Below are 288,358 nucleotides of genomic sequence, written 5' to 3'. Positions count from 1 at the left end.
CATTTGAAGAAGGTTTTGCTCACAAACCTCCGTCATCGCGGCCCGTACTTCAGGGGTTATTTGAGGGGAACCCAACCACTCAGAGACAGTTCGTTGCCCAGAATGCAAAGCTTCATCATTAGAGGTTGGCTTCAACTTCGCCTTCCTCTTAGTGTGTGGCATTATTATAGGTAAATCAAATACTAATATTGAAAAGTCTCGATTGGTGGATTTACCTTAAGCTAAACCAGCCTAAAGGAATCTCTTACAGTGGAGAAGTGAATTTCAACGAAAATATGCAGAAATAATCTTCCTACCTGAGAAGCTGTAGTTCAATTCCAGTTCAAATCCAGGCAAAGCCTGGCTAAGCCTATCATAGCCGTGCGCCCCTTAGATGGGCGCAGCTTTGACAGCACGCCGGCGACTGCGCGCCGCAAGGAGAGGTAGCTTTTTATCTCCGGCTTCCGACTCCGGGCTCCACCCCGCAGACACGTCACCACCACGTCACTCCGTCGGGGCGAGAGAGGCTCCTCTTACCCCCGGTAAAGGTCTGTGGTGCAGGAAATGGTCGTCGCTCAAATCAGCTTCTCAGGTAATCACAGGAGAGGCAGCTTTTTATCTCCGGCTTCCGACTCCGGGCTCCACCCCGCAGACACGTCATCACCACGTCACTCCGTCGGGGCGAGAGAGGCTCCTCTTACCCCGGTAAAGGTCTGTGGTGCAGGAAATGGTCGTCGCTCAAATCAGCTTCTCAGGTAATCACAGGAGAGGCAGCTTTTTATCTCCGGCTTCCGACTCCGGGCTCCACCCCGCAGACATGTCACCACCACGTCACTCCGTCGGGGCGAGAGAGGCTCCTCTTACCCCCGGTAAAGGTCTGTGGTGCAGGAAATGGTCGTCGCTCAAATCAGCTTCTCCCACTTCTATGTTTCTATGTTTATGAGGTGAAGCAAGCAGCAAAAGAGGAGAAAAAAAATAATTTGATTAGAAGCAAGGTATCAAAGTCCAGGAAACTGGGAGCAAATTTATCTGAGGTACTGACATGGGCCCCTTAAGGCCTCAGGTGGCACTAAAAGTGTGTCTTGCAAGAGACAAAAACAGAAAGGGCATAAGCCATCATGCCAACCAGTAGGCCTATACATTGCACTGTGGCTGGTTTACTATGGAGACAGCTTGTAGGCTCCTGTGGTCTTCAGCTGATAACACCTTTTCTAGCTATTATGCCATACACAGAGCTGATGATTGAGTGTCTATCAGCATACCTGACTTCCTCACCACTAACTTTAACAGACACGAATGCCAAGTGAGACATAGCCTTTAGGACAGCCTCTCTTCCATGAGGGCCACAAATCAGGGCTATCATGTGGACCAGAAAAGATCTCTAACCACCCGAATGGGGATAACTCACCTTGGTCACTGACCTTTCTGTACACTGCTCACCTATGCACTTTAAGGGTGCCCACAGAGAGCATAAGGAGTGTAACCAATACTAGCTATCGCTACAAACACACAACTCAGCAGATTTTATTGATGCATACATACAGCAGCACAAGATGACTAGCCATGAGCTTGATCGGCCAAGGGCCATGCAGCACCATCACATCTACATCATTGACAAAGGCTACCAGTGACAAGTCAGATTAGACAAATAGCTTCTAACCAAAATTTGCTCTGGGTTCAATGAGGGGAAGCTTTTGTTAGGAGGCATGTGGGTGCTTTTACAATGTTTAGAAACTATACTCTTCCCTTGACAGTTGTGACATGACTTTCAAATACAGGTGAAGACATGACACCATCTGGTTCCCGATCCTGCCCTCACACTTTCAGAACAGCATCCTTGTCTAGCCTTGCTGAGAAGCTAACATAGTCAACTTGTGTTGCTCGATGGACCCCTGGCTGAGACGAGGTTGACGCTACCTCCAGGGGAAGGCCCCTGCAGGTCCTCGTCGTCGGAAGGCAGCTGTGGAGAGGAGACCCACAGGAGCTTCACCTTTACCAGCCCTCGTTCCCCACAGGTTGAGACCTTGGGTACTGGGGCTGGCAGGAGTTAGGTGAAGGTCACTCGGGAATAACCCTCCCAGGAGAGAGGTGATGGAGTGAGGCTAGACGTACCAGAGGTCAGGCAGGCAGAAGTCAAGGAGTGTCAGAAACAGGCAGATGGTCGAGGCAGGCAGCAATCAAGAAGCGTCGGGGACAGGCAGATGATCGAGGCAGGTGGCAGACGAGCAGAATCCAAGGGCGAAGCAGGGATCAGAGCCAGGAGATCAGTCCAAGAGGGCAAGGAGAAGACAGAAGCCAGGAGCAGAGAACAGGAACGCAGGAACCAGGAGAAGGAATCAGGAACACAGGATCAGGGATCAGGAACGCAGAAGCAGGAACAGGAATCAGGAACCAGGAACGCAGGAACCGGAAGCAGACAACACATAGGAGAGTGAGGTGGGGTCCCATCGGCTGGGCCAGGGTTAATTAGCTCCCTAGCCCTGACATCATCAGTGGGCCCGCTGGTGCTTATCCTGCCTCTGGCCCTTTAAGAGGTGGGGCGGATCACGAGCATCTGGGTGGGCCAAAGGGATGCCAGCATCGGGGCAGACGTGCCAGCCTGGTTGGGCTGAGAGGCCGCATGGCGGACGGTGTGGGAGACTGGGTTCCCGGGGCTGGAGGTAGGGCTGCCGGTCGCAGTCTCCCAGGGCCAGAAGGCATAACAACTTGACAGCCCAACAGACAAAGGCCTCATGCACTTTATGAAAGCTTGTAAATGCATGCCTGCTAGATGAGCACTCTGATGTCTGCAGTGGCTCTACCACAACTGATGCAGTGCGTGCTGGCATCAGTGTCTTAGCAGCCACTTGTGACACTGCATTACATGTGCAAGTATCATATTAACCAGTTAAATGTCTAGTCATGGAATGATATTTTTTACTGTTGCCCTGTAGCTTTAGACTGTGCCTTTACATTTCTGAGCCACCTGGGCTTCATATGATTTCTAGAGCTGTTAGTCTCCATGTTTAAGGTCCTGCTGGGGTCCCAGCAGACCTATGCTATTATGTTGCCCACACGTGAGGCCTAGGACTGTGTCTAAGGGGTCAGGCCAGCCAGCCAACTGTTGCAAGCTAGGGCAAGATATGTACACTGTGATAAGCCTACATGGACACTATGTAGAGACATGGCTGTTTTAGACTCACAATCAGTCAGAAAACCTTAGGTCAGTCACACAAATTTGTTGTTCTCTTTACTTCAATTACACTTTTTTTCTAGTGCAGTCTATTGAATCATAGTTAAGATGAATCCTAACTAAGCCTAAGTGGTTTCTTTACACATGGACACAGACAGAGGAAGCTTGAGTAAAAGAAAGATTATCCAGAGGAGAGCTGATGCAAACACTCTGCTCAGCTCTCTTACATGGAAGGAGAAGGGGTAGTTGATGTCTAACAAGAAAAGTAACATTGTATGCTGAAGCTGGATGCCACTCAGTGTGCAGTCCTTGCCTTCTGTGAGTAGACATGGGGTATCCTGGGATAGGTCCTGAAGTATCTGTATTGGTACACCATGGTGTAGAGTGAGATTATGGAATACACAGCAGAGCAGCACTATATCCACTACTCTGGGTGGTGCATATATTAAAGCTTCCCCCCGTTTTGTCCAAACAGCAAAATCAACTTTTCAGAACTCTGAAAGTGTGTTCTATGACACAGTAAGTAGAACATAATGCCTCGTTGTACCTCATCTCAGCTGGTATGATGGGAATAGGACAAGGTTGAGAAGCCAGGTCCGGCAACCATATCCCAAATCTCCTGCGGCACCATGACTTCGAGATAGCAAGGGCAAGGCACAGCAGGTATTAAGACAGCATAAGGTTACATCTATGTTAGCTTGGCCCTTCAAATACTAGCTTCCAACCCTGTCCATGCCACAGTTTTGAGTGACATTATAGGAATTATATAGGACTTGCTTATTCTGTGTCAGCTCTTCCAGAATGGCTTACCGCATCTGGGGAACCTGGAAACTCTGTGCTTGTCACTCAGAAAGAAGCAAAGGCTACCCATTTATAGCATTCATCAAACCCTGCCACACATGTCCTAGCAGAAAATGTTCAACTTTGTAGTATGATAGTGCAAGTCCCTGCCTGCTTGATGTATATTCTCCTGAGATACACACTGGTGTGACCTGACAGACAGAATATGCTAATCCAAATCATGGCCATGCCACAGCTTTCTTTTTACCTGTGTGAGGGTCCAGACAAACTGTGGCTGAAATCCAGGCTGAACAATGACTAACCAGCCACACACGATCTGTGGGTCCCAGCAATGTGGATACTAAAGGAGTGTGAGTAACCAAACACATTTCTAATGCTCCAAATGTGAGGCTTGGAAAGTAGACATTTGTAAAGTGAAGCCGTAGAAAGTGTGTGGTGGCTGGCCACTCACCAAGCTTTGGGGCAAGTGCCTTGTATGGCCACACAACATTAGCAGGCCTCTCTAGCATGTGGAGAGAAAGGCAGGCTTTGTTATTCTGGCATGTACACCTAACAGTACAAGCCATTTCACAGGATTTCGATGCTGTTACCTCCCACACAGCCCCCCTCCCATGTCCCAGCTGGTTGATGGAAACATAGAGCCAGAGAGGAAACAGAGAAAGAAGCATGTGTCTTACCTATGAGCCAACCATCATCGTAGAGGCCATCCTTAAATTGTTCAAAGAGGCCTGATTGCCAAAGTATAACGGAATAATGCACGGCTGCTGGGTACCTGGCCACCACGTCAAGGATGCACAAGTGAGCATCACAGACCATTTGCACATTGAGGGCGTAGAAGAGCTCTCTGTTGCATGGTGGAATGTTGGCTAGTTGAGTGCAGTTGATAGCTCCAACAACATTGGGTAAGTGTGTAATGGCATAAAAACCTCTTTTGATATCCATGAAGTACTGTCTGTCACAAGGGAATGCTATGTAGCAATCAAGGTGATCAGATACAACTGTTATGACCTGACCCAGACAGCGGGTAAAAGTGGTTTGGGACATTGCAGTAATGACCCCCTAGTGTCATTTGGAAGGAGCCAGATGCCAGGAAATGCAGGGTGGCCAATAGTTTTGTGAGGCCAGATATAACATGAGACCATTCTGTGACTGGAAACATATCACTTCTTATAACCTCATACAATCCAGGATAGCCCAAGAGGTGAGGTGATACCTGCTTACCACATAATCTTCTGGCATGCACAGCAAAGAGGTTCAAGGATGGAAGATGCACTCCCTGTAACTTCTCCACCATGGCCACCTGTGGGCGAAGCACTGTCTTGGGCCCCAACTCTCTACCTGTGGGGCCAGTGCCTCAATATCTGGTGCAGGGAGTTCTCTAAAAGGGGTAGGGAGTAAGGACTTCTCTTTCTTGTTCTGGTTCTTTTTGTTGTTGGTCTTCTTCTTGTTGGTGGTTGCTGCGGCGAGCCTCCTCAAGCATGCAGTATGCCCACACAAGTACACTTACCACAAACATAATGGGGTAGATTTTAAAACCCCTGCGCGTGTAAATCCTCCCGATTTACGCGCGCAGGGCACTCGCGTGCCGGCGCGCCTATTTTGCAAAGGATGCCGGCGCGCGCAAAGCCCCGGGACGCGCGTAAGTCCCAGGGCTTCGTAAAAGGGGTGGGAGGGGGCATGCCCGAGGGGCATGTCCGGGTGCAGGAGGCGGTCCGGGGCGGGTCCGGGGGCATGGCGATGGTGCGGGGGCAGGCCAGGAGGGCGGGCCTGAGTCCCCCGGCACTGCGGCCTGTGCTGGGGGATGCCGGGGCGGCGCACACAAGTTACGCCTGCTTCAAGCAGGCGTAATTTGCCCAACAAAGGTAAGTAGGGGGATTTAGGTAGGGCTGGGGGTTGGGATAGATAGGGGAAGGGAGGGGAAGGTGGCGGGACACGGAAGGAAAGTTCCCTCTGAGGCCGCTCCGATTTTGCGCAGCCTTGCGCGCGCCGACCCTGGATTTTATAAGATACGCGCGGCTACGCGCGTATCTTATAAAATCTGGTGTACTTTTGTTGGCGCCGGTGGGCCCAACAAAAGTACATGCGCGAGTATATTTTGAAGATCTACACAAATGAGTCTAGGAAGACAGGCCAGGGAAGAACAGGTATTTTTATTGGGCCAGGAGGCCATGGTAAGTGTGGTTGCTAGAAGGCCTCATATTATCGTGCACGATAATAGCCATGATAATAGCCACGAATCGCACTAACGGCTGTGTACGTGCAATAAAAACATTTTTCCCCATACTACCCAAAAAGGAGGTGTAGTTATTTCTGTCATTAAATCTCACATTACTCTGCATTAATTGGTTGCGAAATGTGGTAGAAGAACCTATTTTGCATTAATTCCTCCCACTTGCATATCAATTTTTAAATTTGCATACTAACTTGAGTTGCAATATTTAACACTCATTCGGATCCTAACAGATTTTGATGAATGACCCTGTGAATGCACTATTTGCCAAAATTGAATCTGAACAAACATTTTCTAAGTATGTTTGACAACTTTGTTTTGTTTGCTACAAAACAAAAACAGGCTCATTTGCCACATTTTCCATTCAAACAATTGCACATCCCTATTGTGAAGATAACTTATGAAAGATTTCCTTGCAGCCTTGTGCTATATGTGACTTTGTCATATCTTGATGGCATTTTAATGTATTTATTTATTTTCCAGTTTTCAAGCACTTCAAAGCAGATTACACTCAGGTACTAAAAGTATGTCCCTGTCCACAAAGGGTTTACAATCTAAAATTTGTATATGAGTCAGTAGAAGGTAAAGGGACTTACCCAAGGTCATAAGGAGCAGCAGTGGGATTTATATGCTGGCTTTTCTGGTTCATAGCCTGCTGCTCTAACCCCTAGGCTACTCCTCCTCTCTGTCCAATGCCACGTGTCCTGGATTAGGTAGAATATAAGCATGTTTTAATTCATTGGTAAATAAACTCTCTCTAGCATCAAAATGAACATGACTCACTTGCTTGTTAACACATGTGGGCACTGAATAATGAATGCTTATATGGATCAGCAACAAGTATAAGGGAGAAGGAAGATATTTTCAGAGCTGGAAATAAAGTTCCCTTCTCACCCATATTTCTTCCACCCTCCCCAAAGAAGACAATGTTTTAACAATCTTTGCCTCCTGAAATTACTATCAGATTTAAGTGAACTTGCGACAGCACACATGCATACAATGCTGGCAATGCTTAATTGTTTTGCGCCTTATTCATTTCGTTGTTATTGCACTTGGTTCATTTCGTGAACAGTAGCCTCTGTTGGGGAAATAACTCAAGTTACCTCTTCAGGTGCACAGTTGTTGATGGCTCTCATTGCAAGGGCCTGAAATCATAAACAAAAAAAAAGAAATTCAAAGAATACTGGCATTTATTTCCCCTATGCAAATATTGTGTAATAACAATGGCTTTCTGGATGTGATTGATGAAATAAATCAAATACTTGTTACTCTTCATCCACCAGCAGACTGCATGCATATGTTTAAGAAGTAGAATGTCTTTCAGGTACTGTGCAAGTTGCACATGATGCACACTGTAATAATGTGGAAAAATATCCTGTGTCGGCCCAGGAATTTAGCATTTTTTAGGGAATCTCTCTTACCAGCAATTTGATAAATGGGCCACAGGATGAGGAATGATTGTTAGGTAAGCATTATGTAAATCTATGAAACCACAGAGAGGTGAAAATACCATAAAAACATACTATTTTAAGGTATTTTTCACTTAAGTCAATATTTGCTTGGTTCAAGCTTTTGTCTTCTAGGATGTTTCCTTGTTGGTTACTACCTTCCGTTTTGTCCTGCTTCTGAAACCATTATGAGTGTACTGTATATCATATTTTAGGAAGATATAAAAATATGGCTAAATTAATTAATAAATACATAAAATAAATAATTGTTTGCAACTACTAGTGCACATGTTCTGTAAACTATGACTTTAAGGGTTGCTGATTTTCCTGTATGGATGGTTTTATGCAAACCAGGGCCAAATTACAGCTTAGACTCTTTTACCTTCATTTATTCAACCCAAATTTCAAACCGTCCAAAAATATACTTTTCTGTTCATCACTTGTTCCTCTATGCTTCTTTCTATGTAATTTGACAAATGGAGAATTGCAGTTTTGAAAAAATATTGATATGAAGTGATTTTACAATAGTATATCTTATTACAAAAGTATATCTCCTGAATAAACATTTATCCTCATGGCCTGAGTAGAGTTCAAGGCTGCCTAAAATAGTCTGTAATTGTACGACTGTGATTGTTTTTTTTATCTATCTGAAGGAGGATCATTTATCTGATATTGGACAAGATTTGATTAATTATTCCCTACTACAGTGGTAATTTTCTGAAAAAAGATGATACCAGGTCAGAGCCAGTGGTGTCCTCCACCTTTCATTTTTTCCCACTCCGGAAAATGGAATTGTGAAGAAGCATATAAGAAACTCTCTTAGAACACCTTAAAGCACTGGCTACAGCTATCTGTACTGGCCCTCCTTAACTCCCAGCCCAACAAGGAATTCTGGGCTAGGGTGAATCACTGCAAGTAGGAATGAGAGGCCAGGACCCAAGGGATGAGGGAGGCAGAGAGAGAGATGGAAGCCTCGAGATAACAAACTGTAAATTACAATTGTTTGGTTGAACTGCACAAACCAGGTAACTTGTTTTGTTTATTATTGGTCACCAAAAAACAATCTTATAAAAAGGTTTGTCAGACTCCAGACTGGAGTCTGTTATCTGGTTAGTCCTCACTGTACAGCATCACATATGGTGTAAGAAGTGGGATCTCTTGCCTAAGCAGGGAGCACAGGTAGAAGCCCACAGTCACAGCAGAGAAGAAGAAAAAATCCTAGTTTATTTTTCTTTTCTCCTGGAACCTCCCAATTCCATTCACCCAACTAAAGCTACAACAGGTCAAGGGAGTGTAGCCCCACTTGTGCAGTCAGTGGTCAAGCAGTGATGAGTCAGAGCCACACAAGCTAGCATGCTTTTTGTGTTATTTTTCACCTCTTCTTTCCCCAGAGAGATATCCAGTTTGGGGGTGGCTCAGAAAACAGGTAAGATGGAGCAAGAGATCCAGGACTTTGCTACCAAGCAATAGCAATTGCAAAACACCCTACAAACTCAAATTGACCAGCAGTAGGTACTGCAATATCAACATATACAGTAAAACACAATGCTAAAATAGGTAGCACAGGCCATGTAAACCGCTATAACCAGGATATCCCAGGTGAATCCATTACCTCATATCCTGTTTATGAAGGCAGGTGAGTACCCAGAGGTCATCCTGAAAAACTTTGAGAGTAATGACCACTTATCAGCTTGGCCTCAAGCCAGTTTCACTGGGCTCTTGACTGACATGCTCATGGGCAGGAAGAGTCAAGCAGCTTTCCAAGCAGCCAACCCAGATGGGAGTACTACCTATCTGGAAGTCAAGGCAGCTATCCTGGAGAGAGCTGGGTATACCTCAGAAACATACCAGCAGCAGTTCCAGGGAAGTTTCCTGCAATTCGAGGAGAGCCCCCAAAACCTTTTTCATTGCCTGAAGGATGCCAACTGGAAGTGGTTACAACTAGAGACAAAGACTGACCTTGAAGTAGCCCAACAAGTGCTTCTGGAACAATTCTTAGATGGTTTTGACCAGCCCATGTGGAATTGGGTCTGCCGACACACAGGGCTTATGTTGGAAAGAGCTCTAGAAGTGGTAGATGACTTGCACCAGGCACAATTAATGCCCAACATGGTAAGGAGGCCAAAAAGACATTCTGTACAAACTCCATGGTAAAGCACAGAGAGTGGAGGTCCCCATCAGCATTCCTCAAATGGACAGCTCATCTTCTGTACCTAGAATTCAGGCCACAGTCTATTCCATGTGCTTTAACTATTGTTTTACAGGCCATTTTGGAAGGGCCTGCCAAATTGAGAGACCTGAAGTTATGGGTGTCAGCTTAATGACACAACCAACACTATTTATTTAGAATGTATTTATTTGAAAAGCTTTTATTCTGCAACCTCCATGAAACATTAGGCACGGATTACAATGTAAAAATCATAAAACCACAAAACACAAACATATACAAACAAATTAAAACATCACTTACAAACGTTCTCATTAAAACAAATATTTTAATATTGAATATCCCACTTCACTCAAAAGCTGCCTTAAAATATACTACCTTCAGAACCTTTCTAAAAACTTTGAAATCTTGTACTTGTCTCACTTGCACTGGAAGGCTATTCTACTCTTTAGGTGCAATAGCAGAAAAAAAGTGTGCTTTCTAGTTTTAATCCATTTAAATTGTTTCACCAGTGGAATGTCTAGCACTGTCTCTGGGGATAATGGAAAACCTCCAAAGCAGGAAAAATCCTCACCCTGGAAGAAGAAAGGATATCGCAGGGAATTCAACCCACCCCAGGAATGAAACTAGATAATTTTTCATTCTGTGCCCTTTTTGCAGGGAATGGTCATCAGGAGGACTGCCCATTTGGAAGGAAAAAATAAAGATCACTCAACTACAGGCAAAGGCAAACCCACCCAGTGGCTATGCTTTTTTTGGTAAGAATGTGGACCATAACTTTAAAGAGTGTCCATAGTTAAACAATAAGGAGTGTAAACGTAAACTGGATGAACAATGCATGAAAGAGAAGGCGGCAATAGCAGAACCCCAGAATGAGAATTAAAAAGAGAACAGGACTGGGCAAACACATTTGCAAACTGCAAAATTGTAGCTTAGTGGATTTTCCTCATCAGCATCATAAGGAGTTTGTGATTCAGGTGGAACTGGATGAACTGTCCACTCAAGCATTGGTGGATTTAGAGTCTGGCAAGACTCTCATTTGTGAGGACCTCCTCCAAAAAGAGTGCATCAATCACAAGAGAAAAGAGACACAAACTTATCATGAGGATAAACAGAAATACTCAACCAATCAGATCCTGCTGATGACCTCGGCAGGTCAAATTATTATGGAAGTGGGAGTCCTTCCTGAAATCCTGTACCTGATTATTCTGGGACGCAATTGTCCCCAGTTTATGTCTCTGTGGAGCTAGCTCACAGAGAATCAGGGCAGCATCCCCAGGGATGGGTCACTGATGAGGAAGGCCCAGGAAGTAGCATGGGCATGTATGGACCCCAGCATGACTAGGCAGAGCTAAGGGTGATGGTATGTGAGGGAGCATATAAGAAACTCCCTCAGAACACCTTAAAGGACTGGCTACAGCTTTCTGCTCCTGTCCTCAATTTCCAACCCAGCAAGGGAATCTGGACTATGGTGGATCACTGGAAACAGGGATAAGAGGCCAGGGTCCAGGATGAGAGATGAGGGAGGCCCAGAGAGAGATGGAAGCCTCAGAATAATGAACTGTAAGTTACAATTTTTTGTTGAACTGCACAAACCAGTTAAGTTGTTCTGTTTATTATTGTTCATCAATAAAAAGGTTTATAAAGATTTTTGCCAGACTTCAGCCTGGAGTCTGTTCTGTTGCGCTTGCTGGCCGTGGAGCTCTGTGGCTGGCCACATTCTCCTCTCTTTGCCACATTCCCCCCGGGCCACGTAAGAGCCACCACCAACCTGTAGCTGGTCCCAATGCCACCACCAACGCTCCACCTCTTTCTCGTGGCTCAGAACCGCTGCCACCACTACTGGCTTCCTGCACCTGCCAGCAGTCCCTTAGGCACGTGCACACACTTCCACACTCCTCTTAAAGTGGCCATGGCAGGAAAACCTCTGAGAGCCTCCCTGTGCACCCAAACTATTTAAGGCCAGGTCTTGCCCCTGCTCCTGGCCTCTGCAACAGGTCAAACTCCATGCGAGTAGCTGATTGCTTGACTCTATCTTCCTGACTCCGTGCTTCTGATTCTGTTGTATCGTCTTTCTTGGATTGACTCTTGGCTCTGACCTTGGACCTCTTTCTGGACTTGCTTGATCGCCACCTGCCCCGACTTTGGTACTTTCCCTGGACTTGCATAAATGCCGCCTGCCTTGACTCTTGGCCTGCCTGCCGAATTCCATTGCTAGCTTCCTGCTCTGACCCTTGGAGCATTCCAACTCTTCTTTCATCAGCTATCCTTCATGGGAACCTTCTTCACCGGAGACCTGCATCTATGTCTGTTTTTGTTTGTAAGGTTTTGGGTGGACCCTTGGACACTGTGGCAGCTGACCATGCCCATGGGGGAGAGTCCTGAGAGGGGCCACAGGTCAGACTCAGCTTTGGGACACACAACGCAGAGTTATATCTTTTATTAGACAGATTTGAAAAGCCACCAGAGGTGGCAGTAGAGATTAGAGATGAAGCCCAGCTGGGCTAGGGTTCCTCAGGATACTGGAACAGCAATTCCCTCTATGGCTGTGCTGTAGTGGAGAAAACTGAGATAGTGAGTACAGTGGAGCATACACAGAATTCTGGTATAGAGCCTCGTTGGTAGAGTTACTCACACAGAGGTTTCTCTCGGAAGGTGACACAGAAGCTGGAATAGAGGCAGGCCCTCGAGGAGTGAGTACCTGGTTCCAGGGAACAGCTCTGAGGAAATAAAGTGGGTAACTCATTGATGATGTAGGCAGCGGTTTCTTCCAAGCAGAAGAGATAAGTTCAGGCAGTGAGTCAGGGAACATGGGCCCTCAAGGAGCGAGTACCTTTTTCTGACAGCGACCTGAAAGAAATGAGAAAGCCCCCGAGGAGCGGGTACCCTATTAGGATAAAGTCAAAAAGTTGGAGAGGCAGAGTAGCTAGGTATGGAGAGTGAATCCCATCCATAAGGAAATCCTGACCATTGCTAACTCGATTAGCTAGCAAAAAGTGTAGGCTTTTGTATCCAGGATGCGTGACATCATCACAAGGGGACGCCCCTGAGGTTCGCACCAAAGAGAGAATAAGAAGCAGGGCCACACGGCACGCATGCCCTATGGTACCTGAACAACATGGCGGGATGCAGCACCCAAGCAGGACTGGGGACGCCGGAGAAGATGGCAAACAGACGCTGTGGCAGCCAGATGTCCATCAACCATGGGAAAAGTGGCAAAAAAGGTAAGGTGGGTGGAGTGGAGACATCAGGCAGCGACAGTCATAACAGTACCCCCCTTAAAAGGGCAGTCTCCTCTGCGGGTACCATGTTTTGGCTTCAAAGGATATGCGAGATGAAATTGATGGAGCATCTCTTTATCAAGGATATTAGCCCGAGGCTCCCAAGAGTTTTCTTTGGGGCCGAAACCTTCCCAAGAAAGAAGGTATTCTAATGTTTTGCCTCATCTTCAGACATCAAGAATGGCTTTGACCTTATATTCTAGGTCATCTTCTGCATTGATGGCAGGTGGTTCCTGAGTCTTGGAAGAGAATTCACTGAGTATGAGAGGTTTCAAGAGTGAAACGTGAAAAGCGATGTGGATGTTTAGTCCGGGTGGAAGCTTCAGATTGTAAGTGATGTTGCCAAGACGTCGGAGGATTGGAAATGGTTCAACGTAGTGAGGAGCAAATCGAGTGGAGGGTAACTTCAGACTGAGATATTTGGTGGATAACCAGACTTTGTCACCAGGTTTGAAGACAGGTGCTTGAGAATGGTGAGCGTCATAAAACTTCTTAGCACGGTCACTCGCTTTAATTAGCATGTCTTTCATCTGAGTCCACAGATTATGGATTTCAGCAGCAGTAGGCTGAGCTGCTGGGGACGTCACTGAGAGCTTCAGTGGAAGTGGCAGTGTTGGTGAACGTCCATATACCACTTCAAAAGGTGTTGATCCAGTTGATGTTGCTGGATGAGAAAAGATGGCGAATTCAGCCCAAGGTAACAGTTCAGCCCAGTTATTCTGATGCAACTTACATAAGCTCGAAAGAACTGTTTTAAGGTTCTATTCATCTGTTCTGTTTGGCCATTTGATTGCGGATGATAGGCTGAAGTGTAGTCTAGAGAGATGTTGAATAGCTTGCACAAGGCCCTCCGGAATCTTGCCGTGAATTGGGATCCTCGGTCTGAGACTATGTGTTTTGGTAGGCCAAGAAGGCGAAAAATGTGCGATATGAAGAGATTCACAACCTCCAAGGCTGAAGGCAAGCAGGCAGTGCCACAAAATGGACCATCTTGCTGAAGTGATCGACTGTTACCCAGATGGTTTTCATTTCTCCAGAAAGGGGTAAATCAACTACAAAGTCAGTAGCGATGTGTGACCAGGGCTGTTCCAGAGCTGGCAGTGGTTGCAGCAAACCCCATGGTTGGCCAGAAGCGGGTTTGTGTTTGGCACAGTTGGTACAAGATGCCACGTAGGATAGTGTATTTTTTTGATAGTAGGTCACCAATAGAACTTCTGGATTTTGAGCAGGGTGCGGCATTGACCAGGATGGCCAACCAGCTTGGAATTGTGCACCCAAAAGAGCACTTTCTTCCTGAGGTGTTTAGGCACAATGGTTTTATCAGTGGGCAGAGAATGTGTAGTCGCCAAGATGACTTTCTTTGGGTCAAATATGTGCTGAGGTTCTTCAGGCACATCTTCTGAGAGAAAGGAGCGTGACAAAGCATCGGCTCTGGTATTCCTGTCTCCAGGGCAATATTTAAGCACAAAGTCAAAGCGATTGAAGAATAAGGACCATCTAGCTTGTGGCAGAGATACTCTAGATTTTTATGGTCTGTGAATATGGTTATTTGATGTTGAGCGCCTTCGAGCCAAGGCCGCCATTCCTCGAATGCTAACTTAATAGCCAAGAGCTCTTTATCTCCGATCCCATAGTTCTTCTCTGCCGGGGAGAAACATTGTGAGAAGAAAAAGCAGAGACGTAAGGATTTGGAGTCTCCAGTTTGTCTCAATACAGCCCCCACACCGACATCCAAAGCGTCAACTTCTACGATGAATGCCTTGTTGGGGTCAGGATGATGCAAGCATGGTTCCATGGAAAAGGCAGTCTTTAATTTCTCAAAAGCGGAAATGGCATCCGCAGACCATTTTGAACTTTGGCACCCTTGTGGGTCATTGTGGTCAAGGACACTGTTAAAGAAAAGCAGTTCTTTATAAAGCTTCTATAATAGTTGGTAAACCCCCAAAATCATCTCAGGGCCTTCAGGCTGGTAGGTTGGGACCAATTTTTAATACTCACTAGTTCTAGAGGGTCCATCTGGAAGCCATCTTTAGACATGATATAGCCAAGAAAAGGCACAGAGTCTTTATGAAATTCGCACTTGGATAGTTTGGTGTAGAGCCGGTGTTCATGGAGTCGGCGTAGTACTTGCTTGACATCCTCTAGATGAGTGGGCAAATCCTAAGAAAATATCAGGATATCATCCAGGTATACCACGACATTCTTGTACAACAGGTCCCGCAAGATGTCGTTCATCATGTTCTGAAATACTGCGGGTGCGTAGCACAGGCCGAAGGGCATTACTAAGTACTCAAAATGGCCGTCTCGAGTGTTGAAGGCTGTTTTCCATTCGTTGCCACAGCGAATGTGTACTAAGTTGTAGGTCCCCTTCAGGTCAAGTTTTGAGAATATTTTGGCCACCTGAAGCTGGTCAAACAGCTCCAAAATTAAAGGCAGGGGGTAGCAGTCTTTAATCATGATCTCGTTCAGACCTTGGTAGTTGATACAAGGATGTAAAGTACCATCCTTCTTCTCCACAAAGAAGAAGCCTGCACCGGCTGGAGACTTCAATGGTCTAATAAACCCCTTCTGTAAATTATCCTCGATGTATTCAGACATAGCCTTATTCTCAGTCACTGAGAGTGGATAGACACGTCTTTTAGGAGGTTCAATATTTGGTTTCAGTCTTATGGCATAGTCATAGGACTTATGCGGAGGAAGAATGTCAGCAGCTTCTTTGGAAAACACATCACTAAAAGATGTGTTTTGAGGCGGCAGTCCCGGCATCGCTGGAGTTGTAGGCATGCAGATGGCACTGTCCATGACAACCTGGGCACCAGCGGGAAAGTTCCAAGGAATCCCAGTTGAATTGGAGTTGGTGCAACTGCAACCAGGGTAACCCCAGGACGATAGGGTGCATTGCCTTCTCTAAAACAAAGAAGGGAATTGACTCTCTATGGAGAGCTCCGGTACGAAGGGTTACCAGTTCCATTTGGCAAGTCACGTCACGTGGTAAGGGCTTCCCATGGATAGAAGATTGGAGTAGCGGCACCTTCAAAGTGACGAGGGGAATCTTCAAATGTTCCACTAGGTCTCGAAGAATAAAGTTGCTTTCTGCCCCTGAATCTACCAGGGCAAGAGTTTGAAACTCAGATGGTCCGCAGATCAAGGAGACTGGGAGAGAGAGCGGAGGAGAGGGCGAAGTAAGGCCTAAGAACAGTCCTCCTGCAGGACTTAGGTCTGTCCATTTCCCGGATGAATTGGGAATGTTGGGACATTGTGACCAGCCTGTCCACAATACATACACAGACCATGCCTCTTCTGAAGTTTTCTCTCTTTAGAAGTCAAATGACTGCAACCAAGTTGCATCGGTTCATCTCCACTGGCAACAGGAATTACTGGAACCATCTGAGGTGCAGGTTTAGCACTAGCCTCCTTCTGACCTAGTCCTCTATTAGGCTGGAGTTCTTTCACCTTATCACGAAGCCGGTGGTCGATTCTAGTAGCCAAAGCCACTAGTTCATCCAGCGAGTCAGGTGTTTCACGAGCGGCCAGCTCGTCTTTCAAGCGAGTATCCAGGCCTCTGAAGAAGAGAGTTTTCAGGCATTTGGGGTCCCAAAGTGGTCGGTTGCCTTGCTTCAGGTCCACCAGAGCAGAACCAGCAACGGTCACTCGGGCAGGATCGCCAAAAACAGATTTAAATAAGTCCAAAAATCCTTCAATATCCTGCAAAATAGGATCCTTGCATTCCCACAGTGTACAGGCCCCAGACAAGGCCCTTCCATCAAGATAAGATAGAATGTAAGTAGTCTTGGCAAAAGCTGTGGGGAAGTGAGAAGGCTGTAATGCAAAATGCATGCAGCACTGGTTTAGAAAGCCCCTGGTCTGAATCTCTCCTGAGAAATGAACTGGAGCAGCCAGCAGTACAGTAGTCTTTAAAGTTACTTCAGTAACTGATCTTCATTACTGGAAGTAGGGCCTTGAGTCTTCTGTGTGTGCAGCTGATGTAACGCTGGTGAGTTTTTCCAAAGTGTCTTGCTGTTCAGCAATGCGCAGGGCCAGGCCCAGAATGGCCTACAGGGCATTGAGCTGTGCCGGATCCATAGAGTTAGCAATTAGTAATTGTTTGTAAGGTTTTGGGTAGACCCTTGGACACTGTGGCAGCTGACCATGCCCATGAGGGGGGGGGGGGGGAGTCACGTGAGGGGCCACAGGTCAGGCTCAGCTTTGGGACACACAACACAGCTTTGGGACACACAACGCAGAGTTATATCTTTTATTAGACAGATTTGAAAAGCCACCAGAGGTGGCAGTAGAGAGTAGAGATGAAGCCTGGCTGGGCTAGGGTTCCTCAGGATACAGGAACAGCAATTCCCTCTATGGCTGTGCTGTAGTGGAAAAAACTGAGATAGTGAAGACAGTGGAGCATACACAGAATTCTGGTATAGAGCCTCGTTGGTAGAGTTACTCACACAGCAGTTTCTCCCGGAAGGTGACACAGAAGCTGGAATAGAGGCAGGCCCTCGAGGAGCGAGTACCTGGTTCTAGGGAACAGCTCTGAGGAAATAAAGTGGGTAACTCACTGATGATGTAGGCAGTGGTTTCTTCCAAGCAGAAGAGATAAGTTCAGGCAGCGAGTCAGGGAACATGGGCCCTCGAGGAGCGAGTACCAGTTCCTGATAGCGACCTGAAAGAAATGAGAGAGGCCCCCGAGGAGCGGGTACCCCATTAGGATGCCGGAGAGGATGGCAAGCAGATGCCATGGCAGCCAGACATCCATCAACTGCGGGAGAAGTCACAAAAAAGTTAAGGTGGGCGGAGTGGAGACGTCGGGCAGCGACAGTCGTAACAATGTCCAGCTTGCGCCGGCACCCAAGGGCTCAACCTGAGGGGAACGAGGTCTGGTAGTAGTGAAGGTCCTGTTGGGTCTCCGCATCATCCAGTTCCGCCCACCAATGATGAGGACCTGCAGGGCTCCCTCCTGCAAGTAGCGTCAACCTTATCTCGGTCCAAGGGTTCACTCATCCAACAGCTTACAGAAGCCATGGACCCGGAGGATCTCTCAGGCCTCCAGGCCATTACAGGCCTGTCACATAAGATCCAGCAGCAGTAGCAATTTCTGGACGGTTCTGGCAGGCACAATGGAATGCCTTAGCACCCATCTTGATGCTACCACCACTATGACAAGCACCTCGGCACAAGTGGCTCCTACGTCTGTACTGGTAGCATCCACTATCCATCTCCCGGTGCCCCCTAGGCACTCAGGGGACCCCAAGCTGTGCAAGGGCTTCTTAAACCAATGCTTTATGCATTTCTTGCTGCAATATGTGCAGTTCTCCAGCAACACTATCAAGATGACCTTCATCCTCTCTCTCCTCGATGGGAAGGCATTGGCATGGGCCTCCCCCCTATGGGAGCAGGGAGATGCACTTCTTCAAGACCTACCCCAATTCATCAAGTCCTTCAAGCAGGTTTTTGATGAGCCTGGCTGTCTGGATACAGTGGGATCAGACCTGCTGCATTTGTGACAGGGTACCAGGACCCTAACTGACTATGCCATCGAATTCCGCACCTTAGTTATGGAGTCAAATTAAAGAGAGGACAGCCTCCGCAGTATTTTTTTGGAAGGACTCTCATCTCAGATCAAAGATGAGTTGGCAGCCCAGGAATTGCCAGAATCATCGGATGCCTTCATTGACCTGACCGGGTGGATCGATCGGCACCTCCAGCAAAGAGCATGTGAGCAACTTGCGCCATATTTTCATGCCCCCTTGCTCTCTTACCTATGGTGAATCCTTCCTCTGGTTGTCAAGTAGAACCGATGCAGCACGGGTAGAGCCACCTCTCACTGGAAGAGAGGCAACATCTCCGTGCCCAGGGGCTCTGCTTTTTTTGCACCAGAAAAGAACACCTGCTGGCCAAATGGCCTGTGAAGCAGGGAAATGCCTGAGCCAAGGCGATAGTGGGGAGATGACCCTAGGCTACACACAGCCCGCTCCCAAACTTACACTTCCTGTAATGATAATGACAGATGGAGACACATTTCCCACTCTTGCACTGGTGGACTCCGGTGCCAGGGGAAATTTCACCTTAAAGGCTTTAGAGGCCACGTGAACCTACTGGCAGTCCCCAGGGACCCACCACTCATCATCTCTTCTGTTTCCAGAGAACCTCTGCCTGGATGGATCATGGTGATGATGGTGCCGCTGCTGACGGCGCCACTGCTGATCCACACCGGCATATTACACCAGGAAGAGATAACCTTCCATATCATCAAGAAGGCTGTACACCCGATTTGGGTCTACCCTGGCTACAATTGCACTCTTTTCAGTTTGACTGGGGATCCCTCCAGATGACAAAGTGGAGCTCATTTTCACTCTGTGCACCTCCTTCACATCACACTTCCTCCCTCAGTTCCACTAGTCTCAACCTCTCTGGGACCACCTCTGCAATATGCTGACTTTGTGGATGTTCTTTCTAAGCAGGCTGCAGAGATCCTGCCTGATCACTGTCCCTTTGACTTTGCTATTAAATTGATGCCTGGAACCACCCCACCAGAAGGTAGGGTATATCTCCTATCCCTTCCGGTGACCAAGGCATTGTCCCAGTACATTCAGGAGAACCTCAACAAGGTATTCATCCAGAACTCCACATCTCCAGCAGGTGTGGGGTTCTTCTTCATAACCAAGAAGGATAGGATGATACGCCCCTGAATTTATTATAGGGGATTAAATGCTATCACCAAAAAGGTCTGATATCCCCTGACAATTTTTCTGAAACTATTAGATCAACTGCTGGATCTATGCAGGGCCAAAACCTCATTCAGATCAAAAGAGGCGACAAATAGAAAACTGTGTTTAATATGCAAGATGGCCACTACGAATACCTAGTCATGCCCTTTGGCTTATGCAATGCACCCGCCAAATTCCAAGGCATGATGAAAGATTTTCAAGCACCTGCTATACGAATGCTTAGTGATCTATCTAGATGACATTCTCATCTTCTCCAAAGACCTCCCTTTCCATCATTGCGATGTCCGCCAGGTTATCCAAAGACTACATACCCATAAGCTGTTTGACAAGCTGGAGAAATGAATGTTCAAAAAGGAAAACATACCCTTCCTGGGGTATTCAATTTTAAGCTGCGGTTTCTGTATGGAACCCGAGAAAGTAAAGTGTATCCTGAACTGGCCACAACCCTCCGGTCTCCGTGCCTTACAAAGGATTTTGGGGTTCGCAAATTTCTACAGACACTTTATTCCCAACTACTCACAGATTGCGGTGCCCCTTACCACCCTAACCAGGAAAGGAGAAAAACGAAGGACTGTCTCCCAGAGGCAGTTACTGCCTTTCTTAAACTCAAGTAAGCCTTCCTCCAGGAACCAAGCTTCTGCCACCCTGACCCCACATGCCCTTTCATTATAGAGGTCGACGCCACCTCCGTGGGGGTAGGGGCAGTGCTGAGCCAACTCTCTGACAAGGAATTTCTTCAACCTTGCTCCTTCTCCTCCCAGTAGTTCTCCCAGGCAGAGTAAAACTATGGCACTGGAGACAAAGAATTGCTAGCCATCAAACTGGCTTTAGAAGAGTGGTAACAATGTTTGGATGGGGCACAACACCGTATCACGGTATAAACTGACCACAAAATCCTAGAACACCTCTGCCATGCTCAATGCTTGAATGCCCGTTAAGCCCAATGGTCCCTATTCTTCTCTTGCTTCAATTTTGAGGTAAGATACATGCCGGCCACCAAGAACCCTTGAGCAGATGCTCTCTCCCAGTCTTTTGAAATAGAAGATACACCTGAAACCCTGGGCTATATTATCGACACAACATGGATTTTCCTAGCTGCTTCTGTGACCGTCGCCCCAGGAAAGATGGTCATGCTTCTTTGTCTCCATCAGTAAGTGCTGGAATGGTATCATGATTCTCGTGTCACAGGACATCATGGTCAGGCCCAGACTCTTGCACTACTCCAGCAGTTTTAATGGTAGCTGCACAAGTGGAGTGATATCAAGGCCTATGTGGACTCTTGTCCCACCTGTGCCCAACAAAAACCTTTGGCGGGACAACCTTGGGAGTTATTACAGCCATTGCCAGTCCCCGAGGCACCCTGGACCCATTTGTCCACTGATTTCAAGGTAGACCTCCTTTATTTACAGGAGAACCTTGCGAGACTGGAAGATTGAGCATCCAAATGGCAGATGAAATTTAATGTGGACAAGTGCATACAGGGAAAAATACCCCTTGCTGTAGTTACACGATGTTAGGTTTCATATTAGGAGCTACCACCTAGGAAAAAGATCTAGGCATCATAGTGGATAATACTTTAAAATTGTCAGCTCAGTCTGCTGCAGCAGTCAAAAAAGCAAACAGAATGTTAGGAATTATTAGGAAGGGAATGGTAAGTAAAACGGAAAATGTCATAATGCCTCTGTATCACTCCATTGTGAGACTGCACCTTGAATACTGTGTACAATTCTGGTTGCTGCATCTAAAAAAAGATATAGTTGTGATGGAGATGGTACAGAGAAGGGCAAACAAAATGATAAAGGGGGTGGACCACTCCCATATGAGAAAAGGCTAAAGAGTTTAGGGCTGTTCAGCCTGGAGAAGAGATGACTAAGGGGGCATATGATAGAGGTCTTTAAAATCATGAGAGGTCTTGAACGAGTAGATGTGAATCAGTTATTTACACTTTCGGATAATAGAAGGACTAGGGGGCACTCCATGAATTTAGCAAGTAGCACATTTAGGACTAATCGGAGAAAATTCTTTTTCACTCAACGCACAATTAAGCTCTGGAATTTGTTGTGGGAGAATATGAACCCAATTAGTGTAGCTGGGTTCAAAAAAGGTTTGGATAAGTTCTTGGAGGAGAAGTCCATTAACTGCTATTAATCAAGTTGACTTAGGGAATGGCCTCTGCTATTACTGGCATCAGTAGCATGGGATCTTCTTGGTGTTTGCATACTTGCCAGGTTCTTGTGGCCTGGTTTGGCCTCTGTTGGAAACAGGATGCTGGGCTTGATGGACGTTTGCTCTGACCCAGCATAGCAATTTCTTATGTTCTTATGTTTTTATGTTGTCTAACGGCTGCCATGTTATTTGGGTCATTATTGACTGTTTTTCTAAAATGGCCCATTTCATGGCTCTACTTGGTCTCCCTTCTGCACCAGAACTGGCAAATTTGTTCACCAGCAACATCTTCTGGCTACATGGACTACCCCAACACATTCTTTTGGATCAAGATGCCCAGTTCACAGTGAAATATTGATGCTCTCTTTGCCAGAAATTCAATATCAAATTAGACTTCACTATGGCTTATGATCCCCAGGCTAACAGACAGGTGGAATGTAAGAACCATACACTCAAGACTTTCCTGAGGTCCTTTATGAACGAGCATCAGGACAACTTGGCTACCCTTTTACCATGGGCTGAATTTTCCCACAACTTTTTCACCATCATCTCCATCAGAGCCTCCCCGTTCCTGATTGTCTATGGACTGCAACTGGTTCCCCCATTATCAGTTTCATCCCCTGCTGCTCAACTGACTGCTCACGAGCTCCAGGAACTATGGACCCTGACTGAGGCTATGTTATTGAAAGCTGCCCTCATATCCAAAGAGTCAACAGATGTGCATTGGCATGTAGCCCCACAATAGAAGCCCAGAGACAAGGTCTGGCTAAGTATCCATCACATTATCTTAGAATTCCCTCCATGCAGCTAGCACCACACTACATTTATTTATTTATTTATTTATAATTTTTTATATACCGCCGCTCATCAAAGATATCACGTCGGTGTACAGTGAACAGGAACTTACGCCGGAGTGTTATACATTTAACAGGGTTATATAAGCGCTATACATTTAGGGGTAGATTTTAAAAAGCATTTACTCGAGCAAAACTGGTTTTTGCTCGAGTAAATACACTTTACTCAAGTAAGTGGGCTTTTCAAAATTGCTACAATATATGCCATTGAATTGTCCATATGATTTACTCTAGTAAGTGCACTTTAGTCGAGTAAATAGCTTTTGAAAATTGCTACGATAGTATGTCACATTTACATGCGTAACTCCTTTGAAAATGACCCCCTCAACAAAGGTAAGTATATAAATATTTGAACATAAAACAGAACTATCATTTAGTTGTAACTTAACTGAGCTGAATTAAACAGAACTGGAAAGTAAAGGGATTCTAGGAAATTAGGTATGAGGTTAGGGACAGGGTTAGGAGGCGATGGAGGTCTAAATTAGAGGTGGTAGGAGGGGGGAGAAAGCGCTTCGAATGCAATTAAGAGCAATTATATAGATGGGTAATTACAATAAGAGCAGAAATAGGGGAAAATAGAGATGGTGTATAGACAGGGGGTGTTGGGTAGATAAGGCAGAGCATATAAAGGAGAGGAAAGACGTATATATTTCAAGTATAAGCATGTGTGAATAACCATGTCTTGAATTTTTGCTTGAAAGTTTTGGGAGATGGCTCAAGGCGCAGTTCGGTGAGCATGGTATTCCATAACAAAGGAATACATACATAGGACCCTTCTCTGTTACCCAGCAGATAAGGCCAATCACCTACCTACAGCCCTAAAGATCCATAATGTATTCCATATCTCCCTCCTCAATCTCTTGGTGCAGTCTTGGGCTCTCCAAAGGATTCCCCAGAGATAGCCTCAGAAGAGGACCAAAAATAACAAGTAAAAAAGAGGTTTTGAACATTCTCCAGCATAACAAGAGGTGGGAGTATTTGATATCCTGGGAGGCATATGGTCCCAAAGAAAATACTTGGGAACCCGCTGCCAACATTCTAATCAAGAGCATACTCAAACATTCCACACATCTCAAGAAGTCTAAAACCCTTGAGGGGGGGTTTAGAGGAGGGGTACTGTTGCACTTGCAGGCCATGGGGTCCTGTGGCCGGCCACGCCCACCTCTCTTCACTGCGTTCCCCCTGCAACACGTAGGAGCCAGCTGCTGGCCTGTGGCTGGTCCCTCTGCTGCCGCCTGATACTACGCTTCTTTCTCAAGGCTCGGAGCCATTGCTGCAGCTGCCAGCTTTCTGCACCCATTGGCAGTCCCTTAGGTGTGTGCTTGCACCTCTCCCCTCCTCTTAAAGGGGCTGCAGCGGGAAAACCTCTGCTGACCTCCCTGTTGATGCCAGCACTTCCAAACTATTTAAGGCCAGGTCCTGACCCTCCTCCTGGCCTCTGCAACAGGTCAAACTCCGTGCGAGTACCTGGTTGCCTGACTCCGTGTTCCTGAATCCGTGCTCCTGATCTCATTGTCTCGTCTTCCTTGGATTGACTCTTGGCTCTGACCTTGGACATTCCTGGAGTTACTTGATCGCCGCCTGCCCCCAAACTTGGTACATTTCCTGGTCTTGCTTGATTGCCACCTATCCCGACCTTGGTATGTTTCCTGGACTTGCTTGATCGCCACCTGTCTCGACCCTGTTGAGGTTAGGACTGAGAGGGACTACTTGAAATTTAGAAAAATAGTGAAAGCTGTGTTATTTGCTCAGGCCTTTCCTGATTAGAGAGTGCAGATTGGCTACTGCTAGTTTTGACTCATTTTTTTATAAATTTTTTATTTATGCATATTTTGTATTAATAATACAATAATTACAAATGAATACAGATAGGAAAGAAATATTAATTTCAATAATACCATAACACCTTATCACTTCTATTTTAATCCCATCATGTATGCATATTTGCAATCTAAATGAAGAAAATTACTTAATCTCATGAAGATACATTAATTAGAGCAATATTTGAGGATAACCTGGGAGAAGCCTTCAACCAGATGTACAATTGAAATACTGAGTATAATAACAGATATCTCTCTATTTTGCCTCAGTTTCTACAGTCGCGCTATCATGGGGATGGGAATCTAAGAAAACCTGTAGCTGTGATACCTCAAAAAAGACGTACTTATGCTGCTGTAAAACTATCTCACACTTGCAGGGAAATTTTAACAACATTTTCCCACCTTTTGATTCAACTTCTGCTCTTAGACTAAGGAACTTTTTTCGCCTTTCTTGAGATTGTTTAGACAAGTCTGGATAAATCCATATTCTAGCCCCATGAAAAAGAAGCAATCTATTCCTCATATAAGATTTAAATACCACATCTCTGTCAACAGCAAATGAAAAAGAGACGTGCAATATAGATCTATTTATTTATTTATTTTATTTATTTATTTAAGGTCTCTTTTATACCGACATCCGTTGACACATCGCATCGGTTTACAAAAAACAAAAACATTTGGGCAGAGCCCTTACATATAACAGCGGAACAGTGTAATGATAGTATCGACAGTAGACTCAATTATCCCAGTTAAGTTCAAAGATTCATGAGCTTCCTCAGTTGGTTGAGGAGGAGTTCCCTTAGGTGATACATAATAAATTTTTGAGTTTTGACTCATTTTTAATGATTTATGATTACTTTTGGTTATGTCAATTGTGTTTACATTATTGTGTTTATATTTATATACTTTACATTACATTATTGTGTTTATATTGTGTATAATTTATTTCTTTAAGGGTTTTCAAAATGTAATTTTGTAATCTGCCTTGAATTTTATTAGAAACTGTAGAATATAACATAGGATAAATAAATAAATAAATAAATAAATAAATAAATATAAAAAAGTTGAAGGTTGGCAACTAAAGGTTCAAGGTTGGTGACTTGGCATGACCTAGCAAAAAATCACCACTGCCATACTGGAATCTTTGGAATTTCTCATAAATGGTCATATTTTATTTGGAAGACAAAGGACAAGCTGTAAGTGTCTGGTATATGGAGCAAAATCCACAAGCTTGGATGATTGGCTTGGATGTTGGCAGACCCTGGGAAATGTCGGTCAAATTGAGTGCTGTCACACCTGATGAGATCTCCTTGCTAGAATGTTGCAGGCCCCTAGATAATGTCAGTTCAGAATATAGCTGACTCCTGCATAAAGGCTGTGGTGGCTTTGGGGTAAAACAACTTGCTGGGATATAGGGAAAATGGGGACTATACTTTACTGGATTGATTGGGTATAGGCAGGCAGATGTTTGTAGAATGTAAATAAGGCTGAGATCATTGATCTACAAGGTTTGTCTTTGATATTAAGATATAATTAGGGCTTCTGATTTATGTTTTAAGCCAGTAGAGCCAAATAAAAAACCCTAACATGAAAATGTGGGTCTACTGGTTTAAACCAAAAACACACCACCAAATGGGGCCTAGCAAGAAGCCCTTCTTGTCGCTGTCAACTGCTTTGTTTCATTTGTACCAGGCTGCCGGAACTGTGATCATGTTCCAAATTTGTGGGTTAGAGATTCATGACCATTGATCTGGTCCATCAGGATTTCAGTGGGTAGAATGCTCCAGACTACAAGTTTGGAACATGCTCACCATGCCAGCACAGATGGAGCAAAGCAGTCAGCACCCACAGTGGTAGGTCTGTCTGCTCAGTTGTTTACCCAGGAGAGGCAGGGAAAAAATGATGGAAAATGAAGGCAGGCAAGATGGATACTGGAGATTTAGAGCTAAGAGACAAAGTGGGGAAGCTGATGCTGGAAAAGATGGGGTATGATACTGGGGTCAGATACTTGGGATGGGGGATAAGAGGCGAGGAAAAGATGCTGGTGAGGGGGCCTATGAGGTGGAGCAGATGCTAGAGAAGGAAAAAAGATACTGCTCAGTGTGGGCATTGTATAGATTGGTGGAACAGTAAACTGCTGGGTCTGTAGAGAGCTGAGCTGGGTGTGTTAAGCATAAAGTATTGGAGCAGTAGAGAGACGTAGAGGGCTGGAGATGTTCTGAGTGCAAAAGAAATCATTAGAAGGGTTAATGATATGTGTGTATATAAAATATTAATTTATAATAACTGAAAAACAACCCAGTAAATATGATTGCAGCATGAAAATATTGGTAAATGCTGATTTTTTCTACATTAAAAAAACTCCTAATTAGCAGCATAATAAACATCTCAATTTTCAGTTTTATAAACATCTAAAATTAGAAGCTCTAGGTAAACTCTTTCTGAAAGAGGATAATGGGTGACGAGGAAGGTAGGACAAATAAAGGTGCCTATGCTATATTCTGGGATGCTTTCCTAGTGGTTATTGCTTTCTGTTTGGTCCATCTTAAACAAACATAACTGTATGTCATACGTCTGTATGCATTTATTAGTGAGCATATTCTGAAAACTAAAGGGCTGCATTTTCAAAAGGTTTTATGCATGTAAATGGGCTTTTCAAAATTGCTATTGTATATGCTAGTTTAACACACGTAAGTCCTTGAAAATTCGCACCTTAGGCTTTAGAACTTGTTGCTTTTTCTTTATACGCCATGACCAAATAACTGTTTAGCCTCACATATGCTTGCTTATTTCACCCAAATTTCAAGCCCTAACAATTAGCGTGAGTGTGTGTGTGTTCATTGCTTTTTCCTCTGTGCTTCCTTCAATGCATTTATAATTGCAGTTTTGAATCATTTGAAAACATTGTCACACAGTCTAGTTTGCCTCAGTTCCATTTCTGTGCAACATCATCAAAGGATGCAAAAATTGATACAGTATATCTATCAAGACAATCTGAGATTTTGCTGTACAACAAGTTTCAAAATATATTCTGGAATACAAATAGCACAGTCAAGCATTCTGAAAAACAACATTTCTCCTCCTACTTATGTTCATTTACAGACAGTTAAATGATGTCATACTTCCACTCTTCTTGCTGTATACTAATCAGGCATATGCTCAAGGGAAAAGAAGGAGCACAATTTCATAAGAAAAGACACATGCTAGAAATGATAGTGACTGAAACTGCCATGTTGTCATGTGAAAAATCAGTAGCCTAAGGAGCTATCAACAGTCTAATAATTCCACTTGACTACCTTTGTACCCATTGGCCAGCTATAAAGTTTTGTAACAAAATTCACAAGAATTATCAAAATATGATTGATAGACATTGTCTCTGATGCATTTCTTAATTGTAAATTTCTGAATTTGCCTCCTTCTTTGCGCTTTCGCCCTTCCACCCCTCCCCTCACACGTACACATACACATTCACTTGCCACATTTGTAAATAACAAGTCAGATGCCCTCCACCATGAGCTTTATGCTAAATTTGGTTTAGCTAAATCAAATTGTTTTGAAATATCTACAGGAGGAAATATCATTGTGGTCTCATATAACAGACAGTAACCAAAGTCCAACTGAAATAAGAACATATGACCAAAAGGGCCATTGAGCCCAGCATCCTCTCTCAGTCAGTGGCAAATCTATATCACAAGTTCCAGACAGAACCCACAAATTAGATCCATTCTTTATTGCTGACTCCCAGGGATAAGTGGTGATTTTCCCAAATCTACCTACTTGATTATAGTTTATGGATTTTTCCTCAAGGAACTTGTCCAACCCCCTTTTAAATCTAGCTATGCTAGATGACTTGCCTACATCCTCCAGCAAAAAATTCCATAGCTTGTGTTATGAGCGAGTTCCTCTGGAGGGAGGAGCTAGCAAGCTGGTTGTGAATGACACCTCAAGAGGGAGGAGTTTAGCAATCTGTTATGGATCTGATGCCGGATGGGTGGAGACATCAGATAGGAGCTCGCAATCTGTAAAGGATCTGCTAGGGAGTTAGCAATCTCTTATGCTTTGACTCCTGAGAGGGGAGGAATTAGCAATCTTGTTAGTAAAGCTCTGTGTTAGAGCTAGGAGTGCAATCTGTTGTAGGGATGTGAATCGTTTTAGGACGATTAAAATTATCGTCCGATAATTTTAATATCGTCTTAAACCGTTATGGAACACAATACAATACAGATTCTAACGATTTATCGTTATAAATCGTTAGAATCGTGAGCCGGCACACTAAAACCCCCTAAAACCCACCCCCGACCCTTTAAATTAAATCCCCCACCCTCCCGAACCCCCCCCCCCCCAATAACTTAAATAACCTGCGGGTCCAGCGGCGGTCCGGAACGGCAGCGGTCCGGAACGGGCTCCTGCCTCCTGAATCTTGTCGTCTTCAGCCGGCGCCATTTTCCAAAATGGCGCCGAAAAATGGCGGCGGCCATAGACGAAAAAGATTGGACGGCAGGAGGTCCTTCCGGACCCCCGCTGGACTTTTGGCAAGTCTCGTGGGGGTCAGGAGGCCCCCCACAAGCTGGCCAAAAGTTCCTGGAGGTCCAGCGGGGGTCTGGGAGCGATTTCCCGCCGCGAATCGTTTTCGTACGGAAAATGGCGCCGGCAGGAGATCGACTGCAGGAGGTCGTTCAGCGAGGGTTCTGGCGCCTCGCTGAACGACCTCCTGCAGTCGATCTCCTGCCGGCGCCATTTTCCGTACGAAAATGATTCGCGGCGGGAAATCGCTCCCTGACCCCCGCTGGACCTCCAGGAACTTTTGGCCAGCTTGTGGGGGGCCTCCTGACCCCCACGAGACTTGCCAAAAGTCCAGCGGGGGTCCGGAAGGACCTCCTGCCGTCCAATCTTTTTCGTCTATGGCCGCCGCCATTTTTCGGCGCCATTTTGGAAAATGGCGCCGGCTGAAGACGACAAGATTCAGGAGCAGGAGCCCGTTCCGGACCGCCGCTGGACCCGCAGGTTATTTAAGTTATTTGGGGGGGGTTCGGGAGGGTGGGGGATTTAATTTAAAGGGTCGGGGGTGGGTTTTAGGGGGTTTTAATGTGCCGGTTTTTCGATTTTTCGATTTTTCGATTTTTAACGATTTTTAACGATTTTTCACGATATTTTACCCCCCCAAACGGCAACAATACGATTCCCTCCCCCTCCCAGCCGAAATCGATCGTTAAGACGATCGAGGACACGATTCACATCCCTAATCTGTTGTGTACTAGCTCCAGAAGGAGGTGGAGTTAGTATGTTCTGTTGCTGAAGACCCCTGGTAGGAAAGGAGTGCTTGGAGAGGACACTCAGCTGTAGAGGAATGTAGATAGGTGAATCTTTGGGCTGATGGCAGATGACTGCGCCCCCAGGAGGATATCCTGAGAGGGACCACCAGCTAGGCTTGAGTATGGAGACAGATACAGAATTATTTTATTAGACAGGTAGTAGAACCACTAGAGGTAGTAGACTGGTATGCTACTCCCTCCATCCTCGCCTGCCTATCCCCTTCCCCTTCCCCCTCCCCCTATCCCTTACTGCCTACCTGACTCTACTTCTGTCCCAAACCCTACTCCTATTCCTCCTTCCCTCTAGCACTCCTGCCCTGGTCCTCCTGCATCCTCTACTCCCTCATACCCCCCCTCTACTCAAGCCTTGCCTCTCCTCTCTCCCCATGCCTCTCATGCTCCATCCTCTCCACAACCTCCACTCTTCCACACACCTCCTCCACATAACTCTTTCACACACACACCTCCTCCACATACCTATATGCCTCTTCAACCCCTCATCCACCAACCTCCTCCACATGCCTCCTCCTTTCTTTCTCCACACACCTCCACTCTACCACCACTAGTCTTCCACAGTAAAATACAGGCACCCAAACTGGACTAACAAACAAAAACTTTCACTCCAACAACAAAGTCAAAAGACCTATGTAAAGGGAAACAGATGGCAACAGAAAACAGGACAACTCAGGTAATCACTAAAAACTCCTCTACATGCCAAGTAACACCTCCTCTCCTCTCTCTCCAATGCCTGACACACCCTCAAAGAGGCAGGTGCAGGAAGCACGTATATATAAAATGAAAAATAATACAGCATGCACAAATTATCGTGAAACATGATAATGTAATACGGCGTGCAATGATACTATGCCGCATGCGATGCTGCAATGCTGCATGTCTTACTTAGTTACGCGATGCGGCAGGCCTAATATCCTAACCATACCCTTTTTTATCGCTATATTTATAGTGAAATGATGAATCTAGGTCTCAACTAGCTGCTCCATGGCTGAATTTCAATATCTTTATGTCCAGTTCTAATTTTGGCACTATGCAAGAAAACACAGTGATGCACTGATATATATTTTTGCAATTGTGTTGTTCTTTGTTGTGACAGCCTGATACGATGAGCTTTATGTCTCGCTTTATTGATCCTCTTCTCCCTTCTTTTTCTCTTCTCCATAGCCTTTTATCTGTGTTAGAATACTGAGGAATCCTTCATTAATTATTTTCTTCCAAAATGGCAAGCATAAAGTTACAAAGGAGTGTAATGTTCACCTATTTTACAAGGTAGAATTACAACTACAAATCAGAGACAAATTAGTATTTTGTTCTAAAAATAGTATTCTTAAGTTGAATGAACTTCTCTGACTGATAATTAGTAGACATTTAGATCTAACCATTATAAAAACAAATATACATATATGAAATGTGATCAAATACCCTGTGGAGAGAGAAATAGAACCATGATGTATTGCAAATTATAAGCTTAATTGAACCAGTGTCTTTCTCACTTTTGACAAATAATATGAAGATATAGCATGTTCAGCACACAGTGTGTCATAGAGAAAGATGAGCTCCATAGACAATAACCCAGCTCCTCAGGGACATTAAACTGCTTCATACAGAAGAGCAGACTGTGCTTTAGGCTTTTCATTTGAGAGCCTAGTACATCAAAACACCATACGGTTCAATACCAGAAAAGCATAAATTCAGCTTTTAATCGCTTGTAATCTATTTATTTGATAATTTCAGCCATTAACTCCAGGTCAGTAATCATTTAGTGTATTCATTTGATGCGGGAATAATTCAGAGTTTAAATGATTGAGATGTGTGGTTCCTTTATTGAAATAAGAAAATGTTTCATATTTCTACTATTTCAATTTACAGCAAAAATAATGTCCTCATCTGGAGGGCATCAAGATTTTGCCAATTATCAATTGTTGCAAAAAGAAATATGTGGCAGATCGTTTCATTAAAAAATTGTAACAGTATAAAAAACAATTACAAATGTCTGCAGGGAATTTTTCATGTGCATAATTTATCTTCTAAACATAGGTACAAGGTCCTCAGGCATAAAATGCCAACAGACCTTACACTTAAGTGGCCTATTTGAAATTGCCAACATAGATTAAATCACATTTTGAGAGTGCACTAACAAAACATTGCTTTTTTTTTACTAACAGATAATATTCAGTAGCGGTAACAGAAGCCTGAGTCTCATCCACGCTGTAATTTTCTTCTTAACCCATCTACTCATCTGATTGCCCCCCACCCCACCACCACCTATACATTTCCATATTTCAATTACATATAATTTACCTATGGCTACATTTTTGGTTGAGGATGAACAACTGTCACGCTTGCCAGCCGTGGAGCCCGGTGACTGGCTTCACTCACCTGTTGCCACCCTGCCGCGGCAGCAGCAGGCCCGGGCTCCCTGGCAGTGGCAGGGAGCCACTGCTGATGCAAGCCTCTGTCACAGCCCTCCTCGCGGCTCTGAGCTGCCAGCCGACATCTGCTCTGCTTTCCTCTCCGCAGCAGGGATGCCACTGACTTCTTCCTGCACGGAAATTCCCCTAGGCATGCGCATGTGCCTCCTGCCGACATTTAAAGGGCCCGCAGCGGGAAAATGCCACCAGCCTTCCCAGATGATGGCAGCCCTTCAAGGCTATATAAGGCTGGACCCTGCTTTCAGCCTTTGCCTTGGCAATAGGTCTCCTTACTCCTGGTAAGCTGTGGGTTGCCCCTGTACCCAAGGGCTCAAAATAAGGGGAATGTGGGCTGGTATTGGGGGTCTCTGACTGTCTCCAGCCTTGCCTACCAATGGTGGGGACCTGTAGGACTCCTCCCCACTGGTAGTGTCAACTCCTCCTCAGTCCAAGGGTCCACTAGCGCAATATCTACCTGGTCAAATTTTAGCTTTCTGGATTTAGGATAACTTTCAGGTGAATCTAACTGGCCAGATTTATGACAGAACATTTTTATTAAGTTAATGGGTTAAAATTTAGCCAGCTATCTGTTTGTTGAGTGACTTACTAAAAATGTATCTGGGGATTTCCCAGATTAATGGGGCAGAAGGGAGGTCAGTGTGTGATTAAGGGTTTTTTGAGATTTTGGTTGGTAGCTGGGGTGGGAAAGAGTTTGGTGCAGGGTTTAGGTACGTTCTGATTATGTCAGCTGGCTGCCAGGACAGAAAGGATGTCAGTTTAAGGTTGGGGGTATAATCTGAGGACAAGCAGCTAGGGAGGGAGGGAGGTCAACTCAGGGTTTAGGGGGTTCTTTTTAAGATGGTAATTTTGGGAGGGAGGGAGGGATTCTGAACAGAGGGCTTCAGGGAATGGGAGAGAAGATTTGTTTATGACTATTTATTTTAAAATTTCTATTCTGCCAATCCAAAAAAACTTGCTTTAGGCAGATAATAATTATAAAACATAAAATACAATTTTACAATTAAACAGAATGGTCAAAGATAGCAATACAACAAATTAGCTGACACAAAAGCAATAAAAATATTGATCATCATACCCATTGAGTTAAAAAGAATGCCTTAATATTTTTTATAAATAATAGATATTTTGTTTCCTCTTACATTTTAATTGGGAAGGCATTCCATCCACAACACCGGGCTGGCTACAGAGAAGTCCAATTGTGAGTCCTGACTACATGTACATTTCTATGTAATGGAACTGACAACAATGATTTCCCAGAGGAGCATAGTGGAAGAAGTGACACAATTCCCCTAGAATGTTTCCCAGATAACTTGGATCATCTCCCCTTTATAGTTTTAAATACTAACATAAGAATCTTATGAAAGGATAGCTTCCTAGGTGTTTCAAGAAATCTATGATGAGACCAGTTCTGAAAGCCTCAATTAGATCCATGTGAGCACAATAGACCTGTTTCTAATTTACCAATTTTGTTTAAATCATAGAAAAAGTTGTTGCTATTCAGATTTCTGAAGTCTACTAGAAAGCTGTGTATTTGTCAGTCTGTTTTTTGACCAGGACACAACACAGACCTTGACTGTAGATGTTATGAGCTTATTTTATGCAAGGTATTTTGGTTTTGCTAGATTTATCTAGTACTTTTGATTTGGTACACTCCCAGATATTTTTAGAAGGATATATAGAATTGGTCTTGAAGGGAAAGTTTGTGCATGGAATTCTTCCTTTTTAAATAAGCAAACTCAAGTAATACAGGTGGGAATTCTCAGTCATTGCCTTAGGTATGTTATATATATATTTTTATATACTGATGTTTGACCTCAACTGAAATATCACACTGGTTTACATTCAGGGACTGTAGGTATTTCCCTATCCCCAGAAGGCTTACAATCTAAGTTTTGTACCTGAGACAATGGAGGGTAAAGTGACTTGCCCAAGGTCACAAGGAGTGACAGCAGGACTTGAACCCTAGTCTGCTGGTTTATAGTCCACTGCTTTAACCACTAGGCTATTCCTCCTCCCTTAGATAATGAGTATTTGAGTTCCTCAGGGTTCCTGTCTATCTCCCCTGCTATTTAATAATTAATTTTATGAGGCCTCTGTAGTAAGATTCCGGGATCATTGGTCATTTATATTCTGGGTATCATTGGTCATTTATATGCAGATGACATCCAGTTTCTGATTTCAATTAGCAATGAAATTAATGAAGCAGTGAACTTTTTAAATTTATGTTTTGCCGATTTGGCTTCTTGGTTGTAGATGAGTCATTGGGTGCTTAATAAAAGTAAAACAGATACTTTATTTGTTGGCTATAATGATAAGATATTTTTGGGTATGAGTTGCCTCCATTGGAGGGCCATCCTAATGCAATTTCATCAAAAAATGAGAAACTTGGGGGTCCTTTTGGACTCCAGCTTCTCTATGGAAGCATATGGTTGATCAGTAGTGCAGAAGGCATAATTTCAACTTAGAATGGTTCAATATCTACTTCAGCTTTTTTTGGATATAAAAGTTTTAAAATTGGTTGTATACACTTTAGTTAGCTCTGTGCTTAACTATTGTATTATTCTTTTTGTGGGCTTACCAGAAAAATTAACATAGGTTGCAGTTGATACAGAATATTTCAGCACATTTGATTCTTGAGAAATCTAGATTTGAGTATCACTGCTATTGTGACATCTCTACTAGTTACCAGTAGCAGAGAGGGCAACGTTTAAATTGTTGATCATTATTTTTTGAAAAATACGGAATAACAGTCTTTCTTTAGGAGAAATTGAGGTGGCATAGTCCAGGATGTGTATTGAGATCATGTCAAGGCTTTTCATTATCCATGGCCATGGTTCAAAACATGCGATGTAAGTTTCATTTTATTTGGGCATTTTCAGCTTCTGCTCCACACCTTTGGAATCTTTTGCCATTGTCTATCTGGTCTGAGTTAAATTATTTAAGATTTTGTAAGCAGGTTAAGTCTTGGCTGTTTCTTAGATGGTTATGTTAGTTCTGGCTGCTTTTTTCAATTAATAGTTTCATTTTATGGGTTTTCAATGATTTATTTATTTATTTATTTAAGTTTTTTATATACCGGCATTCAAGACAGCAGTCACATCATGCTGGTTCACATAAAATGGGGGTGCATAATAAACTTTAAACTGGAACTATGGTGCAGAAAAAAGCAGTTACATGTAACAAGGCTGTGTAGAACTGGGCGAAGAAGGAAAGAAAGAAAGGACAGATTAATAATGGCTAACGATCGTTACAGGTAATTAACACTGAAGTAGTTGATGTTTATGTATTGATGTTGGGATGTTGAATTAATTGGAGTCCGGAAATGCTTGTTTGAACAGCCAAGTCTTGAGTCTTTTCTTGAAAATTGAGAGGCAGGGTTCCAGTCTAAAATCGGGGGGGATGGAGTTCCATAGAGGTGGACCGGCTGTAGAGAAGGCCCGATCTCTTAACGTGATGTGTCTGGTGATTTTGGAAAGAGGTACCTGTAATGATCCTTTGTATGCATCTCTTGTCGGTCTTGAAGAGTTATGTAATTGGAGAGGGATATGTAGGTCAATTGGAGCCAGTTGATGGATGGTTTTGTATATGGTAAGAATGGATTTGAAGATTATTCTGAAGTGGATTGGTAACCAATGGAGGTTTTTTAAGATTGGAGTGATGTGGTCTCTTCTCCTGGTGTTTGTCAGTATTTGAGCAGCCGCGTTTTGTACCATCTGGAGCGGTTTGGTGTAGGAGGAGGGGAGACCTAGTAAGATGGAGTTACAATAATCCAACTTTGCAAAAATGATTGCTTGAAGAATCGTTCTGAAGTCTTGAGCGTGGAAGAGAGGTCTTACTCTTTTCAGCACTTGGAGTTTGTAAAAGCAATCTTTGGTGGTTTTGTTGATAGTAGCTTTCAAGTTCAGGTGGTTATCAATTAAAACTCTCAGGTCTCTCACTTGTGTGGTTGTTGGCGTGGCTGGATGTGTGGGGGTGATGGTGCTATTCTCTGGGGAGATGAGCAGGAGTTCAGTCTTGCAGAAGTTTAATACCAGGTTAAGGCTGGTGAGAAGGCGTTTAATGTTTTGGAAGAAGATTTCCCAATGAGCGAGTGTTTTTGCAAAGGAATCTTTGATGGGGATCAAGATCTGGATATCGTCCGCGTAAAGGAAATGTTTAAGATTGAGTTCGGTGAGTAGCTGGCATAACGGTAAAAGGTAGATGTTAAATAGTGTAGGAGACAGTGAGGAACCCTGTGGGACTCCTACTGATGAGGCGAAGTGTGAGGATTCTTTGTTCTGGATCTTGACCTTGTACCCTCTATTGCTGAGAAAGGTTTTGAACCATGTGAGTGCGGTGCCTGAGATACCTATGGAAGCCAACTGGTTTATGAGGAGGGAGTGATTGACGGTGTCAAAGGCTGACGAAAGGTCCAGTAGGATCAGTAGGAAGGTTTGACCTTTGTCGAGACCCAAGATGACGTAGTCTGTCAGGGAAATGAGGAGGGATTTGGTGCTTAATGCTTTGCGGAATCCGTATTGTGATGGGAATAGGAGGTTGTTGTCTTCAATGTAGTTTGAGAGTCGTGTGTTCACTAATTTCTCCATGATCTTGGCTATGAAGGGGAGGTTGGTGATCGGTCGGTAGTTGTTGGGGTCTTTAGGATCTAGATTTGGTTTCTTTAGGAGTGGTTTGAGAGAGGCCAGTTTGAGATCATCTGGGTAGGATCCTTGGGATAAAGAGCAATTTATGATGTCTGCCAAGGTTTTGGAGATGGAGTCAGGAATTGACAAGAGAAGTTTAGTGGGGATGTGATTCGATGGATGAGAGGACGGTTTCATTCTCCTTAGAATACCTTGAATCTCCATGGTGGAAGTGAGTTCGAGTTCTTCTAAGCGAGTATTTTTGGCGGAGGTCTGATGTAGGGTCAAAAGAGAAGTGGCGTTAGAAGGAAGCTGAGATAGACGGCTGCTGATTTTGTTGCTGAAAAATAGCGCTAGTTCTTCAGCTTTAGATTTAGCTTGGTTATGGGCAATCTCCAAAGGGTTTATTTGTATGAGGTTAGAAACATAGCTAAAGAGGGCTTTAGCGTCAAAGACTAGGTCGTGGATCTTGGATGCGTAAAAGTCCCTTTTAGATCTTAAGGTGGTGGACTTATATTGATGAAGAGATAATTTGTAGGTGGATAGAGAATTGGCGCATGGATTTTTGCGCCATTTGGCCTCCTTTTGTCTTAGAACATAGAAACATAGAAACATAGAAATGACGGCAGAAGAAGACCAAATGGCCCATCCAGTCTGCCCAGCAAGCTTCCCTCATTTCTTCTCTCATACTTATCTGTTTCTCTTAGCTCTTGGTTCTAATTCCCTTCCACCCCCACCATTAATGTAGAGAGCGGTGATGGAGCTGCATCCAAGTGAAATATCTAGCTTGAGTAGTTAGAGGTAGTAGGGGTAGTAACCGCCGCAATAAGCAAGCTACACCCATGCTTATTTGTTTTTACCCAGATTATGTTATACAGCCCTTATTGGTTGTTTATCTTCTCCCCTGCCGTTGAAGCAGGGAGCTATGCTGGATATGCGTGAGGTATCAGTTTTTTTCTTCTCCCCTGCCATTGAAGCAGAGAGCTATGCTGGATATGCATTGAAAGTGAAGTATCAGGCACATTTGGTTTGGGGTAGTAACCGCCGTAACAAGCCAGCTACTCCCCGCTTTGTGAGTGTGAATCCTTTTTTCTTCTCCCCTTTTAACTTTCTTAATTCTGAGGTGAACCATGGCTGTCTTTTGGAGGGGTTGGGGTGGGATTTTTTTGTTACTAGTGGACATAGCTTATTAGCTATGGATTCTGTAATGTTGTTCCAAGATTGGAGAGCTGAGTTCGGGTCGGTGAAGTCTAATTGGTGAAGTGATGACATGAGATTGCTAAGATCTTCTGAGGAGCATGTTTTCCTGTTTGTGAAGGAGGGAGAAGGTATGCGTGATGTGCTGGAATCTTTTACTGAGAGTGAGGTTGTGACGAGAAAGTGATCTGACCAAGGGACCTTCGTACAAATAGGATGGGATGCAGGCTTGATTCCAGTGTTGACGAAAATAAGATCCAGCATGTGGCCGGCTTTGTGTGTGGGTTTGTTAACTAATTGAGTGAAACCCATCGCTGAGAGGGCTGTGAGTAAGGCTTCACAGTTGGGTGAAAGTATGGGGTTATCAACGTGCAGGTTAAAGTCTCCTAAAATTATAGCTGGTGTGTCTAAATTGATAAGAGAGGTGGTTAATTCGACCAGAGGAGAGGGGTCTGTTTCCAAGAAGCCTGGAGGTGCGTAGACAAGTAGGATTTGAAGTTTGTCTGAAGAGAAGAAGCCGATTTCGAGTTTCGAATCTGAATTGGATGGATAAAGAGTGAATCTAAGGTCCTTTTTGGTTATATATCTTAATGTATGGTTTTATGATTATAGATATATATTGCAAACCATTTTTATAGTTTGTACTGATTGTGATATATAAATATGTTAAATAAATAAATATGAAACCTGATTTTCCAGGCAACAGATAACACATAAAGGCCCTTCACATTTGGGGTGATCCTGTCATGGGGATCATAGCTAGTAATTAACCAATCAGCAACATTCCGCATATGTTGTGGTATCATCAATAAAGATTTAGGAAGATCAAAATAAACCAAGTAACAGTAATCAGTATTGGTTAGGACTATTAACTGTAATAAGATCCAAAGTTTTGCTGCATGAAGTGTATATATTTCAGTCTTCTCATTAACCTAAATCTGTACAAGGTACTTCGGACAGTTAAAATTGCTAGCAGGAAGAGAGATTCATTTATAGACTTCCTTTGCTTTCTTAGTGTGAATAATCTTCATGTTCAAATGCTGAGACATCTGTTTAGAAGAGCCCATGATTGCTGAAAGTAGACAAAACAACCTCAAAGGTTAGAAATTCAGAATATTTGTTCAACCATGGAATTCTATTCACCTGTTTAACTTTTGGAACCTCTTAGCAACTTTTTAAAAATAAAGTAATAATGATTCAACTGGAAGGGTGTCTAAACATTTGCACATACCACTTTTACTGTTTTATTGTTTTGAATCTGCTAAAATCAGCAAATTATTAGGAATTTTTCATTACAAAGTACAGAAAGCTGTTATGTTTAACTATACTATGCAGATGTTATGTCAGCTTCTGTTCACTAACAGGTAGATTTTGAAAGGTGCATGCAAGGGGGAGTAGACTTTGGCAATTTCGCATGGCGATGCATCCCGGCCTTCCCCAGTTCCCTCCAATTAAGGAGCGGACTGGAAGGGAACTTCCCTACTCCCTACCCTAACCTCCCTTCCCCTCTCCTCCCCAACCCCTAAATCGTACTTTTTTTTTCTTGTTCCCCAACTTACTTCAGGGCCCAACCTGAAGTAAGTTGCACATGCCGGCAGCCAGCCAGTGTGCGAGGCTCCGGGACATATGTTCTTATGTTCTTATTACAGCGATGAATGGCGCTGCCCTGGCATGCCCCCCGACCCACCTCTTCCCAACCTGAACATGCCCCCATGCCTGCCCCTTGGAAGAGGCCTGGCTCTTGTGTGGGTAACGGGGATTACACGCAAGTCCACACCCCTTCTAAAATGTGTGCAGCAGGCACAAGGCCCGGCCATGCACATAACCCCTGGATTTTATGCACATAGGGGATTAAAAATCAGGCCTTTAGATGTTTATTGAAACATACAATTTGACCAAGGGTGTATAACCTTTAGTATACAACTGCATTTATTATTTATATAGCTCTACTCAACATATGAAGCACTGAAGAAAAAACACATAACAGAAAGTTGCTGTTCAAAAGAACTTACAATCTAATAAAGACCAACGAAGAGGGCAAAAAAGACTTTGGGAATTTCATTTATTAAGAACATGTTAAAATGAATAAGGCTGTCAGAAGGATAATCATGGGTTAAGATTTAAAATCAGCCTCAAAAAAGTGGGGTTTTAGACTGACAGTAAGGGAATATGATGCAGCAACTCATGAAATGTTTTCCAAGCATAAAAAACATGGAGTCAAAACTTGGTGGTAGAGAAGGGCATAGATAAGAATGACTTGCCAACAGGGGCAACAGAATGCCTTTTTGGTTGGGGGGGGGGGGGGGGTGTCATCCAAGCTCCGTCCCATATCCGCTCCCAAGCTCTGCCCATGTTCCCACTGCCAATTTTTTACTTGACATTTACAATTAATGTATTTCTATTTTACATACATTCTTTGCATAAATTGCAGAGTATATTTATTCATTCCGAGACTAATTAAATGCTTGATGCTAGAAAACCAGACATAGTGATAAAGGAGAAAATGACAAAAACAGTATTACTAATAGAAGTGACAGTACTAAGTGATCATTCTGTAGTATGTATGGAGAGAGAGAACTTCACCAAATACCAAGAAATGCAATCAAAGACCAAGAAAATGTGGCCTAAAGATATAGAAATAGTTTTATATGTTTGGGCACCATTCACTTAATTAAAAAGAACTTCCAAGCACACTTCAATATATTGCTTGCATTTATAACACCATATCAAGCTTCAGAAAGAAGCCATTTGACACAATGCAAGTATTAAGACTACTAGCAGTACATTTCTGAACAACAGGCACTATAAAGTTAAAATAAACGACAAAGAATCCCACCCTATTCCGTCAAAACAAGGAGTACCACAAGGTTCTTCACTTTCCCCTACCTTGTTCAATATATATCTACTCCCTTTATGCCAGCTACTCAATAGCCTCAACCTCACCCATTTTATATACGCGGACGATGTGCAAATCATAATCCCCATCTCGGACCCCATCTCCTCTACTCTAAATTTCTGGAACAACTGCCTACACGCCATCAACCTGCTTCTCTCGAGTCTCAACCTGGTCCTAAATACGTCCAAAACGGAACTCCTGGTTATCTCCCCTAGCGAGAACTATCCCTTCGCCAATAATGCAATAATCCCACTAGCAAGCCAGGTCAGAGACCTTGGGGCCACCCTTGACTCTAGAATGAACTTCAAAAAATTAATTGACGCTACAACCAAAGAATGCTTCTTCAAGCTACAGGTCCTGAAGCAACTAAGACCGCTCTTACACTTCCAGGATTTCCGTTCTGTGCTTCAAGCAATACTGTTTTCAAAGATCGACTATTGTAACGCTCTACTACTCGGTCTCCCCGCTTCTTCTACCAAACCTCTACAGATGCTGCAAAACGCAGCAGCCAGGATCTTTACAAACACACGGCGCAAGGACCATATCACTCCAATCCTAAAAATCTTACACTGGCTTCCCATTCAATATAGAATACTTTTCAAAGCTCTCACTATCATCCACAAATCTGTCTACCAACAATCCACACTCCAACTCACCTTCCCTCTCGAACTACTTACTCCCGCAAGGCCAATCAGAACTGCGTACAAAAGTTCGCTCAAGGCCCCCCCCTACAAATCCTCAGTCCACAACTCTATTCACAAGCGAGCACTTTCGACAGCAGGTCCGCTACATTGGAATTTGCTTCCCCAAGACTTACGCCAGGAACAATGCCATCTAACATTCAGAAAAAAACTTAAAACCTGGCTGTTCACACAAGCCTATCGTTAAAGGAACCTCCGTTGACCAACACTGTTTCTCACCCTTCAACCTCTCCCTATTCCCTCCCCCTACTCACCTCCCCTCCTCTCCTCCCACTGGACATACCATGTTAATAACCGCCGAGGATAAATCTCTGTTTATATATTACTAATTTATTGGTTTTTGTTGATTATATTTATCACTAATTTACTAATTTATTGGTTCTTGTTGATTATATTTAGCACTCCTCTATTGCTATAGTTTAAATTCTGCCCTGTCTTCCATCTCCCATTTTACGCTCCCTGTTTTAATGTAACTTTACCTTCTACCTAGATGTTAAGTGGTTTCCCCCTGTTATATTGTAAACCGGTACGATAAGACCTGGTCTTGAGTATCGGTATAGTAAAAGAAGTTAAATAAATAAATAAATAAATAAAATTTCAGAGCTTGAGATCAAATCAACATACTGTATCCTGGGTTACAAGAGATTCATTCTTTCATTGTTTCATTGTATATGCAAGATAAACCCAATATAAATCCTGTATCTCCAGTTCTGTAAATATATATATATATATATATATATATATATATTGTGATCATAGACACCCCCCCCCCCCCACTTCTCCAACAATAGGGACACAGCAGGATACTTTCCCCTATACCCCACCATACATAAAAAAAATTCTGGTGTCAACTGTCTAAGTAACAGAAACACAAATTTCCTCTACTGCCAGGAATATTGTGAAATAATACAAAATCCTGGGAAAGACAAACCTCAGCAATATGTAGAAAACTGTTATGTTTTTGTAAGAATGTGAACCCTGGGCTGAGATGAGAGGTGTCTCCACCCACAGGAAGGAGCCCTCTGAGCCTCACTGTCAGCAGGCGTAGTCTTAGTGGCATGGAACACAGCTAGACGTAGAGACTTTATTATGAAGGAAGGAAAAAGTAATGTCCACAGAGTTGGAGAGGTGGTAGTACACTCCTGAGCAATGGAGAATACCCAGAGCAAGGCCACAGATGAGAAGATCCGGTAGTGACCCGCGGAGCGGGGTACACCGGGGATCCTCTCTAACGAGTGTAGGCACCTCAGGAATACAGGTCCGGTAGTGGCCTGCGGAGCGGGGTATGCCGAGGACGTCTGTACAGTAGATGTTGAAGTACTGGTAGAGATGCTGGAACCTAGAAGTGGCTCCCATAGTTGAAGTGTCGATACTCTGCAGTGCAGGAAAGCTGAATAGCTTCTACTGAAGAAAGATGGTAGTGGCCCAAGGTTCGGGGTAAACCGCATGGAATCCTTGATACAGTTCGTATAGTAGAAGTCAGTAGAGCTACACACAATAGATGGTTCCTGGTGAGAAAGAGAGACCAGAGAAGCAGGTCTAGTAACAGTCAGGCAGGTAGGCCCTCCTAGGAGCAAATAGCCGGGAAGACAGGGGAGCTCCCAAGGAGTGGATATTCAGAGTGTTAGATGCCAAGACCAAAATCAGGAACAGAAAGTCCTTGAATGAGGTGGATTCAGCAATACGGAACTCCTTGCTAACTCGAAGAATGCAAGGGCTAGTCAGATTAAAGAAAGTAGCGGGTTGACATCATCAGGAGAGGAAGCCCCCAAGGTTCCCGGCTTGACATGTTCAAAAGAAGCCCTTGCGCACATGCACCTAAGTGACTCCAGGTCCAAGATGGCGGTCAGCAGTGCCCATGCTGTCCCGGGAATGTCGAAGAGGTCGGCGGGGATTAGCAGAGACCGCCATTCTTCCCAGACTTGATGGAGCAGGGAAAAAAGTGGTGAGCATGAGAGGTCGCAGCCATCTGTGAAAGACAGGTGTAACAGTACCCCCCCCCCTTCTTAGGGTCCCTCCCCAGGGGTTTTGGCTTCCTAGGATGTGTCCTGTGGAACTGTTGGATAAACTCCTTGTCGAGGATATTACATGCAGGCTCCCAACTATTTTCCTCAAGGCCAAATCCTTCCCAGGAAATAAGATACTCCCATTGTCTGCCGTGTTTTCTTACATCAAGGATGTCCTCCACTTGATAAGTGATGTCTTCTTTGGCAGAGAGAGGCTGAGCTTCAGGTGTCTTTCTGGAGAATTTTAACAGGATGAGTGGCTTCAGAAGGGAGATGTGGAAAGCATTATGTATTCTGATTGCCGGTGGTAGCTTCAAACTGTACGTGACTGGACCCAGGCGGCAGAGAACTGAAAAAGGTCCTATGTATTTTGGCGCAAATCGAACTGATGGCAGTTAAAGGTGGATGAACAGGGTACTAAGCCATACCTTGTCTCCAGATTGTAACTGTGGAGTGGCTTTGTGATGGGCATCATAGAACTTCTTGGCTTGTTGCTCAGCCTTCTGGAGAAGTTCTTTTGTGTGTTCCCACAATTGATGTAATTCTTGTGCCGATGCCTGGGCTGTAGAAGAAGCTATGGATAATGGCATTGGTGGTGGAGGTAACCGCTGACATCCATAAACTAGTTGAAAATGTGATGACCCAGTTGAAGCAGATTGATGAGAATTCAGTGCAAATTCTGCCCATAGGAGCAAGTCAGACCAGTCGCTTTGTCTGAAATTAACATAAGCCTGGAGAAACTGTTTTAGTGTGCGGTTTGTTCCCTCCATCTGTCCGTTGGCTTGCGGGTGGTAAGCCAACGTAAGATCCAATGAGATGTCAAATGTCTTGCGCAGGGATCTCCAAAACTTAGTGGTAAACTGAACCCCTCTGTTCAAGAGGAGATGCTTAGGCATGCCATGTAGATGGAAGATGTGATGGTTGAACAACCTTGCTAATTCCAGAGCGGCCGGTAAGCCGGGTAGTGCCACAAAATGTGCCATTTTAGAAAAGCGGTCAATGGTGACCCAGATGGTATTATTGCCGTTGGACAAAGGCAAAACAATGATAAAGTTTGTAGCAATGTGTGTCCATGGTTCTCTAGGAGTGGACAGTGGTTAGAGAAGTCACCATGGATGGCCGACTGCATCTTGCACAGGTAGGACATGCGCAGGTAGGACATGACTCCACGTAGGCCCATATATCTTCTTTCATAGAGGGCCACCAATAGTATCTTTGTACGATGGTGAGTGTTCTAGACTGTCGAGGGTGACCTGCAAGCAGCAAGTCATGGGCCCATCTGAGGATCTTCTTTCTGAGAGAGTGAGGTACCACTATCTTTCCAGCTAGAACCACGTGTGTGACTGAGAGAAGTATCCTGGTGGGGTCAATGATATGATGTTGTGGTATGTCCAGGACGTCCTCTGGAACAAAGGAACAGGAGAGAGTATCTGCCCAGGTATTCTTGTCCGCTGGATGATACTTCAATATGAAATCAAATTGATTAAAGAATAGAGACCAGCGAGCTTGTCTATAATTCAAGTGTTGCGCATGACGTAGGTATTCAAGATTTTTGTGGTCGATGTAAACCATTATCTGCTGTGCACCTTCAAGCCATGGGCACCATTCTTTGAACATCAATTTGATGAGAAGTAGCTCCTTGTCTCCTATCCCATAATTCTGCTCGGCAGGAGACAACCACTGAGAGAAGAAGGAGCAGGGATGCAAAGTGTGTGTGTCACTGTGTTGACTAAGGACAGCATCCAAATCCCTGATGACTATGAATGGCCTTCGGGGATTTGGATGGCATAGACATGGTTCCTGAACAAATGCTTCCTTAAGGTTTCTGAAAGGCGTCAACGGCTTCTGTAGACCATTGAGAGGGATTGGCTCCCTTCCGAGTCATGGCTGTAAGAGGTGCGGTCAAGATGGAATAGTGATGAATGAAGGACCTGTAATAGTTCATGAATCCAAGAAACCTTTGCAAAGCCTTCAGACCAGTAGGTTTGGGCTAGTCCCAGATGCTTTTGGTCTTTTGTGGGTCCATTTGGAATCCCTGACTGGATACCACATAGCCAAGAAATGGAGCAGATTCCTGCTCCATTTCTCTCATTTGGCATATAGGTGGTTATCCCTAAATCTTTGGAGGACGTTGGTGATGTCTACTTGATGGCTCTGTAGGTTTTGAGAGAAAATCAGAATGTCGTCGAGATATACAACTACACAACTGTACAACATGTCCCTGAAGATGTCATTCATCATATTTTGAAATATTGCTGGGGCATTGCAAAGACCAAAGGGCATGACTAAATATTCAAAATGGCCATCGCGGGTATTAAATGCTGTTTTCCATTCATCGCCCTGGCATATTCAGACAAATGTATATGCCCTTCTGAGGTCCAGCTTTGTGAATATTTTGGCCCCTTGGAGCTGATCAAGGAGTTCAGAGATCAATGGCAGTGGATAGCAGTCCTTCATGGTGATCTCATTTAAGCCATGGTAGTCTATACATGGGAGAAGGGATCCATCCTTTTTACCCACAAAAAAGAATCTGGCTCCGGCTGGAGATTTAGAAGGCTGAATGAAGCCCTTCACCAAGTTCTTTTGAATATAGGCTGACATAGCCTGGGTTTCAGACAGAGAAAGTGGGTACACCCTTCCTCTGGGAGGTTTGGAATTAGGTACTAAGTTGATGGCACAGTCGAAGGATTGGTGAGGGGGCAGAGTATCTGCTGCCTTCTTAGAGAACATGTCTTGATAGGATGAATATTGCTGAGGTAGGTCCAGAAGGGAGGTGGTAGTGGTTAGGCATGACATGAGAGTGACCAGCTGTAGGCATTTTCCTTGGCAATCTCTTCCCCATTGTGATAGTTCCAAAGTGTTCCAATCAAACTGGGGTTAGTGCATCTGTAACCAAGGTATTCCAAGTTCTACCAGGTGTATAGCTTTATCCAAGACCAGGAAGGAAATGGTCTCCGAGTGGAGTGACCCCGTGCGGAGACAAATAGGTTGAGTAGAATAAGTAATCTCACAAGGAAGTGGCTCACCATGTATGGAAGATAGCAGCAGTGGTGTAGGTGTCCAGACAGTGGGGATTCGTAGGTGTTCTACGAGCTGTCTGAGTATGAAGTTTCCCCTGGCACTGGAGTCTACTAGGGCTAATGTGTGGAATTTGAGTGTAATCGAAATGATGGAGACTGGAAGAGTCTGTAGAGGAGGTGGAGAAGTTAGACCTAGGAGGAGTCCTCTGGTGGATCCTAGGTCTGTGAGTTTCCCGGACAGATAGGACAGGAGGGGACTGCATGGCCAGATTGACCACAGTACATGCAGAGGCCTAATATTTTACGGTAATGCCTCTCCTTGGCTGCTAGGTGGCTACGGCCTAATTGCATGGGTTCTTCCTCCTTGATAGTGGGTACGAAAGTGGTCTGTGTAACAGGAGTAGGACGAGAGCATGGAACTCCTGGTGTCATTTTTCTTAGGACCCTTTATCTCTTGTGAGCGCTCATGCAAATGATGATCAATTCATCCTGCAAGATCAATGAGGGAGTCCAAGGTATCAGGGAGCTCACGGGCTGCTATTTCATCTTTGATGCGATAGTGAAGACCTTCCAGAAAAATAGTCCGCAGGCAACCCATGTCCCAAAGTAACTCAGAAGAAAAGGTTTTAAACTTGATAACATAGTCAGTCAGAGGGTTGGCACCTTGTTGAAGATGCAGGAGTGCAGATCCAGCGACGGTCTTATGAGGGGATCGTCAAACACAGAAAGAAATAGAGTAAGGAAACCAGTCAAATCACTGAGGATTAGATCATTATGCTCCCAGAGAGGTGAAGCCCAGGCCAGGGCTTTCCCATCTAAAAGAGACAGGATATAAGTAGTTTTGGACACTACATCTGGGAAATAGGTAGGCTGTAAGGAAGCCTCTGCATAGCAGGGGATCACCTGTAAAACGAGTGGGTGCAGGCAAAGGCAAAGAAAGTCTTACAGGTCCAGCAGGTGAAGAGGCGGTAGCCTTGTCAGGAAGAGATATTTATTTATTTATTTATTTGTTTGTTTGTTTGTTTAAAAACTTTTCTATACCGTCGTTTAGTGATATACCATCACAACGGTTTACAGATAGCCACGTAAATAAGTTTGGTTTGGTTTATATGATTCAAATAATATATGCTATATGGAACGTGGATTGGAAATTCCATTTATATGATTAATAGAAAATCCATACATGAGATATACTGTACTTTTCTTTAAGTTAATACTTAAGTATGAGAAAAAATAAAAGAAAGCATATATGTTATTTGATGACTTTTAACTGTGTGTAGAAGTTCTTTTTCTCTTTCTTGTTTTTTATTAATACTTACTCCCTACTCTCACTTTGAAAATCTTTTTTGAAGAGCCAAGTTTTTAAACTTTTTTTGAAGAGTTTTAAATCTCTCATTAATCTTATTTTGAGTGGCATTATGTTCCATAATATTGGACCTGCTAAGGATAGTGCTCTCTCCCTCACTTGGGTCAGTTTAGCTGTCTTAACAGGGTATGGTTAGTAGAGCTTTATTGGCTGATCTGAGATTTCTCTGGGGCACATGTAGTCGTAGTGCAGTATTTAGCCAATCAGTATTTTCCTCATTGATTAGTTTGTGAATTGTGCCTAGTGTTTTAAATTGCACTCTTTGTTTAATTGGGAGCCTGTGTAATTCTGCGAGTATTTGAGTGATGTGATCCCTTCTGCTTTTTCCCATTATTATTCTGGATGCAGAGTAAGATTTGTAGTGGTCTTAATGTCGTATATGGTAATCCCAGGAAAAGAGTGTTACAATAGTCTGTGCTAGCGAATATAAGTGCTTGCAGAACAGTTCGGAAGTACGCTTGGGTTAATAAGGGTTTTAGCCTTCTAAGGACCATTAGTTTGGCGTAGCCTTCTCTAACTTTCAATGATATGTGTTGTTTGAGGTTGAGTTCATTGACAATTATTACACCTAGGTTTTGAGCTTTTTTAGTTAGTTGCACTATCTGATCATTTTTAAGTTTGATGGGATTCTGGATTAATTCAGAGGTTTTTCATTCAAGGTGTATTAATTCTGTTTTTTCAATATTAATTACCAGTTCCATTTGGTTTAGTAGTTGTTTAATTATATCTAGCTACAACATTGCTAAGTTTAATGTTTTTTCAATTGTTTCCTCTACTGGAAGAATTAGCTGAATGTTGTCAGCGTATATGTAATGTATGATACCTAGTCCTGCCAAGAGGTGGCAAAGAGGCAGCAAGTAAATATTAAACAGAGTCGCCAAAAGTGCTGAAACCTTTAGCTTGATTTTGTCTGATATTGTGTTTTTTACCTGTACCTGAAAAAATCTATTGTTTAGGTAGGATCGGAACCATTCAATTGTTTTGTTTTGTAATCCTATTTCTTCTAGCCTTTTTAGTAGTATATGTTATGGTTTACTGTGTCAAATGCTACTGACAGGTCTAGTAATATCATAATGTAGTGTTTTCCGCTGTCAAACCCATGTAGTAAATTATCTGTTAGAGAGATTAGTAATGTTTCAGTGCTATAGTGTTTTCTGAAGCCGTGTTGTGAGGGATAAAGTTGTTGTCTAGATGTTCTGTTAGTTGCTTTTGTCCAATTTTTTCTATTAATTTAGCAAGCATAGGTAGGTTTGAAACAGGTCTATAGTTACTTAAGACATTTGGGTCGCTGTTTTTTTTCTTCAGTATTGGTTCAGTCGAGAACTCAGCTGATTAAAGGTGTTAGCCAGTGCCTCTAATGTCCTTTCCTTTTCAGCCAGACATTGGGCCAGGCCAGGGATGGACTGGATGGCTGAGACCTAAGCTGGGTCCATGGAGTTAGCAATCTGTTATGTTTTTGTAAGAATGTGAACCCTGGGCTGAGATGAAAGGTGCCTCCACCTCACTGGGAAGAGCCCTGTAAGCTTCACCATCAACAGGCATAGTCTCAGTGGCATGGGACACAGCTAGAAATAGAGACTTTATTATGAAGGAAGGAGAAAGTAATATCCACAGAGTTGGAGAGATAGTAGTACACTCCTGAACAATGGAGAATACCCAGAGCAAGGCCACAGATGAGAAGATATGGTAGTGATCCGCGGAGCAGGGTACTCCGGGGATCCTCTCTGAAGAGTGTAGGCACCTCAGGAATACAGGTCCGGTAGTGGCCTGTGGAGCAGAGTATGCCGAGTACGGATTTGAATCGTTTATCTGACAATTGAAAATATCGGACGATATTTTCAATCTCGACAGATATTGGGGGGTCCCTAATAGCGATAGGAAACCCCACAATTAATTTTGTGGGTTCTCTTATCGTTATGGGGGGCGGAAAGAAAGGGCACTTAAAAGTAACACAAAAACACAGTCCAACCCTTTAAAATTAGTTCTTTAGTATCCCCCCACCCCCTGGACCCTTCCAAACCCCCCCCCCCCCCCCCCAAATTTTTTAGTACCTGGTGGTCCAATGGGGGTCCCAGGAGCATTCTCCCACTCTCGGGCCGTCGGCTGCCAGTAAACAAAATGGCACCGATGGCCCTTTGCCCTTACCATGTGACAGGGTATCTGTGCCATTGGCCAGCTCCTGTCACATGGTAGGAGCACTGGATGGCTACATCTGTGGTGTTGATAGCACAACAATTCATAGAAAGTCCTCCCAAGTTGTGAGAGTAGCAATCAAGCTTGATACATACTTGCCTTAATGTATGGTATGAATCCACATACACATTGAGTAATTAAAGAGTCAATAGGAATTACATCTGTGCCAGCATTAATTTTCCATACTTCAAGAAATTGAGCACAAACATCATTAACTGATTCATATTTTACATGTAGAGTAGCTCTAATCATATTCCAGTTTGGTTTGGAGAAGAAACAAGTTACAAAAGCCTCTAAAATTTGTAAAATAATTAGGGATGTGCAGCCCGAAAGTTTATGTTCATAAGCCCATAAGTCGAATGGGGGGCTCATTTGCGGTCAATATGGACATATGGAGAATTCCATAAGTTGAGTCTATGTCCATATGTGCAAATAAAAATTTAAATAAAAATTTAAACCCCTCACCCTCCTTAATCCCCCCCAAAACTTACCAAAATTCCCTGGTGGTCCAGCGGGGAGTCAGGAAGCCATTCCTCCCAGTGGTTTTGCGAGGAGCACGTGACGGCCGCGTCACGTCGATGACGCGGCCGTCACGTGGTCCACCGGGATTTCGCTCCCGGAGCCCTCGTTTTGAACAAACTGAACTTTTGGCCAGCTTGGGGGGGTCAGGAGGCCCCCCCAAGCTGGCCAAATGTGCCTTTTGGGCCCAACGAGGGGTCCAGGAGCGGACCCGAGGGGAATCACTTGACGTCTGCGTCACTCCGTCGTGACGCCGACGTCACGTGGTCCATCGCGGTTCCGCTCCCGGAACCCTCGTTGGGCCCAAAAGGCACTTTTGGCCAGCTTGGGGGGGCCTCCTGACCCCCCCCAAGCTGGCCAAAAGTTCAGTTTGTTCAAAACGAGGGCTCCGGGAGCGAAATCCCGGTGGACCACGTGACGGCCGCGTCACGTCGATGACGCGGCCGTCACGTGGTCCACCGGGATTTCGCTCCCGGAGCCCTCGTTTTGAACAAACTAAACTTTTGGCCAGCTTGGGGGGGGGGGGGGTCAGGAGGCCCCCCAAGCTGGCCAAAAGTGCCTTTTGGGCCCAACGAGGGTTCCGGGAGCGGAACCGCGATGGACCACGTGACGTCGGCGTCACGACGGAGTGACGCCGACGTCACGTGATTCCCCTCGGGTCCGCTCCCGGGACCCTCACGGAACTTTTGGCCAGCTTGGGGAGTTTTGGTAAGTCTTGGGGGGGGGATTAAGGAGGGTGAGGGGTTTAAATTTTTATTTAGATCAACAATCGCGATTTCCAATGTATTCAACATAGCTATGTTGAATAAGTTGGAAATCCGATCGTTTACGCCTCATCATTTTTTTAAGTTAAAAAAAAAAATAAGTTGCGTTTTTCATTTAAGTTCAAAACGAATGCACACCCCTAAAAATAATAGCCTCTTCAATGTCATATAAATCAATTCAATCATTTGCAGTTATCTGAGCTTTACACTAAGCATATTATTAATCTTAATTTTTCTGCTAAATCTGCTGCTGTAGCCCAATTCTCAAATAGCTCATCAGTCAAATGTGATCTTAAAATACACACCACATCATCAAATGTTGGATCCCCCAGTTTTACCTCTTTTTAAAGGGCATCTGCTAATTGTTTACCCCCTTGTATGCCCAATTTAGGTAATCTTTCATGTATACAGTGAATTTCTGTAGCTGTCAAGGACTCTCAAATCTCATAATTAATAACTCATCCTGGTCTTTGTGGGCAGGGCTGAGATTTTTTATCTCAAAGGTGCTAAAGTATGTAACTTGGCTCTTATGTAGTATATTTCAGAGTGTCCACTAAGGGGCGGCAAGAGTCTCTAGATGGATATAAATGCAAGGGAAGAAGAGGAGGAAAAAACTCTGGTTCTAGAGCAGTAGGAATGGATTCAAAATAATCTTTTTAACAGACAGCTTTTTCAATTCATTCTGTAGTGACCTTCATTGACTCTGATATTTTATTTGTTTACTTTCATTTAGAAAAATGGTTAATACCATCTTAGCTGTTTTCATTTTAATTTCAGAACTTTTCCTCTCTTGGTCATTAAAGAGGTAGGTTTTGCCAAATGTTTGTAAACTTATAGCATCAAAAGTCCCCTTAGCTGGCCACACTGAGGGACCTAACTTCTTATTAATCCATTTTGTAATATATCATTAGGTTTCGAGTATTTCTTTTCTGTAAAATTCTTTTTATTTTTTTAAGTTTTTAAAACATGTTTTCTTCCTTTCACATACACACAGATTCTGTAGCAAACTCGGCTCTGCTGAACACACACACAAACACATATAGATCAATACTCCCACAGAGCTAGAATGCACAGAGATTTTCTCATCAACAGAAAACAAATTCAGCGCATTAAATCTAATTACACATATTGCATGGTATAGTACAAGCTGCGAAAGTTGTCTTTTTTTTTTCGTCTCAAGTGTCACTACAAGAGCGGTTACTGCTTATTGGCTCATGTCTTTCTCCCCCCCCCCCCCCCCCACACACACACACATGCACACACACCCCTTTCTTTCTCATGATAACATGTGAAGTTTGGCAGAAAGCAAGAGAGAGATAACATTCCAAACTGAAAGTTAACCCAAACAGTGTGCTTCTTTACTCATGAACTGAAGAAGAGTTTTCAAGGGAAAGCTTAGAAAATTATTTGCAACACATTCACAAGCACAGCTAAGCATGTGAGCAGTAGCACAGGCACTCACTCTAGGTGTCTTTTCAATTAAACAATTTACTCTGCAATGAATTGTATTCATATTTCATGACATCCATCTGCTAGTTAATCTTAGCTGGATAAACAGCTTGTTATTTATCAATGCATTTTTTCTCATATTGTGTTAATGTCCACACAATGGAGCCATTGCGTGATTTATTTCACTTACTATTATCATAGGCATATTCATAGCACATTAGAATGTATTTTTAATGTCCAAAATCTTGCTATTGTTTAATCTAGCTATCGAACAGAATTAATCTGCTTACTGGTGAGACAGGCAAAGAGAGAATTTTAAATGAAGTTGGCCGTAGAGGCAAAAACTCATAATAAAAACTTTAAAAAATATAGCTGAAACAAGAAACCTGTTAGAGAGTCCGTTGACCCGTTAGATGACTGAGGGGTTAAAGGGGCTCTTAAGGATCATAAAGCCATTGAAGAAAGACCAAATGAATTCTTTGCTTCCATGTTTACTAATGAGGGTAGCAAATTGCCTGGCCCAGAAGGTATGCATCCTAGGGTGCTGAAGGAACTTGAAAATGAAATTTCAGATCTAGTACTTAAAATTTGTAACCTAGCATTAAAATCATCCATTGTACCTGAAGACTGGAGATTTGGGCAACATTCTCTCCACCTAGCTTGATGGACACTCTACCTGGGCAACAACAAGCTAGATGGAGAGAATGTAGCCCAAATCTCTTCTTGGAGTGAGTTTCCTCACTCCGACGGCCAGCAAATCTTCACTAGAGACCACTGTTCTTTCCGTACGTCTCATGTGGAATGCGAAAGTGGCCCCCAACCCCCGATGCTCATACCTAATCCCCACCTCAAGTTACTAGGTGGCCCTCCCATAGGGCTACTAATACCTGTCTAGGGCATAGGCATTATAGGAAGTCTCTCTCTCTCTCTCTCTCTCTCCTGGGAATGTTTCCCCACTGCATGAAAAATGCCTTTTTGCATAGGACACACCCCCTCCTCATGCATTACTGCTGCGATATTGGAAAATGAGGCCCTTAGGTTCCTAAATTCATCACCCCAGCTTGCTATTTTGCTCCTGATCCCCTTTAAAAACTGTAATAACCCCTCTTCCTTCCACTCCCCCCTCTTTTGGCCATTCTTCCCTCTCCATGATTTACCAATTTGTTTAAGTTCCCTTATGTTCCAACTTGTTTAAGTTGCGCCCAAGTTATCTCCTCCCTTGTTCTATGTAAGACAACTTTTGTTACAGTCAATTGTTTTGGTTGTAAAGTAAACCGGATTGATAATTAACTCTGTTAATTGAACTTCGGTATAAAAAAGTTATAAATAAATACATAAAGATATAGTTGCGATGGAGAAGGTACAGAGAAGGGCAACCAAAATGATAAAGGGGATAGAACAGCTTCCCTATGAGGAAAGGCTGAACAGGTTAGGGCTGTTCAGCTTGGAGAAGAGACGGCTGAGGGGGGATATGATAGAGGTCTTTAAGATCATGAGAGATCTTGAATGAGTAGATGTGAATTGGTTATTTACACTTTCAAATAATAGAAGGACTAGGGGGCATTCCATGAAGTTAGCAAGTAGCACATTTAAGACTAATCGGAGAAAATTCTTTTTCACTCAACGCACAATAAAGCTCTGGAATTTGTTGCCAGAGGATGTGGTTAGTGCAGTTAGTGTAGCTGGGTTCAAAAAAGGTTTGGATAAGTTCTTGGAGGAGAAGTCCATTATTTATTTATTTATTTGTTTATTTATTTATTAGTGTTTTTTTTATATACCGCTCATCATTTGGAACATCTGATCGGTTTACAGTATAACAGCAAAATTCAGCAACAAGCTTTACATTAATAGCCACTGCTTTTAATTGCATCAGCAGCATGGGATCTTCTTAGTGTTTGGGTAATTGCCGGGTTCTTATGGCCTGGATTGGCCACTGTTGGAAACAGGATGCTGGGCTTGACCCTTGGTCTGACCCAGCATGGCAATTTCTTATGTTCTTAAAACTGTTACTTAATTTAAATTTACAGAAACTCTTATACTGTAGTCACACATTACTCAGTAACACATATGTTACCTAGAGAAAGTTACATTATTTAAAATATATCCACACTAATAAGTACTGCAGTTTTTCACATTCTTGCTCACATAGCACACATATTAATCATCCCATTATGCCTTATCTTAAAATTCAGCACTGTACCTTGAAATTTTAAACCTGTTAGTTCTATGATTTTCTTATCTTATCTTAATCTTTTCATATGTTAACACTACCTAGCTAGAAATCACTAAATAATCTTCTTTTAGACCCAGTAAACTGCATATATCCTTGTCTGATGACCCAAGTTAACTCTATGTTTTCTAGTTTGATAAGGACCCTGACATCCCTAGCTATAATTTATTCCTATCTTAAACTATAAAAATAAAACCATACATCTTAAATCCTATCCTAATAAAGTTTTCTCCAGCTGTGGCTCGGCAAGACAAAAACTCAAATCAAGGAGAGAGAGAAAAAGGCACCAACAAGGAATAAAAAACACTACCCTTAAACAGAGCAGCCAAGCAGGCAGTTCAGCTCACTATTTCCATAAGTAGAGAAAACAAACTTCTTTTATTAAAATGCTACAAAATAATATAATAATATAAGTTAAACTATGGAGAGATAGGCAGTGTGTTTTGCAAAGCACTGATATAACACTCTCCAACAAGGCATTGATCTGTGCAGTCTGGGTAACCAAGCATCGGGGTAACTTGCTTGATGTGGAGGTTACTACACTTAACCATTAAGCCTTATGCTTCACTTTTGATGCAACTCCAACATTACTCTCTGCATCAATGGCAGGGGAGGGCAGGAAATTTGAATCAAGCAGTTACCAACAAGGGCCCTGAACTTTGTGGTTGGTGAAACAGATAAATATGGGAAAATTAGTGTGGGAGCTTGCTGGGCAGACTGGATGGGTCGTTTGGTCTTTTTCTGCCATCATTTCTATATTTCTATGTAAGTGATTTTACTGATAGCAAGACTATACATAGGATTTCTACTCTTGCTTCATCCTCCTCTAAACTAGGTTACATAATTGCCAAAATTTCTATGATTGGTTTTCTATTATAAACAAATAATCTGAATGGAAATGTGGCAATTTGCTCTCAGATTCTATGCTAATTATCCTTGTCTCATAGGGAAATGAGGTTATCTATGACTCGCAAATAGATGGAATTTAAACTGGCCTTGTCTCTGTTAAAAAATGTTCTGAACTTAGTTGGAATGTCAACTGGACTCATATATGTTTAAAAACATTCTATAGCCTTACAGTTCAACATCTTTATGCCAATTTACAGTGCCTTTTTGTCTAGGAAAACAAATACAAGGCTGAAGCTATAGTGTTAATACTTACAAAACTGCTTATGATCAAAAAATCAAAAACTTTGAACAAGAATAATGGGTATTTCACTACTTCTTCACTGCTTTCATGTCTGTGATGGCCCGAGCTGTAAGCGCCACACCAACGAGACATACATCCCCCATGGGTCAGAACTGTGGTGGAGTACTGGAGTTGGGACTTATGCACATTCCTTTATATTTTCTATTTTCAAACGTGTGCATATAAGTTAACCCACTTAAGTTGTGCCCTGTAAAGAGCATGCACTTATGCATTTTCAATCAAACTCACATGCATAAATTGATTTTGAAAATGTGAGGTAAAGTCTGAGTGTGAATGAAAACTTTACCCTTATCTGTACAGTTATTAAACTAACCCTCTTGATGAATAAGTGCTTTCACCTAGAGATAAAACCCATCAGGTTAACATTATGGATCGAGGATCAGTAGATAGAAGGCAATTTTCAAAGCCATTTCCATAGGTAAAACAGAGCTTTACCAGTGGAAATGGATTTTTTGAAAAATTGCCCACTCTGTAGCTGTCTACAAGTACATGTGTAGTGTATTGATGCACATACTTTTACTTACAATTGTAGGTGGATTTCCATGGGGCAGGTTTGTGAAGGGGATTAAAAAGTGTGGGTATTTGAAAAAATATGCATTTTGTTTTACTTGAGAAAAGTACCTTCACAAAAAAGAGGTGCAAGTGTTTCTGCCCTGAAAAGAGCACGTACCTGAATTTGGCCAGCACCATGATATATCACACAAGTAAGAGACCTAGGAATAATCCTTGGCAACCATCTGAATCTAAAGAAATCCATCAACAACACCACTAAGGACTGTTTCTTTAAGCTTCAAGTTCTGAAAAGACTCAAGCCCCTTCTTCATTTCCAAAACTTCAGAACAGTCCACCAGTCAACGCTGTTCTCTAAAACTGACTATTGCAACGCTCTCCTATTGGAGCTCCCCATCTCCACCACCAAACCGCTACAGATGCTCCAGAATGCAGCAGCTAGAATCTTAACTAACACTAACTGGGGATCTCACATCACTTCCATACTCTGAAACTTGCACTGGCTGCCAGTAAAATACAGAACTTTGCACAAGGCACTCACAAAACCATCCATAATCAGCTACCACTAGACCTTCAGATCCCACAAACTCTACTCATCCTCAAGACCCATCAGAGAAGCATATAAAGGAACCCTACAGGTCCCACCAAATAAATCCACACGTCTATCATCCACTAAAGAACAGGCATTCTCCATAGCGGGCCCTACCATTTGGAACAACTTACCGACTGACCTAAGACTGGAACCATGCCTTCTAACCTTTCGAAAAAAACTTAAGACTTGGCTTTTCCTCCAAGCCTTCTCATAATTGCTAAAACGCCAACATTCCTCTCAACCAGGCTTCGGTCAACTAACTAGATGCTCTGCCGAGTCCCAGTATATTTATATTAATCCTCTAGTTATGCTTCCCGGCTGCACTAGCCCCCCAAGTTCGATTTCCTTGTTATATGGAACTTTTTTGCTTTTTGATTTCTTGTTATATGGTTATTTAGTTAGTCCCTAAGTTCCATGTAAACCGATCTGATATGAATCTCTTCATGAAGGTCGGTATAGAAAAGTGTTAAATAAATAAATAAATAAATAAATGGCCAAACCAATGTATGGCTGCACACCAAAATAGTATAGGGCATACCAGAAGAAGGCATCAAAGTAATGTTACTTCAGCGCCATCCTCCATGTGAATGGCAGCATTTTTAAAAGATTAGGACCTGGGCATGAACAACTGGGCATCACTCCTATCCTTTTTATTCAGGATCCAGGAAGGCAATATATTGAGGATGGTTGGGAGCTCCATTGACCTAGCATGTTTAAACATGGGGGAGAGCCCAAGGAAGGCCCTAGGCAGGCTGTATTCTGTTGATGGGGGCCAAGATTGAGAGTCTGAGGGGCATGGGGCATCCTAGGTAGGCAGCCTGGGCTCCAGGTTTAGGTTTTTCTGAGTAAGAAGAGGGTTTCCTTGACTGCAGGAGGCCCATTGTTTTTAAATACCTCAAATACGAAAATACATTAATATTTCTGGGAATTTTCTTAAGAGGGCATTTTGGGTTTGTTCTGTTCAGAATGAAATTAAAATGGCCTCACTTTTTGCATTTTCTGCATTTGTTTAAATATAGTTCATTCTTTTTTTTAGTCACCAACAAGTCTGCACTCTGCAGCTCTTCACATTTCCTCTCTTTTCAACATTTACATTTTATATTTATTAAAATTTCTTAATCGCTCAACACAATAAAGGCCTGAGCAATGAACAAAAATACATACATAGTTTAGCAAAAAAAACCCAAACAAACATACAAACATGCTTGGTTTAACAAAAAACATATCAGAGAAAATAAGATTATAAAATTCTCACAAAAAATAAAATTCTAACTAATAAAACTCAGTCTAAAATGAAATGTAAGTAAAATATAAAATCAGCAAATAAAATTAAAATCATAATTAAAAGTAACAGAATTTAAACAAATATGTTTTAATTAGTTTTCTAAACTGTTTCAGAGAGGTGGATTGTCTCAAATCTAATGGGAGAGAGTTCCAAAATACGGGCCCAACAACTGAGAACTAGAGATGTGAATTGTGTGATCGATCGTCTTAACGATCGATTTCGGCTGGGGGGGGGGAGGGAATCGGATCGTCGCAGTTTTGTTTTTTTAAATATTGTGTAAATCGGGGGAGGGCGGGAAAACCGGCACACTAAAACAACCATAAAACCCACCCCGACCCTTTAAATTAAATCCCCCCCTCCCGAACCCCCCCCCCCAAATGTCTTAAATTACCTGGGGTCCAGTGGGGGGGTCCCGGTGTGATCTTTCACTCTCGGGCACACTAAAACAACCCTAAAACCCACCCCGACCCTTTAAAATAAATCCCCCCCAAAATGTCTTAAATTACCTGGGGTCCAGTGGGGGGGTCCCAGTGTGATGTTCCACTCTTGGGCCACGGATGCGTTGATAGAAATGGTGCCATTTTGGTTCCTGTCCCCCGACGTCACGAGCGTAGGAGATCGCTCCCGGACCCTCGCTGGACCCCCAGGGACGTTTGGCCAGCTTGGGGGGGCCTCCTGACCCCCACAAGACTTGCCAAAAGTCCAGCGTGGGTCCGGGAACGACCTCCTGTACTCGAATCGTGTTGCCGTATTGCAAAATGGCCATATGGCCGGCGCCATTTTCCAAAATGGCGCCGGCCGTACGGCAACATGATTTGAGTGCAGGATGTCGTTCCCCGACCCCCGCTGGACTTTTGGCAAGTCTTATGGGGGTCAGGAGGCCCCCCCAAGCTGGCCAAAAGTTCCTGGGGGTCCAGCGGGGGTCCGGGAGCGATCTCCTAGCTCGTGACATCGGGGGACAGGAACCAAAATGGCGCCGGCGCTACAGGGCAAAGGCAGCGCCGGCGCCATTTCTATCAATGCACCCGTGGCCAGTGCACCCGTGGCCAATGCACCCGTGGCCTGGGGTCCAGTGGGGGGGGTCCCAGTGTGGAACATCACACTGGGACCCCCCCCCCCACTGGACCCCAGGTAATTTAAGACATTTTGGGGGGGTTCGGGATGGTGTGGGATTTATTTTAAAGGGTCGGGGTGGGTTTTAGGGTTGTTTTAGTGTGCCGGTTTTCCCGCCCTCCCCCTTCCCCCGATTTACGATTTTTGACGATAAATCGGGGGAATTCCTATTATATATCGCCTCTAATGATTTTTGACGATTTAAAATATATCGGACGATATTTTAAATCATCAAAAAACGATTCACATCCCTACTGAGAACACACATTCTCGAGTGATATGAAGCCTCGTCACCTTCGGGGAGAGAATATCCAGATCTTAAGGCTCTTGTTGGTTGATAAAACTTAAGCATGGGAAGTATCCTCAAGATTTAAGAGTTTGAATATTAACATGGCAATTTTATATTTAGCTCTTTCCTGAATAGATTGCCAGTGTAACTATTAAAACTGGAGTAATATGTTCTAATCTTTTATAAGTCCAGAGAGCAAACGGGCAGCAGAATTGAGTATCAACTGTAAAGCGATGTAGAGAGATGTATGAAAAACCAAGGCCTGGATTTATCAAAATATCTCCTGCAATAGAAAAAGGGGCATGTTTTATGGTAATAGGCACTTTATCGCAATTTGCCCTAATACCTTTGCGAAGAGCTAAGTTACCGCAAATTGCGATAACCTTTTCACACTTTGAGATAAGTGCCAGAATGTGGTATTTCCTACATACAGCCGAGAGAGAGAGTGAGAGAAAGAAGGAGAGAGAGAGAGAGGGAGGGAGAGAGAGAGAGAGATTTATATCTCTATGGGAGGACCACCTAGTCACTCGAGGTGAGATTTAGGTATTAGTGTAGGGGTTAAGGGCCACTTTGACATTCAAGCCAGCTTGATGTTACCCAGGTAGAGAGTCCATCAAGCTAGGTTGAGAGAACATTGCACAAATCTCATCTTTGGGTGAGTGTCCTCACTCCGACGGTCATCAAACCTTCACTAGAGAGCACTGTTCTGTTCGTACGTTTCACTTTGAATGTCAAAGTGGCCCCTAACCCCTACACTAATACCTAAACCTCACCTCGAGTGACTAGGTGGGCCTCCCATAGGGATATAAATACCTATCTAGTGTGAGAGTGTTATGGCTAGGTGCTTGTTCTCTCTCTCTCTTTCTCTCCCCAAACATTGTAACTAAAATCAGCAATAGGACTTTGCATGCATAAACATCTTATAGCATTTTGATAAATGAGGGGGCAAGATAGAGACTGTTACAGTAATCAATGATGGGGAACATGGAGGCCTGAAGAACTGTGTGAAAATCAGAGTCATGAAGTATTTTTTTTAAACTAGCCAAAACCAAAAGTCTAGTCATATTTAAAGATAATTTATTTAAAAAAAAAGTAATTTCTGGAGACTAGAGAAACAAATGTTAAAGAGTTCTAAAGTTTCATTCCAAAACTGATGGATTTCAATTACAAACTAAGGGGGTCATTTTCTATCACTTATTGTGTGCGATAAACGGATCTCCCACGCGCTAGCTTGCCAGGGGTGGAGTCGGGGTGGAGTTGGGGAAGCGAGGAGGCAGACGCTGCAATGTGTTCGCTGGCGGTAATAAGGTAAGCACCATTATTGTTGCCAGTAGTGTGCCCAATAGCGCCACCGTTCACGGTGGCGCTATTGGGCACACTACTGGCAACAATAATAAAAGCCGGCAGCAATAACACCACAGTGGTATGAAGGCTGCTGGCTTTCGCAGGCCCACCCCCCCCTTCGCCCCCCCACCCCTCGTTTTCATTGGATTCACCATTCTGTGTTAGAATAGTGAATCCAGGCCTAAATGTTGTCCGCGTAAATTTTATAGCAGTCAGAGAATTGAGAATTTTACAGATTGGCACACGCTAAATGTTGAACAAAGCAGCAGATAGAAATGATCCCTGAGTACTGTAGAGAGAGATGTTTTCAGTACTCACTGATGGTGACTGTAAGTTAGTTCTTCCAAGTAGAAGGGAAGATGTAGCAGGCAGCGACACAGGGAACATGGGCCCTTGAGGAGCAAGTACCAGTTTCCTGATAGCACCTGAAAGAAGCAGAGAGGCCCCCGAGGAGCGGGTACCCTGTTAGCGACCCCAAAGGGTAGTAAGAGTTCCAGGTAGAGCTGGAGTGGCAGAGTAGCTTAGGAATGGAGAGCGAATCCCATCCGTGATGAATCCTGTTGCTAACTCAACGAGCTAGCAAATACTGTAGGCAGATATACCCTGGAGTCGTGACGTCAGAACAGGGGGACGCCCCTGAGGTTCGCGCCAACGTGAAGATAAAGTTGAGGGTGGCGAGTGTGCGTGCGCCCTAGAGGTACCTTGAAGGAGAATGGTGGAAGGCAGCACCAAGGCCGGTCCGGGGACGCCGGAGAGAACGGCAAGCAGATGCCACGGCGGCCATCAGTCCAAGGTGAGCGGGAGGAGCCGCAAGAAGAGAGAGGTATAGGGGGCAAAGCAGTCAAAGACCAACGGACGCAACAGTGCCCCCTTTGAAAGGACGGCCTCCGGCCCTTTTACCAGGATTTGGTTTGTGGGGATGCATCTGATGAAACTGAAGAAGCATTTCTTTGTCCAGGATATTTGCCATCGGCTCCCAAGAATTCTCTTCGGGGCCGTAACCTTCCCAAGACAGAAAGTATTCCCAAGTTTTGCCACGTCTTCTTATATCCAGAATAGCTTCAACTTTATATTCAAGGTCTTCCTCTGTGGAAATATAAATTGATTCTGGAGACTTGGATGAGAACTTACCGAGAATGAGTGGTTTCAAAAGAGAAACGTGGAATGCGTTGTGTATTTTCAATCCAGGCGGTAGCTTTAGAACTGTATGTATCGATGTCAAGACATCGGAGAATTGGAAACGGTCCAATGTAGCATGGAGCAAATCAAATAGAAGGTAACTTTAGTCTCAAATGCTAAGTTGATGATGCATACTGAGGGAGCAGTCCTGGCATCACTGGAGTTGTAGGCATACAAGGAATAGGAGTAACCTCCTTTAGGCATTTACCATGGCATTCTGGGCCGCAACGGGAGAGTTCCAACGTGGCCCAATTGAATTGCGGCATATGCAGCTGCAACCAGGGTAGCCCCAGAATGATAAGGTGCATGGCCTTCTCCAACACAAAGAAGGAAATTAGTTCTGTGTGGAGAGCTCTGGTGTGGAGGGATACTGGTTCGGTACAAAAGGTAACAGCACCAGGTAAAGGTTCCCCGTGAATAGATGATAAGAGTAATGGAGTCTTCATAGTGGTGAGGGGGATCCTCAAGTATTCCACTAGACGTTGAAGAATAAAATTACCTCCTGCCCCTGAGTCCACCAGGGCAAGAGTCTGAAACTCCAAAGGTCCGCAGATCAAAGAGACAGGGAGAGAGAGCAGAGGAGAGGGCGTAGTGAGGCCTAAAAAGAGTACTCCTGCAGGACTTAGGCCCGTCCGTTTCCTGGACATATCGGGCATGTTTGGACTGCATGACCAGCTTGTCCACAGTACATGCACAATCCATTCCTCTTCCGAAGTCTTCTCTCTTTAGATCTCAACATATGGAACCAGGTTCTGTCAATAAGCTCCAAGATTGTCTAGCTCCATTTCCTGTGTTCCTGCCTTTTTTGCTGCCACATCCACTCTTGGAGTGTCTTTGCCATCCTGACCACCCCACTATTGGAATTGAGTAGTTTTCAAATTATCAATTGATATAATCCATTCTTGTCCTTTCTTTTCCAAAATCACATCTGTTCTTGGATTTATAACTTTAAAAACAGCAACAGATTTGAGCCAACATGGGTGTAGAGATCAAAGAGTAGATCCCCTCTACTGGACAAGAAGGCCAGGAGCAAGTGATGAGGGGAGTGGTGAAACATCACTTTCAGTCAAGAAATTCCACATCTCTTGCACAACTCTTGCAAGAAAGACAGACAATCCTTAGGGAGGGATAGGGAGGGCAATCAATCCAATGATGTATTAGCATTAACACCACACACAAAAAAGAGAGCAGAATAATCAAACAGTCCAATCTTCATAGTGTTGAAAAATAGGAAAATGGATTCCTTATTTTTATTTTTTCACAAGCAACTACTCCAAAAGCTCAATGCGATATGCTATAGTTTTCAACCAGGTCCCCCGACACGGACCGTGTTTTGCTTAGAGCTGAGTCAGGAGGGATTGAACACAGTGTATAATTTCAAGCACTAAAAACAAACAAAAAGTTATATATTAGTGATAACTAAGGACTGTAAACAAAGGGCAAAATAACATACCAATGCCGGGACACATACCTTAAGTCAAGTCCAATTTAGAATCAGAGGAGAGCGGGCAATGCTAACAGAAACACTCATTTAAAGCAATGTATTATGTCGCGAAAAGGAGCGCCAATCAGAGAACACCAACACAGATGACATTAGGGATGTGAATCGTGTGATCGATCATCTTAACGATCAATTTTGGCTGGGGGGGGAGGGAAATCTGATCATCATGGGTTTTTTTGTTAAAAAATCATCAAATCGTAAATCGGCGGGAAAACCGGCACACCAAAACAACCCTAAAACCCACCCCGACCCTTTAAAACAAATCCCCCACCCTCCTGAACCCCCCCAAAATGTTTTAAATTACCTGGGGTCCAGTTGGGGGGGGGGGGTCCCGGCGCGATCTCCCACTCTCGGGCCACGGCTACGTTAATAGAAATGGCGCCGGTGGCCCTTTGCCCTTACCATATGACAGGGCAAAGGTAGCGCCGGCGCCTTTTTTGTTCCTGTCACCCAACGTCACGAGTGCAGGAGATCGCTCCCGGACCCCTGCTGGACCCCCAGGGACTTTTGGCCAGCCTGGGGGGGGCCTCCTGACCCCCACAAAACTTGCCAAAAGTCCAGCGGGGGTCCGGGAGCGACCTCCTGCACTCAGGCCGTATTGCCAATATTCAAAATGGCGCCGGCGCTACTTTTGCCCTCACTATGTCATACGGGTCATATGACATAGTGAGGGCAAAGGTAGCGCCGTATGACATAGTGAGGGCAAAGGTAGCACCAGCGCCATTTTGAATATTGGCAATACGGCCCGAGTGCAGGAGGTCGCTCCCGGACCCCCGCTGGACTTTTGGCAAGTCTTGTGGGGGTCAGGAGGCCCCCCAAGCTGGCCAAAAGTCTCTGGGGGTCCAGCGGGGGTCCGGGAGCGATCTCCTGCACTCGTGATGTCTGGTGACAGGAACCAAAATGGCGCCGGCGCTACTTTTGCCCTGTCATATGGTAAGGGCAAAAGGCCACCGGCGCCATTTCTATTAACGCAGCCGTGGCCCGAGAGCAGGAGATCACGCCAGGCCCCCCCCCCCCCCACTGGACCCCAGGTAATTTAAAACATTTTGGGGGGGTTCGGGAGGGTGGGGGATTTGTTTTAAAGGGTCGGGGTAGGTTTTAGGGTTGTTTTGGTGTGCCGGTTTTCCCGCCCTCCCCCGATTTACGATTTTTTGACGATAAATCGGGGAAATTGCTATTGTATCACGGCTCTAACGATTTTTGACGATTTAAAATATATCTGACGATTGTTTTAAATCGTCAAAAAATGATTCACATCCCTAGATGACATCCACCAATCAAAAAGCATACAGAACGCAGACAAAATACAATCAAATAAAACGGAACCATTCTATTTCATTGTTAAGACCCATCGGGGCTAAACAATTCAATCGAAAAATCATTTTTGTTCCCTGTGTGTCAAAATTTCTGCGAAATTTCCACCTCGTGATGGGGGAGGGGGGGGAATGATATCAATAATAAGGAACTTAAGGTTCGATTCAGAGTGCGCATGTAAGGACCAATGGGCTACCAAAGGGGCCATTTCACTATAAGGCCAATACGAACTAGGATATTTGAACATCGGTCCAATATCTGCACTAGTCGTGAAACGGCCCCTTTGGTACCCCATTGGTCCTTACATGCGCACTATGAATCGGACCTTAAGTTCCTTATTATTGATATCATTCCCAACCCATCCCAACCCTTTAAATTTAATTAACTACAACCCCACACCCTCCTGACCCCCCAAGACTTACCAAAAGTCCCTGGTGGTCCAGCGGGGGTCCTGGTGTGATCTCCTGCACTCGGCTGTCGGCTGCCGGTATTCAAAATGGTGCCAATAGCCTTTGCCCTCACTATGTCAGCTATAAACTGATTAACTTTTAAGAGAAAAGACTGCAGTTTCACAATTTTTTCTTCTCAACTTTCAATCATGGACAATGTATCTTAGTTGGGTTTGAAGTCTGGGATGACTGTTAAATCTGGGCTTCCTGCCAGCCCTTCACCCTGAGTTGAGATAACCTCTTGGGAAACAGACAATTGTGCCAGCAGGTAGATTGTCTGCTAGACATTTTTGTATTTCTTGATGGTACATTTGCATATATTTAGGATTTAAATGATAGCCCATGTCAGAAATTACTGTTTGCATTGTCCTATTCTTTACCAGAGGTAGGAGACTTATGGACACTGTTTGAGACCCTAGGGACACATACCATGTCAGCTTTAAGCATTCTTCATTCAGTGAACCACAACACAGTGGGGCGGATTTTCAGAGCCCTGCTCGCCTAAATCCGCCCAAATCCGGGCAGATTTAGGTGAGCAGGGCCCTGCGCGCCGGTGAGCCTATTTTACATAGGCTCACCGGCGCGCGCAGACCCCGGGACTTACGCGAGTCCCGGGGTTCTCCAAGGGGGGCGTGCTGGGGGCGTGTCAGGGGCGGGCCCGGTCGTCGCGGCGTTTAGGGGCCGTGCCAGGAGCATTTCGGGGGCGGGCCCGGGGGTGTGGCCGCGCCCTCCGGACCCGCCCTCAGGTCGCGTCCCGGCACGCTAGCGCCCGCTGGCGCGCGGGGATTTACGCCTCCCTCCGGGAGGCGTAAATCCCCCGACAAAGGTAAGGGGGGGGCTTAGACAGGGCCGGGTGGGTGGGTTAGGTAGGGGAAGGGAGGGGAAGGTGAGGGGAGGGCAAAAGGAAGTTCCCTCCGAGGGTAGGCTGCGCGGCTCGGCGCGCGCCGGCTATACAGAATTCATAGCTTTGCGCGCGCCGATCCAGGATTTTAGTGGATACGCGCGGCTCCGCGCGTATCCACTAAAATCCAGCGTACTTTTGCTTGCGCTTGATGCGCCAGCAAAAGTACGCCTATTCGCGTTTTTTGAAAATCTACCCCAGTAGGTGTAAACTTATGTTCAGGATATGGTTATGAGCATAATTTAATGTGCACTGAGCCCCGGGCTATTTTCTAATAGACATTTCCATGCTTAAAACCAGAATTTATATACATAAATGGCTTTGAAAATAAGGCCCCAAATGAACAGTGATGCTTTACTCTCTGGACAGAAGTTCTATAGAGGTCTGAATGCTGCCATCCAGTGGCAGCCTAAAATTGTTCAAACTCAAGATCTATCTGTATAGAGGCATGGAACTAACTTTTCACTGTCCTTTATATCCTCTTTTCCCTTCTTCCACTTTCCTTTGATTTTCTCTACCTCTTATTTATCTGACTCCCCCTTCTCTTTTAACTCTTCTACCTTTTCCAACTGCTTTTGAACTCTCAGGGCAACTTCCAATGCCTGTCAACTACACCTAGTGATACTATCTATGTTAGCAGCAGCAGAGGTTTACACAGGTTTTCTATAGTGTCACATTAGTCTTACAGATTATTATTCTCAAAGTCTGCAGTTTAAACATTTTAATATTTATATATTAACTAAACATATATATATAACCCTCCTTTCTCTGGGGGTGATCTTCAGATTTTGCAGTGTACTAGTCAATGCATTACAATGTCTGGAATCATGCACTGATTTATACTATAGGGAGCTGGATTTACCTGTCACGACCCATGGGATCACCAAATAAAACTAGTCTCCACAAATTTTTTGTTCCAAAATAAGAAAAATGCATTTATTTAAAGTCCCAGAAACAAAGCTTGGAAAAGGCAGAAAAATCAGCAAGCAGACCAGAATGCACAACCCCCCCCCAAAAAAAAAACAACAAAAAAACCCAGAGGAAACAGTTCCCAATTCTTAAAGTGGTTATGCATACTGCTCTCAAGCAGCTCAAATCACCAAATAGAGTTTTCAAAAATTCACCACGAAGATCTATGCCTTCCTAAATCATAAAATAAGACATGATATATCTTCTCCTTTATTCCAAATACTCACTGACTCCAGACTTCCGCAGTCAGAATGATGTCTTCACAGGTTAGGGGTACTGATCCTTCTAGATGGCCTGATACCCTTACTATACAACTCTCCCCAGGGGATCACTAGAACTCAGAGTTGGGCATCACAGTGGGGCTGCCCTCCCTAACCTTTAAACAAGACATTTTAATCTCAAACTAAATGTTTATCCCGACTGCCCATTCGCTTGGAGGAAGAACCCTCTTATCACTCACATCAAATGCTGACACCCTTGAACCTCTCAATGCTGGAAAGTTCTTCATTTGAATGAATAATACACATTAGTTAACCAAGACAAGTAGTCATATATATATTTCCACCAGCTAAACTTTCAGACTTTATTTTAATTCACATTCTTCTGTGACAGCGTGAGTGATCTTGGGCTGGCTAGAGAACAGACTCAGTCTAGACTCTGGCTGTTCTCTCAAACTTTTTATTAATGACAAGAAAGAAAAACAAAAGAATCTCTACTTACCTTAGTAGTTCTCAAAGCAAAAACAGCAATGCAATTCACAATTCAGCAGTATTGGCCTTTCCTGGGTTTCTTTTCATCCCTGGGACTTTCTTTTCCCTCCCAGTCCTGGCTAGTTATTCCCTCTCTCCAGGAAACTGCCCCTGGACCAGGATTCTCTGCTGCTATAGGCCTTAATGTGGACTGGGCCAGATCTCTGGAGCTGGGGTTTTCTCCTGTATATCCCTTCACATATCCTCCCCCTCAGCTCTAACTTCTTAGGTAGAGTGCTTGCCCTTATTAGAGGTGTAGTTTACAGAAGACCAATATTCCTATTTTCCTTCTTCATCCAATGCTGGGGCTATCTAACCCTTCTAGGCCATAATAAGTTTCTCTTCTTGTCTTCAGGTTAGCTGGAATACCCCACCTTTCTTTGGCAGCATTGCTGTTGGGTTTTCGGTATCTTGAAGTTCTTTCCATCTAATTTTGGGCTCCTCCAAGATGAGGTCTCTGGAAATGGGTCTTTTTTACAATTGAAAATCCAATCATCAAGTTGGTCTCATAAAATCTCAAAGTGGGGATAACTGCACACCAGAACAACTAGATAAGTGAGCTTAAATGCACTCTCACCTCTACCCTGGCTTGCCCTGCAGTAGTTTCAGTACCATCTGACAAGTGGGGTACTGTTGATGATCCCCATGTATACAATTATTGCCGCCTTCTTATTGTTGACATAGTCTCTCTGAACTAGCTCCTTCTTAATGAGTGCCTTGCCACACCCTGAATCTAACAAAACTTGGGTGGGAACCTCATTCAGATCAACTGGGATCAAAAAGTCTGAACGTCCCAGATGTGGACCATCCACCAAATTACAGCTTTGCATCTTTGCAAAAGTATGTACCCACTGGTGCTCCTATTCTTCATCCTCAAGTTGGAAGCTGTCCTTGATACTGTGCTCTTTTTCTCCACAATGGGAGCACATCTGCAGTAACTGATCCACCTTAATTTAACAGTTCCCACAAAGGGTTCATCATTTCCTTCCTTTGTTTGAATAAATTCATCTTTTTGGATCTTTACTAGCTTACATTCCCATTCTGGAGCCTCAAGCCATGGACAATCCTCAACAGCATGATATTTTACCATAGAATAGGAACATATCTAAATGCTCTGCTCTGCTTTAACTTTACTGCTTTTTACAAAGGGTTCTTTATTTTCTTCTTTATCATAGGGGCAACATTCCTCCTTATGTCCATTCCTGGCACAAAATGAGCAAAAGGAGAAGTGTCTGGACCCTTGCTACTCAGGTGGGCAAATACATCAGAGACTCCTTTTCTCCTCTGACTTTGTGGTCATACCTTCTCTGGAGGTATTCTCCTGTCAGTGTATACTTTAGCCTCTAGTGCTGGCTGAGTTACCAGGTTGAAGTCCAGAGCCTCTCTTCCTTGATATCAGCAAATTCTAGACAAATGGCCTCTCCTTCCACAATTGAAACAAACTGAGGAGCAAGATGGCTGTGCCCTGAGTATGGAAGCAGAGTTGTGCTGTTCCAGGCACTATTTCTGGGGTCGCACAGTCTTATGAGAGCCTATGCAGGTTGCTTTTAGAGCCTATGCACAAATTCTGGAATCAATTGAGCCAGATGGAAGACATCCGTCACTTCCCATGCTTTTTCTAAGATGAAACACACCCAATTCTGCATGGGCCTGTCCAACCCATCCAGGAACAGCTCTAGAAATACCTAATTAGCGTCCCCAAGGCCTGTACACCTCTGGTTGTAGCCACTAGGGATGTGAATCGTTTTTTGATGATTTAAAAAAATCTTCAGATATTTTTTAAATCATCAAAAATCGTTAGAGTTGCGATACAATAGAAATTTCCCTGATTTATCGTGAAAAATCGTAAATCGGGGGGGAGGGGGAGGGCGGGAAAACCGGCACACCAAAACAACCCCTAAACCCACCCTGACCCTTTAAAATGAATCCCCCACCCTCCCGAACCCCCCCAAAATGTTTTAAATTACCTGGTGGTCCAGTGGGGGGGGGGGGGGGGGTCCTGGCGCGATCTTCCGCTCTTGGGCCATCGGCGCCGATGGCCCGAGAGTGGGCACCAGCCATCCAGTGCTCCTACCATGTGACAGGGGCGGGCCAATGGCACGGATACCCTGTCACATGGTAAGGGCAAAGGGCCATCGGTGCCATTTTTATTAATGCAGCCGATGGCCCAAGAGCGGGAGATCGCTCCCCGTGCACCCACTGGACCACCAGGTAATTTTAAAACGTTTTTTGGGGGTTCGGGAGGGTGGGGGAGGGTTTTTTTGTTATCAGATCGGGCGCAGCCGATAACAAAAAAAAAATTGAGCCGGACAATAAAAATTTTAAGATTTTGAATCGGAACCAGAACAGATCAGATTCCGGTTCTGATTCACATCTCTAGTAGCCACTTCCATCTGGTATCTTTTAGCTGATGAAAAAGACTGCATGGAGTTTCCTCAAGTTGTATAGTACTCCTTTGGAACTGTTGCTGGTAGGTTTCCATTAGGGATGTGAATCATGTGCCCTATCGTCTTAACGATTGAAATCGTCTAGCAGGAGAAGAAAATCGTGTTTGGCACGATTTTTTAGTTAAAAAATCATTTTTTCCGATTAGTGCACACTAATCGGAGTTAGTGCGCACTAACCGGGAGTTAGTGATCCCATTAGTGCGCACTAACAGAAAATTATACAATTTGACACTTTTCAGGTCAGTTAAGGTCAGTTTAGGAATGAATATGTATTCCTATTGGCTGCCCTCTTATTTATTCATGTTACCAAGGTTCCCACTGACAATATATGGGGGATGGGAAATGGAAACAGTTAGTAGCTTGACAAAAAAAGTAATGTGATCAGTCAATGTGACTAGAACTTGTGCCCTAACCCTGACACCAGGGGTGTTGTGATCTTCCTGTACACAGTGCCCTATCCCTATTAATACCAGGAGTGTTATTTTATTTATTTATTTTTAATTTTTATATACCGGAATTCCTGTATACAATACAAATCAATCCGGTTTACAAGTAACAAAAAGGTTGCCCTGGTCTGGGAGGTTAGACCGGGGTTTTTTTTACATGGAACATTGAACAATAACAATCAGCCATTGAACCTTATTACAACTATTTAACCTTATTACAATGAACATTGAAAGTAATAATAATTATATTTAACAAATTTAACAATTAACAAAACCTTAACCGTGTAATGAATTGTATGTGTGAGTTCATCTTTTTACAAGGAATTTTAGTATCGAATATGGTCTGCAAAAAGCGGCTATATAAAGGTGAATAACGACTGTTAAATAGACATGAGAATAAGTAAGTGCGGGTATGAAATTAAGTGTCAATGTGTTAGTGACACCCTGCAGTGGTTGGATTTGAGAGTCAGGAGGAGGTGCCTAGTTACACTCCGGGAATTGGAACGCTTGCCTGAAAAGCCAGGTTTTTAACCTTTTTTTAAACTCTGGTAGATTAGGTTCGAGTCGAAGGTCTGGTGGGAGCGCATTCCATTGGTGTGGTCCCGCAGTGGAGAGTGCTCTTTTTCTTAGTGTTGATTTGGCCGGAGCTGCGACTAATGTGCCTTTGTAGGCGCTTCTGATGGGTCTGGTAGATGAGTGTGGACGAAGTTGGGTTTGTAGAGATATGTTGTGATCTTCCTGCACACAGTGCCCTAACCCTGATACCAGGGGTGTTGTGATCTTCCTGCACACAGTGCCCTAACCCTGATACCAGGGGTGTTGTGATCTTCCTGCACACAGTGCCCTAACCCTGATACCAGGGGTGTTGTGATCTTCCTGCACACAGTGCCATATCCCTATTAATACCTGGAGTGTTGTGATCTTCCTTCATGCAGTGCCCTATCCCTAATGCCAGGAGTGTTGTGATCTTCCTGCACACAGTGCCCTATCCCTATTAATACCAGGAGTGTTGTGATCTTCCTGCACACAGTGCCCTATCCCTATTAATACCAGGAGTGGTGTGATCTTCCTGCACACAGTGCCCTAACCCTGATACCAGGGGTGTTGTGATCTTCCTGCACACAGTGCCCTATCCCTATTAATACCAGGAGTGTTGTGATCTTCCTGCATGCAGTGCCCTATCCCTAATGCCAGGAGTGTTGTGATCTTCCTGCACACAGTGCCCTATCCCTATTAATACCAGGAGTGTTGTGATCTTCCTGCACACAGTGCCCTAACCCTGATACCAGGGGTGTTGTGATCTTCCTGCACACAGTGCCCTATCCCTATTAATACCAGGAGTGTTGTGATCTTCCTGCACACAGTGCCCTAACCCTGACACCAGGGGTGTTGTGATCTTCCTGCACACAGTGCCCTATCCCTATTAATACCAGGAGTGTTGTGATCTTCCTGCACACAGTGCCCTATCCCTATTAATACCAGGAGTGTTGTGATCTTCCTGCACACAGTGCCCTAACCCTGATACCAGGGGTGTTGTGATCTTCCTGCATGCAGTGCCCTATCCCTATTAATACCAGGAGTGTTGTGATCTTCTTGCACACAGTGCCCTATTCCTGATACCGGGGATGTTGTGATCTTCCTGCATGCAGTGCCCTATCCCGGTTACCGGGGGTGTTGTGATCTTCTTGCACACATCCCGGTATTAGGGATAGGGCACTGCGTGCAGGAAGATCACAACACTCCTGGTATCAGGAATGGGGCACTGTGTGCAGGAAGATCACAACACCCCTGGTATTAGGGATAGGGCACTGTGTGCAGGAAGATCACAACACTTCTGGTATTAATAGGGATAGGGCACTGCATGCAGGAAAATCACAACACCCCTGGTATCAGGGATAGGGCACTGTGTGCAGGAAGATCACAACACCCCGGAAGAGTGAGGGTCAGGCAGCTCCCCCCTGTCTGTGAAGCCAGCCTCTCACTAGTAATGCAGGGAGGGAGCTGTCTCAGCCTTCACCATCCTCCCCCCCCTCACCCACACACCATTCACTGGCTGGGACATGGGGGAGGGGAGGAGTGAGGGTCAGGCAGCTCCCCCCTCTCTGTGAAGCCAGCCTCTCACTAGTAATGCAGGGAAGGAGCTGTTTCAGCTTCACCATCCTCCCCCCCCCCCCCCCCTCACGCACACACCATTCACTGGCTGGGACATGGGGGAAGTCAGGAGTGAGGGTCAGGCAGCTCCCCCCTGTCTGTGAAGCCAGCCTCTCACTAGTAATGCAGGCAGGATAGGGCACTGCATGCAGGAAGATCACAACACCCCTGGTATCAGGGATAGGGCACTTAGTGCAGGAAGATCACAACACCCCTGGTATCAGGAATAGGGCACAAGTTCTAGTCATATTGACTGATCACATTACTTTTTTTGTCAACTACCAAAAGTTTCCATTTCCCATCCCCCCAACCATCACCTCAGTTGGAACCTTGGTAACATCAATAGATAAGAGGGCAGCCAGCCAATAGGAATACATATTCATTCCTAACTGACCTTTACTGACCTGGAAAGTGTCAATAATTTTTATCATTTTCTGTTAGTGTTCCTGAGTTTCCATTTCCATTTCCCATCCCCCCAACCATCACCTCAGTGGGAACCTTGGTAACATCAATAGATAAGAGGGCAGCCAGCCAATAGGAATACATATTCATTCCTAACTGACCTTTACTGACCTGGAAAGTGTCAATTTGTATCATTTTCTGTTAGTGTGCACTAACACGATTTAATGATTTTTAACGATAAATCGTTAGAATTTCTATTGTATTGTGTTCTATAATGATTTAAGACGATATTAAAATTATCGGACGATAATTTTAATCGTTGAAAAACGATTCACATCCCTAGTTTCCATCATGTAACCCACTCTTTCCAGAATGGCAGATTTGACATCGGAATAGTTGGCTCTCTCATCAGGATACTTGGCTTTCACTGGAAAATAAATTTGCCAGTTACATTGTGCAGGTTGGCTTCTGGCCAGCCAGTCATGTGAGCAGTTCTTTCAAAACTTTTTAAGAATACATCTGGGTCTTCACTGGCCTTCATCTTAAACAACCTTGGAGAAACTGGGGTTGTCCTTGATATGGTGGCTTGCCTTGCTTTGAAAATCTTTGTCTGCTGGTTCAGTGCTCTCAGCTGGTTCAGTACTCTCAGCCACTGCTGGTTCAGTACTCTCAGCTGCTGTCCATACTGTTCATGTAGGGTTTTCAACCCATTTCTAGAGCTGCTGCTACCCTTCCGTCTGGGCCTGTAGTGATTGTTCCATATTATTTAATTAGCTCCGTTAGCTCAAAAGCTTTCTTGAATGGTTCGGCCCTGTTCAGAAGTATATAAACAACAAAACCTTCCTTTAAGGAAATGTTCCTGTGTCTTTGGCTCTGATTCTTTCAAGGTGGAGCTACCTTCCTTAACCTGCTGTAAAATAATCTCTAGCCACAGCTGTAGCCAGGCCCCTTGAAAAAAAATAATCATCCCTTCTTGTTCTTCCCATCTTGGTCTGGTTATCTGTCTGTACAAGCATTAGAGCAGAAATCTCCAAACTAACACCCTATGTGACACTGTGAGTGGTCCTTGGCTGGCCAGAGAACAGACTAATAGGGATGTGAATCGTTTTTCAACGATTAAAATTATTGTCCGATAATTTTAAAATCGTCTTAAATCATTAAAGAACACGATACAATAGGAATTCTAACGATTTATCGTTAAAAAATTGTTAATCGGGTTAGTGCGCACTAACTGGGAGTTAGTGCACACTAACAGAAAATGATACAAATTGACACTTTTCAGGTCAGTTAGGAATGAATATGTATTCCTATTGGCTGGCTGCCCTCTTATTTATTGATGTTACCAAGGTTCCCACTGAGGTGATGGTTGGGGGGATGGGAAATGGAAACGGTTGGTAGCTTGACAAAAAAAGTAATGTGATCAGTCAATGTGACTAGAACTTCTGCCTATCCCTGATACCGGGAGTGTTGTGATCTTCCTGCACACAGTTCCCCAACCCTGATACCGGGAGTGTTGTGATCTTCCTGCACGCAGTGCCCTAACCCTGATACCAGGGGTGTTGTGATCTTCCTGCATGCAGTGCCTTAACCCTGATACCGGGAGTGTTGTGATCTTCCTGCACTGAGCAGGGATACGGCACTGCATGCAGGAAGATCACAACACTCCCGGGATCAGGGTTAGGTCACTGTGTGCAGGAAGATCACAACACTCCCGGTATCAGTGATACGGCACTGCGTGCAGGAAGATCACAACGCCCCCGGTATCAGGGATAGGGCACTGCATGCAGGAAGATCACAACACTCCCGGTATCAGGGTTAGGGCACTGCATGCAGGAAGATCACAACACTCCAGGTATCAGGGTTAGGGCACTGAGTGCAGGAAGATCACAACACCCCTGGTATCAGGGATAGGGCACTGTGTGCAGGAAGATCACAACACCCCTGGTATCAGGGTTAGGTCACTGTGGGCAGGAAGATCACAACACTCCCAGTATCAGGGATATGGCACTGAGTGCAGGAAAATCACAACACCCCTGGTATCAGGGATAGGGCACTGCGTGCAGGAAGATCACAACACTCCCGGTATCAGGGTTAGGGCACTGTGTGCAGGAAGATCACAACACTCCTGGTATTAGGGATAGGGCACTGCATGCAGGAAGATTACAACACTCCCAGTATCAGGGATAGGGCACAAGTTCTAGTCACATTGACTGATCACATTACTTTTTTTGTCAAGCTACCAACTGTTTCCATTTCCCATCCCCCATATATTGTCAGTGGGAACCTTGGTAACATGAATAAATAAGAGGGCAGCCAATAGGAATACATATGCATTCCTAAACTGACCTTAACTGACCTGAAAAGTGTCAAATTGAATCATTTTCTGTTAGTGCGCACTAACAATGGTTAGTGCGCGCTAACCTCCGGTTAGTGTGCGCTAACTTCCTGTTAGCGCGCACTAACTCCTGTTAGTGCGCACTAATCGGAAAACCAATTTTTTAACTAAAAAATCGTGCCAAACACGATTTTCTTCTTTTGCCAGACGATTTTGATCGTTAAGACGATCGGGCACACGATTCACATCCCTACAGACTAAGGCTGGACTCTGACTGTTCTCATGTAAACTTTGTATAATGACAAGAAAACAAAATAGAAGCAGCTCTGCTTACCTGAGTAATTCTCAAAAAAAAAAAAAAAAAAAAAAAAGCACAGCAATCTAATTTATAGTTCTTCAGTATTGGCCTTTCCTATGCTTCCTTCTCATCCCTGGGGACTCCTCTCCCCTTCTGTACCTGGATAGTTATTCCAGCTCCCTAGGGAACTGCTCTTTTACCATGATTCTCTGTGGCACTTGCTATAAGGTTTAAGTTGGACTGAGCCAGATCTCTGGAGCCGATCCTTTATGGTATTCTGAGGTTTTCTTCTGTATATCCCTTCACACAATCCCATTGTCTTCATCTTTCTAATGGCTATTGTCTCTTTATCCGGTCGCAGAAGTGCTCACAAAAAATCCACTTGTTTTTTTTCTGTTTCTGCACCTGTTACTTTAGATGGCCAGTCAGAATTTCTTCATTGTGGAATGTTTCTACTTCTCCAAGGAAATCTGAGGCCTGGCTCATTTCTGTGCCTTCATCCATGAGTGATGGTTATAATTTTATTCTTTCTTTCTTTCTTCCCTTCTTTTCTGCTTTTTTATATTCTGCATTTTCACTTTAGCAATGCGGATTACAATATACAAATATAGTGAGACAATGCACTGTATTATGACTTTAACTGACTGTAAACTGAGGACTTATTTGTAGGAAAGATGTTAAAAAATGTATATTGTATTGTAAGAAGCATCCTAAGTTTTCATTGGAGACTGAATCAACTCTGAAATCTAAAGCATGTTAGACTAAAATATATGCTTTGATAGTTACATCTGAATGTCAAAGGTCTATAGTTGTTATTCATGTGATAGAACTAATAGCACCCAGAAGGAAAAGTGCTATGCAATATGAATAATTGAAAGAAAGGAGACACTAATATACAGTATGTTGCTCTTTTGTTTATTTGTCCTATTTATTGATTTAGAAATGCAGGCAGTGACTGACATACAGCACTGCTTGAACTTAACCAGAGCTGATATATAACTTTTTGCAACTTGTTTTATAGATGATTTTATAAGCTGTGCAGGATGAATGCTTGCTGTAATAAAATGAACCAGATTTATAAATACCACATATGTGATGATTGTCTTCCACAATAAAGTAAAGATATCCACCTGTTAAAATACATATTTATGAAGATGAAAACCATTTGAGAATTTTAAACTTCTCTACATCTTGTATCTACTTATCTATTTCTAAGTCATTTTTTCTTCCCCTCAGGAGGTATTTAGTTCCACATCCCCCTTGCTAGAATTACATTTTTCTTTTCTTTCCCACTAGATATTTTATTTAAAGAAAATGCACAGGAAGGTACAATTTTCAAGCCTTGCCTTTAAGTTTACTATGAGTTCTGCATGCTAACTTTCAGAACATTAGAGATATTGTTTTCCTTGTAGTAATGACAAAGTCATCTAATATCAGTTTCATTACAATAATAAGAATGCACTTTATGAATACAGATAGTTTATTAGTGATGTGCATTCGTTTTAACAGAATTTGCAAATTGCAATGAATAAGGGCCAATGAATAAGGGTCCGAGCTTTGGCCTGTGCTGAGGCTTAGGAGTTGTTACCTGGTCGAGCTGAGGCCGAGGCTCTGCCACCTGACTTAGGCTCCTGAATTGGGACCAGGCTGAGGGGTTTAAAAAGGTTTGGACAAGTACCTAGAGGCAAAGTCCATAAATCCCCTTGGGATCCTGCCAGGTTCTTGTGACCTGGATTGGCTGCTGTTGGAAATAGGGTACTAGGCTTGATGGACCTTTGGTCTGACCCAGTACGGCAAATCTTATGTCCTATGTTCTATGTTCTAGGAGAAGAATTTAGGAGCATAGGAAAAAACCCAGTAGAGCACTAACTTATGTCAAGGTATCTATATAAGAACCTGAATTGAAATCAGCAGGATAATGAGTGTTATCTGAGGATTTTAAAGTATGCACTGTATTGTTTTTAAGGGATTCCAGGGTAAAAATTACTTTACCCACCTGTGTGAAAATGTCCCACCCTGTATGTGGGTAAACATATACTCATACATATACCCCCTTACTTCCATAAAACACATACGTTTACATGCATTGAAGTGGAGAGGAATTCCAGGGCAGTAGTTAGATTGGGAAAAAAAATGCTGTGCATTGTTTTGGATTTTCAAAATTTGGCTCATAATTTTTTGATTAGACAAAATATCCACAGAATAATCAGGTGCAAATCAATGTGGATACCTTTATTCCTGAGGCAATTTTCAAAATAATAATACATGTGCATGTTTACTTTGAAAATAAGTGCAAAGAATTCAGGTAAAAAATATCCACAAACTTTGCAACAATGAGGTAATTTGAAAACTTTCCCTCTAAAATAATAATATACATTAGGGATGTGAATCGTTTTTCTGACGATTGAAAATATCGTACGATATTTTCAAACTTGTCAGAAATCGGGGGCTTCCCGAAACCGTGGGGTTCTCTTACCGTTTTGGGGGAGGGCAGGAAAAATGGCACACAAAAAACCTCCTAAACCCACTCCGACCCTTTAAAACATATTCTTTAGCTTCCCCCACCCTCCTGACCCTCCCCAAAACTTTTTAAAAGTACCTGGTGGTCCAGTGGGGGTCCCGGGAGCGATCTCCCACTCTCGGGCCGTCGGCTGCCACAAAATGGCGCCGATGACCCTTTGCCCTTACCATGTGACAGGGTATCCATGCCATTAGCCGGCCCCTGTCACATGGTAGGAGTAATGGACGGCCGGCGCCATCTTTAAAAATGACGCAGGCCATCCAGTGGGGGTCACTCCCGCGACCCCCACTGGACCACCAGGTACTTTTAAAAAGTTTTGGTGGGGGTCAGGAGGGTGGGGGAAGCTAAAGAATATGTTTTAAAGGGTCGGGGTGGGTTTTTTGTTTATCTCAGGTGCAGCCGATAAAAAAAAAAAAAAAAAAAGATCAGATCCCACGAAAAAAATTTCACGATTGTCCCCGAACCTGGAATCAGAACCGATTCCTGTTCCGATTCACATCTCTAATATACATAGCATGGCACTGTTAACATGGCCATATTCAAGACAATGCAGTTGTGATAATGCTGCCTTATTTGACAGCTCCATTTCCACCAAAACTAACCATCCAAAAGTGAAAGTGTCACATAGTACAGGTTAGATCCACTTCAAAAGTACAATATGAACCTCTGGATTCACTATCACCCTTCCAAGTCCAACAGAAAGAATTAAAGATGGGTATAAAAGAACAGAGATCTGTGAGGTAGTATAAGGGAGACCTACAAGTGGGACATGGAATAATGAAGGCCTTCAGGAGAAGAGAAATGTAGGAATGGCCTCTAAGAGAAGGGATGCAGGGAAGTAGTAGACTGATTGGATGAGTGGCAGTAGGAAGTTGTAAGAGAAGGGATTAAAGTAGAAGACCAATCTCTTTCTCTCTCTCTCTCTCTCTCTCTCTCTTACCTACTTCCCTTCATGACGAGATATAAAGAAAGTGTGCAATGGAGGGAAGAGTAGTATAGCAATGGCATGAGAGCATAGAGTAGCTATGGTAGGGGAGGAATTTTTCAGTATCTTAAATGTGAATGAAGGAAGCTTGAAGATGGGATAAGGAGGAGCATTACAGAGGTGGAAAATATGTATAACTTTGAGGGTGATAAAGAACTTAATGGAAATGCTGAACATCAATAAAGGATGTGGAAGTAGAGTGTCAAGGGTACAAAGGGTTTTGTAAAGGAACATCAAGGGAGGGTTATAGAGAAGAAATATCATGATGAGGATGGTGAGAACTAGCTGAAAATAACCTTCTTGGGGTTTGAGTACCAGTAGTGGTGTGGAAAAAACGGATGTGGAGAATATGTAGTGGGCAGAAGCTTGCACAGAACTTCTCCTCCACTCACTTTTCTCCTCTATCCAATTATCCTGAGCAGAGGCAAAGCAATCAATCAATTGTAGCTGAGTGCACAAAAATGTGGCAGATGCGCTGAACTTTCATGCATGCACCATATGCTATTTTGGTGATAGAGCAACAAATCTGTTCATTTTAAAAATTCAGGTCTTTTTCGTCAGAACCCTTAAAAGCTCTACATTTCAGAATTTATCCATTCCGGGAATTATGTAGATTTATACTGTGAAGTACACAAATCAGTCTAATTCTCCATAATTATCAAAAGAAGTTTTCAGATATTTTAATGAGCTCTTAAATAACAAAGCAAATAGCTCATATGGACCTCTCAGAATTCTACAAATATGTTAAGGAAGAAAGAACCCCATTATTACTGTGAATATTTAACTAAACTTTTGAGCTTGTTCAATCTCAAAGCCTAGAAGTAATAAAAATATTGGATGCAATTTTCGAAAGAGTTATGCTTTCAAATGTAATATACTATTGAAGCAGTTTTCAAAAGACATGCACTTGCTTAAAGTTCATTTATGCGAATAAAACCTGTTCACAATGTAATGACATCTATTGAAACAATTTTCAAAAGCCCACTTACATAGGTAAAGTGCATTTACACATGTAAAACCCAATTTTAAGTGTGCTAATCCTTTTGAAAATTACCTCCAAAATCTTCATTCCCAAAGTGGACAAACATATGAGAATTATACGAATGGTCAACCAGTCATACAATTGTCATATGTTTTAGTGATGATAGATGTTATATAAATTATTAGTTCAAACAAGTAAAATCTTGTGAAAAACCATAAGAATTTTTTTTTTTTTTTGCCTGTATTCAGTCCTATCAAATTCCAGGGCCAAGGAAGGGGTTTCCAGCCCTGTTCTATCTCTATGCTGGGCTTTGGAGATAGATTCCATGGTCTCGTACTCATCTTTGTGAATGTGAATCACGGTCAAAAAGAACCCACAAAAACAATACACTTCCTAACCCATAATACTTCTTCCCTTGCCCTTCTTTGAATTTAGATGGTGTGCTATTGCTAGAGATTGCATTCATTTGGAATGAATGGGTAATCCAATCTGAAAAAAAAAAAAAAAAAACTTCAATTTTTTTTTCCAAAGAAAATGAATGGATGAGGGCTCCAAAAATAAAGAAAATGTTTGTTTCCATTCATTTTTATGGCACAAGCAAAGCTGCAGCTTTTTTTCTACTCAAGCTGGGATGGAAAGGGACAAAGGAGAAACAGAATCAATCAAGGATGAGTACTTTTTCCACAGCCAATGCCAGTTAGCAATGGCATGAATTGCCAATGACTTTCTCATTTCTTTAAATTTTACCTGAAAGGAAAGAAAACCTAGCCTTAGAGAACAATTTTCAAAGGGTTTATGCTCCTAATCTTTATAGTTACGCTGATAAATCGGCCTTTTTAAAATTTGCTAGGGTCGAGTGCCTACATTTAGGACTCTATTTTTACTAGGCACCTATATTTATCACCCTAAAATGTGGGTGGCTACAGGGGAGGAGTTAGGGCAGAAAAACAAGTTAGAATCTTAAAGGTCAATTTTAAAAGGCCTACACAAGCCAAGCTTGGAGATATGAGTGTGTCTTGGGCTGGCATGCTGGGCCAATTTTTAAAAGCATGCGAGTACCCACATATCTCCCGGTCTGCGCACAACTCAAAAAGTTTTAAAAAGGGACAGGACATGGGTGTTCCAGGAAGTTACCTTGAAATTTGTGTGTAAGTATTTACATGCACAAGTGTGCACAGAGTCTCCTACCGTGAAACTTTACTTCTGCTATGGACGGCGTGTAAGTTTTAAAATAAAACAAAATAGGCGAGTCAGCAGGGTGCTAAGGGTCAGGGAATAAAAGGGTAAAAGGGTAAATGGGTAAAAGGGTAAATGATCGGGTTAGGAAATCCTCTCCATTAACTGGGTGAACTGGGAACGAACTGGGTGAAAGGGCTATTGCATCGGCGCACGTATTTAAAATCCCCCCTACTTAAGTGGTAGAGCCTGCATGTGCAAATGCAAAGCGTTCATATAAATTTGGCTGTATGCACATGTACATGCATATAGCTAATGTTATATCATACACGCATACATACACATATGTTTTAAAATGTTCAAGTCTGTGGGCGCAAGCCAGCATATGCGCATACAGGTGCGTCCATGCAGCTATTTCAAAATGTATGTCCTAGCACTGATTTTCAAAGCTAAGTACCAAACCTAGGAGCCCAAATCTAGGCAAAGTTATGAACTTTTTATACCGGCATTCGAATGGACATCATGCCGGTTTAAAAGGCAAATGAATAGCAGGCCAAAATTTAGGAATCTTAGTTTATGTAGGAGAGTGGAGAGTAGGCTTCTGGGCTTATTCTGTTCTTACCTTTTCTGTTAGAGTTATAATATCCAGGAGACAAGATGGCCACCGCCCAGGGAACACGCTGAGGAACTCTCTCTCCTAGGATCCTATATTTCCTTTTACTTTGCCTCAAAAAATGCCTCATACAAAGAGGAAGGCTAAGATAAGGGAGAATATAATTTCCTCTCCCTTATCAGAAGAACATCAGCCTCGGATCGATAGCATCTTTGCGGCGCCGCTGCTGCTGGAACGAGCAGCTGCTGCGACGGCCGAGGTAGAGCAGACCCTGGGGTTGCTGGCTAAAGGGATATCACTCAGTCCAAGTGCACCTAACACGCTGTCATCACCTTTTAATTCCTTGTCGGATGGATCGATAACCCAATTCGGCAAGGTTGACCAGAGGGACAAGACACCGTGGAAAGAACTAGGTCTGAGGAGCTCTGAAATTGTAGGGGCGCAGCCCTTAGCTGTGTTACCTAGGTACCCTGGCCGGGCCTCAAGTTTGGCTGGTTTATCGGACCCTGCTAGAATTAGACACAGTGTGCTAACTCATATGGGATCAAGAGAAAGCACCCTGAAGGTAGACTCTGTCCTTAATACACCTCTGATTAAACCTTCGGTGATAACAATGGATTCATTGTGGACTGCTTTGGTCTCTCTAGAGTCAGCCATTTTGGCTTTAACAAATATTATGCTGGACATTAAACAACGCATTCCAACTATGGAGGAGACTGTTAATTCTTTGGATAAGAGAGTTGAGCAACTTGGTAAGTTAACAACAGCAATCTTTAGCAGGACTTGGTTAAGTCAGATTTAATACATATTAAGAAGTTTGAGAACATTGAAAATGTTTTGAAAAGTTTAAATCTTTTATACTCAATTTCCCATATGTTAAATTGATACCTCCTATTGATTTATTTAAATCATATTTGACTAAGATTTTGGGGTTTACACTTGATAACACACCTTGAATTTCTAAAATCTATTACCTGTCTAAAGATCAACAGAGTCGAGAACTTTTACCAGATCAACAACTGCCTGATCAATCTATGAATGTGTCTGATATTTTAGAAATGTCTTTAGATACTATGGTAACAGATCGCATCACACTGTTGGTATCATTTACATTTACCTCTGATAGAAGTGCTGTATTAAGATTTTTCTTGCGAAAATGATCTGCATTGTTATATATCCAAAACATTTGGATTTACCCTGATCTAGCAAGGGCCACACAGTTAAGAAGAAAAAAGTTTCTTGAAATGAGAGCTGAAGCTTTAACATGTGGAGCTAAATTTACGTTGAGATACCTATGTAAATGCTTAATATCTTATACTATTATGAAGTTTGTTTTCCTCGAACCAATACATTTAAGAGTGTTCTTGGATGCACAGTCCTGAAAAGATCCCATAGTTAAGGAGTAGGTGCAAGAAATAATGTCTAGGGGTATTCACGGGTTAGTTTCCTTATTTTGTTTTTGTATTGTATAAACCACCTTGACTACACTTGTCTCTACCACATTTCCTTGATTTTTTGGAAAACTCATGTGAGCTTTCCCCCCTACCTCCTCCAATATGAGCCAGTGCTTTCCCTGGACAGTGCGGCGTGTCCCGCTCCGGGGCTGGCCGACCGCAGCTTCCCACGCAGCGTTAAACACCGCCGACCTGTTTCCTGTGGAGCTCTCCCTAGGTGAGCGTGTGTGGGAGGCTCCACCTCTTAAAGGGGCCGGGGTGGGAAAATTTGGCCCGGCCACGATTGGTGATGTCAGGACTGAGGGGTATTTAAAACCTGCCTTAGTCCCCAGTTCTATGCCTTAGCAACAGGTTGTCTGCTCGGAGTGCTAGTTGCTGCTTCCTGAAGTCTTCTGGTTCCAGCCTGAAGTTCCTGATTCCGTTCCTGGTCTTGATCCTGCTCTGCTCCAGTCCTTTGTTCCTGAGGTCCTTTCCCGGTATTCCAGTTTCTGCTTTCCTGCCCACATCTGGTGTTCCTGCCTCCATTCTTCTCCTCGTCCTCCAGTTCCTGTGTTCCTTCTCGGCTTCATCTCCTGGTTCTAACTTTGGCTCGTCCCTCGTTCACGCTTGTCTGCTGCCTTTCTCAACCCCTGGCCTGGTTCTCTCATCTTCATCTGCTTGCTGCTTGCCCCGGACCTTCAGACTGGACTCTCGATCTGCACCACTGCTGCCAGCCCTGACCCGGACTCCTGACCTTGCCTTCTTCACCGCTAAATCCATCGCATCAAGGCAACCCGCAACTAAGACCTGACGGTCCCGGTACCCAAGGGCTCAACCTGTGGGGAACAAGGGCTGGTATAGGTGAAGCTCCAGCTGGGTTGACCTCGCATGCACCACCAACCGGCAATGAGAACCATTGAGGGTCATCCCTCTGTGGTAGCGCCAACCCTCATCCCAGTCCAAGGGTCCACAATCATAACACTTTTTTATTAAATGAAGATATATGAAGTGATTTACTTTATGATGATAGTATCCATATTATTGTACAAGAGGATTCTTGTGTATATTGTTGAAAATGATAAAAATAAAATAAAAAAGTAATAGTATCAAAAGAAGCAGATATAGGCATCTCTGGAGTTGCTTTCAGCTGGTTTAAATCTTTCCTAAACAACAGGTTCTTCAAGGTAAGAATCAACGATAAAGAATCCCACCCGGTCAGCTCCACTCTGGGAGTCCCACAAGGATCATCGCTCTCCCCTACTCTTTTCAACATCTACCTCCTCCCGCTCTGTAACCTACTGGCGAATCTAAAGCTAACCCACTTTATCTACGCAGATAACGTGCAAATACTTATCCCGATCACGGAGTCCCTCACCAAGACCCTCAGCTTCTGGAATAGCTGCCTTCAATCAATCAACCACCTTCTCACCAGCCTTAACTTAGTACTAAACACCAACAAGACGGAGATCCTCATCTTCTCCCAGGATGACTGCTTTGGACCTTCTAACATTCCTCCTGCATCCCAATTGAGTCTCGCTCAACAAGTGAGAGACCTTGGTGTCAACCTTGACAATCACATAAACCTCAAAAAATTTGTCAACAATACCACTAAGGAGTGTTTCTTTAAATTACAAGTTCTAAAAAAGCTGAGACCCATCCTCCACTTTCAGGACTTCCGCACGGTACTCCAATCCATCATATTTTCAAAACTCAATTATTGCAACTCTCTCCTTCTCAGACTTCCAGCCAACCACATCAGACCACTGCAGATGGTACAGAACTCAGCCGCCAGGATTCTGACCAACACCAACAAAAGAGAACATATTATCCCCATCCTCAGGAACCTTCATTGGCTTCCTATTAAATTCAGAATTCTGTACAAAGTTCTAACGTTAATCCAAAAAGCCCTTCACAATCTTTCACCATTGGTTCTTAGTATCCCTCTACGACCCCACTCGTCCTCCAGACCTGTGAGAAGTGCCAACAAAGGCTCCCTTTACAGCCCCCAGCCAAGACCTCCTTAAGGAAATGTGCTTTATCAACAGCAGGTCCCCCTCAATGGAATCCTCTCCCCCCGGACCTCTGTCAAGAACCATGCCCTCTGACTTTCAAAAAAAAAACCTCAAAATGTGGCTATTTAACCAAGCTTTTCCCTATGCGGATGAACATTACTCCACATAAAGACTGAAATATCCTGGCCACTCCAAATAAACATCTCTCCTTTTTTATATACCCGCTCTCCCTCACCCGCCTTAGACATCTGTTATCCCTCATAACCAAATTCCTTTTACTGCCCCTGACCAGAGCACTCCCACACTCGGTCTGGTCTTTTTAATGCTCCTTTCCAGAGCTGATGACAGCCCAATGTACACCCCAATTTCTTTTATAAATATGTATTATTTGCTTGTTTGCTATTATAATCTGTTAACGTATTGTTATTATCTGGTGTTATTATCGTTATGATGCTATTCTTGAATGTTATTTTAGCAATTTATATTTAACCCAGATATTATCTTCTTGGACCCAAGTTCCATTTTATCCCCTGTTCCATGTAATGCTCTTATGCAACTTCTGTTTTTTTTTTTTTATATACATTTTCAATACATAAACAAAATATTATTTGCTTATAAAGAAATTCAGTGGGTTCTTAATGTCATAAGCAAACCTTTACTCCTAACTTTACATTAATCCTTATCAGGAAAAAGAAAATTTTTTAAAACAAATAAACAAGTTGGAGTAATCACATAAGTATTCATTATTAATCTTCAACCATTAATTCCCACTCCCAGCAGAATATGAAGTAGGGAGGGGATATGAAATCTTTTAAGGAAGTTCAACATAAGAATAACTATATAAACTCTAATGGAAGGTACACATTATAAACACTCCATATCAATCTCACGGGTTAAGATATTAATTTTCCTGGCATCTATAAATTCTTTTAACTGATCTGATGTAAAAAACACAAAGCGTTCATTACCCTTTGACAGGAAACATTTACAAGGAAACACAATTTTTACTGTAAAGCCCAGCCCAACAGCCTCTTGTCTGAGGTTTAAAAAACCTCGACGCCTGGCCTGTATGGCTGGGGCTAAATCTGGAAATATTTTCACTGCTGCTTCATGAAAATTTATTGGATATTTCCTGAAATATGATTTAATCACCAAGCCAATATCCTTAGTTGTAATAAAAGATACCAGAAGGGTTCCCCTGTGAATCACTTCTAAGGTTGAATCTTCCAAAAATCCTGTTAGATTTCCTGCAAAGGGAACATTACTGGCACTTTCCATCTGTCTTGACAAAGGAAGAAAAAAACAAGAATTAATAGATGGAAAATTTGCTTTGGTAATTTCCAGCTTTTCCAAAAAGAATTTCTTTAGAGTAGAGTAGGGGATCTCCCCTGCTACTCTCGGAAAATTTATCAAATGGAGGTTTAAATGTCTAGACTTATTCTCAAGCAATTCCATTCGTCTGGATAGCACCTCACGATCTTTAATCGCTGCTATCTTATACTGCTGAAACTCATTGCCTTTCTCTTCCAAACCACAGACTTTTCCTTTCAGGAGGTCGACTTGGTTTTGTATGTCAGCAGAATTTTGAAAACTTTGTGAATTGGATTGTTCCATTTTGTCGCTCAAAGAATTTATTGCAAAAGCCATCCCAGCCATGAAATCCCAAAGAGAATCTAACGTCACCTGTGCAGGCCGCATTGGTATGGCTATTAACTGCTTCCTGAGGGCATTGTCTGCGTTCATACCTCCTTCCAGCCTCCCACTGGTCTCAGATGGTCCTGCAGCTCTCTGTCCTTCCACCGGGCTCGAGGTGAAGGGTCCCGGATCAACACCTTCAAGGAATTGCGAGGGGCTCTCTGAAGCAGTACCGGTTTGAATCGCCACCGGTTCCTCCCTCCCTGGCTCCTCGCCAGCTCTCTGCACAGGCGGTTGCCTCTCCTCCGGGCTGAGAGACACCTCCCCTGCCGGCATGAACGGCTCTCCCATGCCATCGTGCACAACAGCTTCCTCAGTTCTCCTCTGTTGGAGTGTAGGGCGCATAAAGCCAGTTATCTCTGGTTGAAAGCTTGAAGAGGGAGTCGACACGGACGGGTAAGTCCGTACTTTCCCTTTTCTTTTAGTGGGCATTCTTCAAAGGAAAAAATTAACAGAGTTCCAGAGAGCTCCGACTTAGAGCTCAATGTGTGCCGCCATCTTGACTCCTCCTGCAACTTCTGTTTTAATGTAAACCAACGTGATATGTACTTGGTAAATGAACGCCGGTATAGAAAAATTCAAAATAAATAAATACATAAATAAAGTAACTGAGAGGGAAGGAGGAATGAGGAAGTGGAAGAGGAGAATAAGAAGAAGAGGACAGAAGGGTTTTGTGAGAGAGGTGAAAGTTTGTGTGTTTCGTACTCCCCTCCACCTCTTCTCCACTAATACATGACAATCTCATGGTGACTAAAAATAAAACATTCCTAGGTGTTACTTCAAAAAGTTCCTGACAGTGAAAGGTGTTTGTGTGGCTGTTACTGAGGTGACACCAGAATTTCAATTTTCTTTTGTATGATGATTTACTGTGGGCCTATCTCTTGGAAAGTGTATCTGTTTTGGGTACCTTAGCATGGGCGGTGACGGGAGGAGAGGGGAAAAATCTCATCCTATCCTATCTCTCACCTCAGGCAGCAGATAACCATGAGCTATTCCCAACTGCCAGCAACAGTTACCGATAAAATAAAGCTCTGCTCCTGCTCTGAGCTGCCAACACTGAACTTCTTTCCACAGATTGACATCATCATCAAAGACCGGCTCAATGTAACATGCATAAGGATATCAAAGGAGAGATTTTGAGCCTGGCCTTTATTGATGATGTCAGACTGGGGAGGCAGCTACAATTTGTCTGATGCATCACCAAGTTCAGCAGTCACCCTACGCCCCTAAGCAGCATCCTCCTTCCTGCTCCCCTGAACCCACTAATCATAGCCCTCCTTTCTCCCCTCCCCCAAACACACCAACCATAGCAGCCTCCTCCTTCCTCCTTTCTCCACCTCCATCCCTGTAAGGCTACAGCTAATTACCTCCTTCTTCAGCTGTTGGGAGTTAATGCTGCTTTGCTTAGAAAAGAGATGGCTGAGGGGGGATATGATAGAGGTGTTTAAAATCATGAAAGGTCTAGAGTGGGTAAATGTGAATTGGTTATTTACTCTTTTGGATAATAGAAGGACTAGGAGACACTCCATGAAGTTAGCATGTGGCACATTTAATAATAATCAGAGAAAGTTCTTTTTCACTCAATGCACAATTAAACTCTGGAATTTGTTGCCAGGGTTAGTGCAGTTAGTGTAGCTGTGTTTAAAAAAGGATTGGTTAAGTTCTTGGAGGAGAAGTCCATTACCTGCTATTAATTAAGCTGACTTAGAAAACAGCCACTGCTATTACTAGCAACAATAACATGTGATAGACTTAGTTTTTGGGAACTTGCCAGGTTCTTATGACCTGGATTGGCCACCTTTGGAAGCAGATGCTGGGCTTGATGGACCCTTGGTCTGACCCAGTATAGCATGTTCTTAAGTTCTTATGTTCTGCCACATAGACCCAATGCACCTCTTCCTCCTTCCTGCCCACACAGCCAGTTAATGTCTTCATTTGAGGCCTGTTTTCTGTTTCTATAGCAGGCCTCAGAGATTTTTGGTGTTGACCCAGAGTTCTGGTAATTACTTTTGAATTCTGGAGTTTGTGAGCCAAATCTAGAGAGTTACAAGGTATGCCAATGGTAATCCAATTGGGATTATAGTTGACTCCTGCACCACAAACTGATCAATCAAGCTAATGGAAGATGAAGTCCTGAAGTTCAATGAAAACACCCAGGATTTACTTTCCCTTATTACAAATAACTGATAAGTAAAGGGAAACAAGATATATATATATGTTTTTGTGATATTTTTACTTCAAGACTGTATTTTGAGTGTCCTTTTTCATGTAAAATGTTGTATTATAAATGCATATTTTAAATTGCATGTGGAGAGAGCTGAGATGGAGGGAGGCATGGGCACAAAACTGTAAGATTTACTTAGGGTAAATGGAGGAATGGGGAATAAAACAGCAAATGTCATAATGCCTCTGTATCGCCGCATGATGAAGCCACACTTAAGAGTACCGTGTGTAGTTTTGGATGCTACATCTCAAAAAATATATAGTTGCATTGGAAGAGGTACTGATAAGGGCTACCAAAATGATAAAAAGGATGAAATGGTTTCCCTATGAGGAAAGGCTAAATAGGTTACAGCTGTTCATTTTGAAGAAGAGATGGATGAGAGGGGATATGATAGAGGTAAATAAAATCATGAGTGGAATAAAATGGGTACATATAAATCAGTTATTTACTTTTTCAAAAATACAAAAACTAGGGGGCACTCCATAAAGTAAGTAAATAGCACATTCAATACAAATTGGATAATACAAATTAAACTCTGGAATTCATTAGTGGAGGATGTAGTAAAGGCAATTAGCATAGCTGCATTTAAAAAAGGTTTGTTCAAGTTCCTAGAGAAGTTGATAAAATATAAATAGCCACTACTTATTTCATTTAATTTCATGTATTACTTATATACCACACAAACCATTCTTACAAAGTCGAATGAGGCAGTTCACAGCAAAAACAAATAAAAATATATAATTTAAAACACATAAAAACAATTTGAAATTTAAAACCTCCCCTTAACAATCCATTTTAATTCAACCATCCCTTCAAATAGAACTGCAATCCTGACATCTACATACCTGAGGCCCATTATTTCCTACACTTCCCACCTCTTTCTTTTTCAGATTTTTCCTCTTTACTTAAAAAGCCATCTTTTCCTTTTCTTTCTGAAAACCAAATAATATTTTTTTTATTAACCTCCTTAGTAGCGGAATTCCACAATTCTGCCCCAAATATTGAGAACATTCTCCTGCGATTCCTCACCTTACCTACTTTTCTCCACGATGGCACTTGTAACAAGTTTTCATTTCCTGACCTGAGCTTTCTGCTTGATAGCAGTATGGATTCTATTTACTGTTTGGTATCTTACCAGGTAGGTATGTGCATTCGTCCTGGTTCAGGGAGCCCGAAACCAGAAGGAATTTTTCCCGATTTTCGGGAAAAATTTGTTTTTGTGTTTAGTGCACACTAACAGGGTTAGTGCGCACTAACTCCCGATAGTGCACACTAATGAAAAAATGTTAGCGCTCACTAACAGGAGTTAGTGCGCACTAAAATGAAATTCGGGTCTTCCCGAATTTTAAAGGCCTGAACCGCGGGTACTTGTGATCTGGACAGGCCACTGTTGGAAACAGGCTATTGGACTTGATGGACCCAGTATGGAAAATTCTTATGTTCTTATATTCTTGACTATATGCAATACATCAACTAAAATAACATGAAAGAAAACTATTCTATTTGGCCCTTTAACAAAAGGAATAGGAAACAAAACATCCTCTGAGTAATGCTGTTAGTTTTTTGCTCAGTTTAAATTTGCTTTTTGTTGTTGTTGTTGAGAAAGATAAGAAAAAAATGATACTCTGTTATGTTCTCCTATGGAAACAGATGCAGTCACTCCTTAACACCAGAATGATAAGACCTCATAACTGCTGTACACCTACAACAGCTAATGGCAGTCAACCCCAAACTACATCATCAATAGACAAAAGATTAAAATTATATGAATACTCCATCTCAGTCTAAAATAACATAAGTTGAAAGCAAAATAATAACTATTATAATGCAAGATGTTGACTAGGATAATAGGACTAGTCAACAACTAGGATAATAGGACTAGTCAACATAGGAATAGTCTAAAATAACATAAGTTGAAAGCAAAATAATAACTATTATAATGCAAGATGTTGACTAGGATAAGAGCTGAAAACTGTAATCCAGAGCAAGTCAGACATAGAGAAAATAGGATTGATTCAGGTACTTTAGAGATGGGATGACAATGAGAATATGGGATAAGCCACAGAGAAAACGATATGTGGAAAAGCAGGGCAACTCTCTTGATACAGGAAACTGAGCTTGCATCTAACAAGATCGAAGCAAGAATAATGTTACGCTCTGCGGCCGCAGACAGCTGCGACCGCTTCTGCTCACCTCTCTTTTCACTACGTTGGCTCCATTAGGCGAACTCTCAGCCTCTGCCAGCTACCACCGGCCTTCCGGACTCCATTCCCAGGCCTACCAGAGCAGCATGGATGCTGCCGACCGCCATCTTACCCTCAGGGTTCCCTAGGCACACATGCTCCCCGACCAACTTTACCCACTTCATGGCGGGAACCTCAGGGGTGTCCCCATCAGATGACGTCAATCAACTCCGATATTTAAACTCACCAGCCCAGACCGCCGGTGACTTGGCAATGAGTTCACTTGCTGTATCTATCTACTCTCACTTCAGCATTGTTCTGGTTCCTGTTTCTGTTGTGTGAGACTATCTGGTACCCGCTCCTCGGGGGCCCTTCCTTGTCTCTTGGCTATCCGCTCCTTGGAGGGCCTTTCACCTGGACTCCTGCCTGCCTCGCTTCCCCAGGCTTTCTACGGAACTTACACTTGTCTTCAGTCACTGTGAGTACCACGCTGTGGAACCCTCTTGTGATTTTTACGTGGGAACCTTCTCCGAACCATTGCCGGGATTCTTGGAGGAGCCACCTCCGGGTCTACTCTGCTCTGCGGATGCGTGCCATGATATCTCTAGAGGGACCCTCACCGGTGTTCCCCACTCTGCGGACCACTGCCGTGTTCTCCCACTGAGGAACTCTCTTTTCTACCATCTCTATGGACCCAGAGTACTACAGTGACTGTAACCTTTCCTCGGCAGCCCCGCTCCTTGGGTAGTGCTGCAGCTATTGCCTGACTCTTGTCATACGAACTGAGTCTGACATCAGCATCTGCACTGTCGTTCCATGGCCCGCCTCCTGGGGTCAGCCTCACTTTCACCACCTATACATCTGCTGTATATCATCCCGCAGCCGAGGTTCTGCCTCCCAATTGTGAGGCTCAGCGGGGCTCCTCCCCTGGACGGTACCACCTCTCACCTCAGCCAAAGGGCCCACTTACTTACAAATCCTAACAAATAACAAGTGCTTCAAACCTATGTACTTGGAAACTGTAGTTTTTATTTAATTTTTTTTGTAAAGGTCCATGATAACCATGATGAAAGTTTATGACCTGAAAGAGTTACATCAGTACAGGTACCATTAGAAGAAAGATTATTTTGTTGAAAGGGCATTCATTATGCTAGTGCAGTTCATTCTTTCCCTTTTAACAGAGGAGCTATGAAAACTGAGAGTGTGTGAATAATAAAAATACACTTTGAAAAATGTTATTTTATAAACCTCTCCTTTCTACTCCCTTCTTTTTCATCAACAATAAAAGATTTGCTGTTTTTCAGCTTTTAACTGACTTTCATGCTGGTTGGCAGATGCTGCAGAAACAAGAACAAAACATTTTATTTTATAACCAATTATTTCACTCATTCTTGTATCAATATCTCTTGTATCCCTCTGTTCATACCTCTTACAATGCCTGTTATTCTGTTCATTATATTTAGCATACACAAATACAGTTATAAATACAATGTAAAGCACATTTTCACACTGCTGAAAAAAAGACTTGCAGTGGTGAAAACTGGGTCTTCCTTTCTTACTGCCTTGACCCCTAGACACACACACATGCCCGCGCACACACACACACATTCACACAAACTGGATTTGGAACTGGTCCAAATGAAAATATAACTCAGTTAGTTGTTCTTATGTGAATTTTCCCCTTTGAATTCAGGTACATTGAGATGCATTACTCAGAGGCCTTTAATACATCGCCATCTGTTGAAATTTTTTTAGTGGGTACCCGCAGATGAAAACAATATAGTTGAAGTAGGAAGTGTTACAGATGGAATGATAAAAGGGATAACAATCCAAACTGAATTAGTGGAAAAAAAGGAAGGGAATGTATTCTAGACTATACGGAATTGATCATTGCTAATTTCATTATCAAGAAGAGTTAACATTTAATCCAATTATCTTCACTCTGCAAGTTTCATGAATTTTATTTTATTTTTGTTGTAAAATATGAGGCAAGCCAATGGTTGTCATCCACAATCCAGGATTTATTAACTCCCAAGATTATAGAGGGGTAGGCAACTTTGATCCTCGAGTGCCACACACCAATCTCTTTTTCAGGATATACTTAATTTAATTTAATTTTAATTGTATTTAAAAATTTATATTCTACCATGCCACAATTCATGGTGAGGTACAACAAAACATACATCAGATTAAATGCAATGCACGTAAATAATGAATATGTATGTAATGGAACCAGAGAATGCAAATATAACTCATGAATATTCAGTGTGGATGCTTGCAGCACTCGAGGACCAGAGTTGCCTAATCTTACCAAATACAATTTATTTATATAGTTTTCATGAATAAAAGTGAGATTTGTGTATCTAAGATCAAAATGGTAGACATATTTTTGGCTATATCTCTAAATTTTATTCTGTTAGCAAGCAATTAGTCAAACCTTTGGACTTAAATAGGGGCAAAAATAAGCAAGCTGTCATACTTTGAATGAGAAAATAAGTAATATTTATTTCAAAAATGTTTTTGCTTGAAGTAGCTGGAATTAAGTGTTTCCATCAATCCACAATTTAATTGCTTCATATAATGGGTCCAATTTATCCAGGGTTATCTTTAGAAAAGCTTTGACACCTTTCCTTCCCTTGGCTCCTCCAATCTCCTCTCCCACCCTAACACATACTCACTTCTGTCTGGATTAAGGCTGATGGTGGTGGTGGTTTCCCTTTCTGCTATTTTTTTTTATCACAGACTGGCCCCTCATTTTATTGTATGGAAACTGATTGGTGCTAAATGAGCAACCTAATACTCTCAAATGTTACAGAAAAATGCTTAATTATGGTTTTAACCATTTAGCTGCTGATACTATTGAAATGAAAACTTCCATTTAACTGAAAATAGTGCTGGTTATCCTGCGGGAAGATAACATAATACAAATTCATTATCTCTCAATCATCATGCAGTATAGACAAATCCACAGCATCAGATTTTGATTTGTATCATGGCAGAACTAGAATTACACTTTCTGGAGGTTTAAAGGGCACTTGATATTTTTGAGATATTATTCAAAGCTTATACACCACCAGTTCATTCACATTCAGTTCCTTCATCCCATATATCCTCTTGCTATCTCTTGACATACTGTTTTCTGTTTCATAATTACCTCATTTTCTTTCTATCTAGCCTTAGATCAGTTACATTTTGACCTTCAATATGTTCTTTTACTTCCAAATATGTAGCACCAACTAGCACCTTCCTTCCATTTTATATCACTGAAGTCCTATTTTACCTTGAGAGAGATGCACATATGCATATGTAATGCATTCCTGAGCTGAATCATGCCCATAGTTTATTCTTGCAGCTCAGAGTCATCATAGTGTGCTATTTTACAGGATGTAGTCAATTTTGTGTGTTCTGTATTCTGGTGTAGCTACCTAGCACATGAATTTGCTTTGCTTGTTTACAAATATACGGCTTAGCCAAACACTTTTTCATTATTATAGTTTTAGTTATAAGCCATGTCATATATAACAGTAGAAGCTGTGCCCCAGTTTGCTTCACTCGCCAAAGCCATGGGGTAATGTGTATAGAAGGGGGGTGGTTGTGGTTATGCGATTTAGGTAGTGATTGGGAGTGGGTAAGGCTAGGGTCACTCTTTCCCCCTTGCCTCTCTACTTTGTCCCTGTCTTCTCATCTTTGTGTGTGTGGGGGGGGAGGAGGAAGCTGGGGGAAGATAGGGGTGTGTGTGACAGTGATAGTTGTGGTGTCTAACGGTGTGTATATGAGGTGGGTGGTGGTTCGGGTGTATGTGTGGGGTGTATATGTTGGAAGGTATTGGCATTAGTAGGGGAAGTTGGTGATGTGGAGTGTGGGATCTGTGAGTGGGGAAAGTAGTGGTGTGTGTTTGGTAGGGATGTGCACAATTTTCGTTTTCGGAAACAACCCGAAAAAAAAACCCCAACCCTTCAAATTTACTTAATTACAACCCCCCCCCCCCCCCCATACACCATCCCGATCCTCTCCCCCAAGACTTACTAAAAGCCCTAGTGGTCTAGCGGGGTCCCAGGAGCGATCTCTCCCTTTCGTGCCATCGGCTGCCACTAATCAAAATGGCACTGGTGGCGCTTTGCCCTTACCATGTGACAGGGGCTACCAGTGCTATTGGTCGGCCATTGTCACATGGAAGGAGCAATGGATGGCTCGTGATATTTTCTAAGATGTGACAGGAGCTGACCAATGGCACTGGTAGCCCCTGTCACATGGTAAGGGTAAAGGGCCACTGGCACCATTTTGATTCCTGGCAGGCCCAACGGCCCGAGAGTGGAAGATTGCTCCCGGGACCCCTGCTGGACCATCAGGGCTTTCAGTAAGTCTTGGGGGGGATTGGGATGGTGGTGGTGGGGGGGGGGGGGGGTTTGAAATTAAGTAAATTTGAAGGGTTGGGTTGGGTTTGGATTTTTTTTTAAATAAATGTGCCCCTCCCCCCATGCTAAACTGAAAAATGAATTTTTCCCAAATTTTGGGAAAAATCCGTTTCTGGATTTGGGTCTCCTGAACCAGGATGAATGCACATCCCTAGTGTTTGGTGTTTTGAGTATGTGGAGTTGTGTGTGAGGTTCGGCTGGTGGATTTGTGTGTGATTGTGTATATGTGTGGGAGATAGTGGGGCATGTAAGACTGTGTGTGTGTGAAGGGGATGGTGATGTGTGGGGATGTATTTGTGTAGCAGTGTGTGGGGCTGTATGTTGTGTCTGATGGGGATATGTGTAGAAATAGTGCTGTGTGTGGGATATGTGAGGACTCTATGTTGGGATAGTATATGTGGGATTGTGCAGGATATATGTGGTCATGTATGGGATATATAGTGGTGGTGCATGTGTGTGGAGGAATTATGTGAGGGGTGATGATATGTGTGGGGTGGTGGTGAAAATGGGACGTATAGGGTAATGGTGATGTACATGTGTGTGTGCATGTATGTGTGTGAGGTCTGAGTGGTGATGTCAGTGTATGTGTATGTGCAGGGGGTAACTGTGGTGCCAGAGTGTGTTTGTGTGTATGTGTGTGTGTTGGGGGGCATGCTTTCCCCCTTGCACTCTTCATTTTGTCCCTCTCTCCTTCAGCTTTCCCCCTGGATGTGGGGGATATGGGAAGTGAGTGAGTGTGTATAGGGTTTCACTTTTTCCCCTTTATACACTTTGCTCACCTTTCCACTCTCCTTTTTCTCCCTTTTATCTCAGTCACCTTCCCTTTCTTCCATTGCTTTCACTCTCTGCCCCCTCCCCAGGTCCAGAGCAAGAGTATTTGTTGCTTGAGTGGGCCTTTGGTCATGCACATTGCCCAGCTTACCTATTGGCAATAACTCCAGCACAGCCCTCCCTCCTACCAGCAGCAGTGCCGCCAGCACGGTGCTCCCTTTTTTGATGGCATTCACTCTGCACAGCACCTCTCTGGATCTTGCGCTGATGGGATTGTGTTGCCCAAAAACTGTTGACGCTCTGGGTGGCTGCTTAGTTTTCCTAATGGAAGCACTGGCCCTGCCACTCCCTCACTTCCACTCTCTGTGCTGTCTTCCCTTTCATTCACCCCCTCCCTCTGCCTTCATTCCTCCCACCCTTGCACTGTACACTTTCTTCCCTTTTCCCTCTTCTCCCACATCATATATGTGGGTGAGTAGGTGTTTGGGAAAGTGTGTGTGTGAGTGTGGGGGGGGCACTCTTTCCTCCTTGCACTATTCACTTTCTATCTCTCCCTTGCCTCATCGCCACTTCCCCCCACCCTCCTTATGTGCGTGTTTAGGGAGGGGATAGTGTGTGTTTTGGGGGAGCAGGAGGGAGATTGAGTGTATGTGTTTGAAGGAGGAGGTGAGGGGGAGTAGGAGTAAGAATGAAGAAAAAAGGAAGGGGGATGAGTGAGAAGAGTGGAATCTCATCCCTCCTGTCTTCCCGCTCTTTCAACTCACTTCCTTTTCCTTTTACTACTCACCCTTCTCACTCATCATCCTCCATTCCCTCCCTTCAATTTCACTCAACTTCTTCCCTCACTCTTCTGACTTATCCCCTCTCCTTCCATCCTTCCCCTCTCACTGACTGCCCACTCATCACTCCTATCTCCCTTCTTTACATTCTTTCTTAATCAGCCCTCCCTTCCTTACCCATGCTTTGCGCTCACCCCCTCCCCTACATAGGGAGACTGCAAGAATATTTAGCACTCTAGACTGAATCTCTGTTTATGCACCATCTCCCCAATTTACCTATTGGTGGCAGCTCTAGCACAAAATTCCCTTCACTGTGAAGGCAGTAACTCCAGCACAGTTCTTCCCACTTTGGCGGTATTGGCTCTAGCATAGCATCCCTCTAGGCTTTGTGGTGGCAGGATTTTGCTGCCCCCCTACCTCTCCCCCCCTGATGTTGGTGTTCTAAATGACCATCAAGTTTTCCTAATGGAAGCACCAGCCGTGCTCCTACATTCACATTCACGTTCTACTCCCCATCTCCCCTCTCATTCTCTGGCAGTTGAGGACTACTCTCATACCATCTCCCACTCTTTCCCCTTACTCTCTCTAACCCACCTTACCTACTGCAGGCTTTGAAGAGAATTCTGAAGAACTGATGCACCAAGAGAACGACACGCGTCAGCTGCCAGTTCATTGTCTACCTGCCAGCACTTCCCCAATTCTACAGCTGACAGGGCCTGGGCTTCCCAGCAACCAATTTAAAGGGGCTGCTGCTCTTCTTTTCTTTGGCTGATGGGTCCTGAGTTTCCTAACAGCCTTTGTTTTCCCTCCACCTCCACTTCTGCTAACACATCATGAATGTTAGTGTGACAACATGTGCGCAGATGCACCACTAGAATATTTTTTATTTTATATATAAGTATAGATACAGCTATAGATATTTGTTCATACCTGTGTTTAGAAGGGCTGCTATAGCAAGGGCACAACCTTTTCCTGTGTTAAAAGACAGTTGCATCCTCTCACCACTGCTTTGCCCTATGCTATATTTCAAAAATGTACACAGGAATTTCCAGGGAAAACCATGTTCAGAGCAGAATGTCAAATTATCTGGCCTGTAATAGATTCCAAAGGGTTCATACTGTGGATGTGAAGGCAATTTGTAACATAATATCCTATAGGAAGTATTGACATCACTATAATTCATGACCTTGGCTGACAAGGCTGCTCTCACAGGTTTAAGCGAACTGCAGTAGAGTTTCTAAAGAATGTTGCTTATACAGCACTGCATACGTCTAGCAGCAGTACAGGAATGATAAGCAGTAGCAGCAACACATTTTTAATAGATACGTGGCAAGCAAGCATTACCTTCTGACACAGGTTGTTTCCAAATGTTGCGCAATACTCGACTGGAATTTAATAAACAGGCAAATTGAATTTGGTTAAAACTGTCTTTCTACTAGACCTTAGACTTTGCTTTGAATTACAAGAGTGATATGCTTGGGTCTAATGAAGGAGTGCAATTTCTGCTAGCATAGAGCAAAACTGAAGTAGTCCATTTCGGAAAGATTTACTTTCAATTCTTGTCTGGAAAGATAATGATCCTTCATGGGGGACTAAAATGTTAGCAGAATGGCATAGTTTTTTTTGATACATTTTTTATAATTTATATTATGTTTGTATGCATTTTTCCCATCTGTTGTATACTTTTTATTATGACCATGTCTCATTCTTAGGTTAGCTCAAAAACTATGTGGGAAACCCAAGCTGAATTTCTAGATCTGGTTCATGCTTCTCAAGCTGACTGGGGCAGGGGATGCCACACAATTTGTTTTCATATCCTCCAATAAGAAAAGAGCCCTAGAGATTGTACATACACATAATAACGGGCTAAGAATTCACTTGTACTGAGTGCCAGAAGGAAATTCAGTCTGTGTCTTTCAGTCAGAGGATTTAAGATTTAAAATTACTGGGCATTTGGATAATCATGGTTTAATGGGGAATAGCCAGCATGGATTTAACAAAGAAAAGTTGTGTTTTACTAATCTGTTATAAAAATTGTGTTTTGCTAATCTGGTTGATATATAGTGTATCTGGACTTTCAGAAAGCATTTCATGGGGGTCACTCATGAGAGAGTGGTAACTGGTTAAATGATAGGAAACAAAGGGCAGGATTTAATGATCAATTTTCCCAAAGTAGTGCTATAAATAGTAGAGCCCGCCCCTCTGCCCCCACCCCCCCCCCCCACACACCCACCCACCCTCCAGGGATCTGTACTTGGAACAATGTTGTTTCATCTGTTCAATAATGTGATAAAGTTTCGGATGACACAAAGTTATTTAAAGCAGTTAAAACTTGAGTAAACTGTGAGAAATTGCATGAAGACCTTGTGAGACTGGGAAACTAGGCATCTAAATGGCAGAGGACATTTGAAGTGGAAAAGTGCAAATTGTTGAACATATAGAAAAATAATCTCAACCATATGTACTCAAAGTTAGTTTCACACAAGGATTTACTGCTCAGGAAAAAGATGTTGGGATCATTCTGGACAATACTTTGAAATTCTTAGCTTAATGCTCAGCAGTGATCAAAAAAGGAAATCAGATAGAGATGTGCAATCATTTGAAAAGAGAGTGTAACAACACCTTGCCCTGGGTTTACCTGGCAAGGGAATGCCTTGATCTAGTCCCATTTGGCAGGAGACTCTTGGACAGGCTACATTGATCTTTAGATCCGCGGAAGGCAATATTTAGAAAAGTGACAAAAGGGCAAAATAAATTCTGCTAAGGTTAGATGGATAAATGTCAGGGATATTCAGCAGACTAAGCTACCAATGTTGCTATCAAAATACAAGCTGACACCAATGCTGGACACAGCTTGGAACACTACAGACATTTTGGCAGTGTGGAGGATATGGAGGTGCTGGGTGGAGCAAGAGGGTTCAGAAAGCTATGGAGGGAGGGGACAATATGTTTGCTGAATTACAGGTGGAAGTAAGGGGATGAAAAGGCTCCTTGGGTCAATAGGTCCATAAGATTTTTCACATATTTTGAAGATAGCTTGGATGGGGTTTTGGGTGCTTTTCCTAACTAATGGGGACATTTATCATTCCATGGTAGGGCTATAGTAGGTGTTAAATAGCATATAATGGGGCAGATTTTAAATACTTGCGCCTGCGCGTATCTTATAAAATCCGGGGTCGGCACGCGCAAGGGGGTGCACATTTGTGCAACCTGCGCGCGCCGAGCCCAGCGCGGCCTGCCTGTTCCCTCCGAGGCCGCTCCGATTTCGGAGCGGCCTCGGATGGAACTTTTCTTCACCTTCCCTTCCTCTACCTAACCCACCCCCCAGGCCCTATCTAAACCCCCCCCCCTAACTTTGCGCGCGTCAGCCGGCAGCCCCGCTCCGTCCTCCAGTCCCGGGGGCTGGTCCGGAGGCCTCAACCATGCCCCCGGGCCGGCGACACCCCCCGGGCCCACCCCCGAAACACCATGGCACGCCCCTGAAACGCCGTGTCATTTCGGGAATGCCCCCGGACACGCCCCCTCCCTCCCCTTTTCGAAAGCCCCGGGACTTACACGCGTCCCGGGGTTTTACGCGCGCCGGTGGCCTATGCAAAATAGGCGCGCCAGCACGCAGGGGTTTTAAAATCTGCCCCATTGTGTGATAAATACTGTATATAATGCAACATAGCCCTATGGTGGTAATATCGTGTAATATTTGACACATTGTGCATAAATTACAGTAGATTCCTTCCCATATTACAATGAGCTGCTTGCATGTCATTTGCTTGGCATAATTTTCCAAAATGGAACTGACCTGGCCCAGGGCTAGGAGGTATCCTGGGCACTTCTGCTTTCAGGATTTCATTTTTTGAAGTAATGGGGTATGGGAAGGGATTCCATGTGGGTTGTGGGGGTCAGGAGGAGTCTGGGGGAGGGCTACTATCTTATCAATGGAGTGTTTGAAAAATTTGGGAGTTGGGAGGTCTACTGTCCTGACTATTTTTGTCTAGAAAGATGAGTGGGGGATACCATGTGACCTGTATTTTATCTATGTGGACTAGGATGGGGACACTATTGTTGTGCAAACATGGTCATTTACTTTTATACTTTTATGGTCGGGGCTGCCTCAATTGGTGACACCAGAGGGATAATGGGGGAGTCACTATAGACTTCCTGACACATTTTTGCCAATTTTATTTTTGGTAGTTGGGGCCCTTTAAGGTGATGGAGGCCCCACAAATTGGGGGCCATCATTGCATGATGATTAGGATATGCCACAAAGTTTTACCTCTTCACCTTTTACCGTGAGACAAAACAATGTGGCAATTGAGCCATGATATTTTTTCAGGGAATGGGCACACTATTGCAGGTATTTCCCTCCACCCCAGCAATACTGATGTCTCTCCCATGGAAAATATTTGCTGCAAAGTGAATCCAGGCCTAAGTTATTTAGAGGGGATTGCAGAATAGTTCTGAAAGCCTGCAAACCTTTCTTTTTTGTTGTATTTTACAGCCACTTAGCCAGTTATGTATAGCTGTATGTAGTACACATGTATATAGCTAACTTTAGATCTGCTCTGAAAATGCATGACATTGAACAGACTTACTCAGCTAAATTTAGTTGGATAGCAATGATATTCAGTTCTGTATGGATAAGTTTCAGCCCAACCTCAGGAACACTTCTTTTATATCCAGGTATGTTTTAGCCAGATTACTTGTTAAGAGAAAATTTATCCAGACAATGTTTGACATATTTTAACCCCCAGGACTTAGCTGGACAACCATTTAGAATATTGACCTCTTGCCACCCAGTGTCTCTACTTGGGGAAGGAGGTGTCAATGGGTGGGATTTCCCTTCCTTCACAGAAAACTCAAACAGATGACGTGTAAACAGGTTTGACAGTATTTAGAAATTTTATTAAATGTGCAACTGGAAAATCCTAGCAGATACTAATTGTGCATAATCAGTGCAAATATATATTCCTAAAATTCATTAAACAGTGTATTCAAACAGTGAGGGCAAATAATCCTTATAACTATAAACAAAAACTTTCTTGAGTTTCCTTTGTTCCATTAAACTGATTCTTACTTACCCTCCCTCCCATCTCTCCCATCCTATTCCCTATTCTCATTATGCCCCAATTTTCAACTATGTATAGGATGCAACTGGATGCTACAAGATATGTGTTATGTTCAAACTGACCCTTGGCCACTAGTTCTTTCCTTGGTGCTACCTCCCCTCCATTGTTGGGCCCAAACCTCCTGGTGGAATAAGAGCTCTGCTTCCTTTTTGTTCTATCTCTGGGTTTATGTCCTCCTCGAGGATGAAATTAAGTCTCTGGGAAGGTTCTTGTAGCTGGGGATTATTGTAGTGCTGTGCCCATGGCTTGGTTAATCTGGAATCAAAAAGGGCTCAAATTATTATTAGAACCTGCAAGTCCTAGGTCCACCAATCATCTCTCCCTAGATAGCAGAGACCCCATCTATCTCAGTCAAAAAGTTGAAAACCCCACAGGAGAATACAGTTAGTGTCTGCAAGGTTCCCGATTTCAGCCCTCATCAGACTCTATGCCTTATCATAGCAAACATCTGCCACAGTCTCGGGACATGAGAATCATAATCCAGGCATTGAGGGGATAACCTCTAAAAACAATGGTGGAAAAAGCAGAGAAGTCAAGGATTACAGCTTTTGCCATTTTCCAAGTGGAACTGTAAGTGGAACTGCTTAGTTGCAGCTCCTGCACCACAGTACCTGGCACCAGAGAGACTGAGAGTACAATCTTCCCCAGCACCTTATGCTAATGATCTCTGAGGCCAGGCACAGGCATACTGAGAAAGGGCCATTATGCCAGGAAAGAAAAGCTAAAGTACTGGCAAAGGATTGCATCTCTACTTGCAAGCCTCTTCCACGACTTTCCTGTCAAAATGGAGTGCTGCTGTGGATGCAGTTGTGAACTAAATGGGGCTAAATCTGACCAGAGTGCATGACTTCAGCACACTGGAGGAGCCATGAGTGCTTTTGGTCATGTTTTCCAGCTTGTGCAGCTTCCTTGACTATCAATACCACCTGGATAGGCTATTGCTGATGGTGGCATTATGGTCTCTATCAGGCCAATACAGTAAAGTGCGGCCACGGTTACCCTGATTCTAACCCGCGGATGCCCTGCTTCTAACCCAAGTTAGCCCAACCTGCTATTCACTATCCCCTGTAACCCATCCTTACCGCCTCTTTAACTCAACAGGTAATCTTTTCTGCCCGCGGCATGCATATGAGATGTAAACGATCGGATTAGCTATTCCCTCCCATACAGTAACGCGCGCCCCGATTATCGCTTTTTAAGCCTGTACTTTTCCCGCATGTTTAACCTGCAAACTTACTGCCTACCCTTACCCCTGCGTTAGAGGCAGGGGTAAGGGTAGGCGGCAAACTTTCCCCCAGTCCCCGCTCACCTGTCCTGGCCGCGTCCATGGGTGCCGGTCTCCGGGGCAGCCCCAGTCCTCTCAAATTGATGGGCCAATCCCCCCGGGCTCTCCAGAGCTGCAACCCAGCTCTGCCCCAGTCTTGCAAAAAAAAAAACGTTTCCTTTCTTCTTGCAAACGCGTTTCTTAACGGCAGGAACAATTGCAACTTCTGTTCCTTGCGTGAAGCCGGGTTAAAGCAAAAGGGAATAAAGTGTGATAAAAGTAAACTTACTGGCGGGAGCCGGCGGGCGCGCATTCTTCGAGGCGGGAGCCGGCGGGCGCGCATTCACCGAGGCGGAGGGAGCCGGTGGCGAAAACGGCCTCCAACAGCCCCCGCCGGTGGTGAATGAATGCACGCCTGTATATGCCTGTGCAATTGGGGCGCTCAAGGCGTGACATCATGACGTTTGGCATCACGGCGTGTGACGTCGGTGTTCGCTAATGCGCTGCCTTGAGTGCCCAAATTGCATTCATTCACCCTCGCCGGCGGGGGCTGCTGGAAGCCGCTTTGGCTTCCCTGCCCCCTTCGGCGAAGGTGAATGAATGCAATTTGGGCACTCAAGGCAGCGCATTAGCGAACGCCGACGTCACACGCCATGACGCCAAACGTCATGATGTCACGCCTTGAGCGCCCCAATTGCACAGGCGTATACAGGCGTGCATTCATTCACCGCCGGCGGGGGCTGTTGGAGGCCGCTTTCGCCGCCGGCTCCCTCCGCCTCGGTGAATGCACGCCCGCCGCTCCCGCCTCGACGAATGCACGCCTGCCGGCTCCCGCCTCGAAGAATGCGCGCCCGCCGGCTCCCACCTCGAAGAATGCGCACCCGCCGGCTCCCGCCTCGACGAATGCGCGCCCGCCAGCTCCCACCAGTAAGTTTACTTTTATCACACTTTATTCCCTTTTGTTTTAACTTTCGCCCTGCGCCTTGCTTCGGGAGGGAGGGAGAGAGGACCATCCACTTCCTGGTACCTGTCTTTTCAAATGTCATTTGAAATTACAGGTACCAGCGCACCCAGGATACTGTATAGCGCTCTATACAGCAAAATGGATTGCACGGGCCTAACGCTTCACGGACGCTTCTTGGACGCGGCTTGCATTTGCAAGCTATTTAAATACAGTATCGAGCGGTAGGTGAGCAGGACTGTGCGTGCGGCAAACGCGGGTGCGCCCGGCACTAACGCAGCTCTTCCTACCGCTCCTTACTGTATTGGCCCGTTACTGAGCCACCACCACTATCTACCTTCTGGAAACAGACTGAGAAGTAGCTGCATTGGAAGTGCATACGCCTTAAAAGATCACTGAAGAGCAATTACATGGGTAAGGGAGTCTGTGAATACTGCTGCTGCCAGAGAGAAAAAGCAGAAGGGCAACAAAAGATGTGTGTTAGGCCTTTGCAAGTCGATTAAGTTTTGAGGAGCGTGTAAGTCATTCAAGGGAGGAAAGAGGGAAGAGTGCAAAGATCCAGCTGGGAAAGGGAGGGGAAAGTGCATCTGAAAGAGGAGGAGAGTGTGCTGGAATTAGGCCGGGGTGAGGAAGAAAGTGATAAGGTTTAGCTGGGGAAGGAAGGGGAGAGTACAAGGAGAAGGGGAAACTCTGGGGATATGAGGGAGAGAGTACAAGGGGGAGGAAGAGAAAAACTGTTGGGGCCAAGTTGTGTGTGTGTGTGGGGGGGGGGGGGATTGTGAGAGAAAGAAAGAGAAACTTGTAAATTTCTTTGATACTATGCGTTCTGTTACCTTGGTTTTTGGTTTGTGAAAAGTTGGCCACCCCTGCTATATGTCATACCTGCTATAAAAAATTGTTAACATTTTCAAAGTTCAAAAAGATTTTTATGAAAACTAAATGGTCCTATATTCATCTTCATTCCAGAAGGGTAAATACATCAATGAATGACTGTGATATCTGTTTTGTTGTTGCCCCTTTTTGATCCTTTGATGTATATTATACTACAAATATTTAAGATATAACAAAAAATATACAATGAAAAAAATACTCATGCAGGTTATATGCCTGGTCTTTGTAATTGATTAGACTCTGTGCTGTGATTGTCATATTCAATGGCAGAGTTATATCCAGTAATCTGATAGCTATAAGCACATTTATGATGTCAGATAAAAGGTAAAAACCCTAATTGTTATGTCCAAGCTATTAGTTTGTTTTGGATATATGTCTATTATCAATTAGATTTCATCTTTAATTTGTATCTCATTTGAGCATGGGAAAAATATATTTGTACATTTGGTAGGAATATAAGCAGGAGATTTGTAAACCTGATAAAGATCATTGACTGAAACCAAAACATTAGTAAGATTATAAATAATTATGTCTAATTTTGTTGACTTAATTTTGTGATATTTATTAGGGATGCATTAGTTTTCAACGAATGTGCAATCCGCAGCGCATAAGTCCATGTTCGTTTGATTCATGGGTTCACGAAATACATGGCGATCCCCCACGAATAAAACATATCATATTAGTTTCATTCTTTTGGTTCGCAGCGATTTCTTAGCGGACGTTTGAAATAGGAGAAGGCCACCTGGGAGTACCCATAAGAATAACCAGCCCTATCCTATGAGTCATAAGTGACCTCACAGCCCTGTCATAGAGTGGGTCAGTCATGTTGGCAAGGAGATGAGAATGCAACCTATCAGAGCTAAGCATTTTTCTAATGCAGCCAATCGCTGCTCTCACTCAGTGTTCTATGACGCTGTTCCTGATGATGCTGTACTATTTATACCTTAAGCACGTGGCGTGCCATGCTCTTTCTTTGCGGGGGAGGTCCGGGGAGGTGGCATTACTCAGAGCTAGTCTGAGTGTCTCAAATCTGTATTCAATTGCTAGCTACTTTGATAGAATTTTCCACTGAAAAATATATTTTTTCATATTTGCTGCAGTGCCAGCCAGCCAGGCCTTTTTTTACCGCACTTTTTTTTTTTTTTAATTGAACTCAGATGGTCTCTCTGTATTTCCCACTGAGACAAGCTGCTAGCAGTGGCATTTTGCTGCTTATCTTACCCTCCTGGGGTAGGTAGTTGCAGGCACAGGCAAGGTGTGGGTGGGAGATAGTGTGAGTTGGTATTCTCAAACAAGAAGCAGCATCATTAGGAATTGTGCTGGCTCTGGCTTCCAGTCAAGTCTTTTCTCTGCTGTTTATTTTTTTTGTTCACACAGAGCAGTCTCAGTTGTAGTGTACATCAAGGCACTGCACTGCATCTGTGGGCAGTTTTGCAGACTCACATATATTGGGGCAGCAATGCTCTTTTAAGCCAAATCCCCAGTAGGCATCTTTTGGAGTAACAAGTTTGGTGTGTGCACATACAGTGGTCTCAGTTGTAGTGTACATCAAGGCACTGCATCATGTGTCTGTGGTCAGTTTTGCAGACTCACATATATTGGGACAGCAGTACTCTTTGAAGCCAAATCCCCAGTAGTCCTCTTTTGTAGTCACAAGTTTGGTGTGTGCACATATAGCGGTCCCAGTTGTAGTGTACATCAAGGCACTACATCGTGCATCTGTGGGCAGTTTTGCAGACTCACATATATTGGGACAGCGGTGCTCTTTGAAGCCAAATCCCCAGTAGACCTCTTTTGTAGTTACAAGTTTGGTGTGTGCACATACAGCAGTCTCAGTTGTAGTGTACATCAAGCCACTGCATTGTGCATCTGTGGGCAGTTTTCCAGACTCATGTGTATTGGGACAGGTGTGTTCATTCATCAATAAAAAAATATTTCTTAATTGAAATCCCTAGTAGGCACTAGGCAGTGACATTAAATCCATGATGTCAGGGAAAGGTAGACGTGGTCGAGTGATTAGGACTGGCAGAGGAGGCACTTCAAAAGGCAGTGCCAGTCCCCCATTAAAGTTTAAAATGGAGCTGTTCTAAACTAAAATCTCTGGAGTGGCAGGCAGTCCCATCCGGAAAAAAATGAAATTTAAAGATGATGCACCGCCACCACCTATTTCTGACCCTGTAGCTTTGGAGATGAGGGAAGAGGAGGCCTAGTCATGCAAGACAAAAGGGCGAGATGCAAAAGCAGCAGTGCAACTGCAGACTCGAGTTAGAGTTGAAAATGTAGTGTAGGCACAGTTTGCTTCTGATTCTGATGAAGTATCGTCTTGTGTAGGATTCTCATAATCAGAAATGGAAGAAGTAATAGCTGAAGAAGGTTTAGGAGGATTAGTTAGATCTGTCTTAGCCTCCACTTCAATGCTGCAGGGAGAGATGAAACTGATGATGATGAGGAGAAAGAGCAGTCAGCACAAGCACAGAGTGTGACTGATGTCCCTGGCATTGCTTCTCAGGTTACACCCAATACTTCAACTCTAGTGCCAGCATCTACCCCAAAGGCTATAGAGAAGGGATAAGGAAAAAAATTTGCAATCTGGAGCCACTTTAACGTGATAGAGGACCTGTGTTTTGTGCACTGTAATTACTGTGCCAGGGCTATTAGCAGAGGCAAGAAATGGGACATCTAACTAATTTTGGCATGATGCATCATATGCAGAAGCCACACCCAACAGTACTGCCATCTGAAAATGGTGGCAGTACCAGTCAGGGGACCCCTTTTACCAGGCAGCGTAAAGTGGTTGAAAAGAAGCAGAGTCACCCCACACCCTCAGCCTCTTCTAGCAGTCAGGTGGCAGGCCAGCAGCCCCCTGCCATGTATCAGAAGCGACAACCCACCATGGAGGAAATGGGGTGGTGTTCGGTAACGCTATCCCTGGGAAGGAGGCAAACAGCCTCAAAAGTTGTAACCAGGAGCATCGGGGAAATGATTGCCCTTGATGACCAGCCCTTGCAGGTAGTGGAGAATGTGGGTTTCAAGCATTTGCTGAAGATCTTAGTTCCAAATTGCAAAGTTCCCTCCAGAACCACATTTAGCAGAAAGGTCATCCCCAGCCTGTACAACCAGTGTCGCAGTCGCATCCAAGTGCTGGTAGCTAAGACAGAGGGGCGTGTGCATTTCACCTGTCATATATGGACTTCCATGAATGCTGCACACTATTACCTCTCCCTGACAGCGCACTGGTGGGACCTGGCTGAGGCAGGGGCAGGAAGCAGCTCTACTAGTGAACAAGTATCAGGGTGGAGGTGGGCTTTATGGCACACCCACCTGACAGATGAGGCCCATATCTCAGCCAATATTCTAGCATGCATCAGATAGATGCTGGCGGACTTGCAGCTACACCAGTGAGACAGGAATCTTCAGGCAGGGTTTTTTGTCACAGACAATGGTGCAAATATGGTAAAAACAATATGCGACGGGCACTTTCAGAACATCCAATGTTTTACACACACTCTGCACCTGGTAGTGAAGTCAGCTCTAGGTTTGGAGTCCAATCACCAAGAGAATGAATACCTGTATACGTTAATACACAAGTGCAGGAACATAGCAGCACACTTCCACAGAAGTGGGAAGGTGGGGCAGGTTCTCTGACAAAAGCAGACTGATTTGGAGATGCCTCACAAGTGTCTCATTCAAGACATTGGCACCCGGTGGAATTCCACCTATATGATGCTGCAGAGGTTAGTGGAGCAGCAGACCCCTCTTCATAACCTTTGTTTGGAAATGGAGATTGGTGTGCATAGTCCCCTAGGGCATCATGATTGGTTAGTCATGAATCAGCTGGTAAAAATCCTGCAGCCCTTCAAGGATGCCATGGAGGAGCTGAGTTCCAGAAGTGCCACCTTGGCTGACATCATCCCCTGTAGTTAATTTTCTGGAGGAAAATTTGGAGGGCTTTAAACAGGAAGAGGGAATTTGGAGGGCTTTAAACAGGAAGAGGGAATGACAGCAGAGGTGCTGCATTATCTAGACTTTTTGCAGAAGCAGATGCAAGAGAGATTAAGACCTTTAACAAAAGACCACACACACATGCTCACTACAGTCTGTGATCCCCATGTGAAAGGGAAAATCACTCTTCAGTCCGATTGTCTCACATTTGTGAAGGACCTACTCTTAGTAAAAGTCCATGAACAGGAGCACCATAGGCAGAGGCAGATTAGGCATGAAGCAGAGGAGGAAACTGCGGGCACTTCAGAGAGTAGTGCTAGCCCAAGCAGAAGCAGCACTCTGTCAGTGACAGCTAGTACTTCCCCCTCCACTTCAGTACGCCAAAGCCATCTTGCCCATAAACAAGCATCTGTTCTGGAATGGGCTAGAGTTAAAGCAGCTGGCAAAAAGGACTCTCAGCCCACCCAAGCAAAGGAGGCACCAGCACAAATGTCAGTGACATGGTATCTCACAGAGCCCATAGAGGATATGTAGACAAATGCTCAAACACAAAGACCTAAAATGCTGTGCCTGTCTGTCCAGCCCTTATGTCACTACAAGGGCCTGACCTCAAATGCTGTGCCTGTCCGTCCAGCCCTTATGTCACTACAAGGACCTGACATAAAACGCTGTGCCTGTCTGTCTACTGTCCAGCCCTGATGTCACTACAAGGATCTGACCTCAAACGCTGTACCTGTCTGCAGTGTCCACTGTCCAGCCCTTACGACACTACAAGGGCCTGATCTCAAATGCTGTGTATGTCCATACAGCCCTTACGTCTCTACAAGGGCCTGAACTCAAATGCTGTGCCTGTCTGTCCACTGTCCAGCCCTTACGTCACTGCAAGGGTCTGACCTCAACCAATGTGCCTGTCATCCAGCCCTTCCGTCACTACAAGGGCCTGACCTCAAATGCTGTGCCTGTCCGTCCAGCCCTTAAGAACATAAGGAACTGCCATGCTGAGTCAGACCAAGGGTCCATCAAGTCCAGCATCCTGTTTCCAACAGAGGCCAAACCAGGCCACAAGATCCTGGCAATTACCCAAACACTAAGAAGATCCCATGCTACTGATGCAATTAATAGCAGTGGCTATTCCCTAACTAAACTTGATTAATAGCCGTTAATGGAAAGAATTTTCTCTGATTAGTCTTAAATGTGCTACTTGCTAACTTCATGGAATGCCCAATAGTCCTTCTATTATTTGAAAGTATAAATAACTGAGTCACATCTACTTGTTCAAGACTTCTCATGATCTTAAAGACCTCTATCATATCCCCCCTCAGCCGTCTCTTCTCCAAGCTGAACAGCCCTAACCTCTTCAGCCTTTCCTCATAGGGGAGCTGCTCCATCCCCTTTATCATTTTGGTTGCCCTTCTCTGTACCTTCTCCATCACAACTATATCTTTTTTGAGATGTGACGACCAGAACAGTACACAGAATTCAAGGTGTGGTCTCACCATGGAGCGATATAGAGGCATTATGACATTTTCCGTTTTATTAACCATTCCCTTCCTAATAATTCCTAACATTTTGTTTGCTTTTTGGACTGCTGCAGCACACTGAGCCGACGATTTTAAAGTATTATCCACTATGATGCCTAGATCTTTTTCCTGGGTGGTAGCTCCTAATATGGAACCTAACATCGTGTAACTACAGCAAGGGTTATTTTTCCCTATATGCAACACCTTGCACTTGTCCACATTAAATTTCATCTGCCATTTCGATGCCCAATCTTCCAGTCTTGCAAGGTCTTTCTGTAATGTATCACAGTCTGCTTGTGATTTAACTACTCTGAATAATTTTGTATCAATTCCTTTGTCATCAGCTGAAGTGCATAAGGACAGTTAATAGTTTCTGGCTATTCACTACTCACCAACGGAACCACCATATTTTTGGGGCCAACCCATTCCAGGAAGCCCTTTCCTGCGCAAAGGAAAGGGAACTCTCCCTGAGTGTAGCCAGCCTATCTCTTAGCACCCTCTGACCCATGTTGAACGCTCATTGAAACCTCTTCCACGTCAACTCGCCATGCTTTGAAGGCTCGTGCTCCACTCTAGGGGCCAACCCATTCTCTGGAGCCCTTTCCTGTGCAAGGAAAGGGAACTCTCCCTGGGTGTATCCAGCCTATCTCTTAGTACCCGTTGACCAAGTTAAACCAGAATCGCTGTTCACATGGAAACCTCCTCCCCATTGATTCACCAACGGAACCACCATATTTTTGGGGCCAATCCATTCCAGGAAGCCCTTTCCTGCGCAAAGGAAAGGGAACTCTCCCTGGGTGTAGCCAGCCTATCTCTTAGCACCCTTTGACCCATGTTGAATGCTCATTGAAACCTCCTCCACATTGACTCGCCATGCTTTGAAGGCTTATGCTCCACTCTAGGGGCCAACAACCCATTCTAGGAAGCCCTTTCCTGCGCAAAGGAAAGGGAACTCTCCCCGGGTTTAGCCAGCCTATCTCTTAACACCCGCTGACCCATGTTGAACTGCTGTTCACATGGAAACCTCCTCTGCCTCAGCCTTCAAAATTCTCATTTGTATATCTGCTACATCCACCAGATTTTAAAAGACCAGCGAGAGCTCATTAGATGCCAAAGTTAATACCCCACTCTAGGGGTGAACCCATTCTAGGGAGCCCTTTCCTGCACAAAGGAAAGGGAACTCTCCCCGGGGCCAGCCTGTCTTGCTCCTATCAAAACCACAGGGACCAGACTGCCTCCGCTCTTCTAGCCTGTCTTGCCCCTATCAACTTTCTGCCACTCTGCCACTCTACTCCGTGTGGTGTTCTTGCCATTATCATGGTTCTCAGTGTGTTAGTGCTAGTCTTTCTGCTACTTTGTCCCTTTATCGGCACCTTATGGTTTTTTCTGACACTCTTTCTACTTGCTATGTTCCCCTTTCATTGTGCTGTAGGATGTTGATGCCACTTGCCTTGCCACTTTGCCTCTCGTACTGCCTTTGAGGGTTCATGCAACTGTTATCAGTGCTCTCTTTTGAAGCCGTGGTGTGCTTTTGACACTCTTGCTGCTGCTTTGCACTTCTGTTAAAGCACTCATGCAACTCCTGGTACCCCTTTGCCCCTTTACAGTGCCTTAGGCTATCCATGCCACTTTGATGCCACTTTGCCATAGTCTAAGTACCTTGGAGCCCTTTTCTCATTCTGATGATTTCTCCCCTGAAGTTTCATCAGAATTGATAAGAAAACTCAAATTCTGCAGCCAAAAATAGGCTGCAAATACTTCCCCCATTGACTTTAATGGGAAGCGAAAATCGAATAAAACTAATCAACAAATTGGTTTTTCCCCCTATGAAACTAATGCAATGAATTTGGGTCCTGTCAAAATGAAAAACAAATCAAAACAAATGTTTTCCTTCTGCCCATCCCTAATATTTATATTACTGCCTACACTGGAAAATCCTTCTGGGAGGCAGTTCCCCTAGTGTCCCCCTATTTACCATTGTAGGACCAGGCTACATGCCTGGTGCATCTTTAATGCCCCAGGTTTTTAATCCCAAGGCGAGATTCTGCATGGCAGGTGGGGCTCAGATAGCATAACCAGAGACTGGGGAATAAAAGCTGGGATCAAGATAAGGATAACCAGACCAGGCTCAGGTGTCCATGGAGAAGGCAGTTCCTGTAACATAACACTGTCCAAACACTGAGCTGAGATGAAGTAGTATAACCTATGACTAGAGACAGTACACAGTCTGAAGTTAAAGGCAGTCTACTGTTGGCTATGTTTTTGAAGCTGTGAATAAAGATTATGCTTTAAGAAAGGCTTAATTTAAACTGAACTTTTTCCTCCAGGACTGTGGGAATCACCAAAGACTGTAATTAAGATTGTTAACATGAAACTCAAATTTATCTAAAAGTTCACTTCTTGGATCTGTTTGTACAAGTCCTTACCACTTACAACTTGACTTGAATCATCTACTCATTCAACTTACCATGTATCTTTTTTGATCTGGTTTCAATGGGACTAGTCAAAGATTCCCACATATTCCTGATCCTCATGGAATTCCTCTGAGGAGCACTCTAAAATGAAAGGTTCTTCCAGGGTTCCTATTGAGTGGCTTTTTAGTCTGCTGAAATGCTGTTTACATATTTATCATGGCCATTGCTTGAGGCTTCCTCCCACTCTTCTGCTAAACTGTGCAAAGAGCTTCTGAATTGCTGCATGCTGCACTACATCAACATCCAGGATTTGTTGCCTTTGTCAGGAACTGCAGACATGTAATGTTATCCAAAGCAAAACTGCTAGGCTTGAAGAATATGATTATTTATGAGAATGGGTGACAGTATTTGTGTCAATATATATCTGTGAACTGCAGCAATGCAGTGGCTTATGTACTCTATTATTGTGCTTTTCTATTTCAAGGGCAATGCAAACTGAGAGTTGTGTTCTTCTTGTAAAATGTCCATTTCTTTTCCTATCCTTTTGTCCTACTTATGATAACCTGTTCTGCTGCTTTCTGTATAGAGAAGTCAGTACATCCTCTTATAGCTGATGTGGCATGGGGAAAAATGTTTCTGATATGGATAAAAATGCTATAGCATCTTTGTGAAGGAAAAGGTTATGCCAGTGAGTAAAGGAATGGCAATTATATGATAAAGTTAATGCAGTAATTAGCAAGGTATTTCTTTCCCAAAATCAACCTATTCATGCTGTATGTGCCTTCCTCTATGTATAGCTTTTGGTACCCAAATTTAAAAACTCCTATTTTTTTCTTTTAAAATAGTTGTTTTCCCATTAAATAATATGGAGTTACATGGGCCATACTACATTTTGAAAAGATAAAAGTGGACATGTTTTGGATTGATGCGTGTGCAACTCTTCTTGTCTCCATGATCCTTCGATGCGCTGGCAACATGTGAATTACCATGTTGTTCTTTTAGGTGTTTATCCAAGCAAATATCATGGGCATGATCCACTTGGTGAGAGGCTCTAATCTGGTCTGTTTTCTAAATAGTCAATGTGAAACTCAACTTCCAACTAAGAGATCCCCTTGAGGCAACAAATAAAATGATGTGTTGATGTAGGGGAATTCTTTCTTCTCATAAAGGGATGCTCCTACCCTAAGGGGCACAGTAATGTGAGAAGGCCCAGAGGAATCTGTTCAACTGAAAGAAGTCTTTCATGAATGAGAGGAAATCACTGTCTCACCCTGTATCCTCTTCTAGCCTGAAAGATCATGTGTGAGCAAGAGACTTAAAGTATGTGCTTTTGAAATGTTACTGAGCTAATGAAGGGCACCTAATCTCCAAGGAATCCATTGGATCATTTTGGAGGACTAATGCACTTCTGGGACTCTGAACTACTGAAGAGAAGGCTATGTACAAACCAAGGTAATATTTCCTATCTATCTGGATAGGGAAAGAGAAATGATTTGCTGTTCATATTCCTTGCAATCTGGCCATGAAAGGTTGAAAACCTTACAAACTGAAGGGGTGTAACTTTACTTGTATATTTATGTTATATTTATGAAATTCTATGCCAACTGCAGAGTACCCTATCAATGTTTGACAATTAATCCTGCTTGCTGGGAAGGGGAGGGGGGGGGGAGGATGAATTAGTTGGAGTCTGGAATCGAATATGTATTGCTCTGCTTTATACAATAATATTGCTTAAAATATGTGAAATTTGTATTTTGCTGTTTTGTTCATTGCTTTGGGCAATAGTTTCTATCTGTAAAGTGATTCCGAAATGCTGATGTAAATAAGGTACCCCTAAAAAGAATAAAAATGATTACCTGAGTCCTGGGAAGCCTGATCACGAGCCCCTGGGAGCTGGAGGCAGCACCTGTGAGCCTGAAGTGACTGCAATAGGTTACAATAAGAGATCCTGAAAGTGCTGTGAAGCAGAGGCAAAATTGGAGATCAGGGAGGCAGGGCCAGGTGTCCACAACAGCTGCTGCTGATGGTAAGTTTCCCTCCCCCACAGTTTAAGAAGAGAGTACAGAGTGGGGAGGCTGTAGAACAAAGAAATAATTAAAAACACAAGCTGGAAGTTAGGCAAAGAGTAGCAGCATAGGTCAGTGGGACAGTGGGCCAGATTGAGAGGGCAGTGCAGAGAGCAAAACAGAGCAGGTAGAAGGTCATCATGGAGGTAAGGATCAGGATGTTTCCCATACTTTGAATCACATTGGGATGAGCGATCAGACTGATATGGAAAAGCGGTGTTGCGGCGTTGCCAATAGCCAGACCTGCTCCCTCCACTGGTGCAGCTGTTGCTCATTGCCAAGGGGAGAGAGTTGAGTCTGCCGCTGAGGAAGTGAAGGCCATGGTGTTACCTGGGAGGAGGCCCGCAATGAGAAAGAGACATTGGAGGAAAGAAGGAGGGGGACAAAGAGTGAAGTGAGGCCACTGACGCCAGGCCTTACTGAACACCGCCACAATAACCAGGGAAGTGCCACCTTAGTGAGGTCCTGAACTCTGCAGAGAACTAAAGTGGGAGGAATCAGCTGACCAGCAGCAGACAGCTGTAATGAAAATTGTGACCGCTGCCCCACAAACTAATCCATGAAGAGGGGCTGGTCCAGAACTGTAAGCCGCTGAAATCGCTGTTGACATTACTGCTGCTGCTGACTGAGTGCCCCTACAGTGCTGACGTCACTGTACATTTAATTTAATAAAATGATGAGAGAGAGGCCAGTGTTGGGGTCTTAGAGAATCCCAATGCCACAGCAAGGATGGCCGGCCTGTGCTCCGATATCATCAATGACATCAGCAGTTCATCCGCGATCTGGGGGGAGGGGGGGCTTCAATTTTAGATAAAAACAAGAGAAATAAGTAAAACTGGAAAAAAATGAAGGTGATGGCGAAGAAAGGGGATCCTGGTCACTTGACTGACCCCATTTCCCCAGCTCAGGAGCCACTTTTAAAAAGGAAAATACCCTAATTGGAGCCATGCTTATTTTAGGGTTAAAACCCCCTTAAAATGTCCTAATAAGTGTAAAATATCAATAATAAGGTTCAAGGAGGATCCTGGAGACCCTTGCCCAAGCAACATTTGGGAAATGAAAATTATACATTTTAAAATAAAAATATAAATGCCTATTACAAGCTAGAGGATAGTTTTTATAAAAAAGAAAAAATAATATATATATACACATGTTGTTAAATTTGGGAAACATCATTGCTATCCTAAAGAAAATTCTAAGAATAGCTTAAAAGAAAGAAGATTTGAGAAAAATGATTAATGGTAGTGTCCATACATCTTTAAAACTAATGGACTGGTCAAGCACATCTCATGAAAACTAGGACCACCTTGGCAATTGGAGAAATTCTGAAGCCGTATCTAGGGATCGCATGATAACAGCTTAATTAACAACGTGAAGTGGTCGGCATAAGCACTCTGAGAATGGAAAAAGCACTTATAATTTAAAAAATAGCTAGTATAATTTAAAGCAAATACAAGACATAGAAAATGACCATATGGCCCACATGTTTCTACCAGGGGTTAGGAAGGACTGTTATTAATTATATATGGGAACCCCCAGCTAACACAGAAGAAAATAAATCCCCGTGACATCAGAGGGCAGTTATATAGGGTAGCATAGGTAAGGAAAGGCAGTTTAGAATTAGTGACAGAACTGAGCTTCTGATTACGAGAGAGGAAGCACTCTCTCCTACTCAGCTCTTCCCCGTGTGCATAAAAATACTAAGACAATAGAAAAATTGGCAGGAACAATAAGAAACACACAAGAATGAGTGTGGAGTGAGTGAAGAGTAGTAGATGTTTGTTTAAGGAAAAACATTAAGGTAAGGTATAGGAAAAGCTAACTTTAATTGTAAAATAGCTGACTCATGGTTAATATTATCAGCATTGATAATTAGAGGGTGTGAGTGTGCAATACTGCTAGAAAATGTGAACACCTAAACTAGACATGTGCGAAGCTGAAACCTTACGGTTCTGGCTTCATTTTTGGCTCGCTGCAGGAAATTTCGTATTTCCCGTGGTTCGGGTCTTTTAAATTCAGGGTGGGAAATTTTTCCCTAAATTTTGTTTGGGTTTTGGGCTCCCTGAACCAGGATGAATGCACATCCCCTAAACACAGTACTTGAGACTCCCTGAGACTTGATAATAGGGAAAAGCCTGAAGTTAGAGCTCACATCCTGAAGCTATTACATATAAATGCTGAAACTTCTTGGCCATATATTAATAAGAGGTTTCTTTGAAAGGGCTCAGAGAAAGAGAGAGAGAGAGAGAGAGAGAGAGAGAGAGAAGTTATAAACTCACTTCCTAAGGAGAGAAAAAGTGTTTCCTATTGAGAAAATAACAGCCTCCAATTGCAACAAAACATAGGAAAGTATATGGAAAAATAGAAAATCCTAAGAGATATTGTTCCTGATCAATATAGATAAGGCTAACCAATTATCATTTATTTTATTAGTTAGTATGAGCAGTACAATAACCTGATATAGACATTACATGCTAGGAAACACGTGTAGTTACTGGAAGATAAAACGGTGAAAGGGAGTTAGTCTTCTTTAATGGTTTTATAAAGTATTAGGCAGTTGGTGCCTAGAAACAAGGAACAGAAGAGGAGAGAAGACAACCAACACACTCCAGAAGTGATCCTCAAAACAGCAGACAACAATAAAGAACAGAATGTATAAGATAAGTGCATACACACAAACATGACATACAGATCTGTTAACTAAGAAATTGAGGAAAAGAGAACAATAGAAAAGATGAAAAAAAGATAACAGATGAGAAGAATTGAAAAGACATGAAATGAGAAGGACAGAAAATTACAGGAGAAAAAAAAAGTAAGTACTACTTACCTCTGAGACCCTCTTGGAAATATCACCAGGGAGAAATTCAGTATTGTACTTAGAAACCAAAATAAGATACCCATAAAGAATCAATTCTTGCAGTTAAAAAAAAGGAATAGAAAAATGTGAAAAAGTAAAAGTAATGCTTATCTGATATTAGACTGTAGAATGTGGAATTTTGACTTCCATGAAGAATTTTGAAATCATAGCCTCAGCCTAAGTGGAAAGAAGACATAGTAAAAGTTCTATTTGTTATGTTTTGTTTTTTGTTTTATATTAAATAAGACACTGTTACAGAGTAGACATTGTTACTGCATATTCTGATTCTTTTGGTTGGAGGAGGGTATTTGCTAGGGACAGTAAGAAGTGTAGAGGTTGACTCCATCATCTCAACCAGAGGATTTATGATTTGGAGGAGTTGAGCCTGAGTTTATGTCTGTTGAGCCATTGGGCTACTGCTGAGAGATAATTATTGAGATTCCTGATAGGCAAATTCTGGTCAGCTCCAATACTAACGCAAAGTTGCATATAATCAGTGAACAAGTGATTCACTGATTATATGGATGAACATAGATATTGAATAGTGTTGGGGAAAGAATAGAGCCCTGGGGGGGGGGGGGGGGCAGATGTAGTAAAGTGATTAGTTTTCCCATTTTGTGCCTGTGGAAAAAAATGCTTTGTATATCTGGCCTTAAATGTAAACACTGCAAGCCTTCTATATTCTGACCATGTAGTAAACTTATTGTAACTCTCTGCTGTTAATTGCAGAGGTATGGATGGAAAGTTTTGGTGGGCTCAGACTAAGAATGCTATTTTTTTTCATAAAATACATAACATAGAGAGCTGAGTCGCACTTCCCGCTCCCCGTGAAACCCCCCCCCCCCCCCTCCTCCACCTTACAAATAACAGTACAACTTTTTTGGCTTAACAAAAAGCCACAGTTTATTTATAACCTGAACCTGAGCCCGATACTTTAACATAAGATCAAACACCACCCCCATTTTCCCCATCCCTCCCACACCAATAGCAGCCCCCACCTCACCCCCAGTGGTAGGGCTAATCATTGTCCATCACTCGTCTTACCCCACCTCGTCCTTGAGCATCAGCTCCCCTCTTGCTCATTGGCCATCTCGTGTAGCAGCCCCCAAACTACACAAGATTCCACACCCCCCCCCACACCCCGAATGCCCCTTTACAGTAAATAAACAACACTTAACAACATTGGACTCAGGTTTACCACCACCGTGTGCAACAAATTTTTAAACCAACACATAAAACAAAATCGTATATGCGTACACACATGCTGCCTTAGGGAGGGAGGGAGGGAAACAAAATTGCCGCTGCTGCCTCAGCCTGCCCCGACCGTCTGAGGCACGAACGCACGGCTCAACTGTAAACCTGCTTCATGTACCCAACCACCAAGGAGCATTTCAAAATGCCCCTTTGTTATTGAGCATTGCCAACGGGCACCCATCCCCCCCCCTCCCCTGCCCCTCCTGCTACCAGGGCACTCCTCTCATGTTAATATCGGCGGCACACAACAAGCGTGCAGCGCCTTAACTAACATGAAACCTAAAACATTTCAGGCATTGTATGCATTACACAAAATCTCTTTGAAAGCAGTACATAAACAAAAAAAAGGTTCATCTTTTGAACTTAGACAAAATTTATCTCCAAGATGAGATAGCCTGGGCACTGGCTTATATGTTATTTTATAACTACAACAGGCTTCAAAATTTATGGTGACTTTAATGAACTGGTGGGAATGTTTTCATTTCTAAAAATGCATTCAGTAAAACATTACTTTGCATTTCCAATGACAGGTCAACTATGAGCGAAATTTTAAACCTTGGAATGATGCAGAAAAAAAAGCAAACATGTTATATAGCCCCATATTTACAATCCCATTTAAAAGATTTATTTTCCCAAGGAAATGGATCTGTTTGAACAGTTTTAATGTGGGCATTACATTTTGTCATACTGTTACTCGCATATATATCAACAGGTTCAGTTATAAGTTCTGCAAGGTGAAATACAAGCTCAGCTTTAAATAAATGCATTAGAACATCATAGTTACTTCCAAATCAATTCTGAGGTGTTTAAATCTTACTAGCATTGTGTTACGCATTATCTACTGCTCCTTTAAATACAGGCAGCTTGAAAGTTACATTAGTGATTAACATAAGCAAAAACATAAATTGGCTAAGTAAGGTAATGTAAACACCATTTGACAGCTCGTGACAGAGTTTCCTAATTCCTAATGGATAATCCAAAGAAATGTTATTCTTACCAATAGGCTTAAAGATATTCTGGGATAGGCTTTGCTAGTTTGCTAGCATCTGTAAGTGAATAGTTTATTCTGTTGATTTAACAAGGTTAAAATCAACATGCAGTACAATTTGTATGCTTTTGAAATTATCTTTTTTTTCCCCCTCTTCTGTGCTTCCTATTTAAAAAGAAAACAAGGGTGAGGAAGAAGAGGGGGCCACAAGGACCAGAATCATGCTCCCACTACCCTCCCATGATGCCGCTCTAGCCTTCATTCCAACTGCATGCCTCATAGATTCCCTGGTGGGTCATAACCCCAGTCCTGCAAATGAGTGATGTTTGTATGGCCATGCGGAGGAAAGCTGGCACTGGAAGGGAGTAGAAGGACTGTGAGGATGGTAGGATTTTATATAATGGGGAAGGATTACAGGCAGTAAGAGATGACTTGAAGGACTGGAAGCGGAAGTAGAGAAACCTGCCTAGGGAAGAAGGGTGACAGAGGAGTAATTGTGACTGAGAGAGGAGGAGATGGTATCAAGATGAGAGGGGGATTTGAAGAGATGGGCTGAGGGAAAAACTGGAGGAGGCACATTGATTGGGATGAGGGGTGAGAACTGGATATGGGGATGGCATGGAGGAGAAAAAAAAGGGCAGATGGAAGGCTAGGAAAGAGCAATGGGCAAGGGAAAGGTAGATGAAATGGGAGAAATGGGAGATAAAAGATGTGGGGAGTTCAGGAGAGAAGTATAATGACATTCTAAAAAGCAAAGAATAAGCACAGAGGATCCCTAATGACAAAGACATGAAATGAAAGCCAGAGATTGACTGGAGTTTTTGGCATTGCACCAAGAGTAAAACGAGGAAGACTAGAAGGTCTAATTGCTTTCATATTATATTACAGTGGTAGGAAGGTTGCATTATTGAAAGCAGAACACCTTTCACTCCCTTAACAGCAGAGGCAAGTGGAAAGGTGATAAGGACAAAACAAAGGGTGCAGAGAGGAATAACGACTTAGCAATCCTGCATGCCATGGGGCAGCCAGGTTGGTACCATCATGTTACAAATCCTGAAAAAAGAACAGGGTCGGTGCTAGCAGTTTGGTGGTGGCAGCCAGGTACTGTCCAGCAAGGCCACAGGATACCAGACACATAGATATTTGGGGCATAGCTTCTCTAGTTTGGTAGATGTTTTGATTGTTGAGGTTAGGGGGGACTGGGTGTTGGATTAAGTATGAAATCTTGTATGGTCATCTTCCCAAGATGGTAGAAAACTGACAAGGAAGCAAACAAAAACTAACTTGGATAAGGAGGAGACTGGGAAATCAGGGCCGGTTAGTCTGACTTCTGTGGTGAGCAAATCAATGGAATTGCTGGTAAAATAGAGGATAGTGCAGTTTCTGGAATCTAATGGTTCGTATGATCTGAGGCAGCATAGTTTTACTAGATAATCTGATCAATTTATTTGATTGGGTGACCAGAGAGGTGAATCAGGGGAGAGTAGTAGATGGATTTCAGTAAGGCCTGTATAAATAAATTGAGCACACTTGGTATGGAACTTAGAGTGACTGACTGGGTTAGAAACTGGCTGAATGGGAGGCGACAAAGGGTAGTGTTAAATAGAGTTTACTCAGAGAAGGGGGGGGCATGACTAGTGGTGCTCAGCGCTACTTCACCTGGACTCTCTCTCAGTGCTTCCCGCTCCTCGGGGCCTGGCTCAGCGCTACTTCACCTGGACTCCGTCTCAGTGCTTCCCACTCCTCAGGGCCTGGCTCATTGCTACTTCACCTGGACTCTCTCTCAACGTCTCCTGCTCCTCGGGGACTGGCTCAGTGCTACTTCACCTGGACTCTGTCTCAGCGCTTCCCGCTCATCGGAGTCTGACTCAGAGCCTCTACATTGAGCCTCCTACCACAATGCCTTCTGCTCCTCGAGACTCCCACAGCACTTCTACAGTGAGGATCTTGCTCCAGTGCTTTCACTCTTCTAGGCCTGGCTTAGCGCTGTACTCTACCAGACTGTGTCTCGGTGTCTCGCTCCCCGGGGCACTCCCCAGCGCTTCTACTACAGAAGGTCCTGTCACCGCATTGCAGTATCTTGAGCAGTACCTCTGCCCTGCTACTCTTCTGGCACCTGCTACAGCAGTTTCCCCACTCTAGCCCCAATTCAGCATACCACAGTTCAAGTCTCCGTACCTGTACCTCCTCATTTTGAGGCCACTCCCACGTGGTTCTGCTCTTCACTCTTCGGAGCTGCAGCGACCTTGCAACCCTGGAGACTCTCTCTCCTTCTCCCTGCGAGAGTGCTCATGGCTTGGACTGTACCTAACCTTTCTGACACTCTCTGCATCCAGTCATCTACCCGCTCTGGGACCAACCACACAGAGGTGCTCCTAAGTCCAGCCAGCCCCGGCACCAAGTGCTCAACCTGCGGGGAACAAGGGTCAGTACAGGTGAAGTCCCATCTTGCCTCTGTTTCCAGCCAGCCTTGCCTCCTGATGGTGGGGACCTGTGGGACCCAATCCTTCAGGTAGCATCAACCCCACCTCGGGCCAAGGGTCCACAATTCCTAACAGATTGCCAAATCCATGGACCCGGCAGAGGCCTCGGCAATTCAGGCCATTCCTGGTCTGGCACAGAAGATCATCGAGCAGCAAAAGATCCTGGAAATTTTAGCGGCTGCAGTAGAGTACTTAAGTACTCGACTGGATGCTGCCATAGTGGTAACCAAGCCATCTCCCAAGCCTAACACCTCGGCTTCCATGATGGTCTCACAGCCAAACGTCCCTTTGCCAGCACCTCCTCATTTCTCTGGGAACCCCCTGTTATGCAGGGCTTTTCTAAACCAATGTAATGTGCATTTCTGCCTGCAACCAGCTTATTTACCAGACATGATTACTAAAACCACCTACATCCTCTCTCTCCTGGATGGCAAGGCCTTGGCTTCTCACCCTTTTGGAAGTGTGCGGACCCGGACCTCCGAGACATGCCTGGGTTTCTTGACTTGTTCTGCTCTGTCTTTGACGACCCAAGCAGACACTTAGCATCTGGATCCATGCTCCTTCATCTCCGGCAAGGTACCCGGTCCTTAGCTGACTACGTCATAGAGTTTCGAACTCTGGCTTCAGAGCTACATTGGGATCTTGATTGTCTTCCAGCTATTTTTCTGGAGAGATTAAACTTTCAAATCACGGGTTGGCGGCCCGTGGCTTGCTTCATCCTTGGACTTTCTAATTGACTTCGCTGGACAGATAGATTGGCATCTCCAGGAGCATTCGCAGGAAGTCCAAACTTCCATGAAATCTATGGCGAGCTTGTGCCGTGTTCGTCACTCTCCTTCCCCTGGAGTGGACTCGGTTCCCCACAACAAGATTGGAGAGGAGCCCATGCAAATGGGTCGGGGTAAGCTCTCACCCGAAGAACAAAGCCAACGGCAGCGGTCAGGCCTCTGCCTCTACTGCGGTAATTCCAGACATGCAGTGCCCACCTGTCCCATGCATCTGGGAAACTCCCGGGCCTAGGTTCGGCAGGAGGACTACTCCTAGGCCTTACTTTATTTTATTTATTTATTTGTGCAATTTTTATATACCGTTACCCAGAACAAAAGTTCTATCTTAATGGTTTACATAATAAATTAACTTAAGACAGTTAAGAAAACAGAAATAAATACAATAAAACATCAATAAAATAAAATAGAGTTATTTAAAAAACTAAAATAGCATAAGTAAAGTTAGAAATAAAAAAACCATAAAAGCTGCTATAGATTCATAAAAACTCTTGGGTATTATCTCTGTATGCTTCTAAAAAACACCATGTTTTAAGATCTTTTTTGAACTTCTTTAGATTATCTTGCATTCTCAAATTTGATGGCAGACTATTCCAAAGCTTCGGTCCGGCTACTGAAATGGCTCTTTCTCTGACTTCGCTCAGGTGTGCTGATCTGACTGTAGGTATTGATAACAAGCCTTTGTTAGATGATCTTAGATCTCGTTGAGGTAAATGTAATTTAATAGTTGTATTCAGCCAATCCATATTGTCTCCGTAAATGATTTTATGAAGCATACAGAGAGTCTTGTGTTTAATTCTAAATTCCATGGGCAGCCAGTGTAATGATTTTAATACTGGAGTAATATGTTCATTTTTCTTTGTGTTCGTCAATATCCTTGCTGCAACATTTTGGATTACCTGAAGGGGTTGAATAGTGGATTTAAGAAGTCCTAGTAATGTTGAATTACAATAATCAAGCCCTGAAAATACTAACATCTGTAAAACGTATCTAAAATTATATGGAGAAAGTATCGGTTTCAAACGTTTTAAAAGCCTTAATTTATTAAAACCTTCCTTGACTTTTTGGGATATGTGAGCTTTAAAATTTAATTCATAATCGAAAATCAGGCCGAGGTTTCTAGCGGTATCGGTTAAATTAAAACAGGTTTGATCATCTACTGTAATTGAGTTTTTTTCTTGATTAAAATTTTTCCTATCTAAAATCATAAAAACAGATTTGTCAATATTTAAAACCAGTTTTAATTGTACAAGTAATTGGCCAATAATTTTCAAATACATATTTACCATTTTGAAGCTTGATTCAAGGTTACTTTCGATTGGGATTAATAGCTGGATGTCATCAGCATAAATATAATAGGTCAAACCAAGGCCTGTTAATAAGTGACATAAAGGTAATAAATAAACATTAAACAGGGTGGCTGATAATGCCGAACCTTGTGGAACACCAGTTGTTAATTTTATCTTATTTGACATGGTATTTTTTATCTTAATGTTAAAAGTCCTATTCTCTAGAAATGATTGGAACCATTTTAGGGTGGTGTTTTCTAAACCAATATCTTGAAGTCTCTGAAGAAGAATGTTATGATCAACTGTGTCGAATGCCGCCGAAAGATCTAATAGTACAAGAATAAAGCTTTGACCTCTATCAAATCCTCTAAGGACCAAATCTGTTAAAGTTAATAATAATGTCTCAGTACTAAATAGTTTACGGAAACCATGCTGCGATGTGTAGAGAATCTCATTGTTTTCCAAATGTTCACTTAATTGTTGGTTTACCACTTTCTCAATTAGCTTGGCTAAAAAAGATAAATTAGAAATAGGTCTATAATTAGTTAAAATAGAAGGATCTAAGTTTGATTTTTTCAAGATTGGTTTCACGACTGCATTTTTCAATGGGGCTGGCATATTTCATTCAGTAAGAGATTTGTTAACTAACGCTAATAAAGTTGCGCTAATTGGTTCAATACACTGTTTAAGCGTTAACGTGTTAATTGTGTCTAGGGGATGATTAGCAGGATTCATATTTTTTATCAGTTTTTCAATTTCAAATTTTGTGGTTAGTTCAAAATGGGACCATTGTGCTAAACCCCTTTTTGGCATGTTAATAGTCTGAGAGGGATGTTGTTCTAGAACGTTGATCAAATTATCAATTTTTGTTTTAAAGAAAATAGCTATTTCATCACAACGTGATTCTGGTAGAGATTCACTTTTCAATGGATCATTCATGAGTTTAGATACAATATCAATTAGAGTTTTAGGATTGTTAGCAAATCTTTGGATTTTGGCATCGTAATATTGTCTTTTAGTCTTATTTACCATTTTTTTGTAATGTGCTAAATAGACTCGATAATTGGTTAGATGTAATATCGATTGGGTTTTTTGCCATTGTCTTTCTTTTTTTCTTAGTATTAATTTAGTTTGTCTCAAGTCATTATTGTACCAAGGGTTTTGTTTTTTAGAATCTTTTAATACTTTAATTTTTTGAGGATTTATTTTATTTGCTATTTCATGTGTGGTGGTATGCCAGAAATTTGTAGCCGATTCAATATTACTTGTTTCCCTATTTGTTAAAGCTTCAGTTAATTCATCAGCAAATAAATCTATGTTGTATGGTTTTCTGTAATGGAAGATGGTTTTTTTATTCATATCTTTTTTAGCATAGTTGAAGAACGCAAGATTAGCACGTACTAAAAAGTGGTCTGACCAGGGAACTGGATTGATGGCAGGCTTCTGTATTTTAGAAATCTCAATGTTAGCAAAAATTAAATCTAAAGCGTGCCCACCTTTATGAGTGATATTGGAAGATAGCAAGTTATAACCTAAAGCTTGTAAAGATTCCAGTAGAGTATTACTAGCAAGGGATCGTGGTATACAGTTCATATGGAGGTTAAAATCACCAAGCAAAATTGAGGGTTTATCTGGGTTTAAAGTTATTGATAAAAATTCTAGAATAGGTGAGATATTGGACTCAAGTACTCCAGGTGGACAGTAGACCAAACAAATTTGTAAATTGTCAGACTCAAATACAGCTATTTCATGTTTATCAAGTGCAGCTGTGGTTCGTTTTTTAACATTAGACTTTTTTTACTAATCAGCAATAAACCTCCACCTTTACGTTGTAGCCTAGGGACAGAGAAAACATTGTACTTCTTATTTGCAATCTCATTCAACACTACCATATCGGTTTTTTTTAACCATGTCTCTGTTATGGCTATAAAATCTAAAGCAGAGTCTCTTAAAATGTCATCAATAATGGGGGTTTTCTTTGCAATGGCTTGAATATTTATCAGAATAAAAGACAAAAATATACAATTGCTTATTATATTAGGGCCATTAGTGTTTATGTTAATTAAATTTGGATTTTGTTCCAAGTTTCTTTCCCAGTTTTTTATTCTTTTAGGATGATAAGATGATTCGGGTTTCCTGTGATTGATCAGAACTGGGATTCTCTTAATATTGCAAGTTTGGTTTGATTTAGTACTGACATCCATTTTGAATTTTCGTATCTTCGGGGCTTCACGAAGGGGCTCACAAAGGGGCATGCCCCTTTGTCGTGCCCCTTCGGCGCGCGGTGCCTGGGGTTCCCTGCGCCTCTCAAATAACCCCCTCGACACCCTGTTGATGACATTGGTGGGGTGAGTCCTTCTCACGGGGGGAAACCGAGCGGCGCAATGTACCTGGGAACCGGAGGGGCAGCTGTTAGAGCAGGTAATCCAAAGGCAAAGGAGCCTCGATGTCACGGAGGTAAGCTGGCAGAGGAAACACCAGGAGAGAAATCTCTCTCCGGTTCCCTGTGCCGCTCAAATAACCCCCTCGACGCCCTGTTGATGACATTGGTGGGCGGAGTCCTTCTCACGGGGGGAAACCGAGCGGCGCGATGTACCTGGGAACCGGAGGGGCAGCTGTTAGAGCAGGTAATCCAAAGGCAAAGGAGCCTCGATGTCACGGAGGCAAGCTGGCAGAGGAAACACCAGGAGAGAAGTCTCTCTCCGGTTCCCTGCGCCGCTCAAATAACCCCCTCGATGCCCTGTTGATGACGTTGGTGGGTGGAGTCCTTCTCACGGGGGGAAACCGAGCGGCGCAATGTACCTGGGAACCGGAGGGGCAGCTGTTAGAGCAGGTAATCCAAAGGCAAAGGAGCCTCGATGTCACGGAGGCAAGCTGGCAGAGGAAACACCAGGAGAGAAGTCTCTCTCCGGTTCCCTGCGCCGCTCAAATAACCCCCTCGACGCCCTGTTGATGACGTTGGTGGGCGGAGTCCTTCTCACGGGGGGAAACCGAGCGGCGCGATGCACCTGGGAACTGGAGGGGCAGCTGTTAGAGCAGGTAATCCAAAGGCAAAGGAGCCTCGATGTCACGGAGGCAAGCTGGCAGAGGAAACACCAGGAGAGAAGTCTCTCTCCGGTTCCCTGCGCCGCTCAAATAACCCCCTCGACGCCCTGTTGATGACATTGGTGGGCGGAGTCCTTCTCACGGGGGGAAACCGAGCGGCGCGATGTACCTGGGAACCGGAGGGGCAGCTGTTAGAGCAGGTAATCCAAAGGCAAAGGAGCCTCGATGTCACGGAGGCAAGCTGGCAGAGGAAACACCAGGAGAGAAGTCTCTCTCCGGTTCCTTGCGCCGCTCAAATAACCCCCTTGACGCTCTGTTGATGACGTTGGTGGGCGGAGTCCTTCTCACGGGGGAAACCGAGCGGCGCGATGTACCTGGGAACTGGAGGGGCAGCTGTTAGAGCAGGTAATCCAAAGGCAAAGGAGCCTCGATGTCACGGAGGCAAGCTGGCAGAGGAAACACCAGGAGAGAAGTCTCTCTCCGGTTCCCTGCGCCGCTCAAATAACCCCCTCGACGCCCTGTTGATGACGTTGGTGGGCGGAGTCCTTCTCACGGGGGGAAACCGAGCGGCGCGATGCACCTGGGAACTGGAGGGGCAGCTGTTAGAGCAGGTAATCCAAAGGCAAAGGAGCCTCGATGTCACGGAGGCAAGCTGGCAGAGGAAACACCAGGAGAGAAGTCTCTCTCCGGTTCCCTGCGCCGCTCAAATAACCCCCTCGACGCCCTGTTGATGACGTTGGTGGGTGGAGTCCTTCTCACGGGGGGAAACCGAGCGGCGCAATGTACCTGGGAACCGGAGGGGCAGCTGTTAGAGCAGGTAATCCGAAGGCAAAGGAGCCTCGATGTCACGGATGCAAGCTGGCAGAGGAAACACCAGGAGAGAAGTCTCTATCCGGTTCCCTGCGCCGCTCAAATAACCCTCTCGACGCCCTGTTGATGACGTTGGTGGGCGGAGTCCTTCTCACGGGGGGAAACTGAGCGGTGAGATGTACCTGGGAACCGGAGGGGCAGCTGTTAGAGCAGGTAATCCAAAGGCAAAGGAGCCTCGATGTCACGGAGGCAAGCTGGCAGAGGAAACACCAGGAGAGAAGTCTCTCTCCGGTTCCTTGCGCCGCTCAAATAACCCCCTTGACGCTCTGTTGATGACGTTGGTGGGCGGAGTCCTTCTCACGGGGGGAAACCGAGCGGCGCGATGCACCTGGGAACCGGAGGGGCAGCTGTTAGAGCAGGTAATCCAAAGGCAAAGGAGCCTCGATGTCACGGAGGCAAGCTGGCAGAGGAAACACCAGGAGAGAAGTCTCTCTCCGGTTCCCTGCGCCGCTCAAATAACCCCCTCGACGCCCTGTTGATGACGTTGGTGGGCGGAGTCCTTCTCACGGGGGGAAACCGAGCGGCGCGATGCACCTGGGAACTGGAGGGGCAGCTGTTAGAGCAGGTAATCCAAAGGCAAAGGAGACTCGATGTCACGGAGGCAAGCTGGCAGAAACACCATCTCCTCCATTAACTCTTCCTGTTTAATCAAAGCTAAAACCACCTACATCCTCTCTCTCCTGGATGGCAAGGCCTTGGCTTCTCAGATTTGTAGAAGGGATGTGTGTTGGAAGGTGTGTAGTTGTGAGATGCAGATGAGTTGTAGTGAGGTTATGTTGGGGAGAATGGAGGGTATGACTTTATGAAGGGGTAGAGTGTGTGAGGAGTTGGCTGGGATTGTAGGGGGATGTCTGTGGGTGGGTGTGTGATGGAGATGAGTTTTTGGGATTGTTGGGGGGATATATGTGGGAGGTATAGGGCTATGTTTAATGTGTGTGGGGAATATGGAATAGACTTAGTTTTTGGGTACTTGCCAGGTTCTTATGGCCTGGATTGGCCACTGTTGGAACCAGGATGCTGGGCTTGATGGACCCTTAGTCTGACCCAGTATGGCATATTCTTATGTTCTTAAAGCAGATGGCCAAGAGTTCCATACCCTGGCTCTTGTGGATTCAGGAGCTGGAGGTAATTTTATTTTGAAGCAACTGATGGAACACATTTGGATTCCCACCATCCACACCCCGGTGCCTCTGCTTCTTTCATCTATCCACAGTGAACCCTTGCCCGAACGGGTCACTCATGTTACGACTCCACTCCATCTATGAACTGGATCCCTGCATGTGGAGTCCGTCTCCTTTCATGTGTTAGACAAAGCCATACACCCGGTGGTCTTGGACTTGCCATGGCTACAAAAGCATGCTCCCCAGTTTGACTGGGTCATGCTGCAACTCTCTCGCTGAGGGCCATCCTGTCAATCCAACTGTCTGGAGCCTGTTTCACCTGGCTTTGCCTTAATACCTCACTTCTTCCTCCTGGCCTTCCTCCTCAATATTCCGCCTTCACAGATGTCTTCTCCAAGAAGGCTGTTGACACCCTGCCTCCATACCGAGCCTACGATTGCACTATAAATCTGCTACCTAATACCGAGCCTCCTTGGGGCAGGATTTACCCGTTGTCCCTCACCGATACGCAGGCCATGTCAGAATATATCTGTGAGAACCTGGCCAAAAGATTTATCCGACCCTCCAAGTCTCCTGCTGGAGCAGGTTTTTCTTTTGCTGGGAAGAAAGACGGTTCACTCCGTCCCTCCATCGACTACCAGGGTTTGAACGAGATCACTCAGAAGGACAGTTATCTCTTCCCCTCATTTCTGAGATTTTTGATAGACTCCAAGGGGTGAAATATTTTTGCAAACTGGACCTCAGAGGAGCCTATAACCTAGTTTGTATTCATGAGGGAGTCGAGTGGAAAACAGCTTTTAATAAAAGAGATGGCCATTGCGAATATCTCGTGATGCCAGTTGGCCTTTGCAACACCCCAGCTATCTTCCAGAACTTAATGAATGAGATATTTAGGGATATGTTATACCAATGAGTCATAGTGTATCTCAACAACATCCCAATTTTTCCAAAGATCTGCAAAGCTACCATCAAGACTGTTGCCTGTGTCCTCCAGTCTCTCTGAGAAAACCAGCTTTATGTGAAGTTAGAAAAATGTTCCTTTGAACAAGATACTGTACCTTTTCTCGGATACATCGTCTCGAGCCAAGGCTTCAGAATGGACCCTCAGAAACTAAAACCCATCCGGGACTGGCCTCAGCACACAGGCCTTTGGTATCTACAAAGGTTTCTTGGCTTTGGCCAATTATTATCGTTCCTTCATCCATCACAACTTCACTCTGACTGCTCCTCTTATGGCAATGACCTAAAAGGGGGCCAATCCCTCTCTCTGCTAACCTGAGGCCATAAGGCTTTTCAAGAACTCAAAACCACCTTGCTCCATGATCCATTCCTCCAACATCCTGATCCCAGACATCCATTCTTTGTCAAGGTTGACTCCCCTACGCTTCTAATACAGAAGGTCCTGTCACCGCATTGCCGTATCTCGAGCAGTACCTTTGTCTGCTACTCGTCTGGCACCTACTACAGCGGGTTACACGCTCTAGCCCCAATTCAGAATACCACAGTTCAAGTCTCCGCACCTGCACCTCCTCATCTTGAGGCCACTCCCACGAGGTTCTGCTCTTCACTCTTCAGAGCTGCAGCGACTGTGCACCCCTGGAGACTCTCTCTCCTTCTCCCTGGGAGAGTGCTCATGGCTTGGACTGTACCTAACCTTTTTGACACTCTGCATCCAGTCATCTACCCTCTCTGGAACCAACCACACAGAGGTACTCCTAAGTCCATCTGGCCCCGGCATCCAAGGGCTCAACCTGCGGGGAACAAGGGCCGGCACTGGCGAAGTTCCAGTTTGCCTCTGTTCCCGGCCAGCCTTGCCTCCCGAAGGTGGGGACCTGTGGGGCCCAACCCTTTAGTTAGCATCATCTCCACCTCAGGCCAAGGGTTCACAATTCCTAACATAACCAAGGGATAAATAAAGGGGATATCTGAGGGAATTGTGGGACTTGTAAGGACTACATAAATTGGATGGATACATAGATTAGATGGGCCATATGAACTTCTTCTGCCATAATATTTCTATGTTTCCATACCACAAGTGGTCAAATTTCTAAGAATGGCAGCTGAGATACAGGCAGGTAGGGGTGTGCATTCGTTTTCGCTGTATTGGTGATCCGCAATGTATATTGCCATATTCGTTATATACATGGGGAGGCAAAACGCATTGCGACTCCCCACGTATGTAACTTATTATGCGTTTAATTCAGTGCGCTCCGCGGCTTCCCCATTAGCTACTAGCTAGCTTAGGATTTTCACAAAATGGCAGCATCCATGCCCTACATTCCGGTATCCATGCCGACCTGTCCGACCCTTTCCTGTGAGTCACAGTGACTCACAGGAAAGGGTCGGACAGGTCGGCATGGATACTGGAATGCAGCGTATCTGCACTGAAATTTTGTGAAATGCACTGAATGCAGCCAATCACGCTGTCATTCAGTGCTCTATGTTGATTTTACAGATGAGCCAGCACTATATAAAGATCAGCACGAGGAGAGCCACGCATTTTATTTCCAGCGATGCCATTGGTAGGTGGGCTTGGTGTAGGAGGAGGCTGCACTGAGAGAAAGGCGAGTTAATGAAAGAAAAAGCTAATTATTCTTTATTTTGCTGCAGTGCCAGTGCCAGCTAGTCCTATTTCTTTCAAGCTGTTTATTTAGGTGATCTGACTGAAAAGAAAAGCTGTGCCAGGGAGAGAAGCAGCTAGCAATCACCACCATTAGGGTGTTGTGGCTGGTTGGGAGAGATATATTATTTTCAAAAAAAAAAATTCCAGCTTTTTTAAACTGAGTTTTTTTAATTCAAGTCACTTAGTCTCTCTGTGCACTGGTTTTCAGTGGGTAGTGGTTAGTTTAACAGACTGAACATAATTATTGGGTGGGTCTGTGCAGTCAAGTGCCCAGGGAGTCTGCCTCTTTTGTGCTTACAAGCAAGCAGCGTCTGTGCACACCATACACATTAGTGCACAGCCAGGCACCGTGACAGTGGGAAGTGGGTATTTTTAACAGACTGAACCTAATTATTGGGTGGGTCTGTGCAGTCAAGTGCTCAGGGGGTCTGCCTCTTTTGTGCTTACAAGCAAGCAGCATCTGTGTGCACACCACACACATTAGTGCACAGCCAGGCACCGTGATAGTGGGCAGTGGGTAGTTTTAACAGACTAAACCTAATTATTGGGTGGATCTGTGCAGTCAAGTTCCCAGGGAGTCTGCCTCTTTTGTGCTTACAAGCAAGCAGTGTCTGTGTGCACATCGCACACATTAGTGCACAGCCAGGCACCGTGACAGTGAGCAGTGGGTATTTTTAACAGACTGAACCTAATTATTGGGTGGGTCTGTGCAGTCAAGTGCCCAGAGGGGTCTGACTCTTTTGTGCTTACAAGCAATCAGTGTCTGTGTGCACACTACACACATTAGTGCACAGCCAGGCACCATGACAGTGGGCAGTGGGTATTTTTAACAGATTGAACCTAGTTATTGGGTGGGTCTGTGCAGTCAAGTGCCCAGGGGGTCTGCCTCTTTTGTGCTTACAAGCAAGCAGCATCAGTGTGCACACCACACTCATTAGTGCACAGCCAGGCACCGTGATAGTGGGCAGTGGTAGGCACTACTCAGTGACATTAAATCCATAATGTCAGGGAAAGCTAGATGTAGTCGAGTGATTGGGACTGGCAGAGGAGGCACTTCAAAAGACACTTGTGCAACAGCACCAGTACAGTTAAAAGGCACCTGTCGCAATCTAAACTCTTTGTAGGGGCTGGCAGTTTCATCCTGAAAAAAATGAAATCTGACCATGATGCATCGCCATCACCACCACATGTTTCTGGCCCTGTAGTTTTGGAGGTGAGGGAAGGGGAGGCAAAGTCATGCCAGCCAAAATGTAGACACCCAAAAGCAGCAGGGGGACAGAAGTCTCAACTAACACTTAGCATTGACAAGGTAGCACAGTCACTGTTTGCTTCTGATTCAGATGAAGAATCTTCTTGTGTGGGATTCTCATCAGAAACGGAAGAACTAATAGGTGAAGAATCTTCGGGAGGATCAGTTAGTCCTGCCTTAGCCTTCATTTCAGTGCAGCAGGGGAGAGATGAAAGTGATGATGATGAGGAGGAAGAGCAGTCAGCACAGGCACAGAGGGTGACTGAAGCTCCCCCTGGCATTGCTTCTCAGAGTGCACCCACTACCTCAGCTCCAGTGGCAGCTTCCACCGCCAAGACTTTAGAGAGGGGAGGATCACAAAAGACATCTGTGATCCGGAGCCACATTAAAGTGACGGAAGACCTGTGTTTTGCTCGGTGTAAATACTGTGCCAGGGATATTAGCAGAGGTAAGCAAATGGGACATCAATCAATTTTGGCATGAACCATCATATGAAGAGGCAACACCCAACAAGATTACTGCCATCTGAGTATGGTGGCAGTACCAGTCGGGGGACCCCTTCCAAGCAGTGTGCAGTGGTTGAAAAGCAGCAGAATCAGCCCACACCCTTATCCCCTTCTAGCCGTCAGGTGGCAGGACAGCAACCCCCTGACATGTGGCAGAAGCGACAATCCACCATAGAGGAAATGGGGTGGAGTGCGGTAATGCTATCCCAGGGTAGGAGGCAGGCAGCCTCAAAAGTTGTAACCAGGATCATTGGGAAATGATTGCCCTTGATGACCAGCCCTTGCAGTTAGTGGAGAATGTGGGTTTCAAGCGTATTCTGAAGGTCATACTTCCAAATTACAAAGTCCCACCAGAACCACATTTAGTAGAAAGGTCATCCCCAGCCTGTACAAGCAGTGTCGCAGTCGCATGCAAGCGCTGCTAGCTAAGGCAGAGGGGAGATTACATTTACCTGCGATATCTGGACCGCCATGAATGCTGCACACTTATCTCTCTCTGACAGCACACTGGTGGGACATGGCTGAGGCAGGGGCAGCCAGCAGCTCTATTAATAAAAGAAGTATAGGGTGGAGGTGGGCTGTACTGCACACCCACCTGATGGACCAGGCCCATACTGCAGCCAATATTCTAGCATGCATCAGACAGATGCTGGAGGGCTGGCAACTACACCAGCGAGACAGGAAAACTCAGGCAGGGTTATTTGTCACAGACAATGGTGCAAACATGGTTAAGGCAATAAACGACGGGTGCTTTAAGAACATCCGATGTTTTGCACACACTCTGCACCTGGTAGGAAGTAAGCTCTGGGGTTGGATTCCAATGACAAAGAGAATGAATATCTGCATAGGTTAATACAGAAGTGCAGGAACATAGCAGCACACTTCCACAGAAGTGTCAAGGCGGGGCTGGTTCTTCGTCAAAAACAGACTGATTTGGAGATGCCTCTCAAGCATCTCATTCAAGACATTGCCACCCGGTGGAATTCTACCTTTATGATGCTGGAGAGGGTAGTGGAGCTGCAGACATCCCTTCATGAACTTTCTGGTACAATGGACATAGGTGTGCAGAATCCCCTAGGGCATCATGATTGGTTAGTCATGAGTCAGCTGGTAAAAATCCTGCAGCCCTTCAAGGATGTCACGGAGGAGCTGAGTTATGGAAATGCCACCTTGGCTGACATTATCTCTATAGTTCATCTCCTGGATGAACATTTTGAGGCCTTTAAACAGGAAGAGGGAATGACAGTTGAGGTGCTGCATTTTCTGGACATTTTGCAGCAGCAGGTGAAAGAGAGATTAAGGCCTTTAACAGAACAGAACACATATATGCTCACCACAGTCTGTGATCCCCGTGTGAAAGGGAAACTCACCCTACAGTACGATTGTCTCTTATTGGTGAAGGACTTGCTGTTAGCAAAAGTCCGTGAACAAGAGCGCCATAGGCAGAGACAGATTAGGCTTGAAGCAGAGGTGGAAACAGCGGGCACTTCAGAGAGTTGTGCTGCTAGTCTAAGCAGGAGCATTACTGTGTCAGTGACAGATAGTAACTCCTCCTCCACTTCAGAACGCCCAAGGCATGTTGCCCATAAAAATGTATCTGTTGTGCAACAGGTGAGAGAGAAAGCTGCTGGCATGAGTGATTCTCAGCCCGCCCAAGCAAAGGAGACACCAGCATAGCTGTCAGTGATACGGTATCTCTCAGAGCTGATAGAGAACATGCAGACAGATCCACTGGCATATTGGGCACACAAGTCCACTGTCTGGCCACACCTAGCCAAAGTGGCTCAGCGATATCTGTCATGTCCACCATCCAGTGTGCCCAGTGAACATGTCTTTTCAATGACAGGGGATATCATAAGCCCTCACCGCTCAAGGCTGGCACTAGAGTTGATGGAAATGCTAGTGTTTTTTACAGTAAACTTGCCTTTGCTTGGGTTTCCAAATTTTCCCTGTGAATAGCAAGATGAATGAAAGCAATTGAAAGCGTTGCAGCAGCTCCAACTGTCTCCTATGCTCCAGATAATATAAGCACTGCAGCACATGTACCTGACCTCAAACACTGTGCCTGACCGTACAGTGTCCAGGCCCTATGTTCCTACAAGGGTTTGACTTAGATTATAAGCCCTCTGGGGATAGGGAAATACCAACAGTACCTGAGTGTAATCGACTATGAAGTGCTGGAAACATTTGAAAATAGCAAGATAAAAAAATAAAGACAAAAAACCTGCTGTGCCTGTCCATCCAGGTCTTGTGTCCCTACAAGGGTATGACCTCGACTGCTTTGCCTGTCCGTCCAGGCCTTATGTTCCTACAAGTGTTTGACTTAGATTGTAAGCCCTCTGGGGATAGGGAACTACCTACAGTACCTGAGTGTAATCGACTATGAAGTGCTGGAAACATTTGAAAATAGCAAGATAAATAAATTTAAAAAACAAAAAACTGCTGTGCCTATCCATTCAGGCCTTATCTCCCTAGGTGTGCTTGACCTCTGTCCTCGACTGCTGTGCTTGTCCGTCCAGGCCTTATGTCCCTAGGTGTGCTTGACTTCTGTCCTCGACTGCTGTGCCTGTCCGTCCAGGCCTTATGATCCTACAAGTGTTTGACCTCGACTGCTTTGCCTGTCCGTCCAGACCTTATGTTCCTACATATGTTTGACCTAGACTGTTTGCCTGTCTGTCCAGGCCTTATGTTCCTACAAGTGTTTGATCTCGACTGCTTTACCTGTCCGTCCAGGCCTTATTTTCCTACAAGTGTTTGACCTCGACTGCTTTGCCTGTCCGTCCAGGTCTAATGTTCCTACAAGTGTTTGACCTCGACTGCTTTGCCTGTCCGTCCATGCCTTATGTTCCTAAAAGGGTTTGACCTCGACTGCTGTGCCTGACCATCCAGGCCTTATCTCCCTAGGCATGCTTGATCTCTGTCCTCGACTGCTGTGCCTGTCTGTCCAGGCCTTATGTCCCTAGGTGTGCTTGACCTCTGTCCTCGACTGCTGGGCCTGTCCGTCCAGGCCTTATGTTCCTACAAGTGTTTGACCACGACTGCTTTGCCTGTTCATCCAGACCTTATGTTCCTACAAGTGTGTGACCTCGATTGCTTTGCCTATCCGTCCAGGCATTATGTTCCTACAAGTGTGTGAACTCGATTGCTTTGCCTATCCATCCAGGCATTATGTTCCTTCAAGTGTTTGACCTCGAATGCTTTGCCTGTCCATCCAGGCCTTATATTCCTACAAGTGTGTGACATTGATTGCTTTGCCTGTCTGTCCAGGCCTTATGTCCCTAGCTGGCATTGACCTCTGTCTTCGACTGCTGTGCCTGTCCGTCCAGGCCTTATGTCTCTAGGTGGGATTGACCTCTGTCCTCGACTGCTTTGCCTGTTCATCCAGGTATTATGTTCCTACACATGTTTGACCTTGACTGCTTTGCCTGTCCATCCATCCTACAAGTGTTTGACTTAGATTGTAAGCCCTCTGGGAATAGGTAACTACCTACAGTACCTGAGTGTAATCGACTATGAAGTGCTGGAAACGTTTGAAAATTGCAAGATAAATAAATTAGAAAAACAAAAAACTACTGTGCCTGTCTGTCCAGGACAGAGGTCCATCCAGGCCTTATCTCCCTAGGCGTGCTTGATCTCTATCCTCGACTGCTATGCTTGTCCGTCCATGCCTTATGTTCCAACAAGTGTTTGACATCAATTGCTTTGCCTGTCCATCCAGGCCTTATGCTGCTACAAGTGTTTGACCTCGATTGCTTTGCCTATCCTTCCAGGCCTTATGTTCCGACAATTGTTTGACCTCAATTGCTTTGTCTGTCCGTCCAGGCCTTATGTTCCTACAAGTGTTTGACCTTGACTGCTTTGCCTGTCCGTCCAGGCCTTATGTCCCTAGCTGGGATTCAACTCTGTCCTCGACTGCTGCGCCTGTCCATCCAGGCCTTACATCCCTACAAGGGCTTGACCTCTAATGCTCTGCCTGTCCATCCACTGTCAAGGCCTTATATCCCTACAAGGGCCTGACCTCTAACGCTGTGCCTGACCATCCAGGCCTTTCATCCCTATCAGGGCTTGACCTCTAACGCTGTACATATCTGTCCAGCTTGGAGCTAGTATATAGTTTTCATGACCTTCATAATACGGGCCATTTTCCTAGATGTTTCTTAGTTGCCACATTAATTTTTCTAGTGCTATAGAAAACTGGTGGTAGTTGTACTCTAGTTCATCTTCTGTGTTCCCATTGTTTACAGAGGCACTATAGGGTACAAAGTCAACATAGGTTGATATTGTAGATTTGGTCTTGAGTAGCAGTTTTCTTATTTCTAGAGATGTGAATCATTTTCCATATCGTCTTAAGGTCAGTTTAGGAATGAATATGTATTCCTATTGGCTGCCCTCTTATTTATTCATGTTACCAAGCTTCCCACTGACAGTATATGGGGGATGGGAAATGGAAACAGTTGGTAGCTTGACAAAACAAGTAATGTGATCAGTCAATGTGACTAGAACTTGTGCCCTAACCCTGATACCAGGGGTATTGTGATCTTCCTGCACACAGTGCCCTATCTCTATTAATACTAACAAACAAAAGAACCCACAACAGTCTTGTCACCGTAAACAATTCAACAAAAAAAGACTGAAATCTCTAATGTCAGTTTGTGTACACCTGGTATAAGTGCTGAAAAAAAACTTTATAGAGTTATGTGAAACCGCATCAGCAAGCCTGACGACGGCCGTGAGACCACTTGCCGTCCGGACCTCTCGTCATTTGCGGTGTTGGTAATCCATGCAAAATGTTTGTTATCCAAAAATTTTTTATATCTAGACGTTATCTGTTCCCCTATAAACAGTTCATGAGCCCGCATGGATTACCAACACCGCAAATGACGAGAGGTCCGGACGGCAAGTGGTCTCACGGCCGTCGTCAGGCTTGCTGATGGGGTTTCACATAACTCTATAAAGTTTTTTTCAGCACTAATACCAGGGCTGTTGGGATCTTCTTGCACACATCCCGGTATCAGGGCTAGGGCACTGCATGCAGGAAGATCACAACACTCCTGGTATCAGGAATAGGGCACTGTGTGCAGGAAGATCACAACACCCCTGGTATTAATGATAGGGCACTGCGTGCAGGAAGATCACAACACTCCTGGTATTAATAGGGATAGGGCACTGCATGCAGGAAGATCACAACACCCCTGGTATCAGGGATAGGGCACTGTGTGCAGGAAGATCACAATACCCCGGAGGAGTGAGGGTCAGGCAGCTCCCCCCTGTCTGTGAAGCCAGCCTCTCACTAGTAATGCAGGGAGGGAGCTGTCTCAGACTTCACCATCCTCCCCCCCTCCCCCACACACCATTCACTAGCTGGGGCATGGGGGAAGTCAGGAGTGAGGGTCAGGCAGCTCCCCCCTGTCTGTGAAGCCAGCCTCTCACTAGTAATTCAGGGAGGGAGCTGTCTCAGATTTCACCATCCTCCCCCCCCCCCCCCCCCCTCACCCAGACACCATTCACTAGCTGGGACATGGGGGAAGTCAGGAGTGAGGGTCAGGCAGCTCCCCCCTGTCTGTGAAGCCAGCCTCTCACTAGTAATGCAGGGAGGGAGCTGTCTCAGACTTCACCATCCCCCCCCCCCTCACCCACACACCATTCACTAGCTGGGACATGGGGGAAGTCAGGAGTGAGGGTTAGGCAGCTCCCCCCTGTCTGTGAAGCCAGCCTCTCACTAGTAATGCAGGGAGGGAGCTGTCTCAGACTTCACCATCCTCCCCCCCCCCCTCTCACCCACACACCATTCACTAGCTGGGACATGGGGGAAGTCAGGAGTGAGGGTCAGGCAGCTCCCCCCTGTCTGTGAAGCCAGCCTCTCACTAGTAATGCAGGGAGGGAGCTGTCTCAGACTTCACCATCCTCCCTCCCCCTCACCCACACACCATTCACTAGCTGGGACATGGGGGAAGTCAGGAGTGAGGGTCAGGCAGCTCCCCCCTGTCTGTGAAGCCAGCCTCTCACTAGTAATGCAGGGAGGGAGCTGTCTCAGACTTCACCATCCTCCCCCCCCCCCCCCTCCCCCACACACCATTCACTAGCTGGGACATGGGGGAAGTCAGGAGTGAGGGTCAGGCAGCTCCCCCCTGTCTGTGAAGCCAGCCTCTCACTAGTAATGCAGGGAGGGAGCTGTCTCAGACTTCACCATCCTCCCCCCCCCCCTCTCCCACACACCATTCACTAGCTGGGACATGGGGGAAGTCAGGAGTGAGGGTCAGGCAGCTCCCCCCTGTCTGTGAAGCCAGCCTCTCACTAGTAATGCAGGGAGGGAGCTGTCTCAGACTTCACCATCCTCCCCCCCCCCCCCCCTCTCCCACACACCATTCACTAGCTGGGACATGGGGGAAGTCAGGAGTGAGGGTCAGGCAGCTCCCCCCTGTCTGTGAAGCCAGCCTCTCACTAGTAATGCAGGGAGGGAGCTGTCTCAGACTTCACCATCCTCCCCCCCCCCCTCACCCACACACCATTCACTAGCTGGGACAAGGGGGAAGTCAGGAGTGAGGGTCAGGCAGCTCCCCCCTGTCTGTGAAGCCAGCCTCTCACTAGTAATGCAGGGAGGGAGCTGTCTCAGACTTCACCATCCTCCCCCCCCTCACCCACACACCATTCACTAGCTGGGACATGGGGGAAGTCAGGAGTGAGGGTCAGGCAGCTCCCCCCTGTCTGTGAAGCCAGCCTCTCACTAGTAATGCAGGTAGGGAGCTGTCTCAGACTTCACCATCCTCCCCCCCCCCCCCTCACCCACACACCATTCACTAGCTGGGACATGGGGGAAGTCAGGAGTGAGGGTCAGGCAGCTCCCCCCTGTCTGTGAAGCCAGCCTCTCACTAGTAATTTTATTTATTTATTTATTTAACATTTTTCTATACCGACCTTCATGGTTAAATACCATATCAGGACGGTTTACATCGAACAGGGATAAAAATAATTAGGTAAAGGAAGAGACAAAGTTACATTAAACGAGGACCGTGAACTTGGAAGCTTAGGTAGCTGGAAGAAAAGAGATAAAGTTAAGTAAAGAAAAGAGAAATAACAAATTCCGGACTAGAGATAGTTCAGAATAGAATTAGTCCACATCTTAGAGTTGGTATCCATGCTGTCCAGGAATCAGATGAGGGGAGGTATAATTGTTCGTATAATTGTTCGTGAGTAGATAAAGTCTAATGTGTATCCCAGGGTTCTGGGAAGGCTAGGCGGAACAACCACGTTTTGAGTTTTTTTTTAAAAGTTAGCAGGCAAGGTTCCAACCTGAGTTCAGCAGGGAGGTTGTTCCAGATAGCTGGGGCTGCTGTTGAAAATGCTCGGTCCCTGGATGCAATGAGTCGCGTGGCTTTGGTTGGAGGGGCTTGTAGTGTTCCTTTGGATATTTCTCTCATTGGCCTATTAGAAGTATGGAGTTTTAATGGAATTTCAAGGTCGAGATAAAGGAGATCGTAGATGGATTTATGTATTAATGATAAAGATTTGTGAAGGACTCTGTGGTTGATTGGTAACCAGTGTAGATTTCGGAGGATGGGTGTAATATGATCACTCCGCTTGGTGCTTGTTAGGATTCTGGCAGCAGCATTTTGTATCATCTGAAGTGGCTTAATGGTTGAGCTGGGTAGACCTGTGAGGAGAGCGCTGCAGTAGTCTATTTTGGCAAATATCAAGGATTGAAGAACTGTCCTAAAGTCGTGGAAATATAAGAGAGGTTTGAGTCTTTTTAATACCTGTAGTCTGAAGAAGCAGTCTTTGGTGATAGTGTTAATCATACTCTTTAGGTTAAGACGGTTATCGAGTATTACCCCCAGGTCTCTAACCTGAGTATGAGTGAGGACATGGTTATGATGGGTCTGTGATTGGATGTTGTCTTGGTTGGCGGAAATGAGAAGGAGTTCAGTCTTGTTAGCATTGAGGACCAAATTTAAACTGTTGAGGAGACTAGTGATAGATTGTAGACAGTTGTTCCAGATCGAGAGTGATTTGGTAATGGATTCCGTTATGGGGATCAGGATCTGCACATCATCTGCGTAAATGTAGTGAATAAGGTTGAGACTTGTTAACAATTGGCACAAGGGGAGGAGGTAGATATTGAAAAGTGTGGGGGACAGGGAGGATCCTTGAGGTACTCCTAGTGATGAATTTGTTGGTGGTGATTCTTTATTATTTATTCTGACCTTGAAGCTTCTATCACTAAGGAAAGACTTGAACCAGTTGTAGACTTGTCCTGAGATGCCTATGTGTAATAGACGATTCAGGAGAATGGCGTGGTTGACAGTATCGAACGCCGCTGATATGTCTAAGAGGATTAGCAGAAAAGAGTGTCCTTTGTCAAGTCCCATAATAATATGGTCAGTTAGGGAGATGAGCAGGGTTTCTGTACTGCGTGATTTGCGGAAACCATACTGTGAAGGATATAGTATATTGTAATCTTCTAAATACTCTGAGAGCTGGGTGTTAACCACCTTTTCTGTGATTTTGGCTAAGAATGGAAGATTCGATATAGGGCGAAAATTAGCTAGTTCACTAGGGTCTAAGTTGTGTTTCTTAAGGAGGGGTTTGAGAGAGGCGTTTTTTAGGATGTTTGGGTACAAACCTTGGGTTAAGCAGCAGTTTATGATGTTGGCCAGAGGTCCAGAAATTGTGTTTGGTATGAGTAGGAGTAACTTGGTTGGTAGGTTGTCTGAGGGGTGGCTGGATGGTTTCTGCTTCTTGAGAATGGATTCAATCTCTTTAGATGAAGTTAATTCGAAGTTGTCTAATTTGGCTCCCTTAAGCATATGGGTATTGGTAAATGAAGCGAGGGTGTTGTTATTGGGTGGGAGGAGTGAGAGCGTGTTTGATATCTTCTGCTGAAAGAAAATGGCTAGCTCGTTTGCCTTGGATTGAGCTTGTTCGTCTGGGATCGGTGGTGGTAGTGACTTTGTGATTTGAGACACATATGAGAAGAGAGCCTTCGCGTCATATTGGAGATCATGGATTTTATAGGCGTAAAAAACTTTTTTTGATTTTAAAATTAAAGACCTGTAATGATGTAAGGTTCCTTTGTAAGAAGAAAGCGTGGAGGAGGAAGGGGCTTTACGCCATTTGTTTTCCTTGTGACGTAGTTCTTGTTTTATCTGTTTGAGTTCATTGGAGAACCAAGGTTGATTTCCTTTTTTTAAAGGATTAATTCTTTTCGAGATAGATGGGCAGTGTTTATTTGCTACAGCTTCTGTGATATTGTGCCAGGAGAGCACCGCTGTGTTGGGATTGGATAGATCTATATTTTTGAGATCGTTAGTGAGCTGTTCGTTGAGTGTGTCGGAAGCACATGATTTCCTGAAGTGAATGGAGGAGAGGTGTTGGGTGGTAGGTGTCTGTTTATTTGAGGTGAAGGTGGTTGTTATCAGATAGTGGTCTGACCAGGGGATGGGGGTACAAACCGGATCCTTGGTGATGGAGAAGTTAGAGTTGATAAAGATAAGGTCCAAGGTGTGTCCTGCTTTATGTGTGGGTCCGTTGACGATCTGGGTAAATCCCATAGCATTGAGGGTGGTGAGGAGGGCTTCACAGTTGGGTGCATGGTGAGTGGCTTCAAAGTGTATGTTAAAGTCTCCCAGGATTATGGTAGGAGAGTCAGTGTTGATATGTTTAACGATGGATTCAATAAGGGGGGAGGCGTCTGCTTCCAATACTCCTGGGGGGGCATAAACTAGTAAGACTTGCAGATGATTAGATTTGAATAAACCTAGTTCTAGTTTGGATTCTGTCTTGATTGTATGAGATGTTAGTCTGAGTTCTTTCTTGGTGGCTAGTAACAGGCCGCCCCCTCGTTTTTTGTGTCTGTGGATAGAGAAAAAGTCGTATTTGTGGGTAGGCAATTGATTGATTAACGCTATGTCCGAGTTTTTTAGCCAGGTTTCTGTGATGGCGCAGATGTCAGGATTACAGTCTAAGAGATAGTCGTTGAGGATATGAGTCTTTTTTGTCAGGGATTGAGAATTGAATAGGGTCACTGAGAGAAGAGTTAGACCTAGGAGCTGAGTCAGGGGAGTGATCAGGATAGGGATGAGAGATCTGGGAATTCTTGCTGGAGAGGATTGAGCTGGAAGAATGTTGAAGGGGTGACGGTGATATCTGATGGGAATATGTTGGGTCATCATATTTGTGTTACTCTGGAATTGTTGTGAGTGCAAAGATGAGACTTGATTAAGGGTCCTGGGCAAATGTCGTTTTCAGGCCTTGCTTTTCAATAAGAAAGTTGAAAAGGGTTATTTGAGCCGCGGGCGTGTGGAGTTGAAAGGGGGGGGCTGCTCAGGGGCTGCACTAAGGGGCTCACAAAGGGGCAGGCCCCTTTGTCGTGCCCCTTAGACGCGCGGCGCAGACGCGCGGCGCCTGAGCTCAGGTTAGTTTAAATGTCCCTCTCCCTCGCTGATTGGTTGCTTGGGCTGGTGGGCGGGTCTTTTTGCCGCTGCCTGTGGGATCGGAGCTTAGTAATGCAGGGAGGGAGCTGTCTTAGACTTCACCATCCTCCCTCCCCCCTCACCCACACACCATTCACTAGCTGGGACATGGGGGAAGTCAGGAGTGAGGGTCAGGCAGCTCCCCCCTGTCTGTGAAGCCAGCCTCTCACTAGTAATGCAGGGAGGGAGCTGTCTCAGACTGGTATCAGGGATAGGGCACTGAGTGCAGGAAGATCACAACACCCCTGGTATCAGGAATAGGGCACAGGTTCTAGTCATATTGACTGATCACATTACTTTTTTTGTCAACTACCAACAGTTTTCATTTCCCATCCCCCCAACCATCACCTCAGTTGGAACCTTGGTAACATCAATAGATAAGAGGGCAGCCAGCCAATAGGAATACATATTCATTCCTAACTGACCTTTACTGTCCTGGATAGTGTCAATAATTTGTATCATTTTCTGTTAGTGTTCCTGAGTTTCCATTTCCATTTCCCATCCCCCCAACCATCACCTCAGTGGGAACCTGGTTAACATCAATAGATAAGAGGGCAGCCAGCCAATAGGAACACATATTCATTCCTAACTGACCTTTACTGACCTGGAAAGTGTCAATTTGTATCATTTTCAGTTAGTGCGCACTAACTCCCGTTAGTGCGCACTAACACGATTTAACGATTTTTAATGATAAATCGTTAGAATTTCTATTGTATCGTGTTCTATAACGATTTAAGACGATATTAAAATTATCGGACGATAATTTTAATTGTTAAAAAACGATTCACATCCCTACTTATTTCTGAGAGTTCTTCAAGTTCCTTTGTCATCAGCTGAAGTGCATAAGTACAGTCAGTAGCTTCTGGGTATTCACTAGACACCAACGGAACCACCACACTCTAGGGGCTAACCCATTCTATGGAGCCCTTTCCTGAAAAAAGGAAAGGGAACTCTCTCCTGGGCCAGCCTGTCTTGCCCCTATCAAAACCACAGGGACCTGACTACCTCAGCTCTTCCAGCCTGTCTTGGCCCTATCAACTTTCTTTTTTTATCTACAATTGACCTCACCGTATCTTTGCCCCGCCTACTCTCATTTGAATGAAACGTCATTCTGGCGCCAAACACAAGTTTAAAAGACACTATTTCAATTAATCACTTTTTCTATTGTATTAGCTGGATATACTTGGTGTACTTTGAACGTATTTTGAGCATTTATAAACAGTACTACAGTCCGGTAGATATTGGTAAGTTTATTAACCTTAGACAACTTTGTTCTGAATTTTTATTTCAGCGCCGGCAGTGCACTGTTTAATTACATCTACATTCTGGCAAAGATTGATGGCACTGTTAATTTATTTTTCTCATAAAGGTACAGTTTTAAGTTTTGGGATTAGCACAATTTTTGATACTGTGGCTTATATTTACAAATGTTATCGTCATTGCACAAGTGAGGTTTTTTTAAATAGTCAGAAAGACAGCGCATGTTCAGAGAGCATATTGATCTATGTGTTCAAGTCACTTAAATAATACAGTGAAATTTAAAAAGTTATAAATAGTTTTCATTAGGTTTTAAGCATAATCAGATTTCATATTCATATTTGTTTTATGGGGTCATTGATTTGATTTAGAACACCACCTGTAACTTGTGTGCACACCTCCTTCTGTCGGAGTTTGGAGCCACTCCTATTGTAATCGAGAATCTTTGCTGCTGTATGAACACACACTACCAGTGCAGCTGCTTTGATATTGTGAACATGAAGGTTCATTAATCATGTTTTTGAGACGTAATCACATTTCATAACAACCTTTTTATTATCTTTTTCACTATATTTATTTTTTATCATTATCACCATTATTACATTTTTTACTAACTTAATTTTTTATATTCAAGTCTTTCGATGAACCTCCATGGATTGAGCACATTCATGAATATGCCAACCTAGTTTTTAATAAGGTATGATCCTATGGAATTTTATATTTTGTCTTTTAAACAGTGACAATTCTTAACAAATTAATTAACTTTTTAATAGGTTTGAGCGTTTGAAAACCACAATCTGTTCTTTCAGGTAATATAATTGATTTTAAATGTGCTTTGATCTTGCTGTAATTCTTTTTTTCCTTGTTTCCTTCCTCTTTATTTTCCAGAATTTGTTTGTACCTCCCTGTATTTGTAATTTTAATAGATATTTACCTTTACTAATTATTTTACATGACTATTAATTTTTGTATGCTCAATTGTTTATGTTAAGCCAATTTTGTGCCTGTGTTTTTAATCAATTAATTTCTTTAATTTCTTTTTAATTTACATTTTTAATTTAAATTATTTGTTTTATTATAGCCCCTGAAGCAGCCCCCTGATGGGCGAAACTCAGGCCTAGAGTCGGGCAATCAATAAATAGATGTTTAAAGGTCTTTTGGCTATTTCGTGTTTTGTTTCCTCCCTATCAGCTTTCTGCCACTCTGCCTTGCTGCCATACACCAGATGACTCACTTAATTCCTTGTGGTGTTCTTGCCACTATCATGGTTCCTCAGTGTGTTGGTGCTAGTCTTTCTGCTTGCTATGTTCCCCCTTCATTGTGCTATAGGATGTCAATGCCACTTGTCTTGCTGCTTTGGCTGTCATACTGCCTTCAAGGGTTCATGCATCTGTTATCGGTGCTCTCTTTTGAAGTTGTGGTGTGTTTTTGACACTCACACTGCTGCTTTGTGCCTCTGTTAAAGCATTCTTGCCACTTCTGGTACCCCGTTGCCCCTTTACAGTGCCTTAGGCTATTCATGCCACTTTGCCACAGTCTAAGTACCTTGGAGCTATTTTCTTGTTCTGATGATTGCTCCCCAGAAGTTTCATCAAAATTGATAATAAAACCCCAATTCTGCAGCCAAAAATAGGCTGGAAATCCTTCCCCCATTGACTTTAATGGGAACCGAAAAACACATTCAAGTATTAATGTATCGGGGTGCCATACGTCCGAATGCAACAGAAATGACCCCCGACAAATACGTATCACAAATGCAACGAAAATTTTCTGGCTGCACATCCCTACAGGCAGGTGCATCTGGGAAAAAATTGTTTCATCTTAAAATGTGTTTTGTAGGGATGCCAATTTGTTTCTTTAGTTTCAGAACAAGCAAAAAACATGTTTTTTAGTTTGATTCGTTTTTGTTTGCCATTAAAGACAATGGAGGAAGCGTTATAGGTAATTTTCATCCTATAATGAGCATCAGAATAGAGGTTTTCTAATCAATTGTCTTAAAACTTATGGGACGAAATCAATAGAAGGGGGAAAGAACTCCAATGTACCTAGAAAGACTGAGGAGACTGGAAAGTGGCACCAAAAGTGGAATGAAAAGCCTATGATGCTGTAAAGGGGCAAAGAGGTACCAGCATTGCAAGGATTTCAACAATGTTATGATTCCCGGATGCGGGATGCCATGGCCAGGCTCCTACCTTCCTCCAGTCCAGCCCCGGGGTGTCCCCCGATGGCCTTCCGCTCATCATAGACCTCAACCTGGCCTCTCCACGGTGGCATCTCCATGAAGGAGACATCGCCGAGCTCCTGCACTTCCTCCTTGCTCCTAGCCACGCCCCCTAGACGCACGCTCGCGCTGGGGCTGATCTTTTAAAGGGACCAGCATGGGAAACCACTCCTGATTAAAGAAATTATGTCAGACGCCTTCCAGGTATTTAAATCCTGCTTAGACTCCCTTTCTTTGCCTTGCATTCCTCTGGCTCGTGCTCCTGGCTCCTGACCTCGGCTTGTTCTTCGGTATCCTGCTTTGCTGCCCATCCCAAAGCAGGATACCGAAGAACAAGCCGAGGTCAGGAGCCAGGAGCACGAGCCAGAGGAATGCAGGAACAGGAGCAGGCAAGAATGGGCTGGAACAGGAGCAAGGCTGGAACAGGACTCAGGAACACGCTGGGATAAGCAGGAACGAAGACAGCAACTATCAAACTCAAAGAGCGAACCTTGTTGCAAGGCAAAGAAAGGGAGTCTAAGCAGGAGTAGCCTTGTTGGGTCATATACTCTTAACAGAGCATTAAGCCAAGGAAATGAATCTACTATGAAATTATGTTTGAATGATTAAAAGTAAGTTGGTGATGGAGAGAAAAAATGATGAGAAGTGATATGAGAAAGAAAGATTTGGAGAGACAGATGGAGGGGCAAAATAGAAAAAGGTAAAGATAAACATAGAAAGAAAACTGGAAAAAGTCAGAAGTCAGACAAGATGAAAGTAGGAGACTAAATGAGTGTGCTTCAAAAAGAAAGGAGAAACTCAAATGATTAACAATTTAAATACAAATCATGCATTACTATAAACAAAATAATGTCATTTTAGTGTGCACTAAATTCCAAAATATTTTTATTTATTTAATATTCTTCTTTTCAGACACTACAAAGCAGATTACATTCAGGTACATCCAAGTCCCCAGAAGGCTCATGATCTAAGTTTTAACCTGAGGCCATGGAGGGTGATGTGACTTGCCCAAGCGCACAAGAAGCAGCAGTGAGATTTGGATGCTGACATCCCTTGATTGCAGATGACTGTTTTAACCACTAGGCTACTCCTCCACTCCTTGTGTTATGATGTTAACATGCTTTAGTAAATAGGCCCATTAATTTTTTTGAAATTAATGTTTTATTTCTATTATTTGTATTGCCATTAAACCATGCAATTTGCATTATCTCACTACAAACATTAACTACACCTCATAAGGATTTAGTTGTATTTATTTTAGATGATATAGTAAAATAGTAATGAAGAAGAAAAGGACCAGATGGCCCATACAGTCTGCCCAGCAAGTTCCTTATGGTACTATCTGCCTGCTGATATCTCGGCCTTGATCTCCCCAATTCCAATTTCCATAATGAGGGCAATTTTCAAAGACATTCTGCTGGTAAAACAGAAATATTTCCTACCATCCCAGTGCATAAAAGTATATATGTAATATCAGTACAAGTATACTTTTGAGTGCAGAAAGAGGAGATATTCCTGAGGGTGGAGTCATGAAGAGGTTGGCATTCATGCATGCATGCACACAATTTGTATATTCATGCATGCATAATTTTGTAGCAAAAAGAACTTACACAAATTGCAGGTGCAGGTCTGTGCAAATACTTTTTTCCGACCTAATTTTCAAAAGTTTTCCCTTTGAAAAATGACATCATATCTGTAGGTAAAAATTACCTTCAGACCTTACACTTTTAATCACAGTTTCAAAAGTGCCCTGAAAGTGTTACCCATGGCCCAAAGTAACTCTCTCTCCCCAGCAAGAGTAATACCCCCCTCCTGGTTTGAACACTAACCCAGGCATGAACACTTTCTCCCCCACAAGAAGACCCATGCCCCTTCTGGCATTAGCTCCTCCTCCCCTGGCAGAAACTCTCCCCAACTGGCAAGAGCACTTCCAGGTAGAAGCACACTCCCTGGTTCTCCTGACTGAAGAAACTCACAAATGTCAATGGGCTCTATACCCCTCTCTATCTTTGCTTTCATTGAGAGCTTTGAGGGATTCTGACTTACTTCAATCTATGGATTCCCCCTTCACCCCCTAGAACCAACACTGCTTATGCCCTCTGGTGAAAATACAGATAAGGGGCAGGTTCAGTTCCCACTCTCTCCAGTCTCTCTCACTCTGATCTAAACATGGCTAGCTACCTCTGCTGCTTTTTTGAAAATAAGCCCCTTAGAGAACTAGGGTCTTTAAGCTTAGCATTCAAAACATCTAGGGGCTTAACTTTAAGATTTAGGTAACTAGATCAGCTCTAATAAAAATTCCTTCTGCTGAGCCCCTAAATTTAGACACCTAAATTTTACAAGGTCACTAAATTTAAAAGCCTTAAAGGTAGGTGGCACCAAAGACAGATCTGAGTTAGGGACATGAAGTTAGTCACTCAGCTCCTTATTTTAGGTGAGGCCATAGCTGGCCTAACCTTAGGTGCCTTAGTTTAATCACATAAATTTAACGTTAATCACCTATATTCATCCCAATATTAACTTATTAAGGTGCTTTAGATTAGCTGAATGTAACCATACTCTAGCACCTATCTTAGGTATCTATATTAATGTGCTCACTGAGCTTTAAGTAGTGGTCTCTTACTCTTTTACCTTATGTAAATCTCTGCTCCTAAAAGTTTACTGGATATGTTCAATCACTAAGAAGGTAATTACACACAAACCTTCCTCAAAAAAGTTTATAGCTTAGATGCACTGAAAGATGACAACCTATGACAACTAAATGCAAGAGGTTTCAGAAATCTCCAATAAATATAAAAGTTATTGCTGCAAAAGAAAATGTCATTAAAAGTGAAAAAAGCTCTGACAGAAATTATTTCATAGGGATGTCAAGGTAAAAATGTCAATTGATTCATTCTCAGTTCATATAAAACTTTCCCATGTTTTGAAGTGTTTACAAAACTTTTTGGTAGGGAGAAAGCAACTGGTTGATTTTCAGGATAATTTTTCTACTGCATTGGAGTTTGGTTGTGGAGTTCCAGAAGGCTCCACTATCTTACTGATCCTGTTCAATATTTTTATGAGCAGTATCGGTGAGATTATTTATTTATTTATTTATTTTTATTTATTTAAAATATTTTCTATACTGTCGTTAAGCTAGTTGCCGTCACAACGGTTCACAATAAGGCACAATTTTAAACTTAAATGTGTTGAATTATATTAACTAAACAGGTGCCATCAAATACTGTAACATAGTTTCATATTAAATATTACTTAGTGGTTGTGATAAGTCATGTCTACTTTAAGTATATTTACTTAAACAGCCAGACTAACTTGCGTTAGTCTGGCTGTTTTTACTGAGGGAATAGTTAGTAGGGCTTTGTTTGCTGATCTCAAGTTTCTATTAGGGACGTGTACGTGAAGGGCTGTGTTCAGCCATTCTGCCTTTTCATCGTGTATTAATTTATGTATGGTGCAAAGAGTCTTGTATTGAATTCTTTGTTCAATGGGTAACCAGTGTAGTTCAATTAGGGTTTTGGTGATATGGTCTCTTTTACTTTTACCGGTTAAAATTCTTGCAGCTGTGTTTTATAATACCTGTAGAGGTCTTATCGTGGTGTGGGGTAATCCTAGTAGAAGGGCATTACAGTAATCAGTGCTTGAAAAAATTAATGCTTGTAGTACTGACCGGAAGTCATTTGGTGTTAGTAGTGGTTTAAGTCTTCTGAGAGTCATAAGTTTGGCGTAACCTTCTCTTACTTTCAGAGATATATGTTGTTTCATACTTAGTTCCGTATCAATAATCACTCCAAGGTTTCGTATTTTCTCTGCTAGTTGTATTTTTTGGTTGTTATTGATTGTGATTGGGTTTTGAATGATTGTGATTTTTTTTCGTTCAAGATGTAGGAATTCTGTTTTCTCTATGTTAATAACTAATTCCATCTGGTTTAAGAGCTGTTTTATTATATCTAGATACATGTTGGCTAAGGTTAATGTTTTCTCAATTGAGTCATTAATTGGAAGTATTAATTGAATATCGTCAGCATATATGTAGTGTGAGATGCCCAGACCAACTAGCAGGTGGCATAACGGCAGCATGTATATGTTAAATAGTGTGGCAGATAGGGCTGATCCCTGCGGAACTCCTATTTGAAGGTTTATTCTTTCTGACATTGCTTTTTTGATTTGCACTTGGAAATATCTGTTATCTAGGTATGATTTGAACCATTTGATTGTTGTGTTGCATAGTCCTATTTCTTCTAATCTATTTAATAGGATCTCATGATTTACTGTGTTGAATGATGCTGATAGGTCCAGAATTACTAAAATGTAATGTTTACCGCTGTCGAAACCTCTCATGATGTTATCAGTTAACGTAAGTAGTAGTGTTTCAGTGCTATAGATTTTGCGAAATCCATGTTGTGATGGGTACAGAATATTATTGTCCTCTAAGTGTTCTGCTAATTGATTTTGTATGGTTTTTTCTATTAATTTTGCAATTAGTGGTAAATTTGATACTGGTCTATATTCTCTATAATTGCTCAGGGTGAGGTGATCGCTGTTCTTTTTTTTTCATTTTTATTCAGATTATTCAGAAAGCAGGATATCAACCATACATATATGCAGATGATATCCAGATTCTTGTTCCTTTGGGACCAAATAGGGAAGCTGATCTTGAGCGAATGGTAACTTGCCTGGATTCAGTGAAAAATTGGTTGTCAGATAGTAAATTGGTGCCAAATTCTAAGAAAACAGAAATTCTGTTTCTGGGAAATAACAAATTAGATCCAAAAGAGGAGGTTAGATCTCATGGTGTACATTGGATTCAACTTTGAGACTGGATAAACATGTTTCTCTTTTGATGAGAAATGTTTATTTGAGAATCAAAATGCTTAGGCAGTAGAGATGTGAATCATGTGCCCGATCGCCTTAACGATCAGGTTCGGATGGTGGGAGGGAAAAATCGGATCGTTAGAGATTGTGAATTGGAATTGTTCCGATTCCAATTCACATTGTTAATTTTTTAGTGAGGCCTGAGCAGATAAACAAAACCCCACCGAACCCCCCCCCCAAAAAAAAAATGTTAAATTACCTGGTGGTCCAGTGGGGGGGGGGGGGGGGTTCCCCGGCGCGATCTCCCGCTCTCGGGCCATCGGCGCCATTTTGGCTATCACTGATAAAAAGGTGCTGATGGCCCGAAAAAAAAACCCACCCGACCCTTTTCAAATTACCCCTTTGCTTCTCCCACCCTCCCGACCCCCCCAAAAACCTTTTACCTTTACCTGGTGGTCTAGCGGGGGGCCGGGAGCCATCCCTTCAATCGTGCCGGTGCCGGTGCTGGAGGTTTCAAAATGGCGCTGATCGCCTTTGCCCTCTCTATGTCACAGGGAGCGACCGTCGCTCCCTGTGACATAGTGAGGGCAAAGGCGATCGGCGCCATACTGGCAGTCGATCGCCTTTGCCCTCACCCCGGCACACCCAACAACCCCTAAACCCACCCTCGGGGTGGGTTTAGGGGTTGTTTTGGTGTGCCGGTTTTCCTGCCCTCCCCCAAATAATTCCCATGCCCTATTTAACGATACAATATAAATGCTCCTGATGATAAATCGTGGGCATTTGTATTGTATCATGTACTCTAACGATTTAGAACGATTTTAAAATTATCAGACGATAATTGTAATCGTTCAAAAACGATTCACATCCCTATTAGGCAGATTAGACCATATTTGGATATGATCATCTTGAGAGCTGTACTTTTTGCTTTAGTTCTATCTTGTATTGATTACTGCAATGCTCTGTTTTGGGGGTTGCCGTTGAAAATCACTTGAAAACTGCAGGTCATTCAAAATACAGTGGCACTAATTGTGACTGGAAATCCCAGGAGAACTCCCTCAGAGCCGCTACTACTGAGCTTACACTGGTTGCTGGTGTGGTTGAGGTGTAACCTTAAGAATCTGGCCCTGGCTTTTAAAACTTTGAAGGGAGTTGGTTCACAACAACTGAAGAACCGTCTGAGCTGGTACAGGCACAATGGAAGTTCAAGGTCCTTAAAAGGTTACTTTTTAAGATTTCAGGAGGTTAAAATGTTTCAACATTCTCGCTTGAAAGGCTAGCACATTTTCTAGATCTATTCCCCATCTTTGGAATAACATCACTGCATTTGAGAGAAGAGGTAAAGTTTTTAAAATTTAGGAAAGTCCTAAAATCTTATTTGATAAATTTAATTTCTCAGTAGATAGAAAGTGCCCAGCAGAGGAACTGAAGAAAATGTGTCCCAGAAAGTTTTATTATCTTAATTTGTATTTTTGGTTTATGTGTTTTGTATTTTTTAATCTGTATTTTGCACTTTGTGGTAAATTTGCATAGGAAGATATTTTCAATTAGGCCATAAATAAAAGATTCAAATAAATAAACATTTGTTTTGAAATACTCATTCATTTACTTCTTTTTCAGAAGTTTATGCATATAAATGCCATTTTATGCACATAAAATCTTTATATGCACAAGCATGTGGATGGGCAGACTAGATAGGCTGTATGGTCTTTTTTGCCCTCATGTTACTATTTCTAAATAACCCCCCCCCCCAAAAAAAAAACAAAAAAAAACCATTGCACATCTCTATTTCACATGAACAGAATTTCAGCATTCATGCATTTTTTTTTTTTTAATATTGATTGTAAAAGTCAATGGGAACAAAAAAAATATGATTTCAGAATAGTGAAAAACAGTAGGGGAGAAGAAAGATCAATGACAAATTTTCCACAAGCCTCATATACTTTCTTGAATATCATAATGGAAATCCTGATAGACAAGTGACATAAACTTTTCACTTTACTTTTGGTCACTTTTCAAAACGTAATCAGTTTCTTTTCTTACCTGAACTTTTTTGTTTTAAAATTGATTCACTGGTTCTGATATACTAATTGATTTCTCCCATTCTGTGCATGAGTATAATGTTTTGAAAATTAGGACCGCTGTGTCAGTTTAATGCATTGGGGTGAATCCATAGAAATGGTGATCAAAGGATTCATATATTCAATAATGTGCTATTTCAAAAAAATGTAACAATAAAAACTTATTGTTAGTATAGCAATGCATTTATCATATCAAATAATAATGAAAAAAACATGCAAATTATTCAATAGTGCACATTTCTAATTATTATTTATCAATTTATCGCCCCTGAGGCGACAGTTCAGTTCCATGTAAACCGGTGCGATATGTATTGTATACAGGAACATCGGTATAGAAAAAAATAAAAATAAATAAATAAATAAATAAATTAGGATTTATTATCTGCCTTTTTGAAAAAAAATCACACATGGTGGGATACAACAACTTAGATAAGAAGAAAAAGGTGTAGCAGTATAACTTGAAATAAGTAAACGCCGTATTGACAAACAAGAAGGTCCATATAATCATGGAGAAAAAACAAACAAACATGAATCATGTAAAAAGACAATTTAAATAAGCAACACTGGTATGAAAAAAAAAGTCCATGGGGGTAATGGATCTTACAGACATTACCTAGGCTAAATAAAAAATAACATGAGCATTGTTATGTGCAAATGTACATAGTGGATAACTTTCAAACATTTCTGTGTAGACCCAAATACATGTGTATATGGGTCCATGCAGATTTGATATAGTATTTTAGAATTTGCGTGGATCCACCTGCGCAGGTTGAAAAAAAAATGTATCCATGATTCCTAAAGTACTTTAAAGAACATGCAGTATTACAAGTATATTCAGGAAATTTAGTATTCATACATTTCCAGTTTTGCTGGGGCAGGCTCATTCCAAAATGGGACTCCCAGCACGACAGACCAATTTCACTACTAGGGATATGGTCAGGCTGGCATTCCTGGTGGTGAGGAACAAGCACCTGCTCCTCCTCATCTGCAAATCAGTTTTAATCTTAGAGCATCCATGAGTTAATAACATTGTAGGAAATTGGAATGGGGGTAGGGATGGGTGTGGGGAGCATGGGGGTTGGAGTGATAGGATTTGGGGGATGAGGTTGGGCTGGGGGTTTAAGGGTTGAGGAGAGAGGGGAGAGGGGAGATGGGAGGGCAAAAGCTGAACAAAGGATATAGATGAGCAAAGGGACAGCAAAGAGCCATAGTAACAGAAGGTCAAGGATTAACTGGAAAAATTGGAAACATACTATTGAAGAGGCCACAGAACCAGCAGCATTGAACTAAGAACATTTTATTCCTGGTTCCCTTCTTTTATGCTCCTACCATGTGACAGGGGCCGATCAATGGCACCGGTAGTCCCTGTGACATAGTAAGGTCAAAGGCTATCGGCACCATTTTGAATACCGGCAGCTGAGGGTGTGAGTGCCAGGAGATGGCTCCCAAACCCCCCGCTGGACCATCAGGGAGTATTGGTAAGTCTTGGGGGGGTCAGGAGGGTGGGGATTGTAATTAATTCAATTTTAACCAGGAAATGAATAAGAATTAACGCATGAATGTATCGGGGGCCCCCTTGCCGAATGCAACATATCTGTCCCCCGACAAATCCCGAATGCAACATATGGCATCCCTCTGCACATCCCTACTGATTAATCCAATGCAGGTACATTACCAGCTGAAAAGGTTTTTATTACTATTTGTTCGAGAGAGAGAGCAATATGTAACTTTGCTATTTATCCACTATAAGAGGGGGAACTTTTACCTCAGGGTGGGGTTTGGAGGGACAGTTTTACATACACAGTCAGAGGTACAAACAGAAAAGTTGACATCACTGAAGATTTTCTGTCATTTGGAGCGATGAAAAATAAAAGAGAAATTGATTTGCACAATGTACTCTCTACATAGAGGTAGAGAGAGAGAGAGAAGCTCTGAAGAGGGGTAAAACTTGGGGTAAGTTGAAAGAAGAGTAAATTTGAAGCATTCAAGCTAGGTAGAGAGAACATGGTATAAATCTATTTTTCTTTCACCTTTCATCACTCCAAATCACATTTAATTTTCACTGATGGCAACTATGCTGTTCATATAGAGAGAAGGATTAAATGGACAATTTTCTCAGAGGAAGGGAGTGGGCAGTGGAGTGCCTCAGGGATCTGTGTTGGGACCCGTACTTTTCAATATATTTATAAATGATCTGGAAAGAAATACAAGTGAGGTAATCAAATTTGCAGATGATACAAAATTGTTCAGAGTAGTTAAATCACAAGCAGATTGTGATAAATTACAGGAAGACCATCTGAGACTGGAAAATTGGGCATCTAAATGGCAGATGAAATTTAATGTGGATAAGGGCAAGGTGATGCATATAGGGAAAAATAACCCATGCTATAGTTACACAATGTCAGGTTCCATATTAGGAGCTACCACCCAAGAAAGAAATCTAGGCGTCATAGTGGACAACACATTGAAATCATCGGTTCAGTGTGCTGCGGCAGTCAAAAAAGCAAACAGAATGTTGGGAATTGTTAGAAAGGGAATGGTGAATAAAACGGAAAATGTCATAATGCCTCTGTATCGCTCCATGGTGAGACAGCACCTTGAATAATGTGTACAATTCTGGTCACCACATCTCAAAAAAGATATAGTTGCGATGTAGAAGATTCAGAGAAGGGCGACCAAAATGATAAAGGGAATGGAACAGCTCCCCTATGAGGAAAGACTGAAGAGGTTAGGACTTTTCAGCTTGGAGAAGAGACAGCTGAGGAGTGATATGATAGAGGTGTTTAAAATCATGAGAGGTCTAGAATGGGTAAATGTGAATCCGTTATTTACTCTTTCAGATAATAGAAAGACTAGGGGGACTCCATTAATTTAGCATGTGGCACATTTAAAACTAATCGTAAAAAGTTAATTTTCAATCAACACACAATTAAACTCTGGAATTTGTTGCCAGAGGATGTGGTTAGTACAGTTAGTGTATCTGGGTTTAAAAAAAGGATTGGATAAGTTCTTGGAGGAGAAGTCCATTGCCTGCTATTAGTTAAGTTGACTTGGAAAATAGCCACTGCTATTACTAGCAACAGTAGCATGGGATAGACTTAGTTTTTGGGTAATTGCCAGGTTCTTATGGCCTGGATTGGCCACTGTTGGAAACAGGATGCTTGGCTTGATGGACCCTTGGTCTGACCCAGTATGGCATGTTCTTATGTTGTTACATATGACTGTGTAAAACTGCTCCCCAAAATCCAACTTACTCCAAAAACCTCAACCCGAGTTCATAATGCCCCATCTTTCAGTGATATAAAAAGTTCAGATATAAGCCAGCCTCCACGGTGGTTCTCTCTCTCTTCCCCCTCTCATGTCCATTTGCTCTGCCGCAACTCCTCCCACTTGAATACAAATGAAAAATGTTCTTACACAATTTGTGATGTGGTAATTATTGCATGCGTTACAGTGTTAGGGCCCTAACATGATTTGATAATTGACCCTCTCATAAGCTGATTGAGAACTAACTTCTCCAATAGCTTTTTTCAAGTGTGGGGAGATTAGAAATATGCCTATAACTACTAACAGACTTGTTGGACATGTAGGGAATACATTCTAATTAAAGCCTTAGCCCAGGGTGAATCTCAGATGAAATCAATTTGAAAGTCAATGCTGCAGTTTTGTATTGGACCCGTTGCAAAATTAGTAGCCAGTGTAAATGAAATAAAACTGGCATAATGTGTTCTCTGCCCTTTTTTCCTGTAATGAGCATGGCAGCAGAGTTCTTTAAAAGCTGAATTGGACTTAAGAACGAAGTAGGCAGGCCTAGATAAACAATATTGCACCTCTCTCATAAATGAAATGCACTCTAACATTTGAATGCTGCTGCACATCACACTCCTGTGCATACCTGTTGATGGCTTGACACACACTTTCGTCACTGTTCACATATACCACCAGATACAAGGAGAAAGAAAAAGTACTGGCCCCTCCTGCTGGAACAGCAATTGTGTCGGCTACAGGTGGCATACCACTACCACCATCATCACCAGACCCTGCAGCAGCACAGCATCCGCACACACACCCCGCCATCTAGCAGCCCCCAGCCGCTGCCTAAGGAGGTACTGCTTCCTTTCCCCTCCTCAGTAGGGCCTTCTTTCTGCCTTTCCATTTTGCCTTGGGATATCTGGACTCAGGTCCTGGCCATTGCTAGGTGAGGGAGGCAAACAGCTCACAGGATAGCTTGTCCCAGATTCTGGCCTGCATTCCATGGCTGAAAAAGTATGCATGCGGGTGCTTATAATCCCAGCATGTAATGAGGTAAAACCAGGACTGGATCATCCTGTTCTGAAAATCTGGAGCCAGTTGGCAAACCTAGCCCAAAATAGAGATTGGGTCCATCTGCATGTATGAAGTACCTTATGTAGGCAATGCATGGGTTGCAGGTACAGCTTCATGCCCTTCAGTTGAAAGTGGAGTCCCTGCAGGACCTCCAACCCCAACTGCCATGTCCAGAAAAGTAGGGCGACATCATCAGCAGCGTGACTGCCGGCTCTTTAAATCTGCCAGCCAAGCGGCAGATTTAAAGAGCCGGCAGTTGGGAGCAGCAAGGAATACAGGGCACTCCCTATCCCCTGAGAGCTTCGGAGGCTGTTTTTTCTATCTGGCCTGTCCCGGACTGCTGGGCTGACCCCAGACTCTTGCAAGGACGATGTAATCAGCAGCGTGATTGTCGGCTCTTTAAATCTGCCGGCCTAGCAGCATACTGCTAGAGAGCAGCAAGGAAGAGAGGAGTATACAGGGCACTCCCTACCCCTGAGAGCTTAAAAAATGGCGTGGGCCATCCATTGCTCCTACCATGTGATAGGGGCCAGCCAATGTCACTGATAGCCCCTGTCACATGGTAAGGGCAAAGGGCCATCAGTACCATTTTGATTTGTGGCAGCCAATGGCCCGAGAGGGAGACATCGCTCCCGGGGCCCCCGCTGGACCACCAGGGACTTTAGGCAAGTTTTTGGGGGGTTGGTAGGGTGAGGGATTGTAAATATATCTGAAGGGTTGGGGTGGGTTTTTTTTTTTTTTTCATTGTGCCCTTTCTCCCCCCCCCCAAAAAAAAAAAAAATGATAAGAAAACCACACAACATTTTGTGGGGTTTTCCTATCATTTTTGGGGACCCCCCCCCCCCCCCCGCAACATGACAAATTATGAAATATCGTACGATATTTGAATTAATCTTAAAAAATGATGCACATCCCTAATCAGTATTAAGTAGAGAAATTGGTCTATAAATTGAAATGTTTAAAAACTTTTCCTGGCTTTGGTAACACTACTATACAAGCCTCAGAAAATAAGAAGTCTGATACAGAAGAATACAGTATATCTAAAAAAACAAACAAACATATATAACCTAGGAACAAGAGTTTTCTGAAAGGCTTTGTAAAAGTCCACTGAGAATCCATCTGGACCAGGTGATTTCACTCTGTTCAATGCAGATATGGAAGTAGAAATCACTTCTGGTGTGATGGGTCTATCCAATCTAGTTCACTGATCTGAGCTGAGAACAGGATGTTGCATCTGGGAAAGACATCGATTAATAGATTTATAGAGATTGTGGTAAAATTTCTTGAATTCCTCTAATATATCTGAATCAGAGTTCAGTAGTTGGCCCTCTTTGGAAGTTATCACATGTATACATGTTCTGTCTCATTTCTTTTTAAGATAATTTGACAAAAGGTGACTGCACAGAGACTGATTACCTCCCCCCTGAACGGTGGCCTTGAATGTCACCCACACCATAGAAAAAGAGATATCGGAGTGATATTGTGTAATGAATACTCCTCTATCTAATCTTGGAGATAGTTTATAAATGTGGGATCTTCCAATAGGTTAGGATTAAACTGCCATACATGGTCTATAACTACCGAGGAAGAGATATTAATAATGAAGGACACTGCAGCATGGTCAGCAGTCAAGATGGGATGGTTTAAGGTTGAGGTAATATTAGGAACCAAGCATCCAGAAACCAAGAAGTAGTCTATTCTATAGTATGTAATGTGAGGAAAGGAGAAAAAGGTATAGTCCTTAGCTGTGAGATTCAATAATCTCCAAGGATCTACAAGGCCAGAGAATCAATGAAACCAGTGATGACATTGTGGGCCTTAGTGTAAGAAATCTTGACCCGAGACTGTTTGTCTAGCAAAGGATCAAAGGGCTGGTTAAAATCTCCTTCAATAATTAGTTTAGAAGATACCTTCCCCATCAATTTTGATGAAACCATAGAAAAAAAGTTGGATCATCAGAGTTTGGAGCATACATGTTAAAAAAGTAAACTGTTCCCTCCCAATTGTGGCTACTACAGAAACCCATAGACCTTCAGAATTAGCAGCATGACTCAAAATTTGAACCCAAAGGCATTTGTGAATTAAGATTGCAACACCTCATTTCTTCTTTACCCCAGGACTAAAAAAACACTTACCCTACCCAGTCCTGTTTTCATGATTGTATCTAATTCGGCCAGCTCTATATCATCTAGTTAGAATGGTTAGGGCAGACACTGCAAGATATGTATACATAAAAAATCAAAAGAAAACATGTTAGATAAGTGCAAAATAACAAGGTATACACATAGTTCCATGGCATACTCACTAAGTACATAGAAAGAGATTAGGAAATGTAGCATTGTCCAGCCATGTACATTCCACCCTGCAAATGAGTGAATGTTAGATCCTCTATAAAAGTCCGGGATCAGACATTTAGCCTGGTCCATCTTAAGACAGTCAACATGGAATCCTGGTTGCATGATGTTTCTCCTGGGGATAAGGTTAAGAAGGCAGGTCCCAGAGAGAATAGAGACCCCAGATAAGACTAGGAGAAAGAAGAAACTGCTGAAGTGAGCTGATGTGTGTGTGTGTGTGTGTGTTTTATTTATTTTGATTGTAATTAATACAAACTGAAAAAAGATAGCCAGAGTCCAGACTGAATTTGTCTTCTTGCAAGCCAAAGACTGTTTACAGTATCACACACCCATTCCCAAACTGCTGAAAAATAGCTGATTACCATGTGTTGCTCTTGGGTACCTGGGCATGACATTGAAAAGATGCACATTTACACATCACATACCCCCTGCATATTGATGGAGGGGAAGAGTTTACGGTTTGCACCTGCAGTGTTGCCCACTTGTTCCATGGCTTCACCTTAGACCCATGTTAGTGTTTGAAGTTTCTGGGAACTGTCTGCTCAGGGATTGTTGAAGTTATTATATTCAATGAGGTGCCTCATTCAAGTGCACACTTTGGGTTATTGACACCTGGTTTGTTCCAGGGAGCAGAATTCTGTATCTCCAATTTTGTATCCACCAGAGTGCCTTCTGTAGCTCTGTCTGTCATCACGGAGCATTTCCCATTCAGGCTAAGTATGTAGGCCTTGCAACAGAACACCCTCTGAAGACATATGCAAACTTTTCTGCCCCTCCACATTTTGTGTGGTGGTGTCTTATTCACCCTTGTTGACAGCAGATTCTTAAAATAGTTTACAGTCATCAGTGACTCTCCCCAGATCTTGGCAGGAAGGTTGGAATCCAGCAGCATGTTGTTTGCCATCTTCACCAGTGTATGAGTTAGAGATGTCCAGAAGAGAACATTTGTTTTTGTTTGTTCATTTTTTTTGTTGTGACCCACATTTGTTTCATTAGCTTCACTATGCAAAAAAATATGTTTACTCATTTCATTAATTTGTTCGTTTGCCATTGAAAGCTATGGGGAAGCATTGCAGTCTCTTTCAGACTCCACAAAAGTTGTTTTCTTAGCAATTCTAATGAAGCTTATGAGAAGAAATCATCAGAAGGGGGAAAGAACTGCAAGGAAGTAAGACTGTGGCAAAATAGCATCAAAAGTGACATAGTTAAATATTAGCCTAAGGCTCTGAAAGGGGCAAAGAGGTACCACTACCAGGTTTCTGGCATTGGCTGTAGTTCTCCAAAACACCGTGAGAGGGGCAAACAAGCAGCAAGAGGTGGAAGCACATCCCAAGGTGCAAAAAGAGGATGTCAGGAATGGTGATATGAACTTGATGGCATCATGAGAGGCCACTGAAAGTGGCATCAACATCTTAAAAATGATTGATTTGTACACTAGTTTATAGAAATGCATAGCTAATTCATTAGGACACTATTATATAATGGTAGTGGATTAGAGAAGCTGTGAGTCTATTAACTATGTGGAAACAGGTTTCATAGAATTTTTTGTTAGTATGTAATGTTCCACATTTGTTGTAATTTTGATTATATTTGAGCTGCATCTCATTTTTAGTGGTGAAGGGATGGTTTTATTGAGTGAGCGGGTATGAGTTTGAATTGTGTATGGTAATTTGTTGGTATTGTATATTTTCTATGTTATGTTTTGATAAATACATATTGATTCTCATTTATGTGATTTCCTATTTGGTCATATATGAAAGTTGCGTGTAATTCCACCAACATTTTGTTACCGTATATTTAGAGTAAGACAGGTCTAAGTAGGATGTATTAGTCCACAGTGGATATGGTAGAACATGGCTTGCCACAGCTGGAAATGTCAGGCCAAAGTTATTATGTTTGAAGTATGGCACTCTGCAGCTGGAATTGTAAGGCCACCATGGAAGAAGAGACGACTGAGGGGGGATATGATAGAGGTGTTTAAAATCATGAGAGGACTAGAACGGGTAGATGTGAATCGGCTATTTACTCTTTCGGATAATAGAAAGACTAGGGGGCACTCCATGAAGTTAGCATGTGGCACATTTAAAACTAATCGGAGAAAGTTCTTTTTTACTCAACGCACAATTAAACTCTGGAATTTGTTGCCAGAGGATGTGGTTAGTGCGGTTAGTATAGCTGTGTTTAAAAAAGGATTGGATAAGTTCTTGGAGGAGAAGTCCATTACCTGCTATTAAGTTCACTTAGAGAATAGCCACTGCCATTAGCAATGGTAACATGGAATAGACTTAGTTTTGGGTACTTGCCAGGTTCTTTTGGCCTGGATTGGCCACTGTTGGAAACAGGATGCTGGGCTTGATGGACCCTTGGTCTGACCCAGTATGGCATTTTCTTATGTTCTTATGGATATGGTTGGAGCAAGACAGGCTTATGCAGGATATATTAAGCCTTAGTGGTGGTGTTTAGAGAAAAGAAGGCAGAAGATCTCAGTGGAGTCATGCCCCACTAGTGTTTGGCCAACACCACCACTGAAGCATGACTCCACTGAACTCTCCTTCCTGCTTCACCTTAACAACTGTTTGGGGACAGGGGGAGGAGGCCTGAAAATACAAACCTTCCTTGAGCAGTGGCAGTGACAGTGAGATATTCAGTTAAATAAAAATTAAAAACCTGTACAAATGAATACAGCAGCCAAAAGGATTAGAATGGAATGTTTCTAATGTTAAACAAGAGCACACTTGATTCAGGGCACTGTTAGAGTTCAGTTCAACGTTTACGTAAACACCATCTCCATTAGAAGAAAGATTCAAATGCAGTTTGAAACAGACTGCACCTACTAGAAGAAGAATACACAGAGTAGTTAGTCGCTGATTTAGAAAAATGCTTCACTCTGACACATTCCCTTAAGTTGTCAGTCTGGTTTCCTTGTCAACAGATCAGGGTTATTCTCTGACCTCACACATGAGTCATAGGCACAGGCTTGGGTTGCTATGGAATCTCCCACATGACCAGCCTCAGACAGGCTCTAATCTTTATAATGCAGCCATTATTCTCTATGGGGAAAATAATAAATGGAATGAAAGACATATGTTTCATTTGTGGGAAGCACCTGTTCATTTTTCGGGCCCACAAAAGGGGCATATTCATTGCAGATTTAGATTTCATTTGAAATGAATGCACATCCCTAGTGTGAGCCTTCCATTCAGCTATGCCAGGCACTGCTTTGCTAGGCACTGTGTTCCCTTGTCTCTTGAGGAACATTAATAATTGCTTGAATTTAGTGTAGTTGCAGTTGCTCCAGCATCTTTACATAAAACAATGCTCTTACAGGTCGATGCACAGTTTTAATGCTCAGATTAACATATTTGTAACTCCCGATGCAGTAAGCTAATGCTGTGCAAATGCATTGGGAATTACAAAGAGCATATTTACTGTAAAATGTGTGTTCAGCACAGGCTGAACACAAAATTTAACTCGGGCAGGGGGGGCTTTATGCACCCAATATGAAACTGGGAGGAGAAGTGCTTATCCGGCTAAGTGGCAGCTGGGAGACTTAACTGGATAAGTACTGACTTATCCAGCTGTCTGGCCATGATTTCGCTACTGCCACTTACCTGGATGAGTCAATACTTATCCAGCTATCTGGCTGCAGTTAACCACAGCCAGATAACTGGATAAGTCAGTAGTTATCCTGGTGTGTGGAAGCGGTTAGCCTGATAAATCCTGACTTCTTTTTTTTTGACTGTTTTTGATTGTTTTATGGGTTTTCAGTGCCCGCGTAGCAGCACTAGAAATTTAACTCCATCTCTGATCCAGGAGTTAAATTTCCAATACTAACAGGCTGATACAGAAAGTGCTGTCGACCGAGTGCACTTGTTTAACATGTGGTTGGATGCGCATTATCGACGCGTGTTCACGACCCCTTATACTGTAAGGAGTTTAGCGCATCAAAAATGCATGTCCAACCCCCCCCCCCCCCCCCTCTGAAACAAATAGCACTTATCACATGCAAATTCATGTTGATGGGGCTATTAGTTATGCACTCGGGATACCAAAAAAAAATGTGCGGCCAAGCCGCACATTTTACGCACAGTATTTATCTCCTGCCCAAGGGCATGCGTTAATTTCTGAGCAGCCCAAAAAAGTGTACAGAAAAGCAAAAAATACTGCTTTTCTGTACACCCTCTGACTTAATATCCTAGCAATATTGTCAGAGGAATCAAAAATGTTTAAAAAAAATGTGCTGACCAAACAGGTTAGGAAAACGGATGCTTAATTTTACCGGCGTCTATTTTCCTAACCTATGGCTATCAGCAGATTTGGAAAACCGACGCTTGTGAAATTGATTGTCAGTTTCCTGAACCCGCTGACAGCCACCTTCCCTGGGTTTCCACTAATAAGGAGTTGCTAGGGATGCGCTATTGTCCTTAACACCTTCTTTTTAGCGTGACCCCCTCATTTAAATAAAGGATTGCGTGCCCAGGAGAGGTGGCTGGGCGTGCATTGGGAGTTGGGCGCTCAACATGGAGCGCCCATTATCCAGCACTTCTTATTGTATTGGCTTGTATGGAAATCCAGGTTAGACTAGCGTATTTCTCTGCATCAGAGAGAAATGCTCATTGCCCTCATTTGCAAGGGATTTACATGCTAGCACATGTGCTCACATTTTTGAATGCACATTTTGTGAGCGTAAAACTCCTTGCTGCATCAGCATTAAGGTTTGTGCTTTCGAATAATAGAAGGACTAGGGGGCATTCCATGAAGTTAGCAAGTAGCACATTTAAGACTAATCGGAGAAAATTCTTTTTCACTCAACGCACAATAAAGCTCTGGAATTTGTTGCCAGAGGATGTGGTTAGTGCAGTTAGTGTAGCTGGGTTCAAAAACGGTTTGGATAAGTTCTTGGAGGAGATGTCCATTAATGGCTATTAATCAATTATACTTAGGGAATAGCCACTGCTATTAATTGCATCAGTAGCATGGGTTCTTCTTAGTGTTTGGGTAAATGCCAGGTTCTTGTGGCCTGGTTTTGGCCTCTGTTGGAAACAGGATGCTGGGTTGGGTGGACCCTTGGCCTGACCCAGTATGGCAATTTCTTATGTTCTTATGTTCTTATAAAAGCTGTGAATGGGGCTGAATACTTCTTTCTGCATGGGCCTGATAATGAATTAGTTTCTATTGTTCTACTCACAGTTCCTTTGTAATCATGCAGCAGGGTGACTGTTTCTCTGTAGCTTGCTTCAGGCTTTTATCAGGTCTCTCTGCGTGCAGCTTCTCAACATTTCCCTGATTCAGTGAAACTTGGATTTAGAACCTCTGGATCCTCAACATTCGCTGAGTCTATAACCTGTAAGTTTTCCTTTAACCAGCATGGCAGGTATAATCTAGTTGCTCTGAGTCCACAACCAGATATATGCAATGGGGACTCTCATGTTTCTAGGAGAAACACTTCATGGGCCGATTCAATATTATTCACGGAAAGCGGGTGCTGACTTTTCAGTGCCCAGTTTCTTAACGCACGCATGGCACCCACAAGGGGGGCACCATGCAATACGCAAATTAGGGGGTCGCGCTAGGAATGAGGAGCTAGGGTCGCTAGCGCGACCTTGGTGTCTCCTTGCTAACGTGACCCTGTTCTTACCAGCGGTCTGCCAGTTATAAACGCCGATGCTGATAAACTCGGTGTCGGTTTTCATAACTGCAGTCAGCCGGCAGAGATTTTTTTTTCTTTTTTTTTACTTTTAAAAAAGTACAGAAAAGCAGTTTTTTCTGCTTTTCTGTACTTTTTTTCAGTGCGCTCAGCTATTAATGCCTGCTCCATTTGCATGTGATGAGCACTAACTCATTCACTCCAAATGTAAAAATAAATGTGCATCTCAGAACATAGCACCAGAACCCCCTCTCCATCCTCCAACTCCCCTAAAACATTACAAGAAAGTTGAGGGCCTATCAGCACTAGAATTCCCCTCCCCACCACTGGATTCTGAAATTAAATGTGGCCTCTGGGCTCCCTCCTAGCTCTAACCATCACCCTCCCACTTGCAACTCCAACCATCACTCTCTCTTCCCACCTAATACTCCACCAAACCTCCAACAACCAGAATTGTGGTATGATTGTAGCACTCCCAGCTGCATCTAGCATTGCTTTGACACCTTATGCTATCAGCATTGCTGTCAAAAGCAATGCTAAATACTGCAGGGAATGCTATGATCTTACCATACTCCCACAGCCTAGAGGTTTTGGGGGGTTGGGGCCCAGTGGGATGAGAAGGTGAGGGTGTAGATTAGGAGGGGGAGCAGAGGGTACATTACATTTATTTTAAAAATCCAGTGGGAAAGGAGGATCCTAGGGCCAATAGGCTCACAACTTTCCTATAATCTTTTAATGGCTTAGAGGATAGAGGAAAGGCTTCAGATGCTATGGTCCACAATGCTTTTTGATTTTTTAGCAGGGTGGGGTGGGGAATCAGGCTTTCAGGCATGCAAGTTTTTCTTTTTTCTGTCTGTGGGAATGAGCAATGATTCCTTGACACAAATCTGGACTGACTCCAGCCTTTCTTAAAATACTTTGTCTTTATTCACCACTTTAAAATACACACATTAGTAGACTGCCTTTACCTTAAGAGCAGTGTACTTCAATTACTCACAATTAGTACTGCTTCCCTCAGTACTCATACAGCTTTGTTACAGCTCATTGTTGGGACAGCAATATTCTACAGCAGCTGCCTTCCTCCTGGAGACCTGGGCCTGATTTGACTAACCCACCTGGGTCCCAGATCTTATTCCTCCCTTGCTGGGCCCCACCCATAGAGTTCTCTCTCACAAGGGGAATTAAAGGGTGCTAGGCATCTAGCCTAGTCCTGCACCAATTTAAAGGGGAACATAGGGACTGTGCCTCATATACACCCCCTCAACTTGGACCCATTGGTCTTAATCCCATCCAGGGGAGTGCTTCATCTCCCTAGCCCCTCTTATCTGGCCACCCACCAGATAGAATTGGGTTTTGAGTTCTAGAGTTATGCTCACCCCCACCTTCCAAGGTAACCCTAGACTACCCTATCACCACCCAATGTACCACCTGCACCCCCAGTCCCATAACCCAGTCTCCTGCTGGCTCCAGGTTAAAATTCCACCCCAGCAGTACATCTTGAACTGGGTGTGATGCCTCCATTGGTGATTTCTCTGGTATCCCCTCAGTGCTCTCTGGCCTCTTGCCCACACCAGTTGCTGGCTTCTCCACAGCCTCAGTCACTGGGATCTCCACAGCACCACCTTCAGTGTACTCCATGGTTCCCTCCCCTGGGTTCTCCTCTGCAGCCTTACTTTCTGAAGTATCTGTAGCACAACCCTTTGGACTCTCCACAGTTCCTTCCTCAGTGTTCTCCTCTGTATCTTCATTCACTGGGGTTTCCACAGCACCACCATCTGGGCTGTCTACAGTTCCTTCCTCTGGGTTCTCCTCCTCTCTTGCTGGATTTTTCATGCCCTCTGTCTCTGTGCTTCTCACTAAAGCTATATCTGGACTCCCAGTTGTGTTTGGGCACCCTACAGGATATTCATCAGAACCTCCTGTATTGGAAACTTCCAAATTCTCTATACTGACCCCTCCTAGGCAGTCTGTGTTGCCCTCCCCAGGGCTCTCTGTGACTCATCTCTCAGGGTTCATCACCACCCCCTTCTCTGGGTTTCTTACAGGAGCTGTTTCTAGATTCCCGGTAGTGTTTGGGCACCCTACAGGGTCTTCCTCAGGATCTCCAGTAGCACCACTCCATTGATATGTCTCACTGAGTTCTTTGCAGTGGCTTCCTCAGCTCTCTGTCCATGTACATTCCTCTTTAAATAGGAATCAATAAAAGCCTGGCTTGCTTCTAGGTTCTTTTTTCACTTTGCTATGGCAAGCTCGTACCTTATAAGGCTTTCCTTTAACTTTCAATGCCATTTCAGGGCTCTCCAGAATAACGCCACCTTCCTTCAGTCCTGCTCTCACACTGCTACATTCTGATGCTGCAGTACCCTGGCTGCTCCACACCAGGTTTTCTCATGGCTGCATACCTCAAACTGCAGAGTAGCTTCATTGCTTTAAGAAAGCCCATTCACCATACTCACAAACCACTCTGGAATCTTTTCCAGGGCCACACTCTGCTCAGCACAGACTTGCTTCCCCAGTGTTAATTCCTCTTTTCTTTTTCAAGGCAAAAAAAAGGTTAAAAATAATCCTGCATAACCAGCAATAGCTTAATCACTTTAAGTCCCTATCTACCTCCAGCAGAGCTCCTCTAGCCGGTTCAACCTTTCCTACTGTCCCTGCAACTAGGCCCACTCACTGTTTCCTCTCTACCTGAAACTTTTTTTCTTCAGTGCAGCTTCTGAGCTGCACCCTTTGACAAGCCACCATGCTCTGTGCACTCCTATGCTCTGTTCTTTGTTTTAGAGACACAGGTCCCCTGTGTTCTGTACTCCATTTTAAAACCACAGGTCCTCTTCCCAACTTTCTGTATTCTAAAGAGACACTTTCCACTCTGTTCTGCAAATTGTTTGGCTCCAACTGCTTCTAGCAGGCCACACATACACCAAACTTTTCTTTGGAGGCTAGGTTTTCCTCTGTACTAGATTTAGATTAAAAAAATCCTACACATGACAGCACATGAGGGAATGAGTGGTGATTCCCTGATGCAAAACTGGACTGACTCCATCCTTTCTTAAAACACTTTGTCTTTATTCACCACTTTAACATAAACACATTAGTAGACTGCCTTTACCTTCAGAACAGTGTGCTCCAATTACTCATACTTAGTACTGCTTCCCTCAGTACAGATTCATTACAGCTCAGTGTTTGGCCAGCAATATTCCATAGGAACTGCCTTCTTCCTGGAGACCTGGGCCTGGTCTGACTAATCCATCTGGGTCCCTGCTCTTATTTCTCTCCTGCTGGGACCAGCCCACAGAGCTTTCTCTCACAGGGGGAATTAAAGGGGACCAGGCACCTAGCCTTGTCCTGCATCAATTTAAGAAGGAACATAGGGGCACTGCCTCATACTTCCACCTAAATGGATATGATTTAATATAGCCAGTTAAGGTTAAAGGTATCTGTTTCCACATACCAGGAAAACTTTAATCTAATTGGGTAGATTCAAAGTTTCAAAGGTATCCTGGTAATTAAGCAATTATATTCAAGGAGATGTTTATCCTGCTGAATATTTCTGACAATTTATCCAGCTGACATTAGCCAGACAAGTTGTCCATACACCACTTTTCTGAATATTGCCCTCTATCAATGTAGAGGGAATAGACATGTTGAGATTTTTCCAAGAAACCAATAAAATCTAAAGTATATACTATAACTCCAGTTTTTGGGCCCACTCTTCTTCCTCTTTTTGAAGGGAGGGAGATAATACATTCTTAAAACTTTAAAAAATTGGAAAGCAAGTTCAAATGACAATAGGAACAAGCAGAGGCACTAGTACGTTAGATGTAAATTATTAATAAAGAAGGCCAAAAAATGAATTTTAGAAGAAGCTTGCACAGAGGCAAAAATTACTAATAAAACTTTTTCAAGTACATCAAAAGCAAGAATCCTGTATGGGAAACAGCTGGACTCCTAGATGACTAGAGGGTAAAAGAGGTGCTTAGAGATGAAAAAGTTATTGCAGAAAAACTAAGTTTATTCTTATCTTCATTCTTTACTGAAGAGTATGTTGGAGTGATAACCACATCAGGATTGATCTTTGAATTTGATAAGTCAGAGGGACTGATGCAAATGGCTGTTAAACTGGCAATGAATTAGTGCAAATTAGGATGAAAAACAACAAATCAGCAGGACCTGATGATATTCACCCAAGAGTTCTGAAATAAATAAATAAATAAATAAATAAATACATTATGGATCTGTTCCTGTTAATCTGTAGCATATCATTATATTCTTCCACTGAACCTGAATAAAGACTGGAGGACAACCAATGTAAAGCCAATTTGTAAAAAGGATTCCAGGGGTTATTCAGGAAACTACACACCAGTAAGCCTCATGTGAATACTGGGCAAAATGGTAAAAGCTATGGTTAAGAACAGAAGTACTGGGTATATGGATAGGCATGACTTAATGGGAAAAAAGCCAACATGGTTTTAGAAGAAAGGAAATTGTGAATGTTGTGATTGCAATGGCACTGTATTGATCTCCCATGACTGGTACCAGGGAAAAAAATATGCAGTTCTACCTTCACTATGGTTTACAAGTTATATCAGAAGATAAATCAATACCACCGATATCTCTTTCCTATACTTGTTCAGTTCAAATCTTTATATTAACAGTTCACAAAGTAGAGGAAGGCAGGACCATGGATAGCGGCGCCCTGCCGCACAGAGACGCAGAGAGGAGCAGGCAGGCTTCAGGGCGGCCCCGAGGCTGCAAGATGATATCAGTGGCAGCGGCCTCCCGCTGCAGCTCAGGAAGGACCCTAGCGGCGGCCCCCCCGCCGCATGAGGAGCCGGTAGGCGCGGCCTCCAAGCCGCACGAAGATGTCATCAGTGTCGGTGGCACCAGGCCGCAGGAGTGCGGCAGAAGCAGTGGCCTCCAAGCCGCAAGACAGGGGATCCCTGCAGCGACTCCTGGCGGGTTCAGACCTGCCTTGCAGGACAGGAACTGCCGCGGCCTCTGGACCACAGGGAATGGCGGCAGTGGCTGATTGCCGCGGGCATCCCCTCCACCTACCTGCTTTTTTTCGCGGCAGTTGCCGCCATTCCCCATGGTCCAGAGGCCGCGGCAGTTCCTGTCCTGTACGACAGGGCCAAACCTGCCAGGAGCCGCCGCAGGGATCCCCTGTCTTGCGGCTTGAAGGCCAATGCTTCTGCCGCACTCCCGCGGCCTGGTGCCACCGACACTGACGCCATCTTCGTGCGGCTTGGAGGCCGCGCCTACCGGCTCCTCATGCGGCGGTGGGCCACCACTAGGGTCCTTCCTGAGCAGCAGCGGGAGGCCGCTGCCACTCTGATATCATCTTGCAGCCTGGGGGCCACCCCGAAGCCTGCCTGCTCCTCTCTGCGTCTCTGTGTGGCAGGGCGCCGCTATCCATGGTCCTGCCTTCCTTCAGGGCCCTCCTCTAGGCACCGGCGCGTGTCTCTTCAGCCCATTTAAAGGGCCAGTGTCAGGAAGTCCTCTTCAGCTTGTTTCCTGCTTCAGCCCTATAGAAGGGCCCTGTCTGCCTTCATCCAGTGGCTTCGGATTGGGTTCCACAGTCGTCTGTGTCTTCTCTTCGGTCCAGGTCCTCCGTGGTTTTCTCCTGCTTTGACGGCTTTGTCTTCATGTTCCTGATGCCCTTCGTTCGTGCCTCCAGATGTCATCGTGTTCCTAATGTCCTTCGTTTGTTCCTCTTGATGTCCGATGTCCTTCCTGATGCCTTTTGCCTTTGCCTCTGCCTCTGCCTCCATGCCTTGGTTCCATGATGTCCACTTTCTCGGCGTGCCATTGTCGAGGTCCGCGACCAGTCTACGGGCGGGCTGTGTAGGGCACCTCACGGTACAAGGCCATCTTCTCCTGTGCAGTGCAAGCCTCCGGAAGACTTCTGCTTGTCTCCTGAAGTTTTGAATACCAAGTTGTCTGAAGACTCATGTATTTTGAATCCTGTGCTTTAATCTTGTCCCGGTCTTCGGAGCCCCTTGCATTTGTATCAGTCCATGCCAAAAACTCTGTTTGAACTTGCTCTGCAGCGGCATAGTCTGCGACCAATCCCGTGGGTGGACTGTGTAGGGTGCATCCCGGTGCAGGCCTCTTCAGTACCTTCGCCATGTTTCAGTATCAGCTTCCATTATCGCTCCTAGAGTCTGCTTCGATCCTAGTGTGGTCCATGCCCAGTCCCGCAGGTGGACTGTGTAGGGCACACTGCATCACAGTCTCGACCCAGCACTTTGATCCTATGCCTTGATCTTGCTCCTGTATGCTCTTGCTGCCGAACCTTGCTTCTGAGTCTTCGTCTACAGTGTCCTCGCATGAGTCTTCATCTACAGTGTCCTCGCCTGAGTCTTCGTCCAAAGTCTTCCATGTTCCAAGGACTCTGTCTGCCTTCATCCTCTGTCCACCTACCGCCAATTGCCATTACCCAGCAGCAGGTCCAAAAGGGCTTGGAATGGTTGGAGGACTGTTCATTGATCAACATTGCGTTGTTGGTCATCCTGGGGCATGCAGGTCCGGTAGAGGGTTAGACCTTCCGTCTCCTTGTCTTCATTCCACCCTTGTCCTGCTCCTTGTTACCCATGCTTGCACCAGCTCACCTCCCGCGGTGTGTCCTGGGGCTCCTAGCTGAGTCATGCCATGGCCCAAGGGCTCACAACACCGGTTCCAGTAACGACTGCAGCTCCGTACTCGTAAGAGATACGATACAAGGTGAACACATATGATTGGATACAACATGAAAACAAACGATAGGGAAAACCAGAAAAATCCCAACCAGGTACATCACATATCCCATAATAATTCAGGTCAAAATTGAACAAAAGCATCAATTGGATGCCACATGTGAAGTTAACTGGCAACTTGGTTATATTGCACTGTGTTGCGATGCTGCCCGCGAACCTAGCCACGAGCAGCCTCTTACCATCCTTTCCCCAGCCAGCCATCCAGCTGCCCTGATGCAGTTGTCCTGTGACTCAGGTCGCCATCTTGCCTTGCGGCCTGGAGGCTGCCGCTGCTCACCGCCACTGCTGCAGCAGGACACCACCATAGTTGCCCTACCTTCACGGCAGGAGCCCCCATCATTCTTCTTCTGTGTGGCCAGGTGGCCACTGACGCCACTTCTCCATGGCCCAGAGGCCGCTCATGTTACTCCTGCATGGCGGACCTTGCCGCTGTGCTTCCACATGGCCAGGAGGCCACCGACATGGGACCTTCTCGTGGCAGGGAGTGCCACCATCGTTGCTCCTCTTCTGCAGCCGGGAGGCCACCCTGGAGCTTCTCTTCACAGCTCGGAGGCCACCGACGCCATCTCCTCCCCTGCGCGGGGAGTCTCCACCTCAGTCCTCCTTCCAGTGGTAGGGTGCCGCCTCTGACGCCGAGTCTGGCTTCACTGGCTTCACGCTTCAGCTTCCTGCTCTGCAGCATGGGTGCTGTCCCTGGTCCTGCCTCCTTAGGCATGGGGCCGCACCTCTTCTTCAGATTTAAAGGGCCAGTCCTCCTAGCTCCTCCTCATGATGTCATACTGGGTGTTCCTCTTCATCCCTACAAAAGGGTTCAGCCTTCAGTTCCTCTTCGCCTTCGCAAGAAGTTGGTCATGGAGTCGTACCTCTCCTGGATTTTCAATTCTAGCTCTTCATTCCAGGAGTCCTCCGTGATCCCTCTTCACCTCTTCAATGCACTCTGTTCCTTGTTGATACTCCTCATCTTTGTCCATGGTTCCTGAACCTTTGTATTGATCTTCGTTCCATGTTCTGGACTTTCAATGGATCCTGCCCTCTTGTCTTCAGATGTCCTGATGTCTACATGTCTCCATGTCCAGACGTCTCCCTATTTCCGGATGTCCAGACGTCCCCATGTCTTCAGATGTCCAGACATCTCTGCCCTCTGATGTCTTCATCTGTCATGTTCCAGATGTCCCTGTGGTCCTCTTCTCTAGATATCCCTGATGTCCAGATGCCTTTGATGTCCAGATGTCCAAATGTCCTGATGTCCCTTTGTATCCAATGTCCTACATTCCAGCCTTGATGTTCCTAGTCTCTGAGTTCCAAGTCCTGACTTTGATGGCCTGAGTTCCAAGTCCTGATTTTGACGTTCCAAGTTCCAAGTTCAATCCTGATATCCTTCGTCCAATCCTGATCCTGAAGTACCGTCAGCGCCTAGCTCCGGGTTCAGCCTTGCTCGCCCCAGACCTCGTCTCCAGCTGACATTCCCTGGGAGTAAATCCATATCAATCTGGTGTCCATTTCTGGTGGCTGGAGTCCTCTTCTGGTAGGACCTGTCTTCGAGCACTGCCCGGATTCCTCCTTCATCCTGAGCCTCAGTCTTGTGCTTGTTCCGCTCTCCGAGTGGTCTGCAACCGGCCTCTTCAGGTTGTGTAGGGCGCACATGGGACAGGGTGGTCCATGACTAGTCCACGTCGGCTGTGTAGAGCGCTCTGAGGGGCAGTGTCTGCCTAAGTCTCTGAGTATCCTGAGCCCTTGTCCTCGCTCCTTCCAAGTTCCAAGAATCCTTGTCTCATCCCATCCAAGTTCTAACAATCCTTGTCTCGTCCCATCCAAGTTCCAAGAATCCTCATCTCGTCCCATCCGAGTTCCAAGTTCCAAGAATCCTTGTCTCATTCCATCCGAGTTCCAAGTTCCAAGTCCTTGTCTGAAGTCCTTCCAAGTTCCAAGTCTTCATATGAGCCTTTCCAAGTTCCAAGTCTTCGTGTGAGTCCTTCCAAGTTCCAAGTCTAAGTCTGAGTCCTTCCAAGGCCCAAGTGTACTCGTCTCATCTGAGTTTCAAGTTCCAAGCATCCTCATCTCATCTGAGTTCCAAGTTCCAAGCATCCTCATCTCATCTGAGTTTCAAGTTCCAAGTATCCTTGCCTTGTTCAAGCCTTCAAGCCTAGTCCAAGTCCAAGGTCCTGTCTTATTCCTAGTTCCAGTACCATCGCCTGTCCTTCACCTCTGTCCTTCCTGCCGCATCTGCCACTCCCTAGTGGCAGGTCCAAAAGGGCTATCGAGTGGCTGGAGGGCTACCCCAGAGTCCAGCATTGCATTTCTGGGTCTCTACCAGTGCATGCAGGTTTGGCAGAAGTTAGGGTGGTGGTCGGCCTGCTCCTCCAAAGCTTGGACATGTCTTGCCTCCCGTGTTGCTTCCATGGAGCTCCTCTCTGCAGTCACGTTGTTGTCCAAGGACACACATCTCCCCGGAATCGGGAACGCTCCCTTCCACAGGTTCCAACACACTGCGGACACCTTCCCATATTGATAAAACAAGCAGACAGTATTCCACCAAAAAATTGACATTGAGAAGGGAGGCATTCTTTATTTATTTATAGTTATTAAAATAATTTCTATTCTGCCTATATTGAAAATGCATGCTAAGCATATTACAACAAAATATACATAAATAAACTGATTCAAGAGAACCAGTTTAACAGTTACAGAAAGTAAAAAATCGAATAATTTAGCTTTAGGTCAGGGCAATTCAGGTTTTACTGCTAAATACTTCAAAATGACTAACTTATAGGAAAGAGGTGAAGCAGTAGACAATTTCAAAGAAATCTTCTCCTAAATCACCTTCCAAAAGAGATTCATAGAAGTACAATAAAATAAGAGATGGAACAGCGTACCCTGTAGGGCTGCACAAGACAAAAAATAGCGATTGGCTTAAAGAAGAGGATAGAGAAACACGTATGGTATAATTCCGATATAAATACCATGGAAAATCATCTGTCAAGGCCAGTTCCTGGGTGAACATTTTCTACCCCAACACAGCAGGAAAACCTAGTAGGGGTGTGCATTTGTTTCCTACATATTGGTAATCCGCAACATATAGGGCCATATTTGTTGTATTCGTGGGGAAGCGAAACATATTACGATTCCCCACGAATACAATGAATCTTCGCCAAATTATTTGGCCGTCTAAAAGAGCGAATTTAAACAAACCCCCCACCCTCCTAAAACCCCGCCCCCCCCAGACTTACCAATACTCCCTGGTGGTCCAGCAGGGGGTCCAGGAGCCATCTCCTGCAATCACACCCTTGGCTGCTGGTATTGAAAATGGCGCTGATAGCCTTTGACCTTACTATGTCACAGGGGCTACCAGTGCCATTGGACAGCCCCTGTGCCATAGTGAGGGTAAAGGATATCGGCGCCATTTTGAATACTGGCAGCCAATGGCCCGAGTGCAGGAGGTCGCTCCCGAACCCCCGCTGGACCACCAGGGACTTTTGACAAGTCTTGTGGGGGTCAGGAGTGTCCCCCAAGACTTGCCAAAAGTCTCTAGTGCTCCAGCGGGGGTCCGGGAGTGATTTCCTGCACTCGGGTCATCGGCTGCCAGTAATCAAAATGGCACCGATAGCCTTTGCCCTTACTATGTCACAGGGGCTACCAGTGCCATTGGTCAGCCCCTGTCACATGGTAGGAGCACAAGATGGTGCTGGCCATCCATTGCTCCTACCATGTGACAGGGGCCGACCAATGGCACTGGTAGCCCCTGTGACATAGTAAGGTCAAAGGCTATAGGCACCATTTTGAATACCGGCAGCCGAGGGCGTGAGTGCAGGAGATGGCTTCCGGCCCCCCACTGGACCACCAGGGAGCTTTGGTAAGTCTTGGGTAGGTCAGGAGGATGGGGGGGGGTTGTAGTTAATTCAATTTTAGCCGGGAAACGAATAAGAATTAACGCATGAACGTATTGGAGGCCCCCTTGCCGAATGCAACGTATCTGCCCCCCAACGAATATGAATCCTGAATGCAACATATGGCGTCCCTTTGCACATCCCTAAATCCTAGTGTGTTTAATATGTGTTATATAAGAGAAACAAAGTGGCCTCCGGCGATTAAAGAGCAAAGTAAAGTAACGACTTGTGGTTGTCGCTGATAGGAAAACACGTCAATCACCAAAGCTCCTGCACAGGCCCACAATTCTAACCATCTAAAAAACTGGGACTAAGTCAGCGAGAAGTGCTCCATTAATTGAGCAAAGGATAAAAAACATCTGTGGCAAGCAGATGAGTTAGTGACCAGATATACGCTTGTATCCAAGACTGATATGTGTCACCCTACTATACCCATCCTACACCACCCTTCCTTGCGAAAAACCCTCCCAACACACCCACACCCCCACTTCCTTCGTAAATCCTTAGTGCCCATCATGATCACACCCCTGACACAATTCCTAGGCCTAGCCACCCTAGCCATCTACCTATTCAATGCACAATCCATTCTTTAAAAAGCTCCCATCCTCCATGACCTCCTCACAGACTCCAACCCCGACATCTGTGCCATAACTGAATCTTGGCTAAAAAATACTGATCATGTCTTCATCAACCAGCTCCCTCTACAGAACTATGATATTTTCTCTATCCCAAGACCCAAAAAAAGAGGAGGAGGGATACTTCTGGCTGCCAAAAAACACCTTAACCTCATACCTCAAACCACCTACCCCCCCCCCCCCCAGGATAGAAATTGGGCTCTTTAAATCTAAAACCCTGCTGGTCTGCGTCATTTATGCCCCACCAGGTCATCTCGAACATGAGCATTCTCCTATCATCGAATACATCACCGAAAATATTAAGCCTGACATCCCCACAGTAGGGATGTGAATCGTTTTTTGACGATTTAAAATATCATCCGATATATTTTAAATCGTCAAAAATCGTTAGGGCCACGATACAATACCAATTCCCCCGATTTATCGTCAAAAAATCGTAAATCGGGGGAAGGGGGAGGGCAGGAAAACCGGCACACTAAAACACCCTAAAAACCCACCCCCGACCCTTTAAATTAAATCCCCCACCCTCCCGAACCCCCCCCAAATGCCTTAAATTACCTGGGGGTCCAGTGGCACACTAAAACACGGCACATTAAAACCCCCTATAACCCACCCCGACCCTTTAAATTAAATCCCCCACCCTCCCGAACCCCCCCCCCCCAATGCCTTAAATTACCTGGGGGTCCGTAGCGGCGGTCCGTAGCTTAAATTACCTCCGTAGCCTTAAATTACCTCCGTAGCGGCGGTCCGTAGCTAAATCGGGGGAAGTGGGAGAGCAGGAAACCGGCACACTAAATCGTGTAGTCTTCAGCCGGCGCCATTTTGCAAAATGGCGGCCGCAAAATGGCGGCGGCCATAGACCAAAACGATTCGACGCAGGAGGTCATTCCGGACCCCCGCTGGACTTTTGGCAAGTCTTGTGGGGGTCAGGAGGCCCCCACAAGCTGGCCAAATGTTCCTGGGGGTCCAGCGGGGGTCCGGGAGCGATCTCCTACCGCAAATCGTTTTCCGTACGGAAAATGGCGCCGGCAGGAGATTGACTGCAGGAGGTCGTTCAGCGGGGGTCTGGAACCCTCGCTGAACGTCCTCCTGCAGTCGATCTCCTGCCGGCGCCATTTTCCGTACAGAAAACGATTTGCGGCAGGAGATCGCTCCCGGACCCCCGCTGGACCCCCAGGAACTTTTGGCCAGCTTGGGGGGGGGCCTCCTGACCCCCACAAGACTTGCCAAAAGTCCAGCGGGGGTCCGGAACGACCTCCTGCGTCGAATCGTTTTGGTCTATGGCCGCCGCCATTTTGCGGTGGCCATTTTGCAAAATGGCGCCGGCTGAAGACTACACGATTTAGTGTGCCGGTTTCCTGCTCTCCCCCTTCCCCCGATTTAGCTACGGACCGGCGCTACGGAGGTAATTTAAGGCTACGGAGGTAATTTAAGCTACGGACCGCCGCTACGGACCCCCAGGTAATTTAAGGCCCCCCCAAGCTGGCCAAAAGTTCCTGGGGGTCCAGCGGGGGTCCAGGAGCGATCTCCTGCCGCGAATCGTTTTCCATATGGAAAATGGCGCCGGCAGGAGATCGACTGCAGGAGGTCGTTCAGCGGGGGTACGGAACCCTCGCTGAACGACCTCCTGCAGTCGATCTCCTGCCGGCGCCATTTTCCGTACGGAAAACGATTCGCGGCAGAAGATCGCTCCCGGACCCCCGCTGGACCCCCAGGAACTTTTGGCCAGCTTGGGGGGCCTCCTGACCCCCACAAGACTTGCCAAAAGTCCAGCGGGGGTCCGGAACGACCTCCTGCGTCGAATCGTTTTGGTCTATGGCCGCCGCCATTTTGCGGCGGCCATTTTGAAAAATGGCGCCAGCTGAAGACTACACGATTTAGTGTGCCGGTTTCCTGCTCTCCCCTTTCCCCCGATTTAGCTACGGACCGCCGCTACGGAGGTAATTTAAGGCTACGGAGGTAATTTAAGCTACGGACCGCCGCTACGGACCCCCAGGTAATTTAAGGCATTTTGGGGGTGGTTCGGGAGGGTGGGGGATTTAATTTAAAGGGTCGGGGTGGGTTTAGGGGGTTTTAGTGTGCCGGCTCACGATTTTAACGATTTTCACGGTACTTTACACACCCAAACGGCAACAATACGATTCCCTCCCCCTCCCAGCCGAAATCGATCGTTAAGACGATCGAGGACACGATTCACATCTCTACCCCACAGTGATGCTCGGAGACTTCAATCTCCATGTGGATGTCCACCCTGCCACAACTGCCTGCAAGATCCTCCTGGACTCCCTCAAGGCCTTAGGCTTCAGGCAACTCATCTCTGTCCCTACGCATTAAGCAGGACACACCCTCGACCTTCTCTTTTTCAACTCTCATATCATAGCACCCAAGGCCCCTATAGTCACTCCCGTCCCTTGGTCTGACCACTTTCTCATCAATGCCCACCTTACTACCAATACCCCCTTTCCAATCTCAAATTCACATAGTAAAAAAATATCTTTCCGCAAACCTTTTCCTGCAGAGAACCTCGCTTTAGCATTTGACAAAGTATCTAAGAACCTTGACCTCACTAATCCAGATGCTGCCCTATTTTTCTGGAACAATCTCACTACCAAGGTAGCTGATGAATTCTGCCCCATAATCCACAAAGAAATACCCCTTTCACAAACAGAAAAGAAACCTTGGTACATCAATGATCTACAAAAATTAAAACAGGACCCTAGATCTAAAGAACGCACTTGGCGTAGACAACCATCATCTAATAAAGATTCTTACAAACTTACATTGCATGCGTACCGTCAAGCAATCCTCCAAACCAAACAAGATTTCTATGCTTCAAAAATTCATGACTATCAATTCAACTCCAATGCCCTCTTCACATATGTTGCAGAACTTACAAAGCCCACTCCCCCCCCCCCCCCGTGCATGAAGAAAATACCAAAGATAAATGTAATGAACTAGCAAAGTACTTTAAGAACAAAATCGCCAACGTCCTCCTTCGATTCCCCACCAAGCCCTCCTCCACTACTCTTCTCCCTAACAACAATAAAATCAATCTTAGGACCCTTGACCTCACTACAAATATAGGGGGTCATTTTCAAAGGAGTTACGCATGTAAATGTGACAAACTATCGTAGCAATTTTCAAAAGCTATTTACTCGAGTAAAGTGCACTTACTTGAGTAAATCCTATGGACAATTCAATGGCATATTTTGTAGCAATTTTGAAAAGCCCACTTACTTGAGTAAAGTGTATTTACTCGAGCAAAAACCAGTTTTGCTCGAGTAAATGCTTTTGAAAATCTGGCCCATAGAGATTGAATCCATACTGAAAAAGATGAAACCAGCTACTCATATCGCAGACACAATCCCCTCAAAAACTTTCCTATCTATTCCCAATGCCATAGCAAAACCTATTGCTGACCTAATTAACTGCTCCCTCACATATGGAAAAGTTCCAGACCCCCTCAAACTTGCTGTCGTCAAGCCACTTCTAAAAAAAATCCCACCCTTGACCACACTGACCCAGAAAACTACCGGCCTATCTCCAACCTGCCATTCATATCCAAAATTCTAGAAAAGGTAGTCAATACTCAACTCACTGACTTCCTCAAAGACCATAATATCCTACACCCTTCACAATTTGGTTTTCGTAAAGATCGCAACACTGAAAAGTTACTACTTGCAATCACAGACACCGTTCTCAAAGGCATGGACCATGGTCATTCATACCTACTTGCCCTCCTAGATATTTCAGCAGCCTTTGATACTGTCAACCACCAAATCCTAATCTCCCACTTGGCAGAGATAGGTATCTCTGACACAGCCCTCACATGGTTCACGTCCTACCTCACCAATAGAGAATACTTAGTAAAATTTGACAGTTCAGAATCATCGAACATCCCCCTCACACAAGGGGGCGGATTTTCAGAGCCCTGCTCGCGTAAATCTGCCCAAAACCGGGCGGATTTACGCGAGCAGGGCCCTGCGCGCCGGTAAGCCTATTTTACATAGGCCTACCGGCGCGCGCAGAGCCCCGGGACTCGCGTAAGTCCCGGGGTTTTCGGAGGGGGCATGTCGGGGGGCATGTCAGGGGCGGGCCCGAACCGCGCTGCGTTTTCGGGGCGTGTCGGGAGCATTCCGGGGGCGGGCCCGGGGGCGTGGCTATGGCCCGGGGTGGCCCGGGGGCGTGGCTGCGCCCTCCGGACCCGCCCCCTGGTCGCGTCCCGGCGCGCAGGAGGCCCGCTGACGCGCGGGGATTTACGCCTCCCTCCGGGAGGCGTAAATCCCCCAACAAAGGTAAGGGGGGGTTTAGACAGGGCCGGGCGGGTGGGTTAGGGAGGGGAAGGTGAGGGGAGGGCAAAGGAAAGTTCCCTCCGAGGCCGCTCCGATTTCGGAGCGGCCTTGGAGGGAACGGGGGTAGGCTGTGCGGCTCGGTGCGCGCCGGCTATACAAAATCCATAGCCTTGCGCGCGCCGATCCAGGTTTTTAGCAGATACGTGCGGTTCCGCGTGTATCTACTAAAATCCAGCGTACTTTTGTTTGCGCCTGGAGCGCAAACAAAAGTAGGCTAATCGCGCTCCTTTTAAAATCCGCCCCTAGGTGTCCCCCAAGGAGCCTCCCTTTCCTCTACCCTATTCAATATTTATCTTCTGCCACTCTGCCATCTACTCTCCAATCTAGGCCTAAAGTTCTTCCTGTATGCCGATGATGTGCAAATTCTTATCCCCATTCAAAAATCCCTCAACGAAACCATGCATTTCTGGGAATCTTGCCTTCAGTCCATCAACTCCCTATTATCCGATCTCCACCTTGCGCTTAATACTTCTAAAACAGAAATCCTCATCATCTCTAATCAACTGGACTACTCACTCCAACCTACTTTCCATAACACTGCGCTAAATTACACACCACTGCAATCTGTGAGAGACTTGGGCATCTCCCTGGATCAACACCTAAAATACAAGCCCCGTATTAAGTCTCTCATAAAGGGGGGTTTCTACAAACTCCACATCCTTAAAAAACTCAGACCCCTCCTTCATGCCCAGGACTTCCGCACAGTTCTGCAGATGACCATCCTATCTAAATTGAACTACTGCAACTCCCTTCTCCTAGGCCTCCCTGCCTCCACCATCAAACTTCTGCAAATCCTTCAGAACACCATGGCGAGAGTTGTCACCAATACTCGTAAAAGGGACCATATCACCCCTATTTTAAAAGATCTGCACTGGCTCCCCATCTCTTTCCATTCACAATATAAAACACTCACCATCCTGCATAATACCCTCTACAAAAACAATCTTGCCTGGCTCGAGGAAATGCCCCATTTCCGCTCTTCTAACCGCCCAGCCAGAACCTCCCTTGTGGGCGCCCTCCACACCCTATCCCTCAAAACTGCACACCTCTCCACGACTAGAGAAAGAGCCTTCTCCATAGCTGGCCCTACCCTCTGGAACTCACTACCAGCAGAGCTCCATCTAGAACCATCCTTACAACAATTCAAAAAAGGTATCAAGACTTGGCTTTTCAAACAAGCCTATTCGGATACCAACCAAACCTAGACATTATTCCTTTTGAACCACCCTGGCATCCCTTAACCCCTCCAGCCTTAAGCCTCTTAGAACTCATATTTTGTTCTGTATATACCTGTATATTGTTAATACAGCTAATTATTCTTGTTCTTCATATATTATATTCCTTAGCAATTTAATTTGGTTACTCTTTTCTTTCCCTTCCTACTCTCGCTCTTTCTCTCTCCTATATCCTTGTTCCTAGCCTCCTCACCCCACCCCTTTTATAACCTGCTCCCTTCCCTCAACCTTGTTCATTGTAATTTCCTTTCTTCTAGTTAATTGTAAACCAGCTTGATGTGTCCTATGAATGCCGGTATATAAAAGTTCATAAAAAACAACAAATAAATAAATAAATAAATAAATTTGAAAACAAGGATTTTGCCAGAGGGGAGTCATGGCAGATGATTTTCAAGGAGTCATCAAATGAAAAACAATATGCTATAAAAATTTAAACACTGAATATGTAGTCAGAAAAATTGGTTTAGCACAAAACCATTGCATAGAAGGTAACCCCAATATAGAGCACAAAGGAAGAGGCCATGCCAGCTCCCTTTCTACACTTAACCACAGGGAAGTATAATCCATTGACAGAGTCTCTGAAATCCATGCTAAACTCTGCTGTAGGAGAAAGGCTGCACAGTAACAGTGAAAATCAGGAAAATTAACTCCCCCAAGTTCTCTGAGAAGCTTAAGCTTTCACAAAGGAATTTATAGAGGCTTATTCCCCCAGAGAAACCATGCCAGAATCAAATCTAGCTTCTTATAAAAATGAGCAGCATACATAGTTGAAAATTAATACGAGGTGCCAGCATCATTTTAACAGTATCCAATTGCCCCTACCATGATAAGTACAGGGGAACCCAGCCCTCTATAGTAGGATGCAGCATGCATTCCTCCATCACAGAACAGGGGTATGGAAATGAAAAAATACTACCAAGGTACTTCAATCCATCGAAATCCAGCGAAACATGAAAAAGCTGGAAGATAACACTGTAGCTGCAAAACTGAGGGGCATCAGTTCAGACTTGCTCCAATTAACTATGAAACCAGAACTAGAAGTAAAAGAAGCCATATGACTCATAACCACTTGAATAGAGGAATTGGGGAACTCAGATACAAAAAAAAAACATCATCTGCATAAGCAGACAATTTGTGCTACATCTCAGGGATATGAATACCCATTACTGTTGGAACATGATGGATGGATTTTAACAGTGGCTCTAGAGAAAGGATAAAGAGAAAAGGGGAGAAGACAGCCCTGATGCGTGCCATGCTGTAAAGTGAAAGGGGTGGACAGAGCACCATTAATAGAAATATAAGAAGAAGGGCGAGAGTAAAGAGCCTCAATACAGGAAATATAGTTAGTCCCACAACCATACCATCTAAGAACAGTAAACGGATAGTCACATTCAACATGATCAAAATCCTTTTCAGTATCCGATGAGAGAGCGATGATAGAGTCCGAGTAATCATGAGTAAGCATAATCAGTTGTGAAATAAATGTGCATTATCCATTATATAATGGCCTTTCACAAAGCCAGACTGAACTGGATGGACTAGTTTAGGCATATAGGGTTCGAGACGAAAGGTCAACATTTTAGCAAAAATCTTATAATCAACATTTAAAAGAGAAATGGGCTGGCAATTAGAAACCAGTAACTGGTCACGGTTAGGCTTTAGAATGACTACTGTTTTAACATCATTAAAGTGAGAGAAAACTGAACCATAGGATTGCAATGTCAAATATAAAAGATGAAATTTGAAAGCCAGGGAGGAAGAAAAGGCCTTATAGAATTCAGTAGTGAATCTGTCCATTCCTGGCACCTTCCCCCTCTGTAATGAAGACAGGGCACTAGAAACCTCCAACACTGTAAACAGAGAGTCCAATTTCTCTGCCTCATCCATAGATATCGTAGGATGGTGTACAGTAGGCAAACATTTAGAAAAAAGGGAAAATCGTTATTGGAGGAAGACAAGTATAAGGAGGCATAGAAATTCTGAAACTGAAGCATTATATCCTGCCCCTTAAAAACAGTGCTCCCTGAAGGCAATTTAATGGCTGAAATCCTCTTATGTTCCTTTCGACCCTTAAGATATGTAGCCAATAACTGACCAGATTAATTATTTTCGGCATAGTATCTAGATTTTTGAAGAAAAATGGTCTTCCCAGCTATGGCACTTTACAGTTTATTATACTGATATTTTAATTTATAAATGGCAGGGAGAAGAGAGTTATTTCCAGAAACAATATGATAATATGATCATGCATTAAGTGCTGATTGTCAGTCTCTAACAGAGAAAGTTCTTGTTTTTGCTGTTGACATTCAGGCCGGCTGAGTGCACTGTTAACCGGCATTTGGACACGCGTTTTTGACACACTAGCTTTACCCCTTATTCAGTAAGGGGTAATAGAGCATTGAAAATGTGCGTGCAACCCCCCCCCCCCCCCCACCACCAAAACTAATAGGGCCATCAACATGCAAATGCATGTTGATGGCCCTATTAGTTATTCCCGCGCGATTCAGTAAGTAAAATGTGCAGCCAAGCCGCACATTTTACTTTCAGAAATTAGCGCCTACCCAAAGGTAGGCATTAATTTCTGCCGGCACCGGGAAAGTGCACAGAAAAGCAGTAAAAACTGCTTTTCTGTACACCCTCTAACTTAATATCATGGCGATATTAAATCGGAGGTCAAAAAAGTTAAAAAGAATTAAAAAGAAAAAAAAGAAAAATTTAAAATTGGCCCACGGCTCGAGGGTTGAAAACTGGATGCTCAATTTTGCCGGCGTCCGGTTTCCGAACACGTGACTGTCAACAGGTTTGAGAACCGACACCGGCAAAATTGAGCGTCGGCTGTCAAACTCGCTGACAGCCACCGCTCCTGTCAAAAAAGAGGCACTAGGGATGCGCTAGTGTCCCTAGTGCCTCTTTTTACCATAGGCCCTAATTTGAATAGTTTTTTTTACTGAATCGCGCGCACAGGAGAGTGGCCTATGAGCTCTCAGAATTTGGAGCGTAGACATTAACCAGAAGGATAGAAACATCATATAATTTAACCACAACAACTACCCCGTGAGCTTTCAAACATTTATGGAATAGAATAGCTGCTCCCCACTTTTTAGAAATAGCCTGTATAAAAGAAATTTGACCCACCCATTTTTTTTTCAATTTAAGTGAGTCTATAGAAGACAGATGTGCCTCCTGCATAAAAACAATATCAGGATATAAGGATTTAGAGTATGATAAAACCATTTTTCATCAAATACAGTGATTTAGCCCATTCAAATTCAGTGAGAAAACTCTTAATTCAGTGGCTATAGCAAAAAATATAAAAATAGAATAAGGAAAAAGAGAATACCATGATGGACCTGTGATGAAAAAACATAAACTTCACATAGAGAACTAGAAAAGCAAGCTCACAAATCACATACTATGGGCTGGATTTTAAATGCCCTGCGCGCGTAAGTCCGGCCGGATTTACGCGCGCAGGGCCCTCGTGTGCCAGTGCGCCTATTTTGCATAGGCCACCGGGGTGCACAGCCCCAGCACGTGCGTAAGTCATGGGGCTTCGTAAAAGGGGCGGGGAGGGGGCAGAGAGGGGGCATGTCCGGGGTCAGGGGGCGGTTTGGGGTGGGACGGGGGGCATGGCACCAGCCCAGGGGTGTGGTCGAGGCCTCCGGACCAGCCCCTGGGTCGGGTGATGGCGTGCCAGCAGCCCGCTGGAGCGTGCAGATTTACGTCTGCTTTCAGCAGGCGTAAATCTGCCAACAAAAGGTAGGGGGGTTAAGATAGGGCCGGGGGGTTGGGTTAGGTAGAGGAAGGGAGGGGAAGGTGCGGGGGGGGGGGGGTGAAAAGAAAGTTCCCTCCGAGGCCGCTCTGATTTCGGAACGGCCTCGGAGGGAACAGGCAGCACACCCTTGCGCGCGCCGACCCCGGATTTTATAAGATATGCGCGGCTACGTGCGTATCTTATAAAATCCAGCGTACTTTTGTTCGTGCCTAGTGCACGAACAAAAGTACGCGCTCGCACAAAATTATAAAATCTACCCCTGTGTGAACAAACTCAGTGGCAAAGAAAGAAAAGTACAGCCATGAGAAAAAGATAGAACTAAAGAGTAGCAAATCACCTGGACCGGATGGTATGCATCCTAGGGTACTGAAGGAACTAAAACATGAAATTTATGATCTATTAGTTAAAATTTGTAACCTATCATTAAAATCATCCATTGTACCTGAAGACTGGAGGGTGGCCAATGTAACCTCAATATTTAAAAAAGGCTCCAGAGGCGATCCGGGTAACTATAGACCAATGAGCCTGACTTTAGTGCGGGGAAAAATAGTGGAAACTATTTTAAAGATCAAAATCACAGAGCATATAGGAAGACATGGTTTAATGGAACACAGTCAACATGGATTTACCCAAGGGAAGTCTTGCCTAAGAAATCTGCTTCATTTTTTTGAAGGGGTTAATAAACATGTGGATAAAGACGAACTTGTAGATGTAGTGTATTTGGATTTTCAGAAGGCATTTGACAAAGTCCCTCATGAGAGGCTTTTAAGAAAACTAAAAAGTCAAGGGATAGGAGCTGATGTCCTTTCGTGGATTACAAACTGGTTAAAAGACAGGAAACAGAGAGTAGGATTAAATGGTCAATTTTCTCAGTGGAAAAGGGTAAACAGTGGAGTGCCTCAGAGATCTGTACTTGGACCGGTGCTTTTCAATATATATATATATAAATGATCTGGAAATGAATACGCAAGTGAGGTTATCAAATTTGTGGACGATACAAAATTATTCAGAGTAGTTAAATCACAAACGGATTGTGATACATTAAAGGAGGACCTTGCAAGACTGGAAGATTGGGCATCCAAATGGCAGATGAAATTTAATGTGGACAAGTGCAAAGTGTTGCATATAGGGAAAAGTAACCCTTGCTGTAGTTACACGATGTTAGGTTCCATATTAGGAACTACCACCCAGGAAAAAGATCTAGGCATCATAGGGGATAATAATTTAAAATATTCGGCTCAGTATGCTGCAGCAATCAAAAAAGCAAACAGAATGTTAGGAATTATTAGGAAGGGAATGGTTATTAAAACGGAAAATGTCATAATGCCTCTGTATCGCTTTATGGTGAGACCACACCTTGAATACTGTGTACAATTCTGGTCGATGCATCTCAAAAAATATATAGTTGTGATGGAGAAGGTACAGAGAAGAACACCCAAAATGATAAAGGGGATGGAACAGCTCCCCTATGAGGAAAGGCTGAAGAGGTTAGGGCTGTTCAGCTTGGAGAAGAGACGGCAGAGGGGGCATATGATAGAGGTCTTTAAGAGTAGATGTGAATCAGTTATTTACACTTTCTGATAATAGAAGGACTAGGGGGCATTCCATGAAGTTAACAAGTAGCACATTTAAGACTAATTGGAGAAAATTCTTTTTCACTCAATGCACAATTAAGCTCTGGAATTTGTTGCCAGAGGATATGGTTAGTACAGTTAATGTAGCTGGGTTCAAAAAATGTTTGGATAAGTTCTTGGAGGAGAAGTCCATTAACTGCTATTAATCATGTTGTGATGCGAGACGCACGGAAAGAAGAGACGCCAGACAGGATTCTAAGGAAGTCAGGAAGCCATTCTGAAGTCACTTCAGGCAGGCCCTTTTATTGTCCTGCGTTACATATCATATGTGTATACAATCACATTGTTCATAACAAGAATCCTCTTGGAGACATAGCTGCTACGGATTATTAGGATTAACTCATGTTACTATCTTTGTGAGAGAAAGCAAGCATTCTGTGTTTCTGTGCTAAGAGCAAGGTCTGTCTGTAAGAAGCAAGAGTTTGAGGAATGCAGACACAAACAGGCTCAGTGTATGTTTAATGCAGATAAGCAAATACTGAGAAGTGTTGATGCAGACAGATTCAGTTTTTGTGGTTTGCCAGCCAAAGAGAAAAAGCCTGCATCTCCACATCTCATCCTTTCCTTTATATTTTACAGGAAATCCTTACATTGCGATTTATGTAAAAGTATGTTAGCAAGGTTGGGCAAGCATTGAATACAGCAGCAGCAACATATTAAAATAACAATACAAAGTAATACAATGAGAATTGTCTTTCTGAGACCTGCCAAGTCAGGGAGCCAGGACCATAGCCAGTCCCAAAGGGACTGGTGTTCGTTACTGGATAGAGGGCGATCGGCTATTAGAGTCTCCATCTGCTCAATAGTGTGTGTGAGGTTAGCTTTAAAAGCAGATATGTATATATAGCAATGAGAACCAATCAATGCACATACACCTCCTTTAGAGGCCAGGATCATGTCTAATGCATAGCAATTCTGCAATACTACTTCTCTCAATTGTACTACTTCACTCCTATAGAAATAACCGCCAGTTCTTATTTACTTAACCCTATTCTGTAGACGTAAACTTTTCATGAAGACTGTAATCTGTAAACACCTGTATTTATTATAAGCATTTGTATTTACTATTTATATTTATTATTTAGCCATTAACATTGTTCTGTTACCACTTGGTACTATTTCTCTCCTTTACCTCAAACTCTAAGATCCTACTAAGTTAGCCATGTTATTTATACCCAATTGTTATTTATACCCAATTGTTATTTATACCCAATTGTTGGATGTAATTGTATATTTGTTTAATTGTTCAATCTGTTTGATGTAATTTTCTGTTCCTTGTTCTGTGTAAACCGAAGTGGTATGCACAAGTGCATGAACTCCGGTATATAAAAGCCTTTAAATAAATAAATAAATAAATAAATTGTGAGACCTATTCTGTGAGGTGTTTTATGGATTAAATCATATGGTTGAATAGGGCTGTGGTCCAGTTGGCAAGGGTGTATACATCTTGGTAGTTTGGTGCTGCCCCTATTAGGGGAAACAGGCCCCTGTAGACCATGGTGCCTGTGCCTCGCCCAATTGAGTTTTGAACTGACTCTCTCCTGTTTCTAATTCTACCCTTGGGCAATTTGGTAGTAGTATAAAAGGATGGCATTATGTAGCCTAGTGTACATCTACCTGTCCATCTTGCAGGGATTCTCATATATGCCCTGCGTCCACACAACATCCAGATGTTTCCCAACAAATTGGTGGATGTGTTTTGCATGTTTTGGGTTTGTCTTACCATTTCTGCTATAGTGTTACACAGATTGAATCCTTCTGTGGTTGTGGGAGTGGGGCAACCCTGTCTAACTGAACACCCTGTGAGCTGATAGCTACACATAAATTTTGTGAAATTGTGCATCTAATAAAGGAAAATACTGATTGCAATCTTTGAGCATAGGGGTAATACATTCTCATCTAAGCAAGGGAAACACATCTAGTGCAAAACAAACGCAAAGAGAAAATCAGGCAAAAAGTAGCAACAGTTCAGTTCATAATGATGGCTGCAGGATGTCCTCTGTGGCATAAGCATGACTTCTGTGGTAAAGGCATGAAAAGGCTTGATGGGATGATTTCTGAAAATCAATGGTGTATTCAGTTCTTTAAGTAGTTCTTGGATATGGAAGCATAGCCTCTTAACTCTTTATTAAGTGAGATATGTGTGTTTTGTGGATCAAAAAACCTAATATGAGAGATTCAAATTCAAATTAATTAATGAGAAAATTTCATCATGGATATAACTCTACTATTACTAATCTATACAATGTTTTCCCACTTTATTATTAAATAACAATGAAGAAACAACTTAAGTGTACAGGCAATTACATAAAAACATATATTTCACTCACAGCATTCTTCAGGTGTCAGGACATAGACATAGCACAAAAGACAGAAGACAAACAATAAACATATATTTTTGAGCTAAAAAAAAATTAAACCAAAAAGTGGTTGGAAAATGTTTGGCAAAAATTGTGGAAAATGTTTGAAAAATGTTTGGAAGATGTTAACAAAATGTTAGGATCGATCCAGTAGAAAACAAAAATCAGAATTCTGTTTAAAAATGAAGAAAAAAAAAAGGTGCAAAGTGTTCATCTTCACATCTCTCATGTTGGGAAGGCTGTCAATCTGGAAAATATAAAAATCTGGCACACAGCAAAAAAATAAGTTAATGATTAAAGTGAAATTTTTACTTTTTAACCTTGGAGAATCAATTCTACTATACAATTTAATAAAATCAATTTGGATTTGCAAGAAAAAGGCTTGGGAGGGGGGGGGGGGTTGCTTTAGATGTACCAACCCCTATCAGTAATTGCTTGTCAAAGAATAGGAATCATAACTTTTTCAATGTCTCTCTGTACTTTCAAAACAATCTCAATTCTTTGTCTTAAAAAAAACTTTTTCAATTCCGCACTTCCTGTACTGGAAAGACACAGAATTTTTATTCACTGTAAACAAAATTAAACTTTCTTGCTAAATTATGGCTATTATTATTCTTAATATCTTTAAATTCTTCAGAAAACTTTTTCTAAACTTAAAGGATTAATTCATTGAATGGAGTTCTCTCTTTATTTTCTCTTGAGAAATGCTGTTCTGCATTCCTACACTAGCCCTCCCTCTCACTCTGTCTTTTTGTTGTTAACCCTTAATTGCCACTCGTAAGGGGAAGGGAGAACTTTTGAAAAGAAAAAACTGATACTTAGTACTTCTTGTAACTTTCCTGTATCTGTGATATAATAAATTTAAATGTAGAATGCTTTATGAAAAACAATTTACCAACTTAAAGCTAATAGCCAGTAATGAAACAATAATTCTGCGAAAGGGAAATGAAAAAAAAAAGGACAGATTACACATGCATATAAAATAAGTATCTCAATTAATGAATTGCGTCATTAATGCAAGCATTACGTTTGCTACATGCTTTAACTCTACATAAACTGCCTGCTCTGTAATACATTCTGCTTCTAGTTTTTTGTTTTTTTTCTTCTACTACTGAGATAATGGCATTCCTAGGGGTGGGGTAATCTTGGTCACCCAGCGTCCCTGTGCATACAAGAATCGGTTCCTTTGTATGCTTCCCTTCTCAGGGCATTTCCAGTTATGAGGGCTTCCCTTTGATATTCTGAGTCCCAAACCACATTCTGAGCAGGGGTAAGGAGCATATGGGCCAGATCTTTCCAATCCTGGGGAATGAATTTATAGCCATTCGCAATTCCTGCTAACATCCCACGAGTATAGGTGGAATGAATGCCTGTTTCTGTGATGCTCTTGCGAAGTTCCCTTAAAATAGTATAAGGTAGTGCCGACCACTGATACTGAATCCCACCCTTCCAATAATTCCTCTCCTGTGAGATTTCCTTTCACTTGTTCTTGGTGAAACCCCATGCAGACCGCACCACATAGGTCATTACGTGGAGCGGCATTTTGTGATGGTAATTTATCTGGACAAGTCGGTGATACAGAATCGACTGTCACGGGCAATGGCAGCTGGGGGTACAGGGAGCTCGTGGGCAGTGAGGGGGTTGGAGGGGAAGGCGGAGGGAAGTTAGTGCCTTTGATTTCAGTCTCTTTGGTTTCCTGGGATTCTTCCCCCGAGGCAGACTCGGAGGATGCCAAGGGAGGCTCGGTTGGGGACGGCTTGTGAGTGTGTGTCCCTAGATATTCTATCGCTTCTGTGCACTTTTGCCAAAGCAATAGATGTTTTATTGAGGCATGCGGGGTTGTGTGCAAGGCATTCCCTAAGTTGATCCAGTCCTGGATATCCAAAGTACCAGCCGCTGCATACCACCAGCACCAGGTTTCTATTTATTTCAACATATTTGTGATATCTCCTAGTCTGACGTTAATAGCCTCTCCTTTGGTAATAAAGACATTATTTCTTACTAGTGCCTGCAACTCTTGTGCATGAACTTTCTGCTGAGCTGACAATCCCCCCTCCCCCCCCCCCCCCCCCCCCCCCCCCCATACCCACGAATGTGGGAGTGAATTTCGCTGTGGTGCACCAAGGCTATTCCAGCCGGATGAGTAGGGGGCTTCATGTCTCGGGGTCACCAGATGTTGTGATGAGAGACGCATGGAAAGAAGAGACGCCAGACAGGATTCTAAGGAAGTCAGGAAGCCATCCCGAAGTCACTTCAGGCAGGCCCTTTTATTGTCCTGCGTTACATATCATATGTGTATACAATCACATTGTTCATAACAACAATCCTCTCAGAGACATAGCTGCTATGGATTATTAGGATTAACTCATGTTACTATCTTTGTGAGAGAAAGCAAGCATTCTGTGTTTCTGTGCTAAGAGCAAGGTCTGTCTGTAAAAAGCAAGAGCTTGAGGAATGCAGACACAAACAGGCTCAGTGTATGTTTAATGCAGATAAGCAAATACTGAGAAGTATTGATGCAGACAGATTCCGTTTTTGTGGTTTGCCAGCCAAAGAGAAAAAGCCTACATCTCCACAAATCAAGTTTACATAGGGTAGATTTTAAAAGCCCTGCGCCGGCGCGCCTATTTTGCATAGGCCACCGGCACGCACAAAGCCCCAGGACACGCGTAAGTACCGGGGCTTTGCTTGGTGGGGCGTGTTGGGGGCATGTCAGGGGCGGCGTGGCATTTGGGGCATGTCTGGGGATGGGGCAGTGGTCCGTGGGCTGGGCCAGTGGCATGACAGTGGTCCGTGGGTGGGGCCGAGTGCTCCGGTAGAGCGGCCTGTGCCGGGGCAGGGAGTCGGCGACACGCGCAAGTTATGCCCGTCAGAGGCAGGCGTAACTCAACGAAATAAGGTAGGGGAGGGGAATTTAGTTAGGGCTGGGGGGGGGGGGGGTTAGATAGGGGAAGGGAGGGGAAGGGAGGGAAATGTGGGAGGGGACAAAAAAAAAAGTTCCCTCCGAGGCTGCTCCGATTTTGGAGTGGCCTCAGAGGGAACTGAGGCAGGCTGCGCGGCTCAGCATGCGCAGGCTGCCGATTTCGCACAGCCTTGCGCATGCCGACCCCGGATCTTAAAACATACATGCGGCTATGCGCGTATCTTTTAATTGTATCAGTAGCATGAGATCTTCTTGGTGTTTGGGTAATTGCCAGGTTCTTGTGGCCTGGTTTGGCCTCTGTTGGAAACAGGTTGCTGAGCTTGATGGACCCTTGGCCTGACCCAGCATGACAATTTCTTATGTTCTTATGTTCTTAACCAATGAAAAACAAGAAAGAAAAAGGCACAGAAAAAGAAAACCATGCCATAAGCCACAAACAGGGTCAAGAAGGGTCAAGTGTACTTATAAAGAAGGCAGTGCTCATTCCCGCTGTATAAAGTACTATAGGAAAAAAAAAATGCCTGCGGGAGATACAGAGAAAAAAAAAAGAGCGAGGATCAGTGTATGGACACTATTTAAGAAAAGTGAACTTTAAAACAGGGAAATATAAGAGTCATTCAGGTTATGTCCAGAAATAAACACAATGTTCAATAAAACCAGTGCATGAACATATTGCTGAGCAACAAAAAAAAGACAGATTTGAAAGGTTTAAGTAGTAATGATGGTGGTGGTAATAGAGAAATTATCCAGATACATTTGCAAGGCTTCAGGAGTGTCATAGGTTTTAGTATTATTGTGGGGAATAACTCTCATGTACGCAGGATATATGAGAGCAAACTGAGCCCCAAGTTCTCTCAGATTCGCCCATATAGCAAGAAACAACTTTTTGCACTGAGTGATAGTAGGTGCGAGGTTGGGCACAAACAGCAAGCACATGCTAACATAGGCAATCAGCGCCTTACTCTTTGCTGTCTTAAGGATCTGCAAGGTATTGCAGGACCTTAAGAATAACTGGTCACGGATACTTATTGTGCCACAGCAGGCGCGAGGGAATATGGTGTGCCCTTTCAAATTCCATCAGGGGTTCAAACTGTAAATCCAGGCATGCAGGGATTAGCCAACAAAGAAATGGGAGCATGTCAGATCCTTCCCTGCTTCCCGGTATCCCCAAACCTCAGAGATTATTGGCAAGATCTTCCACGGTCTGCTGTAAGCCTGCCATTTTAGATGTGGTCTCACAAGGCTGACCTCACATTGATCCACCCTCCATTCGAGCGATTCAACCCATTGCAGATCCGTTAGGTCCAACTTAATTGCATGGGTGGTCTCCGTATTCTGGCACAGTATATCTTTTAAAGCATGTATCTCTGCCATGATTAGATCTGTGCTCACTGCAGCCTTAGGCGCTACCGATTTTTCAAGAATCAGAGGGTCATGGTTTATATGATTGGCACCTGAAGAGAGAGCAAAGGCTGCTTCAATTTTCCCTGGCTTTGAGTTTGCCATGGTTACACCGAAGCAATAACAAAAAATATGACAGTGTAGTGTCCAAAAAGTCACAGTTTAACAATAAAAACAGAGCATGGAATGAGGAGCTCGAGAATCAAGCTGCCATCTTTAACAGTGCTTACTAACACCCCTTCTTTCCTATACCTGTATTTTGATGCCTGCAATCACTGAAAGATGGATGCTCTGGCTAGATCGTGGGCAAGAAGGAAAAACATTCATTTGTTCCTAGCAATCAAAGCACATCCACATTGAAAAGTTAGGAAAATAAAAATGCTATTCATTAGATTCTACACATAATTCTGGCATTTGACCCTGCAGTAGACTGAAGTGTTATAATTATGCAAAAATACTGTATAGGAACATGTTGAAAAATAACAGTTCAGTTAATTAAAGAAACTATTTTTTCCCCTCATGTACAGAAACCTGATGTGCATTTCTGCTTAATCAAGTTGTCTTCTGTGGTAAAAATACTTAAAATTCTGCAAAGCAGCTTGTCTTTTCTATGTTCCTGGGCAGGCTAGGAAGAGGATCTTGATAATTTCTCTGCATGATTTAATCTCCAGAAGGGCATTTTACAATTTTTAATGAAGTTGAGTTGTGATTCAGTTCATTTCAGGAACATATGCAGATATGAACAAAATAGCAGAAAGATATCGGTAGGTAACATACACTGCACTATTATGGTTTACGGCCCAAAGTATTCTAGAAAAGTACAATACCAGCACAATTTCTATTTCTTCAAAATATTATAGCCATGGGGAGTATAATTTTCAAAGACATTTACCCAGGTAAATACATATTTACTCAGAAAATATTGACTGACTGAAAATTGCTATTATATGCAGTTAAGTCAGGGTAGGAAAACAATGCATGCACTGTATACTCAATTTTCAAATATATGAGCACTATTCTATTCTCGCTCCACCAGCAGATGCAAAGTGCAAGGACATTTTGAGTGAGTGCACTTTGCACTTGCCAGTTTTCAAAGAAAACCAAGGTGGGTAAATTATCTTTGAAAATGCATTTACATTTGTGTAGAGGGGAGGGAATTTAGCACACAGACTTTACTGCAGATATTCAAAGAGAACGTATAAGTTCACTGAAATTTTACATGTAAGTGCCCAGATACATGTAGAGATTCACTTGTCCTTCTCTTTGGGGAGATAACTTGAACACCTAGTCACCTACATTTATGTGCATACTTTTGAAAAGTCAACAAGTATGTTCTTAAGTGATGACTCTGTCTGAACTCCACCCCCTGGAATGCCTCTACTCAGTTTGCATAGAAGTAAACATGAAAACTGTTTACATTTATTCTTTTACCTGACTTTTTAACAACCATTTATGCACATAAAATTTGGTTTTATGCACACAAATGACTTAGAAAATTTGCCCTAAAAACAATTGCAGAGTTTTCAATATTGGGTTTGAGGCTTTTAGAATTTCCCAATAAGCTAACATGTGGAAATTTTCAGCAGTAGGTGTGATAAGGGTAATACAGCTAATATTGAGTGATTGATCTGGTCAGTCACCCCAGTTTGAATCTTTTTTTCACAACATATATATATAGGTGGCTCCATGACAGTTTAACATCCTGAAAGAGCAGAGAGAGAGGCATCAAGGGTGCTGGACAGGCAATATTACCTCACTTTTTCTGTTGACCATTCCTCTCTCTATCAACCAAGTATTTTTCTGGCTTTTGCCATTGTTTTATCCACCTGTTTGGCTTCTTAAGATCATCAGATAAAATCATCCCAGATTCCACTCTTCTTTCATGCTTAGAATTTCATCCCCAATTCTATACCTCTCCTTTGGGTTTTTGCATTCTAAATGTATTGCTCTGCATTTTTTAGTATTAAATCTTAGCTGCCAATCTCTACACCATTCTTCAAGTTTCTCTAGATCCCAACTCATGTTTTCCACATCTTCCTGGCTTTCTACCCTGTTGCAGATTTTGATATTATTGTCTAAAAGACAAAATGTTCCTGTCTATCCTTTCGCTATGTCACGAAAATGTTGAAAAGAAGGAGTCACAGGACTGATCTCTGAGGCGCACCCCAAGTTAATATCCCCCTTCTCTGAGTAAACTTCATTTATAATTACCCTTTGCTGCTTCCCACTTGGCCAGTTTCTAACCCAGTCAGTCACTCTAGGTTCCATACCAAGAGCTCTCAATTTATTTATGTCTCCTGTGTGGAACAGTGGCAAATGCCTTACTGAAATCCTAGTCCACTACATTTAGCACTCTCCCTTGATCCAGTTCCTGGTCACCCAATCAAAAAGAATGATCAGATTAGTCTGACAAGATTTACCTCTAATTAAACCATGTGTCTGCAAACTATTGGATTCCAGAAACTGCTCTGTCTTCCATTCTAGCAGTGAATCTATTAATTTTGTCACCACAGAGGTCAGACAAGTGGTCCTGTAGTTCCCAGTTTCTTTCTTATTTTCATTTTTATTAATAGGAACTAGGGGGTGGTAAGAAAAAATGTTTTTGTTTTTTATTTCATTTTTGGGGATTTATTTTTTTACAAATATTGTTTTGTCCAATGTTTATTTTGTCTATTTGGTAAAAAAAACAACAAACAAACTTACAAAATAAACATTGAAAAAACAAAGAAATGGGGTCTCCCAAGACCCCCAGCCATCCCTCCCACATGAAAAAAAGCTGGGGCCAGGATCCTCCCCGACTCCCACTTACCCGGTCCGAGGGAGATCAGATACCGAGGCCTAGGCTCAGGACAAAGTCTGTGCCTTGTGTAGGGCGTTGGTTGAGGTATGGCGAACTACTGTGCCCTAGGCCTACTCAAGGCTAAGGCTTTAGCCTGGGCCTAAGTGTTGGGATGGTCCCAATGCCCAGGCCAAGCTGAAGCATTGGCATTGCTTAGGCCAAGGCTGCAGCAGTAAATCACAGTGACATTGACTTAGGCCCTACACATGGCCCAGACCTTAAGGCCTGGAGCCGATGCCAGGACCTTGGCCTAGATTGAAGCCTAGACCCAGGCCTGATGCCACAACCCACTCCAGAAACAATATCTTGATGCCAGGGCCTCAGCCTGGATCCAGGCCTGACCTGGAGGCCAGGTTCTGACATCTGGGCTTTTCCTAGGCTGGAGCCCAGCCACAACTCATCCTGGAGGCCTTGTCTCTCCCAAGAGGATGACGTCATTTCACAGATGAAGAAAGAAGAAAAAAGATGAAAGAACTCTGAGTCCTGGGCTTGACTCTCGGTCAAAGTCCATGCATTGGGACTTGGCCTCTGGGTCGAGTCCCAGGGTTAAACTTGGGATTGGGCTGAGGCCCCGGCATTGGGACCTGGCCTCAGGACAGGGTAACAGCATTGGGCCTGGGTCCAGGCTTCGGCCTCGGCATCTGGACCCGGTTTCAGGATCTGGCCCTGGTTCCGGGCCTGGATCACAATGCTTGATTCCTGACAGCAGGTAAGTTTTTTCCATTTTTGGTGTTTCATTCAAGGCCCTGACATTAGGCCAGGGTCTCATCCATGCTCAGTCCTAGGCCATGGTCCCTATATCAGGCTACAGCTTATGCCTAGGCAAGGCCCCACCTTGGGCTTAGGCCCAGGCCCCAGCATCATGCTTGGTCCTACTCCAAGGCCCTTGCTTTGGGTCTCAGCCAATCCCCTAGGCAAGGCCCTGGCTTCAGGCTTGGGCCAAGGCCCAACAGATACATTTTGTTTTCAAAACAAAATATGAAAACCAACTAAATTTCATCAGATTTTCAATCATTTTATTTGATAAAGAAATGAAACAAAATAGGAAATTTCATCTGATTTCCAATTTCATTTCTACCACATGCCCATCCCTAATAGGAAACACATTTACCCATCTCTAATTCTCTGAAACTATTCCCAACTCTAAAGAAGCATTGAAAATGTCAGCCAGGTTGGGGAGAAATCATCTCTAACTTGTTTCCTGTGAGAGCCTGTTACCTGCAATTTTGAAATTGGAATTAATTCTCGCTGAGAGGTGAGAAGGCCCAAATCGAGGGGCAGGACCCAGTGGCACATCTTTGAGAGGCACCCATCAGGACTGAGATAAAATCAAGGGCCCTGCGGCACATTGACTGGGAGGTGAGAGATGTGAGTCAATGTGCTGGGGAGAAATCATCTCTAACTTGTTTCCTGTTACCTGCAATTTTGAAATTGGAATTAATTCTCGCTGAGAGGTGAGAAGGCCTGGATCGAGGGGGGCGGAACCTGGTGTGACATCATCGGGAGGCGCCCCTCGGGACTGAGATAAAATCAAGGGTCCTGTGGCGTGCATTTGGCACACTGCCGAAGCCACACGCTAAAGGGGCATGCCCCTGGGTAAGAAAATAAATTATGGGAAGGAAACAAAAATCAAAAAACTATACTTCTTCACCATCAACCCCTTTGTCAAAAAGAGTTGGGCCCATGGACTCACACATAGTGCAATTGAGTGAGTCCAGTGTTGGGGAAATTGTAGAAGGAAACTCCCCCTCAGGAGTTACCTTAAGCCCTAGGTCCCCACAACCTCCCTTACAACCCATAATGGAAGGATTATTGGAGGCAAGAAATGGTATAGAATCTCATGTGAGTGTTACCCATGCCATTATTGGCAGTGGGGATACCACAGTGGGAAATATACAATCTAAGGGATAGATTTTCAAAGGGGTACACGCGTAAGATACGCGCTTACCCCCCGAAAACTTACCCCAAACCCCCCCCTGCGTGTGCCGAGCCTATTTTGCATAGGCTCAGCGGTGCGCGCAAGCCCCGGGATGCACGTAATTCCCGGGGCTTTGCAAAGGGGGCGTGTCGGGGTGTGTCGGGTGGGCGGCATGAATTTCAGGGTGGGGCAGGAGGCATGTTGGGGGCGTGACGCCAGCCCAGGGGCATGGTCGAGGCCTCCGGACCAGCCCCTGGGTCGAGTGATGGCGCGCCAGCAGCCCGCTGGCACGCGCAGATTTACACCTGCTTTCGGCAGGTGTAAATCTGCCAACAAAGGTAGGGGGGGGTTTAGATAGGGCCGGGGGGGGGGGGGTCGGTTAGGTAGGGGAAGGGAGGGGAAGGTGAGGGGAGGTGGAAGGAAAGTTCCCTTTGAGGCAGCTCCGATTTCGGAGCGGCCTTGGAGGGAACAGGCAGTGCGCGCCCCTTGCACCTGCCGACCCCAGATTTTATAAGATATGCGCGGCTATGCGCGTATCTTATAAAATCCAGTGTACTTTTGTTCGCGCGAGCGTAAATTTATAAAATCTATCCCTAATTTAGCTTCTATGGGTGGCGAGGCTGCAAGAAATACTAGAATTCCCTGCCCCACAATTCTTGAATTGTGTATTGATGGAGAAGAAAACATTGTAGAACCTGAAATCATAAGATTATTAGATGTGTAGAGATTAACTACGAAGATAGATAAGAAATTGTCTAATACCATTTCTAAAGTACATACTTTTTCAGGGGAAACAAGAGCGAAATTGGTAGAATTAGATGATAGGACTGAGAATTTGAAACATGCAGTAGCAAATTTGAACCCAGTAGTTAAAAATTTACAGGCCACCAGTATCTCTTCCATTAACGATTATATGGTAATACATACTAGGATAGAACAGTTAGAGAATGAAGTGAGATAATTTAATCTTCGTTTATTAAACTTTCCAATTTCCCAATTAATGTCTGATATTGAACTTTTTAAAATATATGTAGTGTAAATACTTTCTTATAATATGGAAAATTCCCAATTATTTCTAAAATGTATTACTTGCCTAAAAGAAGAATGCTTCAAGTAGCTGAAGGTGGCATTGACACTATAGAAAGTCCAGGGGTCTCAACATTTTGGATAATATAGCATCTAGGGCTATCTTGCTAGTTACTTTTTCACTGAAAATGGATAAAGACCTGTTCTTTACTAAATATTTCCAAAACAAAAATTTTGATTTTTGTGGCCAAAAGATACAGGTCTTTCCTGATGTTTCCGGTGTAACACAGGCATGGCAGAAACCTTTTCTTTTTATGAAGCAATCAGTTCTAGATATGGGAGGTACTTTTTTCCTGAAATTTCCGTGCAAGTGCCAAATAACATATCAAATGAATACATTTGTTTTCCTTGATCCCCTGCACTTGGAGCATTTTCTTCAGGATAAATCCAGATTACTAAGGATAGGGTTGTAAAAGAAAAATAGACGCACGTTTGAATCTCATATCTCAACTTCCTCTAGATGTGGGCTAGTCTAGATATTGCTATTAGAAATAATAAAGTATGAGAGAATTATTTATCTTGCTTTTCACTGGATTACTTGATTGTATCATTTATTTGTAAATGTTATAATTGAATAAATAATAAATAAATACATTTTAAAAAAGCAAATGTCAACCAGCAGAACTGCCAGGTTACATTTCCTCAATTCTCTCGGATGTATTCTATCTGGCCCCATCATCTTACCTACTTTAAGTTTAATTAGCTCCTCATGAACACACTGTTCTAATAATTGTAATAATAATAAGGTTTACCTCAATTCCAATCTTATTTATGTTTGTTTTATGTGGTCGTGCTCCACATCCTTCCACAGTGAACACCAAACAGAAATATTTGTTAGGCAATTTCATTTTTTCCTTATCAGCCTCTACATATTCATCCCCTTCACCTCTGAGTCTCAAAATGCTAGTTTTGTACATACTTCTATCACTAACATAGCTAAAAAAAAGTCTTGTCCACCAGTTTTACCAATTTGCTATTTTTTTTCCCATTTCAATTTTTGCATTCCTGACTATTTTCCCATCTTCATTTAGTTTTCACAGATATTGTTTCTTGTCCTTCACTTTCTGTGATATCTTCTTGTTTCTAAACACTAAGGGGTAGATTTTAAGATATGGGCAAGCAATTTTATACCATGTGTGCGCAGACTCGTGCATGTTATAAAATCGTGGGCCGGTGTGTGCAAGGGGGTGCACAATTGTGCACCTTGCGTGCGCCGAGCCGCACTGCCTTCCCTCGTTCCCTTCCCCCTACCTGACCTTCCCACACCTTCCCCTAACCTTTCTCCGCCCCTAGCCCTACTCTAACCCTCCCTGACTTTTATCTTATCTTTTGCGCCTGCCTCCAGGCAGGTGCAAGTTGCATGCGCCGGCAGCCTGCCAGCACGCGATCCTCCGACACAGTGGTAATGGCTGCTGTGTCAGAGGCCTCTGGCCCTCCCCGGACTGCCCGGCCCCACCCACACCCACGACCCACTCCGGACTGCCTGTTTTTGCAAGCTCCGGGACGGGGCTTTATGTGCATCGCCAGGCCTTTTTAAAATAGGCCCGGCACGTGTAAACCCCCCCTTCCCCCACGCGTGTAAATCCCTAGGGCTTTTAAAATCCGGCCCTAACTTTTTCTTCCTTATCTTTTCAGCTATAGCTATTTGATTTGATTTTTTTTTCACTTAAAATATCCCATATTAATTCCATTCATTCTATTGTTTCTCAGAGGTTTATACATGTAAATGCCATTTTATACACACAGAATTTATGCACATAAAAATTTCATTTTTTCTGTCTAATCCTCAAATCTAGTGTTTTAGGGTCTGATTTGCATAAATATGTGTTCTATGCACATGAAATGTGTTAAAAATAAACTGAGGCTCTGAGCCTGTAACTCAGTTATTTGTATACTTTTACGTGAATTGCAGAGAGCTGATTGGTTTGTGTAATTGAAGTAGAGTACGAAATGTGCATACTTGTTGATTTTAAAAATGTATGCATGTAAGCTAGCCCACATAAGATTTGCCCTCCATGCAGAATTTTCCCTACCTGCACTGCTATAAAATTACCCTCCCTAGGGTCAATTTTCAAATCAGCATTTATGCAAGTCCGTGGGTACTCTTTACTCATGGAACATGCACCCAGTTTCAAAGAGAAGGTATGCACGTACTATCTATTGAAATTGCTCTGCATATGAAGTGACTGCTGACTTTAGCCCCTGCTTTGCATATGGGAAGACTTTGAATGGAAAGAAACACATGTAGACTTGAAAACACAATCTCAGTGTTATTGTCAGATCCCGCTCAAATAGCCATTGCTCAGAATGCCACCCCAAATGTGGTTAGCAGTGCATAAGTTGTGGATAATCTATGCACAGTTAGCCATACTGAGAGCAGGGAATTTTCAGTGAATTTATATCGATCAAATCATCCATGTGTAGCCTCTGTCACAGTCTGGTCCTGGGCAAAGGTGCACAGGGCCCACACAAGACATCATGTCCATCACAGGGTTTTATCTCTTCGGGGCTCTTCTGCACCCCAGTCAGTCACAACTGAAATCAGTTTAGCTCTGTTGTTCAAAATAAAATCTTTACCAACGGAAACTGGTGGCAAAATTCACATTCCAAAACAGTATTTTTGGGTAGGTCTACTACAGGTGCAACTCAATTCAGAATGCAAAACACAAAATTACATATTCTTTCCCTCATACAGGTCAGCTCTATCTCTTCCTCTCCCTTTCCTTGTGTCTTGGCTTGATTTTTAGCTAATTTAACCATTCACTCTGATGAACTTTCCCAGGAAGGATGTTCTTCCCCCTGGCTGGTCCACCAGAACCACTCTCTCTTTCTCTACTTGAACTCTCAGGAATTTCCACCTTTCTCCTTTACTAGATAACTCCCAGGAGCGTCACTCTCTAGAAGACAGGTCTTTTGAAGCCCTTCTGTGGGAGATGCTCAGGATACTCTTAGGACTCCAGAGCTTTTTAGCCTCCAAATCCTCAATCCTATACCTCTACAAATGTAGGAGCAGGGGGTTTTATACCACTTCTTTACCCCACCCAAGGGGGACTGGTGCTCCTCCTCCTCACACTGAGTCTAATCGGACATCACCAACAAGCAGGGTGAGACCTCGGTCACACTGAGGGCACTCAGACCAGCTGAAGCCACATCCTACATGCTTGTAAAGGGCAGGGACCCTTTCCTAAGGCTAAAAGGGAGTCCTCTTCACCCATGTAAAAGACTTTAAAATTAGTCTTATTTTTCAGTTTGTCTTAATTGAAGAACTTGCTGAAATAATTGTCAATGTTGTTGCCTCTTCTTTTTTTTTTTTTTCCAAAAGGTGAATTTTAAAAGCTAGATGCATGCCAAAACCCAGAAGATGGGTACATATATAGCACGTGAGCATGTCTACCCAATTTTATAAAATGCCCATATACGCGCACAAGTACCGATGCGAGGATAACTTACATCGAGAAAAAAAAAGATGGAAAGTGAGCGGGACAAGAGTGTTCCAGGGCAGGACAAAGAAATATGCACACATGTAGCTATACATCTGGGCCGTGTCCAGGCCCATTTCAACACAAAGTTACTTCTGCTGTAAGACTGAATAAAACTATTTCCATGCATCAGTGAAGTGCTTGAATGGGTCTGGGTTAAATGGGGGAAGTGCAGGTTAAAGAACCTGGGGTATTTGAGGACCTAGCTATTGACTGGGTAAATTGGTGGATGAATTGGTGAAACTTATCATGTCCTGGACGCGCGCCTGTTATAAAATTCCCTCACTTGCACATCTCAAAGCCGACATTGCCCTGATGTGCACGTACATGCTTAAAATTAGGAGCACACATGCACATGCCCAGTCTATTTAATAATACGTGCCTGTATATACAGGCAGGATATAAAATTGCAGTGCATCTGCCCTCGCTTCCATTTTAAAGATATCATATGATTCTGTCTTGGATTTATATGAATCTCTTAGATGAGCTATATCAAAGATCCAATGGTTCTTTTTCCTACACAGATACAAAAAAAAGTTGAATTAGCAGCACATATATGAAATGTGTTTGTGTGCTAACATTACTGTTTTTCTATTCTATTCCTATTCTCTCTAAGGATATGCAAACTGTCTTTCTCACCATGGCCCCTCCCACCTCTCTCTCACTCTTTCCCTGCCCTAATCCTGTCTCTCTTTCCCATCCCCCAGTTCCCTGACCGCCCTGTTCCACACCGTGTCCATTCCTAGCATCCTCTTGACTTCCTCCTCCCCTCCCCCCCCCCACTAGCTCCCTGATCCCTTTCTCTTCCGCACCCCTTTCTACCAAGCAGCTCCCTGATTCCTTCTCTCCCCTATGCCTCTTTGTCCAGCAACCTCTGACCATTCTAATTTCTTCCCAGCAGTCTCCTGACCCTTCTCTTCCCTGCCTAGTAGATCGCTAACCCTTTCTCCTCTCTTTCTCCCAGCTCCACCCATATTCCCCACTCCTGGTTCCCAAAGCCTCCAGTCCACGCTCTCCCTCCAGTTTCCCCTCAACAGTGAAGTGGCAGAGCTCTTTCATTGCCTTGAGTCTGATAGTTTCAAATAAATTGCCCGACTCAGGCCGAGTTTCGCAGCTTTACAGCCGCTGCCTCAGGGGCTCCAAAATTCAAATCACTGATATTGTACGATCCAATCAGATATAATAGTATGCCAGCGATGAAAAAACAACTTATAAACAATGGGTCCAAACGCAAGTTAGCATGGCAAACCGCAGTTTGCCATGCTAACTGATTGGATCGTACAATATCAGTGATTTGAATTTTGGAGCCCCTGAGGCAGCGGCTGTAAAGCTGCGAAACTCGGCCTGAGTCGGGCAATTTATTTGAAACGTCTCTGCACCAATAAAGTATTGAAAAAGATCAAGGCATCTATTCCTTTTGTGTTCACCTGACGGTATCATAGATCGCCTACCTCTGTGTTTTCTTGAGTCTGATAGGGGCAAAAAGAGCGAGAAATGGTGGTAGGGGTGAGTTTGGGAGAGGAGGTGTCAGCTTTCCCCTTCCAGCCAGTGGCAGTCACGATTGGGGTGAGAAGATCTACCCTTTAGCTAGCAGCAGATGCAATAGTGGTGGGACAAGATGGAGGCTCTATGCACATACAGCACATGGTTGTCTCCCTTGCGTTCCTGCTGCTGTTGCACCAGCTGGCATGGAGACAGATGCTGTGGCCACAGTGCTTACTCCACAGCACAAACCCTGCTTTTGGAAATGTTGGTTGAGTTGTGACCACCCCCCTACCTTTCCCCCAGTTCTGATACTATATTCAGGTATAGTAGGCATTTTCTTGTCTCCTAGAGGGCTTATAATCTAAGGGGGGTTTTGTAGCTGCGGCAATGGAGGGTGAAGTGAGTTGCCCAAGATCATAAGGATTGGCTTTGGGGTTTGAACCCTGGTTTCCCTGGGTCTCAGCCCACTGCTCTAACTACTAGGCTATTTCTCAAGCCTTTTTGGATTTCAACCTGGTTGGAATTTCATTTAAAAAAATCAAATATCATTCAGATCCACACAATTTCATGTGCATTTTGAATTGATTTTCCAGAAACTTTCCATGCAGCCACTTTGGATTTTGGCATAAATGTGTCGTTTTCCTTACAAAAGGTTCACAAACCAGCTCAACCCACAGGTTTTGCATGGGTTTCTCAGACTGGCACATGAATGTCTTTTTATTGAATTTCATATATCTCTAAACCTCATCAACAGAATACCTTTGAAATTGCTATAAATACAGAACAGAAGCTATACAATATGTTACAAGGGCAAGATGAAAACTAGATCAGTGAGCATCATCTTAAAAGTGTGGGATTCAGAAAGCAATTACAATTGATTCTTTAAAATTTCTCTATCAGGGAAAGTATTAGTCTGGGATTCAATTTTTTTCACATTTGTTTTTATCATCTACAATATAGCACCAGGATTTCTCTCTAAACAGCTTAGATAACTGTATTAAAGGCACTTCAGCAGAATCTATATTACTCTGGAGTAATTTTTCCCAGCAGTGTCATTGCAAATTCACCTAAAGTGCTAGGTTGATCCCCTGGGCCTACTAGACACAAGTACTGTTAAAGCTTTTTCTGTAAGAAAGTAGAGTCAAATTTCAACTTAGTTCCTCTTTAAAAGTCACAAATGAAAAACTACTCACAATTTGCATTATGTAGTTTCAATTCAAACTTTTCATTTCCACTTAGGTTTCTCCACAGCCGAAGTACAATTCCAGCAAAAGTCTTCTCAACTATAATAAGTTTTAGTCTAGTTTACTATAGGGAAACCAGCCTTTGAAGATCATTTTGTCTCAGTTTCTGCTACTCAGTAATATTTTTTTGAACCATTCATCAAAATTATGCCACAGAGAGTAGAACATCCAGGGACCCTCAGTTCATTCTTTTCTTGTACCTTTGATGCACTTGACACTTGGAATTCATTCTTTTTATTTCCTGTTCAGAAATGTGTCAGGTCAAGGAGGTCAGAGCACAATCTGATACCATCATGTATATTGAAAGTTGACCTGCCATTGGTTGACATTACACACTTTTACAAATGTTTTATCATTCGTTAATGCTTGTAGTCACCTGATACCTATTTGTCCATGGGGAGAAAACATCTCTAATTTTAAATGATGTCATTGTTATACAGAAAGTCATATAATACACATTGGTATAACCATGTGCAAATGTTGGCAAAAAAGAGGAAACTAATCATGAAAGAATCACACATCTTCTTGTTTATATTTAAATACTTGATTAATTGTATAAAATATTTTATAAATTAGAATCACTTCTTACATGCTTCCAGGTCAAATTAGGGTATTTAAAATAGATATTATATTTTAATATGACTTGCTTTAAGAAACACCTTTATTTTATATACACTGTAATAGTGATTGGTTTTCTTGCCTCAAAAATTTATTTATGTTAGCCATGGAATCGGGTGAAAGAAAGATATATTATGGAGCATTTTTATAAGCATATAAGAAACCTAATGCTGCTGCATTGACTATGCTGTATTTGGCTTTGAAAATAAAAATATTAAATTTATGGGAACACTATGATGTTATGAATGATCAACAGCTGGAGAGAATTTTAGGGGAGACTAGGCCAGAGAGAAAAAGCAGTCAGAGTACTAACATTGAGTCTGTCAGAACATTATGGACAATGTATTTGGATCACAGCTTCTACAAAATAATGGAAAGAATCAATATAATCTTGATTGATGGTTGCCTTCTGTACCAAGCACCAGAGGAGAGGGTTACAGGAAAATTCATTATTCTGAGATTCACCGAAAACAAAAGTTTGAGCCTGCAGGATAAACAAGTGCCTCTGAAGAAATGTTAATTAGAAAAGCAAAATCAGAAATTGGTTCTAGATGAGCAAATTAGAGACCAATGGTATTGTCACACTACCCATAAACCTAGGGATGTGAATAGGAGATTCAACTCCTGATATTTATTGAAATCTAGATTGCAAGAGACACTTTGACTTCATTTTGAGAAACCTACCTTTTTTGTGGGAAACCTATTTTTGTGTTTTGCAGAATCTACTGGCATCACCTTTAGTTGATAGCTTTTGCAACCTGGGTGACTCCTGACCCTGGACTACAGAACATTGATGTGCTGAAGTTTAAAGCTTACATGGCTGTTTCAGCTGGCTGCTGCTTTCCTAGAATATAATAATGCTTAATTAAACATTGCATAGTTTTTATTCCTGAGTTATTTAAGAGGACAATTTTCAAGGCGTTTTATGTGGGTAAACATTTTTATCATCATTAAATGGCCTCTTAAAAATCCCCCCCCCCCCACCAGTGTTGGCAGTGGGTGGAGTAAAAGAATGTAGGTGATAAATTTAGCAAATTGTGTGTACCTTCTAATAGGAAGTTTTATACCTGTGGTATGCACGCTGCCATATTTTCTAATGGAAACTTCATGATAAGTTTTTCTTTGGAAACTAGTTTACAATTGTGCAGGCACAAAGTTCATATAGACCTGAAAGCTGCCCAGGGACTTCAAAATTGGTCCTTAAAAGGTCTATTTACTAAGATTCATTAATACATTATAAATTAATTGTGTTTATTTTGCACCGATGGCCATTTGCCTTTACCGTGTGACAGGGCTATCGGTGCCATTGGCCGGCCTCTGTCACATAGTTGGAGCAATGGACGGTCAGTGACATCTTAAAAAATGGTGCGGGCCATCTATTGCTCCTACCATGTGACAGGGGCCAACCAATGGCACTGATAGCCCCTGTCACATGGTAAGGGCAAAGGGCCATCGGCACCTTTTTGATTAGTGGCAGCCGATGGCCGAAGAGGGGGAGATCACTCCCGGGACCCCGCTGGACCACCAAGGACATTTGGTAAGTCAGGGGGTTTGGGCAATTCTTGGGGGGTCGGGAGAGTGGGGGTTGCAATTAATTAAATTTGAAGGTTTGGGGTGGGGTTGGTTATTTTTTTTAATGTGCCCTTTCTCACCTCCCCAAAAACGATAAGAAAACCACACAAAATTTCATGGGTTTTCTTATCGTTTCGTCGATCCCCTGAACCACAATGAAATAGGAAATATCGTCTCTATTTCCTATTTCATCGCAAACAAATGCAGATCCCTAGTATTTTATGCTAATGGGAAGGCAGGAAATTAAAATAAAATAAAATAATGTGTACTAAGTGATAAATTTGATGCTTAACCAGCATCACAAATGTGTGTTATCTGTAAAGTTTGCTTATATAAAACTGATAAACACTTAACAATTTGATGAAACATGCAGCAAAAGCAAGCTATGTTTCATGCACATACATGCAAAGCAGTTCATTAATATTAAAATGGATTATTGTGGACATTCATAGTTATAACGCAACAAACAAACAATGATTGGTTACAGAGGTAGTATTTCTATACATGTATTAATATCTATCTTGTGAATCTATTACATAATAATAACATATCTTGCTGGATTTATTTATTTATTATCTATGATAAACTTCAGATCATGAAACATATCACAAGAAGTATAATTATCTTTCCCTACAATTCTGGCACGCTAATGTGCCTCACAATTCTCTTAGTTCTCCCCCCCCCCCCCCCCCACACACACACACAGTGCAGCAAGAACTGCCTCCAGCAGACTCCTATCTCCCTTGCAGAATACCCCACACCCCAATCTCTCCCTGGTAGATACCCTCATCTGGATACCCTCCAACCACTGCAAGCAAAACCTTTCACCCTAGTTAGGAAGCCAAGCTCCAGTCCCTAAATCTCACTTATAAATCACCAAGAAAATATCCCTCCACAAACAAGCACCCTCCATGCCCTCCAGATCCCCATATTCCTCTTTGACCTCCACTGACTCTAGGTCAGCCTCAGATCCTCAGAAGCAGGAGTGATGCCAAACGCTTCTGACCATCCAGCACAGAAATCCAAAATGCTGCTAACTGACTTGAGATTTCCTTTTGCTTTTCACATATAGGGGCAGGAAGGGCACTGGGAGAGCAGAAGGAGTTTCTTTTGGAATTTAGGTAGTAGCAGAGTTTTTGGATTTGAGGTGGGGCTTCCTAACCAGGATGACAGGGTCCTGTTTGGAGGGGAGGGAGTTGAAGGATCTCTGGGGTGTGTAGAAACACTTGCAGCTTTCTGCTCCTTTCTGACTGTGGGCCTGTTGCCTGAAAACTTGAGTTACTAAAGCCATTAATGAGATTACTGCCACTGGTTACCAAGTGGTTACTCAAGTGGCAGTAATCATACACAGTGCTAATGATCACAAGCAGTGCTTTTTAAAATCACATAAGAGATAGTCCCTGCTCCTTACAGTTTACAATCTAGTCTAGACAGACAGACAATACATAGGGACAAAAACAAATAAGAGGCTTTGATTCAAAACAGTAAGGTCATGATTGTAAAAAAAAAAAAAAAAATCAGGACGATATACTGGGATTAACTGATGAAGTGACCACTTCAGTTGAAAGAAGCAGCAAGAAATGAGACCTTTCAGGAGTCTATATTGAAAGAATTACTAGTGGGATGGGGGAATTTTAAGTTCTCAAAAAGTGTGAGCGATGCAACACTCTAAAGTGACTTCCAAACTGATAAGTATTTCAGGCTAGCTGAATACAGTTCTCTGTAGTACTAAACATTCCACTCAAAACTACATACTGGGGGAGTATACTTTTAAATCGGCCAATAAAATACATATAGACAGCTGAAAATGATATCCAGCAATGGCAAGCAGAATGGAGTTTCATTATCTGAAAACTCAAAATGATTTGTCTGTAAACAGAGAGGCTTTTCAGCAATCCAAGCTATGAAAGCCTCAATACATTTACACAAACCCCCAGAGCAATCAGCATTAGGAAAGCTGTGTTATCTGGAAACAGGGAGTCAAAATCAAGTATGTTGCCAAACATGGAAGGTTGAAGTACTAGGGTTCTGCAATCATAAACATGCTGAAACAAATAAATTAAGAGAAATGGGGAATTTTAACAGACTTTCTTGTCTTGTTTCAATTCATTTTTAAAATGAAACAAAAAAATGAAATAAATTTTGTTTGGTTCTTACTCATTCTATTAAAAATAAAAAGAATTCTGCACAACGGACTCCCCCCGAACACTGTTACCATACTTTTTCTCTCTTCACGGGCCTGGAGAGATACTTGATTGTTCCTGCCTCATTGGTGGTATTTTTAGACATGGTGCCAGCAGACTGAGGCCTGCCTCAATTTCTTTCATACTGGCCAGGTATCGGCCTTGGCTTGCTGGCACTATTTCTAAGCATTCTGTGGCAGGGCAGAAGTGACTGGGGATTGCTGCTGCCCTGTGAAGAATGAAAAACGTGGTAAGAGGGTTTCAGGGATTGGGGGTGGAGGTGGAGGTTGGGGTAATCATAGGGGGGGGGGGGGGGGCCTGATAGGGGAACACCTTTTTTTTGTTTTTTCTTTGTTATTAAAGTTTTATTTGTTTTGGCTCTTCATTTTAAATACATGAAAAGAAACAAAACCAACAACAAATGAAATGGAGGAAAAATCATGAATTGGAAACCGCATGAAAAGAATGTCGTTGTACAATCCATGTGATCACCTTTGTAGCAAACTGAGAGCACAAACAACATTTCAGACCAAGTTCTGAGGCAAACTGAAACCCAAAAATATAAACCAATTTGAAAACCAAAATCTTATCAGAATTCGGAAAGCTGTCTTATTTGAACAAGCTCTGTAATGGATGGTTCTCTACCTCCATACGTGTAAATTGCTTTTCTTACAAAGTTTTATTTTAATAAAATTGCTGTGCTCTGTAACAGATTGAGATGGTGAATTTTCACTAAAATCAGATAGATGTCTACTCTTATTAAGCAAAAGAAAAGACCTTGAGAATGTGTTTTCTATAGTTATGGTAAAATATTTCCTACAGGAAATTTATAGACAGTAACAAATAAGTCCCCTATTGTCTGCCTCTCTTTAAATTTTAGTATTTCCCCACAAGACATGTAGCATTGCCTTCCTTTAATTTGTTCTACATGACATTTGAATCTAGTTTTTATTTCAAGATAGTCAAAATGAATTGAAACTAGTACCCATAAAAATAAATTTCATAAAGCTTTAAAAGTATTTCTTTAGTTTCTTTATAAATTATTTAGAGTCCATACCATCTACAATTCTAAGTGGTTTATAAACAGAAACATACAATAATGAAAAACAAAACACACTAAATAACATTAAAAATAAAGTGACATAGTACAAAAGTCTTTCTTCCACTTTATCCAGCTTGTACTTCTGAACACCCCTAAAGTCAAGGAAAGAAGTCTCTTCCTACAAACTACATTTTAACCTTCTGCCTCTCTAATACTTTTTATTTTTCAGAGATCATATGCTTCCATAAATAAATAAGCCTTCAACTTTTTTCTGAAGGACTGATCAACTTTAGTTCTAATATCATCAGGTAGGGTCTTTCAGAGTGGTGGACCAGCGATAGTTAATGCCTGCTTACACATTTTCTTTAGTCAAACCAGCCACTGGGCTGGAAAATCCAATAAAGTTTGGTCTGATGCTCTTAAAGCCTTTCCTGTTTTATAGACTTTAAGCAAGGCACTGACTTAAGCCAAGGTTTTCCCACCTAAGGTTCTGTGGATTAGGGTTAAGATCTTAAATTTCACCTTTAGGCTACAGGCAGCCAGTATAATGAATACAAAATAAGGCTGATATGGTTCCTGGTAATCCCAAGCACATGGTGTTACAATAGTCAAGCCCTAACAATACCAATGTCTGGAGCACCATTTGAAAATTTTTCTGGCCCCAAATAAGGTTTTAGAATTCACAATTTGTAGAAAACAGTTTGTATTGCAGTTTTGACTTAAAGATCCAAGGATAGGTTTGACTCTAAGCAATTTGTTGATATACCTCACTGATTGCTGTGGTCATCAGAATAAGAAATTGCATATTGTCTACATACAGTCTGTGCACACCACTATTGGCTAAAAGGCTCAGACTTTTTTGAATAAGTAGGGCACTTACAAATGACTTTAACAACATAAGTTTACTTTGTAAGTTATCCCATGGAAACAATCCACACAAAGTTACACCCTCCCAGTCTTTCCCTCTCCATGATTTAAGTTTTCCTTTTCTTTTTAAAGAAAATATAACAAGGACACCATTGTGAGTGCAGGGCTATCTAATTTTGATCTTTCTCTCTATCAGTCTATCAGTCAATATATCTATCTATCTATCTATCTTTTAACTCATTACAAACCCATGGGAGTTCTTTATCACAGCAGCATCTGCTTAGGATCCCTTCTCTGCTAGAAATTCCCTCTGTTGCCTCAGCTACAAACTTAAAGGTGAATTTTAAAGCCTGAAACATGCATTAATTAGAGGATGTGTGAATAAGTCAGGTTCACGTGTGCCGACAGTGTTTTAAAAAGCTCCCAGATATGTGCATAATTGCCACAACACACACATCTCAAAAGGTTTTAAAAAAGGGTGGGGTATGGATGTGTTGGGGTCTTGCCAAGAGATGTATCCGTACTTAATTACATGCCGCGGCACACACCAAGGTCCCCTTCCATGTAACTTTACTTCTGCTATGGATGACGTTTAAGTTATAAAGGAAAAAGACTGAGCCATTTTGGAGGGGTTTAAAGTGTCGGGGGTTACTGGGGGCATACAGAGGAATCAAACCAGGTGAGTCTGTTATTGTTTGTAAGGTTTTGGGTGGAACCTTGGACACTGTGGCAGCTGACCATGCCCACGGGGGAAGTCCCGTGAGGGGGTCACAGGTCAGGCTCAGCTTTGGGACACACAACACAGAGTTATATTTTTATTAGACAGAGTTGAGAAACCACCAGAGAGGCAGTAGTGAGTAGGGATGAAGCCCGTCTGGGCTAGGGTTCCTCAGGATACTGGAACAGCGATTCTCTCTATGGCGGTGCTGTAATGGAGAAAACTGAGATAGTGAGTACTGTGGAGCATACACAGAGTTCTGGTATAGAGCCTCGTTGGTAAAGTTACTCACACAGAGGTTTCTCCCGGAAGGTAACACAGAAGCTGGAATAGAGGCAGGACCTCGAGGAGCGAGTACCTGGTTCCAGGGAAAAGCTCTGAGGAAATAAAATTGGTAACTCACTGATGATGTAGGCAGCGGTTTCTTCCAAGCAGAAGAGATAGGTTCAGGCAGCGAGTCAGGGAACATGGGCCCTTGAGGAGCGAGTACCGGTTCCTGATAGCGATCTGTAAGAAATGAGAGAGGCCCCCGAGGAGTGGGTACCCCGTTAGGATAAAGTCCAAAAGTTGGAGAGGCAGAGTAGCTAGGTACGGCGAGTGAACCCATCCGTAAGGAATCCCTTGCTAACTCGAGTAGCTAGCAAAAAGTGTAGGCTTTTGTATCCGGGATGCGTGACATCATCACAGGGGGACGCCACTGAGGTTTGCGCCAAAGAGAGAATAAGAAGCAGGGCCATGCAGAGCGTGCCCTATGGTACCTGGACAACATGGCGGGATGCAGCGCCCAAGCCGGACCGGGGATGCCGGAGAGGATGGCAGGCAGACGCCACGGCAGCCAGACGTCCATCAACCGCAGGAGGAGTCGCAAAAAAGGTAAGGTGGGCGGAGTGGAGATATCATTCAGCGACAGTCGTAACAGTGTCTGGAGGACCTGCTAATTGGGTGAAACTGGTAGACAAACTGGCAAACTGGTAATAGAGGCAGCGCAAGCCCCTTTTAAAATTCTCTGTTTTACACAGTAGAAGTGGGATTTACATGCCCATGCACATGCCCACTGAAAATTTGGCATACATATACATGAGGCCAGGCTATTTTTTAACATGTATGCATTTACGTGTGCAAGTTATAAAATAACCGCATCCCTGGGCGCGGGCCGACATATGCACGCCAGTGTGCACCAGTGTGCCAGTTGAAAATTACTGTCCCAGGTTGTAAGGTAGCAATTCCGAGTCCCGAGGACCCGGTGCCCTAAGGGCTCCTCCCTTGGGCCGGCCTACCTAGGGAGACAGGGTAGGCCGTGGGGCGGAGCCACAAACAGGAGGAGCCCTTAGGGCACCGGGTCCTCGGGACTCGGAATTGAGACAGAAAGTCCAGGGGCTGAGATAGGCTGAGACCGGGACCAGAGCAAGCAAGAAGGATAGGAAGTCCAAGGTACCCGGGAGGCAGGGGACCGGCTGTACAGGGCCGAGGGCCGGCTGAAGGCAGGGCAGCGGGCAGCTGCGGAGTCTGTAGCAAACCGGAGGCTGAAGCAGGCTGTAGGCTGAAGCGGAGTTGGTAGCAAACCGGAGGCTGAAGCAGGCTGTAGGCTGAAGCGGAGTCGGAAGCAGGCCGGAGTCAAGAGGCTGGCTGCAGGCTGAAGCAGAGTCAGAAGCAAACCAGAGTTGGGGTAGGCAGCAGGTTGAAGCGGAGTCAGAGGCAAACCGGAGTCGGAGGCAAGCAGCAGGCAGAAGCGGAGTCAGAGGCAAACCGGAGTCGGAGGCAGGCAACAGGCTGAAGCAGAGTCAGAGGCAAACCGGAGTCAGAGGCAGGCAGCAGGCTGAAGCGGAGTCAGAAGCAAACAGGAGTCAGAAGCAGGCAACGTGGAGATCACCAGAACGCAACTAAGAACAACTATGGAGTTGTGAACCTCGTTGCAAGGCGATGAGAGAGAGTTTGAGCGCCGGTTATATCAGGACTTGGGCATGACGTCAGCAGCACGGGCGGAGCCAGGCTTCCGGGAGCTAAGCGCTCAAGACGGATGTCCTCGCGCGAGACTGAAGAGAAGCAGGCACGTAATGGCGGCCGCCACGTGGAGTGAGAGAAGCCCCCGGGTTCCGGAGCGGGCAGAATGCAGTGATCCCTGAAGCGGAGGTCGGCGGGTTTGGGCCCAAACTGGAGGGAAGCGGTAGAGACCACAACAACACCTGTGACAGGTAAAAATATTCTTTTTTGGAAAAACAGTGCCATATGTTGGATGTACAAGTAACACACGCTATCTACAATATAAATGGGCTCTGACCCACGGCCCGAAAATGCGCAGTAGAGAGCAGCTCTACCGCGCATGTGCAGACCATTGAGCTCTGTGCTACGTGCTGGGTGTCACAGAGGGGAGGAGATAAGAGCAGACGAGTTGCCACTCCGAGAAATGATCAGCCTGTTCCTCCCCTGCTGGGGAAGGGGGGAGGGAGTACGGACTGCCGGACAGTTACACACAGGAGGAGGAAAGGGTAGAAGAGTCGCCGATCCAGTCCATCTACTGCCGGGCAAGGGGGGGAGAGGGAGTTGGGAGTTGGGATGGCCGGAGCAGAGCAAATGCAGTAGAAAGCAGCTGTGAAGAGATCACAAGCAGCTGCAGTCTGCAGCAGCCAAAGTGCAAAGAGCTGAACAGAGAACAGCTCGCCCTCCTCCCCCGCCCCCTGAGTCCCACAGATAAGGAGAAGCCAAGTAAATATCTCGCAACTGTGGGGGGAGGGAGGGGGAAGGCAGTGCTGTCAGCCCACCCATGGGTCTCAGCCGCCACGGGAAGAGTTTACATGGGCATCGCTCCACCCCCACTCCCAGCAAAGCACCGTGACGAAAGTGAAAGCCAGAGCCCTGCTCCCTCCTCCCTCTCAATCCCCTGATCGGATTTCTTAAAGGCACAGGTCTGCCAGAAAGAGCAAAGTAAGCTAAGCAACGTGTCCCAAATCTGTTGCAGTGCCTGCCGCCTGCCCTTTGCGAGGGGGGGGGGGACAGAGTGTTTTCCTCTCTCTCCCAGACACAACTGGTATGGGAACTTTGCAAGCTCTTGCGAGTGCAGAACAAAGACTTAGGTGGGAGTGGACAAAAATCCCGCCCGTTTTAACTGTGTGAGAGAGAAGTGTGGTAATGTGCGCTGAAGGTGAGTGTGAGTGCCAGAGAGAGAGGGAGACTACGTGAGGGATTGTGTATGTGTGTGAGAGGGATTGGGCGTGCGTGTATGAGGGAGAGAGGGAGAGTGTATGTGCAAGAGAGAGAGAGAGAGAGGAAGCCTATGTAGGGGGCTGTATAAGAGAGAGATTCTCTAATACCCCCCCAGCTCTCCACTTATAAGTTACAGTGGACGGGGTTCAGTGTAGAGGGGATGGGAGAACAAAGGAGTTGTGGCCTGTAAGGATAGAGTGAAAGGGGTCTGAGCCTGTCCCTCCGCCACCGGGGAAGGGGGGAGGGAGTTGGGATGGCAGGACCATTACGCTCCTACCACCGCTGCAGCCTCTGGCCCTTTGTGGTGCTGGGGGGGGGGGGGGGAGGGGAAGGAGTGGAGCAGACCAAAGATGTAGGAGGAGAGGGGACAAAAATCTTGCCCGTTTTAACGGGCTTAATGGCTTGGACTAAATATTTTACAATTCCATTTCAATGTTTCCAATTGCATCAGTAAATTGAATTTTCATCGATTTTGATTTATTTTCATTTTGATTTAATTATTTCGTGTGACATTGTGTTGGAATTGAGCTGTGTTGTTTACCATACCTTTCATTTAGTGAGTATAGTTTATGTTTTTTCTTTTTTCATTCTTTTTCATCTCTAGAATTATGTGGTTTACATCTAGACATGGATTGCTTCTCACATGGACAATTATATGTTGCGTGTTCTAGAGTCGGCAAACCAGACAATCTCTATATCTGCACAGACAATGGAACAACAAAAAATATTGTATACCCACAAGCATTGTGAAATTAGCCGTATTCGAAACATGCACTTTCTCTTTTCTTTCTTTTCCATTTAACCAGACTAAGCCACAGCAACACGTGGCCAGGTACAGCTAGTAGGAAATAAAGACGATATTTCCTATTTCATTGCGTTTTGGGGGGGCCGATGAAACGATAGGAAAACCCACAAAATTTGGTGTGGTTTTCTTATCTTTTTTTTTTTTTTTGGGGGGGGGAAAGGACACATTAAAAAACAAAACCGAAACCCACTTTAACCCTTCAAATTTAATTAATTGCAACCCCTCCACCCTTCCAACCCCCACCCCCCCCAAGACTTACCAAAAGTCCCTGATGGTCCAGAGGGGTCCCGGGAGTGATCTCCCCATCTCAGGCCATCGGCTGCCAATAATCAAAATGCCGCAGATGGGTCTTTGCCCTTACCATGTGACAGGGACTATTGGTGCCATTGGTCAGCCCCTGTCACATGTAGGAGCAATGGATGGCCCATGCCATTTTTAAAGACTTCAATGAATCAGAAATAAATGAAAACAAACATTTTCACTATTTTCAGAGCCCCATCCATGCATTTCATATGAAATAAAACATAGCAAAAATGTTCTTTTTCCATTTGGATAACCCATTTGTTCCAAATGAATACTAAAGGGGACCACAATTCCCTGGCTATTAATTGTTAATGGATCTGCCCTCCAGAAACTTGTCCAAACTCTTTTTAAATCCAGGTATACTTCTATAGTTGACCAAATCCTCTGATTACAAATTCTGCATCTTAATTGTGTTTTAACTTTTGAAATGCTTTCTTAAATTTGCATTATATTAGCTACATCTCCATTGATTGTCAATACATCAACATATCCATTATAAGATTCTATCCACTATTCACAATCTGATTCATAACTCATCTACTGTGTGGTTATGTTCCTCCCTGCATCTCTCCCAACATCTGCGACATTTATGCTCTCTTGACAAAAACTTTATTCAAGAACCAAATATCAAAATAGCTAGGCTAGACCTAACTCGTAAATGCGCCTTTTCTGTGGCAGGCCCCATACTGTAGAACTAATTACCAAATTCCATACGACTTCTCGCAAACATAAAAGAATTCAAAAAGGCCGTTAAAACTTACCTGTGTTCACTAGTTTCCCTAAACCTCAAGCATGAAAGTTCTTTTCCTCTTGCCTTACCTTAAATTTTTAAGTTATACTTTATGTATATTTTGTTTTCTATTATATATAGTTTTAGTATTTATTTGTGTATTTTATTTCCCTCATGACAGTTTTTTATGACAGAATTTATTTTTGTATGGTAAATCTTGTAAACCGCTTAGACCTGCATACTATATAGGCAGTATAGAAAACCTTTAAATAAATAATAAATAAAACAAATACTAATTAGTTTCATATTGTATCTCCTAGTTCTAGATATATTAAAAATAGAAAATATTTCCTGTTAATTTTTCCAACACCACTTAACATTTTATAAAGCTCTATCATATCTCCTCTTGGGCAGCTCTTCTTCAAACTAAAAAGTCCTAATCCATGCCTTCCCAAACCTTTCTTGGGGACTCTACAGCCAATCAAGTTTCCAGGATATTCACAATAAATATGCATGGAATAAATTTGCATAACATGGAGGATCAGTGTATGCAAATGCATCTAATGTATATTCATTGTGGATATCCTGTAAACATGACTGACTATGTGGTCCTCAGGACAGGTTTGGGAAGCCCTGACCTAACCACCCATTAAACCTTTCTTCACAATGGAGCCTATCCATTTACTTTTTAACATTTTTGTTGCCTTTTTGTTTACTTTTTTCTAGTTGAGCAATATCTTTTTTTGAGATTGGATAACCTGAGCAGCACACAATATTCAAGGTGTGATTAGTACCCTATGAATCCATAAAGAGGCATTTTGCCATGTGCAGTTTTATTTTCTATCCCTATCTAAATAATTTCCAACATTTCATTATCTTTTTGACCACAGCTGCATATTGAGATGAAGATTTCAGTATCACCCACAATGATTCCAGGGTCCTTTTCTCAAAGGTCAACTCTTTATGTGGAACCCTGCATTTTGTACATATATTTAGGATTTTTTTTCCTAAATGCATTACTTAACACCCACAGTAAACCAAATGTGATAACAGGAATGGAACAACTCCCATATGAGGAAAGACTAAAGAGATTAGGACTTTTCATCTTGGAGAAGAGACGACTGAGGGGGGATATGGTAGAGGTGTTTAAAATCATGAGAGGTCTAGAACGGGTAGATGTGAATCGGTTATTTACTCTTTCGGATAGTAGAAAGACTAGGGGGCACTCCATGAAGTTAGCATGGGGCACATTTAAAACTAATCGGAGAAAGTTCTTTTTTACTCAACGCACAATTAAACTCTGGAATTTGTTGCCAGAGGATGTAGTTAGTGCAGTTAGTATAGCTGTGTTTAAAAAAGGATTTGGATAAGTTCTTGGAGGAGAAGTCCATTACCTGCTATTAAATTCACTTAGAGAATAGCCACTGCCATTAGCAATGGTAACATGGAATAGACTTAGTTTTTGGGTACTTGCCAGGTTCTTATGGCCTGGATTGGCCACTGTTGGAAACAGGATGCTGGGCTTGATGGACCCTTGGTCTGACCCAGTATGGCATTTCTTATGTTCTTATGTTCTTATGAATTTGATTCAGCCTTCTTGTTCTTGGTTACACTTGTTTATCCCCTAAGTTCCATGTAAACCGGCCTGATGTGAATTCTATTCGTGAAGTCCGGTATAGATATATATATTAAATAAATAAATAAATAAATTTGCAATTTAGATACTCTGTTCCCCCATCTTACAAGGACCCCTGCAATTCATCATAGTCTACTTGTGTTTTAACTACTTGGAAAAAAAATTGTTTAATCTGAAATTCTGATCATCTCACTCTTTTCTCTCTTTTTCATATTATTAAATAAAAGAGATGTGAATCGTGTGCCAGATCTTCTTAACGATCAGGTTCGGCTGGGGGGGGGGGGGGGGGAATCTGATCGTTAAGATATGTGAATTGGAATCGTTTCCGATTCCAATTCACATCACTAATTTTTTTTTTAGGGAGGCCTGCGCCGCTAAAAAAAAAACCCCACCCGACCCTTTAAATCGACTCCCCTACCCTTCCGACCCCCCAAAAACCTTTTAAAATTACCTGGTGATCCAGGGGGGTCTCGGGGAGCGATTTCCCATTCCCATTCCCGTTCCCAGGCATCAGCTGCACTAAAAGAAATGGCACCGATACCCCTTTGCCCTTACCATGTGACAGGGTATCCATGCCATTGGCCGGCCCCTGTCACATGGTAGGAGCACTGGATGGCCAGCGCCATCTTTAAAGATGGCACCGGCCATCTTTACTCATCAGCCCCTACTATAGAGTATAGTATAATAGGGGCTGATGGCCGGCACCATCTTTAAAGATGGCACCGGCCATCTTTACTCATCAGCCCCTATTATACTATACTCTATAATAGGGGTTGATGAGTAAAGATGGCCGGCGCCATCTTTAAAGATGGCGCCAACCATCCAGTGCTCCTACCATGTGACAGGGGCCGGCCAATGGCACGGATACCCTGTTACATGGTAAGGGCAAAGGGGCATCGGCGCCATTTTGTTTAGCACAGCTGATGCCTGGGAACGGGAAATCACTCCCGAGAGTGGGAGATCGCACCGGGACACCCCCCCCCCCACTGGACCACCAGGTAATTTAACATTTTGGGGGGGTTCGGGAGGGTGGGGGAGGGTGAGGAATTGGTTTTAAAGGGTTGGGGTGGGTTTAGGGGTTGTTTTGGTGTGCCGGTTTTCCCGCCCTCCCCCAAATAATTCCCGTGCCCTATTTAATGATTTAGGACGATTTATGACGATAAATCGGGGGCATTTGTATTGTATCGTGCACTCTAATGATTTAGGACGATTTTAAAATTATCTGACGATAATTTTAATCATTCAAAAACGATTCACATCCCTAATAAATAATATGTTAAACACTACCAGCAATGAATAAGTTGAACAATTCCACTATTAACCTTTCTCTAGAGGAGAAACTGACCATTTAATCTTATTCTTTGTTTCATATTATTGATCTAGTTACTAGTTAAAAATGGGACATAGTTTCCTATCCAGATATTTTTTATTTCCTCAAGAGTCTCTCATGAAGGACTTTATTTAATGCCTTCTGAAAATACAGATACACTATATTGACCAGAAATTTCCATAGAACTGCTTCTTTAAAGCACATAACAGAAGTGATATTTTTACAACTGCAGTTTTTGTCTCCCCTGAAGTAGATGTAATGTACATAGAATAGACTGATAAGTATTTTATTTATCTTTCTTCATTTTGCTTACCCACAGATTTTAAAAGCATGACAACATTCAGTTGGATACACGTTTTCTGATTTGTCATATATATTTTAGAAATGACTGATGAGCCATTAATAGTATCTAGAGGTTTCTACTGAATGCTTTCTCTGTAAGTCATGCAAGATGTCAGATTAGCAGGTTATGTTTTTCACAGCAGGAGGGTGAATAGTTTGAACCAGCAATTTGAAGCAGTGTGAAGCTGATTTCTGTAAAGACTTGGGTGAGACTTCAAGATTTTCCATTTAAAATGTTCTAAATTGTAACATTTACTTGAATGGATCATTTCTAACAATCCAAAAATTGGCAACTTGGCAAATCAGCTATTTTAGATTTAATTCTTAGTGGAATGCAGGATTTGGTGAGAGAGGTATCGTTGGTGGGGTCACTTGGCAATAGTGATCATAACATGATCACATTTAAACTAAAAACTGGAAGGGGGAAAGTAAGTAAATCTACAGCTCTAACACAAAATTTTCAAAAGGGAAACTTTGATAAAATGAGGAAAATAGAAAAAAACTGAAAGGTGCAGCTGCAAAGGTTAAAAGTGTTAAACAGGCATGGACATTGTTTAAAAATACAATCCTAGATGTGCAGTCCAGGTGTATGCCATGCATTAAGAAAGGTGGAAGGAAGGCAAAACAAATACCGCCATGGTTAAAAAGTGAGGTGAGAGAGAGGCTATTTTATCCAAAAAAACTTCCTTCATGAGGTAGAACATGGAAGAGAAACAGCACAATATTTGATATAGGTCTACAACTTTAACATTAAGAAGATAATCACATTAAACTTGTAAATTACCATAAATAAATACAATTAAATGGGACTAATCATATTATACTTAGGGCAATGATAATGATCAAAGTTTACTTATCTGCCTAAGATTAAAAAAAAACCAAAAACATGTTCCAGAGAATGAGCACAGTCCAAAAGAAAGTTTGATTTTTAGCATAGCTAATCAAATATCTCTCAGTGAAGATGTTTAAAACATTTACCCAGCCTATGAATGTAAAGTATAAAAAGGCATATAATTATTGATTCTAGATCTCCGATAGTATGCATTATGCAATATGCACCAAGCCCCTGAATGAACATAAGCATCAGGGTCAGGGCCTAAAGTTCAATCCTTGCCTTCATTGTGAATCAGTGAAGACTTACCAAAGTTGGAATAATATGCTCTTGAGGATCACTGCCAACTAATAATCTCGCCATGGTGTTCTGAATCTGTTGAAGTCTATTTATCCCTTTTAAAGATAACTCTAAATAAATTGTGTTACAATAGACTCGTCTAGTACTATGCGCAATCATTTTAAAATGAATGAGCATCCTGAAAGAAATGGGACCCCATTTGTTTCTTTTGTGGATCCCCCACCCCCCATTTATTTAATTCCCCATTCCCCTTTCTGGTTGAAGATATCCAAAAGGTGGGAAAGTGTTAGGATTCGTAGGTTAGTGGGCCCTTGGCCCGAGGTGAGAGGTGGCACCGCCCACAGGGCGGAGGTCCATTGAGCCTCACCTTCGGGAGGCGAGGTCAGAGCTACAGGTAGCACAGCCCAGCAAGTAGGAAGAGAGTAGGAGACTGGGCTGTGGGAGAAAGGAGCCGGAAAGGATCCCCCTGGTGGTGGAGTGCAGAACTGGCCCTGAGGAGTGGGGAGTACAGAGAGGGTGACACCAGGGACGGAGCCACAGAGAGAGTGTCTGCACAGGAGGGATGATGTAGGTTACCTGAGATACAGGGAACCCAGGGGGTCACTGGCAATGTAAGCAAACACTACCCCGAGGAGTGGGGAAGTGTGGTACAGAGTGTAGGCAGAATGCTACCCCGAGGAGCGGGGAGCAAGATGTAGTAGCAGAAGCAAGGCGTTGGCCCGAGGAGTGGGAGAGCACCAAGCAGTCACAGTTCACAAGCGCAGACCCAAGGAACGGGAGGCGGGTCTCATCCCTAGTGATGGCAGTGACCTGCGGAACGGAGTATACCAGTGCTGGTTTTCCATGAAGCAGAGGTTCCATATTAGGAGCTACCACCCAGGAAAAAGATCTAGGCATCATAGTGGCTAATACTTTAAAATTGTCGGCTCAGTGTGCTGCAGCAGTCAAAAAAGCAAATAGAATGTTAGGAATTATTAGGAAGGGAATGGTTAATAGAATGGAAAATGTCATAATGCCTCTGTATCGCTCCATGGTGAGACCGCACCTTGAATACTGTGTACAATTCTGGTCGCCGCATCTCAAAAAAGATATAGTTGCAATGGAGAAGGTACAGAGAAGAGCAACCAAAATGATAAAGGGAACAGCTCCCCTATGAGGAAAGGCAGAAGAGGTTAGGGCTGTTCAGCTTGGAGAAGAGACGGCTGAAGGGGGATATGATAGAGGTCTTTAAGATCATGAGAGGTCTTGATCGAGTAGAGTGTCTGCACAGGAATAATAGAAGGAATAATAGAAGGACTAGGGGGCATTCCATGAAGTTAGCAAGTAACACATTTAAGACTAATCGGAGAAAATTATTTTTCACTCAACACACAATAAAGCTCTGGAATTTGTTTCCAGAGGAGGTGGTTAGTGCAGTTAGTGTAGCTGGGTTCAAAAAAGGTTTGGATGTTCTTGGATGAGAAGTCCATTAATGGCTATTAATCAATTATACTTAGGGAATAGCCACTGCTATTAATTGCATCAGTAGCATGGGTTCTTCTTAGTGTTTGGGTAATTGCCAGGTTCTTGTGGCCTGGTTTTGGCCTCTGTTGGAAACAGGATGCTGGGCTTGATGGACCCTTGGTCTGACCCAGCATGGCAATTTCATATGTTCCTATGTTCTTATGTACACCATAGTGGAGACTCATGGGCAGCGTAGTTCGGCAGTGGTCGGCAAAGCGGGGTAGAGGATCACGAGTATAGTGTAGTTCGGCAGTGGTCCACGGAGTGGGGTATACTGAAGTGGAGGATCACGAGAAGAGTAGTTCGGCAGTGGTCCACGGAGTGGGGTACACTGAAGTGGAGGCTGACGAGCAGAGTAGTTCCTACAATTGCCCCTGAGGACCGGGGGAAGGTAGACAGCATCCAAGGCATGGGGCCCTCTGAGGAGCAGATAGCCAGAGACTGGAGCAGGGTCCCCAAGGAGTGGGTACCCGAGAGTGTTTCAAGCCATGGGAAGCAGGAAGAAGGAATTGACTGCCGTAGAGAGAGCAGCAGGATTCAGCAAGGAGGGAACTCGTTGCCAAGTCAATTAGAGTCAGGCCCCGATGGTGCTTGACTCCAGGGCTAGTGATATCCTAAAGGGGAGATACCCCTGAGGTTCCCACCTTGGTGTCCTTAAAGGAGGGAATAATTTGTTTCTAGTGAAGGAAAAATATTAACTAGTATATTGAAACAATTAATTATTGATGTAAACTCCATCTTCTATGGACACAATTAAAATCTTATCCTGTATTTTTATTTTTCCCAACATGAATAACAATTTTTTTTTTAGAAAAGAGAACAAGCCTTCAGTACTGGTGAAGAATCTGATATTACAGAATCTCATTGACCAGTTGCAATCAGGGGTCTTATATCCTCATATCATTTTCAATAATTTTTCTTTAAAAATGCTTTCACTTTGCATTAATTTTCTATAAATTTCAAGCACCGTTTAAGCTGTTAACTCGTACGTTCTATGGTAACACTACTTATTTATTACCGGCCTTTCTTCCTTCCAGCTTGTTGTAAGCTTCCAAGTTCTCTCTCCCTGTTGATTGTAACTTTGACTTATTCCTACCATTGTTATCTGTCATTTTACTTGAATTGCTACTCCAGTTATTCCCTTGTTATATTGTAAACCGATCCGATATGGTTATTTACTATGAAGGTCGGTATAAAAAACTGTTAAATAAATAAATAAAATAAATCAATTGCTAATGCCACTTTCTATATATATCAATGGAAACTGATGATTTCTTCTTGTTCAAACAACTTTTAGTTTAATGGCAATATCGCATGAGATTCAAACACACTTTTTTAGTTTTTAAACCGGAGATTTCAGTGTCTTAACAGCATCAAATATTTAGCTGTAAAACCCGACATATAAATGCTCTGTGGGCAAAGACAACAGCGTCTTCGCCATATTCTTTACATGTATATTAGACCTGACATGTGAATTCTGCACTTATCTTTCAGTATTACTGCTCTTCTTTAGCAAGGAAGTGCATCTTGAAATGATATATTACCTCAGTCAATGTTGTCAATGTTTCACTAACATTGCAACAGGGCAGGCTCTAGGGATGTGAATCGTGTCCTCGATCGTCTTAACGATCGATTTCGGCTGGGAGGGGGAGGGAATCATATTGTTGCCGTTTGGGGGGGTAAAATATCGTGAAAAATCGTGAAAAATCGTTAAAAATCGAAAAATCGAAAAACCGGCACATTAAAACCCCCTAAAACCCACCCCCGACCCTTTAAATTAAATCCCCCACCCTCCCGAACCCCCCCCAAATAACTTAAATAACCTGCGGGTCCAGCGGCGGTCCGGAACGGCAGCGGTCCGGAACGGGCTCCTGCTCTGAATCTTGTCGTCTTCAGCCGGCGCCATTTTCCAAAATGGCGCCGAAAAATGGCGGCGGCCATAGACGAAAAAGATTGGACGGCAGCAGGTCCTTCCGGACCCCCGCTGGACTTTTGGCAAGTCTCGTGGGGGTCAGGAGGCCCCCCACAAGCTGGCCAAAAGTTCCTGGAGGTCCAGCGGGGGTCAGGGAGCGATTTCCCGCCGCGAATCGTTTTCGTACGGAAAATGGCGCCGGCAGGAGATCGACTGCAGGAGGTCGTTCAGCGAGGCGCCGGAACCCTCGCTGAACGACCTCCTGCCGGAGGTCGTTCAGCGAGGGTTTTCGTACGGAAAATGGCGCCGGCATTTTCGTACGGAAAATGGCGTCGGCAGGAGGTCGCCGGCGCCTGCCGGCGACCTCCTGCCGGCGCCATTTTCCGTACGAAAACGATTCGCGGCGGGAAATCGCTCCCTGACCCCCGCTGGACCTCCAGGAACTTTTGGCCAGCTTGTGGGGCCCTGCGCACGTAAATCCAGCTGGATTTATGCACGCAGGGCTTTTAAAATCTGCCTCTATATGCATCATCTCTCAATGTAACATCAACATTTGTCTTTTCCTTTAGGTTGGTATTACTCACTGTTTGTTTTAGACCTTCCGTCTCTGATGGTCGGGCTTAGTTAAATGCACTGACATGGTTGCCTTCATTTAAACAAGACTCACTTCAATTGTAGCCAATCATGGCTTACGTATTCACATAACAACGAGTTGATGTGCCTCAGTTTAAATGCCCTACCACTTACCCTTTATTGAATCAAACTGTTCCACTCAATTTTACTATTTAATTCGTTTGGTTCTTCTGAAGCCAACTTAAAAGTCCATTGGTGTTCCTCCTGATATAACCATCGTTCACAGTTGCCCCCTCTTGCATCAGATTTAACATGGTCTGTTTCAAACCAGCATAATTCTTCTACTTTATGTCTCTCTGTGACGTAGTGTGCTTTTATCAGTGCCAACTCTTTTTTTTATGTTTTAAACAGCTTTTATGTTCTCCAATGCGCAATTTTAAAGATCTTGTGGTCTGACCTACATATATTTTATTGCAGGGACATTTAAAGACATAAACTACAAAACTGGATTGACAGGTGGAAATGTTTATAACTTGTATGAGTATTGTGTTTGTGGGCATGTAAATTCTTTCACTTGTACTGTCTGAGCACAGATCATGCAGGGTCCACACTTATAATGTCCAAAAGGATCTGTCCTATCAATGGTTGCTGTTCTACCCTTCTTTTCTGGTAATGTTGAGGGGCTCAAAATCTCTTTAAAATTCTTGCTTCTGGAAAATGCCATTCGAAATTCTAGATCTTCCATCCCAGGAACCATCCTGACAATATGCCAATGCTTGCACATACTTCTAAATTAATTATTTTTCTCGAAGTTGGAGAATATTTGCTCCTACCATGTGACAGGGGCCAGCCAATGGCACTGAGAGCCCCTGTCACATGGTAAGGGCAAAGGGCCATCGGTGCCATTTTGTTTACTGGCAGCTGACAGCCCGATGGTGGGAGATCACTCCTGGGACCCCCGCTGGACCACCAGGTACTTTAGGAAAGTTTTTTGGGGGTTGGGAGGGTGGGGGATTCTAAATAATTAGATTTAAAGGGTCGGGGTGTTTTTTCTTTTTTGGCTTGGGACAGCCGAAAAAAAAAACTGTCTGGACCGAGGGAAATGAAGATTTCCTGTGGATTCATGATGCCGAAACCGGAACCGATTCCAGAACCGATTCACATCCCTAATTAGTAGGGATGTGAATCGTTTTCCATATCGTCTTAACGATAGAAATCGTGTGGCAGGGCAAGAAAATCGTCTTAGGCACGATTTTTTAGTTAAAAAATCGTTAAAAATCGTTTTTTCCGATTAGTGCGCACTAACTGGGAGTTAGTGCGCACTAACTGAAAATGATACAATTTGACACTTTTCAGGTCAGTTAAGGTCAGTTTAGGAATGAATATGTATTCCTATTGGCTGCCCTCTTATTTATTCATGTTACCAAGTTTCCTACTGACAGTATATGGGGGATGGGAAATGGAAACAGTTGGTAGCTTGACAAAACAAGTAATGTGATCAGTCAATGTGACTAGAACTTGTGCCCTAACCCTGATACCAGGGGTATTGTGATCTTCCTGCACACAGTGCCCTATCCCTATTAATACCAGGAGTGTTGTGATCTTCCTGCACACAGTGCCCTATCCCTAATACCAGGGGTGTTGTGATCTTCCTGCACACAGTGCCCTATTCCTGATACTGGGGGTGTTGTGATCTTCCTGCACACAGTGCCCTATTCCTGATACCGGGGGTGTTGTGATCTTCTTGCACACATCCCGATATCAGGGATAGGGCACTGCGTGCAGGAAGATCACAACACTCCTGGTATTAATAGGGATAGGGCACTGCATGCAGGAAGATCACAACACTCCTGGTATTAATAGGGATAGGGCACTGCATGCAGGAAGATCACAACACCCCTGGTATCAGGGATAGGGCACTGTGTGCAGGAAGATCACAATACCCCGGAGGAGTGAGGGTCAGGCAGCTCCCCCCTGTCTGTGAAGCCAGCCTCTCACTAGTAATGCAGGGAGGGAGCTGTCTCAGACTTCACCATCCTCCCCCCCCCCCTTACCCACACACCATTCACTAGCTGGGACATGGGGGAAGTCAGGAGTGAGGGTCAGGCAGCTCCCCCCTGTCTGTGAAGCCAGCCTCTCACTAGTAATGCAGGGAGGGAGCTGTCTCAGACTTCACCATCCTCCCCCCCCCCTCACCCACACACCATTCACTAGCTGGGACATGGGGGAAGTCAGGAGTGAGGGTCAGGCAGCTCCCCCCTGTCTGTGAAGCCAGCCTCTCACTAGTAATGCAGGGAGGGAGCTGTCTCAGACTTCACCATCCTCCCCCCCCCCCTCACCCACACACCATTCACTAGCTGGGACATGGGGGAAGTCAGGAGTGAGGGTCAGGCAGCTCCCCCCTGTCTGTGAAGCCAGCCTCTCACTAGTAATGCAGGGAGGGAGCTGTCTCAGACTGGTATCAGGGTTAGGGCACTGTGTGCAGGAAGATCACAACACTCCTGGTATTAATAGGGATAGGGCACTGTAAGAGATGACTGTAGTAGATTGAATAAAGATCTGATGTTTCTGCTCTCCTCACACCAAACAAAAACAACACACAAGCAGAGAAGCCCTTCTTACAAAGCTGAGCTAGTGAGTTAAGTAGGAGGAAAAGTAAACATACTGGTGCCAGTGTGGCTACTTAAAAAATACACTTACCAACAATCAATTACATATATTTGAACTGTGTACAGTTCCAGCCAGGACCACCTTTCTAAAATGCACAGTGATTGGCAAATTCAACATGCACTAGCATTTCAGGTGCCTGCTAACAAAAATAATAAACAAACAAGTTCTAGTCACGTGAGTGCTGATCATTACATTACTTTTTTTGTCAAGCTTCCAACTGTTTCCATTTCACATCCCCCCAACCATATTGGTAACATCAATAGATAAGAGCACAGCCAGCCAATAGGAATACATACATACATATTCATTCCTAAGTGACCTTTACTGACCTGGGAAGTGTGAACACTTTGTTTCATTTTCTGTTGGTGTTCGTTAGTTTCCAGTTCCATTTCCCATCCCCCCAACCATCACCTCAGTGGTAACCTTGGTAATATCAATAGATAAGAGGGCAGCCAGCCAATAGGAACACATATTCATTCCTAACTGACCTTCAGTGACCTGGAAAGTGTTTATTTGTATCATTTTCAGTTAGTGTGCACTAAATCGAGTTAGTGCGCACTAACGGGGAGTTAGTGCGCACTAACTCGAGTTAGTGCGCACTAACACGATTTAACGATTTTTAACGATAAATCGTTAGAATTTCTATTGTATCGTGTTCTATAACGATTTAAGACGATATAAACATTATCGGACGATAATTTTAATCGTTGAAAAACGATTCACATCCCTACTAATTAGTTGTAACTTTTTTTCATCAAGCAACCCGGTAACCCATTGCAATAGTCTAATACTTTAATAACTATAACCAATACCAGAATCTTATTTGCAGCTTTATCCAATAAAAGGCTTCAGTTGCCAAATTCTTTTGCAATGCAAGTCAATGCTGACTCACAAAGGCTTCCATAGAGAAGACTGCATCCAGAACCACACCCAAACTCCTAATTTTAGATGAAATCAAGACTACCTGACCCCCTACCATTGATTGTAATAGCATGATCTGTAAGCTCTCAAACACCGGCCCTACACCTAATATCTCAGTTTGTAACTTATTTAATATGAGTCCCTCTCTACTGGTAAGAAAAACTGAATATCATCAGTGTACACATACCCTCTAATCCTCAGATCTTGGAATAAATCTGCCAGGGATCACATATACTGAAAATTAAAGAGGAAAAATTTGGACTCCTGTAGCATTCCATGTTATACTTACTCCAAAATGGAATAAAAAGGAAGCAATCCAGTCAATGACAAGCTCTCTATCATATTCCAAATTCCTGTTCAAATAAATAAGACTTGATGTTCTTCCTGAACTACAAGTTTAATAGTATTATCAGGCAGAAGATTTCTATGGGGACAGTAAACTAGAATAATATCTCTTAAATAGATAGGGCCTATTCGCAATCTAGGCCTTATATATTTGATCTATTTGTTTGTTTTATTGCATTCTATTTGTTATGTTTTATTTTGTGTATATTCAAACGTTTAAGCCAATACAAGCTATGGAGTGGCAGTTGACAAATAATTTTAAATAAATAAACAAAATACTAGGGATGTGCAGAGCAAAATTTTATGTTCATATTTTTTATGTCCGAAAGGGGGTCCCACTTGCGGCCAATATGGACATAAAAAAAATCCAATGAGTTGGGTATATGTACATATGTGCAAAAAAAAATTTTAAACCCCCTCACCCTCCTTAATCCCCCCCCCAGACTTACCACAACTCCCTGGTGATCGAGCGAGGAGTGAGGACGTCATTTCTGCAATCCTTGGCGAGAAGCATGTGACGTCGGTGGCACGTCGAGTGACGCGGCGTCACGTGATTCCCGGCTCGTTCACGCCGGACGGCTCGTTCGGCCCAAAAAGAACTTTTGGCCAGCTTGGGGGGGCCTCCTGACCCCTCCAAGCTTGGGGGGGCCTCCTGACCCCCCCAAGCTGGCCAAACGAGCCGGGAATCACGTGACGCCGCGTCACTCGACGTGCCACCGACGTCACATGCTTCTCGCCAAGGATTGCAGAAATGACGTCCTCACTCCTCGCTCGATCACCAGGGAGTTGTGGTAAGTCTGGGGGGGGGATTAAGGAGGGTGAGGGGGTTTATATTTTTATTTTGGCTCAACAATCGCGATTTCCCACATATCGAACATATCTATGTTCGATATGTGGGAAATCCGATCGTTTATGTCGAATCAATTTTTTAAGTAAAAAAAAAATATGAGTTGCGTTTTACTAATGCGGTCAATCCGAATGCACACCCCTACAAAATACTCGTTTATTTTCTCCCTCAGATTGTAAGGGCAGAACCATGTTACCTACTTCTACCTGATCACATAGAGTCTCATTTAAAAATAATTGATAATTATTTCTTCAGTCTTTAATATATATCATTTCAGAAAATTATTTCTAAACCATTCTTGAAAAATTTAGACAAATTGATATCTTAGTTGGTAAGATAAGGCTAGTAGCTGAAAACGAGAAAAAAAAAAAAGAACGTCATTTTCTGTATATGAAACCCTACATCTGTGGAGGTTAGCAGTCAACAAATAGGCAGCACCAATTTGTTAATCAATGCTGCTGACAGAGATAATCCCTGAGAAACACCTATTTTGAGAACTTTAAGTAAAGACATTTCCAAGTCAACCTGCATTTGTTGAACCTGTAGACACAAAGTAATTTAAAATCTGGGCAATTCTGGTCCTCAAGGGTCTCCAACCAGTCAGGTTTTCAGGACATACCTAATGAATATGTATGATATAGATTTCAATGCACACTGCCTCAACTGTATGCAAATATGTCTCATTGTAATGCTCAGTTAACCATAGCAGCTGTGCCGCAGCCAACATCCACTCACTCCAAGGCACCCTGCTGACGCTAATACTGCCGCCAATGCTGCCTTCCTCCTCAGTGGTTGCATGTGTGCACTCTGCTTTTTAATAGGCCCCACAGTGGGAAACTAGAATGTGGTTCCCAAGAATGATGTCAAGGGTCCTGGGTATTTTAACTCCAGCAATGCACTCAAAATTCTGCCTCAGCAACAGGTCCTCCTGACATGCAGTGCTTATTGCTACCTTCTGTGCTCATTGTCTTGCATTGCTTCACCTCATTGTACTGACTAGCCTCATTGTTCTGTTGTCTTACCTTGCTTTGTTCCTGCCTTGCCCTGCTCCTCTGTTGCCTTGCCCTATCTGTCCTACCTTGTCCTCGTCCTTAGTGTCTTGTCTTGTCTTGCCCTGTCTTGTCTGTCTTGGCCTGATTCCTCTTTCTGACTTCTGCAACGAATATTTACTTCATTTCTGGATGGCCACCTGCCCTGACCCCAGCTTAAAACTGGATACTGCTTGCTCACCATCTGCCCCAACCTTGGCCTGTCACTGGATACTCTCTCCTCACTGCCTGCTCCGTAGTAGTGAGGGGATGGCCATGGATGCCAAGGCCCCCGGGTACTAGGCTGTAGGGGGTATCCAGGGCGATGATCCCATCCCACTGTGGCAATAAAAGGGCCCTCAGCCACTGAGGAAACCCATCACACCAGCAGCAGAAGAGGAGGAGGCCCATGGCAGCAGTTTTCAACCAGTGTGTAGCTACACTTCCCAGTCCTCTGCTGGCCCAACAGCTCCTCCTGCCTCAGTGGGATGTAAACTCTTCCTCTGCCTGGATAGAATGCAGCAAGAGGGCTGGAAGATGCAGTCACTCAGTGGCACTAGCAGCATGATCTCTTTTTCCCATCCTTCATGGCCCAGAAGAGGAAGTGCATGCAGCATCATCCTGAAGGAGAAGAGCAGCATAGTCTAGAGTCAAAAGAGGAGCAAAGTGAGTCCCCACGGCCGATGGGACTACATTCTTGAGGCCATGAGGGTTGGAAGAGGAGGCTTCTCCTGCTGCCAGTCCTTCAGTGGGGAGAGGGAGAGAAGGGGACTGAGTGAGCAAGCAGGTATGTGTGAGAGACAGCATGTATATAAGTGTGTGATTGAGAGATGGTGTGTATGTCTGAGTGTGATTGAGATCCTTTGTGTGTGTGAGAGAAAGACACAGCATGTTTGTGTGTGGTTGAGAGCCTGTAAGGGTGAGAGACAACATGTGTTGTCTGTGATTGAGGGCCTTTGTGTGTAAGTGAAAAAAAGAGAGAGAGAGCATGTACGTAAGGGTGTGATTGAAATCATGTGTAAATGTGAGAAAGACAGAGGGCATGTGTGTAAATATGTGATTGAGAGCCTATGAAAGTGAGAGAGAGCATATGTATATGTGTGACCGAGAGCCTGTGTGTGTGAGAGAGAGAGAGAGCATGTGGTGACTGAGAGGAGAAAGTTGCAAGGAAACTCCTCCCCTCCTGTTAAGACACAACATCTCAGGACACCTAGAAATCAAATATTACCAATTATGGAGAGCAAAACATTTTTTTAATCATTATTTTTAATTATTAAGTCTTTGTGTCTGCTGTTTTGAAATATTTTATTGATTTCTGGAAATTTTTGATAATGAGTTTTTAATTATTGGATATTCCATTTATCGGCTGTTTTGAAATCATCTGTTCTTTTTATTAGTATGGTTTTACTGCTATAGTTTTTATATTTCTTGATTTCCTTTATGAGGACTGGGGATGTTTCTTTTTTTCATTTGTTGCACTCCATACAGACACTCTGGCATTTTGCGGTTTCCAGTTCAGTTTTTGTCTGCATGTTTCTATTTATGCTTTATGGTTTATTTATTCTTTGTTAGGTGAGGGTCTGCATATGTGATTCAGGTGAGGTATTCTGCTAGCATGTAGTTTGTGTAGGGCTCTATAGCAGCCTGGCTTGTTCCGTTTCCCTAATAGGAGGAGTATTGATGTTTTAAGGCCTGGTGTAATATTTTCAGTGTTGCCTTTTCTTAGGTAAGGTGGTAAATGAGTGCTGAAAGTTAATGCTGTTCTACATAGTGTCATTCTTAACAATGAAAGTAATGCTGTGCCTTTTTGTTTTTTTTTTAATTTCCGCCATGGATTGAAATGAGAAGTGTGTCACACATTAGAGTGTTGTCTGTCAGGAATGTCATAATGGGAAAAAGGTTGAGAACCACTGGCCTAGTATACTACCGGACTGAGGGCAGTGACAACATGGTGTCTCATTCCAGCCCGTGCAGCACAGAAAAGAAATCGGTGGGGGGAGCGTGACGTCACGCTGGGAGATGGCAGCTTGATTCTTGAGCTCCCGCTGGCTCCCTTCCAGATCCGCAGCGATCCGCGATTCTAGGGCTCAGCTACGCGCTGAAATTATCTGGATGATCGCCCTAGCAGCGATATGGCGAACAAGAAAAAGACCTTAGACCTACAGCACTTCTCGTATCAAAAAGAGAGCAATAAGGACGAGGCCTGTATCCAGCCCGGGGAGGACGGAGCCCAAGATGGCGGCAATTCGCGCGCCACTTCACTTGAGCCGCCCCTGCCCTCTTCCCCAGCAGAGGACGGGGTGTTCACTGACCACCCGACCCGGGCTGAATTCAGAGAGTGGTTTGCAGCAATCAGGTCAGACCTCAAAGCGTATCGCCAGGAACTACTCACACGGGTGGAAGAAGTGCGGGAGGATCTGACGTCCCTGGGCCACAGGGTTGGGGATATTGATGTGAGGGTTGAGGGCCAGGCCGAGCTAATTTCCGCGCACACCAATACGCTGGACTCCCTCCGCACTGACAATGCCCAGCTTACGGCGAAAATTGCCGACTTGGAAAACAGGGCTCGACGGAGTAATCTCCGCTTCCGGGGCATCGAGGAGCCGACGGGTCCGGAGGACTGTCACGCGGTGATTCGTGAGTTTTGTCTTTTTATATTACGAGAGGCCGCAGGAGATGGGGACTTCGACCCCCCTGAAATTTTATTCGACCGGGCTCATCGTGCATTGCGTGCCCCACAGCCTAATCGTCCTAGAGACATTATAGTTTGCTTCACCTCCTTTCAACTTAAGGAAAGGATAGCGGCGGTGGCACGTGGACGCCAGGAATGGTCCTGGGAGACTCACAAAATTGCTGTATTTCCGGATTTATCTCTGGCTACGCTTCAGAATCGGCAGTCCTTTCGGGAGGTCACTACATTTCTGCGCAGCAAGGCCGTGAAGTACCGCTGGTCCCACCCATTTGGCCTTTCTTTTTCTCATGAGGGCACAACCCACCGCTGTATGACACCAGAAGAAGCCATGCCGGGTCTATCTACCTTGGGTTTCTCGACTTCACAGACGTCGCATAAGCCATCCCACGTAATCTCAGCTCGACCACAGCATCCTTCATGGCAGCGGGTTGGGAAGCGTAACAGCCGGCTGCGCCGCCAGTCTGGGGGTGTCTCTCAATCCCATGGAAAGGGCTGACATTTTCTGGGCCTAATCGACGGCAGAGATTATTTTTATGCTGCCTGAGTACATCTGTATATCTCACTACTGATTTCTTTGGTTTTGCCTATGCTGTATTGCTATATGATCGCGATCTATCTGTTTCTGTTCATGTTCAGTTTGTTTAAGCTGCGGGTCTGGGGGGGGGGGGAGGGGGGGAGCACCCATCTCCTGAGTTTGTGCCTTCACTCCTATCCCCGTTTTGGTATGGGAGATAGTCTGCTTGGAGGTGCTGGCAGACATTACTTCAGGGACCCCTCAGATGAAGTGGGTTCTCAGGGGGGGCATGCTATTGAGGTTATTTTGTTCTATTGTTGTGGGGACAGTTGTTGCACTACTCCTCCATGCTGCATATTCTTTGCTAATGGTAGGATGTTCTTTATTCATTTCTCTATATGGCTATGATTAAAATATTGTCATTGAATGTTAAGGGTTTCAATACTCCTCAGAAACGGTCTCTCTTTTATAGAGAGACGGGGGTTGCTCTTCCTGACATTGTTTTTGTGCAGGAGACACACTTAACCCGCCGCTATGAAGCACTAATGAAGTCCCCTAAATTCCCATTTCAGTTTTTCTCAGCGGCCACCAAGCAAGCAAAGTATGCAGGAGTTGGCATCCTTTTTGCAGCACATATGGTGTTTGAATGTAAGAAGGTGATAGCCGACCCGCAGGGCCGTTATCTACTGTTACATATAATTCTGAATGGTTTGGAGTTCACGTTGCTCACGTTATATGCCCCTAATAGAGAGCAGGCTGCCTTCTTTGGACATCTACATCATGTTCTCCTTCAACATGCCGTTGGCCATCTTATCATAGGGGGTGACTTCAATGTACCGCTATCGCCCTCATTGGATACTTCCAAAGGAACCACGCATACGGCAGGGGGTCATGTTAGGGCCCTCAAGAATCTTATGACTGACCACAATGTGGTGGATTCTTGGAGAGCCACTTTCCCACATTCTCGATCCTATTCCTACTATTCAAAGCCGCATGATTCATACACACGCATTGATTATCTGATGGTGGACAAAAAATTATTTCATATGGTCCATAGCCCTGAAGTGGGGATCGTGACTTGGTCTGACCATGCTCCTGTTTCCCTACAGTTGAACATCCCAGTAGGAGATCAGGGGCGCCGATATTGGAGGCTCAACGATTCTCTCTTACATGACCTTCAGTTTATACAATCTTCTACTCAATTGATTAGAGATTTTTTTACTACCAATGTTGGTTCTGTTTCCTCACCGGTTATAGTGTGGGATTGCTTCAAATCTTATATTAGGGGGCATTTCATCTCACACTCATCTTATCTTAAGAAACAGAAGGAGGCATCCTGCTCTCACCTCCGGTCTCGTATTGCGGCCCTCACAGCCCAACATAGCCACTCTCGCTCTAAGTGCATACTGACTCAGTTAACTAAATGCAGGGACGAACTACATAGGCTTGAACTGGACCATATCACCCACGCCCTGAATTTGACTAGACAAACCCATTTTGAGGGGGGAAATAAGGCTGGTAGGGTGTTGGCGCACCAGTTAAAAAAACAATCCTTTCAAAACCACATACTTAAGATCAAAAACGAACAAGGACAAATTGAGACTACTAACTCTGCCATCACTCACCAATTTCTCAAATTCTATAGGGCCCTTTACTCAGCAGATACTCATATCCAAGAAGCCGATATTCTACAGTATCTTCGAGCCCTCTCTCTCCCTAGACTCACAGTAGAGATGCAGGAGAGGCTAAATACGGAAATCACAACTCCAGAGATTTTAGCGGTTATTAAGACACTAAAGGTGGGCAAGGCTCCGGGTCCCGATGGGCTGACCGCTAAATTTTATAAAACTTACCGCCACGTCCTGGCCCCGCATCTGCAGAGCCACTTTAATTCTCTTAGAGTAGGGGGTACACTCCACACGGATTCTAATACCGCTGGCATTACCATTATAGCTAAATCGGGCAGAGATCCTGCTCTATGTGCCTCATATCGGCCGATCTCCCTAATAAATTTAGATTTAAAAATTTTAGCTAAGATTCTGGCTGATAGGATAAACAGTTTCATAGCCCAAATCATCCACCCAGACCAGTCAGGCTTTATCCCGGGTCGTATGGCTAGCGACAATATACGCAAGATTATTAATATCATTTGGGGCGCCTCTCACTGCCAAATAGAACATCTCCTTTTGGCCATTGATGCAGAGAAGGCCTTCGATATGGTCCATTGGCCTTTTTTGTTTCATACTTTACAGGAAATGGAGTTTGGACCCTCCTTTCATAATTGGATATCAGCCCTGTACTCCACTCCCTTAGCAAGCATTAAAATTAATGGCCGGTATACGAAGCCTTTCCCGGTGTGCAGGGGGACGAGACAGGGATGTCCCCTGTCGCCCTTGCTTTTCGCCATTTTCCTAGAACCCCTGGCTATTTCTATCAGGTCTAATAAGCAGGTGCAGGGATTTACTTTACATACTTGTGAATCCAAAATGTCCTTGTTCGCTGATGACATTATATTCACAGTGGGCAACCCGACCCTGACCCTCCCGGTCCTTGAAATGGAGCTAGCGCGCTTTAGCGCGGTTTCAGGTTTCAAAATTAATTGGGACAAATCTGAAATCTTGAACCTTACTTGTACCCCCGATAGGGTCCGTGACCTGAAGGCAAAACATGCTTTTAGATGGGCTCCCTCTAAACTCAAGTATCTTGGAGTGTATCTGAGTCATAATGTATCCGATCTCTTTCAGCTGAATTATGTTCCTTTATTCAAAAAACTTGATATGGACTTGGATCAGTGGTCTTCTCTCCCCCTCACGTGGCTTGGTCGGCTGGCGACTATTAAGATGAACCTTCTTCCGAGATTGCTATACCTCTTTCAGACCCTGCCTATTGCGGTGGGGCGCTCAATCTTGTTGCAATGGCAACGAAAATTGCTTCGTTTCCTATGGCGACATAGACCTCCTCGTGTGGCACAAAGAATCCTATATCAGTCAAAGGCTACAGGAGGTTTGGGACTGCCTAACCTGGCCAAGTACTATGCGGCAGCGCAACTCCGGCCCATAATTGACTGGCACGGCTCGGTTTCTGTAAAACCGTGGGTCGCTCTTGAACAAGAATGGATAGCGCCGGTGCCCTTGGCTTCCCTTCTCTGGCAACCTGCTAAAACTTGGCGTGCCGGTCTACGGCTGTCGCCTTGCACACGGCAAACATATAATGTGTGGAAACAGTGGAAGAGTAAGCTTGTGGGCCACTATGACTACTATTCACTCACTTCATTATTCCACAACAACCTCTTTCTAGTAGGTCTCCCTGCTCCAGCCTATACCTCATGGAAAGCAGGGGGTATTCACTGTGTTCATCATGTACTAAGCCTGGATGGTCCTCTTTCGTTTACCACTCTACAAGAGACTTACCGGCTGTCCTCCACGGAATTCCTACCATACATGCAGCTCCGGCATTTTTTACTACACATACGGCGAGAGGGGTTGCTGGCACCCACCCGCTCACTATTTGAAGGCTACTGTGACTCTCCAAAGGCAATTGGGGGTCTTATTTCAAAACTATACCAGTTGTTGATCTCTCTCCCGTTTAGCAAGCATGCTCACATGGCTGCCTGGGAAAAGGACTTAAAGCTTTCCATCTCTGAGGAGGCTTGGATGTCCATCTTTTCTGTGGTCTCCCGTGGTAACATATCTACCAGGATTATTGAAGCCAACTATAAGACACTTTACCGCTGGCACCTGACCCCTGCTCGGCTACACCGTTGCTATTCTAGAGTGGACCCTCACTGTTGGCGTAACTGTCGTCAAGTTGGAACTTTTCTGCACATGTGGTGGGACTGCGTTTTCATTCAACCTTTGTGGTCCTATGTATCTAAGCTATTGTCGGATCTACTACATGCCCCCTGCACTATGACCGCGGCGCAAGCGCTCCTTTTCTTCGAGGCCGATTCTCTAACAGCTCCGGCTCAAACCTTTATGCGACAGGTTTGCACGGCTACAAAAATGGAGATTGCCTATCACTGGAAACGTGCTCACCCGCCTACTTCGGCGGAACTCCTACAACGACTGGATAGGGTCTGCACCCTATACCGTCTCACGGCCCTGAAGTATCATCGCCTTTCACAGTTTAATCAAGTATGGGGCCCTTACATATCTTGGCGACCTTTGACTTTTACGATATAATCATAGACTGACTCTTGAGTTTTTGCTTTAATCATCTTGTTTCTTATTTTACTGCACATCATCATCCTCCTTGAGGTTGGGAGCTGGTGCTCTCTGACTGTCCTGGGTTCTATTGACACTATATGGCATGCGAGGGGGGGGAGGGGGGGAATGTCTGGGATTATTCTGGAGTTTGTTTTATATTCTGGTGTATTATATACTGATGCATAATTGAAAACATGCTGATGTGTTTGCATATGTTTTCCTGTTAATACCTGTCAATATCAGCAATAAAAACTATTAATCAAAAAAAAAAAAGAAAAGAAATCGGTGGGGCTGCACAGACAAGAAGAAGGAGAGGAAAGAACAGTGCATCCGCCACACCATAGCAGGAGGAGGAAGCATCAGCCTTAGGCCCACATGGTATTGGAGCACGGGAGGAGCAACAGTGTGCTGCATAAACAATGCGGCATCAGACCCCACAGCCTTAAGAAGAGGAGGCTGTCCACTGGACTTCTGCTTCTGACGGGAGGAAGTATATGGTCCTGATGGGGAGGGGGATGGACTGAACATATCTGTGTGTGTGAGAGCACGTGTGTGGGTGAGAGAGAGAGCATGTGTATATGGCCAACAGCACCGGAGACCATTGCTACGCCTCTGACTGACTGCTCGCTGCCTACCCCAACTTCATCCTGTACCTGGAAACTATCTATTCGCTGCCAACCCTGACCACTGTCCACACCTTGACTTTATCTATTGCTTCTTATGGGTCTTTTGCCTAGCCCTGTTGGTTTCTGGAACCAAAGGCTCAACTTGCAGGGAACAGGGCTGGTATAAGTGAAGCTCTCGCTACAGTCCCAGTAAGAACAAGTCTATCAGCTGTTGGCGTGGACCTAGAAGATTTGCCTGCTAGGCTGTGTCAACCACACCACAGTCCCAGGGCTCATATTCAAGACAGTTCACTAATGCCATGATCTAAGTTGACTCATCCCTGGATCATGCTATCTCAGGGTTGGCCCTCCATGTCTAGCAACAGCAAGACCAGCAAGACCAGCTCACTAGCATGACTGGCATCTTTCAAGGCTTGGCGGCTTGAATGGACTCCATGAGGTTTGTGCTCCTGCACCTGTATTGGTGCCTACTTCAGTAGCATCAGCTCATCAACTGGGACCCAAGCCACATCTCCCGCCACCGCCCAGGTAAAAGGGTGAACCCAAAAGCTGCTGAGGTTTCATCAACCAGTGCATAATGCACTTTGAACTGCAGGCTACCAGTTTCCCCTTCAGATCATACTAAAGTGAATTTCATGCTACTCTACTGGGCGGTCCTGCACTAGCCTGGACATCACAACTATGGGAGCAGGATAACCCCCTGATGGGAACATTTGGACAACTTCCTCTGCAGTTCTGACAGGTTTTTTATGAGCCTGGTTGGGCCTTGTCTGTAGCGATGGAACTGCTTCGCTTCAGGATGGGAAGTTGCACCATGGTTGACTACACCATTCATTTCTACACCTTAGCTTCAGAACTCCACTGAGGTGAGCCTGGCCACCATCTTCTGGCACACCTGGTGTAGCGTATAAAAGATGAGCTGATGGGTCAGAACTTGCTGCTCACATTGGAGGTCCTCATCACCCTGACCATATGGGTGGACCTCCAGTTCCAGGAGCAAGCCCATGAAAGGGAGACATTCCATCGCCAATGCAGACTGGCACCCAAGTTCCAGTGGCTTCTGGTCACCATGAAAGACATTTCAGCCACTTCTTCCTCAGAAAAGCCCATGCTACTTGGAAGATCCCGTGTATCTGAGGAAGAGAAACAAAGATGCAAGCAGCTCAACCTCTGCCTCTATTGCACTGTCCAGAGGCATTTTGCCAGTCGCTATCTGGAAAAAGTGGGAAACTTCTGTGCCTACAGTTTGTCGGAGAGGCAACCGTAGACCGGCCATCATCCTCTCCTCAGCTACTGGTGCCAGTTTTTCAGCTCTTCCAGGATACTGAGGTGCAAACCAAGGCCTTTTTGTATTTCAGAGCTAGAGTTAACTTTATAGATGTAGCTTTGGTCTGCCAACACAACCTTTCTAAGGTGCCCTTGAGCAAAGCAGTGACCATCTGCTCACTATAGGGTGAACATTTCCTGGCCACCAATAGGTGGCTACCATTCCTATTTTACTCCAGACAGAACTCCTGTGCTAGACGTGTATCTCAGATATAACTGGACATGGTGGCTATTTTGAGGACAGATAGTGGGTCAATCCTGCCCCACAGAGACATTTTACCCAGGAGCTGGTCAACTAGGCAGTCATAAGACCTGTGGGGTGGTAGTGTCACTGCCTACTTTTACTAAAAACATCAGCAAATGCTACATACTGCGAGGTGAGGTGCAAGAGGGAGGTCCAAGAGGGAGGCCTAGAATGGGGGTTACTGTTGCGCACCCCGAACATGTTGGGCCCATGCACGGGCCTGCTCACCTCACTAGCTCCTCTGCAGATCACGGGTCGGCCTCCCCAGCGGCAGCCGTGAGTTCCTCTAGGCCTCAGTGTCCCGCGGCGGTGGTCGCTGGGCCTTCCACTGCACACCAGGCCTCACACAGGAGTTCGGCGTCTCTACGCACATGCCACAGACTGCGCCCCTACGCACATGCGCGTGGACTGCCCGGCCTCTTGTAGGGCCAGGGGAGGGTCCTAGCTCCACGACACACCCTGATTGATGGAACGATATAAGGAAGTCCCTGCCTGCACTTCCTTGCCTTGGCAATCGGTTCGGCACTGTATTGTGTTCTAGTTGCCTCCACATTCACAGACTTGTTCCAGCCTTGTTCCAGTCTTGTTCCAGCGTCCTTCTGTTCCAGCGTCCTTCTGTTCCTGCATCTGTCTGTCCGTCCTCCCAGGTAGTACCCTCGAACTGTCTCTCTGCTACTGACCTCGGCCTGTTCCTTGACCTTCCTATCCGCTGACTGCATCCTGACCTCTGCCTGCCTTGTGACCTCATCTGACCTCCAGAAACCTGACCTCTGCCTCATTGACTACTCCTTGGACTGATCCTCGGATTCTGACCCTGGCTGTCATTGACCACATCTCCTGATTCTGGCTCTATCCTCTGCCTTGTCATCACCTATGGTGTTTGGGCCTTCCTTGCCTCTCCAGGCCAACAGCATGAAGTCTGACCATGCTCCCTTGCTGATCATGGGCACACCTCTCTACTACCTTTCCAGGAGATCCTGCAAGGTCCACCTAAGTCCAAGCGGTCCGAGTCCCTATGGGCTCCACCCGGGGGAACCTTGGGCTTCCAGTGGTAAAGCTCATCCTAGCCTCTGTCTCCTCCTGTGCTCCACCCCCTGGGGGCAGGTGCTTCCTGGTCCCTACCAGGGAGCTGTTCTCCACCTCTCCAGGACAAGGGTCCACCTCCAAGCGCAACATACATACATCTGCCATTGGTTTAAGGGTTGTCCTCATGCAACACAATGATCAAGAGAACCTCATGCCATGCTTTTTCTTTTACAAAAATTCATTCCCACAGAAAGGAATTATTCTATTGGGGACAGAGAAGTTGGCAATGAAGGAGTGGCCATCTCCTGGAGGGGGCTAGACATCCCTTCACAATCTTCATGGATCATAAAAATCGGAAAATCTTTTGCAGGCCTATCACCTGAATCCACAGTATGCCCAACTTAGATACTGAAAGGAAGATAAAATCCAACTGGCTGATGCTCTTTCATGTTCCTTTGAGACCAAGGACTCCCTAGAACCTCCTCGCCACATCATCGATCCAGACAGGATCGTAGTCACAGCAACAGTACCTGTTCCACTGGGGAAGACAGTGGTTCCCAAATGCCTGTGAGAGAAAGTACTGAAATGTGGCCCATGTTTCCCACCTTGCAGGCCACTTGAGAGCGGCTAGCACTATAGAGCTGCTTCCTTACCACTATTGGTGGCCTCAAGTAAATCATGATATACAGTGCTATATGGAATACTGTCCCAATTGTGAAATGCATAAGAGTTCCCATGCTTGCCCTGGGGGCTATTACTGCCACTTACAGCCCCCAAGAATCCCTGGACCTATGTGGTGATGGACTTTGTCACTGACCTACCTCTCTAATGGCTGTACTTGTATTTGGGTAGTGGTGTACCAGTTATCCAAGATGGCTCACTTCACAGCACTTCCTGGGCTTCCATCTGCACCAGAATTTTCTTTTCTTTTTTTTTTTTCAACATATCTTCAGATTTTACAGATTACCAGAGACCATCCTTTCAGATCAGGGATGCAATTCAAAGCTCTCTTCTGGAGAAGTTTCTGCCAGAAATTGGGAATTTCCTTGAACTTCTCATCCACATTCCACCCACAGAGTAATGGTGTGAACCAATCAGACCCTCAAGGGGATTCTGAGAGTCTACATTAATGAATGGCAGGTTGATTGAGCATCCCTACTCCCTTGGGCAGAATTCTGCCAAAACCACTACATTAGAGATTACGCAGAATCATCTCCCTTCCATATTAGTTTTGGTAGACACCCACGGATACCACTCTTCATTTCTGTAATAATTCCATGTCCCGCAGCCAATATCTTGAGCCAAGACCTTGAGAAGCTTTGGCAGAGGACCCAACAACTTCTAATGTCAGCTGCAGACAATTAAAAGAAGCCGACAAAATATGCCACCCAGCACCTCACATGAAACCTGGAGACCTGGTTTAGTTGAGTACCTACACCCTATGACTCAAGAACTCCACCACTAAGTTCTCACTGCGTTTCATTGGGCCATTTCCCATCAGTCATCAGATTGGAATAGTGAAACTACCATCTATTTTCAAGGTTCACATTGTATTCCATGTCTCTCTCCTTCAACCTCTAATCCTGTCAGAGCCTTCTCAAACCCCTCCTAAACCAGTAGAGGTAACATCAGAAGAGGTCATGCAGTACGAAGTCCAGGAAATCATTGGCTCCAAGAGGATACAGAACAGGCTACGCTATCTCATCTCCTGGAAGGGCTATGGCACTGCAGAAAATACACAGGAACCTGCTGCTAATGTCCAAGCCCTACGACTCATGAAGGAGTTCCATCAATGCTTTCCCCAGAAGCCTAAGCCATGAGGCCTGGGAAAGGGGCTTAGAGGAGGACATTAGTACTCAGTTGACTGTGGCCAACTCCCACTTACCCCCGGGGTGCCTTGCTGACGGTAATGTCACCACCTCACTGCCTTTCTCCTTAGTGGTTCCTAGGCACATGAGCACACTTTGCTCCTTAATAAGCTCCACAGTGGAAAACCAGGACATGGTGCTCAATGATGATGTCATGGGCCCCGGGTATTTTATCTCCAGTAATGCATATAAACACCACCTCAGCAACAGGTCCTCCTGCTTTGCAGTGCATGTTGCTACCTTCCATGCCTTGTTGTCTTGCCTTGTCTCACCTTATTGTCCTGACTAGTCTCATTGTCATGTTGTATTGCCTTGCCGTGTTCCTGTCTTTCCCTGCCCATCCATTTCCTTTCCTTGTCCATCTTGCCTTGTCCTGGTCCTTTGTGTCTTTTCTCACCATATCCTGTCTGTTTTGGCCTGATTCCTAGTTCTGACCTCTGTTACAGATACTGACTTTGCTTCTGGATTGTGCCTGCCCTGACCCCAACTTAGACCGAATACTGATTACTCACTGCTTGTCCAAACCTTGGCCTAGACCCAGATAATGTTTGCTTGCTGCCAACACTGATGTTGGCCTGGACCTGGAAACTGTGTACTCACTGTCTGCTCCAACCTTAGCCTGGACCCTGATACTGTCTGCTCACTGCCAGCCCTGTCCACAGCCTACACCTTGATTTTGGCTGAATGCTTCTTACAGGACTTTGTCTAAGTCCTGCCAGCCCCTGGAACCCAAAGGCTCAAACTGCTGGGAATGAGGCAGGAATAGGTGAAGCTCCAGCTTCAGTCCCAGTAAGAACGAGTTCCCCAGTTGTTGGCATGGGCCTAGTGGGTTCGCCTGCTAGGCTGTATCAACAATGCCACAGCCCCAGGGCTCACATCTGTGATACTCATGCATATTCATCAGGGATATCCTGAAAACCAATTGGTTGGTGGCCCTTGAGGACTAGAATTGGCCACCTAGGTCTTGACTGAATATCCATGTATCAAGTAAAGATACTAATAAAATCACAATACTGTGAGACTTGAGAAAGCCTAGCTAAAATTGATGCAAAATGTCATGTTCTTCCAGAAACTTCTAGAATTGCTGAACAACACATTCAATCAGCTTTTCCAGAAGTAAGGCTTGAGATTGGTTGATAATTGCTTGGATTGTTAACATCAGAGTTAGATTTCTGAATCACAGGATGCACTACCTATCAAAAAGAGAGCATACATGCCTCCTGGAGAGACTGAGTTACTAAATATATGAGGGTCTCAATAAAAGAAGATTTTACTGCCTTATAACTTAGTGATGAACATGGATCAAGCAGACAGTATGAATCATTCAGGAAAGTGGGATATTCATCTACCTGTCTAGTTGTTACCATTGAAAAAGCAGTCCAGCGGATTGGAGTTAATGATACATCATTAGTAGCTCCAGCAATAATAGAAAAAATCTTGAGCGACATCTTCAAAAAAATTAGCCATTTTGTTACAGCCAAGGGATGTGAGGATTAATGGACTAGAATGGCCCTGTAAAAGCTTATTCACAGTAAAGAACAATTCCCAAAGGCATGTTTAAGGCACATTTGATTTTAATGGAATAGAAGGCTTTTTTTTAAACTTGAGATATGCCAATCCAGTATTTCTTCAATATGTTATAGTAGGCCTCTCTATTATTAGCATTTTTGGACTTTTTTTATATTTAAACTTTTTTTTTTTTTTTTTAACAATTTCATATCCTGAGAACAGGTTAGGAAATAGATGAACCAACAGTAAAGGAGGAAGAATAGTCAAATTTGATCAGTCTATGATCTGACCAGGGAACTAAACTCACGCTGATATTGGATACCCTACTATAAGCCTACAATATACCATGGCAAAATAATAAATTCAATATATGACCACCTTTACGGGTAAGGGCTGTAATTAACCATTTTAGACCTAAACAGAAACTTCAATCAGAAAACCTTCACTATGCGAGTACTCAGCATTATCAATGAAGAGGGTAAAGTCACCTAAGCGAATCAGGTATTGATTTTACAATGTCAAAAGGACAAAAAGAATGTCAAAAGATCACTTGAATCACTAATCAAACAATGTAGAGGGCAATAAGATATATCTGCCTTTCCAAATTTGAAGTGAAGCACAAGAAATTCAATACCTTTGTCAGTGAGTATTATGTGATGGAGCAGGGAAAGATTAAAAAATTACCAGCACACCCCCGCCTCTTTTATGCTCCTGGTACTGAGACTCTACCAAATTGCCTGAAGGATAAAATAGGCTTAAAATAGGTTTGTCAGTATCCTAAAGCCAAGATTGTGAAATACAAATGTCAAAATACCATCATCAACAAAAATATAAATAATAACAGGAATCATATGATGTGCTGATGAAGCATTTATATAAGCAAAACAAACAAATTCAACATTGTACAGTTTTAAGGATGGACCCAGATTTCTGTTTTTGATAGGAATAGCTAAATTGTTGAATTTATCCCTGTAAGAATGGTATGGCCACTGACCCTAATCAAGCAGCAGCCACCTCTAGGGAGGAGCAGGAGGATACTCCTTTCCCATTCCATCCACCATCAGGGTATACAGCGGTGGAAATCCAACACGTCCACCCCCAGCTGGTGCATCCTGGACCTCAAGAGGCAGCACACCATCTCCCCAACCTGGTAGAGCCTCCTCCCCTTTTGCAGCAGTAATGTAGTTATACAAGGACACAGACTGGCCAGCCATTGCTGGATGAGGGAAGCCTGCATCCTATTCTACCTTCCCCATCATCATCTGCAGCCCATGAAGCAGAAGGAGGCTTTTAATCTAGAGCTCCTGTCCAGGCAAAGAGTATCTTTTTAGGCAGCATTTTGATGCTGTGGTGCAGATGATGGCAGAGGAGCAGAGGGGGTAGTGAGCAGCCATTAGGAGTCTGCTCAGTATAAGAACATAAGAAAATGCCATACTGGGTCAGACCAAGGGTCCATCAAGCCCAGCATCCTGTTTCCAACAGTGGCCAATCCAGGCCATAAGAACCTGGCAAGTACCCAAAAACTAAGTCTATTCCATGTAAACATTGCTAATGGCAGTGGCTATTCTCTAAGTGAACTTAATAGCAGGTAATGGACTTCTCCTCCAAGAACTTATCCAATCCTTTTTTAAACACAGCTATACTAACTGCACGAACCACATTCTCTGGCAACAAATTCCAGAGTTTAATTGTGCGTTGAGTAAAAAAGAACTTTCTCCGATTAGTTTTAAATGTGCCCCATGCTAACTTCATGGAGTGTCCCCTAGTCTTTCTACTATCCGAAAGAGTAAATAACCGATTCACATCTACCCGTTCTAGACCTCTCATGATTTTAAACACCTCTATCATATCCCCCCTCAGTCGTCTCTTCTCCAAGCTGAAAAGTATGGTGGACTGTCATGCTCTGGCACTACAGCACCTGACCGTGGCAGTGCTGATTGTTACGTTCTGTGTGCCTTGAACAAGAAGTAGGCCTTTGGGTCGTGGCAAGTGAAGACTCCGCCCACAGGGAGGAGCCCTGTGGGCCCTTACCACAACAGGCAAGGTCTCAGCAGTGATGGACAACAGAGGAAATAACTTTATTATACAGCCGATGAGGATCCGAGGAGTGGATCAATAGAGTCAGTACCCGAGAGGGTGACCTGCAGCTGGTCAGTCCAAATAGAATCCTCAACATGGAGTAGTCCAATGAATACCTTCTCTAGGCGTAGCTTGTGCTGGCAACTCCGGTAGTGGACCCCACGCAGGGTAGGCCGGAAGCCGATGGAAAGCTGCACAAGACTGGAGGGATCCAGTAGTTGCCTGCAGGTGGGGTAACCCGGGGATCCATGCCACAAAGGTAAACAAGCAGGTTCTGTACTCATGCCAGTACTGTGGAAGTAGATGGAGGATCAGGCACCGAGGAGGTCTGAACAAGAACAGCAAGGGTCGTCCAAGGACAATGCAGGAACTCACTGGAACAGGGAAGCAGAGAGAAATGGCTCTCTGAGGAGAGAATAGCCCTGAGTGCGACAAGGCCCCCGAAGTGCGGATACCTAGGTCACCGAGTAGGATAGCGAGACGGAGTCCCAGTGTGGTGGAAGTAGCAGGACAGGAATCCTTGCTAACTCATAGTGCAAGAAGTTAGCTGAGCTTATGTATGGTAAGCGGATGACGTCGTGCGGTGGGGACGCCCCCGAGGTTCCCGCTATGACACGTTCAAGAAGGGGGCAGGCACGCGAGCACGTGCCTTAGATAACCCCGGATGTAAGATGGCTGCCAGAAGTGCCCATGCCATCCCGGGCACACCATGAGGGTCGGCATGTGGAAGCGGAGGCTGCCATTCGCCCCAGACTTGGAACTGCATAGAGAAAGGAGGTGAGCAGCAAAGGTCGCAGCTGCCTGTGACCGACGGGTGCAACACTGATTACAGTCTTGAGACTGACATTCTGCCAAGCAAACTCCTATATCTAAGTACCCAAGCATTTTTACTTCACTGGTCAATTTGTTTTTAAGTATATTTTTTTGCTCCCTAGCTTGCCCCACACCTGTTCCTTTTGTTTGTTTCTGCCCATGTAAATAACTTAAAATATTATTATGCTTTGCATGTGTAGAATCTTTTTGTACTTTTTCACTACTTTGAATGTGTGTATCTGTTACCATGGCTTTTTTTGTGTCTATGGGAATGGACAGCAATGTAGGTCAGGCATTTTCTTTTCAGACTTAAGAGGTAGCGCAGCAAGGGTGCTTATCTTCTGCTTCTTCTCTCATGTTCCACCTACCCTCACCTCTCATCCATGTTTGGTGCTGGCAGAAGGGAAATGGGGTTATAGTGAGGCTGAGACTCTGCTGTGAAGAAAACAGACTGTTACGACTGTTGCTACCTGAAGACTCCACTCCGCCCACTTTACCTTTTTTGCGACTCCTCCCGCGGTTGATGGACATCTGACTGCCGCGGCATCTGCCTGCCGTCCTCTCTGGCGTCCCCGGTCCGGCTTGGGCGCTGCATCCCGCCATGTTGTCCAGGTACCATAGGGCGCACACGCCATGCGGCCCTGCTTCTTATTCTCACTTTGGCGTCCCCCTGTGTTGATGTCACACATCCCAGATACAAAAGCCTACACTTTTTGCTAGCTAATCGAGTTAGCAAGGGAATCCTTAAGGATTGGGGACTCCTTACGGATGGGATTCGCTCTCCGTACCTAGCTACTCTGCCTCTCCAATTTTTGGACTTTATCCTAACGGGGTACCCGCTCCTCGGGGGCCTCTTTCATTTCTTGCAGGTCGCTATCAGGAACCTGTACTCGCTCCTCGAGGGCTCATGTTCCCTGACTTGCTGCCTGAACCTAACTCTTCTGCTTGGAAGATTCTGCTGCCTACATCATCAGTGAATTACCAACTTTATTTCCTCAGAGCTGTTCCCTGGAACCAGGTACTCGCTCCTCGAGGGCCTGCCTCTATTCCAGCTTCTGTGTTACCTTCCGGGAGAAACCTCTGTGTGAGTAACTTTACCAACGAGGCTCTATACCAGAACTCTGTGTATGCTCCACAGTACTCACTATCTCAGTTTTCTCCACTACAGCACCGCCATAGAGGGAATCGCTGTTCCAGTATCCTGAGGAGCCCTAGCCCAGCTGGGCTTCATCTCTACTCACTACTGCCACCTCTGGTGGCTTATCAACTCTGTCTAATAAAAGATATAACTCTGTGTTGTGTGTCCCAAAGCTGAGCCTGACCTGTGGCCCCTCACGGGACTTCCCTCGTGGGTGTGGTCAGCTGCCACAGTGTCCAAGAGTCCACCCAAAACCTTACAAACAATAACACAGACACACCAAAGGATTGCTTTTACACTGGTATGAAACCCGGGAGGAAGTCACTAGCTGTCAGCCCTACAGCTTCTGCCACTCCTGAATGTGTTGGCTTCATGTTTATCATGCTAGCATACCAGGCCCTACTCCCTCTGTTGCTAGTGACCATACTTGTGAAGCTGAATGAGGAAGAAGAGTAAATCAGGGGAAAGGGAGGGGAGTTAGATAAGGAATCTGAGGGACTATGATGTGAAAAAGAAGAGCAAGCTAGGTGCAGTCTGTGATTGATTGGAGGGAGTGGAGAAAACGTGTCTGCTGGTGGTGGGACAGAGAAGACAGTGAGTAAGGACAGAGGGAAGAGCAGGGGATCTCAGACCTGGAATAGAGGGTAAGAATTAGGAGGCCTTAGGTCCACTGGGGAGATAGTAGAAACAAGAACCAGAGGGAAACATATTGTGTGTGGGTGGGGAGGGAATCCAGATGCATGCTCATGAAGAAAGAGAGGAGGAGGGAGTAGATTATACACCAACCGATTCTCTCAATCCGCCTTTTCCTCCTGAACCCTCTGATTCTACATTCCCATGCCCCCAGCTGTCCTTGTGTGCTGAATATGTAAGGATATTTGTTAAAGTAAATTAAGTATGACATATAATGCTCATGTCCCATGAGCATTATATGTCACGTCAAATTAATGTTTGAGTATTGTTTCAAAAGATTGGCTAGGCATAGGCATTTTAAATGTGCTATGTCATAAAGGAACTTTATATAGACTACCTCTCTCCTGCCTCACAAGGGCTTGGCTTAATATTAAGCCCCGACTTTTCAGCTGATGGATAACATTAAGAAATCCCTTCAAGAACCACAAAAAAATGATAAGATTGTGGCATAAGAAAGGTCATGGACACTGCTGAGCCTTACCTTACTATTGTTTCTTTTTGGTTGCTTCTTCTATATAATTTCAAAATGTAAGGAGAAAATTATTTTTCACTCAACGCACAATAAAGCTCTGGAATTTGTAGCCAGAGGATGTGGTTAGTGCAGTTAGTATAGCAGGGTTCAAAAAAGGTTTGGATAAGTTCTTGGAGGAGAAGTCCATTAACTGCTATTAATCAAGTTGACTTAGGGAATAGCCACTGCTATTAATTGCAACAGTAGCATGGGATCTTCTTGGTGTTTGGGTAATTGCCAGGTACTTATGGCCTGGTTTGGCCTCTGTTGGAAACAGGATGCCGGGCTTGATGGACCCTTGGTCTGACCCAGCATGGCAATTTCTTATGTTCTTATGTTCTTAAGGGGAAAGTTAGGGTTTACCTTCTCGAATCCCCATACATTCCTGGTCAGCAGCAGATAACCATCTACATGACTTATGCGACTGCTTCACAAGGGGATGAAGTCTCCACTGTAACTCATGATGAAGGAGCACATGATTAACATGGGGAGGAGGTTTCACTCAGCCCCCTGAATCAAAGGCCTCCACCAGCTGAGAGACAAAGTGTGCCTTGTAAGTCCACAGTGCCAGAAGATGACATTTCTAGAGCAACCAAAGTTGTTGTGATCCTGCCCATGACAGGCGCGAACAGTCCCCTACCTCCTCAAACACGGCAGTCTGAATCTGTCCTTCGAAGCCTGGATGCCGCCGTTCACCTGGCCTCCCAAGTGGCAGGAATGTCGCTGATGCAGTCCTGCTTCCTGGCTTCTCCATAGGCACAGGCGCGTGCCCCTCTTCAACTTTTAAAGGGCCAGTGGTGGGAAAAGCCCCTCGGCCCTCGTTGATGACATCATCAGCATGTTCCTGCTTCAGCCCTATAAAAGGGCCTTGCTGCTGTTCCTCAGGGCCTTCAAATCCAGTCTTCACAGAATCTGTGGTCTTCTGTGGATCCATGTCCTCCGTGGTCTTCCTGTGCCTTGATGGATCTTCGTTCCATGTTCTTCATGTTCCTGAACTTGGTCTCCTTGATGTCCCTGGTCTCGTCCCTTGTCGGAGCTCCCTCATCACCTGTCTTCTTTTCCTGATGTTCTAGATGTTCCGTGTCCAGATGTCCTGATGTCCCGTGTCCTGAGGTGCTATGTTCCATATTCCTGATCTCCGATGTTCCTGTCTTGACTTCGTCCGTCTCATCTTCAGCTCTTCGTCCAGTTCCTAGGTCCCTTGTCTGTCCACCTCTCTTGATGTGCCATGTCGTGGTCCGTGACCAGCCCTGGGAAAGCTGGGTAGGGCACTTCATGGTACAAGGACTTCTTCTCATCTGTAGCGCAAGCCTCCAGGAGACTTCTGTTTTTAATGCCTTGCTTCTGAGTCTTGAATTCTGTCCCGGTCTTCGGAGTTCCCTTGTGCCTGCATCCGTCCATGCCTTAGACTCTGCCAGAACCTTCTCCGCTTCAGCGTGGTCTGCGACCAGCCACAGGCGGCTGTGTAAGGTGCGCCCTGGTGCAGGCCTCTACTGAATCTTCGTCATGTTCCAGTCTCAAGTTCCACTTCTTCTTCTTCACCTGGAGTTTGCTTCGCGTTCAGCATGGTCCGTGACCAGCCATGGGAGGCTGTGTAGGGTGCACTGTGATGCAGTTCTCAACCAGTACTTTCGCTGAATCTTTGCCTGAAACTTCCGAGCAACTTGAATCCTTGCCTGAAACTTACGAGCATCCTGAATCCTTGTCCGAGTCTTCTGAGTATCCTGAATCCTTGTCTGAGTCCTATGAGTCTTCTGAGTATCCTGAGTCCTTGTCTGAGTACCCAAGTCTTCGTCTGAGTATCCAAGTCTTTGTCCGAGTCTTCGTGTTCCTGCCCTCAGCCTCCATCTGGCCTCACACACTCGTCGTTCCCAAGCGGCGGGTCTGGAAGGGCTATCGAGTGGCTGTAGGGCTACTCTCGAGACCAGCATTGCGTTTCTGGGTCTCATTGGTGCATGTAGGTCCAGTGGATGTCTGAGCCTGCCTTGTTCCTGTCTGGATAATCCTCGCCTTGTCTTCAGTCCAGCCTTGTTCGTACCTGCTCACCTCTCGTGGTGTGTCTTGGGGCTCCTCCCTGAGCCGTGCTACGACCCAAGGGCTCACATCCTACCTTAGATGGGACCACGCCTCCAACTCCTAACAGGGCCTGAGGGCGCGTTCCATAACAATCTCACCCTGAAGAAATATTTCCTTGAGGTTCATCTTCCTCCAGTTAACAAACTGTAATTGTTGTCTTCATTTACTAGAACTAATCCTCAACAGACCTTAATGCTCAGTCTTCTGCTGATATCTGTAACTTAAATTTCTTAGAGAATTAAGGACCTGAAATTATTGAACACTGTACTTCTTTCTTTTGTTTCTGGACAAGACTTAAATATAGTAATGAGGATATTTTTCAGAAACTTGACTGCTGTGTTTCATAGATAGGTTGTAAAGAGTTTTCCTGTTTTAGTTTGTGAAACCCAAGAGAGATGGAAAAGTTTTATTGCATTTAGGCAAGAAGCTATTTCATTATGCTGTTCCTTTTTAAGTAGATATCCTTGTAAATGTGTTATCAGATATCACAATGATTGTTTTTTTTGTTTATTCTCCTATAACCAATTGGGAGACATCTAGATATACCAATTAAGAAAACACTTGCAATTACCCAGCCTTTGTATTTCAAAAACATTTTCAGATAAATGTGCTTTGAGATCAATTGTTTCACATGAATTATGTTGTGCATGCATTGTTGAGATAAATGAGAATAATACTTTGTGTATGTCAATATTAAAAATGGAGGAAAAAGACTTCAGATGCCAATCAACAGGCAGCCACCCTGTGAATTGGTTATGAGGACAAATCATTTGTCATTTTCAATAAAAAAAAAAAAACCCTCCAAAATCAATGCTGGCTTGCTTTTGTTCCCTCGCCTTTATTTTGATAAAGCTTTTTATTTGTTTATTTTTATTTTCTTTTTTACTTGTTTTCTTTTTCCTTCTTTAAAAACATAGGGGTAGATTTTAAAAAAGTATGCCCATGCTTACTTTTGTTCGCGCATCAGGCGCAAACAAGAGTACACCGGATTTTAATAGATACGCTCGTAGCCATGCGTATCCTTTAAAATCCAGGGTCGGCGCGAGCAAGGCTGTGCAACATCGGCAGCCTGCGCGGGCCGAGCCGCGCAGCCTGCCTCCATTCCCTCCACCCCCTGCACCTTCCCCTTCCTTCTCCTCCCTAACCCACCCCCCCAGCCCTATCTAAACCCCCCTTACCTTTGTTAGACAAGTTATGCCTGCCCAAGGTAGGCCTCGGCCATGCCCCTGAAACACCCCCAGGCTGGAACCATGCCCGCGGCTCTGCGCCCGGATGATGCGCCTCCATGACACGCCCCCGGCACGCCCCCCCAGGAAAGCCCCGGGACTTACGCGCGTCCTGGGGCTTGTGCGCGCTGCCGAGCCTATTCAACATAGGCTCGGCGTGCACAATGGGAACTTGGGGCAGATTTTTTGGGGGGTACACGCGTATCTTACACGCATACCCCTTTGAAAATCTGCCCCATATTGAATAACAGTTAACTACTTTTTGATCTTTGATCATAAAATTGCTCAAATATCAAATCTTTGCATTATTCACAAAATGAAAAGTACACTTAACTTAAATCATAATATCACAGTCCTGATAAAGCTGTTATTCCAATGCCCAAGCAGGCTACTTCAGGGGATAATTTATACTGCTCATGTAGTTTTTCATCTGTATGTTCTAAAATTAAAAAAACACCAAGTGAACCTAACAAATTATAAAACTGACAAGCAGTTCAACTCACCCAAAATATGTAACTCATTTACATTCAAGAGTGACTTCCACCGCCTAACAAACCGCGTGTCAAAATGGCTGAAAGCCATGAGCAGTCCCAGATCCATCTATAAATTTGAAGACTCTCCAATGCTAACACGCCATGTAGGCAACTCTAATAGCCACTTAGCTGGCAAAACTTTCATTTTGAAAGTGCTCCTCTCCAAAGAACAGTAATCAGGAATAAAAAAAAAAAGAAACATATTACAAAATTGTCCCCATTCTATAATGGAATTTAATCAATATGGTTCCAAACATCCTAGTTTGAAAATCCATCTTTGTTCTTTTTGAACAAGCACTTTTTCAAGATTTCCATTCATAGGATGTCTCTCCTATGAATGGAAAAATCTTAATTGATTAAACTCATGCTTTTTCAATTCAACAATGTCCTACCAATGGTGCTTGGATTCTGCTTTGTTTCAAGCAGATGTGATATTCTGAAATTCTTGTCCTGAAAGTTCTTGTAATCTTGCCAACATAAATCTTGTTACACGGTATTGCGCTGAAGGTGGACCCTTGGGCTGAGGTGGGGTTGACGCTACCCGTAGGAGGGATCCTATGGGTTCCCACCATCGGCAGGCAGAGAGGGCTGATGGACGGAGGCCGGCTGGCACTTCAACAATACCAGCCCTCGTTCCCCGTGGGTTGAGCCTTTGGGTGCCGGGGCCAGCTGGACTCCGTCAGTGGTCATCGATGGATGGATCGAGGTCAGCCCAGAGGCAGCAACTAAGGTAGTGATCAGTCTCTACTGGACGAGGCAGAGTCCCGGAGACTCGGGCGCCCGAGTAAGAGCAGGCCGAAGCCTGCGTGAACCACGTCCAGGAAATGGCTGAAGAGGCATCTTGAAGCTAGCTGGGAACTGGGCTGGTGGCATTCTGGAAGCAGTGGCAAGTAAGGCTGATGTCCAAATGAGGAGTCAGAAGGATGGTCAGACAAAGCAGAGGTCCAGGCTGGAGAGAGGCAACGGAGTATCAGACGATGCAGAGGTCCGGGGCTAGAGAGAGGCAACGGAGTAGTCAGGGGATGCAGAGGTCCGGGGCTGGAGAGAGGCAACGGAGTATCAGACGATGCACAGGTCTGGGGCTGGAGAGAGGCAACGGAGTAGTCAGGCGATGCAGAGGTCAAACCAGGTTAGCAATCCGAAGGAGAGACGAGGAACAGGAACTCAGGAACGAGGATACAGGAATGGAGGCAATCAGGATCAGGAACCAGGAACAGGAGAAACAACAAGCACTCGACTAGCGAGGGGACCTGTTGCAAAGGCAATTTGAGAGAGCGGAGCCCGGGCTTGTATACTGGAGCTCAGCAGACGTCATCATCCGAGGCTGCGGCCAGGTTCCTGTCGCGGGCACTATTAAAGGATCAGCTGTGCGTGCGTGCGTGCCTAGGGAGGGGTGCAGCGCTGGTCGGGATGGCGTCTTTCCGTGGGCCACACGGAGAGGCCTGACGCGAAACATCAGGAGCTGTAGCAGAGCCGGAGGCCACAGGGGTGGCCCGAGGATGTAGCCGGTGGCCCACAGCCGCCAGAGCCGAGGGACCAGGTGCTGGATCACTTTGAGAGATGTGAGGGGGCCGAGCTGCGGGTAGGCTGCGGCCGGCGTGCTTAACACATGGACAAAGAACAACATAGACAATGTGTGTTGGTGAGCAATCTGAATAGTGATTCAATTTAACAGTAAAACTGCAGGCATGACAAGCACCACATTTGATTTGGCCAATGTTCCTTTTTTTGCCATTTGGATCTGGTTTTAAGGAAGCAGGACTGCTTCTCTGTTTAATATTTTGTCTCCTCATAAATGCGAATTGCAATCCTTTTTCTTGAAACAACGGATTGATTTGCAAAATGTCCCAGCTTTTCCTAATTATACGGCATACCTGAGATGATGAGTTATTATAATGTAAAACAAAAGTAAACACCTTATCTTGTTCATTTCTTCATTTTCTGCCTTTTAAAGGTTCTTCGCATGGTTAATAAATCAACCTTTTAAAGGCCTTGCGAACCACTGCATATGGGTAACCTCTATCAAAATAATCTTTAGTCATGGATTTAGAAGTTCCTTAAAGGTTGAAATTTTAGAACATATTTTGCAAATTCTCAAAAATTGGGAAAATGTAAATTATCAAGTAAAATCCTTTGCTGCACATTTTTGTAATGTATTTGTTGCGATCCATTGACTTCTTGAAAACAGTAGTACTAAATGCCCCACAATCATCTACTGTGTGTGTTACATCTAAAAATGAGATAGTATTTGAATCATATGACATAGAAAACTAAATAAAATAATTATATGAATTGAGACATTCTGAAACATATTTAATTCCTGTATACTGCCTTTCCAAATATGAAAAACATCATCAATATATCTTTTCCAGATAATGATTTTGACAAAAAATGGAGTGTTATCAATCCATTCTTTTTCAAATTAACTCATGAAAAGATTAGCCAAAGATGGTGCAAAGTTGGCTCCCATAGCCATTCCACTGATTTGAACATACATTTACATTTACAGTTATTAGCATTTATTAATCACCTAACACTAAAACAGCTCTAGGCAATATACAGTAAAACATGCATAAAATATAACATAAAATACAAAAAGGTTAAAAATATAAAATAATAGTAAATAAAATAAAATAAAGTATATGGACTTACAGATAAACTAATCTAAAAAGAAAGATCTTTAAAAAGAATCTGAATGGTTTAGTTGAGTTACACAGCCGAAGTTCCATTGGGAAAGAAATCCAGAGAACTGAATCAGCAACTGAGAAAGAAAATTCCCAAGTGATTTGTAAGCATGCCAGTTTAGGAGATGGAATATCCAGTAAGCTCCTCTATGAAGAACGTAAATTTCTGAATGGCTGGCAAAACTTTAAAATACCTTGGGACCAAGGACAGGACTAATCATTGATCAATTTAAAAACTTTCAAAGAAACACAAAATGAGAGGGAAATAGAATTTAATCCTATTACCACATTATATTAGAGCCAAGAGACAATATCATAGGCATATGCTCAAAGATTATAATCTACTGTCTCTCCTCCACAATGGGCCTCAGGCAGTCGTCAGCTTTGTGAGCAGTTCTCTTGTAATCATTTATTGTCTCTTGCACTAACGTTTCTTAAGAAAAATATTTTTATAAATTTTCCAAACACTATTTCATTAATGCATCTACTTAACAATTTAAACTTCCACTATTCCAACCTAATACCTCTATTTAAAAAGGAATACTTAGCCAATTCAGATGCTCATCAGCCAAGATTCTGACTGGAAAAAGTTCCATAATTTTCACCCGACATAGGCCATGTTTCGACTTTTACAGTCTTCTTCAGGGGAAATAATTTTATTGTACACCACTGGCGAAATATTCTCTTGTCCCGGACAGTAAATACCGTCTCTGAAAAATCAAAGCCACATCATGGCATCTCGGCATCTTAGACACCATGATGTGGCTTTGATTTTTCAGAGACGGTATTTACTGTCCGGGAAAAGAGAAATATTTCGCCAGTGGTGTACAATAAAATTATTTCCCCTGAAGAAGACTGTAAAAGTCGAAACATGGCCTATGTCGGGTGAAAATTATGGAACTTTTTCCAGTCAGAATCTTGGCTGATGAGCGTCTGAATTGGCTAAGTATTCCTTTTTAAATAGAGGTATTAGGTTGGAATAGTGGAAGTTTAAATTATAAAGTAGATGGATTAATAAAATAGTGTTTGAGCAATTTATAAAAATATTTTTCTTAAGAAACGTTAGTGCAGGAGACAATAAATGATTACAAGAGAACTGCTCACAAGACTGATGACTGTCTGAGGCCCATTGTGGGCGAGAGACAGTAGATTATAATCTTTGAGCATATGCCTATGATATTGTCTCTTGGCTCTACTATAATGTGGTAATAGGATTAAATTCTATTTCCCTCTCATTTGGTGTTTCTTTGAAAGTCTATATTGAGAGGAGGTTGCTTCTGTTTTTGGTGATTTGAGATCAATTCAAAAACTGTCATGCCAATTTTGTATTTAATCCTTTCACCAAAAGAGAGCCAGTGTAACTCGATCAAAACTGGCGTAATGTGATCAAATAACTTCAAAGCAGAAATTAAGTGAACAGAAGAGTTCAGTAAAAGTTGTAAAGGTTGAAGCTTTGAACAAGGAAGATCAGCATAAAGGCTGTTACAATAATCAATGACTGGGAAAATAGAGGCTTGCAATACAGTATGAAATTCTGTAGCATGTAAAAGTTTTTTTTAAGCCAGAAAGCACAGTAATCTAAAGAATCCTTGCTAATAAATGGTTTAATTTGCAGATGAAAAGATAATTTACTATTTAACAACACACCCAGGCTTATAATTTGGGTGTGGTCATGCAAATTGGTGGATTTTGGCATCACAGAAGTTATTAACGCACACCTTGTTATGTCATCGCATACTGTAGTACGTTATCACACGTCGAGATATTTTCTACAGACTATAAATAATCATTTCCGGTCCCTCCTTCTTTGAAGGTGTGTCAGGTGTTGGAGTGAGAGGAGAGGAGATTAGTGGTTTTGTGGAGTTTGGAGGTATTTTTCTTGCGATTTCTGATTGAGTTGTGCTATCTATTGTTCTCTTTTGTTTCCCTTGACCTTGATTTTCTGTGATATTTGTTGGAGTAAAACAAAATGTAAGTCCTGTCTGTCATTTTCTGTGGTGTGGAGGAGGAGTGTGAGGAGCAGAGGAGGAGCAGAGGAGGTGTGTGAGAAGCAAAGAAGGAGTACAAGGAGTGGAAGAGGTGTGTGAGGAGTGGAGGAGGACCAGAGGATAAGTGCGAGGATGAGTGCGAGGAGCAGACGAGGTGTGTGAGGAGCAGAGAAGGTGCGGAGGAGGAGGAGTGCAAGTAGTGGAGGAAGAGTGGAGGAGGAGCAGAGGAGGAATGTGAGGAGTGGAGGTGTGTGAGGAAGAGAGAAGAGGTGGAGGAGGAGCGGAGGAGGAGTGCAAGGAATGCAGGAGGTCTGTGAGGAGTGGAGGAGTGTGTGGAGGAGAGAATGGAGAGTGAAAGATCTGGGATGAGAATAAAGAAGAGGGGTGAGGATATCAGGGGGAGGAGGAGGCAGAGGGAGCGAGTGAAAGAGGGCAGGAGTGCCAGGGGGAATAGGAGTAGGAGTAGGGACAGGGGTAGAAGTAGAGACAGGCAGGAGGGAAGGGCTAGGAGGGTGGGGGTGTGGGAAGGGGCTAGGCAGGAAAGACTGGTGAGAGGAGTACATAGGGTTAGACAGAGAGGGCAGATGGGAAGGGAGTTGATAGTGCAGGATGAAAGGAAGGCAGGACAACAGGCGTGAAAGAAGATTGAAAAATTTGGACCAGGTAAAATTAAGTAAATCTAAGTAAAAAAGGACGACTCAATTTCATTATTGAGGCCATGTGGAGAGAGATTATTAAGCAAGAAGATCCATCTTTGTTCCTTGCTGATGAGCATTTCAGAGAAGTTACCTCCCTGAGATGGAGGGGACAACACATCAATCATGAAGAATTTTAAGTCAGAGCACCAGGGAGAGTTCCCTTTCCTTTGTGAAGGAAAGGGCTCCCTGGAATGGGTTCGCCCTAAAAGTGTGGCGGTTCTGTTGGCGTCTACTGAGCTCCCGCTGGTCTTTGAATATCTGGGGGACATAGCAGATATACAAATGAGAAATTTGAAGGCTGAAGCGGAGAAGGGTTCCATGTGAACAGCAGTTCAACATGGGTCAGCGGGTACTAAGAGATAGGCGAGCCCCGGGGAGAGTTCCCTTTCCTTTATGAAGGAAATGCTCCCTAGAATGGGTTCACCCCAAAAGTGTGGCGGTTCTGTTGGCATCTAGTGAGCTCTTGCTGCTCTTTGAAAATCTGGGGGAAAATAGCAGATATACAAACAAGAACTTTGAAGGCCTAAGTGGAGAAGGGTCCATGTGAACAGCAGTTCAACATGGGTTAGCGGGTACTAAGAGGTGAGCCCCGGACAGAACGCAGTAAGAGATCCGGAGCAACATCATTTTCCTCTCCGACTACAACCTCAGATCAGACGTGGTGTCCCGCTGAATTGATGGAAGGGCACCACGAGGAAGATGAACTTGTTCCAGCTCTTCATCATTCAGTTTATTTTTGCTGCCATACTTCACAAGGTGGGGCGAGAAACGGATGGACCTGTGACTCTTAGTGGTAGATCACTCGGCTCGTGCATCGATGAAGAACGCAGCTTTTGAGGCCTCAACACCCTCCCCGGACAGAACGTGGAAAGGGAGCCGGCGCCACCTCCTTTTCCTCTCCCACTATGACCTCAGATCAGACATGGTGATCCGCTGAATTTTGGCATATTTCTAAATGGAGGAAAAGAAACTAACCAGGGTTCCCTCAGTAACGGCGAGTGAAGAGGCAAGAGCCCAGCGCCGAATCCCCGCCCATCCGGTGGGCACGGGAAATGTGGTGTACAGAAGGCCACCTCCCCGAGCCCGCTCAGGGACCCAAGTCCTTCTGATTGAGGTCAGGTCCTTGTTGTGATTGAAGGGCAGGACAGACAGGCACAGTGGTTGTAGTGTACAGAAATGCACTGTACTGTAGGGGTGTGCAGAGGGATGCCATACATTGCATTCGGGATTCGGATTCGTCGGGGAGCAGATATGTTGCATTCGGCCGTATGGCGCCCTGATGCATTAATACGGTGATTTGTATTCGTGTCCCAGCTAAAAATAAATTAACTACAACCCCCCACCATCCTGACCCCCCCAAGACTTACCAAAACTCCCTGGTGGTCCAGTGGGGGGTCCGGGAGCCATCCCCTGCACTCTCACACCCTCGGTGCCGGTTTCATCATGGCGCTGATAGCCTTTGACCTACTATGTCACAGGGGCTACCGGTGCCATTGGTCAGCCCCTGTCACATGGCCATCGGCGCCATATTGTGCTCCTACCATGTGACAGGGGCTGACCAATGGTACCGGTAGCCCCTGTGACATAGTATGGGCAAAGGCTATCAGCACCATTTTGATTACTGGCTTGTACTGAATCTTTGCATTGCAAGAGTTTTTTTATATTTCAAAATTGAAGATGGTATAATCACAATGCCTGGATTGGCGTACTAGCTAATGTAGCAGTGACAGTTACTTGTACAACTAAGGTCTCGGTTTGCCGTCCATTTTACTACATAGGACATGTAGTTTTATATAATCAACAATTGTGAATTGAGCCCCTGATGCAGCCTCGGTTTGCGAAACTCGGCCGGAGTCAGGCTTTTTAAATAAATTCTTTCCACGGTATAAGGTTGTCCCGTTGTTGTTTTTTGCCTTGGCTATGTGGGACTGCCTTCTGATTTGTTTTATTGGACCTTGCCTCTTCCTTATCCAGTATCGTCTGACCTTATCTTCAAGTCCTCGTCTGATCCTTGTGTTCAAGTATCGTCTGATCTTCTTCAGCCTTCAAGTCTCGTCTTGTTCCAGTTCCATCGTCTGCCCTCAACCTCTGTCCATCCTGGTGCATTTGCTGTTCCCGTATCACAGGTCTGAAAGGGCTATCGAGTGGCCAGAGGGCTACCCCAGAGACCAGCATTGCATTGTGGGGTCTCTACTGATGCGTTAGGTTCGGTGGAGGTCCGAGTCCCTGGTGTTCAGCCTGTCTGCCTGTGCCAGGATATGTCTCACCTGCCTCAGCGCTTCCACGGAGCTCCTCTCTGCAGTCATGTTATGGTCCAAGGGCACACCACTCTCCCCAGAAGTGGGATCGCTCCCTAGTGCTCCCGCAACAACTGGGGGCTGACTGGGAGACACAAAATTGCTAATAGGTGGAGGTCTACCCCCTATGTTGTTGAGGAAAAACTGAACAACTTGCTTGTTTACTGGGTAAGGCCAAAATGGGGTGAAGGACCAGTAAAAATTGTACACTGAAACTGTCTCCTGCCCATTGGACAGTTAGTATTTCACCTAGAGGAACCCCAAGCTATAGCTGACTCCCCTCTACCTCAACTAAGAAAAAGGTGAACAGTAAGACCTGAGACCTAACCACATTGGGAGTTTTACAGGAATCCCTATCTGGAACTGGTAGGGACCCCAGATTATCTACTGGAAGACAGACATAGTGAATATGATACTGAAGATTCAGAAGAAGAGATAGGTGGGGGACATATGAGGAGGTGGGGGTTTCACATGATGATTAATTTGAAATCTCAAAACAGTATTAACTATTATTTCTCACAAAAGAACAAATAGCTATGCTGTCTTCTCAATTCACCCAAAGAAAAACAGCAGCAACCATAGCCCCCTATAATAAATCTGTACTCAAGAGTCAAATTAGCCAAAACAAATATACAACCACATAATTAATGGAATCAAAATACACTTTTACAAATTACCATGTACTCTTAAAAAAACTGAAGTAAGATTGAGTGATTCAAGTATGCATATCCCAAAATTAACATGGATTAGCAAATTAAAAACATACATTTTCATTGCATGCTTATGCTTACTAGAACTTGATGCTACTATTACTTGTTTGTTTACACTTGAAACCAGTTAGGGGGCACCTTCCCTCCACACACTACCTTGCAACCTTTGTAACACAATCAAGTAAATAAAGAGACAGCCAAAGGAAATGCTGAACCGTAGCTCTAGTTCATGAAATGCTCCCCCCCATTTGACACTTTTAAAACTATTTGTAATATTTTCAGGTAGTACATATTAAATCCAGCTAGTACACAGACACTAACAAACTAAAAAAAAAAACAACTAAAATTTTGATTTTTTTTTTTTTGCTTTGTAGTATCAACAAAATGCAACAAAATTGAAAATGTTGGTGACATCTTGTTACACCTGTTGGTCGCAGACGGCTGCGACCGCTGTTGCTCACCTCTTGCCTCATAGCACTGACTCCGCTGGGTAAACTCGCGACCTCCGCCAGCTATCGCTACCCTGCCTACCCCTGTTCCCAGGCCTCCCTGGAAGGCAGGGATGCTGCCAACCGCCATCTTGCCCTAGGAGTTCCTTAGGCGCGCACGCGCTCTCGGGCCAGTCTTAAGCATGTCAGGGTGGGAACTTCGGAGGCGTCACCCCTGGATGATGTCATTCATCACGGACTCTTAAGCTGGCTGGCCCTGTCTGCCTATGACTTGGCAGCGAGTTCCCTCATTGCTGAATCGGCTTCACTCACTAAGGTCTTCCCGTTCCAGCTCCTGCTTCCTCAGCATGAGACATTCCAGGTACCCGCTCCTCGGGGGCCCTTTCCTCGTCTCTGGCTATCCGCTCCTCAGAGGGCCTTGCACCTAGGACCGCTGCCTGCCCTGTTTCCCGGGGCTTCCCTCTGGAACCATCATTTACTTCAGTGAGTACGCCGCTCTGCGGACCACTGCTGTATCATCTCTACTGAGGAACCTCACCGGTGTACCCTGTTCTGTGGACCACTGCCATATCATCTCTACAGAGGAATCTTCCTTGGGTATACCCCACTTCACAGACTCCGTGGCACTTCTGTGTCAGTGTGACTTTCTTACTATACTCCCCACTCCATGAGCAGTGTCACTCTTTCTCTCCAGTAGCTGCTGTTTCACATACCCCGCAGCTGAGACCTCACCTCCTGATGGTGAGGCTCATGGGGCTCCTCCCCATGGGCAGTACCATCTCTCACCTCGGCCCAGGGCCCACATGCCCACAAATCCTAGCACATCTATTGCATTTCAAATGAATTCACATCTCTAATTTTCAGCCATATTGCCTTTTTCTCTAGTCTGATATTTAGAGACACTGCTGAATTTAGCAAGGTCAAAAGAGTAGCTTGCTTTACTTTCCATAAACAGAGATAAAAATGTAAACATTATATTTGTTTACATTAAGCAATCTTCAGAACTCAGAAAAACTTTCTCGCATATAGCATTTGTCTGAAAGGTATGTTGTTTGACAGTCTTGGTATGAATATTATCACATTCTGGCTGGCTGGAGTCAGGGGACACCCCTGTAGAAGTGGCACAGGGCTGCAGGGCAGGACTGGAAATGGTCTTCTGCCTAGCCATCCCCTCCTCCACAGGTTGAGCCCTTGGGTTGTGGGGGACGATAGGACTTGTCTTCCTAAGAACATCATGGCTGGTGTTGGATTCAAACACAGGCTGGGAGCTGGATACAGGTAGGGCTAGAGGCAAGACTGGTACTAAGGGCGGAGAGAAGCTAGATATAGGCAGACCTGTAACATGGTACAGGTTGGGAGCTGGAACACAGTACAGGCTGGGTGCTGGAACATGGTACACACTGGGCAACAGTTCAGGTTGGAAGCTAGAACACGGTATAGGCTGTAGGTGAAACAAGGATAGGGATCAAGGACAGGCCTGGACCAAAAGACAAGGGCAGATTTTGGGATAACTGACAAGGACTGAACTGGACAAGGACTATTCAAGGACATGACTATGCAAGGACTAGACAAGGTCTGGACAAAGGAAGAACTGTAGATGGACTAAACAAGGACTAGACAGAACACACAACAATAAACAGAAAGGCCCAACAGGACACAAGGCTAGCTATGCAAATCTAGAAGGCTTGAAGGTTGCAAGGTAGGACAGGAAAGCCCAAGATGGCACTGAGCATGGCAGGTGGTTCTGAAAGGATGAACTAAAGAGCGAGGCCAGCAACCCTGGAAAAGCACAGATTAAAACAGGTAGACCTGGAATGCCACAGAGCAAAGCCAGAAGGTCTGAAACGGCACAAAGCAAGGCAGGAGGCCAAGGTAGGCTGCAAGGCAAGGCAGAAGGCCTGGATAGGCAACAAAGCAAACAGAAGGCCTGGGTAGGCCTCAAGGCAAGGCAGGATATCAAGGCTTGCAGGTCAAGGAGCTAAGGTGACTCAATGAAGAATCACCAAAGGGTTAACAGACTGGGTTAAGTAGAGCTGGAACTGCCATGTCAGGTGCATCACTGAGGAGGTAACTAGGGCAGCTATGAGTGAGGCTTACTGATGACTTCTGTTGGTGGGAAGGTTGTATAGCGTGCAGAACCATAACACCTGGAGGCTGCATAGCAGGCTAAACGATTACAAATATTTCCTATGATTTTTCACTTAAAACTTGTTATATGTTTTTTCTTTTGCATGCTTACTGAGGCATAAATGCTGAATGAAGAATATGCTTATGAAAAGAGGTCATTTATCCCTCTGTTATCTGTTTTTACGGACTCCGTATACTGCTAGGATCGAGGGGAGAAAGTACACATAGAACTTGCTTTCTGAGCAATAATTTCTCTTGTCACCAGCAAATAGCTAGGTGTTGTCACTTTGGCCACAGATACCATAATGCTACTCCTACTCTTTAGATGAGAAGAAACAAATTTACTTCATATGTAAATATCATCTTCCTGGCAATCTAATCATTAGCACTCTTCAAGAACACAACAAGAGCAAACTTTAATATTCACTGCAGGGTTCCTGAAGATTTCTCCCTCCTCAATGGCTATTAAACAACATGTTTATTCTGCTATATAACTTTGATTTGTTTGCATTCTGCTGCATCACCTTTCTCCATTCTCCTCAACCATTCAGCGCGCTATTCACTGTGACAGATCTCTGGGTACCTTATTCCACAACAGCAATCCACATCACGTTGTGCTTCCCCTTCATGCCCCAGCCAACTTAACTGCATCTGTAATGCTCTCTCAGCAGTTTGTTCACTGTCTGCACTACTCAGACATGGCACTGCATGTCTTGCACCAGTGATGGATTTAGGGTTTTGGCACTGTGATTTCTCTCCCTGTCACCCCCCCTGAGGTTGGACAACAGGGAGCAGAATGTTTAAGTCACAGTCTTCTAGTTTCCAGTGGCAGCTCAGGGGTAGATTCTGTTGTGGCAAAAATGTTAAAATTCAGAAGCAAATTGGCAAACATTTCCATCTTTTATATTACATTATAAAAATAAAGTGGTTGTACACTATGATTAGTATTATTTTATATTATATTTCTTGGGTGAAGAAAAGTGATCTTAAGTATCAGTACAGGAAGGAGACAGGGACTGGTAGGGGAAGGGAGGGGCATCAGGAACGGGGTGAGAGGAAAATGGGAAGAGTGTGAAAAGGAAAGAGGACTAGGGATGGGGAAGATGTGAGATAGGGAAGATTAAGAATCTGTGATGGGTAAGAATATAAGAACATAAGAACATAAGAACATAAGAAATTGCCATACTGGGTCAGACCAAGGGTCCATCAAGCCCAGCATCCTGTTTCCAACAGTGGCCAATCCAAGCTACAAGTACCTGGCTAGTACCCAAAAACTAAGTATATCCTACACTACTAATGCTAGTAATAGCAGTGGCTATTAGGGATGTGAATCGGGTGCCAGATCGTTTCCGCTTGCGGGTTCATCTGACTGCATGAAAATCTCGTTTTCCCACGGATCCCTATTTTTTTTTAGTGAAAAATCATTTTTCAGGTTAGCATGCACTAACAAAAATAGCAAAAAGTAACAAACAATAACTAAAATAAATGTTTTTTTGTTAGTGCGCGCTAACGTGAGTTAGCGCGCACTAACCTGAAAAACGATTTTTACAAACATTTTGGGGGAAAAGTGATCATTTCTTTTTTTACCCGATATATTAACAAATTTAGAAATATCGTACGATATTTCAATTTGTTAGAAAAACGATTCACATCCCTCGTGGCTATACCGGGGTACAAATGATATCGCAATGACAGAGAGGAGCATCTGGGAGGCAGGGTGGCACTTTATGTCTGGGATGGCATAGAGTCCAACAGGATAAATATCCTGCATGAGACTAAATGCAAAATCAAATCATTAAGGGTAGAAATCCCTTATGTGTTAGGGAAAAGTATAGTGATAAGAGTATACTACCATCTATCTGGCCAAGATGGTGAGATGGACAGTGAAATGGTAAGAGAAATTAGGGAAGGTAACCAAATTGGTAGTGCAGTAATAATGTGAGATTTCAAATACCCCAATATAGACTGGGTAAATGTATCATTGGGACATGCTAGAGAGATAAAGTTCCTGGATGGAATAAATGTCAGTTTTATGGAGCAATTGGTTCTGGAACGATGAGAGAAGGAGAAATTTTAGATCTAATTCTTAGTGGAGCACAGGATTTGGTGTGAGAGGTAAAGGTGGTGGGGCAGCTTGGCAATAGTGATCATATGATTAAATTTGAATTAATTAGGAAGAGGGACAGTAAATCCACGGCTCTAGTGTTAAAAATTCAAAAGTGAAACTTTGATAAAATGAGAAAAATAGGAAAAAGCTGAAAGAAGCAGCTACAAAGGCAAAAAGTGGGTATGAAGAGAGAGAAGAAGAATCTTGTCTTGAGGAAGGGGAGAAGAGTGTAGGAAGGGTTGGGAATGGATTTCAGTATCTGGAGAGAGGTAGGAAGGAAGGAAGAGAGGTTCCAGAATCTGGGGGATAGAATCCAAGATCAAGGGAGGGAGAATTTGAATTGCAATGAGTAGGGAGGAGAGGAGGGAGGTGTCCCTACCATGCTTCATTCCTGTTCCTCCTTGCATGCCCTCTCTAACATCCTACCCAATATGACATGCACATATAAATGCTCACACACACACACACACACACACACACACACACTCCCTCCCTTCTCCCTCATAGACAGACCAAAGCCCCCTAGCCAATCCCCCTTCATTCCCCAGCCTCTATTCCCACCCTCCAATGATCTATATTCAGTCATTCCTAGACTCCCCAAATGATTCCCCTTTGATCTGTCTGCTTCAGGCTCTCCTGTTTCCTACATGGTGCCTGAAGGGGAGGGCCTGGATTAGGAAACAGACGTCTGCTGAGTGAGATTCAGAACAACTGAAAGGCAGCAAATCTTCAGCCAGCCTGCTGCACTCCAGGTTTGTGCTGCCCTAGGTTCAGGCCTAGTGTGCTTATTGACAAGTCCAGGCCTGTCTTGTGCCTAACCTTCTGCACTTCTAGTCTAGCTCAAAAAATGTCTTTTCTCACTAAGGCCAGGATTCATCATTCATCACATGAATGATGAATCCTGCAAAAACAGGGGGGGAGGGCAAAGGGGGGTGGGCCTGCGAAAGCCGGCAACCTTTGCACCACCGCGATGTCTTCACTGCCAGCTTTCGCACTGAATAGCACCACCGTGAAAGGTGGTGCTATTCGGCGCGCTACTGCCAACGATAACGTGGGTAACGTTATTGCCGGCAGTGAAGACACCGCCGAATCCGCCCCTCCCCACCCCAACTCCTCTCCTCCCCCTAATTTACATGCTATTGCACGTGATACAGCCGTATCGCGTGCGATTACCCTTTGATAAATGACCCTATAAGATACATCTGGTCGCATTTAAGCCCCTTTGTTTGTAGAGCTGCCAAGTTACCCAGTTCCAAGAGGGAGACCTTTTGACCAGTTCTGATATTAAACTTACATCCCAAAGCAGTGTTGTATTTCCCTGATTCTTCCCTTTCAACTTAGTGTGGGATGTTCTATAATACATCAGAATGGGGTTGTCAGAAATCCAGAACTGGCTAAAAATCTCCCTCCTGCAACTGGGTAACTTGGCAGCTCTATTTTTGAATCTCAGCTTTAATTCTTTTTCTTAGGGCAAGGGAAGGAAAGCAAAGGGATCAAGCAGCTATTTTTGTCAAGGCTCATTAATACCTAACTACCCATAGTTCAGATGACTAACTGCCTAATTTAAATATGGTCTGAAGCACTTAAGCAGCCAAGTTCCAAAAGAAAAAAAGCAGCAATAAAACACACATTGAAAAGATCATATTTACCGTCATAAGAAACAATGCAAAAGGCTTTGGAAGATATAAACATGGACAGCTTCAGTCTTGAAAATTAAACCCATCAGATAACCCTCAACTTTCTCACATCAGCACTCTACCATGTTCTTAACCGATGAACAGCTTTCATGCTTCTTTAGGCCTAATATTGGTACCCTATATGGCCAAGCACATCTTGCATAAGAATAATATTTGCTATTCTGGGTCAAATCAAAGATCCATCAAGCCCAGTATCCTGTTTCCAACAGTGGCCAATTCAGGTTACAAGTACCTGGCAGGATCCCAAAAGGTTGATAAATTCCATGCTGCTTATCCCACGTATAAGCAGCATGGAATCTACATCTATACTGTTTTATGGACTTTTCTTTCAGGAATTTGTCCAAACCTTTTTTAAACCTAGCTACCTAACAACTTTACCACATTCTCTGGAAAAAAAATTCCAGAGTCCAAATTTGCATTGAGGAAAACAATATTTACTCCTATTTGTCTTAAATGTATCACCTAGTAACTTCATTGAATATTCCCTAGTATTTATACTTTTGGAAAGAGTATACAATTTTTGCATTTTAGATTTGCTCATTATTTTATAGACATCTATCGCATCTCTACTCAGCTGTCTTTTCTCCAAGCTGAAGAGCCCTAATATCTTTAGCATTTTCTTATAGGGGAATCATTACATCCCTTATCATTTCTGGTCACCCTTCTCTGTACCTTTTCTAATTCTGCTATATCATTTTGAGATGTGGTGACCAGAATTGCACATAATACTCAAAATGCATTCAGACCATGGACCGATACAGAAGCATTATGACAGGACTTCCCAAACGTTTAGCCAATGTTACCCCATGTTAGCACTTGAAAATGCTAATGTCCCCAGAGGACAATCAAAACAATTAGCAGGGTGTGGTCCTCCTCCAACAAGCAGTCCTTCTCATCCTCCTTTAATTCCAGAGGGCTTTCTCTCTTAAATTCTTCCCCTCCACAGACCCCCTTCTCTAACCCTCTCTAACCCTCTGTTCCTTTTCACCTCTCCAGTCCATCCCTTCCCTCTCTCACTCCCTCCAGCCTTTTTTGCATCCCCACCAGCTGATCCTCTTTCGATTCCAAGCCCTTCTTATAACCTCCAACTGATCCTTTGTCATCCCCTCACTCTCACCCAATCCCCCATTCCCTCTTCACTTTCATCCCATCCCTTCTCTCACCTCCCAGCCTCCCCTAAAATCCTTCTTTCACATTCTTCCCTGCTGAGCCCCTCTCACTCCCACCTCCTCTTACATCCCTTGATTGATCACTTGTCATTCCCCCTTCTTTCATCCTCCACAAGCAATCTTTTAATACCTTATCCAATCCTCAAATCTCTCCTGCATCTCATCCCACCTTTCAAATTGAGCCTTCTTCAAACATTCCCCTAACCAGAGTCAGCAAAAACATTTTCTTTTTAGCCTTGGCCAAATATGAATGACAATTGGTGGGAAGAGAGGTCTGCCGGATGACAGGGGCAACATTACTTTCTTGGGTAGGCTCAGTGGTGGGTGAGGTGAGAGAAAAAGTAGTGGCAATCTCCACTGGCCCATGCACACTCATCCCTCCACTCCCCTCATGGCTGGTCCTTAACCTGAAAGAGATGTGCAAGTATCAGCAGCATTACTAATGAAAGACAGTATGGGGCTAAGGGGCTTTTTACTCTGGGTGCACACATACAAACTCTCACCAGCAGATAGATAATCATACATGTAGCACTCAGTTAATAGGCTCCATTTTTGAAACACCTATCTCTCAAGACTCCATTCCATAGCATGCTCATCTTTCCCATACTCATATAGGCCAAGTGTGACCCAAGACACTTGGCCAACATATCCATCACTCATATAGGGAAAGTAAACTATAATCTCTTTTCATGAGATTTGACATAACTGTATTAGAAGTATATCTGCTGCCAATTACTCTCTCTCTCTTTCTCTCCTGTCATAAAAATGACTGCTCATTTTGATAAGTGAACACAAGATGTATTTTAGCTCTCCTCAGATCTTGCATTACCAGATGTGCAAACTGTGCAATTACATAGGGAAGGGTGGTAGACAAGGCCCACCAAAGGGAGAAGCGAGAGACTCATGCGGCCACCAGTGGACCCCATCCTATTGGCGGTAGAAGAAGAAAGAGGCACACACTCTAGCTGAAGTAGAGGGAACCCATTTTGCTTCTCCTTCTTGCGAGGCTGGCTGGCCTCACAGTATTCAACAATCGTGGTGTTAGCACTTTCTTCCTATATGCTCATCTCATGCATCGCTAGATGAGCATAGTGTTAACCCCACGAGTGTTAAGTACTGTGGGGCCAGCCGGCACATGAGGAAAAGCTGCAGGAAGGACTTCTATGGCACAGCATGGAATCCTGTCTTCCACCAAGGAGGAAGGCATCAATTGGTGGCAGCAGCATCAGAAGAGGAATACGAGATCCCTGAACCCTGCCTGCATAGAGGTTGCTTGTGTGTGTTGTGTGTGAATGGGAGCATGCCTGTGATGGGTGGGTGGTGTTGGTTGGTTGTGAATGGGAGTTTTCCTGGGATGGATGAGTGAATAGGGGCTTTCCTGAAGTGGGAGGGTGGTTGAGTGTGAATGCAAGCTTGCCTGAGAGTGATGTATATGTGAATGGGAGCTTGCCAGAGGGGAATGAGGGTGTTTGTTGATGGGAACTTGCCTGAGGGTATATATATATGTGTGTGTGTGTGTGTGTGTGTGTGTGTGTGTGTGTGTGTGTGTGTGTGTGTGTGAATGGGGGCCTGCCTGGAGGGAGGGGCTGTGTATATACGTGAATGGGAGCCTGTCAGGAGAGGGAGGAGGGCATGAGTGTGTATGTGTGTGTGTGTGTGCCAATGGGAACCTGCCTGGGGGGGATGGATGTATGTGTGAATGGGAGCCAGCATAAGGGTATGTATGTGCGTGAATGGGAATCTATCTTGGGTTGATGTGAAAAATGTTTATGCTACCCCCACCAATCCACGACAAGCTCAGGGTGACTGAAAATAAAATGTTTTCAGGTTTGAAAAGCTTCTGTTAGCTCTGTGGACCCTTGAGCCAGCACGAGTGCTGGAATCACCACCGATGGATGGCTCCCAGAGGTCCATAGCTGGGAGGTGGTACAGATCCAGGAGACCCAGCAGGAGCTTCACCTAAAACAACCACGTTCACCTCATGTTGAGCCCTTGGGTGCCGGGGCTGGCAGGACTTAGGTGGGGTTCTCCTGATGCAGGGCGGTCCAATCGAAGATGCAGTATCAGGAAGTCCGGGTCGAGGCAGTCTGAGGACAGAAGAACCATGGACAGTCTGGAAGTCAGGGCAGGTGGCGAGCAGACAGCACGAGGTACCTGGCCAGAGGTCAGGGCAGGCAGCGGACTCACAGGAACCAGGAACAAGCCAAAGGTCAAGACGGGCAGCAGACATGGAGAAATCAGGAAACCAAGCCAAAGTCAAAACCAAGAAGACAATCCAAGGAACAAGGAGCCAGGAACTGGAGCAGCAGAACCACAGGTGAAGGGCAGGCAGGAACTCAGGAACATTCAGGAACTCAGGAACAGGCGGGAACTGGAACGCAGCAACAAGGCACTCAAAGAGTAGGACCTGTTGGCAAGGCAAAGAATGCTGGTCTGAGCTGGGCTTAAATTTCCCGGGCATCTGAATTCATCTTCGGGGGCTGGGCCGAGCTTTCCCGCCATGGCCCCTTTAAGACGCGGAAGATGGCCCGCACGTGCGCCTAGGGAGGCGTGCACAGGAAACCTGCTGGCGGCATCCCGGACTGCGTGGGAGGCCTGCCGCAGCCGGGAACCGAAGTGGGCCGCCTCGTGCCATTGGAAGGAGTATCTGGCGTCTGTGCCTGCTGGAACAGGTAAGGGGGCCCAGATGCAGTGGACCGTGGCCAAGATTCCTAACACCTTCTTATTTTAATTATTGGGTGTTTGATATGTCTGCTATTTTGAAATATTTTATTGTTGTTTGGAAATTTTTAAAACTTTTTATATGAGTTCTTTATTATCGGATGTTATTCTTCTTGACATCTGTTTTGCAATATTGTTTTTAATTTTAGGATTGATTTATATTTCCTGATTTTATTATTTGATTTATGAGGACTAATAATGTTTCTGTTTTTCCATTGCTTCATTGCATACAGAGTCTGGTTTGTTGAAGTTTCCAGTTCAGTTTCTATCTACATATTTCTATTTATACTTTATGGTCTTTTTATTCTGTATTTGATGAGAGTCTGTCTATGTTCTTCATGTGTAAGCAAGGTAAGGTATTCTGCTAGCATGAGGTTTCTATGTAGGAATTTAGAGCGGATTGGTTTGTTATGCTTTCCTAATAGAAGATGTTTTTGGGCCTGGTATAATATTTGCCTTTTCATAGATAGGGTTGTTACTGTTTGAGTGCTTATATTTAGGACTGTTTTGGTATAGGAGGTTTACTATATTGCTGTCATTCGTTTACTCAAGGCTATCCAAGGGCCAAACCCACACCTAAAATAAGCTACAATAGGCCTAATACTAAAGGGTTCCAAGTGTCTTTTGCAGTGTTTTCTGGGGAGCACTACAGCAGTGCATATTTTTCTGTATAACAAGCTGGTGCCAGCTATAGGGCCCAGTCAGAACTACATTTTATGTATCAGTAGGTGGGGGAGGAGCACCTGAGGATCATTCCTGCACAATTTAGAAATTTTATACCTGTGGATGGGGTAAAATAGGTTCACGGGAACTTGTCAGCTTTGACAGTTTGGGTTGCTGGAGGGAGCAGGGCCTTTTCTGGCAGCAAAAGGGGGCCTGAGACAGAACAGGAGACTTACAGTTTCTATAGTATGTTGGCTACTGGGGAAAAAAACAACAACAATTTTGTGTTAAAAAAAAATTGAACTGGAGAGGGGGGGGGGGGGGCGGGCAGCGCTGACCCTGGCTCTGCTGAACCACACATGTAAAGGAATCAAGTTCAGCGGCTCATTGCCTGGCTAAGATCCCACCATGGTGACCGTGACAGCGCTGACCAGAGCCACTGTGACAATGAACTGCTTCCTCTAAATGCAAACTTTTGTAAAGTGACAGGGTGACAAAATAGGTGACAAGTGTTATCATGAATGGAACTAAGCACCAAAGTAGGCAAAGTAGGCTAGATATAGATATAGATATGGTTTGTGTGGGGGAGGAGTGTGTGTGTGATAGTGATGTGTGTATGTGTGCGGTGGGGGTGTTATTGATATCCATTCAGCATTTGATCATTGAGTATCAGTCAGTGCATTGCTTTTTACTGCATATGAAGGGCAGAATATTATTCTTTTTCAGTGTGTCTTGTACCTCTTCTTGGAATAATTATATTTCAGTGAATTTGTGTGCTTTTGAACTTTCACTTCTTAGATTATTCTTTAGACAGACATAATAAGGAGGTGCAAAAAAGTAAATTTCATGCTTTTTGAAGCATTTTGTGAGATTCTGGATATTCCGACTTTTCACTGAAAGTTTTGTCATTGAATTAAAAAGGAATTCTATCATAATGACAGTCAGAGTAAATATTATAATTGTCTAGGAGAAATGAAGACACTCAGAACTGTTGTAAATCATTTTATGAAAAGCAATGTAAAAAATTCTTCATTTATGTCATGTTTTTCTGAGCATGTGGTACAGTATTTGAGGCAAAAGTGTTTTTTTTTCTATCTTCTAAATAATTCACAACAGGCAGACATTCCAGTTCTGCATTTCTTGCTTATGAAAATGTTCACTATGTATTTCTAGCTGTGTTTCATCCTTGAAAAGAATCTATTGCTGTCACCATTTCTGTCTGTTTCTTTGTAAACAACATGCATCAGGGCTCTCTCCATGGACAGATTTAACTGAATCTTCCTGAGCAAACCTTTTACTAAGGTCCCAGCTCTCTTACCAAATTTCATTCTTGTTCATCCATGCAAAGCACTCCCAAAAGATGTGACTTGAGAAGCCATGCCTGAATTTGCATAAGTGGAAATGTGTCTTTCTCCCAATCTGCAAGCATACACTTTTTCCAATTGTTTTCAACAGGGAAAATTGAAAACTGTCTATTCAAATCATATATAATCCATGTTGCAAAAAAGCTTTCTGTAACTTATATATTAAAATCTCTATTCAAGGAAAGATTTTGGGTAGTCACCAGTCTGATAGTTGCTAGATATTAAAAATGCTGCTATAGGCCATTTCAGTTCACAGCGCCAGAAAGATCAAGGAGGCATCACAGGAGTATTGTTATCAACCAATCCCTCTCCTATTGCAATTTTCAGATCAGCAAGATATCAGTGGAGGTAAAATAAAATACTTAACAAGTAGCTTAATCAGCAGTCCTTGTGCTTAAATCATCCATAAACTATGCAGAACTTTTATAACCACATGACTCAAAAGCTAATTTCTGGGGCAAATTAGCAACAATGTCTAAGTCAGAGACAGGCAACTCTGTTCCAGGAGTGCCATAAACAAGTCTGGCTTTCAGGATATCCACATGTCACATGCATTTGGTATACATATGCATGCTCTGTCTCCATTGTATGCAAATCTATCTCATGCATATTCATGTGGATGTCCTGAAATCAGACATGTCTGTGGCACTCCGGGACTGGCGTTGTCTATCCTTGATCTAAGTAATTAAGACCTGATTCACTAAAAGGTGAATTAACAGCCAGACTTGCACCAAAATTGGGAGATGGGCACACATCTAGCACATTCGCGAGTCGACCTGATTTTATAAGCTGCCCACATACGCGCACAAGTACTGATGCATGAATATCTCGCATCGGAGAAAAAAGAGGAGGAATGTGGGCAGGGCACGGGTGCTCCAGGTCGGGGCAAATAGATGTGCGCACATGTGCAGGTCTATGGCAACGTTGTAAGTTTGAGTAAAACTATTTCCAGGAATCCTTGAAGTGCTTAAGGGGGGGGGGGGGGGTGCAGGGGGGGGGGGGGGGGGGGAGTGCAGGCTGAAGAACAAGGTGGGTCATGAGGACCTAGCTATAGACTTGGAAAACTGCTGGACAAACTGGTGAAACTGATCCTGGCCTGGACATGTGCCTGTTATAAAATTCCCTTACTTGCTTGCCTCAAAGCCGACATTTCCCTCCTGTGTGTGTACATGCTTAAAATGAGACCCGGCCTATTTTATAACATGCATGCATACTCATATGATATCAAATTTCAACGCCTCTGGATGCACGCGTGTAATCTGGGCACCCATGCACCCGTTTTAAAGTTACCGTCCCTTCTTTTTCACCCCAGACAAACTATGGGAAGAAAAGCCTTAGTGAATCTGGCCCTTTACTTGAAAATATCACCACGCTGTTGAGATCATGTGGAAAGGAGCAGCATCAGAAATGTTTTTGCAAATTGCCTACCTATAGACATGAGCTAAGTGCATTGTTTGGCACAGCACAGTTGTTTGGACTGCATTTCCATTTGGAGAGTTTTCCTGGATCATCTGATTCTACTTATACTGGAATTAACAGAGCAGAAATTATTGGCAAGTAATTCCTTGGTTGAACAAGGCCCCAGAGTTATCCTAAATGAATCATCAGCTGAGAAGATAAAATTCTGAGGTATCCATTAAATGAGCTTACAAACATTATATAAGGGGTATTCTGGTAAATTAGGTGATTTTCTTTGCTTATTATATATTCACCTAGGCATTAGCTAATGAGCATATAAATGCAAACTGTTAATATTTGGTGCACTGTCAAGCCCTACTTAAGTGAATGCCTCTGTAGTAAGTTTGGATCGTAATGAACATTTCCATAAGTTCCAGGATTAAAGTATCGCAGAAATAAATGACTGGATACAGGGGAAGTTATATTAAAAAATATATCGTTAAATCTTTTCATCTATTACATAAGCAAATTATACAAAAAACTATCTAAAATATCAAGTACTAGTGATGAGTGAGCCCACTCAAAATACATTTCAATTCTTTCAGAAATTCTATCAGAAATCCAATGCAGCGCATGTTTTCAAAATGGAATTAACTTTTGAACAAAGCAACTCTTTAAAATCCAACCCCTATGATCTTCTGACCTTAAAACATTCAAACTAGTTCTATCTTCACTCCGATTTCCATCTGTAACAATTGATAATGAGAATAAGAATTTCCTTTTCATACATGCAGGGTAATTTTCAAAGTAAAATGTAAATGTAACTGTAACATACTATCATAGCAATTTTCAAAAGTCCATGTATCCGTATTCTGCATATATTAGACCAATTTTCCAAAACCTTTAAAAATTGCTACAATATATGTTATTGAATTGTAAATATGTTTTACCCACATTAAATGCACTTAATGTGGGTAAATGGGCTTTTGAAAATTGCTATGTTAGTATGTACAGTTACATTTACATTTTCCTTTGAAAATTACCCTGTAAGTTTTCTCAGTACTGAAAGCCATTCATTAAGACACTAATGAGTTTACTTATTTATTTATACAATCATATATCCCACCATTTCTACTACATTTATTCAGAGCGGGTTACACAATTTCATACATAAAAACTACAAACAAACAAGTAAAACTTTATTAAAACAAAGCTCGACTAAAAGCATCTTGAGCTGTTTTTTAAATGACCTAAGGTCTCAATCCCTTCTAAATTCAACCAGGACGGCATTCATTATTGATGGAACTAGATAAGAGAAGGATTGCTTTCAAGTTGATTGCAGGTGATATTCCTGATTGAGAGGTAATTTAAGCATCTCTGCACCCTCTGACCTATCCACTCTATTTGGTGCACATTTAGTCTGAGTGTAAGAGCCTATGGACTATCACCAGCAATTTAAATTGTGACCTACCTCTTACAGGCAGCCAGTGAAGAGCTTTTAATGCTGGAGTTATATGATCATGTATTCTGCTGCCACTGACTATCGTAGCCACAGGGTGCTGTAGCAGTTGAAAGGTCCAAAGGACCACGTGTGGTAACCCAACAAGTAAGCTCTTACAATAATCAATATGAGACAAGTGCAAAAACGACTTGGAGGGCAGCAAAGCCTCCAATGGTTCAATCAATTGAATTTTATAAAATGCAATAAGAAATGTGTAAGGAAGGCCAAGTGATTGCTGGTATGATTAAAAGGCGAGGTGATGAACTACATGCACCTTTGAGCCAGCTGAGCCACCAAGATGCACACCTCATAAAAGGAGCCATGGCTGCCACCTATTCGGCATTAAACAGCTCAAAGCCCATCCCGGAGCTGAAGCCAATCGAATCTTCTATTCTGGCTCAGAAGTGGGTGAAGAAGCTCCCCTCCACCACGCTATAGAGGGCAATGACATGTTCTTCACAGCAGAGGGCGAGGGGGGCGAGGAGGGGGGTAAGAATGCCACCTCCATCCCTCCCATCTCTGTACCCAGCGCTGTGTGGCCCAAGACGATGGGGCACTTAATCGTGTCATGCAAGGAGCAGAAACACACTTGGGGAGGACACGAATAAACCAGGAGGGAGCATCTCGAAGATCAAAGTGAAGGGCCCAAGTACCTTTCAAATCAGAAAGACAAAACAAGTGCCCTTCTCTTTCCATGAACTTCTTTTTCTTTGCTTTTTTATTTTTCCTTTGTGTAAACGAGGTCTCGTTGAATATTTTCAGTCTTTAAATGGACCTGCTGGTCGAGATGGGAATTGGACTGACTGGTGTTCTAAAGCAGTAAGTTAAAGACGTTACTTGCTGGTGAGATCCTGGAACACTTTCCATTCAGAGTGGAGATGCGGCCTAGCATTTTTTTTTTTATCTGAATCTAAATGTGTCCCACGCTGACCTCCATACACTCCATAAACCGAAAACCAGCATCAGTGGGAAATGCTTTTTCTCCTTATGCAAGCGTCTCCCTTTGCTTTGGAAGTTTTCTCTTTTCTTTTTCTTTTTTTTTTTTCTATGAGCATGCACAACTATCAGCATGGCTGATGCAGATGCTTTGGTGTGGGTCTCTGCTGAGGCAGCTTGCAGGCTGGCAAAGAGCTCCTGGCTCTCAGAGAACGAGTCCGATCTCTGGAGGCTAGAGTGGCAGACCTGGAGGAGCTGAGGGAGACAGAGAGGTATATAGATGAGACCTTCAGGGACATAGTAGTCCAGTCCCAACTTCAGACTGGCAGCCCTGGTGCTGCCTTGGAGGAAGAAGGTCTCATAATGGGAGAGCACCAACCAGGTGTAGCAGGAAAGGATCCTGTAGCAAGGACCTGCTCTCTAGGTGATGCATTGTCCTTTCGCACTGAGGATATCTCCCCAAGGCCTACTGCCCAGGAGGGAAGGGTTAGGTCGGCCGTCATAGTCGGTGATTCGATTATTAGGAATGTAGATAGCTGGGTGGCGGGTGGGCGTGAGGATCGCCTGGTAACATGCCTACCTGGTGCGAAGGTGGCGGACCTCACGCGTCACCTAGATAGGATTTTAGACAGTGCTGGGGAGGAGCCGGCTGTCGTGGTACACGTGGGCACCAACGACATAGGAAAATGTGGGAGGGAGGTTCTGGAAGCCAAATTTAGGCTCTTAGGTAGAAAGATTAAATCCAGAACCTCCAGGGTAGCATTCTCTGAAATGCTCCCTGTTCCACGCGCAGGTCACCAGAGGCAGGCAGAGCTCCGGAGTCTCAATGCATGGATGAGACGATGGTGCAAGGAAGAGGGATTCAGTTTTGTTAGGAACTGGGGAACCTTTTGGGGAAGGGGGAGTCTCTTCCGAAGGGATGGGCTCCACCTTAACCAGGGTGGAACCAGACTGCTGGCGCTAACCTTTAAAAAGGAGATAGAGCAGCTTTTAAACTAGAACAAAGGGGAAAGCCGACAGTCGCTCAGCAGCGCATGGTTCAGAGAGATATATCTTTAAAGGATACTAATGATGCATTAGAATTAGGGCATCCCGTCAGTGAGGTTCCAATAATTAGAAAAGTAGTCCAAGTGCCTGTAACTAAAAACTCACCTGAGCTAAAAAATTCTAACTTATCCCTATCAATTAAAAAGCAGAATAAAAATACAAACAAAAAACAAACTTTGAAATGTTTGTATGCTAATGCCAGAAGTCTAAGAAGTAAGATGGGAGAATTAGAATGTATAGCAGTAAATGATGACATAGACTTAATTGGCATCTCAGAGACATGGTGGAAAGAGGATAACCAATGGGACAGTGCTATAACCGGGGTACAAATTATATCGCAATGACAGAGAGGAGCAGTCGGGAGGAGGTGTGGCGCTTTATGTCCGGGATGGCATAGAGTCCAACAGGATAAACATCCTGCATGAGACTAAATACAAAATTGAATCTTTATGGGTAGAAATCCCTTGTGTATCAGGGAAGACTACAGTGATAGGGGTATACTACTGTCCACCTGGTCAAGATGGTGAGATGGACAGTGAAATGCTAAGATAAATTAGGGAAGCTAACCAAATTGGTAGTGCAGTAATAATGGGAGACTTCAATTACCCCAATATACACTGGGTAAATGTATCATCGGGTCATGCTAGAGAGATAACGTTCCTGGATGGAATAAATGATAGCTTTATGGAGCAATTGGTTCAGGAACCGACGAGAGAGGGAGCAATTTTAGATCTAATTCTCAGTGGAGCACAGGACTTGGTGAGAGAGGTACGGTGGTGGGGGCCGCTTGGCAATAGTGATCATATTATGATCAAATTTGATTTAATGACTGGAAAAGGAACAGTGTGCAAATCCAAGGCTCTCGTGCTAAACTTTCAAAAGGGAAACTTTGATAAAATGAGAAAAATTGTTAGAAAAAAACTGAAAGGAGCAGCTACAAAAGTAAAAAATGTCCAAGAGGCGTGGTCATTGTTAAAAAATACCATTCTAGAAGCACAGTCCAGATGTATTCCACACATTAAGAAAGGTGGAAAGAAGGCAAAACGATTACCGGCATGGTTAAAAGGGGAGGTGAAAGAAGCTATTTTAGCCAAAAGATCTTCATTCAAAAATTGGAAGAAGGATCCAACAGAAGAAAATAGGATACAGCATAAACATTGGCAAGTTAAATGTAAGACATTGATAAGACAGGCTAAGAGAGAATTTGAAAGAAGTTGGCTGTAGAGGCAAAAACTCACAGTAAAAACTTTTTTAAATATATCCGAAGCAGAAAGCCTGTGAGGGAGTCAGTTGGACCGTTAGATGATACAGGGGTTAAAGGGGCACTTAGAGAAGATAAGGCCATCGCGGAAAGATTAAATGATTTCTTTGCTTCGGTGTTTACTGAAGAGGATGTTGGGGAGGTACCCGTAATGGAGAAGGTTTTCATGGGTAATGATTCAGATGGACTGAATCAAATCACGGTGAACCTAGAAGATGTGGTAGGCCTGATTGACAAACTGAAGAGTAGTAAATCACCTGGACCGGATGGTATACACCCCAGAGTTCTGAAGGAACTAAAAAATGAAATTTCAGACCTATTAGTAAAAATTTGTAACTTATCATTAAAATCATCCATTGTACCTGAAGACTGGAGGATAGCAAATGTAACCCCAATATTTAAAAAGGGCTCTAGGGGCGATCCGGGAAACTACAGACCGGTTAGCCTGACTTCAGTGCCAGGAAAAATAGTGGAAAGTGTTCTAAACATCAAAATCACAGAACATATAGAAAGACATGGTTTAATGGAACAAAGTCAGCATGGCTTTACCCAGGGCAAGTCTTGCCTCACAAATCTGCTTCACTTTTTTGAAGGAGTTAATAAACATGTGGATAAAGGTGAACCGGTAGATATAGTATACTTGGATTTTCAGAAGGCGTTTGACAAAGTTCCTCATGAGAGGCTTCTAGGAAAAGTAAAAAGTCATGGGATAGGTGGCGATGTCCTTTCGTGGATTGCAAACTGGCTAAAAGACAGGAAACAGAGAGTAGGATTAAATGGGGCAATTTTCTCAGTGGAAGGGAGTGGACAGTGGAGTGCCTCAGGGATCTGTATTGGGACCCTTACTGTTCAATATATTTATAAATGATCTGGAAAGAAATACGACGAGTGAGATAATCAAATTTGCAGATGACACAAAATTGTTCAGAGTAGTTAAATCACAAGCAGATTGTGATAAATTGCAGGAAGACCTTGTGAGACTGGAAAATTGGGCATCCAAATGGCAGATGAAATTTAATGTGGATAAGTGCAAGGTGATGCATATAGGGAAAAATAACCCATGCTATAATTACATGATGTTGGGTTCCATATTAGGTGCTACAACCCAAGAAAGAGATCTAGGTGTCATAGTGGATAACACATTGAAATCGTCGGTTCAGTGTGCTGCGGCAGTCAAAAAAGCAAACAGAATGTTGGGATTTATTAGAAAAGGAATGATGAATAAAACGGAAAATGTCATAATGCTTCTGTATCGCTCCATGGTGAGACCGCACCTTGAATACTGTGTACAATTCTGGTCGCCGCATCTCAAAAAAGATATAATTGTGATGGAGAAGGTACAGAGAAGGGCTACCAAAATGATAAGGGGAATGGAACAACTCCCCTATGAGGAAAGACTAAAGAGGTTAGGACTTTTCAGCTTGGAGAAGAGACGACTGAAGGGGGATATGATAGAGGTGTTTAAAATCATGAGAGGTCTAGAACGGGTAGATGTTAATCGGTTATTTACTCTTTCGGATAGTAGAAAGACTAGGGGACACTCCATGAAGTTAGCATGGGGCACATTTAAAACTAATCGGAGAAAGTTCTTTTTTACTCAACGCACAATTAAACTCTGGAATTTGTTGCCAGAGAATGTGGTTCGTGCAGTTAGTATAGCTGTGTTTAAAAAAGGATTGGATAAGTTCTTGGAGGAGAAGTCCATTACCTGCTATTAAGTTCACTTAGAGAATAGCCACTGCCATTAGCAATGGTTACATGGAATAGACTTAGTTTTTGGGTACTTGCCAGGTTCTTATGGCCTGGATTGGCCACTGTTGGAAACAGGATGCTGGGCTTGATGGACCCTTGGTCTGACCCAGTATGGCATTTTCTTATCTTCTTAAAGAGAGAGGCAGACTGCCATAACCGCCCCAGAAGCACAGCATGGAGCCTGGAATGTAACCACTCCCTAGCACATGGTTCAGCAGATGTATGGAGGGTCAATGGCGCATAGTGATAGGCACAAATCTCTCCTCTGCCAGGCAGGGCTTTGGGTCATGTGGCAATGCAGTGTAAATGTGTCCCATAGGTAACTCAGGCTTTACTCTTTGTCTGTTGTCTAGTGAGCCTGTTCTCAG

The sequence above is a fragment of the Rhinatrema bivittatum genome, chromosome 1, assembly GCF_901001135.1.
Source record: "Rhinatrema bivittatum chromosome 1, aRhiBiv1.1, whole genome shotgun sequence".
Taxonomy (NCBI): Eukaryota; Metazoa; Chordata; class Amphibia; order Gymnophiona; family Rhinatrematidae; genus Rhinatrema; species Rhinatrema bivittatum.
The sequence above is the reverse complement of the archived record's forward strand: the minus strand, read 5'-3'. Positions refer to the sequence as shown.